Below are 247,002 nucleotides of genomic sequence, written 5' to 3' on the forward strand. Positions count from 1 at the left end.
ACCAGGAGACAGTCCTTTCCCCCTGCAGGATGGGCAGAACTGAAGGGGAGCTATCAGCCAGGAAGGTGCTCACTCACCGACGAGGAGTCTGTTCCGGCTTCTCTCGCAGCCCGCTCCGGAAGCGATGAGAATTCCTTCTGGCCGCTCCTGAGTCCACACTGAAAATGCTCAGCCTCCCAAGACCAGCTGAGGACATGAGCATCACCTGACGGGCTTTTGAAACATTCCCACGACTGGGCTCCACATCCCAGTATTCATGGATCTGGGCAGGAGGAATCCTGGTGGTGCAGTTCACACCCATGGGCTGCGCCCTGTGAAAAAGATGAGGCGGTGTTTCCATGACGATCACAGCCCAGGAACCGCTGTAGGACAGCCCTACTCTAGCCTGAAGGGTTGTTGTGATGTGGGATCTACCTGAAGCCGAGACTCTAATGGCTTTGGTGGCCCGCGGGAACAGGGTTTGCAAAGCCTCCTGGGTATTTCACACGTGCAGCCCCGGCCATAAAATCCTGCTTCAGAGCTAGGAATTCTCCTTGGAGAAATACAAACACACATGCCCAAAGCAGCCCTATGAAGATGCAACATTCAGGGTAAGGGCGAAAACAGGCAGAAACATGTTCATGCTGCTCACGGAATGGGGGATCCCAGAAATAAACATTGGGGAGCTCTCCAAAGGCCACTGCGGTAGTTACACAATTTCATGTCAACTTGCTAAAAGAATGAAGGGGTGGAGTCAAGCCTGTCAGTCAGGTCACAGCCTGAAGATTTCACCTTGTGGGCGTGGCCTCATGAGGATTCTGGGAACTCCCTTTCTTTATCCCTGGAGACAGGACACACTGTTTCACATTCCTGTTGACAAGCCACACTGATGGCAGCCAGAGTCCTGGGGATGCATCCACTGCCATTGGACCCACAGGGCTTGGTCTGTCATCTTCCTGCATTCTGCATCCTTGCGTGTGCTGCGTGAGTTTGAAGAGGAATTCATGGGCTAAGGTTGGACATATGGGCTAATGTCAAACTTATGGACTTGATCTGGAATGGGCCAGGATGTTTTACGGATGCGTAATTACTTGTTGATACCAAGTTGTTTCTTACACACAGATGAGTGTCCATGCATTTGTTTCTCTGGTCAACCTGGACGAGCACAGCCACCAACTGCAGACTGTTTAAGTATGCACCTGTGTACTCACGTGGGGCCCTGCTGGCGCAACGGCTACCGGATCACAGTGCAAACCTACCAGCTAGACTACAGTTGAAAGGTGAGTCTGGCTCAGTTCTATATTGGGTAACTAACCACAAGGTTGGGGGATTAGGCTCCCCAACAGCTCCACGGGGAAAGAGACGAGGCTTTCTGTTCCCATAAAGATTGACAGCCTTGGGAACCCTATGGGGCAGTTCTGCTCTGTCCTAGAGGGTCACTATGGGTAGGAATCAACTTGGTGGTAAAAACTGCCATCATCTGGGATCCTGTAAGGATCGGGAAGGCATCCAGGGCTGATCACTCAGGGAGCATTCACCCTTCTCCCTCAGAGCAGCTGGCGGTTTGAACTGCCGACCTTGTGGTGAGCAGCTGAGCATCGAGCCCACTCGACCACCAGGCTCCTTTCCGGCCTAGTCTTAGCAGGTGAGAAGCATTTTGACTCCCATCTGTGCACGAGTGTACAAACTGAAGCGGAGCATTAAAGCGGGCTAGGTGATTTACAGAGCTAGGGCTAAGATTACTTTGTACTTTCCCAGTGGACCCAAGGTGATCACAAAGGCCCTTGAAGGACCGTCAGTCATGCCACCCGAGAAACACCTGACGGGCCCATTGCTGGCTCTGAGGATGGAGGGGGAAAAATGGGCCAGGAAATTCAGGCAGCGTCCAGAAGCTGAAAGCAACAAGGAGACCGCTTCTCTGCCGGATCCCTTCGGACACCTTGGTGTCACCCCAAGAGCTCCCCCTTGGGTGTCTGTCCTCCCAAACCATGAGATAATACATCGGTATTGTCCTGGGTCCCAAGGTGTGTGGTCTTTTGTGGCCGCAACAGTGGCGACTCGCACAGACACTCGCTTGCTGGTGGCACTCTGTACCGGACTGCTCAGCGTCTGGATAAGCCTGGGCCCTACCGAGCCCTTCGCTGCCCGTCTCCTCAGACTCACAGACACCATAGACCGGAGTAGGACTGCCCTGTGAGGGTCTCCTGGGTTGAAGAACCAAGGAATCTGCTTGGACCAAGCGCAGCCAGAATGCCCCTTAGGATCCAGGATGAGGAGACTTTGCCTGATGTTCTTCGAGCCTGGCATCAAGGGGTCTCGGTTCCTGGAATAGGACCCCGTGTTTGGTGCCGTAGAGGGCCGGCGAGAAAGAAGAAGACTTTCAACTGATATCGTGGCTCCAACAGCCGCTTCACACACAAGGATGGTGAGAATGCTGCGCGCCTGGGTGATGTGTCCAACTGTCCATGCGGCTGCTATGAGTCAGAGCCGACGCAATGGGACCTAACCCCCACCTCCTCCTCCTCCTCCACCACCGTCTTATGGGAGCATTGCCAGGCCTTTTCTCTTCACTGGGTGAGTTTGAACCTCCGATCTTTTGGTTAGCAGCGACCACTTCAGCGTGGCACCCAGGGCTCCTTCACGGTGCATGAAAAAGGGAAGCACAGGGAGCGAGCAAACCTGAAAGAACTCTCATGGAAAGCAGCTCGAGTGCAAGCCAAGGATCTATGCTCCGCGATGCTCCCAAAGCCCATGTCTGGGTCACAACTCGGTTCTTTACAGGGACCAGAGCACAGCCCAGCCCTCGGGGGCCCGCTCCGAAGAGGGCTCTGGGGCTGAAGAAAGCCCAGCCAGCGGTGCACGTGCCCTTTTCCTGGAGGTGATGCGGTCTTTGGTTCTAGGCTGCGCTCCCTCTCGGGGCCACAGTTCTGTGGAAATGAGACCATGTCAGGCCTCCCGGTTGTCCAGCCCAGATCAGTGAATGATGGGAGGACAGACTGTAGCCACCCCAGGGGCATCTGGTCAGACTTGGGGAGGAGGCATGCAGTCAGGTGGGAAGTTTTCGGTTAAAGGCCGCTCCCGGTTCCCAGCTTCCCCACCACAAAGGCCGCCCACCTGTGGGCCTCTCTTCCCCAAATGCACAGAAAACCAGGAACTGAGTTTGCTACCAAATCTTCTGCGTGGTGCCGTCAAAGCTGATGCAAGCAAACAGAGCAGCGCCGCGGGCTTCTGGGGGGAAGACAATCCTTGCTTGTCAGGCCAGGAAGGAGGCAAGAGGCTCACCGTCCCACGGCCACAGAGCTGAAGCTGCCAAATCGCTCTGGTAACTGCTTTAGCCATAAAGCCTGCCCTGAAGTGACATGGAATGAGTCTAGTGTGCCTGGCAAACAACCATTCTGACAGCCTGAGCGCCGGTTAGGCGCTACACTGCTAACCAAGAGGTTGGTAGTTCAAACACACCAGTGGCTCCACAGAGGGGTGGAGGTGAGAGATGAGGTAGTCTGCTTCCAGAAAGCTCACAGCCTGGTAAACCCTACGGACCAGTTTGACTGTGTCCTACAGGGTCACTAGTAGGTGCAGGTCAACTCTATGGCAACACATTTATTTCTGTTTTATTTTGTTTCTGACAGCTTCCTGCAGAGCTCAGGCTTTATTTCAGAGTTCTCCAGACCCCGCTGGGGGGTGTTCACAACACAGTCCATGCATTGCTTTTCAAAACTTCTGAAAAATAGTCTCAATCTCCAAGAGGTGCACAGCAGAGCAGCGTTGGACGCCAGTCGGAAGGCTGGCGGTTCAAATCTATCCGGCAGCTCTGCAGGGAGAGATTTGGGCGTCTGCTTCCTTAATGCTTAAAGCACAGCAAACACAGTAACCCTGACCATGGAGTTGCCTCTGACTTACAGTCTCACCTTGTAGGACAGAGTAGAACTGCCCCGTAGGGCTTTCAAGGCTGTAGTCTTTACAGGAGCAGCTGCCTCATCTTTGTCCTCTGGTGCAGCTGGTGGGTCTGAACTGCCAACCTTTTGGCTAGAAGCTGACTGCATCAGCCCTGTACCGCCAAATAATTCCTATGGGGCGGATCTACCCTGACCAATGGGGTGCTATGGGTCAAACCCCATAAAACAAGCACTCCTGGTTTGGACCACTCAGAGGACAGCCACCCCATAATAGGGTTTCTGAGGCTCTGTGAATATTTACAGCAGCAGACAGCTTCCTCTTTCTACCCAAAAGTGGATGGTGGATTTGAACCAATGACCTTGTGCTCAGCAGCCTCACGTCCACCTGGCACTGCCAATGGGGAGCCCGATTTTGTACTAGATTTGTGCTTCTCACTCCATCCTCATTTTCCTGCCTGGCTTGGATCACTGACTTGTCGGTAGACTTGAACTTGAACAGTTGAGGGAACTGGGTGAAAGGGTATGCAAGAATTATCTGCGATAATTTTATAGTTTCCCTGTAAGTCTAAAATGATTTCAAACTAATATTTAAAAAGAGAGAGAGAGAATTATGCTCCCCGAGTTGTGAGGAAGCTGGAGTACTTCTAAACCACTGCCCAGGGATGCTGGTAGTGGGCAGCTGGGTGCGGGTGACAGTCTGCTAGTGCTTCTGGTTGCTGGGGAAACAAAGCCCCCCCGGCAGGCGCGGGCAGTAGAAGGTGTCGTGGTCAGGCTTTGATCCGTACCAGCCTGACGAACATCCGAATGAGACACTGCCAGGACACTAGGCTGCCCTCACAATTGTTACTGTGGTGGAGCTCATGGTTGCAGCCACTGTGTCAGCCCAGTTCCTGCATCAGCTTCCTCTTTTTCACTGACCCTCTACTTAACTGAGCCTGCTATCCCGTAGGGACAAGTCCAGGGGTTCTCAACCTGTGGGTCACGACCCCTTTGGGGTCGAAAAATCTTTTCACAGGGGTCGCCCGATTCATACCAATAGCAAAATGACAGTGATGAAGTAGCAACGAAAATAATGTTATGCCTGGGGAGCGATCACCACCACACGATCGCGGCATGAGGAAGGTGGAGACCCACTGGACTAGCCCCTCCTGACAACATGTCCAAAGCATTGGAGACGAAGTCTCACCGGCTTCCCTTCTAAGGAGCATTCTGGCCACGTTCCTTCCGAGAGAGATCTGTCCATCCTCGGGCAGTCCACGGCACAGTCACTCTGTCTTCATGAAGGCCATGATCCAAACGCACTCCTTCTTGGGACGTGCTTATCTGCGGGGTCCAGCTTTCGTGGGCGTATGAGACAAGTGAAGATGCCAAGGCTTGGTGGAAGTTGATCAAAGTACAATGGGCATCCATGGGGCAAGCGGGAGACCCAGGTGGCGGCCAAGGAAGGTTTGGAAGATCTCCCAATTCCATTCTCTCCTTTCCTACCCACTGGCCCTGCCTTTCCAAGGGATTCTATGTGACAGAAATGTACCCAGCCTTCCTTTGATGTGAAACATGACTTAATGCCAACCCCTCAGAGACTCACGGTCACGTGGGTATTAAAACAACTCTCAATAGCTCCTTGCCACCGAGTTGATGCCAACCCAGAGCATCCTTATAGGGAAGGGCAGAACTGCTGCTCCCGCGGGCGTCCCAGACTGCTCCTCTTTCAAGGTAGACGTCCTAGCTTTCTAGCACAGAGCAGCTGGTGGTTCCAAACTGCTGACCTCGCAGTTAGGAGCTCAGCATGTAACCACGACCCAGGGATCCTCTGGAAGACCCACTTCTAAAAGGCCAGGCATGAAGTCCTGCCGGTCTCTTGGGACAAACTCAACATGTGCTTCCATAGAGAATGCTGCTGATGCCCGTGGTTACAGTCACGGCCCCGGCTCCAGCTCCCTGAAGGATTCCCTCTCGTCTGTTGGTCTTCTGCTTGTCCAGACTGGTGGGGGGACAGCCGGCCGCCACAAAGATGGTGCAGCAGCGGGCAGAGTCCGGTTCTGTTGCACAAAAAGTCAGCTGGAGCCGACGTGATGGCAACCAACCACAGCAAGATCATGGCCGGTGAGGTTTAAAAAAAATTTGTTTTAAACCAAGCCAAGGCAAAACAGACCCAACCCAACCCAAAGGATCCTGCGTGCATAACCCATTGCAAACAAAGCCGGCCTACAGTCAGTTGTAATGATCCGAGACCAGGAGCTATCGGTCTCTCCACCCTTCTTTGCATTGCAAATCAGAAAGTGCGTCACTTCTGGCGGTGTCTACAACAGGTAGCCACCGCCGCCTGGCGTCACGTCCAGGCTCCGGGACTCCTGACCCTTCTCAGGAGTCGGCGCGCTTTGGGGGCTCAGGGTACGGTATTTGGGTAGAGGGCGGCGGGCAGTTCTGTACACACACTCCCAACCTCTGTTTTAAATTATTTCTTTGGCTCTCCTGCCAAACCTGCTGTACATAAAGGCACTCACAGAGGAGCGTGTAAGTCATTTTTTAAATTCCACTGGTAGTGATTTGGAAATAAAGGGGTTTTTCTTTTTTTCTCCTCCGCTAGGATTTCCAAGGAATTGAACATGGCTTTCATTTGCAACACACGCCCGGCCTTGTAAAGTCTCTGGTACCCCACCGCATGTACAACCTGCAGTTTAGTTCGTAACAAAGACTTAAGGAATCTACTTAATAAGCCTGTGGTTTGTGGCCCTTTGGCCAACACCCCCCCAGATGTGAACTGTGCTTTTTAGGGTCACGGGATATGGAGACATGGGACCCACGCACCTAGGAACTCAAAAGCATGGCTCCTAATGAGGTGGCGATGAGCAAAGATGGGTTGCCCAGGGTTTGGGCAAATTTGGGAATCCTCACTTGACAGCGTTGTCTTCCCATGATCGGGTCTGCCGATCAAATAGACGGCCATTGCTTGGTTACCCAGCATCGATTTGTTTTCTTCCGGCAGCACAATGGTTAAGAGTGTATCTGGTAACCAAATGACTAGTGGTTCAAACCCACCCAGACAGAGGCTCTGTGGGAAGATCGGATAGTCTGCTCCATTCTGTCCCCACAGGGCACTGATAGGAGCCAGAAGAGACCAATGGGATCCCACATGCCCTCCGTAATTCCCGTGAGGCAGCACAGTCAAGAAGGCCAGAGACGCATGGCCACCGTGACTGGATCAGGGATGAGCCTGAGGCTCGCCAGGAGCCAACGAGAAGGAAGGGCATGTGGAGAAGGCTGGCATTCTTTTTCTTTAAAGCACTCAAGCTGGTGCCCATCTGGGAGCGAGCTGCAGGATGGGCCCTCCGTGGATACGGGGCCAAGAATTAGAGACAGAAAGCTGGACACTGAGTCCCAGTGACAGCGTTCAGACTCCTACCTCCATCTGCACCCGAGCCTGCAGTTCCAGTCCAACAAGGCAATGAATTCCTCTTGGGGCCTACCCCAGTTACCAGTTGAAGGAGCACACCCCCCGTACATGTGTTATTGATAACAGCACGGTAGTAAGTTTTCCTGGCAAAGAATACTTGGCCTATCTGGCCTGCCAGACCAACAAGAGAAGGAACACATCAGGATTGGAAGTTATACAACCAGAATGTTCCTTCAAAGTGAGCCCGGCGAAACTGCCTTTCGCTTTCTTTGGATAGGTCACCAGAAAAGACCGGTTTCTAGACCAGAGCGTCATGTATGCTAAAGCAGAGTCTGCAAAGAGAGGGCTAGTGGGCTCCGTCACATCAATGACCGAGAACCTGGCGCGGAGTGCACAGCACGTCCTCCTGTCAAGGCCCCCGTGAGCGGAGCCACCGCCCTCCACGGCACGTGGATGCTGGACGATGACGCACCACGAGGAAGACAAAAGAAGACTTGGTGCATTTGACTGGCGGAGCTGGCGAAGAGGACCAGAAGTACCATGGACTGTGGAAGGACCAGCACATCCGTCCTGGAGGCGCCTCAGAGGCAAGGATGAGGGCGAGGCTTGTCTCATGTCCTTCGGGCATGTTGTCAGGAGAGACCAGTCCCTGGAGGGAGAAGGACCCCATGCTTGGTAGAGGAGGGCGGCAGTGACAAAGAGGACGGCCCTCCACCAGATGGATTAGCACCGTGGGGCCATCACGGGTGCAGGCCTAAGAACAATTAGCATTGGGGATGGCACAGGTCACCGGGCAGGGGGTGCAGTACAGGGGTCACCAGGATGGGGAGCCAACTCGACAGCACTTGGCACCTCCCCTGTCAACAGCAGAGTCGGGGGAAAGATACTCCTCCACTGCTGCCAGCCCGACATCCTGCTCCTCCCCTCTCCAGAGAGCCGGCTGAAGGATCGCCAGGATCCCTGCTCCAGTGGCTTTCAGCAACGTTTCTAAGCAAAGGCAAAGGGTAAGATGGTCCTGCAGATCCCACAGGGTCCCCACCCTGAGTCTCCTGGGAAGCCACTGTGGACATTTGGATACACTGCTCCCTTTTAAAAAAAAAAAAGGTGGGCGGGGACTTCTTTTTAAGCATGGACATTCTTGTCACAATAGAAGTACTCTGCATGATCCATCTGGGTGATGATGTTTTCACAGCACTTTCTGGGTTTCGTACATCTGGCCATGTTTGAGATCCCACTGTCTCGATACTAAGTAACCGCTCAGTTACAGAGACATGTGTGGCTTCTAGGTGTCGTGGTCCCCAGAGCGTCAACAAGGACTTTTGAAGAAGCCAATTCCATTTCTGATTGCAAACATTTTTTCTCCCCAGTGAGGGAAGTAGGAATCACATACCTACCGGGACCCCCACAAAGTTTGTGGGAAAATAGAGTAGAGAATGGAATTTATCCGTGTCCTTTTCAGGCCCTCCCACACCCACACCCACTTCCCCATCCCCACACACTGTATTTATGGGTACACTGTATGTTACACAAGGTGTCACATCTCACAATCCCTGGAAGGTTTGGGGCCCTGGGGCACAGAATTCGGGGTGCCCTGCAGAGGTGGATGGGACAGATGTGACCTAGAAGCTTCCTTTAAGGAGGTGCTTGCTCTCGGGCACTGCCCGTACACTTAACACCAGCCCCAGAATGCGTGCCTCCGACCCTGACCCTGACCCTACTACCTGCTGGAGACTCTCATGGGTTGGGGGAACACATCCCCTCACCCCACAGATCCCTTAACCCATGGGGAAGGGCGGGCACAGCCACACTCATAGCCCAGCCCGGCAGGTGCCCCCTGGCCAAGTTTTCAGGTCACCCCTGCCTTCATCACTCATCACTACACAGCCTTTGGCAATCCCAGCCGTAAATACCCTGTCGGGGCCCCTGTTCTTAGTTCGCCGGGTGGAAGCAGCCCCCCTCCCTCTGCACTCCACACAGACTGCCTTTCAGAGGCGGGCGCAGTGGTTTTCCGACTGCTTGGAAAAACAGCTCCTCTGGCAGCTGGCTTCAAAGGCGTGGGGGCGCATTGATTTTCCAGCAGTTGATTAATGGTCCCAGAGAAGCGCTTTCATCTCTTCCATCCCATTCTATTTCGGGCCTCCCTCTCTCCCTGAGCCCCCCAGACGCTTGCTTCAGAGGGTCAGGCGGGGCCTTGGGGGTCGTGGGTGCAGTCCGCTCAGGCGGCTGCGCCTTTCCAGGGGCTCTTGGAAAACAGCACGTGGTGCGAAGAGAAACCGCTCTGTGGCACACCCTTCCTCACATGGTGCCCCATCCCGGGCAGGTGCCCTTCCTGCCGCATCCCCACAGTGCCCCCCCCCCATCGGAATGCAGACTGGAGCCCAGGGTTTGTCGAGGGGGCCTGGCGGTGGGCTGAGTTATATGTTGGGTCACCAACTGCGAGGCCAATGGTTCAAAACCACCAGTCGCACCTCAAGTTAGAGGATGAGGCTCTGAGCTCCTGTGAAGACTGACAGCCTCGGAGAGCCACAGGGGCAGCTCTGCCCCGTCCAAAGAGACGGAGTGGATCAGCAATCAACTTACAGCAGTGAGGCTGGTTTTTGTTTTGTGTTCAATTTTGGGGGGGGGCTGGGGTAGGTTGTCAAACTATTCCTTCCTGATGGCAAGAACTGACCTCATTCACCTGCACAAACACCCTCTAGAACAGTGGTTCTCAACCTGTGGGTCGTGACCCCTTTGGGGGGGGGGGTCCAACGACCCTTTCACAGGGGTCACCCAATTTGTAATAGTAGCAACATGACAGTGATGAAGGAAAAATGGAAATAATCTTATGGTTGGGGGTCACCACCACGAGGAACTGTATGAAAGGGTCGCAGCTCTAGAGCGAACTTCCCGGGATTTTCCACGTTCCCCAAGCGGTGTAGTCACTCCGATAGTAGTTCCAGAACTTTCCCACAGCCCCAGAAAGGACATCCCGCACCTACTGAGCGCTCAGCCCCTGTGCCCTCCCTGGGCCCAGCTCCTGCTAACCATTCATCTGTGTGCAGGGGACAGGCCGCTTTGTTTTTCCATGTGTGCACATAAGTTAATGGAAACATTCCATCATCTTCTGAATCCATTCCCCCCCACCACAGTTTGAAACTCCCTTATGTAACAAAACAACTGCCAATTCAACCATTTTTTATGAGTACAATTCAGCGACACGAATTACATTCCAATTACAATACCATGCTATGCAGCTGTCTCCCTACCTAGTTCCAGAACATTCCCATCTCCCTGAGAGGCCACCCTATGGCTGTTAAGCCCCTCCCTATTATCCCCTCCTCACCCCAAGTCCCTAAAACAAAAGACAAGAAAACCCCATGGCTATAGGGTCACTTCCAAATCGGAGGGACCGTTCAGGACCTGGTCAAACTGCCCCATAGGGGAAGCAGCTGGTGGGTTTGAACTGCCGACATTGACGTTAGCAGCCAAGTGCTTTGCGTCACCAGGGCTCCCCCAGCCCCTGGCAACCACTAAGCGACTTTCTGGGGAAGAGGCATTTTAGCCCCTGTTTTTCAGATGAGAAAAATGAACTCCAGAAGGCTGAAAGCGTGGGCAGCAAGGCTGCCACCAGACCCCAAGTCTCCCTCCGCTGGTCTGGACCTTGGGGAGGCAAAAAGCATGTCCTTCTGGCCAATTCACCTCACTCAGAAACCCCGTGGCCTCCTCTGGCAGGAGTTTCATGGTGGTCCCTCCAGCTCCAGCTCCCTCTTCCCCTTCCTCACTCTTGTTTCTTCCTTCAGAGTCCGGGGTGCTGCAGAATCGCCCTTCCTGTTTGGAATGGGCCCCGTCTGCACCTTTCTATCACCTCCCATCGCTATTCAACCTCCTGGAGACACTTCCAAGTTCCTTCATCACAGTGTACAACAAGGGGTGCGACCGCTCCCTGAGATGTCCAGGGCACTGGGGCCGTGTCCAGTGGTGTCCCTTGGTGATTCAAGGATCCGGAGTCAGCCAGGTGTGCCGCGTGGTAGGGAGAGATGGGCAGGAAGACCTATGGCAACTTCTTGTTCGGACATGGAGACCACAAACTCAGCCTCCAAACACCTATCCCTAGGACGCCCCCAGTCCTGGCTCCACACACCTGCCAGCTGGTCTGCCCTGTGCCCACCTCGAGCCGCCCAACAAGGAGACGTCGGTGCCAAAGACGAGGGCGTGGTGGTGCACGCCTATGGCCACGTGCTGGCCGGGCTGTGTCCCTCCAGCATCTCCAGGGGAAGGTCCTCCCACATCTCTCTGGGCGTCGGGTACGGGTAGTTCCTAGCCACGTCCCTCAGCTGTCCTGTGTCTCTGCCTCTTCCTTTCTTTAGGACACCACTTGGAAGGGAAATGGCCCACCCTCCCCCGGTAAGGCCCTCACTGCTGGCTGCACTGATAACATCTGGAAAGACAAGGTCAAGTTCACAGCCTCCGGGGATTAGGACGTTGTGTCTCCAAGGGGCACATCCAATCCCCGGCAGTGGGAAGGATCCAATCCTTGTCATGCCAACCACTGAGAGAGGGAGGGAGAAGCCACAAAACCTGAGGCCTCTACTGCCAGAATCTGTTGTTTCTGAGACAGACTCTCAGCAGAGATTTGCTGAAGCCCATCCTTGCCCACAGGCCTGGGTCAGTCTTTGGCATGTCCTAGAAACACTGGGTGCTTTGCTAACAGGTAAGAAGGCCACAGGAGTTCTGGCCTGGGAAGCGAGAGCTTTTCCAGGGGGTTCGGTTTACCTCGTCCTCCAGACTCTCGGTGTCTGTCTGCCAGCGGCTGTGAAACCACGTGCCTCCTGCAGTCACTGCGCCGATAACACATTGCCAGTCCTTGCTGCTTCCGTCCACATGACTTAACGAGGGTTTACTGCCTAGCCGGTAAACGTGGGCCAATCCAGAACCACGCCAGTTCCATGACTCTCTATAGCAGTGGTTCTCAACCTTCCTAATGCCTCGACCCTGTCATACAGTTCCTCATGTGGTAGTGACCCCTCTTGCCCAAACTATAACATTATTTTCGTTGCTACTTCATCACTGTCATTTTGCTACTGTGATGAATCAGGCGACCCCTGTGAAAGGGTCATTTGACCCCCAAAGGGGTCGCGACCCACAGGTTGAGAACCGTTGCTCTATAGACTACCACCAAGTTAACAAGACCACTTCTTGTCGCTAGCTTGTTCCAGTTAGGTACTGCATGTTCCAGTTAGGTACTGCTGTTTTCACCACCACGTCTAAAACACAGTGACTTAAACTGAGAACCATCTCATTTCATGTCGGAATTCTGAGAATGAAGAAATGGGCAGGGCTCGGTTGGGCGATTCTTCTGTTCTAGATAGTGTTGACTAAGGTCAATCAGTGGTTCTCAGCTAGCTGGAAGGCTGGCCTAGAGACTTCAGGATGGCTTTGTGTGTTTATCTGGCGCACTGGCAGATACTGGCGAGCTGGCCTCAGGTAGACGGTCAACCCAAGGGACACATGAGGTACCCCCAGCATGGCAGGCTCAGGGTAGATTTCCTCCATGGCAGCTCAGGCCGCCAGCATACATGTTCCGTGAACCAGTAGACACTTCATGACCTTTTGTGACCTAGCCGTTCTATGGGGTCACAGTCACTGCTGTCCTCGACTGGTGTAAGCAGGCCTGCCAGCCAGGTGGGAGAAGGTCGACGCATTTGTGCACATGTTCTGCAACGCTCCTCCTCTTTTGCCCTTAGCAGGTGGAGGGCTCCACCGAAGGAGAGCTGGGACCTGCAGGAGCTAAAGGAGCGTTTACGAGGCGGACCATGGCTCAGTCTTTCTTCCTCTCACTCCAAGATTGAGGAAGAAAATAGTGATCGGAGTCTGGAGAAAGAACAAAAAATCGAGGTCCTGAGGACAGGGACAGCCCGGACCCCATGACTACCATTCAGCCCATGTGTGACTGCCGCGTGACCTCACTCTGCCTCGACAGCTTCATGACAGCTCAAAAAGGGGCGCCTGAGCGCGCAAACTACTTACCCAGAAAGCCTCCAATTTTAAGCATCACAGAGGAGGCGGGTTTGTCCAACTTTTCCCTGCCTTTCCTCTCTCTTCTGCTGTTTTCTTTCTTTCTCCTTTCTCTTCTTTAAATTCATTTCCCCCCATTCATTCAACAATGCCTACTGAGCTCCACACCGGAGACCTGGGAGGGGCGGCACGGTGGCGAGCAAGGCCAAGCTCCTCCCCACTTGCACCCACAATCGCAAAGACGGAAGAGCCAATCACGGAATCTTAGTGACGGTGTTGTTACAAAGGAGGGTGAGGGGGGGCTTGTCGGTGCTCTGGGGCCACCTGACTAGGGAGTATTTTGTTCTGTACCGGGGCTCTTGGAACTCAAATCTCTAACGACACCAACAAAGGGGTTGCCCAGGTGAAGAGGTGCGTGCAAGAACGGTGGGAGACAAGTGGGGGAGAGGCCAGTGTGACAGAGGGGAGCAGGGCCGGGGCGTGGTGAGCAGCTTGAGGAGACACCCAGAGGGACTGTGGCCAAGCCACGCCTAGGCTGGAAACCACGCGAACGTTTCTCCAAAGCAATGGAAACCAGTGAACCATTTTAAGAGTTTAAAAATAATTATTCCATGTAATTTCCTGTTCTCTTAACTGAGCCGCACATTGACCTCTCTGAATGAACCGGGCAGCAGTTTCCTGGCAAGGAATTAATTAGCTACTAAGGGAGGGAGCGTGAAGGTGGCGAGAGAGAGCTAAGGCACCACCTTTCAGGGGTCTTTATGACCTTGGAGCAAGGTCACAGAAATCAAGCCGTACATTCCAAGGGCTCAAAGAGGGTACCGCATGGAAAAGCACTTTTCCAAAGAATAAGCGTGGACTCAAGGAAGGTCTCATTATTCAAGGTCGGTGTTCCAGAGGGAACGATATATAATTAACTAATTGGTCTCACATTTCTCACCATGGGCTTTGAAACAGGAAGGGGGAGGATGGGGGGAGAGGGGGGAAGGATTTGGCTCCCAAGGTTTTATTCTGTTCCATGGTGTTCGTTTCCCATTGTCCAGACAACTAGAGAGGCAGACAGGACTATCAGGAGGAATGGGTCGATTTTTTTTTAAACCAAAAGTCCACCTTCTGAGCCAGTGGAATTTACATATCCGTAACTATTGTGGCAGCTGTCAAAAGAACACGCCTTTAAAAAACACACCTGTTCATATGTGTACATCTCTGAGTACTGACGTTGGGTTGTATTCTGGCGAGAACCTCCCCCCACAACCCCAGTAAAACCCAAACCCTCACTGAGTAGATTCCGACTCAATTACAGTAGGACCCGGGACCTCAACACTAATCTGTTCTAGGAGGTACGTCGAGATACGATGCAGCTACGTTTCGAATCAATTTTTCCCATAAGAAATAACTGAAAATGGATTAATTCGTTCTCGGCCAAGGTTTTACCCTAACCTTACCTTTTTATGCAAACCATTACACAGAAATTTCAAAGCAAATAAGTTTTCAGAGTTAAATAATATAATTTAAATAAGAATCACAACATTAAACAAGGTATTAACAGCTACAGTATAGCCCATACCTTGAGGTTAATGAGGATCTGGATCTGTGGACACGGATGTGGAGTGGAGGGATGCAGAGTCAGTGTGTGGAAGGGGATCCCCTTCCATAAAATCAACTGGCAGCTACTTTTCAGGAATTTCTTTTCCCCCTTTTCACTAGGACCGGCTGGCTTTCTCTTTTAAAAAAATCGGTCTCATGTGGTCTGCTGTTGGCAGTTCCTTAACTGTTTTCTAAGTTATCAACAATATTGATAACCTGGTCAACCAGTTCCTTACCATGATGATTCTTTTCAAAAAACGATTTCCTAGGACCCATATTTTTAATCTAAAAATAATATGAAAAGCCACAAAAACTAAGAAAATTATAGCAAAACGCTTGGAACACAGCCGCAAAAGGTTAAAACAACACGAACTAACAACGCCAATTAACGCCGAGTGACCGAAACACAAACTGCTTTGTTTACGAAAATCACGTGTGTCGGGTCAGATTCCAATGTTTCGTTTGAGCTCTGATGCAAAATTTTCTCGACATAATCGAAAGCCGATTATGTCGAGTCCTGATGCGGTCGGGTACCGGGGTTCTATGGCATAGGGGTTCAGAAGCTGTCACTCTTGACAGAAGCAGAAAGCCACATCTGTCTCCCCCAGAACGGCGAGTGGTTTTGAACTGCTGACCTTAGGGTATCAGACGCCAAATTTAAACATAATTTTCAGAGACTCATTTATTAAGTCTTAGCAAGACAGACAAGCCAAAGATAGAGGGTTCAGATGAGGCAATGATGGTGTCCAAAGATTCACAGCCACATGGCCGCTTCCACAGGACATGGACATCCAAGAAAACGAGCCCCAGACTATGACTGGTGGCAGATCTACTCATCCCGGGCTGTAGAAGGGGGTAGGGGACGACGGCTGGCATATGCACACGATTGTAGACCAGACAGCCTTGCAGGACTGGTTCAGGGCCCTTCTTTGACCATCCTTGATTGGGGTATGACCAGGCAAACCCTCATATCGCGATTCCCACCCAGGGCACCCCTGGGCCAGTCCCTGAGGGGGAGAGTTGCCCCTCCCAGGGCTGGCGAGGAGAGTGGTAGCGATCTCCTTTCTTTTTTTTTTCTTTTCTTTTTTTTTTAATTTTAACAATTTATTGGGGCTCATACAATTCTTTTCATAGTTCATACATATACATACATCAATTGTATAAAGCACATCTGTACAGTCTTTGCCCTAATCATTTTTTTCTCTTTTCTTCTTTTACATTTTATTAGGGACTCATACAACTCTTACCTCAATCCATACATATACATACATCAATTGTATAAAGCACATCCATACATTCCCTGCCCCAATCATTCTCAAGGCATTTGCTCTCCACTTAAGCCCCTTGCATCAGGTCCTCGCGATCTCCTTTCAAACACACTGCCTAAAGGCAACATTTTCCACAATGCTGGCGCAACGTCAGAACTGAATGGAGGCAGAATCTACGCTACGGAGAAACTAAAAAATCAGACATACTTAGGGCTCCTACTGTAAACTGTAAGTTTTCTAAAGCCTAATGTTCAGAATCTAAGATCTAATACAGTAGATGGCTCACATCATGAATGCCACTGAACTCGCTGCCATCGAGTCAATTCCGACTGATAACCCTACAAGATAACCCTACAAGACAGAGTAGACCCGTCCCTGTGGGTTTCTGAGGCTGAGTCTTTAGGGGAGAAGAAAGCCTCATCTTTCTCGCTTGGAAGCGGTTGGTGGTTTAGAACTACCGACCCTGAGATTACAGAGTGTGGCTGCAGATCTGGGCGGCAGATCTCCGTGTGAGAGATGCCTGGCCTACTTTCTGGAGCCGCACAGGAAACTAGATGGAGTCGAGCATCCCTAAGATGAAAAGGAATTCAAGGTACCACGGGATCATCTTTCAGCACAGAACCAGAGCAAGATGGTGTGCCCATCAGAGTGTGGTGGTAACAGTAAATGGAGCAGGGGGGACCCCAGAGCTGGTGCCTAGGGCAGGGGAGCACAAATGGAAAATACCCTAGTAACTGCGTGGGACTAGATAGCGGGGCTGGCTCTTCAGATAGAAAAGCTCTTCGAGCCAGGCCTCCTCTCTCAATGAAGCTTGTAAAGCCACTTTACACAGGCGTTGCCTCTGAGATACCTGACACCATCTTGTGGACTACATTTCATTCTTGGGACTCCATTTCCCAGAATGCCTGGCTTCAACGCCATCTTGTGGAAACAGAGCATAATTAAGACTGAAATTCTCAAAATCCAGAAGCTCTTAAATACCCCCCACCCACAAGCCATTACCTGAATGTTCTTCATTTCAAGTTATAAGCCCCCACCCCAGAGTCCCTAATCAACCTTTCCAGCATTATCTCTATGTCTGACCAGAATGATTCTTTCTCTGGGTCAAAGGTAAGGTACCCTGTAACAGCGGTTTTTCAATGTCTCTGGGAAAGTGTGCATGCCATTTCTGCTGAGACAGCTCTATGGATAGGGAATTCACCAACTGGATAGAGAATTCCTAACTGGAATAATTCCTTCTGTCCACGACCTCAAGACATTCTTCCCCGAACGTTCTACTTATTGAGGAAAATAAGATGTGCCCAGTCCCTGAGAGACCAGTTGTCCTGTGCTCCGGGATCTTTAGTCACCCCCCCAAAACATGGCCATTCTCACGGAGGGGGCCCACTCCGTTGGAGGTGCACCAGCTGCCCAGAAAGGAAGTCGATTCTAGTGGTTTAAACAATATGGGGTTATTTTTGTCCTAAAAGAACTTCAAAACGCCATCAATGCTACAACTCATTCACCTGCCGTGGCAGGGTGCGTCTTGAGTTTGAGCTCTCTCTTGAGAACGAAGAGGAGCAGACTCAACCCATAGCAAACAAGCAGAGATGAGGGAGCTAGATGCCAGGCTGCCAGGCTGTCTGGGGATCTCCAAGGACCGAAAAGCTGCAGAGACAAGGACTTCCCCGCCGCCGAGCTGACAGACAGAACCTTCTCGCACATGACCCAGACCTGCTTGGAGAGTCCTATCAAGGGGAATCGAAACATTTTGGGAAATCAATTGCCAAAGCTTTAGCGAACTTCCTGCATGGAGCTGTCACCCCGCAGTTCTCACCCCTGCCCTGGTTCTTGGAGCTCAGCCCCAGTTCTGTGCCTCAGACACAAGCGGATTAGTATGTCACCTGCACAGACCTGCAAATCTGTATTCTGACTGCATGTAAATCAACTCGAGATCCTGGATGGAATCACATGAACACCTGAAGAAACTATTTGAAAAGTCATCCGACACCTGACCTGGCAAGAATAGCTAACTTTTGAAAAGGGATAAAATAGTGGAGGGGACCCTGCTTCCCACTTGTGTTAGGCAGGGTTCTCTAGAGATTCTTCTTCAAAGGGACCTGCCCTTCCCCTCAATCAAGGAGCTGTGGGCCTGTAAGCTGGCTCAGGTCTGGGAATTGATTGAGCGGCCGTGACTCTCTATTCTGCGGTTCACCTGATCTGGCATTCTTCTGCCTGTATCGATCACATAAATATTTAGTTGTTTTCGTAACTACGGAGAGCTTGCTGTCCAGTATGATAACCACGTCCACCCTGTCTCTGTTGCTTCAGTGCTGACACCTGCCCTCCACCACCACGGCCCAATCAGCCCCATTGTGGGGGAATAGCGGAGTTCGCTTAGGGCGGTTCCCACTGTTAATCCTGGGGTACACACCACAGGAGTCTTCAGAGATGTGGGGGCCCACCTCACAAACTCGCTCCTTATGGTGGTGGTGAAAGGTATGTCTTTGGGGCAATCCTTTTGGGGTCTATGGGATTATTCTGATAGATCCATTCCAACAAAGCAATTTCCCTAAGCTTTTGGATGCCTTCCCAGTCTACCAAGGTAGGTCCGGTACCTCAAGCTGGTCTAATCTAGGCCACCTGGCAGCCCGTGCTTCAGCGAACCAACCAAATAAGCAATTAGATCTTCTCTTAGCCTCGCTTGCTGAGACACTGAAGGAAGAATCTGTGCTTAGGGGCCCCATATCAAGAAACTCAGATTGGTCTAATGTTACAATTGCACCAGTATCCCACACCCTTAGTAACCATTCCCAGGGATGTTCCCCAGGCTTCTGCTTGCATGTATTCGAAAACTCGAGCAGATCGTTGTGAGTACAGCGCACTTCTTCCTGGGTCATCTTCTGAACCTCACCTTTAGGAACTTTCTGAGACTTAATTCTAGTGACAGGTCTAGAGGAAATCATGGGTGGCAGAGGTGTTTCCTGTGGGCTTTCAGCAAAATCCTGTAAGGCACCTCCCCCAGGCAATGCTACTTACTGGACACAGCCCACTTGGCATTTCAGCTTGAGCAATTTGCCTAATCTACTCAGGTCTGGGTGGTTTTACTGATTGTAGATTCATCCCCTCAGGTGGGAGGGGTAGATCTATTGACTGGGGTGGCTCAATCGACTCTAGGGGCTCCATATTCTTCTCTTCTGGATCAACCCATAGGTTCCCATCCCATGTTCCAGGGTCCCGATTCTTTTTTATTTATACCCTTAATTTAATAGCAGATAAATACTGTTTTAGACCTGCAATTCAGCTGATGCTGTAATTCAGCTCTTACGATGAGACCCTGGATTTGGTTTTTGGCAACGTCGGCTCTATTACCAGAGGAGAGAAGGCTCTCCTTTGTAGCACATGCAGAAGCTTTTAGCACTTGAGACGCGCTTCTGAGGTCCTGAGACGATCCCTTTCCTTGATCACATTTCTGTTGTAAGGAGGACCAGCCAACCAGCTTCCCTAGACTTGTCATCCTGACAGAATTGCTGGAAGATATCAACCACACGATCACCCGCGGCCTCTCCTCTCACCAGCACTTCATCTACTGGTGGTGAGACTGTGGATATTGGCTTTGGGACCTCACACCGTGGATTAACAGCACCCACTCTGGTAAGAGTGGCCAACTTACCCATGGATAGAGAGAGCAGTATCAGTGCTGTTAAGCCTAGTCTCAAATTGGAGAGCCAATTTGAGAAGCCCACATTTATGATCTTGTTTCTCTAGAACCACTCCCAGTTCCAATTGTGTTAGTCAGGGTTTTCTAAAGAAACAAAATGAGGGCACTTATGATGATTGATTAATAGATAGATAGACAGACAGATAGATTTATACAGCATGAGGGACTATAACAGCTACTTAATCCACACACCAATACAGAGGGCTCAGTTCAACTCACTTCCGTACAGCAGTTAATACACTGGGAGTTCTTCAACTCAGGAGGGCTGTGGGTCCAAGATCAGGAAAGCAGACAGCTGAGTCTTCCCTCGGGAAATGCAGGCAAAGCCCACCCACAGCAGCAGACAGCAGGGCTGGTCACCAACAGTCAGCAGCTCAGGAGCTTAGCGAAGCAGGCCCGGACGGGATCTCGAACTCAAGCAGTGCAAGCCGACAGGGTCCGCCAGCGTCAAGCTCAAGTGATGCACAGCCCAGCAGCGTGGCCAAGCGGGTCTCATAGACCTGTAGCTCCCCAGTGGAGGCAGAGAACGAACCCAAGCCACCGCACACTGGCCCGTTCACTAGAGAGCAAGAGAGAGGGGGCGGGCCTGGCTGCGCCATTTATCTCTGTCTTCCAATCAACCTGCCACCTGATTAATCTCACATGTTCCTATTGGCCAGGTTGGCACAATGAACCTGCCTATCACACCGCTTATCACAAAACAAACCCTCTGTCATTGAGTTCATGCCAATTCATAGCACCTCAGAGTGGCTGGTGGGTTTGAACTGCTAACCTTGCTGTGAGTAGTCTAAGCTCCCCCAACAGAGCTCCTCACTCAGAGCTATGCTGATAAACTACATCTATAAAATCCACAAAATGCAGCGACCGACAAAGCGACAGGAAGATCTCTCTCATACGAGACTAAGGTGGCGTCAGTTGGGGGAAAGTAGAAATTAGCTAAGGTCTGGTGCTGGGATAACTGGGTAGCAATTCAGCAACAGAAAATTAATTTAGAGTTTTAACTCGTCACCGACCAAAATAAATGATAGAGGAATTAAAAAGTTAAACCCATAAATTATAACCATGAAAATACAGTGTTTCTTAACTTGGGATGGGAGGAGGGCTCGCTCGGTACCCTTTCAAGACAAAGAAAGGGATTCAGAGAGAGAGGGAAAGAATGCGTCTCTCCTACGGAGCTTCTCATTGGCCTTGGATCAGGATCACCGTCAACAAGACTGAAAGCCGTGATGACAAAGCAGGAGGAAGGCTTGAGGTAGACATGACAAAGAGTTGCTGGGCAGGACGACCGTGGACCAGCAGTTCTCAACCTGGGCGTCGCGACCCCCTTTCACAGGGGTCGTCTAAGACCATTGGAAAACACATTATTTCCGATGGTATTAGGAATCGAGACACCGCTCCCCCTATCCATCTCCAGCCGGGTTGCCCACATGCAGAGACGCCCACCTACGGGCATGCTTCAAGACAAAATGTCATTGATTTGCATTAGAAATATTTCACAATGTAGAATTACATATCGTTTTTGGGATTCATCACTAGGCTCTAATTACGTTCAATTTGTAGCAATAACAATGCATCCTGCCTATGACAATTCATAACAGTAGCAAGATGACAGTGATGGAGTAGCAATGAACATAATGTTATGGTTGGGAGGTCACCACCCCATGAGGAACTGTATGAAAGGGTCGCGGCGTGAGGAAGGTTGAGAACCACTGCCTTAGACCAATCCTGCAAGTTCATGAGAAAAATAGCAAGTCCAACACATAACGAGGTAAAGGACAATACTCAAGAAAGAAAGATCCGAGCTGAATGAACACATGAGGAACGTGTTTGACCTCTCTGGTAATGACAAAAGGACTTGCAGCGCTGTTCAGTACCCCCACGGTGTCCGTTACCGGAAGTGTGGATGGCAATTATGGGGTCCAGGCATCCGATGGAATTCCGACGAAAAGGGGATTTCTGAGACATGTTGTGTACGACACAGACCGAGCTTGAAAACATACTGCAAGAAGCCAGACACAAATAGGTCACGGAGGTCTGATTCCATTTATGTGAAAGTCCTGAATAGGTTCCTCCGCAGAGACAGGGAGCGGGTCAGTGGTCTCCAGGGGCTGCGGGGAGAGGGGTGGAGTATAGGGAGTTGACCGGGTGCATAGTTTCTGTGTGGGGGCCTGCGGAGTTTGGGGAATAGACGGTGGAGAGGCTGCCCAACACTGCGCGCATCATTAAGCTGTACTATCACTGAGCTGTACTATTAAATGTGCTTGCAACTGCTGTGTGTTGTGGTGGTGGGTGTCGTCGAGTGGCTCTGACTCGGTGCCCCAGGCACCACAGAACAAGACACTGCTGGGTCTTGTGTCACCCCCGCCACTGTGACGCCTGAGCCACTGTGGCTGCCACGCTGTCGGTCCGTCTCCTCGAGGGTCTTCCTCTCTGACCTCGACTTTTCTAACCATCGAGAAGGTTCCCAATTTTAAAGAAGGTAATGAATTCGAATCACGGGGTCCCATTTTCACCTATCCGAGTTGCAAAATCGGAAGACCCAAACCACTCGATTTGTCATTGCCGCTGCTGTTCTTCGATGCTCTCACGTGGGTCCCGGTCGAAAGCAACCCCACATCTGACAGGAAAACGGCCTGGGCCCAGGCCATCCCCACAGCTGTCCCGGTGCTTGAGCCTGCTGTGGTCACGCACGCGTGATGTCATCTTCCAGGGACTAGTCTCCGATAACATGTCCAGAGTACGCGAGAGGAAGTCTTTTCTTCAAAAATCATTTTATTGGGGCTCGTACAACTCTTATCACCATCCATCCGCCCATCCCTCGTGTCGGGCACATTTGCACGTGTGCAGGCGAGGTCGTCTTTCCATCCTTGCTGCTGAAGAGCACTCGTTCGGGCGCCACTTCTGCCCAGACCTGTGCGCTCACCCTCCTGGCAGCCGTGGTGCTTCCCGTGGGCCTCACCAGCACCGCCACTCAAAGGCACCCTTCCTGTTCGGTCTCGCTCGGTCCAGGCCCGACCTGCCCGTGCCCGTGCCCGTGCCCGTGAGGTAACGGAGAGGGCCGTGGCTCTCCTGGATCCGGCGTGTCTGAGGCGATTCTGGCTGCCCCACTTCCAGGTCTTGATGTAGACTTTAGTAATATGCAGATAGTTGGGTGGAGCCACTTCTGGTTTAACCGTTGACTCCTGCCACGCATAAAGAATGAAAAACGAATACAGACCAGAGTTGAGTGACCGTGTGGGGAAAATGTTTCACCTCACCGGGAATGACGATGACAACAACAACAACAACAACAACAAATCAACAGCTCGACTCAAACAGCCACACAGCGTCTGTGCAGAGGCGCTCAGAGTTGTGTTTGTGCAGTCTGGAAAACATGGGAAATGGAAACACTGAGCTGTCCATCAATAGGAGAATGGATGAAGACACTATTCACCTGATTATTAAAATGCGTTTCTATCATAATTCATTGACGCTATTCAGCGTCAATGAAGATCAAACTTACGATTCGCGAAGCAGCACTGGGGACGGTCACAAACGATGGCTTCTTGGGAAAAGTCGGTCCCTGCAGGCCCGGGACTGACTCAGCCCACGGCTCAACTTTCAGGGGAGGATGAGGTGAGCAATCACGTCAGAGAGATCCAAACTCCTCAGAAACTGGGTTTCGATTAAAAAAAAAGACAAGTTTTACTGTGAATTGGGTGAAGATGTACAGAGCAGACCGCTTTTTCATTCAACAATTCATACATGTTTACAGCATCCCTCTTCCTGCTTCTTCTCTGGGCTTCCGGTTCCCCTTCCTCCTTTCCTAACCCTTCCGACCGCTGTCCTCAGATGAATGTGCCTTTGATCTCACGGGGCTGCTGCTTCTACAACAAGGGCTGTGCTCCCTGATGTTGCTGTTCCCAGGATTGGTCTATTGTTTCTCTTTTTGTTTTTTAATCATTTTTAAAATCATTTTATTGGTGGCTTGTACAATTCTCATCACAATCCACACATCCATCCATTGTGTCTAGCACATTTGTACATTTGTTGCCATCATCATTCTCAAAACATTTGCCTTCTACTTGAGCCCTTAATATCTGCTGCTCATTTCCCCCCTCCCTCCCCATTCCCCCTCCCTCATGAACCCTTCATCATTCATAAACTATTATTATTTTGTCATATGTTACACTGTCCGACGTTTCCCCCTGCCCTCTTCTCTTGTCCATCTTCCAGGGAGAAGGCTACACGTGGATTCTTGTAATCGGTTCCCCCTTTCCACCCCACATTCCCTCCACCCTCCAGGGATTGCCACTGTCCTGGATTCCCTGTGTTTCCAGTTCCTATCTGTACCAGTGCACACCCTCTGGTCTAGCCAGATTCGTAAGGTAGAATTGGGATCATGATAGTGGGGGGTGGGGGGCAGCACGGAGGAAGCATTTAAGAACTAGAGAAACGTTATATGCTTCATCGTTGCTACCCTGCACCCTGACTGGCTCATCTCCTCCCCACAACCCTTCAGTAAGGGGTGTCCAGTTGCCTACCGATGGGCTTTGAGTCTCTACTCTGCACTTACCCACATTTACAATGATAGGATTTTTTGTTCTTTGATGCCTGATCCCCTCGACAACTCGTGATCACACAGGCTGGTGTGCTTCTTCCATGTGGCCTTTGTTGCTTCCAAGCTAGATGGCCGCTTGTTTATCTTCAAGCCTTTAAGACCCCAGATGCTATATCTTTTGATAGCCGGGCTCCATCAGTTTTCTTCACCACATTTGCTTATGCACACGTTTGTCTTCAGTGATCCTATCGGGAAGGTGGGCACCCACTGATAGGATTTTTAGTTCTGTTTCGCTGTTTCTTTAACCCCAGGCCCCAAAGCAGACTGCGCTATTGGGACAGTACAGTAGTAAGTATATTAGAAGGGATGTGGAAAAATTGATCCGAAGGAAATTCACTGAGAAGTGAATAATGAGGCTCCCTAAGGGCTACTAGGTTTGTAGGGGCTTCTGGCTTCCTTTTCAGTATCCCCCCTCTCCCCTGTGCTCCCCACCGAGTTCCCACAACCTACACACACTACCCTTTATCACGAGTAAGTCACTGGATCCGGGTTCGGAAACCCTCAGGAGCAGGTCGACTCTGTCCTATATGGTCACGAATTGGAATCACCTCTATGGTAGTGGGTTAGTTTTGTGTGTGTGTGCGTGCGTGTGTGTGTTACCTTAAAAGGAGCCCGGTGGCAAAGTGCTACAGCACTTTCTCACTACCCAAAAGGTTAGTTGTTTGAACCCGTCTGGCAGCTTCACGGGCGAAGACTGAACAACCTGCTTCCCGAAAGACCCCCCAAAGCAAAGGGACCCCAACCTGCCATCCAGCGGACCCCTAGAGGACAGAGCAGAGCTGCCACATGGGGTGGGGTTTCCAGGGCTGCCAATCATTGCAGAAGCGGAATGCCACCTCCTTCCTCCTCTGAACAGCTGGTGGGTCCACGGCGTCCACCTGTGGGCTAGCAGTCAGCTGCTCTCACCACCAGGGCCCCTCCCAGGGAGATGAAGATCCAAGCCACTGCCACAGAGTCCATTCTGACTCGGACCCGACCTGCGGCTTCTGAGGTGGTTGTTCTTTAGGGGAGCAAGAAGTGAGCATCTGCTGAGTCTGAACCGCTGACCTTGAGGCTCCGCAGGGATTACAACCGAAGAAGCCGCCCGGGGCAGTTCTCCTCTGGCCCGAGGTGGGGAAGGGTGTTAGGTGCCCATCCATGGCGACTTTTGAGCCTCATTCTCTCCGCCCTCAAAGCACTAACTTGAAACCGGTGCCCGCCCAGAGGCTGGTGGGCCTCTCTGAGACTGCCAGGGATTCTTGGCAGGCCCCTCAGGGAAGTGACATTTTCAGGACACCCTCCACGGACAACAGTGAAGCAACGGCCCCAGCTCCGGACGGTTTGGCGCGGCCTCCTTAGTGGCAGGTGCCCCCCGCCCCCACCCCTCCGTGACGGAGGTGGGCATCACGGAGTGCGGCAGCGTGGTCAATACGGAGCGGGAGGGTGCAGCCCTGGTGGTTCCGCTTCAGTGTGATGCAGCTGCCAGACGCTGTACAGGGCCGGGGCGGGGGCGCTGCTCTGAATTAGAGCATGGCAGAGGGCCCCAGCTCTGGAATGAGGAGCCGTGGGAGCTGGCCCTGCTCCTGGGGCGCCTTCAGGGGCCCTTGGCTCTGAGCAGGCCCTCCCGATTCCTGGTTCTTGAGAGCTCTGGGGCCCGGAGCGGGTGATGGGGAGTCAGCTTTCCCAGCCAGCACCGAGGCTGGAGTCCTAAACAAGGGGCATTGTGTGAGGCTGCGAGTCTTTAAAGAAGTGTCAATCTTGTGTCCCCAAGATGTTGTTTATTCTGGGGCCCGTGGCATGAGAGGCGGGGCGTGCAGAAGGGGGGGTCAGGAGGAAGCCAGGCAACCACGTGCCAGGCCCAGCTAGAACCAGCACCTCGGGAGAGTGTGCCTAAGGGGGCAGGCTGAGTGCTGAAGCCCGTGAGGCAATTTCACAGGAACAAACCACAGTCAAAAGGCTTCTCTCGGCCGGACCTCAGGTTTCCCGGTAATGGGACTCGAGGGGAACCATCTCCGACAGAGAAAAATGAGGGGGAATTTTCCAGAAGCTCCTAGTGTTTCATTCCCAAGTAAAGATCTAGCAGCCGTGACCCCGCTCGGACGGCAAGAAAGCCATTGCCATCGATTGAGTGGGTTGTGACTTCCAGCATCTCCACAGCACCGGGCAGCACTGCGCCGTGCGTTTCAGCGGCTGTCATCTGCATGGGAGCACAACGCCTCATCTTGGTCTCGAACCGCTGACCTTGTGGTTAGCAGCCCGACGCACAATCCCTGCCGCCAACAGAAGTCCTTCTGAAAGCGAGCAGATTCTAGATTTAGGCTCACCTCTGAGAACCAGAACAAGCCAGCTGCTTTACACAGGTTCAGACCTCCAAACGGATGGAAACCCGTGCTCTGAGTAGTCGGTCCTATGGTGGATTTGAACCTCTGATCCGAAAGGTTCATCACAGCCGAGCACTTCCACCATTGCACCCCCAGGGAGCAAGCACATTCAAGAGGCAGTTAGTTGCTGCTTGCCCTGGGTGGAGGCCCCCCGCAGGAGAACCAGGCGCTGGTGCCTTGACCCCAAGCCTGTTGGGGTAGAGCTGCACCCCACATGGGTGGTGGGTCAAAGGGGGCTTTTCAGAAGCAGAAGGCCAGGCCTTTCTGCTCAGGCACCTCCGGGTGGAATCTGACCACCAGGCTCTCTGTTAGCGGTGAGTGCATCCACTGCACAACCTGACACCCACACACCAGGAGGAGCCACCGAGGGGAACCGGGGCCCACTCGATTTAACTAGCGTCGGAACCGCTCCCCCTGCGGAAGCCCCCTCGCTGATCGAGGGCAGAATGTGGGTGCGCCCAGGAGCCAGGAAGCCCCGTGGCACCCCCGCTGCCGCAGCCGTTCACACTCTGACACACACATGGGGCGGTTGACCCCTCTACCCCAGCTCCCTCACAGGGGAGCGGGGTCCCAAACATGTCTGCATTCCACGTCTCCAAAAGAAACCTCAATCTTAGTCCCTGCTCAATGAAAAACATCCTTTGAAGCGCTCGGCCTGGCCCCTTGCCGGGGCAGGGAAGGCAGCCAAGCAGGCTGTTCTGAGCCAGAGAGCTGGTCCCCCCCCCCCCGAACCCCCCCCGGGGCGCTCCGAGGTTTGTTTGGAAACGGAAACGCTGGGCCGGACTTCAAGTATCCTCACTGTCTGTGCCTGGCTCCCAGCGAGCAGTGCACATTGTTCGGGTTGGATGCCTGTCTCCTGGGCCCCAGACCCGCTGAGCAACCTGGGAGAGGAGGAGAGCGAAGGGGGGGGGGGGAAGACCCAGGCCAGGGGTGGGGGTGGGGGGGTTGAGGCATTTCCTGCCATGAAATACAATCGGATTGAACTCCGAAAGTGCTGGGAATCCAGCACCTCTGATGCCGACTCAGAAAAGTAACGCGAAAGCCAGGGAACCTCCCGTCAGGGCACCCGGGACCCCAAAGAAGGGCAAGGCCCTGCCCTGGCAACAGGGCAAAGGGAAGGTGTATGTTTTAGGAAGCAAAAAACTCAGGGCTTGGGTTTCTCATCTTCTCAGCAGAGGGGGAAAGAGGCTCTGGGGGTAACACTGGCAGTCTGGGCCCGCAGTGGGAACCCACTGCAGAGAGAAACGGTGTCTCAGAAACCTCACGCTGGGCGAAGAAAGCGGCAGGGCACACGGGCGACTCCTCCACGTATCCGAAGCAGGCCAGCGCACAGAGAGAACCTGGGGAGGAAGAGGCGGCTGGGTGGGGATGGACAATTGTGCTCAGTCCCCACCCCAAACTGGACAAGGGTGGAGAGGGTCATTGAAGGGTGACTTTCACCTGGGGTTCCCATTCCTTCAGGCACCATTGGGGTTTCCCCTGCCAACCTGAGGCCCTTTGGTGAAGGATCAGCACCTGCTCCCCACTTGTGGTAGTCTGGGTGGACTAGAGAAACAAATAAGAGAGAGCTTTATATAAAAGAGCAATGTGTACTAAGAAAACATGCCAGTCCAGTCCAGATCACGTCCATAAGTCCGATATTACCCCATATGTCGATACTAGTCCATAAATTCCTCTTCAGACTCACACAGCCAGGCAATATTTCAGAATGCAGGAGGATCACAGGCCAGTGGGTGGAAAGCCTTGTGGATCCAGCGTCCAAGCACTAGCGTGGGTCTCCAGCTCCCAGGCTGTCTGGCTCCGTCATCGTAGTTCCCTGTGGCTTGTCAACAGGAATACAAAGCAGAGAGTGTGAGTCTGGCCTCCTGTGAGCTATTTATCTCCTTAGAACAGTGGTTCTCCACCTTCCTAACGCCACGACCCTTTAATACAGTTCCTCATGTTGTGGTGACCCCAACCACAAAATTATTTTCGTTGCTACTTCATAATTGTCATTTAATCGTAATGTGAAATATCTGATAGGCAGGATGTATTAGGCAACCCCTGTGAAAGGGTCGTTCAACCACAGGTTGAGAACTGCTGCCTTAGAGTCTCCAAATGAGGTCATCAAGCTGCAACCTGATTGACAGGCTAAACTCCACCCCACCCACTCTTAATAGCCTCAAGTTGACACCAGATTATGTAACTACCACACCACTGCTGCAAGCCCTGCTTCCCCTTTCCAGCTTCCCGCAGCTCCGGCTTCGCTGGACCAGCCTGCTGGCTGCCCGGTTGTTTTATTGGTGTTTGGCATCGCGGTTTGGATCGGCATGCCGATCATTTCATCGATGTCCTCACATGTTCACTCTCTCCCAGCTCCTCCAAGGTCAGCTCCTGCCCACATCTCACTCACCCCCATCAATTCATGTTCTCTGGTTGATTTCATCTCTCCCTCCAGGTGAGCGCCTTCTCCAGGGGTTATGAATCGGCCGTGTCCCTGCAAGGCCCTGTGTTGGCTGTGAGAAGCATACAAAGAGATGGCTTTTTTTTTTAATTAAAAGATCAGTTTACTGGGGGCTCTTACAACTCTTATAACAACCCATACATCAATCATATCAAGCACATTTGTACATATGTCGCCATCATTCTTTTCTAGACATTTACTTTTTATTGAGCCCTTGGTGTCAGCTCCTCTCCTCCCCCACACCCACGTGACCCCTTGATAAATTATTATTTTCATATCTCATACCGACCGCTGTCTCCCTTCCCCCATGGTTTCTGTTGCTCTTCTCCCTGGAGGGAGGTTATGTGTTGATTATTGCGATTGGTCCCCCCTTCCTCCCCTGCTGTTCCCACCTTCCCCCTACCCTTGTGTTTTGAAGTCTGCCCGAATGCCCTTGAGGTCACTGGTATGATCCTCTGCTTCTTCTAGTCTGCTGGTGAGGTCTGTGATCTTGTGTTTGCTTCGGCTGCCTCATACATTAGTTCTGATATTTCCCTTTGGTGCATGGGCTTCATCCCCTCTGCCATGGACTTCATCTCCTTGTTCTGCGTTGCTTCCCTCGTATCCTGTATTACTCCAAGCAGCATTCTGAAGTTTCCTTTTTGTGGCAGCTCAACATCTGGCTCTTCTTTGAGCATTGTTAGGTTTACAACTTCCTCCGCTATTGCATTTTGTTTTTCTTGCTTTCTTTTGAGGGTGTTGAAGTGTGTTGCTGCTGCGTGTTCTTTTGTAACTGGGTGCCATGTTTCTGGAGACCAAGGGGTCCTGAGCTCTTTCTCTGTGTGACTGGTGAGTGTGTTTTCAAGGACTCCCTGGGGCCTACCATGGTGGTGGGTCAGACTGCTATGTAGGCAGGGTACCGCGGCGACTCAGTGGCCACCGGCAGTGGGGGTGGGGGGGCTTGGAGTCTGGGCCGAGCCAGACAACTATAGGTTTGCCACTAGTCAGGTTGTGGCGGGACTGCAGGACTGTCTGGCCACAACTTACAGCCTTTTAAAGACTCTGTGGCAGCCCAGAACTGGCACAGCAGCCAGGTTAGGGCTTGAGCTGTGGCTACCAGAACCTGTTCTCTTTTCCCATCTTGTTACGTTAAAGTTCTAGGTTGTGCTCTGGAGATTGCAGCTGTTATGTTTTGCTACAGGACTGAGTTCCGGCGGTCTCGCAGAGGCTTACATTCAAAGTTACACAAAGGACCACAGCCTGGAATTGAAAACTTTGTTTTGTTTAATCCCCCCTTTTATAATGGGTTTGTGGGGTGCCCTGCTATTGGGGATGTGCTGCGCTGTCCCCCAGGGAAGGGGACCGGATTATCAGAGTGGGTTTGGGACTGATTGGAACTGAATTCTCCCCCGGCTGCACTCCTGTGACACTCCCGTCTCTATCCCGCACATGTACACAGCCTGCAGATTGTGCTCCAGGGAACTGCATTCTGTCAGGTAAATATCCTGGTGGCTCTTCAATTGCTGCAAATAATTATCTAACATGACCCACCCTGGCAGACATGGAGCTGGGGAGAGGGGGAAAAGGGATGGCCGATGTAGTCACTCCGTTCCTGGACTGCTGGAGCAGGGAGAAGAGAAGAGAGGGGAACTCCGCCGTGAGGTCTTGCGACTAGCTCTTGGAGGCGCTCTACGAGCCTGGGATTATGACCACTTTTAGATGGCAGCCTGGGGAAATTACTGCTCGCTGCAGGTCTTGTATTTTGGGTGCAGGAAGGGATGGTGGGTGCCATCCTGCTGGATCTAGCAAGGGGTTATTGGAGCCTGCAGACAGACTCAGTGAGCTGAGAGCATTTCAGCGAGTTCTTGAGTTGCTTCGTGGGTGAAAATCACAGGGGGAGGTCAGAACCAGACCCTAGTGCACTGAATCTGTTGGCCTCCTCATCTCTTAATCTTCTGGGCTAGCAAAAGAAGCACCCAGTGAGTGACTCTGCCTGGACTTTATCTTGACTCCAAATCCTCTTTTTCTTAAAGATCATTTTGTTGGGGGGTCCTACAGTTCTTATAACAATCCATACATTAATTGTATCAAGAACATTTGTACATAGGCTGCTATCATCAATTTCTAAACATTTACTTTCTATTTGAGCCCTTGGCATCGGCTCCTCGTTTCCCTCCTTCCCCCATCCTCCTACCATCATGAACCCTTGATAAATTATAAATTATTAGTAGTATATCTTATATCAACCGCGGTCTCCCTTCACCTTTGTTTCTGTTGTTTGTTCCCCTTAGGGACACTTTTTGTTCCCCTTTGGAACATTTTTCATACTCATCTGTTCGGATGGCTGACAGCACCTCCCTCGTTTTTTTTCTTCATTTCTTCTAGGTCAGCAAATCGCTGTCCTTTCATGTCCCTCTGCATTTGAGGAAACAAATAGTCACACAGAGCGAGGTCAGGTGAGTCAGGTGCGTGGGGCAAGAGAGGCATGTTGTTTTTTTGAGAAAAACAAAACAAAACAAAAAACTGGTGCTCTGAGATGGCTGCATGAGCAGGTGCATTGTCGTGGTGGCAGAACCAGTCCCCCATCTGCACAAACCAGGCCTTTTTTGTTGCACACTGTGGGGCTATCTTTTCAGAGCGTCTAAATAGAAAGCTTGATTGACAGTCTGACCTGATGGAACAAACTCCAAATAAACTATGAGTCGACATTTGTGTCCCTTCGGGAAGTTGACGGACTTCCAGAATGAGGCTTGTCCTCCGTCAGCATCACACCTTTTTTGAAATGAGAAAAGCAAACGCACACTTGCGTTGTTCCCACAGTGCTGTCCTTCTAAGCCGTGTGCATCGCAGCCGTGTCTGTGGCACCTTCCCCAGAGCAGGAAACAAAATCTCACAGCCGCTCGCTCTTCTCGTAAATCGCCCATCACAAAAGACGAGGTTCAGGTGAAACGGATTTTACGAAAAAATTCACTGTGACAAGAGAGCACCTGGACAGGTGCCATCCCTGGGTGCACTGACTCAGAGCCAGTTGCTGGATGCTTCTCTCGTGGGGAAAACACGTACTACGCAAGCCCCACTCTGCCCCGTGCAATTCTGGGTTTTGTCGTAGGTTGACCTTTTAAAAAAAGCGTTTTCCGTGATTTTTGTCAATTATCTATTTTCTTCTTGGTCCATGGATGTATGAATGTCGCGGGGCGTCTCTACGTCTTTGTCCAGGTGTGCATCACTACAATATCTATGACAAGAGCACACAGGCAGGTAATGGCGGGTCAGTGGCCCTGAGAGTCAAGGTGGGCGGGGCAGGCAGACATACAACTGCAACTCGCTCCCATGTTACAGGCACCGCCGACTGATCGTCCCACATGGGGCTCTCCTCCAGCCTCGGGGACAAGGACAAGATGGCTCCAAGCAGGGCCTGTGACGATGAGATGCCTAAAAAGGGGGTGGGGTGGAAGTAGAGGTGTGAACTCATGGAAGACTGCAAACCCAGGAACCTGGCTCCTTCTTTGGTCGAGTCGGCTTTGCGTCCAGTCTCAGAAACCCAGGTCTCGCGATCACACGCGTGGCAGTGCCGTGAGTCTGCGGGGCGGCCTCTAACGAGATCTCCGTTTGAGGGGAAGCTGGCTCTTTCCCTGCAACACCAGCAGCAGCTCTCCGCAGGCAAGCAGAACAAATGCTCAGGCGATGAGCGGCCCCGGGCTTTAATGGCGTGCCAGCTCTGCTTTCTCGCCCTTTTCCTCCTGAATCGTCTGTTACTGTGGCACTGCCTCGTGCCTCCACAGTGCCCAGAAATGCAGCATCGAGGTTACACTAACCATCGTTTAAAGACGACGCTGGAAATCAGTTCACACTGGGACTTCAAGGAAAGACTTACTACGGGCTGCGCGGAAATCCAGGGCTGTTCCAGCTCAATCCTGGCACGCCCAGCCAACATTTCCTCACTTCCTTGACTCTCACGTTTTTGGGGCAGAGACCTGATTGTAAGGTGCATGGTTTTCTTCCACATATGAAATGTTAGTTCCACACGTCCTAGGTTCCCAGTCACTAACGGTTGAGTGTCCCGCCAACTGATGTCAAGTTCCTTCGGTATCCAAGGGTCCCCTCTTGCAGCTCTTGGCAGGTTTCTTGGTTTTCAGAACCGCCATGAGGTAGGTGTCCCTGCATCCGAGGGTTTCATTTCCAACCAGGAAAAGCTGATGGGGCCCAAGGGGCTGGGGGGCAGAGAAGAGACACAAGAACCGAAATCGTAAGACCTCAAACGCTCTAGTCTCTAGGTCACATTCTTTCTACACAGGTCCAAGGTCACCAATCAACAAAGGCTCTCTAGCAATGAGGAAGGAGACTTGGGTGGTGGATTCCACTAGAGACGGCCGTGGATGGCCCCTCGCAACACTGGAGAGTTCAAATGAAAGGTGATGTGGGGGGATTCCTAAACAAAAGGGGCGGTGGCTCCCTCGGGTTAGTGGTTTTTAGGACACTTACACACAAACACACATACACTCCAAAAAACAGAAGTAGAAAGAAGTTACTAGAACCCCACCCTGTAGCCCATGAATGGTACAATGTGCTATTCCCTGCTTCCTCTGGCCTCTGTAACATGGCCATTCGAGGACTCTTCGATTTAATGGTAAATACACAGGCAATTAAATAAATACACTCAACGTTATAAAAGATCAAAAGATTTTTGTGCAAAAAGGACACACACGAGTGAGTGAAAAGACAAGCTGCAGAATGGGAGAAAGTATTTGCAAATCATATAACTGATAAGAGATGAGTATCCGGAGTATATAAAAGAGTCCTATCGCTCAACAACAAAAGGACAAATAACTCAACGTAGAAAATAAGCAAAGATGTGTGCATGCCAAATAAATATATGAAAATGTGCTCAACAGCATTAGCTCTTAGGGAAATGTAAATAAAAACTACCGTGGGAGACTACCTCACTCCCACTCCTGATCTCAAACCCACTGCCAGCCAGCCTGTGCCAACTCATAGAGACTCCACGGGCAGAGTCGAACTGTGTCGTTGGGCTTCTGAGGCTGCACACCTTTATGGGAGCTGACAGACTCATCTTTCTCCCAAGTCACATAAACTAGCATGACAATCTATAGATATATATAGAGAAAAATCACACATGTTGGCAAGGATGTAGAGAAATTGGAGCCATCGACCACTGCTGATGAGAATTAAAAATGGTACAGCTCACGTGGAAAGCTTTAAACATCGTTACAGATGATCCAGCAATAACACGCCTAGATAGACACCCCCCAAATAAAAGCCAGAATGTAAACAGATACTCATACGCCATTGTCCATAACAACATTGTTCCTAATAGCCAAAAGGTAGAAACAACCCATGTATCCATCAACAGATGAGTAAATATAGTCCATCCACTGAAAAAACAAGCTTACTGCCACTGAGTCAATTCTGACAGACAGCCACCCTATAGAACAGAGTCGAGCTGCCCCTGTGGGTTTCCTAAACTGTAACTCTTTGTGGAAGCAGAAAGCCTCATCTTTCTCTCCAGGAGCAGCTGGCGGTTTTGAACTTCTGGCCGGTGGCTAGTAGTCCAACAGATCACCACTATACCAACAGGATTCCTTTCGAAGATTGAAGTGGCTAAGGGTTTTGTCTTGCTTGACTCCACAATCAGTGCTCACGGAAGCAGCAGACCAGAGATCGAACAGCACCTTGCACTGGGTCAATCTGCTGCACGAGACCTCTAGAACGTGTTGAAGAGCAAGGATGTCACTTTGAGAACTAACGTGTACCTGACCCAAGCTATGGTGTGTGTCCTCAATGCCTCCTATGTACGTGAAAGTTGGACACGGAATAAGGAAGCCCAGAGGGAAAAAATCGATACATTTGAATATGGTGCTGGCAAAGAAGATCGAAAGTACTATGGACGCCTAAAGAATAAACAGATCTGTCCTAAGGAGCCTGCTCCTTAGAGGTCAGGATGACAAGACCTTCCTCTCATGTGCTATATCAGGAGAGGCCAGTGCCCGGAGAAGGACGTTATGCAGGCAGGATTCACACGGCGGCTACGGGCTCACACACAAGAGCGATTGAGGACGGTGCAGGACCAGGGGGTGTTTCATTCCCTTGTGCATAGTGAGTCGGCACCGGCTAGACAGCACCTAACAGCAACACATCCACTAAAAAATAATAACCACCCATGGTCAGTGAGTTGATTCCAACTCACAGTGACTGTATAGAGTAGCGTTTCCGAGGGTGTAAATCTTTACAGAAGCAGGCTGCCTCATCTTTTTGCTGATACAACCCATGCACGCATTGAAAACGTTAGGCAGAAAGCAGATTAGTGGTTACCAGGAATTCATTTGTTACAGAAACCTGTCAACTCGATCCCACTGGTAGTGTAGTCTACGACCACACGACCCCCCACCCCCACCCTCATTTGCTTGTTCATCCTTCCTAATCCACGGATGAAGAAACTGGATTGGAAGGGATCAGGTGATCAGCCTTCTGCTACGCACTAAGTCAAAAGCACGGATGGACCAAGAACTCAGAATCTAATTTCTTTATGCCTGAGAGTAAGGCACCCAAGGAGCGTCCGTCTGATTAACAATCTCCATAAACAAATATTTATTCATGGAGACTGACAATCATTCTCTCACACGGGGCTGTCCTTCTTACAGGCACCTGTATGCACATGGCAGAGGTGGCTTATAAGAACAGAAATGCATTGTTCTGGAAGGTGGGGTCCACGTGGGCTATCAGCAGGGCCACAGTCTGTGCTCTTTGTGGATCGGCCCTTCCTCGCCTCGCGAGGTTCCTGGTCCCTACCACCAGTTGCCATGCCACTGATGTCATTCACGGCGACCTCATGCATGTCAGAGTATACTTGTGTTCTGCCGCAGGGTTTGCAGGGGGGCTGGATTTTTGGAAGTCTAACACCAGGACTTTTCTTGAGGCGCCTCCGGTGGACTTGAACCTCCAACCTTTGGTGAGCAGCTGAACACAATCACTGTTTCCACCACCCAGGAACTCCTGGCTTTGGGAACCCCCGGCACTTCTTTGTTTGCATATGCACAGTACAGCACCCTCTTCCCCTTTTGTTTATCTCTGTATCGCTTCTCCATGAACCAGTTCAAGCTGGTTGTGCCATGGCTGGTGCAGTAATTTGGAACAGCCTGAACTTGTAAAACGTGGTTGTACCAGAACGATAACCAGAATGGGAAAAGCGATGGGTCAAAAAGCTGCCCTTCCAGAACATTCAGATTGGCCATGGCCATGAGAAACACCAGCAGGGTTTGTATGGGAAATGGGGCACTAAGGTCCCAAGCTTCATGCTTCAGAGTAGTAAGTAGGAGCAGCTAAGCTGATGCAGGGAAAGGAATGCCACCCCCAGGCAGGCTGTATTTCTCACGCACTGTTAGGCTCCCTATCGATAGTTTAGATTCTGTGTGAGTCTGGGTAGACTAGGCAAACAAATCCAAGGACACACATATGTGTATAAGAAAGAGATTTATAGACAAGAGCAATTGAACAGCCCAGTCCAGATCAAGTTCATAAGCCTGATATTAGCCCTTATGTCCGTCCAACTGGAATCTGTAAAGTCCTCTTCAGACTCACGAAACACATGCAATGACGCTGAATGGAGAAGATCGCAGGCCAGTGGGTAGAAAGTCTTTGGATCCAGTGGCAGTGGAAACATCTCAGCGCTGGCAGGGGTCTCTGCATGGCTTCTCCAACACTGCATCAGGGTGGGCCCATGTGTCTTGTCAGCTGCTATGTCTGCCAGGGCATGAGCAGAGAGTCTCCCACCTCCAAGGAGGAAATGCCAGAATTCCCAGAATCCTGAGGGGAAGGCTATGCCCAGACAGAAGCCTCAATGGCTATGACCTGATTGACAGGCTGGGCTCCACCCCTACACGCTCTATCCTCAAATTGACACATTATGTAACTACCACAGCTTCCATCCCATTTACTTAGCCACAGTCCCGGGAAAGACCTCATGTTGGATTCTACAAATAAAATTGGCTCTAACTTATAGTACTTACTGATGAAGACCAAAGACTGTAGCCTCCAGGATGGATTACAACTCTGTGTAAAGGCAAGCAACATCCTCACAGCTGGACCAACATCATGCTCAATGGAGACGAGCGGGAACCTGTCGAGGATTCCGTCTTGTTTGCATTCACAACCGTTGCTGCTCACGAAGCAGCGGTCGAGAGAGCAAATGACATACTGCGCCGGGCAGCTCTGCTGCACAAGACCCCGTAACGTGCTGAAGGGCAAGGCTGTGACTTTGAGGACTCAGGTGTGCCTGACCCGAGCCGTGGTCCTTTCAATCACCTCACGGGCATGTGAACGATGGACACTGAATAAGGAAGACAGGAGAAGAGTCGACGCATTTGAGTCGCAGTGCTGGAGAAGTATGCCCAAAGTGCATGGTCTGCCCAAAGGACAAATGCGCCTGTCTTGGAAGAGGTGCAGCCAGAGTGCTCTCTGGGGGCAGGATGGCGAGACTGTCTTACGTACTTAGGAAAGGTTGTCAGGAGAGACCAGTCCCAGGAGAAGGACGTCAGAGCTGGTAACGCGGAAGGAAGGTCCGTGAGAGAGAGAGGGCGAGCCTCACCTGAAGGCTTGATGCTGCAACCACGGGCCCTATGCAGCCACGCGGAAGGCGGCGCAGGGCGGGCAGTGCTGCGTAGGGTCCGCTGTGAGTCAGACGTAAGGGTGCACCCCACGACGACAACATAGCACCCGTTACCCAGTTTCAGTGACGAGATACAAATAAAGGGATGCTTATAAGTACGCATTGTTATTAGTTGCTGTTGAGTAGGTACCAGCTCATGGAGACCTTCGGAGCCCGGTCTGTCTTAGTCTGGAATCTTCCCTGAAGCCTAACTACCGTGGGTGATGCTGCTGGTATTTAAAATGCCAGGAGCGCAGCTGACGGAATCACAGCAGCACAGAAGCCAGGCCGTCCACCTAAAGGCAGGAGCTCGGATCAGATGACTTCTCCATTTTCATGTCAGTTCTGGGAGTCCACGATGCCCTTGAACCTTCAGCTAAGTCTCCTGATGGCAACAGAGGATGCAACTCTGGCTGTACAATGGCTTTGCTACACCACGAACACACGACATTTTCACTGTCCAGGAAATTCACTGTACCGGTCAGCTGGTGCGGTATAGCCGTGATAAAGCCTCAGTGACCTTCAGCTATCAGCGTTTCTTTCTCACCATCTCCGATCAGTGAAGTGTTGCCTGGTCTTTACGGCCTACTCTGGGCCGCTCGGAGTAGACTAGCTAACTTTTCCACTTGGCTGGAATTGAAGCATCTCTGGGCTGTGGGCGTCCTGCTGTAAACCCAGCAGCGTCCTGGGGCAACCTTGGTCACCCTGCCTCTACTTTAAGTGCTTCGGACTGATTTGGACTTCCTACTGAGGGTTTTGGTCGGCTCCAAGCCTTCATTCCGGGGCTTGGATCAAGTGGGTAACAGTCACCCGGGCAGTCTCTGCTTGTGGCGGGAGCAGGGGTGAACGAGAATGCCCCCACTGGACTGCTCACTGGAAGCTGCTCGCCAGAACCAGAGGCGAGTACCGGTTGGACCGGTTGGCAGCGTTTTTGTTTTGGTTTTGAATGGGCCCATTGTCACGTCCAGCAAACAGAACACCAAGCCAACTAAGCGTGCTGCCATCAAGTCATAGCTGGCTCGTGGCGACCCTGTGGACAGGGCACAACTGTACCCCGCCCCCACCACCTGTGGGTGTCTAAGGCTATCAGCCCAATGGGAACAGAAAGTTTTCCCCCTCTCCCACAGAGCAGCAGCGGTGGGTCCAACCTGCTAAACTTGTGGTAGCCCAGTGCTTAGCCCACTCGGCCACCAGGCTCCTCCAGCCAACAGGGGGAGGCAGACGTCCCGGACCTCACTGTTTCGGAGCCCCGTGCCTGAAGCCGCCTGATCTACCATGGACCCTCCAGGAAGACGAGCTAAAGGCTTTTATCCTTCAACCGGCCAAGTTCAATAGGCTGCCATCTTACGACCAAAAGGTATATGTTTCAGGAAACACAGATCCCTTTTTGTAAAGATTGCTACTTTAGGATAAGCAAGGCCAAATCCTCTAGAATGAGAGGTTACCCTATTCTAGCATGGGGGACGGGAGACGGAGAAAAGGCCTGTAGGGTGCTTAGTGGAGGGGCTTAACCGAGACAAATGCTAAGTCCTCGTGTCAGGGACAAGGCTCCTCAGCCAGGTCCCACCTGCATGTCACCTCTTTCTCTCTAAGCTGCACACTCTCAGCAAACCAGGCTACCTGGTGTTCGCCAGAGAAAGCCCACTCTTACCCATTCTGAAGCCTGGTACCCAGTGCCTGTCACGTGTTACCACGACCACCCCACCCCACCCCACCCCCGCTGGCATGCCGTGCTGCAGGGAGTGGCGTGTGCCTCGGGGGCTGGAAGCAAAGCCAAGGTCTTCCGAGGACCAGCAGGGTCGGCCAGGGTTTCGGCAGAGCTTCCAGACTAAGCAGTCAGATCCACAGGGGACACCAGCCCTCCCTCTGCACTAGGAGGCGGTCGGAATACACCATAGCTGCAGCCATGGACCACGCCCACCGGGGCTCAGACATGGTACTATGTCACGAGCTGGCGTCAGCCGGGTAGCCACGAAGAACAGTGCCCGGGGTTGGGTCCGAGGGAGGAAGAGGGGCACCTGGCATGGCTGGGTGACAGACTCGAGACACGTAGGAACACAAGTGTGATGACGCAGGGGCACTCAGGAGGATCTGGGAAGGAGGTGGCACCAGTCTCCCGGTCAAAACGTACCTGTCCACCTTACTCAGGGCAAGAGATGCCGCTCAGTGTCTCAGTGCCCCACCTCCACTAACCGCTCACACTCTGGTCTAATCGGGTTCGGGTGGCACTGACTCAAGGAGCCGGGTTTCTACCACTTGCGATGCCAACATACCGAACACCTGGAGGGAAAGCGGGGCATTATGGGCATGGCGTGTTGCACTTCGCTCGCATCCCACAGACACACACTGAGCCGTGGGTGCCCAGAACCACCAAATGGGAGAGGTGAGCAGGTGGCCTGTCTCTGCCAGGGGCTCTCCTTCCAGGTTCATCTCCTCGGCCACCAGCTCCAGGAGCGATCGCCCGATCCTCCCTCCAGAATGGCCTGTCCAGGCCCACAGCGAGCTTTCGGTCATACCTGCCCAGGAGCCTACCACCGCCCTGCAAGCAGCCAGGGACCCCTTTGAGAGCAGACGCTGGGTCCATGTCACCTTCCTGGCCCCGCGGCATGCCCAACCAGGTTCTTTGTAGGATGGAGCAAAGTGAAGGGAAACCAGGGGTCTGAACTCCAGAGTGTGATGAGAGACGGGGACGCCCCCCCAACCCCTTTTCCCATCCTGTCCCTCAGGGCAACCCAAAGGCCAGCATCGATTCTAAACGGTGTCCTGTGAAAAGCCCCTTGCTGACATGAACACCGTGGGCCGCTTCTGCCCACACTGCGTGGGATTTTCCCACCCTTGAACCCCAACTAAGTGGAACATGGTTGCTGTATTTTTAAAGAAGAGGCTGGTGTGTGAGGGCCCCTCCCAGGTTGCAGAGCAGCGAGGACGACCTTGGCGAGAGCGGCCCCTGGGGCTGAGCTTGACCGTGGCTGCCTGCTCAGTGGTGCTCTCTGTCGGGATCATGTCACCGGTGTCCTTGTTTCTCAGAGACAGACAGACTGAGGAGCTCGCAGAGCATACGGGCTTCACAGGAAAGGTCCCCCCCAAACCACCTGCAGGGGAAGCACGCTCAAAGGAGAGGAAGTGGGGGGGGAGATCCCCTGTGTTCTTGCCTGTCATGTCAGGGGTGGGGCATTTCCTGCCCTGCGTCAATCCGCAGCCAGCCTTCAAGGGGCTGGCAGGATCTTTCCACAAAGCTGTCCCTGCACTCTCCCCTCGAGGGACGGGGCTGCAGCAGGACCTGGGGACATGGCAGACTTGACTCCAGACCTCCCCAAATCTAGCCGGTGTTCCGTGGCTCCTAGCCCCGTGAAGCGTGTGACGGCATGAACAGGTAGCCTGAATTGCCATGAGATGACATGCGGCGAGCCCACACTGTTGGGGGAATGGCGGCCATATACCTCCCACTTGTACAATGACACCCTGTCTGTGAGGTGTGATCCCTGCCTCACAGCCAGGTGTGCCGGCATCACCCGCTCTAAATGCAAACTCACTGCTGTTGACAGGGGCAGGTAGAACTGCCTCCGAGTGTGTCCGAGACGTCAGTCTTCATGGGAGCAGACAGCCTCATCGCTCTCCTGCAGAATGGCAGGTGGGCTTGAACAGCTGACCCTGTAGTTAGCAGCCCCTGGAGCAGGTGATCCACCATGTCACTAGGACTTGGGTCTTTGACGAAGAGGAGGCAGCCTGGCACTCTGAGTCCAGGGTCCTGGCTCTTGTTAAGGTCGAGGCCATTCCCGGTGACCTTCACGTGACACCTGTCTTTCCCCCCACACCTGCCGACTTCTGGGCCTGATCCGCCCTTCCAACTCTGAGGAGATAATGACTGGGAGATGCCCAACACTGTGTAACCTCACTGAGATCACCGGCAAAATCCTGCTTCCAGATGGGATTCTATCTGCAAGTATAAAACCAAATCCAAGCCACTGCCAGCCATCTCAAGTGACTGTGCAGGGCAGAGCAGAACGGCCCCACAGGGTTCGCCAGGCTGCTTCATCTTTCTCCCAGGGAGGGCGGGTGGGGTTGAACCACTGACACAGAAGTCAGCACCCCCACACTGAACCCACATGACACCGAACCCACTGTCACCAAGCTGATCCTGACTCTGGGACCCTACATGCAGGGTTCTGAGACGTCACATTGCTATGGAAGTCGGCGGCCTCTTCCTTCTCCTGAGGAGAGGTTGCTGGGTTAGAACTACCGGCCTTGCAGTGAGTAGCCTCACACCTAACGCTCAGTGCCACCAGGCCACATCTGCACGCCTAGGGGGTTAGACTTCCAACCTGTGTTCATGGGGAACGCAGTTCAATCCGTAACACTGTCCGTTATGAACACCCCAATCCCCCCTGAAGATGCGCACCCGGGAGAGAAAGTAATGCCTCTTGAAGAAAAAAAACAAGATGATTCTGATTTCTGTGTCTACAAGCAAAGGCCACTTCCACAGCCTCCCGAGAATCCCCTCTATCTACCAGATAGCTTCTTAAAACACTTTTACTTGATTTAACACAACCACCCGGCCGCAGGCGGGCAGGGTGGATCTCAGGAGACAGGCGGGTCAGCTCTGCAGTCCTCAGCCCCGGGTGGGTTGAGAAAAAGCTCTGGGGCTCAGCCTGCTGCTGCTGGGTGCAGGGGAGCCCCGGCGGACTCCGGGCTGCCCTGCGTGCACAGAGCAGGCCTGCTCTCCGGGGTTTGGGTATGTGTGCTTTCACTTCTTATTATGAATCGGGGCGTGCTTTACAGGTCAGTTTCACAGCCCACAGTCCACCCACCTTTTGCTTCATCTCCGTCACTGCCAACCCTCAATGCCACCCTACTCAGCTCTCCACCCCCTGCCTCCTCGTGGCCCCACCTCCGCGCCCTTGTCTCTCCTAACCCTGCTGGAGCCCCTCTTTGGGAAAGTGGCTGCTTCGCTAGTGGAGCTGTTCCCCTGAGCGACCTGGCTGCTGTGTCTAGGCTGCATCCTGGCAAAAGCAGGTACTGGGTCTTTCTTCTGAGACGCCTGCAGGATCATCTGTCTACTGTGCCTCTTGATGCCCAAGAGGAAAGGATCCACAGAGCAAAGAATGTTTTGCTTTGTGAAAGCGGTTGAATGCGCACACACACACACACACACACACACACGGGGAAAGCGTAGAAGATGCTGAGAAGAACTGTCATGATTGGAAGATTGTACAATCTTGAACGCGACTGTATTTCTACAGACCCCCAGATTTGTTGAGCTGAACTAAATTCTTCAGGGCACGCTGAAGACCAAGGTCATGAGTTTGAGTTGCTCCTGGTGCTGTGATTGTGGGCACTGAGGCAGAGGGGTGCTGCCACGGCCAAGAACGACTATGGAACATTTAATTTAATTTAAATTTAAAGACAAAGAATGACTACAGGGTAGTCTCATGATAGTGTGACGGTCCCCTCAATTCCCCAGGCCTGGGTCCCAGCTGAGAAAGCACCAGGCCACCTTGAAACTCTCAGGCATCCTTGTAGAAGCAGGAGTCTCACCAAGTCATGTCCCTCCCTGGCCCGGTCGGTGCAGGTCCACGGTAAGGGCTGGTGAGGCCTGTCGGAGCCAAGGGCCCGTCTGCCCCTACCACACCACGCACCAAGCTGCCTCTACCACCAGGTCTCCAGAGAGACCTTTCTTGTAAGATGTTGGTGAAGATACATACGGCAGGAAGTATGTTCTCACAGCACTGCAGACGTGTGATGGGGGACCGGTCCCTGGAGAAGGACAACATTCTCAGCAGAGACCCTCCCGGGCTCTGCTATAATAATGGACTCATTGCTGGTACTGGTGGGGAGGACGGCACGGGACCAGGCAGTGTTCCCTTCTGCTGTTCAGGGAGTCACTCTGTTAAAGCCAGTTCAACGGAACCCAACAACAGGACACAGACCCAATCGTCAGTTTCTACACAAACAGCTCCATGACACCTTCTGTGCCTGGTTCTCACGCCCCACCCGCCTCTCCTCTGTGCGCCAGTTTCCCACCGACAAGCTCCTCTCTCCGGCCGGAGGCTTCCACAGAGCACCATACCCCGGGCCAAGCTCCCGTAGCTGTTCCTTTATGAAACAGCCGTCTAGTTTGCGGATGACTGCAGACTGAGGCTGGAAGGTTTTCTCAGAGCGATGTCGATATCGAGGGGGTTGCTCTTCTCTTGGTAGGTCTGCACGAAGACTGGGTCACATGTGAGAATTTGAATTGTTCCAGATTCCTTCCCCTTTTGACCAGGATTCAGCTACTGATTCCCTGAGGTCAGTAATGGCAGGCACGTGCCATCCTGTGGCCAGGGAGCAGGCTCTTGGGGGAGGCTTTCCTGCTGTCAGGCCTGGGGTGGGGGTGGGGGCTCTGGCTGCTTTCCCGTTTCCCGGGTTCCTGGGCCATCTCCGTGAGCACAGCACCTGCTGCCCCCAACTGTGCTTGCTTCTGGGCCTCAGCCACTGTTTTTGTATCGCAAAGGTGATGGGTTTCCAAGCAGCCTAACTGATGCAACCTCTTTAATACAACAAAGAAAACCTGGTTCCCAAAGGGGCTGGCCAGCGCAGGCGTAGAGGCGAGGCTCTACAAAGTTCAATGCATAGGAGTGATGGCAATGGCCTTGTCTGCCCACGGTGGAGCCCCTCGAAGGGGTAGTCTTTGCTGGGGGTCAACCATCCGACTCCTAACTTCATGCCACCCGGAAGAAGACGAGGCTGTCTGCTCCTGCCAAGATTGCCCTCAGCTGCCGCTCCACTCTGTCCTAGAGGGCCTGCCTGTGTCCGTCAGTTGGGCTTGGTTTAACTGAGAGTAAGTGAGATGCTAAAATCAAACTCATTCCCCTTGTGTCCACTCTGACACGTGGGGGCTCCACAGAACAGGGGCAGACGGCTCCGGTGGGCTTTTGAGCCTGTGATTCTTTATGGGAGTGGGAGGCCTTGGCCTCCCTCCTCCGAGTGGCTGGTGGGCTCAGAGAGTTGACCTTGTGGTTGGCAGCCCAACGAGAGAAAATAAATGCCCGTCGAAGCACCCCCCCCCACGGTGGTATTCCCATGACAGCAGCACTAGGTCACTCAGACCCCCACCCTGCGTGGCCGCTGGGGCCGAGTCCCGAGGCACACAAGCTGGGGGCTGCCAAACCCATGCCCTCCTGGCAGCTGCCCGCCAAGGCCATTCCAGCAGGTTGGTGAGCCCAGCACTTGCCAAGCTGCCACGTGTGCATGTGGGACACAGGGGCCGGCACGCCACACCTTGTACAGCCTAGAAACATACACGAGGTGGTTTCAGAAGGAGGCTGGCATGGGAGGCCTGCTCTGGGTTCCAGCCCCCCTGCCTGGTAATCTCATGACCGGAACCAGCACAGAGGTGTGGGGAGGGCCATGCTTCTCTCTGCGGGGAGGGGCGGGCCCTGACTCCTGCTGAGCGGCCACGTGACGATGGAGTGGCACCCCTCCAAACAGCAAAGGTTGCTGGGAGCTGCCAGACCGTGGGGAGAAGCACCCGCACCCCCCGAGCTCCCCTTTCAGAGCTCTTGACAGAGTGCACGTGGCTGACCCAGATTAGGCCTTCTAGCCTCCGGAACGTTGAACAAAAGCCTCTTTTTACACCACTCACTCGATGGCCTTTTGTGGTTGGTGGCAGCCCCAGGGACGGTGGGCAGACGCCAGAGTGAAGATGCAGACAGAGCTCAAGCACGGTGTTTCTACCTTCCTCGTACCACAAGGATCATGTGACGTGGTGCGGCTGTCAAAACTCAGAGTGGCTCAAAGAGCTACTGCAGAGACTGAGCCGCCGGAGGCAACGAGAGACCTCAGGCACCAACCATATGCCAGTAAGATATGCCCCAGGACAGCTGAAGGAGAGCCTGGAGGAACCCCCAGACACCGGCCCTTAGCACGCCCTGCGGGTCTGGAAATATGCTCACCACTGGGGCTCAGTTTTCAGCCAAACAAACCCGGGTCTCTCAGCGGAACTGACATGCCAGGGAGCGACACACACCTTGGAATCATCAGTCGTTTGAGATCAAAAGGGCAGAGTTCAGGAGGGTCAGGAGAGGAGGAAGGACAGACAGGAAGCGCAGGGCAGAAGTGGGACCAGGGACGGCACACACGGAGCGGAGAGACTGCCGTCGATGAGATGGAACAAAATGCCCGGGAGTCGGATGGAAGGCCGAGGATCTGGTTCACAATAAAAAGTTACGCGTTGTAAAGCAGTCTGAAACGGCAGGCGGCTCATCTTTCCTAAGCCATGCCAAGCCACCCGACCACAGTGACCTGAGCAGCAGTGACCACGTCTGCGAGGGTCCAGCCCATTGGAGTGGGTTTGCTGATTCCATCCAGCGAGGTCGTAGGAGAAATAAATCCCAAAGGATTTATTAAGGGAACAAAAGGCCACAGAGCGCCTAAGTAGCCAGAGCACACGCTGATGGCTGATTCTGCGAACGGTGTCAGATTAATCAAGGGAGGTTGGGAGAAGGGAATCAGCCCGGAGATAGACACTTCAAGGACGTAGGCTGAGTCCAGGAGAGCTCGTTAGCCCCACAGCCCTCTGCAGAGGAGGGGCCGGGGAAGGGACAGGAGAACCAGGGAATGTAGATACTCGTGAGCCACTTTATCTTATCAGGCGTGGCACCCCTGCATTGCAGAGTTGATGAATAAAAGCCTCTCTGGCTACAGCGGGTGCAGACTGGATCTCTTGAGCCGTGTCGATAAACACTCTTGCCTGCCCACCAGGGACCTCATCTGGGATAACCCAATTCTCCCATTGGAGACCCATCCGGTATGATCCCACGTTCGGGAGTTACACCCACGGGTTACCAAGAGGTATTGAGACAACTGAGACGGTACTGGGGTGTCCACCGCGTTTCTCACAGTGGAATGGTGATTAGACCCGTTTTACGGGCTGGAAAACTAAAGCCATGGAGCATCCACAATAGTGCGAGGTCAAAAACCAAACCCCCTGGACGCCAGTGCTGACAAACATCTGACAAAGGGGAAGGGGGCAAGCACACGGTTCAGGGCAACCTTTGTGCCCACATGTAACCCAGTATAGTAGGGAGGTGGGTGTGGATGCAAATTAGTGCTTGTTTATGTCACTCTCCAGGAAGTCCTCGGCTAACAATATCATCAAAGGGCCCTGCAGGCACAATGGCTGCTGCTGGCAGTTGGTGGTCTGGCCCACAGAGAAACACCACGGAGCAAACTCCATGGGAAGTTCTCCTCTGTCACCTGGGGTCGCTCTGAACGAGAATCAACTCCAGGTACCCAGCGACAAAGCCTTCTTGCTTATCTGAACGCCTCCAAACCTTGTCCGCTTCCAACTTTACTTGGTAGCTTGATTTCCACCTACGAATGCCCATTTCTTTCCTTCATTTCTGGAAATCAAACTACCCCACTGACTGATGATTTCAGCAATCATTGATAATCTGTATTTTTTAAAGTAAGGCTTCACCTTGCTTGAGTGAATTTATCCATTTCACCACTATCATGCTCCTGTTTGAAAAAGAAACGAGTACTTCCCAGGTTAAAAAACAGATGCAAACCTCACTTTAATGATATGACTCGGTGCATGCATTGAAATAGGCACTTATAAAGACCCACTCAATCCCTGAGGAAAGAAACAGCTACAATGATCCTACCCGAAAGGACTGAGTCCACGTGTTAACATGAAACTCGAAGGCATTTGACTTTACTGTGTCACACGGGGTCCGAGAGCATTCCAGAACATGTCTGCTTTCTCTGTGCTCCCCAAGGGTGTCTCGGGCACGCCCCCCCTTAGAGCATGACTCAGACAGTTAAGCACTTGGCTGCTCACTGAAAGGTCTGCAGGTCAAACCCTCCGTGGAAAGACCTCCATGGAGCTGACAGCCAGTGCCGTTGAGTGGGTGATGACTCACCTCGACCCCCGTGATGGAGCTGACCTGCTCCACAGGGTTCGCCAAGCGGCCACCACTGAGAGTCTGAATCCACTGGATGGCACTAACAAGAGCCATCCTGCTTTCCCCTTGCTGCCCTTCAGTGCCCATGCCACCTCAGAACTGGCCCGATCCCCTCTCAGCCTGAACAACAACTCTACTTCTAATTCCCATCTGGAAACACCCCAGGCCATTCAACATTGTGCACCCCACAATCCCTAGCTCCGGCCACCTGCTTCCTTTCAGCCTCTCCCAACACCATCTACCTTCTATGACCTTCTGGCTTCTTCACCTGAACTCCTGACACCAATGCCCACCTGGAAAGCTAACCCCACCCCCACACCACCCCCACCTGTGTGTTTGCAGGAGCTGGGAACTAGCATTTCTGCACCACCCACAGTGCCTAGCACAATGGAGCCCGGGCAATGTCACCATCGAGTTTACAAACATGGAAACATTGAGGGGAAAATGAGAGTTTCTGGAAGAACTGTGTGTGTGTGTGTGTGTGTGTGTGTGTGTGTGTGTGTGTCTGGAAAAACAACATTTAACCCTCCACTACCTGTCCTGAAAAATCTAAGAACAGTGTGTGTGTTTGTGTGTGTGTGTCTGGAAAAACATTTCCCCTCCACTGCCTGTCCTGAAACATCTAAAATCATTCAAAGGGAGCAAGTGCCCTCTGCTGGCTGCTGAAGGCTGGCAGGACAGCAAAGGCCAACACAGAAGGCCAACTCCAGGATCTGACAGGGGAAGAAGTTAGTTGAAGGAGGGGGTGGATGTGGTGTCCTGCCTGGAGGTTTTTCCTCCTGTGAAAGGTAGACAGGGCCACAATGAACCCATTCCACCCATCCACCTCAAGTCCACACCAGTGGCTGGGCTGTTGTCACTGCGTGGTGACACGCACTGTGCCTGTAACTGGGCACTAGACCCGACCTTGCCCCCTCAGATCCTGGGACACTTGAAAGTGCAGCCGCTGGCTGCAGGTGCGAGCCCCATGGTCAGATCAACTGGCCTGTGCACATCCGGGAGGGGGAGCGGGTGCACACACGGAGCCCTGGTGGCACTGGGCTGCCTAGCGGAAGGTCAGAGCTTCCAACCCATCAGAGGCTGGGAGGGAGAAAGATGAGGCTGTCTGCCCCTGTAAAGGTTTGCAGTCTCAACTCATAGACACACTACAGGCAAGAATCCCCTTGATGGTCGTGGGTGTATGCCACCCCTCTTGCCACCACCCTGTGCAGGGAACATTCCTACCCACTGTGTTCATAATAAGCCAACCCAGGACCTAGTCTGTGGACGGATAACTAGAAGTGCCCTGGAGGGCCCACGGTGAAGCACTCGACTGCCCAACGGTCTTGGGGACAAAGACCCGGCGATCGGCTCCCGTAAAGATGAGGAGCTAGGAAGCCCTGTGGGCAGCTCTGCCCTGTTTCATGGGATCACCAGGAGCAGGAGCCCACGGGATGGCCCCCACAACAGCTCACCCATATAGTGGGGTACACTGGACAGTGAGAGAACACGAGTGGGCGCTGGAGACGAGCATGAGAGAGCAGCAGACATGGCGCTGGAGGAGAGGAGGAGCTAAGTTGCGCACCTGCCAGCCACCCACCAGGCTGGCTTCAAACCGGTCCACGCTCCCCTGGGGAGAAAGGTGGGGCTGTCTCCCCCAACCCCAAGGCTGGGAAACCTTCTACACAGTCCCTGTGAGTTGAACCAGCTGATGAAGAGGCTTTGCACACAGCTGTGTGGTACCAGTGACACCAAGGACCCACAGAGAGCAGTACCCTGTGGCTGCCCCCTGATGTGGGAGCTGGACTGGGGAGGGCAGAGGGACCTCGCTGTGGAGAGGCCTGTTGTCCGGTATCATGAGTGAGGTTTGGGTGACACAGGGGCCCGTGTACTGTGCAAGGTTCAGGTCTATCTTATACATACATCGCACTGGAAAACAAAGACGCCATACGACCACAACTGCCTGCCGACTCATGCAGCCACACTTTCAAATGCATTTCGAGACCTGCTGCCGCTCGTTGCCGCCAAGTTGGTCCCAACTCACGTGTGCCAGAGTGGAAAGCACACACGGCTCCTAAGCTGTCACCCGCACAGGGACACACTGCCAGGCCTTTCTTCTGCGGAGCTAACTCCTGTTAGGCCATGGAATCTCCTCCTTGAAAAACTAAGGTGAGCGACTGGGTGGCCGGGCACGTGCCAGGGTAAATAGCAGTGTTAGCCGCAGAAGGAGGTGGGGGTGTCCTCCACAGGGCAACAGCCAGCTTTGGCAAGGTATGACTCTCACGGGCAGACAAGACGGGAGACAGGACAGAGTCCTGGGTCCCGGAGTGGCGTCAGAGACAGGGATGCCTGCTGTAAGTGGTCTGTATGGGGTAGACTTGACACTAAGTTCGTGGGGAGAGGGGAAAAAGACATTTGGGTGAAACCTTGGGGTACTGACATACAGGCTGGGTGCTGTGTGCTTGAACGCATTTGGGTCACTGTGTTGTATAAGGCATGTTGTACCCTGGTTATGGGAACACAGCCTAATTTTCAGAGACGCGTGATAAAGTATCTAGAAGCAGAGGGTCACAATATCCCAAATAAACATTAAGGCATTTCGGGGGAGGGGGAAGAAGATGATACTGATATTGCCAATCCGTTCCTCAATCATCTTATGCAGAAAATGGTCCTCAAGGCCTCCCCACTAACCCTGGCCCCAGTGAGACTCGAAAGGACAGCCAAACCAGGTGGCTTACTGTCCCCCAATCACTCGTTGCCGCTTCGGGGTTTAGTTGGCAACGTGTGGTCACGGACAGCAAGAGCACTGATGCCAGGCCTGCCTGGGGGTTGGCACGGAAACACCACACCCAAGAACCGGAGCTCGGCTTCGGGGAGGCGGGGTTGCTCTCAGGGTGGTCCCGGGGCTCGCTCCAGTGTGAGGACCACGGGCAGGCACACACCACCTCCTCACCTGGACGTGCCTTTCCAGGGTGCGGGCACTTCTTGGGGTACACGCACCTGGCCCTTTCATGGTAGGCAGATCTGCCTTCGCGCAGTGCCTTCTTCAACACGATTCCCTCCACCCACTACCCTCTCGGCTTTTAGATTGTTGGACAGGCTGGCGACGAGCCACGCATGCCTGTTCCCAGTCCCTGACCTACAAATTCCACCTCCAGGTTCCAAGACAAGCGGGCAAACTTTCACCCAAATGACAATAAAGACTTTGTTTTTTTTTTTTAAGATTTAAAAGACAGCGCTAGATCTTGCTCCTAATCCAGGGACTGCCTATACTTGCCAGGAAACTGGTGGGCACCTTTTACTTAAAGCGCTCCTGTGGGAGGCCTCTCCTGGCTTCCCTGGCCCAAGAGGGCTGCTTCCACGTCCAGGCGCAGCACTGGGTTGCCACGTCACGTTCCCAGGAGCGTTTGAAGATGCCGCGTCTGGAGCCCCGCGTGAGCTTGTCTGCTCTCTCTCTGTTTTCCAGCCTCGGCGAGGTGGCTTCCACTTAGGGAGTCGCTGGAGCCAGGAGCTCCAGTTTTGGGGGGCGCTTTGCCCTCCTCACTTTGACAAGGCCCGGGTATGAAGTGGAGGTGGCGTATCTTTATGGTCACGGGCGGGACAGGAGAGTAGAGAGGCCACTCCTGGAGTAGAGAGGAGGTTTCTAGGTGGCCCCTGCTGCTGTGGGAAGGGCAGGGAGGCAAGGAGCGTTTTCTTACTTTGTTCGCTCTTAGTTTCCGTGTGCGCAGCTTTGTATTTTTCCTTGCAGTTTGAGAGGCAGCTTACGGACCTCGAGTGTCCCCTTCAGCAGTGCGGGCGCATTTTGTCGGGGCGAGGGCTGCAGGCCCCTCAAGTGGGACAGCACTCTGGATGCTTCCTCCAGGCTCCCCATTTTCGCTCTCTCTCTCCCTGCATCCTGCACTTTGTTTTTGGGGCAAAGACTGCCCCTTTTGGTCTCTGGCTTTTGTTATTGTAAAAATACCCAGAACACCCTGCCAGCTGTCAACATTCCTGATGTGTAGGATTCAGGGAATGTCACACCTGTTGTGCGACCCTCACCTACCCTTGCTATCAAAGTTCCCGCCCAAAGGAAGGGTCCCTGGTGGCTCAGGGGTTAAAGTGCTCGGTTGCTACTAACTGAAAGGCTGGTGGTTCAAACCCACTAGCAGTGTCCATCCCTGGAAAGGAATCTCATTGCTTCCTGAACAGCGTCTCCTCTGCCCCTTTCCTCCCGGTCTTGTTGGCCACAATTCCTTGCCTCTCCGGGGGTTGAGGCATTCTGGGCTATCATGACGGTCCCTGTCCTTGAGCGGGATGTTATTTGAACAGATCCCTAGGTGGAATCTCGCTTTCCCTGGCTGCCGGGTCCTGCAGCCACCTTGGCAGCCCTCTTTGCCTGGCATCCCTCTTTGCCGGTGCCGACATGACGATCATGCCCGTGCTCGAGCTCACTGCTGCAGCCTCCGTGTCCCCCTTCTCATTGTCAGCCTTTCTTTTCTTTGCTGACCCTGGCCTGCACACGGTGTCTTTCTCCAGGAGCTGGCCCCTCCTGACAGGTCTTAAGCCCGAGGGATGCATGAAGCCCGGCCATTCTCAGGAGCATTCTGGCTGTACTTCTTTCGAGACAAATTGGTTTTCTTCCGGAAGCGCATGGTATAGTCAACATTCCTCCCCAACCCCACAATTCAAAGGCCTTGGCTTCCTTAGTCATCACCCAGCTTCTGCATCGCACGCTTTCCTGAGGAAATGTGCACAATGAGATTCCCTTGTGAGCCTCTCCTCAATCCCACACTGCTTCTTGCAAAAGAGCAGTTTTATTAGCATCGCTCAGACCTTTGTTTTTATGTTGGAATGGGGGAATTAAAGGACACAGAGGGCTTATCGGTCATTAATTAAACTTGGAAAGAATTTCCAAGCAAATTAAGCAGATAGAACACAGTGAGGGGAATCCGGGCACCGGGGTCAACGCTGAAGTTAGGCAGGTAGGGAGAGGATGGACTAGAGGGCAAATGTCCACAAACCACCAAGTGTTAGACATTCGTAGTGCTGACCCTCCCGGGGGTTGGGGGTCAGCCAAAAAATGCTTATGGGAAAATACTCTTTTTTTAAAAGGAATCCACAAAAGAAGTGGGGGGTGGTGGCAGGTTTAGGTTTAAAGAGGTATTTGGAGGGGAACACCAGGGACCAGTGGTTGGAAGCCATTGAGCCTGATCTAGTGCAGACTGATGCTGTAGGACAGAGTACAGCTGTCTCATAGGCTGCCTACCTGACTCATAGCGACCCTGTGAGACTCAGCTGCAGTCCCCCCTTGGGTTTCCAAGGCCCTACGTCCTTATAGAAGCAGACGGCCTCCTCTGTCTCCCAGGGGCCTTGCAGTCACTAGCTGAGTGCTTAACCACTGCACCACAAGGCCTCCCTTCCCCACGGAGTGCCCCCCCCCGCCACTCAACAGCAGGCAACACTCACAAAGCATCCCTGGGTGGAGCGGATGGCAAAGGATGGGAGTTCATCTGCAGGTGGCTCGGAATAAAGGCCCGCGATCCACTTTCTAAACATCACCGAAGCACCGTGGAGCAAGGTTCCCCAGTGACCCCACCCCAGCACCGTGTAGCCCTGGACCCCTCACAAGGGAAAGGAACAGGCAAGCATCCGCCTGGTGGCTTTTCCCCGCCACCACCCATCTCACTGGCATCTGCTGGAAGAATACAGGCTGGTTTAGTTGTATGATACATGACGAAGTCAGGAAGGCAAGTAAAACAGAATCAATTCCAAAGCAGCCTATCTGTTTATGACCCCTTCCACAGGGGGACCAATCAAACTGGTGCTCCCCTCTGGCAGTCAAGTGTTAAAACTAGTGTCCGTGCTCCCAGGTGGGACTTGCGGGGATTGTCTTCCTGGGGAGAGCACAGGAAAGAGACCCTGGCTGACTTTCAACTACAGAATGCATCTCCCCGTTCTAGACGCCAGGAGCCAGAACTCAAGGGACCACCTTCCTGGGTCTGTTAGGGATGAGCTCCCTCCACACCCCCCACCCCGCCCGCCCCCCCAACACACACACAGCACACGTCACTGCTGGGAACTTCAGCCCCCTGTGAGGAGTGCCTGCCCAGAGGGCCGTAAAGCCCACACAGGCAGAGCTGGGCAAGTCTTGGACGGGCCAGCCTCTGTGGGCTGTATCAGGGAGTCCTCTGGGACCCTGAGGAGCCTGGGCAGGGGCGTGTCTGTCCTCTGCTGGCTCACATAGGCCAGGTCTGTCAGCATCACCCTTTCAGATGTCCTCCTCTGCCCTCTGGCCACAAGATGTCACTGTTGACAACAGAGTCCAAGTCCTGGCCACTTGTGGATGGGGAGTGGGGTTCCCAGTGCACTGAAGTGGGGAAGCTCCAGGTCCTAGTGAGTCCAGCTTTGGTCTCAGGTCACCCACAGGTAGTCCTTGAGGTCCTGGGGGTCCAGGGTCTGATTCATTCTCCAGTATCTAGCATTTTCCTCTCCCCTCCCTGGAGAACACAAGGTCTCTCTCTACTATCTGCACCCCCCTTCCAATTCAAATGGGGCCCTTCAATCTACCCTGCAGGGGACATTACTCAAGTTTTCCAGGGGTGCTGTCACACTGCACCCATTCCTTTTTCCTCCAGCGTAGCCCTTAAAATACAGATCACAAAGTTCACTGTGAATTTCAAATACACAACAACAAAAATGGGGCATTCTTATGTACAGTATGCAAAGAGTGAATGCCTTTGGTTTATGGTGATGGTAAAGAATATTAGAAGTACAATGGGCTGCCAACAGAAGTGTCTTAGAAGTACAGCCAAAATGCTCCTTAAAACACAATGGTAAGACTTTGTCAGTTCCTACAGGACATCCTGCTTACTAGAGGGTCCACCATCACGGAGATGGCTTGACCCCGTGGCTGCCAACAACAGGCATGAGCCCAGCACTGAGAGAGGGTGTTGGAGGGCTGGCAGTGTCCTGTTGTCTTTGGGGCTGCTGAGTCAGACTGGCTTGAGGACACGTCACCACCACCACGCACTAAGGATCTGATGTTCACATTCAACTGTGACCATGGACTTTGTCCCCTAAGGATGACCTTACCTGTGGGGTCCCGGCCTCACCCCACTTCTGCACCTCTGCAGGTCTGACAGTGACCCCCCCAATCCCAGGACAACATATAGTTCACTTGAGTCAACAGGAAGACAGGGAAGATTGCCAGTGAAATGTTTGGTGGCGAAACCAACTATTTGCATAGACACGACTTGAACCACGCGAAATGCCACTTTCATGGCTGGGCTGTGCCCGTCTTTGTGGAGTGTGTGGGTTATAGGTGTGTGCTTGTGAACACTGGGCTCCTCTGGGGGTGGCATCATGGAAAGAAAGGACAATCACTGCAGCTCTCAGCAAGGTCTAAGTTGGCACTGGGGGGGGGGGGGCTGGAGGTCAGCTGAAGGGTTAGGGAGAACTGAGGGAGCCATGGGAGGAAGAGGCCCCATAGTGTGTTGGAAGGACCAAGCCCGAGGAGGGCAGGTTCCCAGCAGTTTGGGGCCCTAGGGAGCAGCAATGCTATGTCCATGTGAAACAGCTGCACACCCAACCGGTAAAGTCCACCCACTGAGCGTGAGCCCCGAGTCCAGGGAGCAGGATTGAGGAGGTCTGCAGGGCAGGCTGGCCTGGGGGCTAACCCCTAACGAGTGGGCTGAAGGTGGGGAGGCGCTGAGGGAACAAATGTCCTGTCCCACACTCTAAGGCAAGGAAATGCCACACGTGGAATGTAGTACAAGCCCATTTTACCTAAATCGTGGAGGACAAGGGCTGTGGCCCCCCATATGATGTGTAGCCAGACTTGCATTTCCACTGGCAGCAGCAGCAGCAGCCTGTCCAGCAAACGTAGCAATGCACCGAGTGTCAATGACAAGGGTCAGTATGTGCCCTGCACGGCTTATGAGAACCCGTTTAAAGGGATGGGTCCCGCAGAGGCTGGGAAACTTCCAGAGGATTGAAGCAGGGGACCAGACCAGGATGACACACGTCCAGGCATCTACTCAATGAAGACTCAGCGACTGACAGTGTTTGAATGAGACAAGGAATGGATCCGGACACACCTGGGATGCATTTCAAATCCCTGAGAAGACTCGGTGGTGATGATGGGGTCAACACAGCATGGGTGGCTAGCCATTCGGGAAAAGTCTTTTTTTAATGGAGTGCTGACTGCATTCCTTCCCCACCCCCATGCCCCAAAAGTCGGATGGGTCAAAGACTTAAACATGAAACATTAAAGTGTAAATGCTGTGGAAGAAATCAGGTGGCCCTGCCGTCCAGCAGTGGAGGGGTCATCTATGAAGGTCTTCCCTGCGTGCACCGATGTCCAAGTCATGGGGACACACTGCTGGTTACAGGAAACTGAACGCTACCATCGCTCTGCAGAACAGGAAGAGGAGGGAGAATGTGCTCACACGACCAGTGACCACTGGCGATGACGGCTGTGTGTGTGTGTGTGTGTGTGTGTGTGTGTGTGTGTGTGTCCACAGAACTATATGACGACCAGGGTTCTCTGGTTTCGGGGAACTTGATAGCCAGGCCTTCCTTCTGAGGTACCGGAGTCCATCTGCACCACCGACCGTCTGGTGGTCAGTGGATGGTACGTGTGGAACTCGTGCATGAATGGGCATTTGTGTAAAACTCGACCGACCATCTCTGAGTAGACTCGCAGGAAAGTGGTGGCTTTTGGGTCGAGAGTGGCAGGCCAAATGTCCTCCTGGGTCTTGTGTGACTTTTTTTTTTTTTACATTTGCATGCACTACCTTTCCAGAACCCCCAAACCGCCCCTTTAAAAAATGACTTTAAGGGATGAACACATCTTAGGTCGGCATAACAACAAGGAAATGAGTGAAAATACTTTTACCGGAACAGAACATACACACACACACACACACACACACACACACACACACTAACAGGACGCAAGCGGGTGTTTCCCATAACCAGTTAACACAGCAGACAGTTGAGAAGCAAGGATACAGAGAAACTCACTGGAACAGAATCAGCTCAGAATATGATTCTCTCCAACACATCTAAGACACAGCAGAAACAAGAACGTGGACTAAAAACACGGGCAGCTGGAGTAACAGGCCTCAATCACCTCATACTCTCCAACGTGGAAGAAACGTCCTATTTCTGAGTGTCCAAATGGAACAGAATGGTGTTCACATCCTCTCACCAGGGCCAGCTTCCTGGGTGAGCATGGCTGGTTTGGGGTGTTCCAAGCAGCTGGTGAAGCTCGAGCAGGGGACCCCCTCCTTCATCAGATCAAACTCACACGGACCTTTGTCTCCATGCTCAAGGGCCAGAGTTCAGTCCTTGGCACCAGACTGCAGCTCTTCCCGGGGCCCTCCCACTTCCTAAGCCGTGCCTCCACCTCTCCTCCCTCGGGCCAGCTTAGGTTGACTTCTGCCACTGCAGACCTGTCAGCGGCAGCTCCAGGGTGTGAGGCTTCCTTCTGCCTGAGAGGAACCCCGGGGAACGGGCAGAGGCAGGAGAGTGAGTGCCACGATGTCTTTACTTCGGCACACCACATGCTGTTGCGTTCACAACATGTTCCATTTCTTCTTTTTAATTGAACGTTAAAAAGGCATTCAGCATTTGTGGGCCATTGAAGAGAAACGGAGGTAGGCTTGCCGACCCCGGAAAACAAAGTCTACCTGGGGGTCCTCCCGGGGGCATGACAAATGTCTGTTTTTATGGTCCAGAACCGAAACAGCTGCTGCTCCCTGCGGAAAGGAAGCACCCCAGACTTTAGAGGCACAAGGCTTGGCGACATGTACTTTTGTCAAAGGAGAGAAGCTACTAGCGTCAGACAGTGTCCACTCTAGAATGGCTTTTTCATTCTTTGATCCGTTTGCCCACAGCGGCAAAATAAGTAATCAAATGGTTTCGCCACGACTCACCTTCCATGTGCAGCAAGTGGACATTCCGTATAGACTCAGGGAGGCAAGCAAGAGGAGCTTCTCTTTCCACGTGGATTGAGACCTCTGAAGAAACTCTCATCTGGTCATCTGAGTCCCTCCCCCAACTCTCTCTAGAGAAGGGTGCCATGCTCCCTCTGTTGTACCAGATCTTAGAAGGAAAAGCCCCACACCAAACCCAAACCGTCCCTTCCAACTCACGGGGGGCGCCCTGAAGGGCAGAGGAGAGCTGCCCCAGTTTCCAAGACTGGCACCTTTACAGGGGCAGACCAGGGTCTTTCCCCCATGGAGCGGCTGGTGGGTTTAAACTGCCAAGTTTTCTAACAGATCCATGGGTCTAGGAAGCCAAAGTACTGCCACTGCCAAGCGAGGAGTCAATTCAAGCTCACAGTGACTTCAAAGGGCACCTGGCTCACTAGGGTTTCTGAGACAGGCGAACTCGATGTGATCAGAAAGTCTCATCTGCCTCCTGAACAGCAGTTCACGGCTAAGTACAAATGGTGAACTTGCGGTTGGCAGCGCAGTGCCTTAACCCATCACTGCCAAGGCTCCTGTGACAGTGCAAAACCAACCAAGAGCCAAGCTCACGGCCACTGAGTGGACTTCATCATAGAACACCAACGCCCTCTAGGACACGGGAGAACCGCCCCTGTGGGGTTCTGCGGCTGCCAAGTCTCATCTCTCAAAATGCTGACCTTGCAGCTAGCAAGCAGCCCTACTGCAGGTTCCCACCAGGCTACCAGGGCGCCTCCCAAGACAAAGCAACGGAACTGCTTAGAGGACAGTGACCATGAGGTGAGGGTCTGCCATTTAAAAACCAACAGGATGCTCTCTCCGCAGACCAGTTAACTGGTCTTAGATAATGCTGCTCTCCCCTTGGACACCCCCCCCACCGCCTTTTTTAACTGAATAGAATTTGCAGCTTTAATATATTTAAGATTCAATAAGATGTTATCTCAGAATTAAAACAATCTAAGAAAAGCATAACAAGAAAAAGCTAAGCAAACAAAGGATGGTAATGAATGGTAGTCAAACTACCTTCAGGAAGTACACAGAGGATGAAAACCGCCTAACTGACCCGAGTCTCTGGGAAAGTGGAGGTGGAGACACTGTCTCATGAAGGAAGTGCACAGTGCAGCATGACGCATGGCAAAGGGCCGTCTATCAAAATAACAAGGAGATCTAAGAATTTAGATTTACAGATGGGTCTGAAAGATATTTGAAGATGCCTGCCAAATGGATCTTTCTGCTGTTTCTACTAGGTGTGTGCAAGAGAATGAGGCACTGCTCAGTCCCACCCCATCCTCACAACCACCGCTGCGTTTGCATCCACTGTTGTAGCCCCAGCGATGGTCTCCCACTTGTTTTACTGAACTTGGACTTGACCAAGCATGGCCTCGGGAGCCTTCTGCAGGGACTGGTCCCTCCTGAGAACATCTAACGCAATTGAGTCTCGCCATCCTCACTTCTAAGGTGCATTCTGGTTGTACTTGTTCCATGGCCTGTTTGTTCACCCCAAAGTATATTCACAATTCCTCACCAGAGGCATCAAGCCTTCGTTTTCCTGGTTCGTTGCCCGGCTTCCACATGCTTGTGAGGTGACTGAAAGTCCCCTGGCCGGGTCATGCACCCCTTATACCTCAAAGTGACATCTTGGCTTTTGGATCTTTTGCAGCATGGAGTCCACGAGTAGTTAGTGACTGTCTCCAAGTAGACGGCTTCAGGTTTGTCGCCCTTTGTCACCCTGTTGCTTACTGGCTAAGTGGTGAGAATGTTATGTTGAAATGTAATGCATACTAAAGGGCTGCAGTCCCAGATCTTTGTAAAATTTAGAACATTTTTCAAAAGTGGGGGAGGAGTAAATATGCTATGATGGGGGTGGGAAGCTAAAAGATTTGAACCTTATTTTTCCAAGCGGCTCTGTACATTAGGAGCCCCAAAGTCACTTGGTAAAATTCAAAATTCTAGTTTGATTCCTGGTGGAACAGTAGTTAAAAGGTCAGTGGCTCCAACTCAAAGCCCTGTGGGCTAGTTCAGATTTCTGCTACAAGGTTGCTAGTTCAGATTTCTGCTACAACGTTGCTATGAGTCAGAACTAACTCCATGGCCAAGGGTTTGGCTTTAGGGGTTCTAGCTGGGATGTGTGGTTTATTGCTAACATTTTTCTCAGTGAGTTTTTAGGGTTTTAACATTTTCACTCATGTGACCCCAATTAGCAGGATGGAGTCTGTGAGGCTCTCTGGCTGTGGCCCCTAATGAAGTTTGAAGCTGGAAATTCAAGGGTCTGCTAGGTGTTTGTGGCTTTTAATTTCCAGGTGGCTCTGCATTTTTTCGGTATCTTTGATTTTTATTGACAAGGATGTCACGGGAGAGAATGTGGTCTGTGGGATTCTGCTCCGCTTGGAGAGTTGATGAGAATTCCGTCCTGGCACAAGGCATGGTCAGTTTGGGTGGCTGTCCAAGAGGAGCTGCTGGCACCAACTTGCGATGTGGCTGAGATGCCAGACCAGTGCCTCCCTCCCTCCCTGTGTCTCGATGGCTTGAAGACCTTCTGGGAAATGGGAATTGACATATCCTACGGTGACTGGTCCTTCCAGAAATGTCAGCTATCTTTCAGAGCTCTGTTGCGAGAGATATCATTATAGCTTCCCGATGACTCACTCCTTTCGTGAACGTGAAAATACTTTCACCCAGTTGATGCTTTAAAGATAGACATATATCTGCTACAGTTCTATTTTGACCAACAAAACACTTGTCTTTTTTGGGGTCTAGTATTTCCCCCGTTGTTTTTCCACCCCTTTATTTCCAAGCTTTTGTATCCTTTGAGCGTTCTCTTAGAATCCATGTGTCTGAGATGTCTTCTTTTAACAGAAATTGAAAATATACAGAGATAGTAGCACTTGGCCCTTCACATACATCATGAGCACAGATCACTGTACAGGAAAATTACGTGGCAAATAAGTTTTAGAATTTAAATAATAGATCCAAGAGCTGGAAGGCGTCGAGCCTGTGCCCTCAGCACAGTGGAAGGACGCCCTCAGCAGTCCCTCACACAGTCGCCCTCTGAAGGGGCGGTGCTAGGATCCAAGCTCCTCAGGCCACCAGGGAAGCCCCCTTGATCCCTCTCCCTCCCAACCCTCAAAGATAGCAGGATGAAAATGACCCGGTGAACGGCACAGGGGTCCATTTGGGGCCTCTTCCCCAGCCCCACTGCCTACGTCACAAGGTCGGCCTGGGCTGCTCCCACCCCGAGCTGGGAGGGGAACGAACAGACTTGCCCCTCATATTGAGATGAACCTTTGCATGGGATGCGGCCCAGGACCACCTCGGCTGAGAGCAGGTGTGTGTGCTATTACCATGAGGGACAACAGCAGGGTTTGTAAAGTCACCTGTCTGCAGGACTGGTGTGGGTGACACTGGGAACATGACTCCGCTGCCAAGACTCTAAAACCTCGAGGGTTGGTTTTCTCTTCACAGAGACCCCACGGGGCCTTCTGGCCCCACGCTTACCCAAGGTGCCAGGCTCACTGAGCCCGCCCTGCTCAACCCTACCAGAGCATGTTCCCGTCCAGTGTGAGCCCTGGGTTGGGGTTCTCACACCTTGGTTTGCCTGGTCGGTCTCAGTTTCACCTGCTGTCTTAATGTAAGTATTAGTGACACCCCTTTATGATCTCATATCAAGTCTGTACAGTACATTATGGTCACCCCATGCACAATGGAGGACAAGCTACCCACACACACATGCACAAACACCCTCACCCACACACACACCAAAGGCCCACTGAATCCACCCAACCACATGCCACGCACAGAGCCCTGTTATAAAGTGATTTTATTAAATTGATTTGGACATACTGCAGGTCAAATAATATTTCCTGAAGATAACAATTATGGACCTTAAAGCTTGACATAAAATTAGTAGCTTCAAAAGTGTTAGTCATATTCCCCAGCAACAGCATGATAAAATAATTCAACTATGTAGAAATATAGAACTCTAGGACTAGCTGGAAACTCAGAGATCATTCCGCCTAAGATCCTCATTCTGTACATGAGAAAACTAGACTCAAAGGTTAAGCAATTTGCCCAAGCTCACAGACCTACCAGTAATAAAACTAGAAATCAAACCAATTTTTCCTAAAACTAAAATCCTATCGATATTTTAATGGGCTCGCTATCAACTAAAACCTAGGTTTTTCTCTACTGCTCCACACTACTGCGACATGAACGAGTAACCGACACTACAGAAAACGGAGTCTCTGCACGCCTGGAAGGGGCTTTATTCAGTGACCGTCCAGCCCGCTGTCTGAGAGGGGAGGGCTGTCCAGTTACAAACCCAAGGCTTGTGAGCAGAGGTGCCTGCATCAGCAATTTACCCCCAAGTCCCACCCGAAAGTTCAGAGCACCCTCTGCTCTGGAGTCTCCTTTTAGCTATGCCAAAACCCCTTCCAGTCAAACTGACGACATGAACTCAAACATGGAGAAAGAAAAAGATCACACGCAGGTTAGGGATTTCCATGACGGAGGGAGTCAGTCGTTTTCCAGCCTCTCAGACAGCTGACCAACAGCGCCCAGGGGCTCACCCATTTCAGAGCATCACAGAGCCTCAGTTTCCCCCAAAAAACTTCCTGAGCTAAAGGATGACGTGTGGGAAAGCAGTGAAAAACGGAATGAGGAGAGAAACAGGGGAAACCTGGCTGCTTTTCATTCTTGTTATTGGGGGCTTTTGGTCTTCTAAAAATTCCTTGAGTTCCTCCATGAGTTTTTAACATCTAGCAGAAACCAAACCAAACAAACAAACAAAAAACAAACCCCAGGCCTGCAAATGCCAGATGTTGAGGTGACTCAGCACCTCCCCTCCCCACTGCTCTCGCCCTCCTGCCCCGCTGACTTGTCTGTATGCCCGAGAGGCCTGGCATGCCAGCGGGCCCCTCTGCCCTCCAGCTCCTCCACCACCCGGTAAAGGCCTGCCCTGATGGCTAGCTAAGGCTGCCCCACCCCCGCCCCCCACCGCACTACATGTCACCCTAGTTTATTTGCTTTTTCGCACCTACTATTTCAACTACATTATTTATCTGTTTACTTGCTTATCATCTGTCTCCTCTGCCAGGACTCAGCTCAGTGAGCAGGGACCCTGTCGGCCTCCCTTGGTGGTGTCCCCAGTACCAAGCCCCACACCCGCCAGAGCAAGTGTGCAGCCACTCCTTGTTGAATGAACAGAGACCAGAACGATGATCAATGGCAGTCAGGCTTGCAAAGGCCTGGGCGTGCACCCCTCCAGGATGAAGATGGGTGTTGCCTGAGATCCGACGCCGGGACGTCATGGCTGATCCTTCCTACCAAGCACTTCTCACAAGGACTCCCCCTCCCCCCGCTGCTGGGGCCCCCAGCACTGCTGAGAGGGTGGCTTGGGGTGGAGCTGTGAACCTGGCTTGCTTCTTCCTGCCGGCTAGTTACACTCAGCTATTTCCAGAACAGTTCACGCTAACAGTGCGTGGGGACGGGGGAAAGTCAGTCAGACCGACAGACACAGTGATGGGCAGAATCCAGACAATTAAAAAAGTTCAAGCAAAGTTCAAGGGCATGTCTATCTGCCCATGATTTCTCTGATAGGCCACATGGATGGGTATGACAAGTCACCTACAACCTAAAGGGAAACGGAATGCCATCTAGGAAGGGGCGGGGAAGGAGGTATTGGCAAGTGCTGGCAGGCTCAGAAAGAATGGGCCACAAGGGAAGACATGGGGGGCCCAGAGAGGGGCGAGTCAGCCGCCCGGTTGGAGTAAGTGCTACTGTTCCCTACTGCATTCACCTGTATGCCTGCATCACGGGGAGGGGGCCCTGCAAGGGTGGCGGGAAGAGTGGACAGAGGTGACTTGGTGGTGATGGTGATTTTTTTAATGTCCTATCTTGGCAACCAAGGTACAGCAGCGGGTTCCTAGGCAGTGTGTGACCATACTGGATGGAACCTGGCTGACCTCGAGGGGGATTTCATGCTTCAAGCCAAGTGGTGGCACACACTTGGCATGAATCAGGCAATCCACCTCCCATATGCCTTTGCACCAAACATCCTCTCCTAGGGATTGCTTTGAGCGTTTTTTTTTTTGGGGGGGGGGAGTGTATCAATGTGGGTACTTACAGGGGTTCCTTCCTAGTGGCACTTATGGGTTGTCAGGTCTTTGTTATATAACAGATATTTTGAGGTGGTTCCTCTCCTTGGTGTGCACCCTCTGGTGGATGCAGAGGCTGGTGCTCTGGCTGAAGGCCTTGCCGCACTGGTCACATTTAAACGGTTTCTCCCCCGTGTGCACCCTCTGGTGGATACAGAGGCTGGAGCTCTGGCTGAAGGCCTTGCCGCAGCCACAGCATCTATAAGGTTTCTCCCCCGTGTGCACTCGCTGGTGGATGCAGAGGCTGGAGCTCTGGCTGAACGCCTTGCCGCATTCGTAGCACTTATAGGGTTTCTCCCCGGTGTGCACCCGCTGGTGCATGCACAGGCTGGACGTGTGCCGGAAGGCCTTGCCACACTCCTCACATTTGAAGGGCTTCTCGCCCGTGTGCACCCTCTGGTGCATGCAGAGGTTAGAGCTGTTGCTGAAGCCCCGGCCGCACTCACTGCAGACGTAGGGCTTCTCCCCGGTGTGGACACGCATGTGGATCTGCAGGTGCGAGCTCCAGTTGAAGGCTTTGCCACACTCGTAACACTTATAGGGCTTCTCCACAGTGTGAATCTTCTTGTGTCTGTTTAGTTTGGTTGTCGTGCTAAAATCTTTACCGCAATCGTCGCATTTATAGACCTTCTCGCCTGTGTGGTCTCGCCAGTGGATGTGAAGTTCTGATATGTGGAAGAAACCTTTGTCACACTTGTCACACTTGTGAGGCTTCTCGGCCGTGTGGATTTTCTGGTGCATAAAGAGATCGGCGCGCTCGGAGAAGAATTCCCTACACATGGGGCACTTGTAGATCATGTTTCCTATTTGGTATGGTGGTGGGGAGGGGGAGGGCCTACCACTTCTCTGCTCACAGGGCTCGGAGCCTCATCCAGCTGCTCCTTGGGCCACGGGGCCGCTCAGCTCAGCCTTACCCTAGCAGCTCCCTCTAAGGCTGGCCTGAGCGCTGCCCTGCCTGGCTTCCTACGGAGGGCTTCTTCCTGCATAGTGCTCCTACTGGGCTTATGGCCAGTCACAATGTCACGGCTATTTGTGCGCCCTCTCTGGAACTTAACACAGCTATTCCTGTGAGCTCCTGGGCTGCCCACATGCCAGGGGGCTCCCAGGGTGCAAACCTGTGGGGTCCTGAGCCCTGGAATCTTCCTTGTGGAGAGTCCTCTCAAGCACCTCACTCTCAGAGCAAGGGCCGCACAGTGTCCCCTGCAGCTGAGAGCCAGAGGCTGCTGGCCGGCCTGGGTCCCCTGCAGCCTCCCCCAGGAGAGTCAGTCCGACATTCCGCTCGCTACTCATCAGACAGGGCCTCCCCAAGAAGCGAGCTCCTCAGGTGCCTGGTGCTTCGGCATCCCTTCTCTGAAGATCCTCTACAAGGGCGCCTCACCGGTCCCTAGGACGGAAACATAAATTGTTAATTAAAAATGCCCTCTGCCTGGTCGTGGCTATTGTCCCAGGATGCATCACGTGGAAGAGGACAGCATGGCACGCACCTGCCTGGATGCTAGGGAAGCAGATTTCTCCTATCTTCCAGAGATGAGTGGCTGGGTGTGCAGGGCTGAAGGAGAGAAGGTGCAGACATCAGGCCCCTGCCTCTGACCCAGGCCCCCAACCCAATTACAAGCATGTGCTGCAATGCTCTGCACCACGACAGGGGGAGCCTGAGGGCACAGGGAGAGGGCAGCTTTACCGAGATGCATGGGGAGAAACGGCAGCTGTCCCGCACTTCAGACCACGCCTCCCGAGGGCAGCGGCAGCACTGCTTTCTGAACTGCCTTCTACTCACTAAAGACTACCTGTGAGACAGTCAGTCTCCTGCTTGCTTCTCCTCGCTGGACTCCTAGTGAACTTCACATCCCCACTGAAAGCCCACCTGAGAAAGCAGGGCCTTGCCACCCTACCTGCCAGTCCCCTCCTCACACACTCCGAGCAGCTTCCTGCCCTGGTACGTGAAAGACTCTCCTCCACGCTGTGTCCTCGCTGTGTGTGACTGTGCTGCCACCATGCCCTCCCTCGGGAGAAGACCTTCACTAGGTCAGCCCCGATTCTGACCTTCGCTGCTCCCTCAAGCAGGCAGAACTTGCCATGACTCCCAAGAGCCTGGTGTTTGCTCAGTGTCCTGCAGACTGGCAGGGCCCGAGGAGACGCTCTGGGTGTGGCTCACTGCGCTATTCTGGCAAGGGGGCGGTGCTCCTTCCCACGTGCTGGGAGAGGCTGCCTGGTTCCACGCAGACTAGCCAGCCCAGCTCATCCATTTGGCAGAGCACTGCACGTCCCATGGCTCTGTGCCACTCCCCAAAGTGATGCTTCAATGAAGCAATTAATGGAATAGCTTTCACAGGTCATCTCGACGGACATAACTTGCACACCAGGGCACTCACAGTCCATCCCTGCACTACTTCCTCACTGTGACACATTGGGCAGCCATTCAAACACCAATGAGGATGCGATGGTGTGAACTCAGGCACACCAGGTACATAAAAGAAAGCAAGGTATAACACCAGGGGACTTCAGAAAATTCATAGAAAATGGAATTATGGGATAATGGCATTTCTCCATGAATTTTTTTTCAAGTCACCTTGTATAATATGCTATTATCTTGTATGCAAAAAAAGGGAGGGCATATGAAGCCTGCGGTAGTTTCATAATCTGGTGTCAATTTGGAACTTGAAAGGATTAAGAGTGAAGGGGTGGAGTTTAGTCCATCAATTGGGTCATAGCCAATGAGGCCTCGTGTGGACATGGCCTTTTCCTGAGGATTCTGGGAACTCCGGTATTTCCTCCTTGGAGGCACCAGACTCTCTCAACTCACTCCCTGAGACGCTCTACTGACCAGACACATGGTGCCATGCTGATATAGCCGTGCCCTTGGAGCGGGAGAAACCACATGGAGACCCTGCCAGCACTGAGATGCTTACAATGCCACTGGATCCACAAGACTTCCCACCTACTGGCCCATGATCTTCCTGCACTCGACGTCACTACATGTGTTGTGTGAGTCTAAAGAGGAATTTATAGATTGTACTGGACATATGGGCTAATATCGGACTTTTATGGACTTGATCTGGACTAGGCTGGGATGTTTTCTCAATGTTCAATTGCTCTAGTATATACAGAGCTCTTTAGTATACACATGTGAGTCTCCCTGGACTTGTTTCTCTAGTCTACCCAGACTAACACAAAGATACTTACGTATTCATTTCTAGGAATAGAAATAGACATGGAGAAAGATCTAAAATTATATTTAGAAGATTAGCCGTAAACGAGAGAGGAGATGAGAAGGGGGTGTAGTTCTGACTGTGGATGCACATACAGAGGGAGGCCCATTGGCCAAAAGCAGGACCGGTGCACATCAGAAAGAATCATGGATGCGGCTGATGGAACTGCAGGGGTGCAGAAACCCCATGAGTTCACAGGGAGGACAAGAAGAGGGGGCTGAGGGGAAGAGAGAGGAGAGGCAGAAAGGGGAAGAGACCAGGAATTCAATGCATGGGAAGAACTGGAGTAGGGCACTGACTTCCCCTGAGAACTGGTCAGGAGGATGGAATTCAGCATTTATGCAACCGTTCCTCTATAAACGATCTTTCCAGGTAATAAAAAAACACCCTGCTAATGAGGTCACACTCATGAAATCCTGGCTTCAGGCACCAGTCAGAGATGGGGGAAAGTGGGAAGAGAGGTCGGAAGACCAGGAACTGGCAGGTGGGATGGGCTGTCTTGCCAGTCGGTCAGTATGACCAGCAGAGGGGGACCCAGACAAGGCATGCCCTGCACATGACACTCCACTGAAGGGTCTTGCCCAGAGACCCAATCTGCACCTAATGGAGTGTCGAGACTGGTCTTCATTTAGGGCCAACTGGACGGAGGAACACTGGGAGATGAACAAGCTTGTAGCAAGCAAATGGCATGAAAAAGCAGAGGGGCTGCTCCAGCTGAAAGAGCATCTAGACTAAACAGTCAAATGTAGCAGGAGGCCCTTCTTTGGAATCGGATTCTAACAGGCCAGCTGCGAAAAGGAGACCGCTGAGGGGATGTGACTCGGAGCTGGTTCCAGGTTCCATCACTGCCGGTTGAGTCAGGCGTAGCAATGACACAGTGGACCTTAAACAGATGCCAACACTTTTCAGAGGGACACTGCTGTATGTAGGAGCATAGGTCAGCACATACCCAAGTTGGGCTTTAAAGTAATTCAGGGGGGCGGAGCGGAGAGAAAAGAAGGGGATTAAACAAATGTAGTGAGAGCTGGATATAGGTACTCTAGAAGTTCCTTGAGAAAACGTTTTTAAAGCTGTCAGGGCAGTCTTCCGCTGCCCCTCTTGCAGTGACAGGCACGCCCAGGATGAGGCATGCTGGGGGGGGGGGGCAAGGTTGTGAGCTACACCAGTACAGCTGACCCTCGGCTAACACAGCTTGAGTTGCTCAGGTTCACTTACTTACAGCCTAGTCGGTCTCAAGACACCTGGATGATGTGACCCCACAATGTTGGTAACTGCAGGACGGTACTGCAAACACATTTTCTCTGAATAATGTTTCCCTTTCCCTAGCTTACTTTATTATAAGAATACAGATATAACACATGTAACATACAACGTGTGTTAATTAACTATGTATGTTCTTGGGACAGGATGCTAGTAGTAGCTGAGCTTGGGGCAAGTCAAAAGCTATACACTGATTTTTGAGTGTGTGTGGGGGTGTGCGGGAGAGTCAGCACCCCAAACCTAGAGTTGTCCAAAGGTCAAATGTCAACCTCAAATGGCAGCCACTCCCACAGTCTATCTTAAACACACATGACAGTGCTGGAGGCTGCAGGGCAGGTTGTAGGCAAAGGGGCACCAGCACAAGACATGTTCTTACACTCCCAGGCTGGCCTCAGGAGAAGCTGGTTCTCTGCTAGAGAGAGGTCCTACAGGCCCACACAGGGTTCCTTGTGGGCTCTCCAATCCTTCTACATGGCTTCCCAGTATCGCCCCACAGGAGGCACTGCCATGTACCCTTGGGAAGCCCGTATCATGAGAGCTGCCTGCCATGCTGGGGCCAGGGTCAGCTGCATGCTGTGTGAAAAAGGAAGGAAGAAAAAAGCCTCAGAAACTGCAGGAAACTGGCCAAGTGACCAGTCAACAAACAGAAAGGAGTGCCATCACTAACCAATGCTCACCACCGTGGTCCTGCCGAGGCAGTACCTGCCCACCTGCTTCTGACACCATGGCGCCCTGAGCATCAGCACCAGCCCAGGTGAAGGAAATTGGAGCCAGCAGCCCCAGAGAGCTGACCTGGAGTAGACAGGAGATGCTAGCAGATGAACCCTCTTGAATCTGCAGCTGAGAAAGCCTATGCCAGCCAGAGACTTGGTGTGCATGGCTAACTCTGGGTGCACACTGCAAAGCAGGCCTGGAGCCTCAGCTGCCCCACTTCTCTGAGGAAGATGAGGGTCCAACACCAGGACTACAGCCAATGCAGAGCGGGTCAAACCTCCCAGGGAGGACCTGTGAGGCCACTGGCTCATAAAGGAGGCTGCAGTGGGGACAGCTGGGTGACAACTCTCCAGTGACACTTCACTGATAGGTGCTTAAGGACCAGGGACTGGGGGAGGTTTGTGAAGGGACCAGGATGCCTTTCACAAGGGGGTGGGAGAAGAGAATAGAGGTCACTGAGACAGAGAGACAGGAAGAAAGGGGTTCCACGTAGCCTTGAAATTTCAGGGCTTTAAGTCTCCTGTCTTACACAATTAAAAGATAAAAACTAATGACTTCTGAACCTCAGTGACAGGTACACTTTTTCTACTTTTAGTCTGTGGAATTCTCCACAATAAAGCGAGACAGTTCTTCATAGAGCTATAGAAGGAAAGCCAAGTGCCACTTGCCCACAGGAGTTCAGTGAGCACTGCTTAGTAATCTGTCAGCCACACAAGCCCAGGCACAACACAACAGGGATGCCACGTGACAAATCAGTCAGCCATTTCCCTGACCAGAGAGGAACCCTCTGCTGACGAGAACACCCTCTCCTTCCAGCTTCCTGGTTCCCTTGATCCAATGGGGCTTCTGTCCTCCTTACTGACCCGATTATCTATCCTTGTGCCCTGCTTCCTATGCCTTCCTTCTGCAGCCACACTCCTCGCACATGGCCATTCCCACAGCGGCACCTCGGCCTCATCCTCCAAACCACCATGTGCTCCTCCTTCCAGCTGACTTCATCTCCACCGGCCTTCTCACGGTTCCTAGCCAGCACCCAGCTCCCTCCTTTCACCTCCCACCAGCTCTCTATCACTGGCGGCTGACTTATTTTCCTGCCGTCACACAGTGACTTTCCTAGCTCCCGACTGCTCACACCCTCCCCTGTGTTGTGCTGTCGGCCTCAGACAGAGTAACAGGGGACAGCCAGCCCGCTGGACTGAAGCAGCTCCTGAGCGACTAAGACCGGTGGGCACCATCTGGTGTGAAGACTGGGCTGCTACATCAGCAGGGCCGCAGCGGACTTCACCACACATGATGCAGCAGCTCCCATAGCGGGGCAGTGCCAGCGCTTCTGCTCACCGCCGCTATGCCTTTTGTAAGCCACTTACGCTACAACCCCACTTCCTTTGCCGGGAGGGCCGCAAGCAGGGGGGCTCCACCCCGTCTCGGGCTGCTGTGAAATGAAACTAGTCAGGGCCCAAGCAAGAACTCAAGAGTCCTGGTGGTGTAGTGGTTACATGTTGGGCGCGGATCTAAAAGGTCAGCTGTTTGAAACCACCAGACAGAGCTCTGCAGGAGAAAGACATCCTAGAGCAGCGCTCACAGCCAGCCTGGGTTGTCCGAAACAAAACTGTCCTCGTGGCTCCAGATGAGGCCATGCCTCAGGGGCCAGGAGGGCAATCTCAAGGTGTGTGGGGGGTCTAGTTTAAGGTCACAAGGACTAACAGGGCCACGTCTCCCCTTCCCCTCCCAGAAGTATTCAAATCCTAGAATGAACACTGTCCCTTTGGGTTTACAAGGCTGTAAAATTTTTTCCCACCAAGAGCCAGGTGGACACAAACCACAGGCGGGCTGTGGCTAGCAGTCCAACGCAGCGTGGAGCCAGAAAGAACAGCCCTGACCATGGGCTTCCGGCGCCTGGCCAACCCCTCCTTCAGTCCACTTGCTAGACTTGACACCCCAGAGCTTGGGATCCTGCCCTCCCTCTCCATCCTTCCTCAGCAAAAGTCCTAGGCTCGCTACCATAGCCTAGACAGAGTCCAAAGTCTACTGATTGGGCTGCTGACTTTTAATAAGCGGAGGCAGGGAGGAAAAGTACGCGCAAGGGCACAAGAGAGACAGGCTTTTCTTCTGTCCTGGGGACAACTGCTCTTCCTGACAGGACCTAGTGGCTCCTAATGGGGAAAAGAAAGACAAAAGCAGCTGTGTCTGATTTTCCTTTAAATAAGGATTTCCACAAAGACTATGAAGGGCAAAAAAATTATCAAGGGAATGATGTCACTCTTGTGTCCGAGGAGATAATTGCAGGTATTATTAAAGAAATCACGGATGACAGAGGCGCAGAAGAGCTTCTGCTCCTCAGCCAAGTCCTCCCACAGGGATGAGCCAGGGGCTCGGCTCGGCCAGCGGCAGGCTGGAGGTCTGGGCTCTGCCACTGGCTACATGCTGATCTCAGACGATCTGTGGAAACAGGGTGATAATGTCGACACCACTCAGCTATGGGGCTGTGGTAATTACAGGTGGTACTAGGTGGGCGAGGGCCTATCAAGAGGGGCCGCATCCTAGTTGAGGCAAAATAAATAGTCCTTTCCCCGTTTCTTGTCTTTTAATGAGCGGGTGACACATTAATTATTTGCCAGGAACCTCACTTCACAAGCAGGTGCTTTCAGAGGCCAGATGATCTCAGCCCCCTTAATGAGGGTTTCTCTGCTGGGAAAGCCAAGACCGGCTGCCGGTGCCTCCTGGCCCCACCCCGTGCCCCCTTGGCCCTTCAGCCACAGGGCTGTCTTCCGAGTCCAGCTTCCCTGACTTTGGGCCTGCGTTTAGACAGTACACACAGAGAAAGCAGAGCAACTGGGGGATACGGGCAGGGCCCACAGGAGGCACATAGGCACTCTCCTACCTAACCTGCCTGGTGACTGTTAACAGAGAGGATCACATCAAGATGCAGCCACACATGGTGGGGATAACACAGAACTTGTGAACAAATGGCCAAGTTCAAAGTCTTACTGACACTAACTAGTAGTGTGTACAACCACAGACCCAACGCAGTCACCTATAGAATGGGATAGGGCCATGAGCTCTTGCTCCCAGGGCAGAAGGCCCCAAGCACAGCGGGATCTTCTGAGAGAGGGCAGGAAGCACTCTAGGAGACAAGACAACAATGTACTGTTTCAGCCAAAACCGCCTCTCCCGTTGTCCTCTTCTGGCTGCCTCTATAGCAGGGGTTCTCAACCCTCCTAATGCCTCAACCCTTGAATACAGTTCCTCATGTTATGGTGACCCCCCCAACCATAAAACTACTTTCATTGCTACTTTATCACTGTAATTTTGCTACTGTTATGAATCGGTGACCCCTGTGAAAGGGTCGTATGGCCCCCCAAGGGGTTGAGACTCACTGCTCTAAAGGATCTTTCTTCCTCAGGGCCAGTCTTCCACCACTGGGCTGGGTGGGCCGTGGACGCCAGCCCGAGACCTTAGTCTACAGCAGGCGGTGCCAAGGGGACAGAAGCCAGCCTGAAGCAGAGCCTGGAGCGCTCACCCACCCTTAGAAGGAAGGTCTGGAAGCCCTGGGTGCACCCAGCTAACTCAGGAGGAAGACCGACTGGGTCTAGAGACAGGAAGGGGTTCTTTAGCTGAGTGGTCCTCAGGGATGCTGGAAGGGAGACCTCAGAGCAGTTGGCAGGTCAAGAATTGAGGGATGGGTCAACAAATAAAGCTTGAACTATTTACAGGGTTTTCCTTTTTTTGTCATTGTTTTTGTGCTGTTTTATTTTCTTTTGTTGCTTTGTTTTGCTCTTATTTTTGTGCATATTATCTCTGCAGGTCTATCTAGATAAGGAACGTGGGATAAACAATCTGGAAGAGAAGAAAATGGGACCAACAGTTCGGTTGGGTGACATGGGAGAGGGGAGGCGGGGAAAAGGAAGTGGTGTTAATAAACCCAGGGACAAGGGAACAAGTGATCCAAAGTCGGTGGTGAGGAGGGTGTAGGAGGCCTGGTAGGGTTTGATCAAGGGCAATGTAACTGAGAGGAATTACTGAAACCCAAATGAAGTCTGAGCATGATAGTGGCACAAAAGGAAGCAAAAGGAAATAGAGGAAAGAACTTGGAAGCAAAGGGCATTTATAAAGGTCTAAATATAGGCATGTACACATGTAAATACATTTATATATGATGATGGGGAAATAGATCTACGTGCATATATTTACAGGTTTAGTATTAAGGTAGCAGATGGACATTGGGTCTCCACTCAAGTACTCCCTCAATGCAAGAACACTTTGGTCTATTAAACTGGCATTCCATTATGCTCACCTTCCAGACACAATTGCTGAAGACAAAGCAGGTGCATAAGTAAATGTGGTTAAGAAAGCTGATGGTGCCTGGCTATCAAATGACATAGTGTCTGGGGTCGTTCTTAAAGGCTCGAAGATAAACAAGCAGCCATCTAGCTCAGAAGCAACAAAGCCCACATGGAAAAAGCATACCAGCCTGTGTGATCACCAGGTGTCGAAGGGCTGAGGTATCAGGCATCAAAGAACGAAAAAGCGTATCCTTGTGAATGAGGGGAAGTGCAGAGTGGGGACCCAAAGCCCATCTGTAGGCAACTGGACTCCCCTAACAGAAGGGTCTCAGGGAGGAGACGAGCCAGTCAGGGTGCAGTGCAGCAACAATGAAACATACAATTTTTCTCTAGTTCTTTAATGCTTCGTCCCTACACCCTATCATGAGCCCAATTCTTTCTTACAAATCTGGCTAGACCAGAGGATGTACAGTGGTACAGATAGAAACTGGAAACACAGGGAATCCAGGACAGATGAACCCCTCAGATTCAGTTGTGAGAGTGGCAATACTGAAAGGGTGGTGGGAAGGTAGGGTAGAAAGGGGGAACTGATTATAAGGATCTACATATAACCCCCTCCCTGGGGGAGGGACAACAGAAAAGTGGGTGAAGAGAGACGGCAGACAGTGTAAGACATGACAAAATAATAATTTATAAATTATCAAGGGTTCCTGGAGCGGGTGGAGAGGGAGGGGGAAAAACCAGGAGCTGATACCAGGGGCTCAAGTAAAAAGCAAATGCTTTGAGAATGATGACAGCAACAAATTTACAAATGTGCTTGACACAATGGATGGATGTACGGATTGTGATGAGTTGTACAAGCTACCAATAAAAAGATAAAACAAAAATTTTTTAAAAGCATTGAGGTAGGGTGTGGGCTACTTTAAGCCAGTGTCACACATTCGTTCGTATGGAGAAGACAGGAAGCCGCTGCTTTACAGGCAAGTCTCTGCCATAATGTGGCTCCTAAGTTAGGATCAAGTCCAAAGCACACCCCCTGTGTCAGCCCATTCTGACTCCCAACAGTGCTCCTGCAAGACAGAGTATCCGGCCCCTGCCTGCCCCCCGCCTACCCCCAAAAAACCCTCACTCCCATCAAGTCAATACTGACCACAGCCACTCTTAAGTCAAAGGAGAATTGTCCCTGTCGGTGTCTGAGACTAATAAAAAAAATTATTTTATTGGGGCTCATACAACTCTTATCACAATCCATATATCCATCCATTGTATCAAGCACATTTGTATATTTCTCGCCATCATTTTCAATACATTTGCTTTCTATTTGAGCCTTTGGTATCAGCTCCTGATTTTTTCCCTTCCCTCCCACCCCCGCTCCCCCATGAACCAAGACTGTAATTCTATACAGCAGTAAAAAGCCTCATCTTTCTCTCACTGAGCAGCTAGCTGGTAGTTTTGAACCGCTGATCTTAAGATTCACAGCGTTACTCGTAACCACTGCACCACCAGGAGTCCTTAGGTCTGCCCCAGAAGGATGTAAAACCTTTACGGAAGTAGATCTTTCTCCCTTAGAGCAGCAAGTGGGTCTGAACTACCAACCTCGTTTAAACCTACATAGGATCTGGTAATTTAGAGTCCAATATTAGCCTGACTCAGAACTCATCTCCCTCTACCTCATCGCAGGCAGGGACCAGCGGCAGCACGTCATGCAGAACTTGGGAGCAGGCTTGTCTTGGTGGCACAGGCACTGGTGGCTGACACTGAACGTAAGTGCTGTTAGCGGCTAATGCCAAATAGCCCATGGTCTCAGCCATCAACCCTCTCTTGTAGGGTCTCCACAGGGAAATGTGGACAGGACTGAACGAGAGCTACGTGGACACGGTGATTCCAGCAAACACCTGTCCCCAACCTACTGGCAACTCCATGCTCCAGACCAAATATGACTGGGAATTACCAAACACTGGCAGCGAGCCTGAGGCAGACCTCCCAGGACAGATAAGGTGGTCTTGGACACCAAGTCAACACAGGAGAGAAGGAGCCAGGTCCACTTGTCTCAGGTCTCCAGATATAGGTCCATCCAGCATGCAGGAGGGGAGTGCAAATGGAGAGTCAGCCAGGTGCCTACCACTCAAGTGCAGTGCCAGACTGACCACTCCCCACTGAAGCAAAGCAGCCACACCCCACGTGGGCTCACCTTGTTAACTGGACAGTGACTGGGCAGACTGGGACAGAAGCCATGGAAAGGAGAAGACGGGGGGCCTGAGACGCCACCTATGGTTGGGAAAGGCCAAGACACATAGGGCCCATGTGCAAGCCAGCAGAGACCAAGGCAGTTGTTTTTCTCCCGCTGTTTCCCGGCCAAGCACTGGGAGACACTAGTGGCCTCAGAGGCCTGGACAGCATTTGCGACTAGAGCAAACTGGATCCCAGAAACCACCAAGTAGAGGTGACAACACCTGTCCTAGTAACGAGGCTGTCATCCTCTGGAGTTGAACTCAGGGGGAAGTGGGGCTGGGCCCGTGCCTTGCAGGCTCATGTTGGCCCGGAGACAGAAGGGAGCCCAGAGATCACAGCTGAGAAGACATCCGGGAACTCAGAAAACAAAAACAAAGAAACACCAGAAACGCGAGGAACAAAACTTGCTTTAAACACAAGTATTGCTACCTCAGGGTGGACAGGACAAGGTGGCAGAGAAAACTGAAGCAAGCCAAGTGAGGTATGTGAGCCAGCTGGTCTGTATGGCAAAAAGCAGGGGTGATGACAGAGGACCAGTGGGGGAGAAGCAGGGGATCCTGGGGTCTTCAGAGTAAGGCTGCTAGCCAAGGCCCAGAGCACAGGTTCCCACACCTCCCTGCCCCTTTCCAGAGAAAAACCAACAAACTACTCAGCGCCCTGCTGGTCATTGAAAGAGCTTGTACTATAGGCCATAATGCACTTTTGTATTATTGCCACTTTAGGAAATACTTGGGCCGGTGATTCAAATGCCCGATGAGGGTGGGATTCTGAGGAATGGCCTCCACAGCCAGCTTCAGTCCGGCGAGGGGAAACTTACCACAGGGACAGGAGCTGGAGCCCCAGGGCGCCCCAGGAAGGCAGGCAGAGCAAGGTCCGCTGAGGCTGAAGAGCTTCTGACAAAAGTCTTAGGGTCCTGCTGGGTTGGAGAAAGAGAGAGTAAAGTACCAAGTATGTACCCTGGAGAGTTTTTGTTTTGTTTTTTAATCAAAAACTAGCTTATCACACATGTCGGATCTCTAGCTCAGAAGGGAGAATTCACATTTCCTTTTTGGGATTCAAGGTAAGATGAAGCAACCTGAACCCTGGGACAGAGATGTTGGCCTCTTGGTAGATAGCTGGGTCAAGTTCACAGGTACTGGCTAAGGAAGGCTAAGGGAGCAGCAGTGACAGGCAGACTGTTCCCTGCCAGGCTTCCAGCGTAACAGTGAAGGAGCCTGCACCTGGGAGATTAAGGGTGAGGCAACAGGGGCAGTGCGGCACCTGACCTTCTAATAATGATTGAAGAGGCTAATGTACAAGAAGTACTTAAAACATCCCTGGAAAATTTTAAGGGCTCCACAAAGACATGCTCTCATTCATCTACATCTGTAAGTCAGGACTGAGGCCATGGCAGAGACACCCCACGCTGACCCCGCTGCGCCCTATAATTGTGGAGGGTAGCAGGATGTGGATGTCAAGAGCACTTTCACGTAGGGACTACTGCTTCTCCTTGGGAACCATGGTGAAACATGAAGGGACTCAGCAGACTGCCGGCCGGTCTCCATGTGGAGGGACCAGAGGCTGGTATTAGCTAGCAGCAGGTGCTCCAGGGAGAAAAGGAGAAGTGGGTCCCACAGAGGACCCTGAGTAACCCTCCAGGGTCAAGAGCTGAACTCAACAGGAAGAAGATGGGAACATAAGAATGCTTCAACACAGAGGGCCTCGTTCCTGTGGGAGCAAATGTAGGACTTGGATGAAGGCTTCAGCTGGGAGGAAGGCTTCAGCAGCACAGGAAGGACTGGATGCCAGGCCAGGGTCTTCCTCATTGCACGTGGCAACCAGGATGTGTACTTTTACGGGAGGCTCGGGCTGCTATGCCCATTCAACCTCATGTCCCACAGAGCTTCACTCTAGCCAACACAGTCTGAGTTCCACCGTTTCTTGGAAGGCCACGCAAACACTGAGAAAGGGAGTCTGCTGGATGGGAGTGTGTTCAACGAACCTTTGGGGGTGGGTCATGAGAAAGTTAAGGCTGTGGCTTGAGAGAGCGCAGCAGGCAGCAGTGGAGAGAGGGGCACACAGAGCAGGAGACCAGCCCAAGGACAGCGCTGTCCAAGAGGAGACTGGCCCTGGCACATCCCGCACCCAGTCCTTCTAAGAATGGGCGCAGTGTACTCAGTGGGCTAGGTGTACTGTCTCCAGCTGGTCAGAGGGTACTCAAGTCCATGGGGAATGGTGTCTTTGGTAGATAGCACCCCCAAATGGGAGCAAGATACAGAAAGAAGCCTGAGCCCCAGTCCCACAGCAGTGTGTGTGCTTGGCCAGCTGTGCTGACATTTTATGAGCAGTCCAAGTTACAAACCCATGCCCACCTTCCCGATTTAAACAAACGGTTGTTTTAGCTGTTAACTGCAAGGTCAGCAGTTCGAAACCACCAACCACTCCATGGGAGAAAGCTGGGGCTTTCTACTTCCGTAAAGAGTTAACAATCTCAGAAACTCAAAAGGCCAGTTCTACCCTGTGCTATAGGTTCACTGTGACCAGAATCGACTTGATAGCAGTTGAGGAGCTTTTTTGAGTGAGTTGTTTTAGGACTTGTGCTCGAAGGAGTCTGTTAAATTTAGTTAATGAAATATTTTTTAAAAGTAAAGCCAGGTTATAACTTATGAACCATCCCACTGGTCTTAGCAAAAAATCTGTTATTGCAGGGAGAGAAAGTGGAACCTTTGAGCTTGCTCGCTGTGCACGTCCTGACAGACCCGGCTAGCGGGCCTGGTGCGGCCGTCATCAGCCCGTGCAGCAAGCCTCTAGGGGGGCCCCTCTCTGCGGTGGAGGCCCGGGGCCAGCCAAGCACATCGTGTACCTCCCGGCTGTCCAAGGCTTTCTCATGCACGCGTGCCTCTCGCTCTCCCCTCTTCCCCACCTCAAGAAAACAAAAGTTGTTAACTGTCAGTAAAGGGGCCAGCTGACTTGGCAGCACACTGGTCATTCCTACAATCTTCTCTGTGTCACACCCCCTCAAACGGGGGGAACACCCCCCCCCAAACTTCCACTTGTTAGATTCTCAAGTGCCCCAAAGGCACACAAAACACAAATCTTACCCCCTTAGAAAATGGCTTTAAAGAACAAAAAAATCAAGTACAACTCCCTATTGCCCTCACACTTAATTAAACAGAAGGTGAGATCCCTCCCCAGCCCCCAAGAAGTGACACAGGACTGGGGAGTGTTTTGTTTTGTTGTACATATTGGACACCAGTGCCAAGAGCCCGAACCAGTTTGACAGCCTGTTAGCATCGTCCTTGCTGCCTGTGCTCAGGCTCCTCAATTCTGAGCAGCCTTCTCCTGCCTTCCTTCCGTTAATCCTCCTACACCCCCATCGCTTTTCTGCCCACCTGCTCCCCAGAACTTCTTTTAAAAGTGCTCCGAGTTGGCGTCTCTGCCCACTGTGGGAGCTCCGTGTCAACCCAGCTCCTGGAAGCGCTTCTTTTCACCAGTACCTTGGTCTCCGGCCCGCTCCTGCCGGCACTATCCCAGTTCTCCTCCAGTGTTTCAGAGGGCAGGCATAACTTCTTCAGCGCCTACCTTTCCCAAATCCAGGAACCCTCTGAACAGGGCTGTCCAAACCCATTCTTCCTCATACTTCCATGCCATGTCAGAACTGGTCATGAGGACCATTCTCCTCTCATCCCACAGTTAAGTGACAATCTCCCCACCACTCAAAATCCCTACAAAAGGTGACATTTCCCACCAAGTGTCCCAAGCCAGGATTTTGACAGGGGCCCCCCTCCCCCCACCTTCCCTTCCTAGCCCCACACACCTCTATCAGCTGTGTGCTCCCAATGCAAGTCTCTCCTAAGGATGATTTAATCCTATGTCTTTGCCACGTACACACTCTCCCTCCCGCATTCCTCACCCAGATTTCTTAACTGTCTCTGTTGTTACTATGGGCCTTCCCAGTCACTCCTCATTTGCCTCCTATTGCTCAAATCCCAGGGCAACTAGCATTTGCCACCCCTCCTGGCACCACCATGACTCCACTGTAGCAGGTGGCCCTCCACGCCCTCAGAGGGTCTACAAGTCTGGTTGTCTGTGAATGCTGGTCTCCCTTGGGTCCTTTCTGGGCTTTCCTTTTCATCGCCTTGTCTCCAGGGCAGGTCCTGCAGAGGACCCTCACACACCTGCTCAGACGTCTTCGGGGCCACCACACAGACGGATAACCACCTCTCACTAGCTGTTGAACATCGTGAGGACATACTCGCCGGCTTTGTACAGGCTCCCCGAGGCCGACTGGGATTTCAGGGCTTAGCAGAAAGGTCCCAAATCTATGACCATGCTACCTGACAAGTGTTGGAGCTGATACTGAATACTTTCGGTGAAGGGACTCATCTTAAATCCTGCAGGCTCCACCCTGGACATGTATGAACTACCCAACTGGATGGACACAGAGTATACTCTGCAGAAGAAAAGCCATTCGGGTTACTTGCACGAGCCTGTGTTATTTACCTACGAGATGGCAGCTACACTCTGGGAGAAGGAGGCTGCACAGGCTACGGTGAGTGCTCCCTTCAAGTCCTGTTACAATACCTGCAACGCACTGCAGAACAGAGGTGGCCATCGCCTAAGATAACTTCATGAGCTCACAAGGGCATGAAAAATACATGCGCTCTGGAGGCGCCTCGCCGAGGCTCTCCTCTCGGGTGACACAGGAGTCACTGTGCGTGCCAGAACAGCAGAATAAAGGCGTGGGAATACTTCATGTTCATGAGTCGTGGGGATCAGTCCTTTTTAAAGATCAAATGTTGAATGTCTCTGCTACATCTCCCGAGTAGGGTTCATATTTAGAAAAACTCCTCTTCCTCTGCTGGACAAATGAGTATTTGCTATCAAACCCAAAACCAAGTCCACTGCTGTCAAGCCCATCCTGACTCCTACTGCCCCTGGAGGACAGAGAACTGCCCCCATTGGGTTTCCCTCTGAGCAGTTTGTGGACTCAAACCTTTTGATGCCACCAAGGCCCCATAATATCCGCCACAGCCACTGGTTATCCCTTTTGTGAATCTGCCACATGGAGCAGGTGTAGACACTGGGAACCTAGGCTCAATAAACACCCGAGGCCAGGCCAGGCCGGGCTTGTGCATCAGCTCTCAGCCAACTCAGACTCCTGTACCCAGCTGTGTGAACCTGCCACAAGGAGCCCTGCACAAGCCAGCAAGGGGGTCGAGGGAGGAGGGAAGGCTGGGAAGTGAGGAGCCAGGTCTGTAAAACAGGCTGGCAGGTATGGCAGCCCCAAGTATGGAAGGTCTCAGGCATGACCTATGGTAGAGAGCTGCCTGCAGAGAGGAAGAGCAGTCTGGGGCAGACAGGAGAGGCACCAGCAGAGGGCAAGGCCGTGCAGTTCCTGCTTGCTGTCCAGATGCTGGTGGCCCAGCCCAAGCTCCCACTCAGGTTCCACGATACACTCCAGGGAAGTCCCTTCATGTTACACATCCTAAACTGGGAGGGTCTCATTCAAATGTGATAGGATGGGGAAACTGATCCTCTGTCTGCAGAATCCTGTCTCAACCCTTCTTTCAATAGTTCAGCAGCCCCCGCTCCCCTGGTCTCCACATGGTGTGAATGGGTTCAGCTCAACACCGACCCACTCTACCAATTCCTCAGGAGCCTTCAGAGAGAAAACGGACTGGAATCGGGGCCACCAAATCCCCTTGGTGAAAAGTGCAGCTGAGCCTGAGGGCCCCTGAGACAATGACAGCACTATTCAGAGTCAATGTCTGTGAATGGCCAATCATTCCACATGAAAGACATCAATGTTGTGGTCTCAGGTGGGCACATGGCTATGCCCCAATCTGAACCCATCAAGAGTGGTTCCAGCACATTCCAGGAAGACACACCACGTGCAAATGCTGATGGAGGGAAGGTCTGCGGCCCACGTTATCTGCACGGTTTCTGCCGGTCCTCCTCAGGGAGCACCTACATGCCTCAGAGTGCTGCCACGTGGACTGCAACTCCCAGTGATCCGACATGACGGAGCAGAGCTGCCCGAGTTCCCAGGGTTGTCAGCTTTACAGAAGCAGACAGTCTGGTCTTTCAGCTAATGGGTTCAAACAGCCCACCTTCTAGTTAATACGCCCGTTTAACCCACTGTACCACCAAAGCTCCTGCATGTCTTGCAGGCCCTTCCAAAACAGAATTTGCCATTCCCTCTGCAAAACAAGCTCCTCCTACTACATGCCAAACAGGGCCTCCGTTTCTCCACAGGGATTCCAAGTCTCACTCAAAAGGTGCCGACTACATTTCAGAGGACACTAATACTTGACGGGGCAGATCAATTTCAAGCATGTACACGCCAATTAGCTGTTCAGTTAACATTGGCATAAGGTACTCTGGTAGAGCTACATGTCCATGATTGTGTAATACATACTTTAGGGAATATGAAAAAGCAGGTTTTAAAAAGCATCGAGAAAGCCCACCATCCTTAAGATTCCCAGCTAATCTCTGCTCAGCATTTCCCGTTTGCAGGTGCTTCTGGCAGGTGATTAGAATTTTTGCTAACAGTGCAATCAGACCAGGTGTGGTGTCCTGAACCCTGATTTTCTTCAATGTAAGCATTTTGACACATTTCCTTCAGAAGCATCATACAACAGCCCAGTCAGTGGATGTGTAAGGGACTTAACCATTTTATAACTGCAGCTTTAAAAATGATTCTAGGTATACATCTTTTGTGTACAAAAATTTTTCTCTTTAATTTCTCCAGATGGTTTCTGTGTTTGAAAAAATGAATACAACTATTGCTAGGGCTCTTGATACACCTGGTCAATGTAACTGGCACTTTTACTACCTCCTAATGGTGAGTTGCAGCCTCACAAACTCACAGGGCAGCCCTACCCTGCCCCACAGGGTTGCTATGAGTCGATACTTGATGGATTTTGGTTATGCTCATAACTACTAAATTCTATACGCTTTCAGAGTCTGCGTTTAGACGTTTAGCAACATGACAGGTGAAAAATTTTAGTGTTTCATTTAAAAAGTACAATTACATTAGAGCAGCGGTTCTCAACCTGTGGGTTGCGACCCTTTTGGGGGCTGAATGACCCTTTCACTGGGGTTGCCCAATTCCTAACAGTAGCAAAATGACAGTGATGAAGTAGCAACAAAAATAATTTTCTGGTTGAGGGTCACCGCCACGAGGAGCCGTATGAAAAGGTCATGGCATGAGGAAGGTTGAGAACCTCTGCATTAGAGATGAGTACAGAAGATCAAAGGGATAAATAAACCTGTCAGTTGATTCCCAACCCCCTCCCACCTACTCTGATGCACGCTGGACCTGGTCTGATTTTCAACATTTTATGTATTTTGGTTTGGTTTGTTCATTGGGGTTTCTCTCAAAATATTAAGTCACTGGGTCACCCTCTGTTTTTCTGTATATGGAACCCAGGATTGATGAACCTATGTGAACAGCAAGTAGAATGCGGGTGGGGGTGGGGGGCGAAGGGGGGGAGAGAAGGGACATTGGTCATCTAGGAGTCTAGGAAGAAAAAGTTTGGAAACTGATTGTGGTAGCAATTGTACACTATTGGTGGATGAGAATGAACTATGGAATAATATATGTATTAACTCCCAATTAATAATAAAATTGTTTTTCAAATGTTAAAAGATGCAGAATACAAGGGGAAAACATAAAAAGTATAATTATAAATCCAGTCAAAACAGAAAATGAAAATAGTTTCTTTGCCCAGAGGTAATTACCAATATAGCTATGATTGCCATGTATCTCCTTACAAACCTTTGTCTATTTTTACTCAGAACACCCAATTATTTTGTTTTGAGTTCTCCCCAAATGGGATTAAACTTGTTTTCCTGACTTAGTAACACATTCCAGACATATCTATCAGTCTATGTCAGTCATAAAATTTTAAAAATCTCTCTCCCTTTTGAAAAGCTACATTAACAGCTCTCAGAAATAGTAATCTATGTATGGCCACCTTCTATGTTCCCTCCCACTACCTGTCCCAACAGCAGCCTTCTCTCATAGGACACGGTGTCTGCCGAGGAGCCTGCCTGGCTTGGGCCTTGAGGACAGCACCTGTTAGGACAGAGCACGTGTGCACTTCTAAGTTTTGATCGCTTCTGTCAAATCACCACCTAAAAAGGATGCATCAGTTATAGGTTTCCAACAAGGTACTGGCGTTTTCTCTACACCCTTGGATTAGGAAAAAAATGACCTGATAACCTTCACCTCCCTAATCACAAGTGAGCTTACACACCTCTTCATGGATTCACCTGGCACTATCTTTTCTTAAAAGAACTATTCATGTCCTTGACTAATCGGCTTCCATTTATACACCTTGCTGAGACGCCCCCACCTTGCTTTCACTTTGCAATTTCTTTTGTCATCCAGAAAATTCAATTTTGACAATGGCCAACTGTACACTTTATGATTCGGGGTTTTGAGATGTAAATGTTCTACCCAAAACATGCACTTTCTAGATAGTGTCCTATACATTTTCTACTTCTTTCTAATACCTTCACAAGTGGGGTTATTTCTTTGCTGCTGTGGTCAGCTATTAAATCTATCTAAAAGCTATTTTGAATATGGTGACAATCTTTTTTGAGTTGCTCCACAGTACTTTCATCGTATAAGTGAGTCTTTAAGTAGAATTGACCTTTGTCCCTTTATCAATTAATCTACTCTTGGACTCGCCACTTATCATTCATGTTACTGTAGCGCTACAACATGTTTAATATGTGACACGCATACAGGCCCCCAGTTTTCTGTTTGAAAAATTACTAGACCAGCAATTTATCAAATGTCCAAGAGTCCCAGTGGGATTTCAATGGGAACTACACTGAGACGATAACGAAGCCTGTACAGTAGAGCTATCTTCACAACAATGTCTTTGCATCCAGGGACATTTTATGAGTGTACATTATTGGGCTAGCTGAGCTACTAACCACCAGGTATCCGTTCAAGTGCATCAGTCACTCCATGGACGAGGCTGGCTTAAAGCCTCAGAAACTGATACAGCAGTGGTTCTCAACCTGTGGGTCTGGACCCCTTTGGGGGTCACCAAATTCATAACAGTAACAAAACGATAGTGATGAAGTAGCAATGAAAATAATTTTATGGCTGGGGGGGGGGTCACCACCACATGAGGAACTGTATTAAAGAGTCACGGCATTAGGAAGGTTGAGAACCACTGAGATACAGGGTCTCAATCAACTCGATAGCAGTGGGTTTGGTTGGTTGGTTGGGTTTTTAAAACCTCTGGGTAAAGGTTTTTTAATAAGCTTGGGTATATTTCCTATACTTCATTCTAATGCTTTCTAGGTGTGTTGCCACTGAAAACAGAACATTACTTTTCTATGAGGATTAATAACAATGTTCTGGTTTATATTAATTTAAATAATTTATTATTAAGTTTTACTCATTTAATTTTATTATTTGTTAATACGCATATTTTCAAGTGTTTATCCAAATGTATTTTTTCAATCCAGCGGACTATCTATTCACATCCTATAGCCATCTGTGTAAGGATTTTCCATTATTTTCCTCATTGTTTATCACAAACACTCCCCTAATTTGGGGTTTGGCTTTTAATCCCAGGGTTTTGTTTCCCTTTTCTTCTTAAATGAGCTCAGAATTTTCATATGGTCTTACACACGCCGAGTCTCATGATTTACTCCAGCATTTCTGATCTCACTCACCGCCATCCAGTCAACTCGCACCCATCCTACAGGACAGTGCAGAACAGCTCCTTCGGAGGTTTGGAAACGGAAACTCTGTACAGGAGCACACAGCCCCATCCTTCTCCCACGGAGCTCCTGGCGGGTTTGAACCACCAACTTCAGGGTTAGCAGCGCAAGGCTGAACCCACTGTGCCAGTCTTCACCTCTTTTATCCCACAAGACCTGCACATATTATTTTCCTCAATTAAAGACAAAACAAAGCATAACCCAAAGCCCAAGGCTCAGGAGGGTCCAGTAGTCTGTGCAGGGCATGTTGCTGGTCCAAGAAAGCAGTGGTGCTCTGGCCAAGGCACGCCCGCTGCAGAGCCTGTGCTCGGTCCACTTTAGCACCCACTGCTCCCTTCCCCAGTGGTCAAATAAATGGCAGCGTCCGTGTCCTGTACACTCACGATGGTTGCTTGGTCATCAACAGATCTTCCCACAGACTGGAGTTGATTTCTGGGGAGCTGCAGAGGTTCCAGGGGCCTGGACAGAGACTCTCAAGCGGGCGGGACACTCTGAAAACACGGCGATTAGGAGGGGTTTCAAAAGTTCAGGGGAAAATGGAACTAAAAGCTACGTTTTGAAGCTCTTTCACATGTGCTCAAATATCAGGGAGGGTTTGTCCTGCCCGCAATTACGCAAAGTAACCATGAAGTTCACTTCAAAAGAGTCTCCACCCATCAGCTTCAAATGCCACACGCAGGAGTCGGCCTGGCTTTCCTTTCAGGACACTCTCCGCCCTTCAGGGTGGACAGCCTCGCAAACGCCACCAAGGGTTGCTGGAGGTTGGAATCCCGTTTCGGTTCATTTCCATGACCTTGGAGGAAATGTCTCTAGCCTTCTCCACAGAGAAAGCACTTGCCACGTTAAGGTCGCACCTCGGTTGCTTAGTGCTTTTTTTGTTCCACTGTGACCACAGCGTGCTTCCTCACCACCCCTCCGCCCCTTTTCTACAAAGACCTTATTTTCAGCAACCAGAAAGTGGTACATTTCGCTTAAACTTTGGGAACCTGACCACGTATCATCATTTTCTGGTAATAATTTCTATAATTCTCTTGTTTTCCTAGCAACAGCATCTTCATGCTTCCCTTCTTGTCACTCAAGAGGCTCCCTCACTTCTATCTCATCCATCACTGCTTTGGTGAAAGTTAGATGAGCCAGAAGGAGCTCTGGTTACCACTGGGCTGCCAACCGCCAAGGACAGCAGTTCAAACCCACCAGCCATTCCAAGGATGAACAGTGAGGCTTTTTGTTCCCATGGAGATCTAAAGTCTTGGAAACCCACAGGGGCAGCTCTACCCTATTCAATAGGGTCCCTCTAAGTCAGAACAGATTTGACGGCCATGCATTTTATATAAACAATAGAAAATACCCCCTACCCCCATGCCCAATTTTAACTTGACTTTGATATTTCTCTCAAGCATAATGTGGACAACCAGTTTAGCATATATGTCCTTAGAGCATTACCAAGAACAGTCTTTGTATCTTCATTTTTTAAAAAATTAGAATTGAGTATTTAATTTTTAATCAGATGCCTACTTTGGTCTAAATTTAGCTGTTAGAGAGACTTCAAATGAACTGCTAAGGCAAAGACCCTACCTCTTCTAAGCAGACCTGGGGAATGGCCTGCCAACTGCTATCTCCACATCTATCCAACTCTGCACATAGCAGCTGGAGTGGTTTGCAATGTAAATCTGATTATCTCACCAGCCTGCTCAGTATCCAACCCCTGCAATCGTTTCCCATTTCACGCGGGACAACACGCATCCTCAAACAGGCAGTACAAGACCCTACACGATCTGGCCCCTTGCCTAGCCACGCTTCCCCTCACTCACTATCACCTCTCCGTTCCAGAGTGGGTGAAGCATTTCCCCCTTCAGGGCCTTCCCACAAGCTGCTCCCCTGCCTGGAAAATTACCCCGCTTCACTCTACACTCCCGCCTACTCACCCTTCAGATCTCAGCAGAGACGTCTCTCCTGGGCCTCCTTGCCCAAACCGACAGTCTAGTTCCCGGGTTACTCTCTCTCACTCCAGGCTGCGCTGAACTTTCCTGGCAGATCTTGTAGCATCTGATTGTACATGGAGCTGTGTGCCTGTGTTTAACTTTTCTTTCTCCCCATGATAACCTCCAAAAGCATAGAGATATTGATTTTGTTGGACCCCCCCTAGAGACCCTCAAATATTTGTAAAAGCAAGGAAACTACCTACAAAGTCCAGAATTGTATCTAATTAAAGCCTCGAGGGGATACATCACTTAATCAATATTTAAATTGTTAAAACTCTTATACTACCTACATGTTCCCCCACAAAAAGGGCATAAAAGCTAACCTGAAACTACTGCTGTCGCAAGGAAAATACACACACTCATTCTCATCACTAGGAAGTTACGCTGAGAATACAATGAGAGTTTTGTTTTATCTGGGGCTCAATTTGCTGATACATTTATTCATATCCAACCAATTTATACGCCTCTTTTTAAGGCATGTAAAGCACTAAGAAAAATATGCTTTGCTAAGAACGCTTCTAAAAGTTTAACGTAGTAGCAGTTCTTGATAAAAATCAATCACCAGCAAAATGACAAATTAAAGCATTCCAAGCTGACTATCTCTAGGAGTAAGATCCAGGTGAGATCAAAAAAGAAGATAGAAGCTAAACTGCAGACACGTTTTGGATCGCAAAGAGTAATAAAACCAGTATTTATGCACCACCTCATTTTACAAGGCATTTTCACACACAGTGGATGGCTGACCTCTAAGGGAGACAGGGCAGGCTTCGTAGCTCTTTCTGAGAAGGGTCGTAAGGAACTCTAGTGGCACTGTGGGTCAGGCACCGGGCTGCTAACTGGAACCAGCCACTGCTCAGGAAGAAAGGGGAGGCTGTCCCCTTCCATGAAGACTGGCAATCTTGGAAGCCCTGCAGTGTTCCTACAAGTGGGCATCAGCTTGATGGCAGTGGGTTTGGTGTTTGCTTTCAAAAAGTGATTTGAGTGTCCTCTCCAAGGTCGTGGGACTTAAGAGTCATACTAGCATGGAGTGTGGGGCACACGGAAATTTGTTAAAAGAATCTCCCTCACAATCACCCTGTCTCTAATGAGCGAAGATTTGGGCCCCTTTATGAAATCTTTGCTTTATTTAACTTTGCTAGAGTATAAGAGCAAATGAAACCTTAAAATCGCCATCTATCTGGAAAAGGCACAAAATACGCTAAGACAGCAGTTTCTCAACCTGTGGGTCGAGACCCCTTTGGGGGGTGGTGGTGTCAAACGACCCTTTCACAAGGGTAGGCCGATTCATCACAATAGCAACATGACAATGATGAAGTAGCAACATAAATAATTTTATGGTTGGTGGGGTCACCACCACATGAGGAACTGTATGAAAGGGTCGCAGCCTGAGGCAGGCTGAGAAGCGCTGCTCTAAGGCATGCCCACCTATGGAAGAGGTTGCAGCAGTTCCCAGGGATGAGTTAAGCACCGTATGTTGGGACGGCACTTGCTCAGCCAGACAAATGAAAGTATGCGCGTAGGAATGTTGTCAAAGATCAGAAAGGGGAATCACTGAGCAGTTTTTCTCTGGAAAAGGTAGGGACAGGGCAGAGAGGCACTGGCAGACTCTGGCCACCTTAGGGATGTTTACTTAACCAGGACCCCTGGTGGCACAATGCCTTAAATGTTGGGTTGAGAGCCAAAAGGTCAGTAGATCAGCAGATCCCAAACCACCAGCTGCTCCAGAGAGAAAGATGAGGCCGTCTGCTCCAGTGAGGATTTTCCGTCTTGGGTACCCGCTGGGGGAACTTCTACTCTGTCCTACAGATCACCAAAAGCAGCAATTGACTTGGCAGCAGTGGACTGGGGCTTGGTCTGTGACGTTTTCATTTTCACAAGGAAAACGTGTGACTTTACAAACTGAAAAACCATTTCGGGAGATGTAACTGAACCTGTGGCTTGGGCTGGCAACCCCTGTTGGTGCTCCAGAAGGAGGGACCCCCCCCTCAAAGAGAGACATAATGTGTAAACAAGAGCGGTGCCATCCTGTGAAAACCACAAGCTGTCTACGTTTCACAACTGTCCCCTGCAAAGGGCCAGGGTTGGAAATATTTTGTAAAAAGCTGGTCTCCTTCCTTTGTTGCAGTCAGACACCAACGAAACACTCGCCCTGAAGTCTGCTGGGCAAGCTCCGGAGCAGACGAGAAAGTCAGAGTTGGGGCAAGAAAGGTTTCACAAAGGAGTTTGGCTCAAACGGGCGACGGGGTTGGCAGCACCGTGGGGGCAATGAATCCAGAGGGGAGCGCCCAGGGGTGCCGAATGCGCTGTAAGTGCAAGCGGGGAGGGAAGAAGGGACGCTGCGCTCGGGTGCTGCTCCCGGGTGTGGGGGCAGAGAGGGCCCGTTTACCTGGGGGAACTCGGGCCCTCGCCGTGGTCAGACAATGGAGGCGTCCGGCGGCCGCAGCGTCCAGCGCTGGGGCGCGGGAGGGCGCATCACCTGAGGTGGTGCCCGGCCGGCTCGCTGGCCCGGAAGGCGCTGGAAAGAGAAGCACATCACAGCATGCAGCTCGCCCCTCCGCAGCCCCGGCTGGCGCCCCGACCCCCGCCGCGGCCATTACCGCCTCCCCTGGGACCCGCCTGGACCGGCTCCAAGGCGCGGTCGCTCGAGCGGCCAGGCGGTGCGGCTCCCCGGGCCAGTGGCTCCACAACAATGGGGCCCGGCCCGGAGTCCGGCTTCCGCGGGGCGGCCGGCCCGGCCCTGCCCGCCGCCATCTGTGCGCCCCGCTCCCGGCTCCCCGCTGTGGGCCCGGGACCCTGTTGGCAGCCCGGAGGCGGCGTCTCCGACGGGACCCGCACAGGGGCCACCGGCCGCGGGGAGCGGCCCTGACCTTCCGGGCCGGTGCCCCTCACCGGCCGCCGCGGCAAGCCCATCCCGAGTGATGGGTTGTTAGCCTTTCTTTAATCCACTCATTCTCCCTCCGAGCCCGCGCCCCTGCCCCCCACCCGCCTCCAGACGGAAGAGAAATAAAAAGACCGCAGCTGGCCGCTCGGGAACTCACTCCGAGTGCGGGCTGAAGCACCCCAGGCCGCGGGCTCTGCGCACCCACCCTCCCGCTCCTCAGGGGACACCTCACAGGTGCGCCTCCGAGCCGCGCGCGCGCGCGCTTCGCACACCCAGACGCCTCCGGGGGACGGCGCGCGTGCGCACGCACGAAGCCGGCCAGCCCCCGGGGGAGCGGGCGCCGCACGCATGCGCGCCGCCCGGAGCTCGCCCCGCCCCTGCCCGCCTGCCCGGGAGCGCGCGTGCGCGCGCGTCCGGTCCGTCCGGGCTGGCCCCCGCTACTCCCCCACCCCTACCGGTTGCGCGCGCGCTCCCGTTGGCCTCCTCGCTCCTACCCCCCCCCGTTACCCAGGGCAACCGCAGTGCGGCCGCACCTGAGCTGTGCGCCTGCGTCACACCGGCCAGACCCTCCCTCCCCTCGGCCCGCTCCCCCGCCCCGCCAAAGCTGGGGGGAGGGGGGCGTCGCCCCCTCCCAACAAAGTGAGTATCGATCTGCGCCCCGCCCGCCCCGCTGACACAGACCCGCCGCCGCGCCGGCGCCTGAGGCGCCCTCCCGTCAGCGGAGCTAGGCCCTTGGCGCCGCGGCTCACTCCCAGGGTGCACCGCGGCCGCGCTGGGAGGCGGGGAGCGGGGTGCGCTCGGCAGGCGGCGCCCGCTGACCTCGGTCGGCGGCCGGCGGAGAGGCCGGACTCGCGCAGCCCCGCCCATGGGCGCCGGCCCCCGCTGCCGCCCGCCCGCCGGCTCCGCCAGGCCGAGGGGGGAGTCGTCTGAGGACCGCTACGGCTGCGCCCGCAGGTGAGGCGGCGCCTGCGGGACCGCGAGCGGGGGGGCTGCGGCACCTGTCTCGGAGAGGAGGGCCGCCGCGCCCCGGGACAGGGGACTCGGGGCGCCGCCAGCCTCACCCCCATGGCGCCCCCTGCGCGGAGACCGCTCTGGAGATGAGGAAGTAACGGGATGAGGGGCCGAGCTGAGCGGCCACCGCAGGCGGGGCGGCGCGTTTGGGGCGGGGGCGCCCCTGCCGGGCCCTGGCCCAGGCTGCGTAGCGTCGCTCCGCGCATCCGAGCCTATGGGACCGGGGAGGCGGGCACCGGGGCGCCTCCGCCAGCATCCCGGGTGGGACAGCAGGGCGCGGGTACCGCATTGCAGGTGGACCGACAGCGCCCCGGGGCCCAGCCCGGCATTGTCTGGGATGCTGCGGGAGCAGGCCGGCTGGAGCACCCCGCCGCGCACGTGCGTGGGGTCCCTTGGGGACGTGGGGAGACCCTCCCGCCGCGCTGCCTGGGCGCCTTGCCGGTCACTTGCTGACGTAAGTACTCTACCTGGGAGCCCTTTCTGTTCTGTGGGCTTGGATGCTGGAAGGATTTGGTGTACTCTCCCAGCTCCGCTTTGTGATTCACGAAATCCGGGCTTGGTCTCTCCGCCCCGCAGCCCTGGTCCCGAGCGACTCTGGTCTAATTTAGGGATTCGGGCGGCCCTGTGCTGTTTAATCGCAAGCTAGGATGTTTAGCTGCGCGATCGCTTCCAAAAAAACGAGGTGGCTGAGGAGGTGAGCCGGGGGGGAAATTCCGCCCCGTAAATGTAGGCTGCAATGACTCCGTCTCAAAAGCCAAGCCGTTCAGTTGTAGTACTTTCATCCAGAAACCTGTAAGAGTGCTACCGCCGCAATTGCCTTAAAACTTCTTTTTTATTTTATTTTTTGGCGTTTGAAATTTAGCCTCCTTATTCTTAACGAAAGGGGCTCAATCAAGAACTCCCCGCTCCCTGCATTTTCTTGCCAATGAATTAAGATGGTAGTATTTGATAGGACTCTTTGAAGATGTTTGGCAGTTTGTGTCTCGTCACTTAACGTTTAGCTGATGCGACATAGTCTTTGGAAGAACGCTTTGGGGCTCGGTTGTATATCATGGGCGAACCCTTCAACACGACTCTGATGGAATATAATGATTCGGCGTGCTTCCTTAGGATAGGTTTAAAATTCAAAGGACAGTTCTTTAAGTGTTGAGAGATCTGGTTTGTAACATACGAGAACTGTTCGATTTTAGATTGTTAGAAATTAGATTTTAATGCTCTTTTTAAAAAAGCAAATGCTTTCACTTAAAAATAGGTGGTCATTCCTCTAGAGCTGCTAAGTCCCTTTGATCTTCCTGCTTTGGAAGCATTCAGGTTAACACACCATGGGGGGGGGGGGCGTGGCGGGAGGAGGGAGGGAGGACGCAGCGGTTTATCTGGTGGAATACATTTGCAAGAGTGCCGTGATTAGCAACAGTGTGGTTGCGATATAAGAAATACGTGTCCATTATAGAGCGTCTTCCCTTATTTCTGGCAAAATAGAGCAGGGACAGTTTTTTGTTAGGCACCAGCTACCCATAAGTAGCTGCTGCCACACGATAGGCAGTTGCGTCTGAATTTCATTAACTCCTCTTCAAGGGCAGGGGTCCCATGTACCTGTATGTATGCACAGGCACAGAGTCAAGGGGACTTCAGAAAGCTGGTAGGGAAGTGGAAGGAATGTGTGAAGCCCCTTGGCAGGGGGTTGATAGAATCAAGGGGAAGTTGTAGACCAGCCAGGTAGGTGCCTGCTGTCACCTTCTCAGTGTCCTGTGTCAGGCAAGCTCTCATCCTCTGATGGTCGAAGATCCCCCCTGGCAGCGCAGAGCTTTATTTAGAGCCCTGCCTTGAGCACACGCAGGAGGACAAGCAGTAGTGACGGGAAGCCAGTTCCTGCCTCTCCTAATAGTGCTCCACAGTCAAGTGCTTTATGCTGCGAAGCGCCAGTCCCAGGGGGAGGGCCTCTCCTTCCCAGACCCTGTGCTCACGTGGGTTCTCACGCGGTAGGAGTGGCTTCTTGTTAGCCTCACTTAGGCTGGAGTAGGAGACCCCATGGAGTGGGCATTGGTCACGGATGGATTTGATAACTCCCGCGTTTCCCTTCAAGCTCTGTGGCTCCTTTTTATTTCTCCCGCGGGCGCTACAGTTGTGGGCAAAACCAGGTCCCGGACACCGCCCAACCCCGTGGAAGGTTTTGACTTGGGTGGAAGCCAACCTGGATTCACAGAACTCGACTCCGCTTTACATGGTGGCCTCCCGGGGGCTGAAACACCTGCACCTTCCTCAGTTTGTCGAGAAACTCTTTAATTATGAATGATCTTTGTCTTCCCACAGCTTGTTTTTTTTACAGTTAACATGTAATCAAGGGGGAAATTACCCTTTTCTGTGGAGGCCAGCAGAGGCGGCCTTTTTGTTCTTTAAAGATCTTTTTAAAAAGGGAATGATGTCAGTGTTCTCTGAGCGTCAGCAGATTGTGAAGGTGAATAGATTTTTCTGCCTTTGCTGAAACTATTTATGAAGAGACACCAGTTAAGGGAGGCTTCTGGCGCCAGCTCCTTAGACGCTGCAGCCCCCTTGGTTAGAATGTTAGAAATTAGCTATTACTCAAGGGTGTCTCACATATCACTGTGCAAAGCCCAGCTATGTCCACCCCCAGTGAACCGCACCTCTCACCCATGACACCTGCACCGCCTTTGAATCTGTGCTGGCAACCTGAGGAGACACGTCTGGGGAGAAGCAGGAGCACAGCCTACTGAGGTGATGTGGCTGACTGAGGCAATGCCAGCCTTGGTGATTTTGTGCTTCTTGACCACCTGGCCCGTATCACAAAGTTCAGTCTACACACTAACGACGCTGACACCCGAGAGGGCTCCAGGAAGCCTCTGGGGAAACGGAATGAAAAGAGCACGGACCCTTCCCACAGCTGCTCTGAAGCTCCCTCACATCTCGTAGGTGGGTCCATGAGGTTGACTCCAGTCTGACCAAGGGACAGAGCACAGTTTCTTGTAAACACTAGAAAAGCCAGTCCTGGCTCACTGTGTCCCGTCAGTCCAGCTCACATGGACCCTGGAGGACATTCGAGCCGCCCCATAAGGTCTCCGAAGCTGTCAGTCTTTATGGAAGCAAATAGCCATCCTTCCCCCTTGGAACTCCTCAAGGATTGAAACTACCGGCCAAGCCCTTTAACCACCACCCCCAGGGCTCCGTCCATCAAGGTCCCGGCCTAGGAAACCCTGGAGCATCGTTGTTTTGTGAGCAAGAGTACAAGCCACAACGATTACAGCCTCGAGAACCCCTCCAGACAGTCCCACACTGTCCTCTGGGCTCTCTGAGGCAGACTGACGGACAGACGACACATGCCCGCGCCACTGGACTAAGATGTGATCCTGGGGCCAGTTGAGCCAAATCAGTGTTTGACCTCTCCAGCTGAGGAAGCAGCGAGCGGCAAGATCAGAATAAATGTATTGAAGTACGTGCATTTCCTCAGCACCTCTTTGTAAAATGGTGTGCCGGCTCACTCGTAGCAGACAAGCCGGTCTCATGCTGTGTGTCTGCACACCCCATCAGTTGAATGTGGTGGGGTGATGAGTCATTCGGACAAAGGCTCGCTCTCACACTGGGTTTTGAACAGGTCTGTGGCTTATGGAAACCTTGTGCCTGACGAGGAGAGAGGGGAACGTTCAGTCCTCCTCGCTGACCCAGAAGTAGAGGAGGGGCGCTCCATGGGTATTGATTTCTTCATAAGCAAGGACGGTAGGTCCTGCCATAAATCCTGCCATCAGAACAGCAACTTACCGAGTAAGGCAGCCAGTTGGAAAGCGAGAGTTTTAGAGGTTCTAGGGATTTTTTTAATTTTATTGTTTCCCTTCGCTTGTTCCTCGAGTGGGTGAGAGTTTACAGAGCGCAGCAGTCTTCCATCCGGCAGTTCAGACTCACTTAGTTGCGTCTCAACCATTGTCATCTCCGCAAAGGACTCCCTTTCCCCACGTCCTCCCAGTGTTTCCATTCCTCCTCCTCCTGGCCCTCTGAACGTTGTCCCTGGGTACTTGCTGCCCTTTCGATGTTACATGGTCAATTATGCTTTCAAGAGGTGGCTTCGTTTCTAGACCCGAAGGGTAATGAAGGGCCATAAAACCCGCCTTTTGTTCCACATTTTCTCCCACTGCATCCAGGACCTCCTAATGTGATCCTTTTCGCAGTAACCAGACCCCTTCTAGGTCTTCTGGTCTCAGAGTGCAGTCCATTAGTCTGCTGGAGTCCAGATGTCTTAAAGGATTTCTTTGTTCATCTGAAAATAGAATAATGTTATAGGGACAACTCAGCGACTCCATGTACACAAAAAGGGAGCGCCGTCCTGCACTGTGGTCCCCCCCACCCCACCCCCAAATGAACACTCCCACCCTGGTATCTGTCGGGGAGAGAAACAGCAGGAGTGTCACTGTTACACATCTCCCTACTGCATAGCCGGCTAAGGTGGACACTCGAGGGACCACAGGCTGACCTTGAGGATATTGTGGGTCAGGTGCCACCATTTCCCCCACCCCTTAAATATAGCAAAACGTAGGCCAGACCACGCGCTCCTGCGGGCACTGCTCTGCGCACTGTATGAGGCCAGCACCCTGGCCTCAGCCCACGAGGTGCCAGTAATGCCCTCCTTCTCAACAGTAATGACCCAAAGCATCTCTACTCGTTGCCAGAGGCCTCGAGGTGTGTGTGTGTGTGGGGGGGGGGGGGTTGTCCCAGACCCTCCTGGATGAGGGCCCCTGCCCCACCGTGATTGAGCTGACAAATAGCATCCTTTAATTGACTCCTCCCTGTGGTTTCAACACCTTCATCCTTTCTGCCCCTGGACCAAAACATCAACTGTAGCTAGCGTCGACCTTAAAGCCATGTCCGGGCAGGTTCTCTTGGGGAGCAGTGAGTAAAATACACAAAAGGCATTCAACGTAGATGATGTGCTGAGCCAGTCAGAGCAAGGTCTCAGTGTGGGGTGAGGCACCTCTTCCCCAGGACCCTCAACAAGAAGTCACCAACAGCACTTGGTAGGTTGACCTCCCTGTGACCCAGCCTGACTTTGCTCTAGACTTACATATTTCTCGCTTGTTCCACCACAGAAATTGCTTCTGTGGCTTTTTGATACTGCTGGTGGGCTTTTCTTTCCTACCCTTTATCTTTTTATTATTATTTCTTTCTGCTTCATTTTGTTTTTTATTGTTTATGTCAGGTTTCCCAGTTTATGAAGAGGAGAAGGAGTGGCTGCATAGGCGCAATAACTGATGCAGGGGGTCGGGGGGGGGGTTAGAGAGCAAACAGTGAATGTGGCGGGGGAGGGAGCACAAGAACTGATTGTGATGATATAGTTACAACTCTTTTTAAAAGCCTCTTAACAAGGGAAGTGTATGATAGGTGGATTTTGCATCAGTAAAACGATCTCTCTCTTTCTCTCTCTCTCTTTTTTTCTCTCTCTCTCTCACACACACACACTCACACACACACACACACACAGAAGTCACCAACGTCTCCCCCCTCAGCACAAGTTCCCTGTCTCAGTGGTGGTCCCAGGCTGGATTCAGATAGGCAAAGACTTCTACTGAGGAGTTGCTCCTTGCTGACATTCTCTATGGTGCCAGGACCCCCTCTTCCAGCCAACCTGCTATGGAAGGAGATAGTGAGGTGTGTTAGAGCAACAGATGGGTAAATGAGACAAACCAGTTAGAAAAGTAAGCTTTCAGAAGCTGAAGTTTGCACTTGAAGGGTTCAGCAGCGATTGCTAATGTCCAGAGGGAGATGAGAGCTGCGCATCTTCACAGCGCCCCACACTGGGGAAATAATAAGCCTGGTCGTTGTGTGACTCCCTTCAGTTTCCACTCAACAGAGTGAACTTTTTAACCCAGAATTGTGTTTGCATTTCCGCCCCCTCCCCCACACCCCCCTAACAGTTGTCTTATGGACCATCACTAGACTTCTCTCTGCACTGAGTCAAAAAGGAGCCCTGAGCAACTTAAACTGGGGAGCTCTGTCTGGGTGGGGGTACACTCGGGAGAGCTCCGTGCCCGCTCTCCCAGGCCCTCTGTGTTCAGGCCGGCCCTTCAGCAAGCTAGTCAGCCTCGCAGTTGGATCACGAGAGTGGGAGAGGGGCAAGGCCGTCTGTGTTTCCGAGCGTGGGTAGATGCATAGCTGGGGACCTGGCCTGTGCTCACTGAAGAACAGATCAGTCTCTGTTCGCCCTCAATCCTCAGCTGCCCTGCAGCCCTTCCTCCATCACCACTGCCCGACTGAACTCCAAGGGTCAGTTCTGCCTTCCTCTCTGGCTCGCACCCTCCCCAAGCTCCCTCTCCCACCTAAACTTGGCTGAGGGGCTTTGAGATGCAGTGTAAATCTGACACTCGCCCTTCTGTCCAGCCTCATTTTCCATCACTCCCCAGAACGTTGTCAGACAGCTTGGCGATCTCTCCTTTACAGCTAAAGTTTCATTCATACCTCCTTCTCAGAAGTGCTTCCTGCTGCTCCAGCCCTCTTCCTCTCTAGGGTTCAGCTCCAGTTCTAGTCTTTTCAAAGCAAGCCTTGGCCACACCAGACCTTATTCAGCCAGTTCCCACTGTCCACTTCCTTATGCTAGAGGATGCCAGGAAAACCCTGTTGTCATTAATTCCAGCTCCTCCCAAGGACCCTGCTTGTGGGCACTTGCTGTTGCTGCTGCTGAGTGTATGGAGTCCGTTGTGATTGACAGCAGCACCCAGACTTGCACGCCCCCCTGACATCCCTGGGTGAGTTGGAGCCCATTGCTGCAGCCATCCTCTTTGCCATGGACCCTCTACTTGACCAAGGATGGTGTCCCGTTCCAGGAGCTAGTTGTTTCTGATGGTGTCTTGCCGCCATCACTTCAAAGGAGCCTCCTGCTGTCCTTTTCCCAAGTCAGATCTGTTCATTCTCCAGGCAGTCCAGGCCTATTCCGTCGTCATCGTCTTCACTGGCACTGTCATCCAAAAGCATCAGCTCTCTGGCCTTCAGGATGCCAAGATCACCGGCCCACAGGGACCCGACAGTCTGCGTGAGAGCTCCAGGCAGTGGGGGTGACCTTTGCCAACTCCCCCTGCATCCTGGTCCCAAGTCTTACAGCCCCAAATGCTTTGTAACAAGACTGAGTGCCCTGGCAGCACATTGGATGGATCCGCTGGCTCCGTGTTACCTCTAGTGCAGATCGACAAGGCAAGGGGTGGGCCGGCCCATTCCAGTTTCATGTCCAGAGGGGCATGAGCATTTGGTGGGATCACAGGGTTGCTGGCTCCCAAGCTTCTATAATCCACAAACCAGGTTGTGTTTGGGAATTGGAAAAAAACTGAATAAAGAGAACTTTGTGACAAACTATTGTTCTTGTCTTTGTCATTTCTTCTCTGAACTGTTGTACCCCATCCCCCAACCCCTACTTCCCCACTCTCCTGCCAAAGCCCTGCACCAGTATTTCTGGAATTTCCCATCTCAACAGGGGCCAAGCTGAGTGGGATGCTGGGTGCCCTTGGCAGGGCCACACCTTGAATCTGAGGTTGCCGCCACCTGGTTGGCTCCCAGCAGGTGGGAGGGCAAAGCACACCATGTGCTGGCCAGTGGCTGAGACCCCACAGGAGGCACTCACAGCCCTCCTCCTTTCCTGGAGGCCAGCCAGCTGGGAGCGGGGCACTCGCTCTGCTCTGCTATCCGAATGTTCACTGGGCAGCACCTTCCTGCTGACCCTGACAGCATGCCAGCGCTAGCAGTCCTTCCCTCCACCTTATTCGCAGGCCAGGCAGGGCAGTCTCTCGGGGCCCTCCTACTCACGGCCACACAAAGGAGGTTTCCTAATTGGGGGTGGGAGGCAGGCCAAGTATTGAATGAGACCCCCCCTCATCCCAATTGCAGGACAACCCCGCTTGAAGGGCCAGCTCAGGCTCCTCCCCACTGCTGTCAAGTCAGCCAACTCATAGCGGATGACACTGCAGGATGGAGTAGGACCTGCCCCACAGGATTTCTGAGGCCGCGAGTCTCACTCACTGTTCTCTACAGAGCAGCTTGATGGGGTTTGAACCACAGACCTCTTGGTTAGCAGCCAGGTGCTTGAAGTACTGCGCAGACGTTCGTTTTTCTAGTGCTGGGGAATGTAGCACAGAGCCAGGCAAAGCAGTCCCTGTCTTGTGGCATTTACTTTGTTGATAATTTCAGATAGCGGCCTTGACTGGGAAGATGTGACACGGGCTGGCACGCTGACAGTGGCAGCTAGAGCACAAGCTCCAGGGGACCTGACGGTACAGAGGAAGCACAAGCCACACAAACTCGGGGGTGCCCTTGAGTCAGTCGGTTTCCTTACAGAGGGGACTGCCAGCCCGTGTCTCCTGTGGAGCCACTCGGTAGGTTCCGACCGCCGATCGTCCAGTTCCTGGCTGAGGCTGGACCACCGCGCCACCAGTGCGCCTCCAGAACGGGGCCTCCGGGACCAAATGAAACCCACCTGGGTGACCCTGCATCCTGCAGCAACGGTAGCAGCAGACTCAGCACAGTTCAAAGCCATCAGGCCTGCGTTGGCCACATGCGGCCATTTAAATCATAACGCATAGCGAATTGGAAAGGTCTGTGAAGCCCCATTTCTCAGTGCCCGCCTTGCCGGACAGCACTACGTCCCGGAGCAGCTCCATGAGCGCTGCAGTTACGTTGGCGATGCTGCTTCAACCCCCCCACCCCACCCCCACCCTCTGGGCAGAGGAGACAGCAGAGTGTGCCCTTTTTGCCCAAGGACTGTGCAGGCTGGCTGAACTGGGCCTTGGTGCTGAGCCTGTACTTTCACTGCCGCTCGATGTCTATGCCTAGGCCAGCCAAGTTCCCTCTTAGCTGGACCACAATGATGGAAGAGGTCCCCAGGATGGAATCCTGACTCTGGGGTTGCGCCAACCCAGAGTCCCAGTCCCCAGTCACGCTCACCACCAGCCTGCAGGACTGAGTTGAGCTGCCCCTGTGGGCTTCCTCTCTCTACAGGGGCCAAGAGTCTCCTCTCTCTCCTGCAGAGTAGGGGGCACCTCCCCCAACCCTCCAGCGCTGAACTCACACCACCACCAGGGGGAGGCAAAGCTCCCGGGAGATCCACGGTCTATACAGGCCAAAAGAGTGAGGTGTTAGAAACCACTAAATTCCATTAAGTATCTCCATCAAACAAGGCCCACAGGTTTGGTTTCCTGGGGTCTAGAAAAATGATGCCCAACTCTAGTCTAAGACGTGTACAGTAATAAGGTGATGAAAAAGGTTTTGAAATGTCATAAGCAGGAGTACAAGGAACACATGCTGTTGGGGAAAAGGCACCAGTGGACTTGTCAACTGAGTGCTGCCATGAACCTTAACGTCGGTCAAGAACACAGTTACCTGCATTCTAATAGACGGAGGCGCACCTGTATGCTTCACCTCCAGACCGCAGCTTCTCCATGCTTACGCCCGGGGTCCCGTCAAAGCTGCTCGTACAGCATCGTCCTGAAGGCAGACAAGAGACGGGAGAGCCCAGCACCCAGCGCCAGCCACGGGGCAACTACTGTAGTTGTCAGCACCATCCTATGACCACCCATGCCACAATGCCCATACCTGGAGGAATGTCCTAGTGGGCACGGGAACCACTGAGAACTGGCCGTGGCCCTGTGTGTTGAGGTGCCTGGTCCCCACACCACAGGCTGGGGCTGGAGGAGGGCACTTTCCAAAGGCATCAGGCAGAAATGGCTCTGGGGAAGCCGAGGCTGGGGGCGTCTCAGGCTGTGATGATCGTCACAGACACGGGCACAGAGCAGCCCTCCGGTCTTTACTGACGGTTTTCACAACTGGGTGGGAGCACCGCCTCCTGATGAGGCCGCCTCCAGCTCTCGCCTGAGATGACGATCACACCCCTGAAGAACCACGAGGCTTGCGCCTGGGTCTCTTTCTGAGGGGGACTGTTCACACTCCCACAAACAGAAAGGAGGGTGGCTGCCCCGTGTGAGTGGTGGTCGCCAGCCCACACATTGGATCAGACAGGAACAGCTGAAACACCCAGCTTTGGGGGCTGTGGCCCTGAGAACCCAGGGGCTCTGGACATGCCACACCAAAATGGCTGAGTCCCCACAATGTGGCTCTAGCAGAGACTCATTAGGACACACAGCTAAGTAAAGTCCACTATTTCAACCCACAGTGGCCCATACACACGAGGATTTCGAAGCTGTGAATCCAAGAGCGGGCTTTCTCCTTGGAAGCAACTGCTGGCCTTGCAGTTAACAGCCCAGTGCCTAACCGAGAGGGCCACTAGGGCTCCTTCAGCTACCTGCAGTGGGCTCTGATCGGGGTCTAGGCAAGCCCTGCTGAAACGCCTCGCAAGGGGCCACACAAGTGGGAAAAGTCGCCGGAACATCTATGGACAGTGACCTTGACGAGGCTCTGGGCAGCTGGAAGCTAGCATTCCCACCGGAGCAGGACGTGGTGCACTTTCCCTAATCTCCCCTGCCCTCCCATGGCCGAGAACCCAGGAGATACAGGCATCTTGCCTCTGAATTTACTTTGTCACCGATGGTTTCTACTGGGTTAACAGATGAACAGAGCCCTGGTAGGTCCCAGAACCAACCAGGTGGTATAGTGGACAAGCCCTTGGCTACGAACAAAACGTTGGCATTTCAAGCCCATCCGCTGCCCCTCCGGGGAGGGAGGACGGCCTGGGGAACCTTAGGGGGGTAGGCAGCTGTGCGCCCACAACAGCAACCACAGTGTGCAAACGACTCCCTGCTTCAGACGACCCAAAGGCTGTCGCAACAAGCATGGCCCCATTCCACCTCGCAGAGGCCCTCAAGGCAGGTGAGCTGGCCCACAGGGTCTCTACAGCCATGAGTCCTTAAGGAAGCAGGTAGCCACATCTGCCTCCCTCAGGGCGGCTGGTGAGTTCAAACCACCCACCTCTTGTTTAGTAACCAAGCACCTAACCACAGTGCTTACCAAACCCACTGCCATCAAGAAGATTCCGCCTGAGTGGTCCCGTGGGCCAGGGTAGACCTGCCCACGGCTGTCATGGTGACAGAAGCAGAGCACCAGGCTTTCCTACCATAGTTCAAGCTGATGACCTTGAACTGCCAGCCTTTCAGTTAGCAGCCAGGCACCTCAACCACTGCACCACCAGGGCCCTGCAACTGCAAAGACAAGCCCTACAGTAGTGGGGAGACCATGCCTGCTTTATTCTCACCCTTCCATCTACCTCTGCACCTCAGCTTTTCAACAACAGCCTCACTCCATGCGCAGATGCTTTGCGGGGGTTTTTCCATCTTCCTTTCCCGGAATTTAACTCAGAAGGTACTAGAAGGTGTGGTTCTGGGCATTCTCTTGCCTCTGACATAATAAAAGAACCATTGTGAGGAGGAGAGCCCACCTGCGGGGAGCCCACCAGCCCAAGCCGCCATCAACAATGTGCCTCCCTCTCCTGGCAGTCTGGGAAGCAAACCGAAAGGAAGCTTCCAGAGAACTGGTCGTCCATGTTGGGCCTGTCGAACCAAGTGATGACGGTCCCAGGGCCCAGCATCATTAGGTGGAATTGCTGAAGTCATCGGAGACTTGGAGGAGACCTGGGAACACGGTACATGACTTCTGAAATGAACCAAGTGTGTCTCGGTTTAAAGATACTGGTTTCTGCACAAAAACAAATGTGCAATCGAGGCCAGCCACAGAGAGCACCAGAAGGTAAGCAGTGACTTAAGGGAGCTAAAACACCTGGCCATGGTGCACTCCGTCACCGAACTCACTACTGTTGGACTAGTTTGATCATTTCACAGGTTCACCCCGTTTAAACTCTTAGGAAGGCATTAGCATGGACCCGTGCCGCAGAGGGGCACATGAGAGGCACCCGGGGTGCTTTGGCGTGAGTGCAGCGAGTGATCATCCCGCCTCTACCTATAAGCCATGGTTAGCTAAATAGGCAGGTGACCACTCCATTGCAGCATGGCTCGATGCAAGCGTGCAGCACCTCAGTTAATGGATACCTTTCTGTCCTACAACCTGGGCCAATGTTTCTCAAAGTAGGCAGTTGCTGGGCAAGGTCTAAGGGGGCTGCAAAAGCAGACCAGACAAAACCGAATTCTCTGCCGTCGCCATGTCCATTCCGTCTCATAGTCACCCTACAGGACCGGGAACTGCCCCTCTAGGTTCCCAAGACTACGTCTTTACAGGAGCACACAACCTCCTCTCTCGCCCACAGAAGAGCTGAGGGGCTTAAACTGCGGACCTGGTGCTTCACAGCTGTACCCACAACTAAAACTTCCTAGCAAGAGCAGATACTTACACTTTATCCCGCCGTACAGGCTAGTACAAAGTGTGTCATTGCCGTCAGTGAGGTGTGTGGGTGTGTTTTTTGTGTTTTCTGAAAAGAGTGGTAGTGGTAGGCCAAAAAGTTTGGGGACCTATGACCACCCTAATGGTTCATCTGGAAAACCATAAAGGCTTTTAAAAGCAAGTAAGCACATGACCCAGGCCTAGCAAAAACAATTGAGATGGTTGCCACCATGTAGTAAGGGCTAAGAACTGCTCCCTCTCTTGTACGTGTATACGAAGACAGTTTGGCATTTGAGTCACGGCAGCTCTTCGTTGTCAGCCGGTAGGACAGCTGAAATCTCTTCTTACCCGCATCACACAGGCAGATGGGGAAGCTGGGGAGATACCAACTGCTTGTACCTTCATGCCGAAGGAGCATGGGAAATGTGAAGGTATACATCTGTAAATTGGGGGCTCAGGGTCATCCCAAGAAACAACAAGCTGGTGGTTGTTGGGCGCCATCAAACTGCACAGCAGCACAAACCTGCCTGGTTGCTATGTTTGCGCTCACTGTTACAGCCCGGTGTCAGGCCACCTTGTCGAGTACTTCTCCCTCTTTTACGCGGCCCGTAGCCAAGCAGGGTGCCCTTTTCCAGACACTGGGCTCCCCTGATGGCATGCACAGAGTGCATGAGACCAAGTCTCACCATCCTTGCTTCTAGGGTAAGGTGACCAGACACCCTGCTTTGGGCGGGACAGTCCCGATTTTTAATAATTTTTTCCCACGTCCCACGTCGTTTTAAAAATGTCCCAATTTTTGGAAAGAATGCATGACAAGCTAGGGTATACGGTTTTCAACTGCCCTGTGACTATTTTGCCAGGATATGAGTTTTATCAATGGTGTCCTGCTGGTGTCCCGCTTTACCAATGTTAAAATTTGGTCACCTTATTCTAGGGAGCACTCTGGCTGCACTTCCTCCAAGAACGACGGGTTTCTGGCAGTCCATGGTCTAGTCAGCACTCTTTGCTAGCCTCTTAATTCAACAGCCTCAATTCTGCAGTCTCCTTCCCAAAACCAAACTCACTGCCATCGAGTCAGTGCCAACACAGCAACCCCATCGGCCAGGGTAGAACTGCCTTTGTAGTTTTTCAAGACTAACTATTTATTGGAAAAGAAAGCCTCATCTTGCTCCTGAGGAGCGACTGGTGGGTTTGAACCGCTCACCTTGTGGACTGCAGCCCAACATGTAACCACCATGCCACCAGGACTTCTTAGACATTCTCAACTAGCATGTCCAGTGAGTTGCCAGTGTTTTCTTCTCAAGGTTATAAGAACCAGTCTGTTTCATAAATGATGAAATGCTCACCCCACAGTGGTCCTCCTGGAGACTGCCCGGGAGAGAGAGACCAGACCAGCCCTACCAGGCACAGCCCAGCCACCCAGCGACCTCTACCGTACAGCCACCTCCTCCTAGATGCTGGGTCAAGACTGCGCAGGCATTCGGCCCCCACCCACTGGGGCAACCCATTCCTAGTTCCTAGGGAGGGGAGTGAGGGATGTGGGTGTGGGTACACCTGCTTTTCATCCTCCCCACCCCCACCCCGTGGGGTTTGCCAGTTTGCCTGAGGCCCAGGGCCCTCCCAGGAGGTCCTAAGACAAGAGCTTAGGTACTTGGCCTGAGACCACTTGAAATACAGGTAGCATCCACATGGAGCTGCCCCAGACATGTGACGTGGTCCTGAGAGAGCAGCCAGGCAGGGCCCCCTAGAGGATGAGCTCATCAGACTGCAGAGAGCTTGGCGGAGAAGCCCATCACTCAGCCCCCCGTGGCTCCAGCTTCCCAGACAGGCCGAGCATCATGTTTCCACATCTAATTGCTCTGCTCCAATCTGCTCCATGACAAGCAGCATTGGGCTGCACAGTGTTCCAGAAGGTAGTGGCCTGCAGGATTCGGGGGTGGGGGCAGTCTCTGACTCATGATGTCAGAGGGTTCCAGGAAGGCAGTAGGAGAGGAAGTGACTGACTGTCCCTTCATAGTCATCCTCTGCACATCTTGGGGTGCTGAAGGGCATAATACCGTCTTCCCGTGGCTTGCTCACGACTGGAGGACCAGCCTAAAGTGTGACACCATCATCCCCTAGTGCAGCGGTTCTCCACCTTCCTAACGCTGAGACCCTTTCTTACAGCTCATGTGGTGGTGACCCCCCAACCATGACATTATTTCTGTTGCTACTTCATCACTGCCATTTTGCTACTGTTATGAATCGGGCTACCTCTGTGAAAGGGGTTGTGACCCACAGGTTGAGAACCGCTGCCCTAGTGCATCTGTAGTGACTCTTTCTGAAGGAAAATCATTGTATACTTTTCTTCTGACTATAAAGTAATACATGCTGGTTAATCTTCACATGACCCACAGGGCATGCATTTTCCACCCGCATTGTCAGCTGCTTGGGTTACTCTGGAAGCTGCCGTCCCAGTTGAAGTAGGCTGTGCCACCTGATGGGGGCCTGTATAACTGCATTTTCCGGGGAGGGGAGTAAAAACTAGGTGCCCCCCCCCCAACTCTACCTAGAGAGTCCACACAGGATAGTGTGTCCCACACTGTTGTATCAAACTCCATTACCTAAAATACTTTTTGTCTGGGTTTAAGCATGCCTTCAACTAGGGAAAGGCACTCTGGGGGCACCGTGGGTTAGGCATTGGACTGCAGTTCAAAACCACCAGCCACTCCTGGGGAGAAAGATGAGACTGACTGCGTCTAAAATGGTTTATGGCCTCGAATCCTGATATAAGGTCACTTTAAGTCGCAGCCAACTCAAGACACAAGGGGGTTTGGTTTGGTTGGTCCATTTCTAAGAACACAGTGGTATCAACAAAATGGTCAGAGCAGAAAATCATCTGATGATGGAAGGAGATTAAAGAAGTTTCACATTGAACCAGAATAGAATAAAAGAATCTCCCACGCTCCACCGTCCAGAGCGCCATGCTTTTAACATTCTGTGTGTCCTCCTGGCTTTCCTCTGGCCTCGTGTGTACAGAAACGTGACCATCTCTGTACAGCTTGTGGCCCGTTTTAAAACTGAACGTAGACCTGCACCACCATTTTCTCAGTACCGTCTTAATTGAGAAGGGCCTCGCTGACCCCCTTACAGCAGACATGCACATTGGTTTGTGTGGCAGCTTCCTTGCAAGCAAGGAGAGGTTTGCTAGTTTCCACGGGGGTGGGGGGGTGGGGGATGTCCTGCTTTTGGCTTCTGGAGACATACCTATGTAACAGAAGATGTCAGCTGCCGAGCCAGAGAACCCAAACCAAGTCAAACCCAGGCTCCTCCTCACAGCAACGGTGTAGGACGCAGTGGAGCCGGCCCCTAGGATTCGCAGGGCTGTCATCTTGATGGACGGGTACACCTGCCTCCTTGGAATTGTCTCCACATTAGACCAAACTCCCTGCCAAGGAGTAAGTGCTGACTCATAGCGACCGTGCAGGACAGGGTAAGACTGCCCTGTGGGGTTCTGAGACGATCATCATTGATGGGAGTAGAAAGCCCCATCCGTCTTTCTCCCACGGAGCAGCTGGTGGTCTCAAACTGCTGACTTTGGGGCCATTGGCAGCCCAGCCTGTGGCAACTGTGACACCAGGGCTCAGCAGAGGTGGCTCGCCAGGTTCAGGTTACCATCCTCCTGGTTGCATCTGAGCACAGTAACCACTGCGCCACCAGGGAGGGCTCCCAGCAGAAGACAGGGCCCTTGGGAACTCCACCCGATGTTTCCACATTTGAATGAGTGTGAATTTTTACTGTTATTTTTGACCACTGTATACCAGAGAAGCCACCAGCTGCGCCTCCTACTCCCTTCCTCGCCGCTTAGCTTTAGCTGCTATGTTTATCAAAACACTTCATGACAAACACGGTTTCTTTTAGCCATAAAAACAAATCGCACCCACTCTACCCCCTTTGGCTTCCACTGTCATGCCATTTATTCTTACAGAAAAACTCCTGACGCTGCTTGCCTGCTTCACTTGTGTGCCCAGCTCTTGAGGCTGTCCGGACGCCACACGAGTCAGCGAGCTGGAACACATGCTCAGACAGAAGCAGCAGCCGGGTTCTGCACCAGGAAGCAGCGTACTCACACAGCATGCTTTTGGGGGGGACTCCGAGTCGCAGCCGTGCTCGTGTACGGCCATGGGGGTGTTTGGGGTTGAGAGTTGGAGGCCTCATTAGCTGGGACCCTTCTACCCTCATGCAGAGCACTGTGGGCTGCCCCCAAAGAAAAAGCCACTCTCCTGCTTATTCATGTGCTGCCCTGGCTTCCTTTATTGCAGCTCTTCTCAACCTCTGGGTCACAACCCCTTTTGGGGTCAAACAACCCTTTCACAGGGGTTTCCCAATTCATAACAACAGCAAAATGACAGTGATAACGTAGCAATGAAAATGATTTTACGGTTGGGGGCGTCATCACCATATGAGGAACTGTATGAAAGGGTCGCAACATTAGGAAGGCTGAGAACCACTGCTTTATTGGCTCCCGAGATGGTGGCAGGAGTTTGGTGGTGCAGTTGTTACGTGTTGGCCTGCGATCCACGGGTCAGCAGTTAGAAGCCGCCAGCTGTTCTCAGGAGAGAGCTGGGGCTTTCTGCTCCATAAAGAGTTACGGGCTTGGAAACTCACAGGGCAGTTCTGTAGGGTCACAGTGAGTTGCGTTGATTGGGATGGGGCACGCCCCCCAAGAAAGCCAAGGCTTCCAGAAAATGCTTCCCTGTGCTTTTAAGACCTCCCAATCTTCCAGCAACCAGGTTTTGAGCTAGCTTTTGGTCCTGCCATTCAGAAGTCTCCCGTGTGTGTTTATGTAACTCCTGACTGATACTTACTTAAAATAACATCAACCCAATCCTCCATAGGGCTCCTGAGACTGACTCTTTCCAGGAGCCTCCTCTCTCTCCCTCAGTATGGCTAACAGGTGATAAACCTCGGGCCTTGTGATTAGCAGCCCGCTGCTTAATCCACTGTGCCACCAGGTACACCACATACACCCCAAATAAAAACAAACTGTCATGGAGCCCATTCCAGCTCACAGTGACCCCACAGGACAGGGAAGGACTGTCCCTGTGAGTTTCCATGACTTTTCCATGAAGTACCAAGCCCGCATTACTGTTTATCGAGCCCCTACTACGTGCCAGACCCCGGATGTGTTCAGCAATCCTGTGAGTGAGCTAGGACGACAATGACTTCATTGGCCCCGCAGGGCTCCTGTTTAACCTGAGACCTCCAGAGTGTGTTTCCCATCCACACGTTGTGTGAGGTCAGACAAGCCTTGGCCTCCGTTTCTTCACCCAGAAGCCAAGATGTTGCTGGACTAGCTGGCTTCCCGGCCGTCCTTCACCTTCAGCATTTCTGGAGGCATTGCTCCTCCCTCCGGGCACACAGCCACGGCCCCTGTCCCTGGGCCAGCACAGCAGCACTTAGGCCACAGGAGCCCAGAGTCCGCAGAGAGGGCCACTGGGGAGCAGGCCTTCCAGAAAGGCAAGGCCTCGGCCTCCAGGTGAAGGGGCTCATCACTTATTCATGATGAGCATCATAACTAATTCATAGTTGCCACATGAGCACCGGGGGCCTTGGCCTTGCTCCCGGTGCTAAAATTAGCCCTGTGCCTCTGCGGGCTCTTAGGCCCGTTCTCCCTGACTGAGAGCCCTGCTACCAGAGACCCTCTCTCCAGCTCAGGGGATGAGGCAGAGGGCTGCTGTCAGATGCAAGCCCCTTGGGGGCTGCCACAACAAGCCATCTGGTGCCACTCTCCAGCAGGCAGCCCGACTGCCAAGTCTGCCATGAGCACCCAGACAGCAGGGACAGCTGGGGAGCAGAGGCCAGAGGGGCCCAGGGGTGCGGCAGGAGCAGGAAACCACCTCCCAGGAGCACCACCATGAGAGTGGGTGTGTGCTGGGATGAGGAGGAGCTTCAGGAAAGGTCAAGTGAGCCTGGCTCTGCTTCCCCCTTGAACATCAGAGCTGGTGGCTGTGCCTCCTAGGGGCGACTTTGTGCCAGGCCAGGCAGCATGCCCCTCTGCTTGGGCCTGGGGCTGAGGGGAGAATGTCGCCTACCCCAGGGAACCAACCACCTGCAGGGGCCCAAGGGGACCTTGAAGGCACAAGCTGAGCCCCCAAGCCCCCTCCCCACCTCTACTACCACCACCACCACGCACACACACCAGCCTCTCGCCTTATCACTTCCTGGCCGAGACAGCTATTGCAAGAGCTCCTTGGTGGCGTGTGCTGTGGTGCCAGGAGATGCTGGATGGCAGGCTGTGGGAGCTTCTTCCCACCCTGACCTCAGCGCCCCTTGCAGGGCGGGACACCATCGTGGTTCTCCTTGCAGCTTCCACAACCCCAGGGCAGGTGGGGAGCCTGAGGGAGGCAGGCTGTAACTAACATCCAGGTATCGGTTGGCCCAGAGCTGAGAATCAGATCCCTGACAGCCTCGGGGTCTGCACCTCTCCAGGCCTGAGCCGGGACATCAGCGCTGTCCCGCAGGACTTGGAACAGAGGGCCTCCCACCTGTGTTGACTTCCTGAACACGCAGCGTGAGCAGGAAATTAACAGAGGTGCGAGAGTCTGCCTGGGAGAAGGAACAAGGACACGACTTCATTCCTGTCGTCAACAGAGGCTGATGACCATCCCACAGGGCACACTCGGCACAGCCTGGCTCTGGATGTGCCCTTGGGTCCCACTTGGGTGTTGTCAATGGACCGAGCTGATGGCCCAGGGCTGGGGACACCGTTCACTCTCCAGGCTCATTATGTGGAGGCCCGCACGAGCTCGGTGCAGTGGGGTTCTGGCTGCAGGCTGGCCTAGCTGAGGTCTTACAGGACTAGTGCTCTCAACAGACCCATGTTCCCCTGGGCTTGGCAGCCTGCCTCTTCGTCAGTGGCCTCCCAAAGTGGGGAGCAGTAGATATGAGGGAAGGCTGTGGGGTCCCCTGTGCTGAGCTCCACTGCAGTAGCCGCCCCCACTCTCAGGCTCCGTCTCTCTCCCCAGCTCTATCCAAGGTGGGGAGAGGGCACTTTCTGTTCCCAGAGCCTTCTGGCCAGTATGACCAAGCCTGTGTCCCCCACAGGTCACCTGGATGTCAGGATGGCTGCAGCAAACCTGGAGAACCAGCTGCACAGCGCGCAGAAGAACCTGCTGTTCCTGCAGAGGGAGCACGCCAGCACGCTGCAGGGGCTGCACGCTGAGGTCAGGCGGCTGCAGCAGCACTGCACAGGTACAGGGCCAGGGGCCTGTGGGGCACAAGTAGCCAGTCATCAGGCAGGACCAGGCTTGTGCTCCCTAAAGGGCAGAGTGAACCGGGAGGGGTCGCCTCCTGCCACCCCAGTGTGGTCCACGTGTGACACCCGCCTCACACAGCGGGTGTGATGCTGCAGAGAATGCCCTGGACTACTGAGGCCAAACCCTGGGTGGAGCCCTGTGGAAGGGACACCAAGACTACACCCAAACCTTGGAATGCGCGGCCTTACAAGCTGCTCAGCTCTGGATTGCTGGGGACAATGCAGGGTTCCCCCAGGGGTCTCCACCTGCCTCCAGTGCTGCCCAAACCCATCTTTGTGGGCACAGCTCTTGGGCTACTTAGAACACGCTCTGCCTTTTCAGAGCTGGTGGATGTTTGGGAGTAAACTGTCCCCGTACAGAACAAACTGCTGTCTGTCATTTGTTTTTCAGACCTAACATATGAGCTGACTCTCAAGAGTTCGGAACTGACAGGTAAGAATGTTGCCGCCCCCCCCCCCCCACCACCTTCTTCCCCCCGCCCTCTCCAGTCTCAGCGACAGCCCCTGAAATGCCACTCTTGGAGGAAGTGCGGGAGCTGGAAGCACAGCCAGGACGCTGTCAGAGAATCGGCCCCCAATGTTAACAAGCGGCTGTGGGGGCAGTGCTTGTGTTTTCTCTTGGTTGATGCATATATTGACAGTTTGTTATCTGCCTTCCGGGACTTCCTATTTTTCTAATAGGGATGTCTGTTTCTATAATCAGGAAACCCAGCTGGTGTGATTTGAACTAAAAAGGCAGGGACAAAGTAGTAGATCTGGCCCACTAGCCACCCCACCCCCCACCCCCGTATCCTTAGAGTTCATATGAGTGACCAGGTGACTGGATCGACCCCCAGTCAGAGTCCCCAGAGGCTGCTGGGAAAGGCCAGCTTCCTGTTCTCTCAGCTCCTGTCGAGAGAACAGCCCTGGAAACCCTGTGGGGCAGCTCGGCTTGGCCCTGCGGGGGTCACTGTGAGGCGGCCTTGCTTTTGTTGGTGTGAGTTCCCCTCACAGTTGCAATCAGAGCTGCTCAAGGGCTGTGGCCATTTCACCACCACACCTGGGCCAAAGGGCCCAGTACTGTCCCGGACACCTGCCATCAGGTCAATTCCAACTCCTAGCACCTTGTCCGCGCAGAGTAGAACTGCCCCCTGCACATTTCTGAGGCCGTGAACTTGGAGAGGAGTGGAAAGCCTCACCTTTCCCCCCAGGGGCCAGGGGCGGCTGGGCTTTCCCACTGCTCTCCTTGCATTCAGCCGCCCAGCGCTCTGCCCACCCTGCCAGGGCCCCTTTTCTGACTTCAGTGCATGCACGTGTTTGAAACCATTGTTTCTGCCAGAGCAGGAAGGTGCACACAGGGCACTTACAGTGGGCACGCAGTGGGGGAGGGGGCAAGGGGGTGCGAGGGACACCAGAGCCGTCCCCAGCCCACAAGCCGCCCTCTGTGGCATTTGAAGCAGGCGGGAGGGAGGCGGCCCTATGGGGCTGCAGGCTCTAACCGGCCCATGTTTGCAGGCGAGGGGGCTTCTCGGAGCAGCGAGCTCCAGCAGAAGTGCGCGGCCATGGAAGCTCAGCTGCGCTCCCAGGACCAGGAGAACCGGGAGCTGCTGGCCGAGCTGGAGCAGAAGAACGCCATGATCCTGGTGCTGGAGAACACCCTCAAGGAGCGCGAGAAGAAGTACCTGGAGGAGCTCAAGGTCAAGAGCCACAAGCTGAGCCTGCTGTCGGGCGAGCTGGAGCAGCGCGCCGGCACCATCGCCTACCTGACTGCGCAGCTGCACGCCGCCAAGAAGAAGCTGCTGAGCGCCGGCGGGACCGCGGAGGGCAGCCCCTCGGGCAGCCCCTCGGCCCAGAGGTCCGTGCTGGCCAGCTACAAGCCCGCCCCGCCCAAGGACAAGCTGCCCGAGACGCCTCGCCGCCGCATGAAGAAGAGCCTCTCGGCGCCCCTGCACCCCGAGTTTGAGGAGGTCTACAGATTCGGGGCCGACAGCCGCAGACTGCTCTTGCGCGAGCCGGTGGATGCCATGCCCGACCCCACCCCGTTCCTGCTGGCCCGGGAGTCCGCCGAGGCGCACCTGGTCAAGGAGCGGCCCCTCGTCATCCCTCCCATCGCGTCCGACCGCGGCGGCGGGGCCAGCGAGCAGCCCAGCCCGGCTCGCGACAAGAAGGCGCACGTGGGGGTGGCCCACCGCATCCCGCACGCCGCCCCGCCGGCGGCGCAGCCCGAGCTGGAGACGCTGGCGGTGGACCAGGTGAACGCGGGCAAGGTGGTGCGCAAGCCCTCGGGGGCCGACAGCGCAGTGTGACGCCGCCCCAGCCCGTGCATGCCACAGCCCCTCCTGCTCCTGCTCCTGCCCCCGCCGCCGCCCACGCGACGTGTCCCCGCGCAGAGTATGTAGACGCCCCGCTGTGGCCGCGCGCCCGCCGCCCGCTTGCCGCTTCCCCTTGGGGCCCGCCCGCCCGCCGGGCCGCTGGTTCGCAGGCAGAAGCCGGCCCAGGGCCTCCACGGCCGCCCGCCTCGGGCCTCGCCCGCCCGCGCCCGGGGGTCCCGGCGCAGGACCCACCCCGGCGGCCCTGGCCGCACAAGGGCGGCTTTGCGAGTTGTCTCAGGAGCTCAATAAGACAAATTACTCTCCCACGAGGCCTGAATGTGTCTTTCTATTTTTTGTTAGTTTGAGCCACCATGTTCAAGAGCCCAACAAACTTTATTTTCTAAACCTGCTTCCTTTCTGTTTTGTCTTTTCTTAAAACGCGGGATGGGGGAGGGGCCCCGGGGCCCATCACTTAACCTTGTCTGCACATGGCCCTGGGTGCTGCTGCAGGCCTGGTCCCTCGGCGTCTGGGTGCTCCACCAGCCTGCACCGGACACTGCCCCTCCGCCTTATGCAGGGCAGGGGAGGGGGGCGGGGTTGTGCAAAGGGCTGCGGCTTAGCACCCCTGCGGCAGCCCAGCCAGGGTCAGGTGTCCAGCCCACACCTGGGCTGCCTGAGAGGCCTTACACACGCACATCTACACCTGGAGCCTCAGCGGGGCCTGCCCAGGCTGCCCCCGCCCCGAAGAGAAAACACCACACACCTGGTAATATCGTGCTCTGTGGCATTTACTTTGTGAACACACAGAATCCTCTGAGAAAATCTAATTCGAAAACCCCAAAACGGTTCTAGTCTCTGGGAAGCCTAGAACGGCCAGCCATTTCCCGGGCAGTGGGTGTCGGCCCCGCCTGTCTCCACACATGCTGCACGGGGCCACAGACCGGAATATCGCTTGTTCCTCAGCCGTCCCTCCAGCCCCTCCCTCTCCTCAAGCCTAGTCAGAGTTGAGGGTGAGGCACACGCCCTGCAGCACCCAGTGGGAGATGTGCCGTGTGGTGAAGAGGTCAGCTTCGAACACCAGGCCCACGCCCATGGCGTTCCTCCTCAGGGAGGTGGTGTAGACGGGCGTCCGGAAGGTGTTCTGTGAGGAAAAGCATCCCGTCGGCACAGAGGCCTCACTCGGTTCCTCTGGCAGGCTTTGTCCAGGTACCTCACAAGTGAATCCTGCCCACGGTCCCATGCTCCCCCACCAAGGGCATCTCTCCTGACGTGTGTCCAGTCCACCATCCTGGGGCGGAGGTGGAGGCCCCCTGGGTGGGCCTGCTCCCACCCATGTGCTCACACGCGCTCAAAGGCTTATGGCCCATCAGAGGGTAGCTGTCTGGGGAGGAGAGTGTATGGGCAGCCGCCTCAGCCCTCCAGTCAGGAGGCAATCGGGTGGGGACAGTGGTAATCACCTGCAGTTTAAGGCGGTGGGCCTCGATGGGGATGATCTTCAGAATGGGCAGATCGACCACCAGCACCTTGGGTTTGCTCTTGACCAGACAGCCCTTCTCTATGTCCCAGTCAGCACCTTCAAGATACAGGCCCGACACGAAGCAGCCTAGAGATGCCGAGGGGGTGGCCTCAGCCTGGGTCCCACGACACTTCCACGGCCACCACCGAGTTCCTGGCTCTCCTTCCCAAAGGGGCCACGGAGATGGAGGCCGAGTTCTACCAGAGAGGGACGCCTGACCCATCCACAAGCCCAGTGCCTCCGCAGCCCACACCCTGGGGGCCCAAGCTGGGAGGCAGGGCATGCAGGATGAGGGCCAATACCACGCAGCTCTAAGCCCCTAGAGGGAGAGGGACTGGGGAGCAGGGAGTGGAAGCCACACAGAGTTGGGGGTTTCTGGAGAGTGGGGCAGCCCAGAATGGGTCAGCTCCTCAGAGCAGCTAGATGCCTGCGTCTACGGAGGTGAAAACGCCTCTCAAAAATGCCAGCTCAAGAGGACTCACTTCTGGCCACCAGAGGAGGCCAGACTGGGGCTCCCAGGCCCCAGAAATACTGGTCCCACACACTGATGTCTGGGGAGCTTGAAGTCATGGATAATGGTCCCAACAAATTAGTCCATCTTCCTGCTGGTCCCCATGCCCCTGGTCCCTCGGGCTTCTATAGGAAGGCCGCTGGCAGCCAGGTACTTTGAAAGAGCTCACTGTAGCTGGGAGCCTTTCTCCTACTAACTGGAGGGGAAATGCAGGCTCACCCCTCCCCTGAGATGCCAGTCCAGCATGCCCAGGCTGAGCCCATCACTGACAGCACACGGGCAGGGGGACCCGGAACACTGAGCTGAGGCTCTGCAAGAGCTGGAGGTACCTTGTCCGGCCCGCTCATTCACTTCCTCTGTATCTCGGAACTTGGTCACCTGCGTGAACAAGGTGGAACGGTCCAGTGGCCAGCGGTTTTTCCGGCAGGTGGCCTGCACCAGTGCGGTCAGGTAGGACTCCGGGATGTGCAGGCCCGACAGCCACATCACACCAGGCTCGCCCTCCATGACCTGCAGGGAGGAGGGGCCAGCTAACGTGCAACCGAGGATGATGAGCCAGCCGTGGATGGAAAAACAAACTGGCTCTCCAAGTTCCAGATGAATCGGTTATAGATATGAATGTATAGACAATGACCAGCTCAAATCTCAAATGCATTTTTTGCCATCAAGTGCAGGAGTGAAATAACTCAGGCACCATAGAGAGAGATGGACGCATCTAACTGTATCCAAACTCAAAACCTTTCTCTGGAAAGAAAAAACAAAACCAGGAAACAATGCCCAGAGGCAGGAGACTGGATGTTTAACAAGCTGCAGAGCAAGTGTGCAGGCAGGCAAAGGACCTATTTCCTTGCTAAACGTAGAGCGCTTCAAAACTGATACAGGACAAAGGGAAGGGCTGAGTAAATAGAAACCACAGACCCAAACACAAAATGCCCCTAGCTAAACAGTGTCTCCACGTCAAAACCAGCGTTCCCCTTCACCTCCCAGAGAGGCCCAAAGTGGTGTGACTATGCAGTGGGCCGGGAGGTGAGGAAATCACAACTCGAAGGATGCTCTGCATCTCTCAGCAGTCACCTGGTGAGAGTGCTCTGAATAATTTGTTCCCCTGGGGACAGGGGAACCTGTCAGTGGCCTGAGAGCAGCCTGCTGCCCTCTCAGCGGTGGCCCCACAAATGGACCTCCCCACCAGCTGCCTGCCTTTTTGGGTGGAGCAAGAGTGCAGACAGACTTCCTTTCCAACCGTGTCTTGAAACCAAACAGCTCATTGTGGTCCATGAACACACATCAGCATTGCCAAGCAAGCATGTGTACCAGTGTGCCTGCCAACCTCGCCTTGCTCTGCTCCTGGTGGGGCGGGGGCAGGACGCTTCTCATGCAGCCAGAGCAGGCGTGCCCCCCATCCAGAGGGAAGGTGGCCTTGTGCTCTTCTCTGCTTGAGGAAGGCCCTACTCTTGTCAAGTGCCTAGGGGAAGTAAGGGGTTGGGGGTGGTGGTGGTGGTGGTGGTGGTGGTGGTGGTGGTGTGTGTATGTGTGTGTGTGTGTTGTCTTTCTTGGCAACCCCAGATCTGCAACTAGGAGCGGAGCGGGTGACTGTCGTCCTTGTGGTGGGCTTCACCCTGGAGCGGGACAAAGGTGTCACTTTCTCCACGGATGTGCTCACATGGGGTTCAAGGGCGTGTGCAAAAAGAGGGTGGTTGTACAGGCGCCGGGTCAGTGAGAGTCAGAACTGAATGAGTGAGGAGGCAGAATATGGAATACACGAAAAATCCCAAACCGACCAGCCTCAAGTTGATTCCGACTCACAGGGACCCTGTGTTGGGTTTCCAAGGCTATAAATCTGTACAGGAGCAGCCAGCCTCAGTTTTCTCCAGAAATGCAGCTGATGGGTTTGAACCACTGACTGTACAGGACCCAGCCCAACAGCACCATCAGAAGAACTGAATACATACATACACACATATATATACACACACTATACACATACATACCTACACACATATACACATGCACACATAATTTATATATCCCAAATATTCTAATATAACTATTGTAATATAAGAGTTGTCCAGACAACTCCTTAGTGATTACCTCATTCTGTGTATAAAGTGCTTTAAAGTCTCAAGAGAAAAAAGTGGGGGCAGGAAGCTGTAGATATGCTAGTGTGAGATGTATAAAAGCTCTTGGGAAAATGCCATTATGAAACAATTCTGCATTGCCACAAACACTCTGAAACCCCCTGGTACAATCAGAGGCCGTATTTGGAATATTCACTGAACCGCAGTGAATGTTGGGAAATCAACAGGCTAAGGCCTATCCCCCCACTTTCCCCAACACACAAGCACACACACACACACACACATGCACACACACATCAGCCCTCACTGACCCACAATGTGTACTGGATAAAAACACGTACACACACACACACAGCACCGGCCCTCACTCACCCACGATGTGTATTGGATGGACACGCACACACACACATACACACACACACAGCACTGGCCCTCACTGACCCACGATGTGTACTGCATGAACACACACACACACTCACCCACGATGTGTACTGCATGAACCGGTGCAGGAAGTAGACCATCCAGTTCCCAAGGCTCTTCAGGGTGTCAGGGGCCAGCTTCCTCCAGATATTAGGGATATTCCCAATAAAAAGCGACTTGGCGACATCATCTAACTCGCTGCTCATTCCCACTTCTCCGGCCAAGGCCTGTTTGCGGAATAGAGAGGTGTCCATCCCCTAGGCTCCTGCCCCTTGCCCTGGGCGGGACGCACTGCTCACCTTCTGCAGCTCGGCCAAAGACCGGCTCATGCGCACCACCAGCTTGTTGAAGCGCTCCAGCTCCTGCAGGAGCACCACGGAGGTGGGCGAGATCCCGATGCCCAGGTGCTTCCGCACCTGGTCCAGGTCAAACACCTTGGGCATCTTGTTCTCGATGTCCTTGGCCACCTGGCCAATGTAATCCTCACGGCTGATGCCACTGCTGGATTCCCCTACGACCAGGACACCTCTTAGAGGATTCGAAGTCACCTTGGGCAGGGATGGGTCCTCCGGGCAACCTGCTGGGTGATGGCCAGGCCCACCCAGGAGCCCTTGGAGCTCAAGAACCCAGGTCCCTGGTGGCCCAGAGAAAGGACGCGGCAGAGGGCCTTACCCGTCTGTGGCTGCAGCTCCAGCAGATGCGCCCACATGTCCCGAGCCGCCTGTGTGTAGTAGCCAATCTCAGCATTGGGGTGCAGCCCGAACACTTCCGGCGTGTTGGCGAGAGGGAGCGCCTCAATAGCCTCTGCACCGTGGAGAACAGACAGGGCGCCGGGAGCCGGCCCTCATCTCACACAGCTCTAAACACACACACACACACACACACACACACACACACACACACACCACACCCCACTCCCACCCACCCACCCACACCCAGTCTATTGATCTTTTATGAGCCGGGCCTGGCCACTCTGCCTTTCCAGGGGAGGCCCAGTGTGTTCATCAGCATTCCCGGACAAGAGAGCTCAGGGTACTTGGTACTAAGGCCAGTAGGAGCCTGCTGGGCCGGTAAGGTTCCGCCAGCCCAGGAGGTCCCCAGAGAAGGGTCCCAGAGCTAGCTCGCTGACGGCCTCACCCAGGGACACCCAACTTCCGAGAACGCTCACCCACGTATTTGTCCTTGACGTCCCCCGGGGGGATGTTATAGTCCACTTCTTTGTTGTGAAAGAAGTGGAATGGCTGGAAAGTATCGAAAATGAAATCCCCCAGGTACTCGTCCATGTAGATGGTGAGGATGCGGCGGTCGAAGCTGTCGATGGCCCGGCCCCCGTACATGACCTGAAAGGACCGATGGTGAGCCGGGCCTGGACTGCCCACGCTGACCAGACATGCCCAGAGGACTCACCATCACACAGGGCCCTGCCTGGCCAGGGCACCACCCCTAGGCGCACATGACCCCGGGGCTTGCTCCCAAAGTCAGACCGAGACTGTTCCAGGGCAAGAACCCCTCGTGAGGAGTTGAGGCCCAGCCAGGGTGCATTGGTAAAGCCCGCCCACCCCCGGCCCCAAGCAATGAACAAACTAACACACAGAGGGGCCAGCAGCCCCCTGGGGCTCAGTGATGCTGCCGCTGGAGCAGTGAGCAGACCCCCTTGGGCAGCCTCCCCAGGGTGCCGTGTGATGGTGGCCTCCAGCGTGGATTTCATGCCTGCTGGCCAGCCGGAGGCACAGACAGCCTGCCACATCCCAGTGGCTCTTAGGGGACACCCCAGGGCCACCAAGTGCTGCTGCAGGGAACGCCGTGGGAGGAGCTCGCTCGGGAAGAGACCAGTCGGGGAATAGCAGCATGGTGCCCCCAGCCCCAGGAGGCCTACAGCTGAGGGTGGTGGGAAGCAGAGGGTTTCACAGAGGGCCCCAGAGAACAAGGTCAGGGCGCCAGGCCCACAGCCCAGCGCCAGCCCGGTGGGAAGAGTCCCCGAGACGCTCGTACCTCTCCAATCAGGTACTTGAGGCTGCCCCATGGGATCCTGGGGTCTTTTTGCTGGAAGGCTTTGGTTAGGTATGTATTCAGAATCTCCATGCAGACCTACGGGGGCAGGAAGAGGCCCGTTGCATGGGGCCCTCACAGGCTGCCCTTCTGTATGGGGTGGGGGGGGCAGCAAGGGCAGGCACACCCAGGGGCTCACTGGGCCATAGGGGCCAGGCCGGCTGCGGGAAGCAACCTGAGGAGAAGGGGGAACATGGCGCTTTGACCTGGAAGTCAGACTCGTTGAAATCATAGGAGACGTTCCATCCGATCTTCCCAAACTTCCTTCGTTCCTGCACCACAGCATGGAAGAAGGCCAGCACGTAGACCAGGGACTTGTAGGCCGGGTGGGGGCACTGCTCCAGCATCTCGTGGGTGATCTTGAAGTACGTTGCTCTCATGTTGAGCTTCAGCCCATTGGGTGGCTCTGTGACCACCTGCCGAAGAGAGGGGGAAGGAGGCCTGAGTAGGGAGGGGGAACCGTGGGGATGCCCAGGCTTGCCCCTCCTCTGCATTTACGGGGCGCTCTTCCTGACACCCAGACCGACAGATGGGCTGAAGAGCTGTACTCAGCCCCTGTCCTGGCATCTGCTAGTCAGGCACCCTGAGAAGGCCTTTCGACCCCTTTCTGACCCTTGGAGTCTTCAACTGTCAATGGAAGTCATGAGATATTCCACACACACCCCCACCCAGCTTGCCCCAGAGAGTCATGAGGAACAGTCCCCAAAAGATCCCTCAGGAGGAAGCGAAACGAGGCCTGCAAACCACTCCACACTTCTGTGCTCAGCTCAGTGATGCTGCCACGCTCCGCGGCCACGCCACTAGAAACCACGTTCATGGGCCACACTAGAAACCACATTCCAGGGCCATGCCACTAGAAACACTGCACATGGCAGGGGGGTGTTCACAACAGAAAAGGGTTGAGGGTGCCCGCTCTAGGGAGACGCCTGCTCCTGATGTGAGCCTGGGGGCAGGGGGAGGTCTCACGCTCTCACACCCCTCCTACTGGGAGGTGGTCACTTGGCTGGGCACCTCTCTCCCCCACTCCGGCTTTCCTGCTCTGTGTTCCTTTAGATTCATTAGAAACGGGCTTAAAACACACCCCACACTCATTCGATTTCGCTCGATAACACAAGCAACCTCAGCTCACAGGGGGTTGTGCTCCGGAAGGCGGCGGGGGGAGACTCCACAGCCTCTGCTTTTCGTCTCAGGAGCCCTGAGGGCATCGTGTATCGTGTTGGGTGGCGAACTGCGAGGCCAGCAGGTGGAAACCACCAGCAGCTCCGAGGGGGAGAGATGGGCTTCTTCTACTCCCGCCAACAGCTGCAGTCTCAGAAACTCTCAAGTCCACCCTGTCCCAACAGGGCCGCTATGCATCCGTCGGCAGCAACCTGATGGCAGGGAGTCTGCAGTTTTGAGTTATTTCCAATCCCTAAGAGTGTTGCTGCCACTGGGACCAACAGAGGGAGAGAGGCACACCTGAGACGCCTGGTGAAGTGGGCCACGCCTCAAGCTGCTAACTGCAAGGTCCAAAGTTTGAGACCAGCAGCTGTGGAGACCCACAGAGCCAGTCCACTCTGCCCTAGAGGGTCACTAGGAGCCGGCACCGACTTGACGACGGGTGTGAGGACACCTGTGTGAGTGCTGGTGACATGCAAAGGGGTGTCGAACACCCAGATCCAGCAGTGCCCCACCAAATCCCCGTTCACCCAGAAGCCGTGAGCATGGTCTTCAGGAGACAGAGGGACTTTGCGGGTAGAATGGGGTTCATAAGCTGGTACTGGATTGGGTGGGCATGTGGGAGCTGCCTTCAGACCCACAGAGAGAAGAGGACCACATGCAACCGGAGGCCAAGGCTGGAGCGATGCAGCCACCCACTGAGGAAGGCCAAGAGTGGCTGGCCATCAGCAGGAGCCAGGAGGGAGGCAGGGGACCAATTCACCCTCAGCGCCTCCACTGGGGCTCATCCCTTGGTTCCAGACTTGTGACGTCCTGAACCGTGTGAGGGGGACCTGTGCTCGTGTGTGGTGGCAGTCTCGGGGAACCCTGGGGTGTCCCACTGGGTGCACAAGTGCATGCACACACATGCATGGCAGCGCATCAGGACATGTGGCATCCATCCACCTAACCTTTAAAGACTTCTGCAGGATCCCGATGGGGAAGCCCTTGGTGGGGTCGGTGGTCAGCCACAGGCGGAAGTCCGGGTGGGGCTTGGTGACCCTCTCCAGCGCCTTCTCCAGGTCCTTCAGCCACTTGACCAAGAGGTGGCAGTTCTGCAACATCAGCCACTGCCCTCGGGCCACCGCCGTCTCCAGCAGCTGCAGCGCCACCTGCACAATGCCCAGAGAGAGCGGAAGAGCTGGCATCCAAGGCCCCGCCAACCTCGCTCCTCCTGGAGGCCTGCTTGGAGGCACGGGGCAGGAGGATCTCCCACCGGTCCTCCAAGAGCTATGGGGCCTGAGGACTTGGTCATTAGGAGTCCCTCAAGGCTCCAGTCCCAGTCCCTCAAGGCCCCTAGTCACAGCCAGAAGACAAGTGAGCAGACGGCTTCCCTCTGCTTCTCTGAGCCCCAAAAGCCACACTTCCTACCTCCTACCCCAACTTCTCCAATACAGGCAGAACTACACACACACACACACACACACACACACACACACACACACACGAGACAGCACCGCAAGAGGCCAGCTAAAACCCTCAGGATGCAGGTCAGCCATGGCCAGCTAAGGATCTCTTGAGACCCCTAGTGAGGAGAAAGGTCAGTGTCCCCCCTCCTGTGTGCAGTCCATCCTCGTGATTTGCAGAAGGTGGGAGGCATCCAGTCGCCAGCATGAGACCCCTGCGCCAGGGGACACGGGCCTGGCTTCCAGACAGTCTCTGGCTGCTACATTTCCGTCAACCCATCGGCATGCCCCCTTGCCAGGCAGGGTTCCCTTAAAGACGCAGACACTGCTGATCGGAGGGGCTGCGTGTTGGGCTGTAAACAACACGATCAGCAGTTTGGACCTTCCCACCCACTCTGGGGTTTCCAGGCCGAGCTGCCTGCTTCCGTCAGGAGTCACCATCTCAGGTCTGGTGTGTCCCAGCAGGCCACCATGAGTCGGAATCTACTCAACGGCAGGGGGACACCACACCCCCTGGCAGCAGATTCCCTGGAAGGGTAGTGAGTAGCACCGTGCACGTGTGGGCACACTCACTGCTGGGAATGGGCACCCTGGGTCCTCAGCTGGCACTCCAAGCCAAGGTGAGCTGATCACGTCAACAAAAGCTTGGTCTCTGACATGCCGTAGAAGGCACCCAAGGGCTCTGAGCGGGGCAGGGGGAGAAGGCGCCTGGCAGCAGAAGCCAGGACCTCACCTTCTCCTGACCTTGACCCATGGCCAGGAATTTGAGGCGGTTCCCTCCGAAACCAGTCCGCTCAGCCAACTTCATCAGGTCGCTGGCAGGATCGGAGCCGGGGCTCAGGATGAACACGATGGGCGAGTTGGGGGTGCTCTGCTCAAAAATGCTCTCGAAGCTGATCATGGGGGGCTGCACATACCTGGAGGAGGATGCAGACTTGGGGGCTGGGGCCACCCAGTCCCCCGACTGGCAGCCTCCTCTTGCTGACAGAAGCAGCTGCCCCGCCTGGCTGTCTCCCTGTGCTGGCTCTGCAAGGCCAGGCAGCTCGGGGCCCTCGAGCCCAGCCCAGAACATACGTGTTGGGGTCAGTAGATGGATCATACACCAACACTCACTGGCCTTCTAGGTGGTCACTGTCCCTAGGCTCCACACTTCCAGGGGCTGGCAGAAGGGTCCTGAGTGGCCCATGTCTTCAGAATTTTAAAAGTCAATTTAAAAATATTTCTGTTTAGTAAAAAGTGGGTTTTTAAAAATAATTTTTAAATGCTTACATGATCGCCGGAGAGGTGGACAATTTCTGGTGAAATCTCCATGAGGTTAAGTGATGGAACACTAGCTGCAAGGTTGGCAGTTCAAACCCACCAGCCTTAGAAGTCCTAGGAAGCAGTTCGACACTGTCTTCTGGGGCCACGTGAGCTGGAATCTTTTGGGTGGCGGTGGGTTTGGGGTTGGGAGAATCTGAGGATCTGGGTCCTCTTGGCCCACACTCTGCCACCTGGCACTGTGGGTCAGCAGGAGCAGAGAGCAGTCACCCTCTGGATCAGGACTTAGCTTGTGCCAGTCTGACCCCTCAGCCTGCTGTCCGCCATGGAGGAAAACAGAGCGTGCAGCCTCAGGCTCTTGTCTGGCTTTGTGATCAACACTGGACTGCACTCCCCAGCCTGGCCACCCCAGGCACGTGTGGCCACTGGGCACCTAGTATATGGCGTGTCCAGGCTGGCCCGTCTGCCCGTGGTGAACCCAATCGGACTTTCTACGAGACCAGGGGAGAAGCTCTTACTGGTGGCGTGCACCCTGACTACCTGCTGGAGTAACAGTGTCACCTCCTGCCTGAACCTCACCTACAAAATGACACAGGCGGCTGGTACTGCTTCTCCCTTGGGTGGTGGTGCTCCAGAGGGGCTGCCAGACCAGGCAGGGCTGGGACAGCTGTCTCAGGATAGTGAGGGTCCCCTTCTCAGAGAGAGGGCCAGACAAACGCAAACAACTCACTTCTCTCCCATGGTGACAGTCACGTAGTCAGTCACTGCCCGGTAGACCCGGTCCACACGGAAACAGCGCAGAATGAGCAACTTCTGGAACGGGTTGATGTGTTTGTCGTAACCCAAGGGGAAGGGGCACTGCTCCAGCGAATCCAGGTCATACCACTGGGAAAGCAAAAAGCGTTTGCTGGGGCATCGGCTCGGGAATGACAGAGGCCCCGGTTTCATGGGAAGGTCCCAGAGGCCATTGTCAAGGGATGAACCTCAAGGCTACTTCCCATTGGATCTATCACTCTCTACTCCCAACATCAGGAATGTCAGGAAGAGAGGGACTGAGTCTCATCCACTGGGTAGGCCTCAGTGTGTTCGAAAGACCTGGTCCATGGTAGGTAGTAAGTGTTGGATGGATGGATAAGTCAGTGGGATGGGATGGATGGATGGAATATGGATGGTAGATGGATGAATGGATGGACAGTTGGTTGGGATGGATGGATAGACAAACGGATGGCTATATGGTTGGAAGGAAAGATAAGCAGATGGATAGATAGGTACATGGAGAGGGTGGATGGATGGATGGACTGATAGATGGGTGGACTGATGGATGGATGGACAAATGGAGAGATGGATGGGCAGATGAGGGACAGATGAATGCATGGATGCATGGACAGATGGCTCTCCCACACAGCTGTGTGAACTAGATACAGGAGGGATCTACCCAGGGAGATGCGGGCACTGATTACACTCTGACTGGGTTACTCAAAGGAACTATCTTCTCTCTCACAGGCTCTAAGAGGAGGGGAATGGGGACCAGAGCTCACATCCTGCCACACAGCCAGGTGGCTCTCCACGTCGCTGGGAAGCCTCCCGAAGTCTTGAGAAAACAGTTCTGACAGGAGGATGATGTCTTCCCATCCCTGGTCGGACAGCCAGGCACAGGGCTTTTTGCGTGTGCTTTTCTCCAGGGAGATGTTTCCTGGGGGTCGGAGGAGACGTGGGGAGGCTGCAGCAGAGTGCTCCTCTGACTTCACTGACTTGTGGGGACTGGAGAGGGCAGGAGGGCCTGCTTGTCACTGTCAGGAGCATTCACCTGGCAGCTCAGGCCCCTTCCAACCTCAGGGTGGCCTCAGTCAGAGGCTGGTTGCTCTCAGTCAGACTGGGACCCACTTTCAAATGTGGACACCCAAACCCACTGCCACATGGAGGCAGTCGTTCTGACGGGAGACCGCCACGTCTTCTGCCCTCGGATTGGCTGGCGGGTTGCCCACGCCGGCCTTTCAGCAGCAGAGAGCTTAAAGCCCAAGACGGGGCTCTTGGGAAGGCAACTTTCAAGGGGAAATTGTGTTGCCGTTGGTGATTGTAACAAACAAACGTATGGACCTGTACGAGGTGAGTCAAGGCAGCGGGGAGGAAGGGAGCGAGATGCCCCCATTACCTTTCAGGAAGAAATCCAATTCCTCTTGGGGCACTCTCCCTTCGGCTTGCTCGATCTTGATGGTCATGTTGAATGAGAAGAGTAGCTTGTGCCTCTCGAACAGCCCTGGGAGGAGGGACCAGACGGGGGTACACTTGAGGAACACAAACAAACCCCCTAACCAGCTAGGTTTCCGTTAGTCCTCGTTGTAGTCGATGTTGGGGGAATGTGGGCAGCGCAGTCTGCAGGGCCCCTCACTCACCAGCCCTGGAAATGGCATTTCCGCAGGTGGAAGAGGCACCTAGGGCCAGCGGCAGCTGAGCGACAGATCTGAGAGGTCTAATGCCACCTTCTCAGTGCAGACCCGGCTCAATGGGCAGGTCCGCGATGAGAGCCAACGTTCTGTCAGGGTCCAGGCGTTAAATGCTTGCGGCTGGACTGGCAGGAGGCTGCCTACCCTAAGTCTTCCATGGGGCTCTTGTGGCACGAGAGTAGCTAAAGACAACAGGTGTGCAAATGAGCCTGCCCTGTTCCCATAAAGCTTTCTTATTCACAAAAGCAACCGTGGGCTTCATTTGGGTGAAGGAGTCCAGGGGGCGCTGTTGGGCAAGCCCTGGACTGCTCTCTGAAAGACGGGTGGTTCAAAGTCACGCTCCCTCTGAAAAAGAACGACGGGACTGTCTGCTCTGGTAAGGAGGTACCCAGCCTCGGAAACCCTGTGCAGGGTCAGTAGGCACCAGGATCGACGAACGGGCAATGGGTTCGCCACCAACAGTCTCTGGATACAAACCCAAACCCAATCCGGCGCCCTCGAGCGCATCCCGACTCATAAAGGCCCCGCAGGACGGAGGGAAACTGCCGCACGCCGTCTCCAAGGCCGCCATCCTTATGGAAGCAGATGGCCTCAGCTTCCTCCCGTGGAGCGGCTGCTGGGTTTGAACCACTGACCTTCCTGTCTGCAGAGCAGTGCTTTCACCGCTGTGCCATCAAATGGGAAGCTCCTTCAGGTATGTAACACACATATGTCTGGGCAATGGGGGTGGAGTGTGCTCTAAAACTTGACGGGTGCCAGGTAGGCTGGCTACTTCTGTGAGCCTTGTAGGACCCACCACCTCAACCTTCTCCTTGTCCCCCGCCTTGCCCACCAGCCGCAGGAGCGTGTGAAACACGGTCAGCAGCGTAGGGTCTTAGAAACGAGGGGGGTGGCGAGGGCTGAGCCCGCTTCCCAACCTCTCCTTCCCAAGAGTGACCGGCGCGCTTCTGGCCTGACCTCACCCCCTCCGCACTCACTCACTCACGTGACAGACAGAGAGGGTTTGGGATTTGTTTTCAGGCACACCCTCCAGAAAATCGGGAGAGGGAAGAAATAGCAGCACCGTTTGGGAAGCCGAAGAGGCATGTGTGAGCGATGGCTGCTTTCACAGCGCTGAGAAAGTTGGATCTTAAGGAGGCTGGAGATGAGATCGGACGAGATTAGCCTAGTAGCCAGCCTGAGGCTCATCGGACAGTGGGGTGACTGTGGGCTACAAACAGGAAGACTAGGCATGTGGTGGGGGTCGGTGGGGTGTGTGTGATTTATTCCAGAGACAGACTCTGGACCTCCTTTCTCCCTCAAGCAGCTAGGCAGCTGGCCACCCCACCAATTCACTCTGCAGAGCCAAGAAGCACAGCCAACAGGCTTCTTAGAGGCCGGGAGGGAGAGACTCAGTCTCCTGTACTTTGGGCATGTCGTCAGGAGGGCCGTCCCTGGAGAAGGACATCCTGCTCCGTGAGAGATAAGGAAGAGCCTCAATAAGACGGACAGACACAGTGGCGGCAGCAATGGGCTCAGGCGCGACAACCGTTGTGAGGCTGGACCGCAGGGTGCCTTCTGCGGGCACGGGGCTGCTGTGTGTCACAACCGCAACACTGGCGGAGGCTGGGAAGACCCCGGGCAGGGCTGGCGGGGAGGCATCTGGAAAGATGGCCCCTCACAGCCATCGAGTCAATTCTGACTCTCTGGGACCCTGCAGGACGGGGAGGAACTGCCCCTGTGTGTTTCTGAGATGGTAATGCCTTACAGGGTGGCAGTCAGGCATCCATGATGCGTGGTGATGTCACCACTCTCTGTACTCACCCACGGTCCCCAGGATGCTGGCGGCACTATGGAGGCCAGAAGTCTCTTCTCTAAGAAACTGTACAGACCCGGGAGACAAGAACTACACACCAGGGAGTTCTCTCTCCACTGACCGGGCAGCCCAGCACCCAGGGACACTGACACAGCCAAGCCCAGCACAGACCCAACCGCCCAACAAGCATCATGGTCTCAACCTGACAGGTCTCAAACCAACCCTCAAACAGACAGCCAAGAGCCACCAGCAATCGAAGGGCCTCCCACAGAGGTACAGCAAACAAGATGCACTTTTAAATACCCATAGAGAGGGGCTTCCCTATAAGGAAAGTTGGGGAAAGAACACTGGTAAAATGATCTCTGACCATGAAGGACTACACGCTTCGGCTACTGCACCTGGTGTCCTGAGCTGATACCCGCCAAAGCAAAGGGAGAGAGGTGGTCAACATGTCATATATAACTGAAAAGGCAGCCCCCCCCAAAAAAAATTTTTAAACAGCTCATAGAATTCATTTTCTTGATTCTAAGGTCTAGGTTCATGGTTTTGTGGATCTGTCCAGCCAATTGAGCTAACATTGCTTTTAGAGTCTCTATCTCCACGGGGCTCTGCTGGCACAAAAGATTAAGCGCTGAGTTGCTAACCCAAAGGTCGGTGGTTCAAACCCACCAGCCGGTCTCTCCAGTCTCAGAAAGCCTATGGGGCTGTTCTGCTGCCCCCTCGACAGTCACTCTGGGTCAGAACTGACTAGAGAGCAGTGAACACTGGTTCTAGATTCCTAGTGCAGTGAAGAGTGTCTGGGCCTTTAAAGGCTTCCCTGCAGCCACAGAAATTACACTCCCTTCCTCCCTCCCTCCCTCACTGACTGCTAGGTAATCCTTTGGGATTCATTGAGCCCACCAGCCTGCAGGTCCGACCAGAGAAACAATTCTACTCTCAGCAAGAATTAACATCTCCGAAACCCAGGAGGTCGTTCTACCTTGTCCTACGGGGTCGCCATGAGACCAAACCCTCAGCTGCTCTCTAGCTTCCTGGGACAATCGAGGAAAGAGACCTTGCACCTGAGAAAGGAAGTGCACCACGGGCCTCGTGTCTCCAGGAACTACGGCCTCCATGACCAGGAGACCGGGAGACACAGATGGTGCCCAGCTGTTATGACTGACGTTTTCATCAATGGCCCGATAGGTTCTGATCAAAGAGAGGAAAAAATGTGGAACGGCACTTCAAATGGTGAAAGAAACCAACTTTACTAGATGCATCGCGACTGGAGGAACCTCCAAATGTATTGCCTGGAGATGATTTGTAAACCTTGAACCTACACCATCCAAGGAAGGCATTTACAAAGTAAATGATGTGTGTGGGGTCTTTCTCAATGAACTGCATGTGCAAAAACAATTGATGTCCTGTCATCTGTGTTTTGACACAAAATCTACCTTTGAAACAGTACAGACAAGACAGTGTTTAAAAGATGAGCTGTTAGGTGCCGGCAAGCCAGGGTGGACCCCGAGCGGCTCTGTGTACGGTAGAGTGGGACAGTGCCCGGTCCTGTGTCACCCTCCCCACGGTGGCCGTGGTTGAGTTTGTGGAGGAAGAACAGGAAAGAATTTCCTGGAAACTGAAAAGATGGAAGGAGAGGGACCGAGAGATGGTTGGAAGATGGTCTTCTCCCAGGTCACGTCTCTGTGTGACTGAAGACAAGCCCGGGCCGACCCCCCACCCACCCCCGCCCCACCCTGCCCAGTGCAGAGGGCTCCCTCACCTGTGCACCCGTAGTTGTAGATGTTGAAGGTCAGCGTGTCCATGATGTTCCTTAACCGCTTCATGAGGATGGAGTCCGGCAAGGACTTCTTCAGAGACAGCCCGAAGACCTCAAGGAAGGCGATCAGGGAGTACTGGTACATGGAGTTGACCAGGGCCATCTCGGACAGGACGAAGAAGAGGATGGCGCCCCGCCTGGCGGCCGGCCGGTAGCCGTCTCTCAGCCTGTCGATGTCCAGGGCCGTCTTCTCCGCCAGCTTGAGCTTCTCCGACACCTAGGACCGGGGCACACGCCGCTGAAGAGTCTGTCCCACCGGGAAGGGCACTGCCAGGAGGGAACCAGAAGGCTCTCGAGGGGGGCCAGATGTCCCAAGAGGAGATGGCAGCAGCGGGGAAACCCAGGCAGTGCCCACAGGGGTTGGACAGCACCTGGAGCCCATGGGGCGAGAGCAGGGGTGCTCTTAGGGCTTAAGGTAGGAATCTGTGGCTTGACTTCTGTTGTGGGTGGAATCGTGTCCCCCCAAAGAATTGTGCTGAGTCCAGGCTCTTGGACCCATGAATGTGATCTTCTCTTCAAGAAGGTCTTTGCAGATGAAAGGAATGAAAAAGAGAGACCCACACAGTGGGGAGACCGGCCTGTTGTGACAGGAGCAGATGCAGCCACACGCCAAGGGATGGCAGAGTGTTAACGGCTCAACAGACCCACCCCTAGAGACTTGGAGGATCAGGGATCAGCCCACAGCCTAGATCCGAACTTCTAGCCTCCAGAACCGGGAGACAATAACTCTGCAGGTAGGGCCTCTCAGGAAACAAACACACCTCCCCTACAGCCACGCCCCCTTCTTCCAGGACAGCTCTGATGGTTACCTGGAGACACCAACTTCCCCCTTCATCCCATTCTTGGGGCCCCACCCACACTCTCGGAGAGCCTCCAGGGACTCAGGCCAATCAGCCCAGCTCCCCAGGTGGTGGCCCCTGACAGACATACAATCACTGAATTGGCTCTTAGGACTTCATGACTCTCCTTCTTCCCCGTTGGCCTGGGACCTGAGAGGGCGTGAGGTCAGAGCCCTCTTGAGACTGTGAGGAGATCTGGGGTCCCCAGGGCAGCCAGGACTGCAGCCAGCCAAGCCATGGACAGAAATCAAGCTCTGATGAGACATTTGTTTAACGGCTACAGTGTCTTATTGCAGTGATGGACTGAGAAGAAAAACCTCGTGAACATAATTTTGATGCCCCTTAAGTGTAGATTTTAAAATGGTAGAGTTTTATGAAATATCTATTTCATATATGTAATAGACATCATATGTAAGTGTGTATATATACGTATATATGTGTATGCATGTTACCATAGTAAAAAGTGTTGGCCATTGGGAAAACCGAGTCATGGCACCCTGTGGTCTCTTGCACACCCACACCTGTCATGATGATGGCCTGTGTCTCCGACATCCAGATCAGGTGGCAGGCAACAAATCCCTGATTGTGTCTCATTCGGTGTTACACGATCCATCAGCCTCCTGCCCCCACATCCCCCGCCCCCCAGAGGGCAGATTTCATCACTGAGGACCAGCCAGCCACTCTGCTTGAGTTGGCTCCAGATGGCTGAGGGATGGCCAGATCTCTGCACTCATCAACAGGTAACTTCCAGAACCTACCAGAACCCAAAGTCATTCTAAACTCCACCAAGGTCTGGGAGCCAAGAGCCCGACCCCCAGCACCAACAGAGAATTCCGACATCAAGGGTGGTGTCTGCAGCGCGAGCAGAGAGGAAGAGGTAGGTCATTGTCCTGAACCGAGACCGCCCCCTCCCCGGCCCGGCTCCACTGGTACCTCTGTGGCCTTGGACTTGGTGTCCTCCAGGGTCTGCACCAGCTCGACGTTGTCCAGCATGTTCCCCGTGGACGTGGCCAGCTCCCGAAGGAGCGAGTCTTCCAAGTCCTTCAGGAGATTCTTGTTCTCGCTCGTCTCCTGGATGAGGTGCTCTCTCTGTTCTTCCAGCTCTCGCCTCTCGTAGGCCACCAGCACGCTCAGCAGCTGGTCCTCGAGACCCTTCAGGGTGACTGGGGGGTGGGGGGAGGGAGAGAGGCCTCACTGCTGGGTCCCTGCCACCTGTGGGCTGCTCTTTCTCCTGACAAGCCTAGAGAGTGTCTGAGCGAGCTGTTGAACACACAAACATGCACACACACACCACCACCACCACAAGTCACCCTAAAGCAACAAAGGGAAAAAGCAAATCCAGGCCCAATGAGACGTCACTATAAGAGTGACAGACAAAAAGAGGGAAGGCATACACAGTCAACTACGACCCGGGTTCCTCTATGTTGTGGGCCCTAGTTTACAGCACACTCAAACATAAACGAATAAAGCACACCCAAAGCAGCTAACCAACTACAGTAATGAATAAATAAACCAAGTGCACCCAACACGAGTGAGCCTGCTTGAGCAGCGAATGGCAGCGTGGAACGAGGGGTGTCGTGAGCGATGTCCGGGGGCCACTGCCTGACAGCGGAGAATGCCAGAAAGATGCGTGTGTGTGTTTCACGGACTGTGCACGGTGAGGATCAGAACAAAGTACAGATAGCACGGAGGAGAATGGGCGCTCCCGAGCACCGCACTGTGCTCCCGGGGAAGCTATACACGAGCCAAAAGACGGTTGTTTGAACAGAGCACGAGGACACGGACTGGTTTATGATCAGGAAGGTGCACGTCCCACTTGTATTCTTTCACCTTATCTGTCCAGTCTGCATGCTGAGCCAGATTGGAGGAAGACTCGCGAATAGCCGGAGATATGCAGATGGCAGCTTGCTGAAAGCGGAGAGGAGCTTTCTGATCGGGACTAACTTGGATCCTCGATTCATGCCCGTGGAAGCAGTGGTCAAGCAATCAAATACTCGGGGTTCTTAGGGAGTGGGGAGCAGGGAGGGAAGGGGGGAAACGAGGAGCTGATGCCAGGGGCTTGGGTGGAGAGCACATGTTTTGAGGATGATGAGGGCAATGAATGTACAAATGTGCTTCACACAACTGATGTATGTATGGATTGTGATGAGTTGTATGAGCCCCCAAAAATCATTTTAAAAAATGAAGAAGAACAATTTTAAAAAGAGAAGAAATCGAATGTGCTGTTGCCCTGGGGAAACTTGCTGCAAAGGCCTCATTAAGGGCGCTGAGGAACAATAGTGTCGATCTGAGGACAGAGGTGCACAGGCTGACACAGGCCACAGCACGTTTAACCCCCTTGTACGCATGCTGGGCACTCATCCCACAGACCACGGAGGAACGGGAGGGACAGTGCAGAATTAGGGTGCTGGCAAAGAGAAGTGACTGTGTACGGGCTGCCGGAGGGAGGGACAAATCTGGCTTGGAAGCAGCATGACGCCACTGCCTCTCACAGACATTGGCACATTGTCAGAAGGGACGAGTCCCTGTTTTAAAAGTGTGCTTGGTGAGGTCAGCAGATAAAAGTGGAAGACCCTCAGCAAGATGGACAGACACGGGGGCTGCCACACTGGGTCCAGATAGAACGGCTGTGAGGCTGGGCGGAGTGCCATGGTGGCAAGGAGTCACAGCCAAGCTGATAGCATCTAGTCACTACCCCTGACAGTCCTAGGAAACTAACGCATGGCAAGGGAGGCAAGGGAGCCACAACCACGGCAGTCAAGTACTCCCTCAATGCAAGAACACTTTGTTCTATTAACCTGGCATTCCATGATGCTCATCTTCCCAACACGATCGCTGAAGACAAAGCGAGTGCATAAGCAAATGTGGTGAAGAAAGTGGATGGTGCCCGGCTATCAAAAGATATAGCATCTGGGGTCTTAAAGGCTTGAAGTTAAACAAGCAGCCATCTAGCTCAGAAGCAACAAAGCCCACATGGAAGAAGCACACCAGCCTCTGTGACCACAAGGTGTCGATGGGATCAGGTATCAGCATCAAAGAACAAAAAATCATATCATTGTGAATGAGGGGGTAATGAGGAATGGGGACCCAAAGCCCATCTATAGACAATTGGACATCCCCTTACAGAAGAGTCTCAGGGACGAAACGAGCCAATCAGGGTGCAGTGTAGCAACAACGAAACATACAACTCTCCTCTAGTTCCTAAATGCTCTCCCCTCCCACTACCATGATCCCAATTCTACCTTACAAATCTGGCTAGACCAGAGGATGTACACTGGTGCAGATAGGAACTGGAAAGGCAGGGAATCCAGGATGGATTATCCCTTCAGGACCAGTGGTGAGCATGGTGATACCAGGAGGGTGGAGGGAAGGTAGAAAGGGAGAAGTGAGTACAAGGATCTACATATAACCTCCTCTCTGGGAATGGACAACAGAAAAGTGGGTGAAGGGAGACGTCGGACAGTGTAAGATATTACAAAATATTAATTTATAAATTATCAAGGGTTCATAAGGGAGGGGGAAAAGTGAGGACCTGATGCCAGGAGCTTAAGTGGAGAGCAAATGTTTTGAGAATGATGAGGGCAAGGCATGTACAAATGTGCTTTACATGATTGATGTATGTATGGATTGTGATAAGAGTTGCACGATCCCCCAATAAAATGATTTTTAAAAAAACATGGCACAAAATTCAATTCACAAAAATACTCATGGCCCAGCCTGCAGTGCTCTCACCCATGCCAAGGGGAACCCAGAAGCCCATGATCCGCTCAGGCTGAGTGTGTTTCCAAACATATGCAGCCCACGGCAGGCTAAAGGGCCTCGAACCTTCTGAGTCTGGTTTAACGACCAGTTCGGGTGCGACTGTGAGAGAATGACCTGGTGCCCGTCCGTGACAGGCCACCCCGCAGAGCCTCCCATCGTGGACTGTGGGTTCCACGGTCACCTTCATTGCGATTGAGGTCCCTGTGTGAGCTTACCAGTGTAGTTGATCACCATGGCTTTCCCAAACACGGAGGGGCTGTACCGGGGATTGGCCAGCTTGGTGTTGAGATACAGTCTGAAATTCGAGTCGTAGTCTACTTCCTTGTCCCCCAGGATGATAAACTGCCGGCCCTGGGCGACTTTTATGTTTTTCTCTAGGACGTTGTCAATGACAGGGTCGATGTACTCGTCCACGTCGTGGAACAGGAAAGGCGTGCCGTACTTGATGGACATTTCCAGCTGCTTCAGGAAGTCGGGGTCGTTGAAGGAAGCAACCTGCAGGGGACAGGACGCAGGTGCAGCAAGGTGGCCTGCTGAGCTGTGCCACGGGAACAGTGCCAGTGAAGGGACCCGAGGGAGACACCCAGAAACCCAGGAGGTCCAGGCTTGGAGCGACCTCTGGGTCCAAGGTCACGGCCCAGTGACCTGTGTAAGTGCAGGAGAATCGAGGATCAAGGGGGATCCAAACACCACGTCCACAGACATCATCGTGTAAATCGCTTTTCTATTTTTATCCACTTCCCTCACAGAGCCTGGCTGATCGACATTTCCCTTAAACCATCTGAAAGAAGACTCCCCCCCTCTCCCGTCTTCCAGCACGTTAGGATGTTGGTTGGCTTACTGGCCTCTCTCCCCATAAGAAATGGGGTGAGCCCAATACGATCGCTGAAGTGATTGCGAGGTGTCAAAGGGATCAGGTATCGGGCATCAAAGAACAAAAAATCCTATCATTGTGAATGAGGGGGAGTGCGGAGTGGGGACCCTAAACCCATCTGTAGGCAACTGGACATCCCCTTATGGAAGGGTCTCAGGGAGGCGATGAGCCAGTCAAGGTGCAGTGTAGCAATAATGAAACATACAACTTTCCTCTAGTTCCTAAATGCTTTCCCTCCCCCCATGCCCACTATCACGATTCCAAGTCTACCTTACAAATCTGGCTAGACCAGAGGATGTACACTGGTACAGACAGGAATTGGAAACACAGGAAATCCAGGATGGATGATCCCTTCAGGACCAGTGGTGGGAGTGGCGATACTGAGAGGGTGGAGGGAGGGCGGGGTGGAAAGGGGAAACCAATTACAAGGATCTACATATGACTTCCTCCCTGGAGGATGGACAGCGGAGAAGCAGGTGAAGGAGACGTCAGACAGTGTAAGATATGACAAAATAATAATTTATAAATTATCAAGGGTTCATTAGGGAGGGGGGAGGAAGGAGGGAAAATGAGGAGCTGATGCCAGGGGCTTAAGTGGAGAGCAAATGTTTTGAGAATGATGAGGGCAATGAATGTACAAATATGCTTTACACAAATTATGTATGTATGGATTGTGATAAGAGTTGTATGAGCCCCTAATAAAATGATTTTTTAAAATCATGAAATTAAAATAAAAGAAATGGGGTGAGAGTAGCACTGGGGGCTGGGAGTAGACAGGCAACTTCAGGACCCTCTGGAAAGCGTAGGGAAGGGGGAAAGGATTCCGTAAACACTCTTGTGTTGATAATGTTGGTCCCACTCCAGCTACCTGTGGATTTTGAAACCAGAAATGCCCTGACCTTGGAAGCTGCCAACAAAAACTAGGGAAAAAAAGGATAAAAAACCAAATCGCAAATGTGTCCATCATTTCATCCAGAGCGAGGTCGGTCGGGCCCAGTGGTTCTAGTCCTACGTCCGTACCCAAGAGGAACGGGCCTGGCGGGCCACCCAGCCTTCACGGCAGCAGCACTCACAGGGGCCTCAGAGTGGAATCACCCAACGGCCCACCTCCTGCCCGGTGGCGGAAGGAAATGTGGCCTGTTCAACCCACGTGAGAAGGGATGGACCTCTACAGAGGCGACAGCACAGATGAGCCCGGGAAACGCTAGTCTCAGTGGGAGAGAAGGCCCCTCCCCAAAGCCCACACGTTGCAGAAGCGAGTCTATGAAATGTCCGGTAGAGGCAAAGTCAGCGAGAGACAGGAGACTCGTGGCTGCCAGGGCCTGGGGGAGGAGGAGTGAGCGTGACTGCTAACGGGTGTGGGTGTGGGTGATCAACATGTGGTGCAGGCTGCATGGTTCTGTGAAAGTGCTCTAGGCTGTTCAAAGGCACACTGGTAACGAGAGGTGTATGGGAGGCACCGAGGACTGGGCTGAGTCCCCACAAGAGGCGTGTCCTCTTGGCTGGGCCAGAATTCTTAGTGGGCTGACCCTTATGTAGTGGGACACTGTCAGGATGCAATCCCATCGGCCAATTAGTTGCGAGAGGGCTGGGATGGGATCCTCCTCAGGTCCTAGTCCTGATCTCATGAAAGGGGGGTTCCCTGGGGTGTAGCCCGCACTGCCTTTTATCTCACAAGCGAGACAAGGGAAGAGAAGCAAGCAGAGAAAGAGGGCCCTCAGTGGGACCACCAGGAGAGAAGAGCTGAGCATGCCCTGTGGCTCTGGGGCCCCTGCGCCGGGAACCTCCTAGACCCAGGGCATGGCTGGTGCCAACACACACGGGGATCTCCAACGAACGAGGGGCCCGCAGATGTTGAAAGTCCGCAAGGGCCTTCCCAGAGAGCCGACACGGAATGCTAGTCTTCCCCTAGAGCTGGGTCCTGAATTCAGACTTCTAGCCCGTCACCCAGGAGAGAATCGATCTTATCAATCTCTGTTACAGCCGTCCACTGGTGTTCCTCCAGATCTAGCAGCGCGAGAGGGCATGTGAATGGCATCCCAATCAAGCTGCTCCCTGCCCCACAAAGCAAATAGCCAAACAGTGCCTGAGCATGGACGCCCGCCGCCACGCGCTCGCAGGGTGGAAAGGGCCCAGGAAGGGGAAAGCCATGGTCTCTGTCTGCAGTCGCCCACAGCCCAGGAGGCTGCGTGTGTCGAGAAGAGAGGCCTGCATGCGGGGTCAGCGGGCAGTGGGGCTGGGCGGCTGCTGGACAGAGGCGGAGCGGGTGGCAGGGGCGGATCAGGCCGTACCCTCAGGTTGTTTTTCTCTTCTTTCCTCCTGATCCAGTTGAGGGCCTGCTGCTGGGGGTCGATGCACAGGGGGAAGCGGCTGGCCCTGGTGGTCAGGATGCCATTCTGGACCGAGAGCTCGTCAGGCGGCAGCCCCTGGGAGCCCCACCTGGAAGGGTCGGCAGAAGGATCAGCCACCCGGACTCCTGGGTGTGGCTGCAGCCATCGCCCTACCCCCCTTCACTCCCCTGAGCTATGTATTGCCCACCCCACCCCTGCCCCAGGGTCTCCCCAGCTCCCTCCACCTGCTAATCTCAACGTCGTCTGTGAGCAGGCTCTCCAGTCGGAAGGGTTGGCTCAAGGGGATGCCCCGCTCCTGGATGTCATTCTGCCAGACTTGGTTGACCATCTCGTCCCGGAACTCCCACGTGAAGGCCCCCTCGTAGCTCAGGAACGCCGCACACAGCAGGCAGTCTCCCAGCAACTTCACCCGCCGGTGCATCAGCTCGTCCAGGTCGTTCAGCCACCTGTGTGAGTGGAGTTGGGGTGGAGGGTGGCAATCACCTTCTGCCCACTGCTGGCAGGGTCGCCTACTGCACTGCCAGGGGGATTCCCACCTCAGACCGAGTCTGGTCATGCAGGCTACCGGGCCTTTGGAAACACTACCCCAGGTCAGGGCTCAGCATGACCTAGTGAGCTCAGGGGTGTCTAAGCAGAACTCAGCTCCGCGGGTTTCCAACGGCTGTGATCCTTTGGAAGCGGAATGTTGGGCCCTCCTTGGGTAAGACCAAACCTCCAACCTCCCAGGTAGCAGCCGAGAGCTTAACCCTTAAGCCACCCAGGGCCTCCACCTGGCAGGGGGCCCGGGCACATCTGTAGAACCCACTCAGTCGCAATGCCATTCCCCAAGTTGTAAAGGCATTGCTTCCAAATGCCTATCAGTCACCGATGTACAGAGACATGCCCACCGAGAGAGAACCAGCCCTGCCCGGCTCGGTGGCAGAACCCTATCCAAGACGAAAAGAGAGCAGCATAGTGTCTTCTGGCCTCTTCCAGGAAACGGCTAAAAGACACTCCCTCTAGCCATTCCGACACTGTCTATGCGCCTCTACGCCTGCTGTACAGATGCCGGGCTGGAGACCACGGTCCCAGCCTGGGGGCGAGTTGTGCCTGGTGGGTTTGCCCATCTCTGCAGACAGCTCCATCCACGTGAACCTGGAGCCCAGGACAGAACATGACACCTGGGCCATGAGAAAGCATGGTCCATCTACCAATTCTTCCACAACAGGCTCTGGGCTCAGAGGTCACCAGGGAGGTAACCGGGGCTAGGACCCAGGCGGCCTGCCAGGGGACCCTGGTCTCTCCTTGCCTCCGCAGCGGTGCTGCATCCTAACCCTTAGTCATTCCTGAATACATGACAGTGCAGGTCTAAGCAGATCCCGCAAAGGGGCCCTAAGCCACCTCAGACAGGATAGTGGTAAAATGAAAACGCTTCATGTGCTCCTGGGTAGAAACGCCATGTAAAACTAAGAACCAAGGTGGCAGGGAACCCCACTTAGGACGCTGACCTACAAGCGACAAAGTCTCACTGAGAGCTGCCATAGGTTCTCGTTCTTCGTGGCCCCAGTGTCCGACAGCTGTCACTCCCCATGCTGGTGCAGCAGAGCCTGAGCAGCTGCTCCCGAGGCCGCACAGGGTTCCCGCGAGCCTCTGGTCCCAGCAGCTTCATCAATGAAGCAGCACATGGCCCTGTTCTTGGCGCACATCTGAAGAGCCCCGATTTATCTCACGAGCCCACGCTCTGGCCTGGAAGGAGTTTCTCTACGCTATGAGCCTCTTCTCCCTAAGGCACACCCTTGTCGACGGTCTGTGAGCTGAGACGAGAAGGCGGAGCTTTGCCAAACTCACAGCCCTCGACACAAGGCTGACCCCAACGCGTGTGTTCAAAGCCACCCACCTGTCCACCCCTCCGAGCGCGTGCACGAGTGCCCATGAGTGTTGGTTTGGGGGTGACAGGCGGAGTGTCACACATCAGGGCATCTCCCGATACGGAATGCACAAGCAGTGGGTGAACCGTGCTTGGGGGTTTGCGTTCCACACTGACCTGACGTTTTCCGACCCGAGACCCGAGATGAGCTTGTCGGCCGCGATCAGCCGCCTCTCCATGATTTCCGCTTCCTCCTGCAGCTTTTGTTTCTCCAGTATGGCTGCCTCGTATTTGGCCCCCAGAGCTTCCAGTTCTTTCTGGATCGTGGCCAGCTCATTCTGGATCCTTTCCAGCTCCCGTTTTGTGAGGAAGAAGTTCCGTTCCAGTCTGGCCACCTGGGAAGAGACAGCCACAGAATGGAGGGGGCAGGCAGAGAAACTGGAGGGGCAAGAACAAACAGTCTCATACTTTCCGGAAGCCGTGGGGCCTGGGCCTCAAATCCACGGTCTGAGGGAGACCAAAGTCAGCTGGCACATCACAGTTCACAAGGACAGTTTTGTACATCTCCTGTACATAGTCGTGACTATGGTCTTAAAAGCTCAAGCGCTGCAGTTGGTGGCCTCAGTCTGAGGGAAGAGGGTGATGAAAACCGGGAACCGTGGAAACTGTTAGCCCAGGGTACTTATGAACCACGGGACCATCAGCTTGTTTCCAATGACAGAGACCAGAAGAACTAGGTGGTGCCCAGCCACCACTGCCAACCGCTCTGAAAGGGACGCATGAGAAGGTCCTGGTAGAATGTGGAATTACACTCAGAATCATAAAAAAGGATCAAGTCGGGGTCACGTGTCAGACAGAGATTGGACCCCTGAGGCCATGGTCCTTAGTCACCCTGCGATGGTCCTTAGTCACCCTGCGGGTCTGGGACGAACTCACTCCCAAAGCTCAAGTTTCAGCCAAACAACAGGCAAGTCTTGAAGGGAGACAGGAAGACTGGGGAGGGGCTCACACTGTAAACCAGCGGTTCTCAACCTCTGGGTTGTGACCCCTTTGGGGTTGTAAGTGACCTTTTCACAGGGGTCGCCTAAGACCATTGGAAAACACATATTTCCAATGGTTTTAGGAATGGAGACATCGCCCCTCTATCCGTCTCCAGGCAGTCCACCCACATGCAGATACACCCACCTACGAGTACCCGGCGTGAAGACTGTTACCCATGCTACACCACACTCCAAGACAACATTTCACTGATTTGTCATTAGAAATCAAGATTTCACAATATAGAATGACGTGTTGTTTTGGGGATTAATCACTAATGAAAACACACCCTGTCTATTGGATATTTACATGACGATTCATCACGGTAGCACAATGACAGTGATGAAGTAGCAATGAAAATAATTCTATGGTTGGGGGGTCACCACAACCTGAGGAACTGTGTTAAAGGGTCATGACATGAGGAAGGCTGAGAACCGCTGCCTTCGACTAATCAACCATTTGAGATCCAGAGAGCAGCATGTAGCCAAGGGCAACGTTCAGAAGGTTAGGAAAGGAGGAGTGGACACGGGAAACACAGGGAGAAAGTGGGACAAGGCGTGTGTCTACGTGGGGCCAAGTCCACAACAGCGACCTGCAAGGTGCGGGACGAAGCCGGGGCGGTGGCTGGCTGTGAACGGGAGGGACCAGTAGGAGCAGGAGGGTGAGGACACCTGCACAGCTCGAAGAACGCCGTCAACGTCACGGGGTGACGCAGACAGGCAGAAAAGGCGGCGTGCATGCTTTGTTGCATGTGCTCCAACAGTAAAGCAGTCTCACACCTGGGGACCTGCTCACACAGCAGTTTTTAAGAAAGTTCAAGTTCTTTGCGGCCTCCACGCGCCACTGTCAGGGCACAAGGCCTCGTTTCCACGTGATGGCTGCACCACTTTGCGGCAAACGCTCCATGCGTCCCTTTGAGGAGGGAGCCCTGCAGCCCCATGAGCAGGCGGCCTAATTTTCACACGCACGACGGTCTCAGGAAGATGACCTTCACACACAGGAACCTCGAAGGAGAAGAGAACCCATTCGAGACAACACCTTTCTGCACGGGATCGAAGTTTCCTGAGTAAGCGAGCTTCCGTGTGATACCGCTCTCTTACAAAGCAATGCCAGAACGTGGTGGGGGGGGGGGCGGGGGAATTAATGTTACGTGCCCTGGGTATCTCTACTTCACATGCTGTCGGCATAGTGGTTATGAGCTGGGTCAGCAGTTCAAAACCACCAGCCCCCCTGTGGGAGGAAGACGGGGCTTTCTGCTCCCAGAAGGAGTTACGGTCTCAACAATCCACAGGGGCTGTCTACTCTGTCCCACAGACTCAATGGCAGCTGGCAATGGCCTACCTTGGGGGAGGGGCAGGGGTGTCTTTGGCATCTTGTGGGTATAAGACAGGGATGGGGCTAACCCTCGCACGAAGGAGGGCACTGGCAGGGGTGTCACTCGCTGACCCCATGAGGACATCGGTGTGTGCTGGGCAGGCTGCCCTGAGTGCCTTCTAGAACACCACCCTTGTGTGAGCAGATAATCACATCTTTGAATCCCGACCTTTCAGTTGGCAATCACTGCACCCCCGGGCTCCTTCCTCAAGGGACTATCTAGCCCCAAATGTGCACAGTGCTGTGCGGAAGACGCCCAGCTTGTGCTCAAGAGAACTGCGGCGGACGTCTGTCAGCCTGTTCTTTCCCTGTGGCATTCGAGAATCTTTCAGCCCTCCCTCCCGGGGGGTTCACAGGACATCTGGTGGAAGCAGAGCTCCGGGGCTATCATTCACTGCTCAGGAGGCTTAGCATCAGAACACTACCACAAACCTCTTCAGAGAAGCCGAAGCCCCATCCGAAGCCACTGCCACCCAGCTGGCTCTGAGACCAGAAACCTCCCTGTGAGAAGACAGCCTCTTCTTTCTCCTGAAGAGCGGCCGGTCGCTTTCAACGCCAACCTTGAAGGTGGCAGCCCAATGCCGAGCCCACAGTGCGGCCAGGGCGCCCGACACATGCATTCTGACACAGCTCAGTCCCTGCCGGGTCGTGAGGTCCCCCAGGTGGGTGGTACCTTTTCTCTTTTGGGCTTGATCTCTCGGAAAACGTCGCAGTAGCCCATGACGGCCTCCACGAATTTCAGCATCCCCAAGCCTGCCTTGCTCACAGCTTCCATCTCTTCGATGGTGGTGTTGAGCGTCTTCAGGAGACCTAGAGGTCAAGGAGGTCATGTGCTCGGTGAGCGGCCAACGCCATCTCGGAAAGTACAACAGAAAACCCGCTGGCTGAGGGAGGCCAAGGCAGATGCATACCTCGCTCCTAAGGCCTCAGCCCCCCGAAACTCGACTCGTGGGCAGGACCGGGCTCTGTTTAAGTGAATGTCGGGCCTCTTATGGAGCCCTGGTGGCATAGTGGCTATGTGTTGGGCTGCCATGCGCATGGTCGGCAGTTCAAAACCATGAGCCAAAACAACTCTGCAGAAGCAAGAGTGGGCTTTCTACGCCTGTAAACAGTGAGAGTCTCAGCAACCCACAGGGGGGCTGTGAGTCATCCTTGACTCATGCCGGGAGTTTGAGTTTGTTGGTGTGCGTGACCTCCTCATGTCCAGCTGCTCCGGTGTGACCACCGGGTGTCCATGGACCCCCGAGGGGGCCCCAAAGTGACTCTGAGCAAGGAACTGATTGGGAAGAACAGGTCTGTACAGGCGGCGAGTCCCTCAGTCCCCATCCCCACCCTCGCCGGGGGAGTGAGTTGAAGCCCATCCGGTGGCTATTCAGAGCCGGAGTTTCGTAGGGTCTCTGTTGTGGTTGTTTTGTGGACTTCAGCTGAAAGGGGCTGCAGGAACACTTGACGACAAAGGTGCTAAGCGGTGGCGTGACACCCGTAGTGCGTTCAGCAAGGGCTGAGCTCCCTCCCAAGGAGCCTGTCTGGCTCCATCCGAGTCACAGCCTGGGAACCCTCCGTGTGGCTGCCATGAGTTGGTGTTGACTCAGTGGCAGCAGGAAAAACATTCCCACTGGGTCCAGGAGCAGATGCACACAAGGAGGCAGGCATTTGATCACCCACGGTGGAGGGTGGGCTGGCAATGGGTGAAGCTTCTCTTCCTCCCTGTCCACCCACACGGACCCAGAGCTTTCCTTGCCCACTCTCGGGACCTATAGCAGGCCCGGTATGTCAGGGGACACAGCCCAGAGCAGCCCAGCAATTGCAGGGAAGGCCCGGCTGGGCTCCTGCCAAAAGGGCTTGTTTCTGCGGGACCCAGATCCACTGCTGAGTAGGACATCCAGTGGGCACCTGCTGTTGCCCACCGGCCATCCTAGAGGACAGTCGTATGGCCACCATTTTCCTCAGGGGCCCTCTGCTCCCCACACAGGGCAAGTGCCTCTGTGTTGCCGACTGCCCCCTGGCTCCACAGTAGATGGGGACCCAGGCGACCCCACCCCGAGGGGTCTGCCTTTGGTCTCTTGGTCCAGGCCCCGAGACCAGACCTGAGAGGGGCCCCAGTGGCTGCTGGCCAGGGCTCACCTCGGATGTTCTTCACCTGGCTCTGGCTGATGGAGTCAAAGTCGATCTCCATCAGGGACCGCAGGAAGTTGGGGTCCGACATCATGCCCTTGGCCGTCTTCCAGTTGAGCTCCTTGTACCCTTTCATGATGAGGATGCACTCGCAGACCGTCTGCACCTGCTTCGGCGGCTTCGCGAAGGACCTGCCAGGAGGCAGGACACAGGTGGGTCGGACAGGAAGGGCCCAGTGGCAGAGGTGGTGCCATCTGGGAACCGCGCTGGCTCCTGGGTCTGGCAGGGACTGGGTCCCGCCTCCTGGGACTTGAATGGTTAGAGGACGGGGAAGGGAGCAATGATTAAAGTGCAGGGGTCTGGGCGGAACCTGAGAAGGAACATTTATAATTGCATCGCGGGCAACTCCTCAGACGCTTACCCAGAGCCTCCCAAACCGATGTGGCCCACCCCACCCCCTTCTTCAGTGGCCTCAGCAAGGAAACCCTCCCACGCCACAGCCCATACTCCTTGACGGTGCTACGCACGCTCTCCGAGTGGGTCCTGCTTCACGGGCCCTAGGCGACAGAGGAGAGCTGCCCCTGTGGGTTTCCCAGACTCAGTCTCGATGGGAGTAGAAAGCCTCTCCTTTCCCCCACGGGGCAGCTGGTGGTTCTGAACCGCTGGCCCTGTGGTTAGCAGCCCGTCTCATGACTCACTACACCATCAGGGCTCCTACAGTAAAGTGTAGGTACCTTATTTTGCAGCCAACCACCAGCTGCTCTGCAGGAGAAAGAAAGAGGAGGTTGTTTACTCCTGGAAAGAGCTACCGTCTCGGAAACACAGGGGCTGCTGCTCCACCCTGTCCTCCGGGCTCCCTATGAGTCGGTCGGCATCCACTCCAAGGCAGGGAGTTTGGATCCTTCCAGCATCCCCTAGGGGGGCTGCTCCAGTAGGGTGATCCCCACTGCCATCATTGTCACCAGTCCCGGGGACAAGGAACAGGGCCTGCTCTGTACACGCGCCTACATCTCTACGCCCAAAACCTCTTCACCACCACAGGCTATGTCTCTGAGGAGAGCAGGTCACCCCTGCGGAGGGGAGAACAGCGTCCCCACCAGGCCGAGGGGGAGCCGGGCCCCGGAAGCCAGAAAGGGAGGAGCAGAAGGCGGAGGTGAGAGAGGGGAAGGTCCCTGACTCACAGCACCACCCACATGTTCAGAGGACTGGCGGGGTCGGCAGGACTGATTCTGGCCCGCTCATAACAGAAAACAGAACCCAGCAGAGCTGCCTTCAGATCAGGAGCCGAGAAAGAATTCCAAGTCAAATCCACAGGGAAAGGGAGATGCAAAATCCCCGCCTGGGTGACCCAGAGCAGGTGGAGCAGGGAAAGAGGGGAGAGAGCAGACCGGGCTGAGCAGCCCAGCCCCAGCCGAGGGCTACGGTAATGGCCCCAGAGTCACTGGGAAAGCCTCCAAGAGGCCAGAGTCCCTGCTGATGAAAGTGGGGCGCTCTCTGGGTGGTTAAAGGTTCCTCTGGGGTGGGTGGTGGGTGAAGCCTGGCTCAGCTGCCACGCTCCGAATCCTCAGTGTGTGTGTGTGTGTCCAAGAATCCGTGAGATGTCTTCAGACACAAGGTGGATGAGGCCACACACACAGAGACCACCACCAAGAAGAAACTGAACCACATCAAAGACTTAGACTGGAAACCCCACAGGATGAAAGTTGTAGAACCAGCCACGGGAAACCATTCCACAGCCTGGCCTTTTAACTACGATGCCTGAGGCAGAAATAACAAAGTAACCACCTGCCACGGAGGACGTTACAGACCTGTGTGCTTGGCAAACTCGGGATGAACGCATGCACCTCATAAACACAGCCAGACGGCCGTGGGCGGCCAACTTGTGGGAAGTACCGTAACCCCTACCACGGATTTAAAAAGCTCATCTCTCTCTGATCTGGAAATGGACAAGAAGAGAAACAAGACAGCCCCCGGCAGACACACAGGCACACAAACCAAGCTGTCCGCCATAAGGTAAGTGACGCCCACACACACTACCTCATCTAGGTAAGTTCGTGGGGGGAACAGTGAATTTCCAAGTGGCTGAGAGCGCCCCCTGTCGCTGGTGTTGTGAAACTGCAGGCTCCTGGGGGTGGCAAAGCCCAACCCAGAGCAGGACTGGGCACCTCCGGGTTTTCAAGGGGCTGGATACTGGCAGCAGAGGGCCAGATGGTTCTTCCAAAGCATGTCAGGGTGGCCTTGACCCCTGAGCGAGTGGACTGTGAGTGGGAATGCGTGCAGCCCCAGGGAGGAGCCAGGCAGCTGGGGGCGTTGGCACGCCATACCCTTGGAGCCAGCCACGCAGTTCTGGCGGGCCTGACACAGGTGCCCAAAGAGGCAAGGCCAGGTTATCCTTTGCTGTGCTGGAAACCAGCGAGGTTCGTCATTAATGAAACACAGCACAGCCATGGAATGGGACCCGATGCAGCTCTTTGCAAAGGCTGGGAGACAGCTTGCTTCATCTACTGTCATGCAAAAGCTCTCTAAAATGTGTCCTTACAAAGAGAGAGAGAGAAAGACCAACGCGGGGGGAGACAAAGAGGAGGGAGCAGAGTGTGTTGTTACAAACACTGAGAATCAGCCGTGGTGTTTATGTTGTAATACATGCATGAGTCTAAAGACACAAGTTCCGGGATCCTTGGTGGGGTCGTGGGTTAGGCATGGGGCTGCTAACCGCAGGTCGTTGGTGGTTCGAGCCCAGCAGCTGCTCTGAGGGAGAAAGAGGCGGCAGCCTGCTTCCATGAAGATGCGCAAGACACTGACTGGGAAACGACTGCAGCAGCCCTCCTAGGAATCCGGTCCCTGCTCTGGAATAAGCCAACCTTCTTCTCAGGTTAGCATCCCTCTCGCCAATAAGAAAGCCAGGGCATCATCCTTGGACCAGGTGTGCTACAGGTATCCTGAAAGAGGAGCTCTGAGAATAGAGTTGCCCCCTCGGGATCACAGAGTGAAAGCCCTTGGCTGGCTGGGACGCTGGCTCTCTCTCCCAACTGGGGAGGCAGAAGAGGAGAGGAGAGCGCAGAGATTCCTTAACCAGGGCTCAGCATACAGGGGCAAGGTTGGGGTGAGGGGGGATCAGGTTGCAGGTTGACTTCTGAACTGTCTGGCGGTCACCAGGACCCCCAGCTGGAGAGGGAGTGTGCCTCACAGCTGCAGTGTCCAGTGTGCCGTGGAGGAGGGGGAGACACCCTGGTGCCAGCTCCCTGTCGGGCCACCCACTTCTGGAGCCCCTTATCCTTGGTGAGTCAGCCGGGGTTCCCTGTTGACTCGGTCCCCTCCCTGCACAGTAGAGGAGGACAGGGATGGCCGGTGCGGGGGTGAGGGGTCAGGACCTAAACAGGGCCAGTGCTTGGCCCAGGACCCGGCGCTCAGCATGGTGCCATGACTGCCGCCCTGGTGGTCGGCACAGCCAGCAACAAGGCAGGCGGCCAGGCTACCTGATCTCTGTCACGTCGGACTTGTCCAGCTTCTGCAGCTCCAGCTTGGCCGCCTCCAGGATGGGCATGACCTCGGCCAGCGCTGTCTCCGCCTCCGCCTTCTCCACCGCGATGATCTTGTTCTGCTCCTCGATCTCTATGGCCTTCTCCTCCGCCAGCTTCTTCTTCTCCTCGGCTGGGGAGGGGTGGGAGATGGGGTCAGCAGGGGACCGGGGAGCCAGGGAAGGGTCTCCAGCACCAGGACCTGCCTTTCCTGGCCCAGCTGTGATCCATCGCTCCATTCCCACCCCCGCTACCCCCCCCTTCTGCTGCCAGGCTGCCCTTCCTGTGTCCCTGTGTCACCAAGACGACCCCCACTGCCTCCTCATCACCTTCCTGATGTTCATTCAGACCCACCTCAAGAGCCACCCGCTCGGCTGGCCTGCCCGCCCTGGCCCCTGGACATCACTCTGCTGAGTCCCTGCGAGCCCCCGTCCGTCACCCACCATGTGAGCTACGTCCCTGCACTATCGGCTCTCCTGCTGTTCCGAGTCCCCTCGGAATGCAGGGACTCACACGCCGCAGTTGTCTGTGGCCTCCCGCCTGGGCAGCGCGTCCCCACACTTGCCGATGGCCGTGTTGGAGGCAATCTCCTCCAGCAGGGCCTCGCAGGCCGCCGACTTCTCGGCCAGCACCACCTTCTGCTCGGCCAGCTTCCGGTTCAGCTCGTCCAGCTGGATGGTGGCCTCCTTCAGCTTGTCCAGCCCGCCCTCCAGGCGCTTGCACTGAGCTGAGGAGACAGCAGGCAGGTGGGCGAGGTCAGAGACCTGGGGAGAAGCGTTGGGACGCCGCTTGGGCTCACGGCGGGGAGGAGAGCAGCAGACGCCATTTCTCATGAGCTGTCACTCAGAGGTCCGTGCCACCAAGCCTGGGGTGCCGTCAGCCGCACGGGGATTCCCTTGGCTAACGACCCCCAAAGGGAAATGGAAACCAGGTGCCATCGGGCCCATTCCTGACACTGTCGGCCCCACGTGCATCAGTGAGGACCTCTGCTGCCAGGAGTGCCCGCCACCCTCTTTCTAATGGACACCAGGCCTTTCTCCCAAGGCACCTCTGATAGAACCAAACCACCAAGCTTTCGGCCACAGACACCCAGGGGCTCTGGTCCGCAGGCACCGTGAGATCACAGCTTAAAACCATGTCCTGACATAGCACACTGCGGGCCACACAGGAAGAAAGAGAAGGAAGAAGAAGATCTCGAATGTGGAGAACATCGAGAGTTACAGAGGGCGTGCCCCAAGATTGAAAGTGAAAAAACAAGAGCCCGAAGGACTCTTCGAAATGCACACTGCATGTTGCCTGGCCCTGTTTTCGGAGTCTGCCTGTTCTTCCGGCGGCACAGCCACTTGATGAAGAGATCACCTGTTGCCATGACGCCAGGGAGCCAGTTGACCCCCAGACTGGAAAGGAATGGCCGATTCCAATACACGTGGACCCTGCAGGACAGAGGGGGACTACTCCCTAGGGTTACAGACCCCCTCGTCTTTTTCCTGCTGGTGGGTTAGAACCCCTGACCTCTGAAGCCAGCAGCCTGGCGCTCACCCCACTGCTCCACCGGGGCGCCCTGTTCCGTGTCCGCGTCTCACCTATGTTATACTGCGTCTTCTCGTCCAACAGTCTTGAGTACGTGTTAATGAAATCCAAGTAGTTCTTGGGAGTCACGTAGTTGCTGCGCCTGAGTTTCTGCAGAAACTGCTTGCTGAATTCCCCCACGGAGTCATGCACCAGGACCACGTGCCTGACCAGCTCCTCGCTGTGCTCCCCTGGGATCATCTGGTTGTCCCCTGGAGAGAAGGAGGGCGAACAGAGTGGGGGTTGCCATGTGGCCTTGCAACTGCTCCTGGGCCCCGTGGTGCTGGGGGTCTCAGGTGACCCAGAAAGCCCCTTGTCTTTCCCGGCTCTTGGCCCGGTCTGGCTGGGCTCCGGTGGGAGACGTGCTGGGAACGGAGCGCCGGCGGCTCTGCAGTGTGATGGGTGGAACGAATGCCTCAGAAACAGTCACGGAAGCGGACACTGTCCTTCGAACCCCTGGGGAAGTGCGTGCAAATGGCAAACGCACTGGCTGAGAGGTTGGAGGTAACAGCCCACACGGGGGGCCTCAGAAGAAAGGCCTGGGCGTCCTCTTCTGAAAAATTTTTCAAAACCAAATTTGCTACCATAGAGTCGATTCTGACTCACAGCAACCTTGCACGACGGAGTAGAGCTAAGTTGCTGGGTTTCCAAGGCTGCGGGATCGGGTGGGCCCATCTCCCTCCGGAGGAAAGGGTAGCTCGCAGCAGCTAGCCATTTCTATCCTGAATAGTCCTCTAAAGACCCTTGAAGGCCCTTTGTAACATACCACATAAACCAAAAATGGAAAATTAAAACCATTCGCTGCCCGGGGGCTTAGGCAGAGTCAGAGACAGGGCGGCAGAGCGCAGTCCCAGCCGCTCCCACTCACCCAGGAAGGACTTGGCGACAGCGTGCAGGGCTTGTGGAGGCCAGGGCATGAACCAGTCGATGCCGGTATTATTGACCAGGCCTGGGGAAGAGACAGACGGAGGGAAAGCTGACCACTCTGCCCGGTGGAGACCTGCAGGAACGGATCCCGGCTCTGTCCCCGGCTGCCTGGGGAGAGCCGCTCAAACTCTGTCCACTGGGGGATGTTGAGCGGCACCCTGGGCCTGCACCCATGAGATGCCCCTCCCAGTGTGGCAGCACTCCGGGTGCCCAGGGACCCTGTGAGCTTCCTTCTGCCGGTGGAGCTGCAGGTTCTCCTGCGGGTGGATTTGCAGGCTCAGTCCCAGGGTACCTGGGAAGTTTCGGCACCGGTTCCTTAGGGTGTCCCCGACCGGCGACATGCCGAGGACGATGTGCAGGTTGTTGGCACTCTTGTTCACGAAGTACTGCCACACAGACTCCTTGGCCGGCCCCGTGCCGTGCTTCACGGCCTCTTGGTTGAGCTGACTCAGGATGGAATCCTTCTCCTCTTCCGGGAAAAGCGCTGGCACGATCCCTGTGCGGGAGACGCATGGCGGTTACAGCTTCCTTTCTTGTCGTGGGCTGAATTTTGTCCCCAGTATGGGTGTCTCCTGGCTTTTCAGGAGTCTCAGTGAGCAGGCCGGGCAGTTGTAACGGGGCAGTTCTGTAATGGTGCCATCTGGCAGCGAGGTGAGATGTCATCACCCACCTTGATGTGATCTGACGTGAGGGGAGTGAGGTGGGAGGCAGCCCCTTCCCCGGGTCACAGCCCTGATCTGAGCTAAGGGGAGTACCCCGGAAGCATGGCCTGCATGACCTTTTAGGTTATAGGAGACTAAAGGACAGAGACGCAAGCAGAGAATGCGAGCCCTCTAACCACCCAGAAAGAAGAGCCCGGATCAGAGTGAGCCCTTTGGGCCCAGGGCGCCTGCTCCGAGGCCCCCCTGGATCCAAAGGAAGAGGGACGCCAAGGCGCACAGACCCTCAGATGCTGGAAGGAGCCGAGGACCTTCCCCCAGAGCAGACAGAGAGGGGAAGCCTCTACTAAGGCCATGCATTTGAATACCGTTTTCTAGCCTCCTAAACAGTGAGCGGACACATTTCTGTTTGTGAAAGCCACCCTCTTGTGGCGCTTCTGTAAGGGCGAGACAGTGGGAGTGTGTCCTGGAGGGACAAGCAGGGGAGGGATCCGCGTCACAGCAGGGGTGGGCTCCTCCCTCCTCCCTCCTCCTCAGCTTCCACAGCAGCACATGGCAGAAACCCTGAGATGGCAGGTCGGCGGGTAAATCCCTAAGGCTTTCGAGAAGAAGACCATAGGGCCCTGCCTGAAGGTCGGCAGAAGCCCGGGGTCCCTGGCTGCCCCCCTGGATGTCAGAGGCCAGTGTCTCGACTTGCCACCCAGGTACCTGACGTCAGCATGTTGTTGATGAGCTCCAGGAAGCCCTCCTCCGCCACGTGGGCGTCTGTGAACAGGAAGATCATCGTCTTGTTCTCAATCCCGAGCTTCATGTACAGGTTCTTCAGATCTTCGCGGAAGGTGTTCTCAGAGTAGCCTCGGCTCAGAAGGATCTCAAACACCTGGCAACACAAACGGGAGTGCACGGCCCTGGGACAGGTCCACTGAGGGGCAGCTACCCAGCGCTGGACTCCTCGCCAGGGCCTGCTGTGGCACCTCACGTGGCTGGACAATGAGACCGAGGACCTCAGAGGGAAGGGAGGCTCCGGACACTGGGTGCTGGGACTGAGTGGCCAGATGAACCAGAGGAAGGCGCCAGGGCTGGATAAAGACCGGCCTCTGCACCACAAGATCTTGCCCGTGCCTCCCAGGAACCCGGTCGAGTGCCGAGCAAACCGTCCCAAGTCCGGTCGTCAGCCAGAACGCAAGTGCTGAGGATGAAAGGAGACCGGGTAGCGAAGGGGCACATCTGCTGTAACACCCCTTTGAAGTTCTAGAAATCAAAGCTGTCATCTTGGTGGGTAAGGGGCACCTGGCCCAAGCTGTGGTCCTTTCGCTGAACTCATATCCGGCAGAGCTGGATAATGAGAAGGGGAGACCGGAGAAGGACAGACACGTTTGGACATAGCCGATGCTGATGAGGACCGCTGACTACGGCCGTGGCCTGCCGGAGGAAGCAGCAAATCGGTCTCAGGAGAAACACACAGAGGATGCTCCTTAGACGTGAGGATGGAGAGAGGTCACGCCATCGGGAAAGATCGATGGCTTGGCCAGGCCCTAACCCTCCACGAGACAGACGGATGTGGCAGTTAGTCCCCACCAGGGGCCACGCACACATACCGAGGAGCATGAAGACGGCACGGACCGGTGCTATTTTGTTCTGTTGTGGAGCAGCCAGAGCCAGGGTGGTGTTAACTGATAACAGCAGTGAGGAGCCAAGTGCCAGAGAATGAGCTCCAGCCAGGGGGGAGAAGGGAGGGGCTCGTGACACCTCATCTCCACCAGGTCCGGGGGCTGGGGAGGGAGCTGACACCAAGGCTCAACTAGAAAGTAAATATTTAGAAAATGATGATGGTGACATGTGCACACATATGCTTGATGGAACTAATGTATGGATTGTTTAAGAGCTGTAAGAGCCCTTAATAAAATGATCTTAACAGAACAAAACAAAACAGGGGACCCCGGGAGCCATCTATGTCATTTCAAGGATGGTCCTGGGCCTTGGGTGGCGATACCACTCATGGCGACCCCTCAGGTCGGCCCGGCCCACGCCCTCCTCCACGTGAGTCCGTCCAAGGACTCGCAGGATCTACTTGGATTTGGCGTGTGACCTTGGTTTGACTTGTTCTCCGCTGCAGGACTCACGCCACCGTTGGCTATTTGGGATGTTCAGTGGGAGGGTTAATAGCAAGCCCAAACAACCGCAAAACACAACCTCCTCTATGAGAGCTTCACATTAGGACTCATGAGAGCTTGTCCCAAGGTTGTGCAAGGTTGGCGGTTCAAACCCCGCCGCTGCTCCGTGGGAGGAAGTCGAGACGGCCCGTAGCTGTGGGTGTGGGTCTCAGAAACCCCACGGGGCGTTCCACTCTATCCCGCAGCGGCTCCGGGACTCGGAATGGACGCGGGGAGGTTGGTTTGGTGTTGACTGTTCCAACACCCTCCTGGTGTGGCTTGCGTGTTGCCGTGACCCTGGGAGCGAGGGGACTGACATTTCAACCACCCGTGGGGTCACTCATGGCGGACAGGTCTCGGGGAAGCTTCCAGACAGTGACAGAGCTGGAGGAAAGGTCTGACGACCTCCTTTCCAAAGAGCATCCAGTGAGAATGCTGGGTCACAACAGAGCGCTACCTGATGGCGCCCTGCAAGAGGCCCTTAGAAGGCGCGCACTCGGCAGACGCGGTGGCCTCACCAACAGGCCGACATTCGCCATGGCCAAGCCGATGCTGCCGGCCAGGCAACACTTGTTATTTGGAGAGCCAGAGGCAGCACCCAACCCCAAACCCACTGCCATCAAGTGCGTTCGAACTCATAGCCACAGGACAGAAGTGCCCTGTGGGTCTCCGAGACGATAACTCTTTGTGAGAGTAGAAAGCCTCATCCTTCTCCCTCAGAGCGGCTGGTGGTTTTGAACTGCGGTTAGCTGCCCACAGCGCAGCCACTTTGCCACCAGGGATCCACACGAGCAATGGCAGGGATGGTTGCTGTTTTGTGCCATGTCTACGTGTCTGGGAGGGGAGATGACCTCACCTCATAGCCGGCTGTGAAAGCGGCCAATCTGGCAAGGGACTGCTTCCCCGAGCCCCCGACCCCAACCAGCAGAGCATGGCCTCGGTCCATGCGGATAATCCGGTGCACGCGGGTCAAGTGCTCCAGGGCGTCATCAAAGAGGACCAAGTTCATCTTGGTGTTGCTCTCATTGTACTCTTCAAGAATTTCCTGAAAATGGGAACGATCACAGAAGTTACAGAGCGAGACTGCGTGCTCAGAGGCAGACTCTCCTTCTGCCCGGGGTCGGGGCGGGGGTGGAGGGTGGGGGGTGGGGAGAGGGGAACCGAGAAGAGACATCTATAAAAGCCCACAGCAGCCAGGATGACGGCGTTGTCTGGACAGACGAGACTTATCTGCCCCCCTTGACCAGCCGACCCATCTGCTGTCCTCTGGTAGGATCCCAAAGTGTGATTTTCAAGGTAAGATGGTAACGAGGGCTCAAAGACAAACGCCGTGCCATCGAGTGGATTCCGACTCATAGTGACCCCACAGGGCAGGGCAGAACCGCCCCGTGGGTTTCCCAGGCTGTCACTCGACAGGAGTAGAAAGCCACATCTTTCAGCGGGTGGTTTCGAACTGCTGACCCTGCGGGTGGCAGTCCAACACATCATCACTGCCCAGCCAGTACTCCAAAGTGAGGATTGGTGGCTCCCAAAGCTGGCTGCCCACCAGGATTTGGGGACTCTCCACCGGCCTGGTTAACAAACGTCCATGTGTGGGGCTGCTGGGTGTCTGTGGGTCTAGTGAGTCCCCCGAGTCGTGTGGTGTACCACTAGATGGGGACGTGACAGCGTCAGACCCAAGCTTGGAGCCTGAGACAGCAGCGGGGAAGGCTCTATTGGATCCCTTGCTGAACCCATACCCACCCAAGGGGGACGCATGCCCAAGGAGCAGGGGACAACACGGGCACCTGGAACAGAGCCTTGGCTGCCTCATAGTCCTGGATGTCCTCGTAGACTCTCGCTTCCTCTTCATGCAGGGCCATCCGGAAGTCCCCAAACAGGATGGGGTCCCTCATCACCATCTCCAGGTCCTCGCGAAAATTCTCTTCAACCAAGTGGCCTATGTGATCTTGAACCTTGAAATGCAAGACCCCTTAAAGACCCAGACTTGTACAACAGTGCAGGCGCTTGAAGTTGTCAGGGAGAGGGCACCCACTGTCTCCCCGATTGTTAAAGGGACCTGATCCCCCAAACCTCTGTAACCCGGCGACGCTTCCTGCGTCTGGGTGTCTGCAGTGAGTGACTGGGGGGAAGCGCACTGGGGGCATGGGCTAAGCTGGCTGATTGTACGGAGAAGGATGGGGAAGGCCGAGCCCCGCTGGCAGCGGCTGCAGTTGGATGTACTGACCAGCTGCTTGTCGGTTTCGTTGATTAACCGGTCGTGGAAGACCCTCAGACACTCATTCCTCCAGACCCTCACCATCTGGGGAACCGTCTGGAACCTACGTAGTTAAAGGAACAAAGTCAGCTGTGCTGTCACGTGGGGAGAGGCCAGGCAAAACGCACCACCTTCAGACGGACATCCCCACGCCGAACGAAACCAAACCTACTGTCCTCCAGCCGTTTCTGACTCACTGGGGCCTCTGTATAAAGCATATGTTTACAGTAACCTCGTCTTTCTCCCGCGGAGTGGCGCGTGGGTTTGAACTGCTGACCTTGCTTACCCGACAGCACCACCAGGGCTCCATGACCAAGACACCGGGTGGGGGGGCAGAAAAGACGGAGCACACCCAAAGGCCCTTCTTCCGAGTCTCCTGCTCATGAGACTTTGAGAGTTTGATAGACACAGAGCCAGAAGTGTTGCCCAAATTTGTTCCATCCAGGGGAAGACTCTATCTCGCCCTACTTCCGAAAATCATCCAATGCACACGCTCTGGGTCACAGCCACCAGAACCAAAGCCACTGCTGACGCATGGGGCCCCTGCAGGGCCGAGCAGGGCTGCCTCTCTGCGTGTCCAAGGCTGTCCGTCTGTTGGATATAGACTGCTTCACCTGCAGCTGAAACATTCGAGCCACTGGACTTAAGTTAGCATCTCAACGCTTAATGCACTGTCCCCCCATCTTCCTGGGTCACGAGAAAAACATAAACCAACTCACTGCCATCAAGTCAGTGCTGACTCATCGGGAACCCCCGTTGATGGGAGCAGAGAGCCCAGTCTTTCTCCCCAGGAGCTGCTGGTGGTTTTCCCTGCTGACCACGAGGATTGCGGCCCAATGAACACACACACGACACCACCAGCAAGTACTTTGGATCATGACACCTCCCATCAAGCACTTGCCCCTGCCCCTACTTGGTAGAATACAGAACTGAAAAACAACATCAACGAGTGGTCCTTTCTCATTCTGCGAGTGGTGGGGCGATATTGTGACTTGGGTGACAGAGCAGGTCAGTTTTCCATTCAACAGTTCATACCCCTTTTGTTTCGTGAAACTGACTGCAAGCACCCCAATATCACTGCTCTCTTCCCACTTCCTCCCTGTGGGTTCCATTTCCAGCCAGCCTTTCTTGCCCCTTCCGAGCCATCTGAGCCTGGCTTGGGGGCTCACGCTGCCACTTTGGTCTCATGTGGTTGACCGTTCTGGTGTCATGGTCGTTGGTCACTTCAGAGCTATCTTCTGGCTGAGAGTTGATTCTGGGGGCGAGTTCAGTGCCAGGCTGAAGGTTCCCCCAGGCGTAGAGATTCCGTCAGCCTCCTTTCAGACCAGCTAAGCCCTTCTGCCCCCACCCAGCACCCTCTGTTGTAACTCCAAACAGAGAAGGAGGCGAAGGGAGCCGCCCACCACGTGGTTCTTCTGGCTGCAGGGTCAGAAGGCTGAGGCCAAGTGGACCAAACAGCTGTTCACCGGGACCACGATGTGCCTTTCTCTGGGAACTTTCCCTGGTGTCAGGACAGGCTCTCATGCCATGCTGAAGAGCGGGAACTACTCTCTCCTTCCCGGCCCTTGCAAACCTTCCAGGGATCCTGAGAGGGAGCGTGGGCTCATAAAGAGGCCTCCATTCACTTCATTTTAGTGTCTTGTTGACTCAGGATATGGGCCGCCTGGAGGAAGGAGGCTTGAGAATCTATGTAGCGTGTGCACGAAGGCCAGCAGCATGGGTCGTTTTCATGGGAAATCCTCTCTCTCTATGCTGCAGTCCTTCCTGCCGACCGCTCCTACTACTCCTGAGGACAATCCAGGGTCACCAACTAGAAACTGGCAACAATTACGTTGCATGGGCAACAAGTTTCACTCGGGCAACATTCTAATGGAAAGACTCAGATTGCTGGGCAAGGTTGTCCCATTGTAGGGTGTAGCACACCTGCCCGTCCAAATGCACAGCGCCTCCTCTTGATCCCAACTGTTTTCAACTCAAGGCCTGACCAATGGCACGCCTTCAGTGAAGCGTTTCACAAATATTTCTCTCTCTTTTTTTCCATATAGCATAAACACAAAGGCACTGGGTAATCGCTCGAGACATAGATCCGTCTAATTCGCCTGCGGGACAGCGTGCAGTTGAACAGGACAGACTCACCGGCCCGGGTTGGTGAGGACGAGGCCGTTGTAAACCCGCGAGAGGTCTCGCAGGTTAAAGATGTAATGGAACTTGGAAGGGGTGGGCGGCAGTTCCTGAACGATGGTCTTATAGAGCTTCAACGTGCAGAAGGTCAGCTTGTCACTCATGGCGACGATGCTCTCGTGAAATGTCTGGAAAATAAAAAGACCCCCCACCCCCAATCCCACCCCGTGAGTTCTTGAAGGCATGAAAGGAGGGGCACGAAGTGGCCCCAGAACACAGTTTGGCCAATACGGAGAAGGATGTGCGGGCTGTTCTCATGGTCCAACGCGGATTAGCATCATGCAGAGTGAGAGAAGTCGGACATGAACACCCCAACACTGTACCATTCCATTCACAGGGAACATGCAGCATGGGGAAGCTAATCTCAGGAGGGAAGATTAGTAGTTGCCACAGGCTTCACAGAGTAGGGGGCAGGGAATGGCTGCTGATGGGCACAGGGCTTACTTTTCAGAGGATGAGAAAGTTCTAGAACTAGGTAGCGGTGAGGGATGCATCCAATCATGTCAATGTACTACACAGTTAAAATGGAACATCTTATGTTATATGCATGTCTCCGAAATATTTTTTTTTGAGACAGAAAACGAAAAGACCAGAGAATCGCATCCGATCTTCATTGCTGTCCCTGCATTTTCACATCAACTGTCAAGGCGCAGTGAGCTTCCCATGACTAGTGCGGCTCTCAGAGCTTTGTGGGTGGGTGCCTTGAGGAAGGAGCTGAGCATCCTGGGTCCCCATAGTGCCTCCTGATGACCCTTGGCCATGACCTTACCCTGCTACCTCAGTCCAGCCCTTGAGGCTGCAGACCCCTTTAGAAGTGGACAGTCAGAAGCCACAAGGGATGACCTGCATCAAGTTCATTGGGACCATTACTGATGCCCAGGGAGCGCCTGCTACAGGCCAGGTGTGGGCTGCCCACTTTCACGTGCTCTCTCCTTTTGCCTCCCCCCGGGAGGTAGCAACATCATCATTTCCCTGATCTCGGTGAGAAAACAGGGTGAGGGGAGTTCAGGGGTCTTGCCTGGGAGAACGGACACTGAGATTCCAGCATCCAAGTCCCCCCGCCCATCACTGCTCTAACTCAGTGTGGCAAATGGAGCTCAAGATCATCACAATGTCCATGAGTGAATGTTATGATATCTGTAAGTGCTCCCGATAAAATGATTTTTTTTAATTTTAAAATGATGGTTTATGATTCTGTTAGGGAGCTGTCTTTGTGGGCTGCTAAAAGTACCCTGGGCTCACTGTGCCTGCTTTGTCTCGTGGGGCGGTTTCTGCCCGGCCTCAGGCCTGCCAGGGGCGACATCTCATTACATCACATGACTGAGGTCGGGCTTCGTCATTAAAGTGCCAGGTGCTAACCAAAAGGTCAGCAGCTGCGGCCCATCAGCCGCTGTGCTCGGGCAGATTCACAGCCTCGGACATCATCCAGGGCGGCTCGGCTCCGTCTGCGAGTCGAGTCCAGTTGAGCAAATCCACAGCAGTGATCGTGGCTTTGGGGTTCATGCTTACCAGGGTGTGGCCCTTCAGGATCGAAGCGTAAATCAAATGCAGAGACTCCTCGGATGGGAACGGCACGTTGAAGACATTGAACAGCGAGATAAATCTGGGGTCGACTTCATTGCGGCCTCCTCCCGCCTTCCCCATGGCGGCGATGAAGCCCAGGTCTCGGATGCTTTTGCAGTTCAGCTCCTTCCCCCGGTCGTACAAGTAGCCTTTCTCCAGGAGCAGTTTCAGCAAGGCAATCGGTTGCTGGGTGCCGTACTCATCCACCTGGGGTTTGGGGGGAAAGGAGGGGGAACAGCTGTGTCATAAAGCAGGACACTGAGGCCTCCGCTGACCAGCCAAATGAAAACCACAAGGCTGTGCCCGGTATTCCCTGAGAGCACCCTGATCTGAGTGTCCCGGGCCTTCTTGGGGGTTGCAGTGGTGTATTCCTCTGTGATATGTCCAAAAGTCTGTCTTCCCCACTGTAGGCCTCATAGAGAGATGAATGACATATGTCCTGCTCAGCAGTAGACAGCACTTGTTACACGGGGACAGTATGTTGACTAGATGGATGGATGAGTTAACACAGGTAAGTATATAAACAAACAGTTACACGGAATGGTGGGTGGATGCATGGACGGGTGGATAGAGAAACAGATAAATGGATGGGTAGGTGGATGAATGGATAGATGGATAGAGAAACAGATAAATAGATGGGTAGGTGGATGAATGGATAGATGGATAGAGAAACAGATAAATGGATGGGTGGGCGGATGCATGGATATGGATAGAGAAACAGATAAATAGATGGGTAGGTGGATGAATGGATAGATGGATAGACAAACAGATAAATGGATGGGTAGGTGGATGAATGGATGGATGGATAGAGAAACTGATAAATGGGTGGATGGGTGGATGCATGCATGGATGGATAGAGAAACAGATACCCGGATGGGTGGGTGGGTAAATACAAGGGAACTTCAAAAAGTTGGTAGACGCTGGTGGATCCCTCTGAGCAGAGTCGAGGGGCATGTTTCACATGAGACAGTGGTGAGTGAGCATGCGCATACGGCGGATGGAATTAGGTAGTAATGTGGTCCCTGCCATTCGATCACCCACTTGATCCATGTAGGATCCCTCTCATCTTCAGTATTTGTTTGTGTGTTTTTATCTACAGAGGTTTTGCCTCTGGTTTATTTTACTATTGTCTCTGGTTTATTTTAATATTGACATTGGTCTTTTCCACAATCTGAAATTACATATAAATATAATTTGTCTTCATTTTTTGTTTTTGTATGTTATCCAGTATATGTATGTTATACCAAGATGGGCAGGGGTATATAGAAGACAATATTTGGTGTATGGCTTATTGGGGACATGGGGGGGCAAGGTTGGAGGGAAATGAGGAGCAAATGATTCATAAAGAAGGGGAGGATGTTCTAGAACTGACTGGGGTGATGCATGTACAACTCTTTTTAAACATGACTGAACTTTGGGACTGTATGATATGTGATCTGTATCTCAATAAAACTACTAAAAATTGGCAGAAAGTTTCTGTTATTTTAAAGTTTGATTTTTTCCATAAACTTTTAAAAACTCCCTTATAAACAGAAGAGTGGATGGGCATCTGGATAGATGGCAAGATGAGTGACTTGATAGGATGGTTGGATAAACAGACACATAGATAAATGAGCCGACAAACAAGTGGGTAGACGGATGAACAGATACGTGGGTGGACAGATGGAGAATATTTGTACATGCACGGAGGCTGGATGGATGGGTCGGTGGGATCCAAATGGATTCCAGGTGGTTTACTTGGGAGACACACTTTCAGAATTAAAAAAAAATAATAAGTGGGGGTGATTCTGCAGAAAGGATCTAAGTTAAAATTTCTGTACAGTAAGAAAGCTCTGCACCACTCAGGTTCTGGCCCCAGAAACCCACCCAATCATGCACACTGAAGTTCTCCCTCACCTACTGGGGCCAAAGGTATTCTCAGGAGGAGTCTGCCCTTGTGATTCCTCCTGCCAAGGGCAGCCTGGGGCCCAGGTTTCCCCTTTCTGAGAGCAGTCCCTCTGCTTCGGCAGACCGACCACCTGAGCACCCTGGGAATGCTCCCCACTCAGCTGGCTCCCACACCCAGCGGCCTCAGACGCTGTGCTGAATACAAGAGGCTGTCACTCGCATCACACACACACATGCACACACACGTGCACTGCCGTGCCCCGCCCCTGCCATATTCAACCTTGGGCATGTTCAGGTCATCCATGAACACCAGGAGGCGCTTTCCCATGGGAGGGCCGTACGTGTCTTTGGTCCGTTTCTCCACGCTGGCCTCCAGGTTTCTTTGGATATCCAGGGACGTGGTGCGGGACGAGAAGTTGACGATCAGCACGATCTGAAAGGAGATGGGAGAGGAGAGCCGTCTGCGCTCTGTGCTATCAGAGCAAGGCGGGGCCGCCAGCACGGATCATCCGTTGTGCAAACTCACTGGCAGCTGAGCGGATTCCCAACAGCCCAGTGTGAGTCTACACTTCACCCTAAGTTCCTTCGTTCGTTTTTTCAACCCAGGTCCAGCGACAGGCTGAGGGGCTTGCTTTATGAAGTGTTTGGGGATCCGTAAGCGGCTAAAGGGCCATTTTCCTGGGACTCTTCCAGTTTCAGCTCTGACCTGCAGCCAGGGGGATCCTGGCCCCGAAAGTGGAGCGTCCCAGTTTTCCATAAACTCACTGTGATCCTGAGTTTTTACAGCCTGTCTGTGACTTGCGGAGCCCTGGTGGCTTAACGGCTACGAGGTGGGCTGCGACTCTCAAGGTCCACAGTTTGAACCCCCCGGCAGCCACCCCCCTTGGGGGAAAGATGGGGCTTACTACTTCCATAAACAGCTAGTCTCAGAAACTCATAGGCAGCTCCGCCCTGTCCTATAGGATCGCTAAGAGTTAGCAGTGACTTGATGGCAATGATTCTTTGACTTTGGGGAGCCCTGGTGGCACCATGGGTTAAGCATCAGGCTGCCCACGAAGGGGTCAGTGTCCCAAACTCACCAGCTTGCCCCATGGGGCAGTTCTACTCTGCCCCACAGGACTGCTATGGGTCTGACTCCACTCGATGGCGGTGGGTTTGTTTTTCTTTTATTTGTTTGAGTTTGCCTGGAATTAACTGGTGTGCTTTATACCAAAATATCAAAACACAAACTCGCTGCTATCACGTACATTCATAGTGACCCTATACAGTGCTTCAGCAAAAAGCCTCATCTTTCTCTCGACGAGCAGCTGGAGGGTTTGAACTGCTGACCTTGTGGCCAGCCACCCAGAGTTCCACCAGGGCTCCTTTGGCATAACGATAGAGCTGGCTTAATGTCGCTGAATGCCCCGCTCCCCTCGTCTCCCAGTGCCTGGGAACCACTGGCTCTCTTCTGCTGTAATGGACTTGCTTATTCTAGGTGTTTCATAAAAAATGGGACCGATGGACAGATGAACAAATCAATGGGCGGTGGATGAATGAATGGCAAATATGTGGATGGGTAGATGTATCCATGGCTACATGGATAAACGGAGGGACGGATGGTGAGTCAGGTGGAGGCAGGGAGAGGCCAGACATACATCTTGTCACATTCTTGCTTTAGTAGCTACAAAATACTAAAGAGCTTGGAGAACTAGTGAGTGATTCCACTAATGGGAAATAGACAATAAGGAAAGCAAATACCTAGAAAAGCCCGTTAACCCTAAGAGCCTCCTTTTCCTCGCCTGTGAGATGCTTTGAATAACAGTTACCCAGCCTGTGTTGGAGAATGGGTGTGTCCGACCAGGTGAAATTACAAAGCCATGTTCAATGTGAGAAAGGGATATTCAAGCACTCGTCACGGCCAGTCAAGCCTTCGATGACTGCAGCCCCCCCAGCAAACGGACCACAGCCTGACGAGAGACCCTGAGCTGCAGCCCCCCAGCTGAGGCGCTCTTGGATCATGCACCCACAACCAGGAGGTAGTAAGTCATTTTTTATAGGAAGCCAGTGAGTGTGGGCAATGTGCCACACAGCAAAAGGTAACAGATACAGTGACTTACATTCAGCTCTTCGTTGAGATTTTTGAGGAAGTTCTGGGTGGTGGCTGTCTTAGACGTGCCAGATTCACCAACCAAGAGGACGGGCTGCTTTGTTTTCACCATCTGCTGCAGCATCCAGCTCGTACGGGTGGTGTCCACTGTATGAACTGAACGCACACACACGAGAATGGTAGCGTCCCAAGAGCCCCAAGGTGGCGGCGGGGGGGGGGGGGATCCAAAAAGTTCATGGGAAATTCTGCTACTTTTTTTTTTTTTTTGTAGCTAGTTCAGGGATCGTTTGCTGGCCCTTAGGAGCGTTTTCCAGTCCAGTCTGTTGGGGCACCACGCCCCGGCCCCTCCACTATGTTTTTTATTCCATTTCCCCGTGACGGCCCCGTGTAACATCAGCATTTGGAAACTTGTAGCTTTTAGAGAATCCATAAAAAGCATCAACAAATTGTCAAGATGTGGCTTCAAAAACATATACCGTATATACTCGTGTATAAGCAGAGTTTTTCAGCACCTGAAAAACTGGGGTTTGGCTTATACACGGGTCAGTGGTACCCCAGCGAGGTGTAACATCTCGCTGCCCCTCCCCAGAGGTAACGGGAAGAGTGACCGTTATCTCGCGGGTGATTGCCGTTTCTCCGTTGTTCATTCAGAGGCCCGCTGACACTGCAGGGCTTTGAATGTTTGTTTACTCACATCTAACCAATCAGAGCCGTCCTATGACGTGTATCTTTGAAGAAGCCTTTTAAAGACCATGTGCGAAGGATGTGGCATGAATGGATGTCATCTGGTCAAGCCCGACTAACAGAAGGAGGAAATCTCATGAAGCCTGACATAGAGTTAATAGCAAAGTGGGTTCGAGATGCATGGGAGACATTCCAGAAGACATGGTGCGACGTGCCTTCCAGAAATGTAGTATTAGTAATGCTATGGATGGCAGTGAAGACTGCGCTTTGTATGAAATGACAGCAGTGATGGTGATGATGGCGATCTCAGTGAGGACAGCGTCTATGATGACTTCACACCAGGTGAAGTTCTGCACTGGGATATGGATGATGATGAGGAATCCAGTTTTGAAGGATTTTAACTCTTTACATTTTAGCTTGGTTGCTGATTGAGCTCACGGAATAGTACTCTTAAGGTATCATTGTTGATACCTTATTGTTTTTGTTGAACCTATTTTCCACTTACTGTGCTGGTTTACTAATGTTAAATGACTTGTCCTTTTATTTATATTTTTATTTAAAATAAATATTTAAATACATTATCCCACTGATGTCTCAATTTTTAGTAATTTTATTTTTGTTTGTTTTGATTACTGAAACTCACCAATAACTTCTGCATTTTTCCACCCTAGGGTTATACTCAGGTCAATCAGTTTTTCTGGTTTCCCAGGTAATAATTAGGTACCTCGGCTTATACTCGGGTCGGCTTATATTCGAGTATATGTGGTATACAAGGGGGGGGTCTTCTTCGGAGAATTTTGTTCCCAAACTATTATACTTCACAGCTTTACTGAGGTATTACTTATACCCCATAACATTCACCTAGTCAAAGTGCACCATTTAATGAAGTCTACAGGGAGTGCACAGGGGAGCCGCCAGCCCCCACGAGCCAGCTTTAGAATGCCAACACTGCTCTTCCCTTGCAACTATTCAGGATGCTAAAAATTCAACTTCCCCTCGGATTACGTCATCCATAAGCCCAAGGAATTTGTCTTCCTGGCCAATAACTTCCTCTGGAGATGGAGAAAACCCGCAATAAAAGGCTTGGCTTACTCCCCCGTGGGCGTTTTCCACCCTATTGGTCCCTCACTGTCTCAGAACGAGGGATTGCTGCTTCCAAGAACCGCCCCCCAGAAACAAAGACAACAGTCTGTTGGCAGACTGAACACCAAAGGCTGGGCAAAAGCCTACCGAGCCAAGGGCCGGACAACAACGTCAAAGCAGGTAAGGTGATGCGAATCTCCGAACCAACGCACTTCGAGGCCAATAATGTCATGAGAGACAGACACAGCAGTCAGGACAGAACGATGACAGCAGCAGCAGCCCAAGAGGACGGGGGAAACGGGGAGCTAATAGCAACGGGGACAGGAAGGAAGACCACGCTCTACACTGGATTGTGGCAATAATTGTACAAGTCGTTATGATATGCTTGAACTTTTGAGTTGTTTGATAGGCGAATGAGATGCTGAGGAAGCTGTGAATAATAATAAAAGGAAACAGTAAAAGACACAGCACAGAGCAACGAGTCACCTCTGTCATGCCAACCCCTCCCCCCGAAAAAGCACCCCACTGTTGTTGAGTCGATTCTGACTCACAGCAACGCTACTGGACAGGCTAGAAGTGCCCGTGTGGGTCTCTGGGATGGAAACGCTTCAGGGAAGCAGAGAGCCTCGTCTTCCTCCCAGTCGCTGTACACTTGGGTACCTTATTCAACATGCAATGTAATGTGTGGCCTCCATGGTGCCCGGAATAGGGGTCACTGTGTGAAGCCCATGGCACATGACTTTTCGAGCTGGGCCTCTGACGAAGCACTCCCTCAATCCTCCGGTGAGCTGGAGAGACTCCGTGGGGGCAAAGGTGAGAGCAAACGGGCACCACCCGCTGACCCGTCAGTGCCACCTGACCAGGGGATGCGCTGATAGTCACAGACACTTCAGGGTGCTGTCTGGGAGGCCTGCGTGTGCCCTCCTCCGCCCCTCGAGTGGCCTCCCCCAGTCCTCTTGCTCCGTGGGCCCCGCTTACCCAGGATGTCCACAAATTTCTTCTCGCGGACGTGCACGTACTCTGGGACCAGCCTGTTCCACGGGATCCATTTCTTCTGCTTGGAGTCAAAATGAAAGTCGTACAAGGTTGGGAGCTGACCTGCAGGGGAGAGAGGGTGGTCTGGTCCTCTTTGCTCTGGACTGGAGAAGGCAGGGACGGCTCTGGAACAGGCTGCTCTCAAGCAGTGCACTTGCGACGAATGGCCCCATTCTCTAGACGGTCACCTGCTGAGGACCTCCCTGGTGCCGGGGAGCCAGAAAAGTCTCCATCTTCGCGGGGTCCGGTGGGGGCAGAGAGTGGCAAGTGAGCAGAGGGCTGCCGTCTGTGGTCGGGAATAGCTGGGTGAATGACGGGTCACCAAGACGGGTGCGAGAGAGGCCGGGAATGATGAGGAGCCGCGGGTGGGCTGTACAGGCAGCCTCGGTCTTCCAGAGGGTGCTACACGAGCCCAGCTCGAAGGCCAGTCCCTCGTGCACCCTCTTTCTCACTCCAGGCCCCCAGGAAGAACTGTCGGAGCCACCACTGCAAGGAAGGTCTGCCGTGGCTCCGACTCAGCGACCCTGGGCACAACAGGACGCAATCTCCTGGCACAGTTGTTGCTACGTCTCCTGAGAACATGGCCACCGTTCTCGCTGCCCTTGTTTCCCAGCGGCGTTCCAGCTGTGCCTCTGATAGCAGGTGCCAGCAGTGCCCCGCCCAGGGCCATGTCCACTCAGCCCCTCAGAATGTGACAGGGTCTGTGCAGAAGCCATCCGTTCAAACGGCTCCTGCTGAATCAGGGTGGGCCTCCCTCCAGCCAACCGGCTGGTGTCCTTCTAAGAACGCAAGTAGAGACACCAACACATCGGGGTAGGCCAGGGGACCACAGTGGCGGGCTAGAGTGATGCAGCCCCCCTCAAGGATCCCCCAGGAAACCCTCGGAGGGAGCATGGCCCTGCCCACACTGTGGCCCTGGCCTCTGGAATGGAGAGAAAGCACACGGTGCTAGGGGAAGCCACTGGTTTGTGGGACTTTGATATGGTAACCACAGGAAAGGACATGGTGTCTGAGCCCCGGAGGATCCGTGGTCCTGGCCCAAGAGAAGCAGGACAGCTAGGAGACTCTGCCAGGGAGGAACAGAGCGAGAGATCTCGAGGAGGGCAGGGAGCACGAGAGAGGCAGAGAGAGAGAGAAGAGTTGGCCAATGGAGCATGGGGGAGAGGGCAAGCAGGGCCATGTCACAAAGGGCCTGGAAAGTGGATTAGAGGACACTAGAGGGACATGTACTAGGCAGGGGCAGTCAGTAGGACCAGTGTGTGGGGGGTGTGGGGGGTAAGCCATTGGGGAGACACGGAAGGGCAGAGGGCACAGGATTGAAACTACGGGGAGGTTTGAAGGGGTCCAGGCAACCTAGCAATGTGCCTACGTGGCAGGTCACGTTCAAATGGCAATAAGAGATGAACACGGAAGGAATTCCACTGTTTCCACATGGGCATCATACGGTCATGTGTACCCAGATGCATCCATGTTTTCTTAACTGCCTCAGGTTATAGTTCTTTAGCCAGACAGCAAACGAGGAAGACCAAACTGGACCTGATGCGTTTGAACTAAGGTGTTGGAAAAAATACTGACTATGGACTGCTAGAACAATGAATGAATTCACCTGTCTTGGAGGAAGACGTGCAGCCAGGTGGTCCTTAGAAATGAGGCTGGTGGGACTTTCCCACGCACTTTGGACACGTTATCAAGAGAGACCAGTCCCTGGGGAAGGGCCTCCTGCTTGGGAAAGTAGAGCGTCGTCAAAGAATGAGGAGACGCTGTGCCTTGCACGCGGACAGGGGGGCTGCAACTGGGAGGCCATGCAGGGCCGGACAGGGCTGCTCTGAGTCAGAACCGGCTTGACGGCAATAGCAAGTACAGTCCTTTGTCGGTCTACCTTTGCTGCGGGATAAAAATTCTAAAACCTTTGTATGATTATTTCCTAAATGATCTACCAGCCCACCCACCCCGTACCAATGGTTCTACTTGGGAACAGAGGTGATGAGTTCAAATCCCGGAACTGCAAGGGAGGTGGTGACAAAACCGAACCAGATGGGGGGCTCCAGAGGAGGCACGAATGGGAACATGTGCCTGAGCTCAGGTGACAGGACATCTGGTGTGAGTAGCAGCCCTCGGACTTGACCTTCTCCCGGGGGATCCGCCCGGTGCTCTGACCACAAGGCATGGAGAAGGAAGGTCTCGTCAAAAGCCCCCAGAGTAGGAACGCAAGGCACAGTCATTTCTCACCTGGCAATTCCCCGGGTCTGGCCCAGACGCCGTCCGTGTCCGCGGTAGGCAGTGAAGCCACGCGTTTCACGCATTCATCGAATTTGGCCCTGCCGCCCTCCAGCAGGCAGGCCCCCAGAGAGCAGTACAGCGCCTCCAGGAAGAAGCACTCCAGCAGGTCGGCGTCTTCTATTTCTCCTTCGAGCAATGAGTCCAGCATCTTGGTTAGCTGGGTGACCTGGTTCACAGAACGACACCTGGTCCAGCCCACGGGGTCACGTCCAGTGGTAAGCACTCGGTTCCCATATCCCAGGGCAATGGGACCACCAGCACGGACAAGCAGAAGGCTGCCTACAGGATCATACTGTGGATGCTGGCCCACGGCGCCCCCATGTGCGCTCGCTCACTCAGGTTTTCAGCAGCTCTGAGCTCATGTCACGTGCATCTCTGCCCCTCCCAGGGAAGCTGGACTTGGAGAAAATGTGCTGTCTAGCAGCCGTGGGAGGTCAGCTGACACGTGACAGGTGAAGCATTCACATACCGTCCTCGCCCACTGAGCACCAAGTCTGTCTCTTGAGTAGGGTCAAGTAATCAAGAGCTTAACGCTTTCACTACCCGGGAAGGTGGCCCACCAGACAGACTGGTTCTCATGAATGGGCTCTACCATCTTGTTCCCAGCGTCACAAATGGAATGAAGTGGTACGTCTTCCCTAATAGCCAGCTGCTGCCATCAAGGCGATTCTGGATCTCAGCGGCCTACCTGGCAGCGTAGAGCTGCTCTCTGGGGTTGGAGACTGAACCTTTACCTCAGAAGACAGCCTCATCTTTCTCCCACGAGGCAGCTGAAGGCTTCGAACTGCTGACCTTTCAGGTAGCAGCCCAATGCATAACCCACTACACCATCAAGTTTCCTTATCTCCCCTTCAGTGTTGCAGTTTATCCATCTGGTATTCCTGCTCCTCTTAAAAGCTTACTGGGGGTGGCGGCGGTCTATCATGAGGGGAGGATTTTTTTTTCTAATCCTAAAAGGGCCCTTGCTTCTTACCATATTTAGGTCTGTCTGAGGCACTATTGTCTTCAGCTTCTCGCCTTGTCTCCCGTCCACGATTCCTTCCACGATCACGTCCATGAGATAGGGCACGTATTTGTCAAAGAGAAGCTGTAAATCGCCTTGCTCCGTCTGCAGGAGAGGAGATTCCAAAGCCGTCTCAAGGGCTTGCTCATGCCCATGGAAGTCAGTGGAAAGCTTTCCTTGCCCGAGGAACTATGGGAAACTTTGGACAAATGTGGGTGCTGCACAAACCTGGATCCCAATGACGCATCTTTGTGGACGGAAGTAGCCTGTACAATACACTTACAGTTCACTGGGCAGGAAGCACTTGGTCCCCACAGAAAGTGTCCTGTCTCTCAAGCCTGGGAGGGGTGAGGTGGTGGGGCTAATGGGTCCCGTTTGACAGCAGGATGAGGTCTGATCACCTAGGTGTTCGAGTGATGGAGCCACACTCACCCAGCAAAAAACGGGATCATAGAGGGCCCTCTGCCAGTCATACAAGGGTGATTCCAGGGGCCACACGAGACTCATAGGACAGTGTCCCCAATAGGCCTATCCTCTTTCCCTTGGTCTTCCTTGGGGTAATTATGTCATGCTTTCTAACACCCCACCAGCCTCTGTAGAGGACTTGAGGGTGGAGTCCTGGGTGTGGGCAGCCACCACGCTGCAAAGGACATGGCCACCCCCATCTCTGCGCCTCTCCACGAAGCTGATGAGCCTCCTCTGAGATCATGCACACTTTCGAGTAGCCAAGTGAGGTCAGCTGAAACCTCTCAGCCCACTGAAGAAGGTGTTGGGTACCTCCTGGTGATGTGTCTCCCACCAGCTGGCCTCATCTGGACCAGGGGTTGGACAGCCGTGTCCCCTTGTCAGCTACGGCCTACCGTCTTGTTGGTTCATAAAGTTTTCTTCGCAGACAGCCATGCCCACTCATCTGCATATGTCTGTGGCTGATTTTATGATCCAACAGCAGGATCCTCAGACCAAAGTCGAAGCGACCCCACAGGGCAGAGAAGAACTTCCCCTATGGTTTCTGAGACTGCAAGTCTTGACCGGAGTTGGAAACCTTGTCCTTCTCCTGTGAAACGGCTGGTGGATTTGAACTGCTGACCTTGAAGTTATCTGCCCAATGAGCAACCTGCTATACCACCAGGGCTGGCTGCTCAGGGCGGAGCAAGGCAGCTGCAGAAGAAACCAGGGGCCCACAAAGTCTCCAAGAGCCACTCTTTGTCCTTTCTCAGAGAGTTCTGAGACCCTTAATCTAGGCTCAGAAAATCATTAACCTCCGCCACCAACTAAGAACTGTATGATCATGTAACGGCTGCCCTGCTTTTATCCAGTGTGCTGAATATTGATGTGGAAGCTGTCAAGGTCACAGGCTGGTCAAGGTCATGGCCTTCAGGCTACAAACCTCCCTCGGGGTTATGTTTCCGCAACTGCCACTGATAATCAGTTCACTTTATAGAAATACTTCTCACCTTGTTTTGCACTTGATTAACCCATTTTTTCCAGTAGGGCTCATATTTCAAGTTTTTAGGATCCACGTAGACCATTCCACATCGAGACACCGTGGCCGGAGAGGCGTATTGCAAATCTCCAACCTGGAGGAATGATGTTTGAAAACGAAACAGAACAAAAGATAAACGCTGTGTCTTTTCTTGCACAACTCTCCGCAGCTGCATGAAGCCCGGGATATGTCCAAGTTAAGACGGCGTTCCTAAGAAGCACCACATCGAGCGCTTGGTGTGTGACGAAAATATGACGAAGACGCAACGGACATTGTGTGAAAAAAAATCCCACTACACAGGGACAAGCAGCCGCTTGCAGTTTTTTCCCCTTCAGACTTCTTAAACGTGGCTAAGATCAGATAATATTCACACAACAAGTACCCACCCACATCAGCAATATTAGCTCACTTATCTCCCCGCCACCTCTCTCTCTCCCTCCATATATATCTGTTGGGAGCTTAGAGTCTCATTCTTTAGGATATATATATATATATATATATATATATATATATATATATATATATATATATATATATATATATATATATATATATATATATATATATATATCAGAGGAAACACATTTCCCATCAGCCAATCAGATAAAGGACTCCTGACTGTGGCCCCACAAATACATTTTGCGACCCAACCTAAGGTGTGAGTGGCCTTCAATGAAAGTGAAAGGCACTCCCAGGGGAACAGCTGTGAATCAGCCCCACAGGGCAAGGGGTCCACGCTGTAACCCGGAGGTGGAGGGGTCCCCGGGGAGCGGTCTCCAGGGCGGGTGAGCAGAGCCTCCTCTGGCAATGATAGAAAGTGTGAAGACGGAATGAGGATGAGAGGGAAAGGAAGGCGACTAGAAATTCCAGGCAAAACAAGTGGTTCTAAAAGAAAGGCGTCACAGTGCCCTCGTTGGCTCTGCAGTGCATATTTTCCTATCGATCCGATGACTCAATAACACACTGTTTTGGGTAAAAAAGAAGTCCTTTATCCTTGAGAGAGGGAGGCGCTGGGCCTGGGGGATCAGGGCCATAGTCTCGGGGACAACAGGGCTGTTGGCAGGACATCGTTCACAGACGTCGTTCCGTATCCTGCGGGGTGAGTGCTGGTCTTAAACGCCTGCGAGTAGACATCTAAGGTGGCGCCACTGGTCTCTCCCCACCCAGAGGGAAAAAAGGGTGATGGAATTGAGGCTATACGGAGACAATTCCTCCAACGAACTGAGGGGACATGCCAACCTCAGTCTCCACAGCCATGAGACCTGAAGAACTACAGGGTGCCCTCCTGCCACTGCCAACTGCCCCGAAAAGCAGCACATCAAAGCCCCCGGATGGAAGACTTACGCCAGGTCATAAGAGAGACCCCGCTTACCGGCCAGGTGGAGACACTCGGGACTCTGAGACTACGGCCCTCAGCCACCGCTCTGGTGGAAGAATCCACCACGCAAGATCAAAAGAGCAGCATGAACCCGCGGCAGCGTGCAGAGGGTCGGGAGAGCGGAAACAAGAAGCCCGGGAGAAAGCAGAGTCAGTGAGCGGGCAGTGAGGGGCTGCAGTGGACAAGTGCAGCCAAGGGGGGTCTGAACTGTGCATGGACCATCCCCTAACTCACAAGTTAAAGTTAAAAAACGAATCCTTGCTCTCCTAGCAGTCAATCAATAGGTAATATACAAACTTGAGGGGGGCCCTGTTCAACATGCTACTTACGGGTCCCCAGGGTAGGGTGAAAGGGGAGTTTTACCTCTGGGGATAGAAGAATGGGGAGGTGTGTTTCCACCTAGAACGTAAAGGGTTTTCCTCATCGTGAAACATTTCTGCATTCTTTGCTTCCGAAACCGTTCGCATTTATTACACCCTTGACGAACACTTAAGCACGACCTTGAAACGCGGTGTGCCGCCTGCTCTTCCCCGAGCACTTGCCTCAAAGAGCAGGGCGCAGTGCGCCTGGAGCCGGATGCGCTCTCCGTTGGCCAGCGTCAGCAGCTTGTTGTCGTCCATCACTGAGTTCATGTTCTCCACCCACAGGGCGTCCACGTCCCCATCAAACAGGATGTACCTGCGGCAGCCGGAGGAGTAAGCTGAGCCGTGGCCCCCCAAGACCACCAGCTATTAGTCCCACTGTGGCTTGTTCATTTCCATGTCCTCCAGCCATCTCCTGAGGGTCTGCCTTTTGTCCAAGGCCCCTCTGCTTTACCACGCTGGATATAACTTGTAATTAGTCCCTGACATGTAAGAATCAGAGAGCCTGAAACAGGCCAAGAGTTCCTGCTTTGCTGGCTAACTGGAAGGCCGGATGGCCCATGCCTGCACTCCACGTGGGGACAATCTGCAGGAGCTGAAGAGCTCTGCTCCCTGGGGACCTGGGGACACTATCCAGTGTCACACACACACACACACACACACACACACACACACTCACTCACCATTCTTCCCTTAAATCTGGGCTGAGCATCCGTCTCCATTAGCTCAGGTTCTGACCATGTTGCTTTCTCACAGGATAAAGTCAAGAGCGAAGAGAGGCTACCTGCTGGGCCCCTGGGAGCACCTGAGCCCACAGCCCTGGCTTACACCTGTCCTGGCGGAGGGGCTCCAAAGGCCCTGGAAGTCAGCCTCCTGCTCACTGGCATCTCTCCTGTTACAACCTCCTGGTGCACTGATGTGTCACAGCCAAGCCCACATCCAAAGAACAGCTAGGTCCTTTAACTGAGGGACCGCGGTTGGACACTGCTGCCATTGCACCTGCCGGTATAGGTATAGGTGTATAGGCACAGGCCGACCTCAGAGACAGCACAGGTGTGATTTCGTGCCATCGAGCAAGTGCCGCAATAAAGTGAGTTGCTCATCTCCAAAAGGCCTTATGTAAAACTTCAAAACATTGTACGAATGACCAAATCGGGGCCAGGGACACGAAGCGAGCACACGCCGCGGGTCCAAACCTTGCGGCTGGCAGCACGGCACATGACAATGCACCATCAGGGCCCCGCTGCCTTCCCGGACCACAGAGCGCGTGTTCAGGGCGGGGCGTGATGGGAAAGGCTAGCGTGGCGAGAATGACCAAACGGGGGCAGAGACACCAAGTGAGTGCGCCTGCTGGGAACATGGCATCGGTGGAGCTGCTCCCCGCGGGGTGGGGTGGGGGGAGGCGTGGGGATTTCTGGGAAATGCAGCATCTGGGAAGCACGCTAAACTAAGGTATGGCCCGACCATTAAGAGAGAGTTTCCAAAAGTCCGTGGAAAATGGAATGAAGAGACAATGGAATCTTTCCGTGAATTTCTTGAAGCCCCCGGTATTGGCCCCGGTGATGCAGTTGGTTACTTGTTGGGCTGCCAACCTCGTGGTCAGCAGTTTGAAACCACCAGCTGCTCCGTGGGAGAAAGATGAGACTTTCTTCTCCCGTGAAGAAACCCACAGGGCAGCTCTACCCTGGCCTATAGGGTCGCCATGCGTCGTAATCGACTCGACGGCACTGAGCGTGGTTTGGGTTTTGGCTGTTGGCCCACGGGTTGTAGCGAATGCACCACGTCCCAGGTGAGAGGTGCCTAAAAGGAGACACTGTGTGCTTCGCGTGGGGCGTGTGGGCAGGAGGGTGGTCCCAGGAACTCCGCACTCTCTACCTATTTCCCGTCAACCTCACCTGGCCTTGCAAACTACAAGCTCGTCTTAAAAGGCGATCTGTTGGGAGCTTAGAGTCTCATTCTTTAGGATTCTAACTGCCTTGGCTCAATCGGGTCTGAGGAGCAGTACGACCAGGGGTTCCGGGGCTGGCATCCAGGCATGGCAGGGATCACTCAGGCTGGAAAAGACTTCCTCACTGGGGTCCCTGGCAGGGCTTTGCCCTCCTGCCCCCAGCCCCTAGTGGGGTAGTGAGCAGTGCCCACAGCTGCTGGCCTTGATTCTCCTGCAGTCTGAGGGTGTCCAGCTGACAGCTGCTTCTATAGGTTTGGGGCACGTCTCTGCCCTTCTCCAGGTGCCTCTGTGGTACGAGGAGGGCAACCCCAGTGCCAGCCCCTGGGCAGCACTGACTGGGGAATACCAACCAAAGCTCCCCATAAGCAGAGGTTTTCGGATCTGGATCTGTTCCCCTGGGTCCGTGCCTGGCCGGTCAATGCTAAGTACCCTGCACCTTGCCTTCGTCGTGATTCTCACCACTGAACACGAGCCAGAATTACAGATTCCCACGAGTGGTGGTTCCGTGGCAGGGCCACGCTGGAGACCTGGCCACGGCCGCTTTTGCACAGCCCTCACCCCTCTCTCAGGAGAGGGCTGCGTGTTGTTGTGGTGCTGACAGGCTTCAGCGGACCTTCCAAACTGAGACGGACTAGGAAGAAAGGCCTGGTTTTCCTTGTGGAAACCAGCTGATTGAAAAACCTTCTGGATCATGCTAGTCTGATCGGCAACCGATCACAGGATGGTGCAGGATGAGGCAGTGTCCACCCCTTGTGCATGGGCTCCTTGAGTCGGGGGCTGACCAGACCACCCCACCACCCCCACGGATTAAGCCCAGCCCTTTCCTCCCCCCACACTCACTTCCGCTCCTTCTTATCCGTCGGCTTGTTGATCTCCCGGAAGATGTTGGACAGCACCCCGTCTGTCCAGTCCCGCGTGGTGGGGTCCAGGATGCCATAGAGTTCGATGACGCTCATGGCTTTGGGGTTCAGGATGTACAGCTTGGTCAGCAGCCCCAGCCTACATCAGAGAGGCAGTTCAGCGGGGGATGAGAGCAAGCGGCATCAGCCAGCCTATGGTGCACACAAGTCCAGAGCCGACGGAGAGCTCTGTGGGCAGCAGGAAGCTGCTCGCTTCGGTGTCCGCCGCCGCCCCCCCCCCACACACACACCCCTGTGCTCCTAACAGAGTCTCTCACACACTCAAGCACGCAGCATATTTGCGTGGAACCACACACAACCACATCCACGGTTGCCAAGCTGATGCCAGCCCAGAAAGCCCCTCTAGAACTGCCCCAGGGCTGCCGATCTCTATGGGAGCAGACTGGCATGGCTGGTACATTCAAGCTGCTGATGCTTTGGCTGGCAACCTGACATTCTGGTTGGCACCCTCCCCTCCCCAGACCAAAACTCTCTGCCACTGCATTTATTCTGCATCACCGTGAGCCTATCTAAGGTTTCTGGGACTGTACGGCATTATGGGAGCAGACTGCCTCCTCTTTCTCCCACACAGAGGCTGGTGGGCTTGAACTGCCAGCCTGGGCCACCCAGTGCTGGCTACAGAGGGCTCACAGGAAGCCTGTGAACAGATAAGAAGGGCAAATGAGACCCTAGCCAGAAATGGGGAATCGCTGGCTGCGCAAGCGGTCACATGCTGGGCTGCCTCCTGAAACTCCACAGGTACGAGTCCACCCAGAGGGCCGCTCACCACAAGGTGAGCTGTTTGAACCCACCAGCCACTCCTCAGGGGAAAGAGGAGCATTTCTGGTCCCATAAAGAGTTGTAGCTTCACATGCTGGTGTGGAGTAGGGAATCAGTGGAGAGGTCTGAGGGGTTGGCCCCAATCCCAACTACTACGTGGACACCTGCCTCTCCCCTCAGAAGAATTTATTTCAAAGGACAATTGAATCTGAAGCCCCGGGAGAGGGACATATCTGATCGGAGCACACAGAAGGAGATGAAGGGGGAGGAGGAGAGAGTGGAGCACATCCTGGCCCACCAGGCCTTGAGGACGATGTTCTTGATTAGAGTGGTCAGTCCACAGAGAGGACCACGTGGCTGGCCCCACTATGAGACATGATGCCCCTCACTGACCCATAGCCATACAGGGGACAACACCAGGGACACAGTGTGGGAACTGTGCCCGATCTGACGCCACCACACCCAGGAAAAACAACAAGGAGGTGCAACACAACAGCAAGGGAATGGAGCGGCGAGGTCCCCAGGGAATGCTGAAGGTGGACTTTGGGGCCAGGGCATGGTGCCCCAACAGACTAGACTGGAAAACACTCCTAAAGGCCAACAAACAATCCTTGAACTAACTACAAGCTTTTCTTTCTTGTTGTGCTTTGTTTTGTTTTTTTGTCATTGGTTTGTTGTTGTTTTGTTGTATATTGTTGCTTGGTTTTGCTCTGTCTTGTTTTTGTGCATGTTATTATCTCCGCAGGTCTGTCTAAATAAGATAGGCTGGATGAACAATCTTGAGGAAAAAACAACGGGGACTGACATTCTAGGGGGACATGGGAGAGAGGGAGGTGAGGGGGAAAGGTAGTGGTGTTAACAAACCCAGGGACAAGGGAACAACAAATGATCCAAATCGGTGGTGAGGAGGATGTAGGAGGTCTGGTAGGGATTGATCAAGGGTAATGTAACCAAGAGGAATTACTGAAACCCAAATGAAGGCTGAACATGATAGTGAGACAAGAGGAAAGTCAAAGGAAATCGAGGAAAGAGCTAGGAGGCAAAGGGAATTTATAGAGGTCTAAATAAAGTTACATACATATGTAAATATATTTATATATGAGGATGGGGAAATAAATCTATGTGCATATATTTATAGGTTTAGTATTAAGGTAGCAGAAGGACATTGGGCCTCCACTCAAGTACTCCCTCAATGTAAGAATACTTTCTTCTATTAAACTGGCGTTCTATGATGCCCACTTTCCAGACACAACCACTAAAGACAAAGCGGGTGAATAAGAAAATGTGATGAAGAAAGCTGATGGTGCCTGGCTATCGAAAGATATAGTGTCTGGGGTCTTAAAGGCTTGAAGGTAAACAAGCGGCCATCTAGCTCAGAGGCAACAAAGCCCACATGGAAGAAGCACACCAGCCTGTGCAATCACGAGGTGTGGAAGGGATCAGGTATCAGGCATCATCAGAACAAAAAATCATATCATAGTGAATGAGGAGCAGGGGGTGCAGAGTGGAGACCCAAAGCCCATTTGTAGGCCACTGGACATCCCCTTACAGAAGGGCCTCAGGGAGGAGAGGAGCCACTCAGGGTGCGATGTAGCAACAATGAAACATACAACTTTCCTCTAGTTCCTAAATGTTTCCTCCTCCCCCACCATCATGATCCCAATTCTACCTTACAAATCTGGATAGACCAGAAGATTTACACTGGTACAGGTAGGACCTGGAAGCACAGTGAGTCCAGGGAGGATGATCCCTTCAGGACCAGTGGTATGAGTGGCGATACTGGGAGGGTAGAGGGAGGGTGGGTTGGAAAGGGGAAACTGATTACAAGGATCTACATGTGACCTCCTCCCTGGGGGACGGACTACAGAAAAGTGGTTGAAGGGAGACGTCTGGCAGGGCAAGATATGACAAAATAATAATTTATAAATTATCAAGGATTCAGTAGGGAGGGGGAGCAGGGGAAGGAGAAAATGAGGAGCTGATGCCAAGGGCTTAGGTGGAGAGCAAATGTTTTTAAAATGATGAGGGCAATGAATGTACAAATGTGCTTTATACAATTGATGTATTATGGATTGCGATAAGAGTTGTATGAGCCCCTAATAAAACGATTTTTTAAAAAAAAGAGTTGCACCTTCGGAAACTCCATGCGAGACAATTCTACTCTGTCCTAGAAGGGAATGGGGAGTCAGCATGGCATTGGGTTTTTACAGAGGGGGTGGGTGGGTGCCACTATTTTACAGCCAGTGACCACCCCACCCCCCAGCAGTGAAACAGGCAGAGAGACTTAGGGCTTAATGGGGGACAATTCCAGCCTTCCAGGAAGTGAATCGAGGAGCCTGGGAACAGGGTGGCTACTCACTTAGTCTGGGCCTGACACAAGGCATTGATGACCACGGACTTGCCCCCTCCGGTGGGCCCTACCACCATGGTCGTGTGGCGTGTCATCATGGTTTCAAACATCTGGACCACTTTATCCACCTGGGGGCAAGGTGGACAGCAGGTTAGAATGCACCTTTGTATGACACAGCTCAGTTCCTATCCTGTACCATTCACCCACTTAAAGGGCACAACCCCGTGGCACTTAGTACTGTCACGGGAGAAACCACCATCACCAGTTAGCTTTAGGATCCTTTGATCACCCCAGAAGACACCTTGTACCCACAAACTATAACCGAACACCCTCCCCCCCAATGACCCCACCCCCACCCCGGCAGCCATCAGTCTGCTTCCTGGGTGCACGGGTTTGCCCGTGCTGGCCATTCCGCATAAACGGAGCCTTACAGTGTGCAGCCTTCTGTGACTGGCTTCTTTCCATCAAAGTGGCACAGTGGCTTATGAGTTGGGCGCTAACCACAAGGTCGGCGGTTCAAACCCACCAGTGGGTAAGGATGGAGAAAGAGCAAGCGGAAATCTGCTCCCGTACAGATTTCCGGTCAGAAACCCACAGGAGCAGCTCTATTCTGTGCCACGTGCTTGCCGAGAGCCAAGATTGCCGTGACGGCTGTGAGTCTCCTTTCCTTCCCTCAGCATCATGCTGCAGGGAAACTCCCCAGCCTCGCTGTGGGAGAAAGAGGAAGCAGTTGGCTTCCACAAGACGGCAGCCGCTGGGGAGCCCCTATGGGGCCGTGCTCGTCTGTCCCACGGGGTCTCTACGTGCGGGAATAGACTCCACGCACAGGACAGCCACGCCCAGGCCCCTGTGAGCACACATGGACACTGTCTGTGGGCCCGTGCTCCACTCTCTCCAGTGGGTACCTGGAGGGCAACAACTGGTCTGATGGTGACGCTGTGTTGTACAAGCTGCAGGGTCAGCAGTCCAAGGCCACCAGCCGCTTCACCAGAAGAAAGGCAGACCTTTCTGCTCTCACCAAGAGTCACTGTCTCAGAAACCCACAGGGGCAGTTTGTCCCGGAGGGTCACTGCTTGTCGGCATCAACTCTATGGCAGTGAGTTTGGTTCCAGGCTGCTCTCCACGGCAGACAGTGGTGCTGGCTGCTCCCAGAAGGGGACGTGGGATTTCGGAAGGGACAAGCTTTCTGTACAGCCCGATCCCCACTCACAGTGGTCCTACAGGACAGAGCAGATCTGTGTCTTATGACTCCTGGGGCTATAATTCTGCACGGGAGCAGACCGTAAATTTTTCTCTGTGGAGCAGCTCGGGGATTTGAACCGATGACCTCACCCGCTGCACCACTGGGTCCCGTGTGTGTGTGTGTGTGTGTGTGTTTTAGCCACAAGAAACTGCATCAACTGATTAAACGCTGTTAGCATCTTTGATGCTCAGAGAAAAAGGGGGCGGGGTGAGAGTGCTGGGATGGCTTGGTCCCCCCAAGACACACTCGGGGTTCCTGACACCCTGTGAACTTGCCCCGAAGGCTGGCTCACCTGGATGGGGAGGATGATGTAGCCGTTGTCCTCCAGCACCTGCTCCACGGCGTCGTTGAAGTCAGGGTAGCGGACACGCGGGCAGTCCAGGCCGGGAAACAGATCGGAAATCAAGCCAAGGAAGAGGGGGACATCTTCGAAGACAAACTTGGGCAGGTTCATGTCTCGCAAGGCCCTCATCAGCACCACGTCCTAGGAGATAGGGGGCCCCGTGTTCTTGTTCTCACAGGGCCCAGCACCTTGACGAGGCGGGGAAGCGGGTGGGCAGCGCCTCGGTGGGACGCATTCTCTGGCTGCCAAGAGCGAGCACCACATCCTACAGGTCACTGTGAGTCAGAATCGGCGTGAGGGCAGTGAGTTTGATGTTTGTTTGGGTGAAATAGGAGCGTCTGCTGGTTGTTCTTGCAGACAGGGAATTAACCAAAGTGGTGGCTGTGCTCTGGTGAGACTCTTGTTTCTCTCCCTTCCACCCACCCCCAGACCCCCAACAGAGGCTCCTGAGGGTCTCTGAGCACTGGAGTGGCCGTCACTCTGGTACTAGAGCAGGGGTTCTCAACCTGTGGGTCATGACCCCTTTGGGGATTGAAAGACCCTTTCACAGGGATCACCCGATTCATAACAGTAGCAAAATGACAGTTATGAGTAACAACAACAAATAATTTCATGGTTGGGGGTCACCACCACATGAGGAACTGTCTTAAAGGGCGTGGCATTAGGAAGGTTGAGAACCACTGGTCTAGAGGGAGGACGCTGAACTCAACCCCGAGGGCATCAAGGCCAATGACAGTATCCCGGGGGAAAGACCAGCGAAGTCCCAACAACTAAATAAAGGGTCTGCTGGGACCTAAGCCAGCAATGAGCTTACTGGGGCGGGGGTGCGGTAGGAGGGTGTGCATCCCATCTTGTGCGAAGGATGCGGAGCCCGGAGGTTGGGTGGGGTGCGTGAGGGGCCAGCCTTACCTCCCGGAGGTCGGAGGAGCCCCTCTTCAGCTCGCCGGCCATCACCAGCACCGACTTGAGGGCTCGGAGTCCAAAGTCGTAATGGTGCTGCTTGGAGAGCTGCTCGCGGGCCAGCTTGTACAGCACAGTCATCTTCTTGGCCAGAGTCTGTGACAAAAGGCAGGGAGGGAGAGAATGAGCCTGCATGGGAGCAACAGGAGAAGCCCGCGGTGGACAGGCAAGAGAAGGGTCAGCAAGCTGCTTCAGGGAGGCCGCTCGGCGGACAAGCAGGTCAGCATCGGCCTCCCGTTTTTAGCCAGAGACAACCAGGAAGGAATCAAAAGAAATGCCTGCTGCCCGCCTTCCCCCCCTTGGAGCCCCATCCACAGAGACCGAGACCTCAGCCACCTGCTAGGAAGCATGGGACCCAGCCGCTCTGAAAATCTGCATTTCAATGATCTGCATCTAGGACGAGGTTTTCTACTCCCCGTTAACAATGACAATCTTGGAAACTCCCGCGGCAGTTCTACCCTGTCTTTTTTTTTTTTTAGAGAGATAAACTTCAATCAAAAAGAAATAAGAAATTATTAAAAACTGGAACAAATAGAAATTGAATCAAAAGCTCTACCCTGTCTTACAGGGTCCCTATGAGTCAGCAAGGAGCAGTAAGGAACCCCATCAGTCGTACTTACAGGACTTACTACTGCAGTAAGCAAACCCTGGGGGCGCAGTGGTTAAGAATTGGGCTGAGATGCACACGGTCAGCAGTTTGAAACCACCAGAAGCTCCCTGAGAGAAAGACAGGGCTTTCTACTCCCGTAGAGTGACAATCTCAGAAACCCACAGGCGCCGCTCTACCCTCTGCTGTAGTGTCGTCATAAGTTGGCATCAACTCAAGGGCAGTGAGTGGCACGAGCTGTTGTAACCCTATCGCAGGTTGCCCACATTCCCATTCGGCTCCCTTCACGGCTCTTCACAGATGGTGTGTTGTCCACACGCGGAAGTTCACGGCAGCCCGACTTTGGACAAGTCCTCCGGCGCCATCTTTCCAGCAGGGTCCCACTGTGGACATGCTCGCAATGCTCCAACCTATTTCATCACTCTATTATCACACCAGGAGCCCTGGTGGCACAGTGGTTAGATACTTGGCTGCTAGCTACAGGGTCCACAGTTCAAAACCACGAGCCACTCCAAGGGAGAAAGATGGAGCTTTCTACTCCGTGTAGAGTCACATTCTCAGAAAGCCATCGGCCAGTTCTACCCTGTCCTGTAAGATCACTGCGAGTGGACATCAACTCAATGGCCATGAGTTTGGTTTGCGATACTGCTTTGTTTGGTCTGGAATTCAACCGCCATGCCCCCGAGGGCCCCACTGGATCAAAGGAGACCGATTTGAAGATGAGTCAAGAACTCAAAACCTACTGCTTGGAGAGGTGGTGGGTGGAGGGGTGGTGTTGATGAAAACTGGGAATAAGAGATGTCCCTGTTGAGCCCAAGTCCTGACACAGTGGATGACAGGAGTGTGTGTATGTCACTGCCATCAAGTCGGTGCCAACTCAGGGCGACCCTATTGGACAGGACAGAACTGCCCCTGTGAATTTCCAAGGCTGTAACTATTTACGGGAGTAGAAAGCCCCTTTTCTCCTGAGGACCAGCAGGTGATATCAAACTGCTGAGCTTGCAGTTAGCCCAACATATAACCCCATGTATAATGAATACACCAGTAGGGGTCTCTCTCTCTCTCTCTCTCTCTCTCTCTCTCTCTCTCTCTCTCTCTCTCTCTCTCTCTCTGAAATTTATTAATTGGGAGTTCATACATACAAGATGTAGCCCCCACAAAAATTTTTTCAAAGCTATGTATTTAAATATTTTTTATAAAACAACCTTATCACCTTCAAAGTACTCTCAATGATACTTAATACATTAGACAAATCTGCGATTCTATCTCTGAAACATTGTTCAATTTCATATGTTTGGATGGCTGACAGCACCTCCCTCGGGTTTTTTTTTTTTCTTCACCTCTTCTATGTCATCAAATTGCTGTCCTTTAATGTTCCCTCTTCATTCTCAGAAACCAAAAGAAGTGGCAGAGTAAGGTCAGGTGAGTAAGGTGCATGGGGCAAGAGAGGCATGCTTTTTTTTTTTTTTTTTGCCAAAAACCAGTGCACTGAGATGGCTGCATGAGCAGGTACATTGTCGTGGTGGCAAAACTAGTCCCTCATCTGCCACAAATCAGACCTTTCTTGTTGCACACTGTTACACAATATTTTCAGAACCTCTAACTACAAAGCTTGATTAACAGTCTGACCTGGTGGAACAAACTCCAAATGCACTATCCCCCTCATATCAAAAACACAAAAGAACATCGTACTGATCTTTGATTTCACTTGAGGAGATTTTTGGCAGGTGAGGTAACGATGATGTCTTCCACTGGCTTGATTGATGTTTGCTTTCGGAATCGTAAGAGTAGCACCATGTCTCCTCACCAGTAATGACCTTGGGGAAAAAGTCTGGGTCCCTCCGGAGCTGGAGCTGTTCTTTCAAAGCACAGCATGTTTCCACTCAACACTTTCTCCTGGTCAGTCAGAAGCCAAGGCACAAATTTCACAGCGATCCTTCTCATTTCCAAATCTTCTGTTAAAATTCGCTGAACTGAGCTGCAAGGGAGTCCAGGTAACTTCCCCATCTCCTCAGTGGTCCCTCACCGGTCTCAGAGCGCCAGTGCATGAATTTCGTTGACATTTTCATCTGTTCGGGAAGTTGACAGACAACCAGAATGAGGTTTGTCCTCAGTCAACATTTCACCTTTTTTGAAATGAAAAAACTACTTGTAGACTTGAGTTTTTCCCATAATGCTGCCCTTGTAAGCTGTCTTCAGTATCACAACAGTTTCAACCACATTTTTCCTGAGCAGGAAACAAAATTTCACAGCCACATGCTGTTCTCTTGAATAGGTCATCACACACACACACACACACACACACACACACACACAAAACAACAAGGTTTGATGAAAAAATTCACTGTGACCAGAAAGAACCTTCCCAGGCGATGCCATTGGGTGCACTGACTCAGAGTGAGTTGCTCAGTGGTTGCCTAACAGGAAAAATGTGGACTATAAAAGCCCCCCCAGCAGAGCTTTTTTCCTATTTTAGGGGGTACCCCCTCATACATCTATCATTCCACAGTTCAATCGCATCAAGCAGAATTGTACAATTGCTACTACAATCAGATTCCAAAAATTCCTTTTCTGCCTGGCCTTCTTGACATCGTCTCCTTTATCCCATTGCGACCACTGTACCCCTACTCCTGAAACCATAATTCTACTTGCTATTCCTACGGCTGCATCAATCCTGGGTTTCATATACCAAAAATGAGAAAAAACACTTAACACAACTTCAAGAGGGTAAGCCCCAACGTGTTAGGCAGGGTTCTCCAGAGAAACAAAACCAGGACACTTATGATTCTATCTATCTATCTATCTATCTATCTATCTATCTATCTATCTATCTATCTGAGGATAGATTTATACAGCGAGAAGGAATATAACAGCTAATTAGTCCACACAGCAGTACGGAGGACTCAGTTCAACTCACTTCCGTGGAACAGTTAATATACTGGAGGTCCTTCAACTCACATGGGCTGCTGGGTCCAGGGTCAAGGAAGCAGACAGCAGAGTCCTCCCTCAGGCAAGGCAAGCAGGGTCTGCCCACAAGCAGCAAACAGCTGGGTGGGTCACCAACAGTCAGTAGTTTGGGAGCTTAGTGAAGCAGACCAGGATGGGATCTCAAACTCAAGCAATGCCAGGCAACAGGATCCACCAGCCTCTTAAGCTCAAGCGATGTACACACCAGCAGTCTGGCGAAGCAGGTCTTGAAGAAACCTCAAGCTCTAGGGACATGATCTGCGGGTTGGCTCGGCCCACAGGTAGTGCAGCTCACAGGTTGAAGCAGAGAACAAGCTAAAGCAGCAGCACACTGGTCTGATCACCAGAGAGCAAGAGAGATGGGGGGGGCGGGTCTTGAAGAGCCATTTATCTCCTTGCCCTCCAATCAAACGACGACCTGAGTAATCCCACATGTTTCTATTGACCAGGTTGGCACAATAAACCTATCGCACCCAATGACATAACACTTCTGAGACAAACCCTAACAAGTACAAACAAAAACAAAGTATGGAAAATGTTGCAAACCAGATCAGCTCCCGCATGCATCAGAGGGGGGAGCACACGGACAGTTTTAACTGTTTAAGTCATACCTATGCCTTTGACCTTCTAGACGCATCTCTCCAGTGCACTCTCTTTAGTAAGCGTTTTTCTCCAATCCTTCATTGTGGATAGAGGGAGCTCAGGTCTTTCTCTTACACACACACACACACACACACACACACACACACACACACACACACACACACACATACACACTCCTTAGAAAATAAATCTAACCACCTTTATGATAAAAACATTGCCTATTTTGTATGTGCATGATTTTATGTGGAGCAAGAAAAGCCAAACGCACAGGCGCAGAGGCGAATCTGGCTCTGGAAATCTGGCAATACAGAGTAGAACTGCCCAACAGGGTCGCCAAGGTCGACATCTCTACGGAAGCTGACAGCCGCCCTCTTTCTCTCACGTAGAGCTGGTGGGTCAGAAACTCCAACTATCTTGTTTACCGCCCAACACTTAACCCACCGTGCCACCAAGGCACCTTCACGGGGGACGAAAGAGAAAATGAGAAACCAGTGTGATTGCATGACAGCTGAACCTGAGACCCTGGCAGTGGGCGACCTCAGCTTCCTGCTTTTGACAAGGAATGAGGGGCTTCAAGGTTGTGGGAAACCAGGCTGAGAAGACCGTGGCACTTTCCCAGAGACTTTTGTACAGTGCCACGTGTCACGATTGTGTGAAATCATCTGATAGGGGAAGAGGCAAGAGCCAGGAACCTGGGTGAGGGGCACTCTGGAAGGCTCTGCTGGTTCTGTGTCTTCTGGTGAGTTAGAGAGTTTTGCGAAGGAGAAAGTTACCGGAGGGCGAAGGGAGGAAGAGCATGCAGCAGAGGCTGGGCACAGCACCGTGCTCACCTTGGCACCCAGGAAGCCCTCCGAGAAGAGCATGATCTCACAGATCTGCTGCAGGTCGGGCACGATGACCACCACGGGCCGGAAGAGGGCCTTCACCGATTCAGGCAGCTCTGTGCGGCCGGCGTAGCCGGGGTTCATGGTGATGAAGATGCCCATGCGCGAGTCCAGGGAGATCTCTTGCCCTTCGAACTAGAGGGAAGTCAGAAGGCAGGGGAGGGAGGCTGTGGGCCAAGAGGGCACTGAAGGCTCAGTCCCCTCCTGCAGGCAAGTCTCAGGTGACACCACACCCTGATCTAGCCTGGGGAAAGTTGCCCAATCTCTCTTGAGTCTCAGAGTCCTTTTCTGCAAAACCTCCCTTGTCAGCGCGATGGAGACCATTCAAGGAGATGGCACGTGAGGTCCCCAGCCTGGCACAGCACAAACGAGAGCTTCACTAGAGCCCGGGTCACTGAGGATTGTGGAGTCTGCCTCTTTAAAAATGCCCGGGGTCCTGGGGAAACTTCTGAGAGGAGGGGGATCTCCTCCTACACACACACACACACACACACACACACACACAATTAGGGCAGAGTTCACCATAGGCTTGTGAGTTACTGTCAGTCTCCAGCGAGCTGGTCCCACTCATGGCAACACCCACGTTCAACAGAGAGTGAAATGGTGCCCGTCTGCACCATCCTCTCCATCACTGGTGAGTGGAGCCCACTGTGTGGCACAGGTGCTCTCAGGGTGTCCCCCAACTTGGGGAAGCATCTTCCAGCACCACGCTGGACAACCGTGCTCATTCAGGAAGGTTTTCATCGGCTGATTTTATAACGTAGGCAGCCAGGCCTAAGTCTGGAAGCTCCACAGAAACTTGAGGGCCCTGGCTGACCCTGCTGGTACATGGAACACCAGCGGCACAGCTTCCAGCACCCCAGCAACACGCAGGCCACCCCGGCGCGACAGGCGGATGGTGGAGATTTAGGGATAAAGAGGTAAAAAACCAATCAGAGAGCTTCCTGTGCAGGGTGCCTGGGATGAGTGCTCTCTTCCGAGGTGCCGAGCAAAACCTCGTAGGCCAAGGAACCTCAGGAGGTTCGGGCACCCAGGCCAGGGTGGGGGAGAGGATGACATTAATGCACATTAGGTTTTTATTCATTAACTAACAAACTAACCTCAGTGAGAGATGGCTGAGTTAGCCTCAGGAGAGACCGGGCCCTGGAGAAGGACATCTGCTTGGTACAGTCGAGGGGCAGCGACCAAGAGGAAGGCCCTCGACTAGGTGGATGGACACATGGTGGCGTCAATGGACTCAACCATCAGACAGTGGTGAGGTTGGTGCGGGGCCGGGCGGTGTGCCTCTGTTGTGCACGGGTCGCTATGGGTCAGGACCGACTCAAAGGCCTCTAACAACGGCCACCTCAGTGAAACGACTGAGGGACGTTTGGGATGGAGTGGAGCTTTCCTTTTGTTCCACTCAGTTTCTCCTCAGGCCTGGGAAGGTCCTGGGGGTCCATGTTTTCCCTGAAAGGAGGTTCTGACCGCCTCTCACTGAAGAGCACACCTCACTTGTCTTTGGGTGACAGGCTCTACGTCTAGAGCGAACATGAGGGCCATGGAATATTCCCGTCGATGCAACTCAGAGAGGAAGCTAGTGCACGGAGCCCAACCAGCTGGATTTGAGAACCCACCAAGTCTGGCACGTGCTGAGTGTCCTGGAGGTGTGGCCAGGTGACTTCACCTAGCTCCGTAGCTGGAAGGTGGCTCATTGGTGGACTGGTAAATGTCCCAGGAGGTGACTTGGCAGCTTCACCCCGCTCTGTACCTGGGACCTTCCCAGCTGATGGGATGGGCAGATGTTCTGGGGCTCTGACCAGGGAGGCTCCACCCAGTTCCGTACCTGGAAGGTGGTGAGCTGGTGGATCAGAGCATTTCGGATCGTGTGGATCTGGGACGAGATCACGGACAGCACAGAGGCATCGATGCGGTTGAACTCGTCGAAGCAGCCCCACGCCCCGCACTGGGCCAGGCCTGAGAAAATCTTCCCAACTGCCTAGAGGGAGACAGAGGTCCAGACCAGGGCACTGTCACCTCTGCAAAATCCAGGGCTGTGTCTGTGGGGACGTGCTCTAAAGCAAAGCCAGCCTGGAGGCACCCGGACTGGCACCTCCGATCTTTCTGGAGAGACTTCCGAGGCGGGGGGTTGGTGCCACGCTCTGGGTTTCTGGCTTCTCCTGAGGTTCTGGGAAATTCAGCAACACTGGATCTGCCTTCCCAAATGGCATCATCTGCCCTGGAGCTGGGGATCCCTGGTGGTGCAGTGGGTTAGGCTTTGGGCCGCCAACTGCACGGTCAGCAGTTTGAGCCCACCAGCCGCTCTGCTGGGAACAGATGAAGCTTTCCACTCCCATTAAGAGGTACAGTCTCGGAAGTCCCCGGGGGCAGTTCTCCCTGTCCTGGGGGGTTGTTGCGAGGCAGAACTGACCGCATGGCAGGGAGCTTGGGTTTTTCACTTTGGCTGAAGCTGAATGTGGTAGAGCACTGCTCCCCAGTGGGTCACGGTTCCCACCCCTCGCTATGGCCCTGCCGGCTGCTTCTCCCACTGGCTTCATGCAGCTGAGCCCTGCCAGCACCGACGCCTGGGGTCCCTGCACTCCTGGAAGTGAAAGGGCTTTGCTACCCTCCTCTCACCCCACCATGCCTTCCCGCCATGGACACGTAGAGCCTTCTGCCCAGTGACACAGGGCCAAAAGGGATACGGAGGTCTTACTTTGTAATCCATGCCTTCTCCACAGTTGGTCACCACACACAGCAAGCCCAAGGCTTTGGCGAGGTCCTTGGTGGTCTCGGTTTTGCCAGTACCTGCTGGGCCAGCAGGCGCTCCCCCCAGATACATGGACAGCGCCTGTTGTAAGCCAAATGCACAATGCATGCTCGCTGACTGGGCTAAGGAAGCGGGTGTCGTCCCCAAGTTTAGCACGGTGATTAGATATTCTATAAGCGTGCGTGTCGATGGCCAAGATCACTCGCCCTTGGTGACGGTCATCAGTATCCAGCAACTCCTCTGGATCCCGTTACATAGGCGCCGGTGAACGGGGAGCTGAGCAGCACACTGGAAGCTGGTCTGGTGACAGCTCTGAGGACAATGGTGCGATGGAACGACACAGTGCCCATGCGGACATGTACATCTGTGCGGTAAATGACCACCTTTGCCCACAGGAAGGGAGGCCCTTTGGCCCCGGCTCCAGGGAGGTGACCAATAACCTCTTGGAATGCCCTGCCCGACAAGAGTGTCTGTCTACCTGGACCCTGGGGCAGTGCCACCGAGCCAATGTAATTCCCACGGGGCGGAGAGGTCATTGGACTATACAATATCAGCTTGGAGGCCCGAGACTAAATTCAGTCATGGGGTGTCTGGTCATGCCTTTGTGACCAACCCTCAATAAAAACTCTGAACACCGGGGCTCAGGGAGCCTCCGAGGTTGGAGGTTCCCACATCACGGCTGGGAGAAGTACACACTGTCTGCCCAGAGAGGGGACAACCAGAAAGTCCACACCTGGCCCTCCTGGGCACTGTCCCGTGTGGCTCTCCCATGGCATCTTTTCACTGCAATAACTGACAATGAGCATAACAGTCTGTCTGATTTCTACAAGTCCTTCTAGTGACTTACTGAAGCTGGGGCGACATTCCAATCCCAGACGGTGCCTGGAAATGGAGAATCCTTTATGGCTCAAAGCTGCGATAATCCCTTACTATCTCAATTGCTCCTACCCTGGAAGTGTAATGGGTTACCAGTGGGGCTGCTAATCACAAGGTCAGTGGTTCAAAACCACCGGCCACTCCTTGGGAGAAAGATGAGACTTTCCTCTGCCACAGAGAGTTACAGTCTTGAAAACCCACAGGATCAGTTCTGCCCTGTCCCATCGAGTCGCTATGAACCAGAATCAACTTGATGGCAGTGAGTTTGGTTTGGTTTGGGGTTTTGCCTCGCCACTCCCTCGTGGGCAGAGAAACCGGCATGGCCTCGCGGCAATCACCTGAGTGAGAGTCAGGTAGATCCGATCTGTGAGGGGGGTGATGACCAGCCTCCCGTTCAAGCCCATGTACTCGTAGCCGTAGCCGAAGGTCCCAGTGCACTGGCGGATGTTCAGCTCATCCGGTTCTCGGTCCCAGTAGAAGCGCAGCTGGCTTTCCCACTCAAACTCTCGGGCCTCTAGGATGCTGGGGGATGAGAGACGGGAGAGGAGGGAGGGAGAAGCAGTCAGACGCAAAGGTGGAAGGAGGGATGGAGGACACTGAGGATCGCTCGTGGGGGTGGGGGTCAGGGTGGGGGCTCACCTGGCCCTGATGAAGGAATCGACTATGTCCCTGGCGTGCACGTCGATGATGAGAACTGTGTTGTACTTCTTCCTGTCATTCCTGCTCAGGGGTACGGTGATCCGTGTCACCAACTCATCGATCTGCTGGTGCATCTTCTTGCCATAGTTCTTCATGGCCTGCTTCTCCCCTTCCTTCACTCTGCGGAAGACGTCCTCCACCTCCCAGGTCCACCACACCTGGCACGCGGCCAGCACCACCATGCCTTGGTACAGCAGCATCCAGTCGACTCTACACGGAAAGCACACCATTCAGGGAGGTTCTTCAGGGGCGGGAACCGGGAGACAGATCCATCAAGGACTTACTGTCTCAGAAAGTCCCGGGACCTTGTTTCTTGGCAGGGGGTCCCTAGATCATTTAGGGACAAAGCACACAAGTAACAACAGGTAAAGCAGCCTAAGTAGCCATCTTGGTTAAAAAGGGAAATACTTGTCGGTGGGTATCTGGAAAATGAAGACAATGTTTGGTTGGGAACTGCATCTGATCCTGGTGTAAGATCCATTTAGTAGTGGCTTCACTATGGAAGTGTATGATATGTGAATATCTTATCACGAAAACTACTAAAAGAAAGAAAGAAACCAAACTTGACCTCTGGTTATTGCGGGGGAGGGGATTTTTCGCTTTAGGGGGCATTGTGTTCATTTTAATGGTGGTGGGACAATTTGGGGAGGGGTATCAATAGTGCTTGCAAAACACAAAGGGTACAAGCAATGTCAGTGAATGATACAGGTCAACGGTGTTGAACTGGTGAATGTGTTGTTGTGCACATTTTTGCAAAAATGTAAAAATATACATGAGGAACAATGAGTACAGGGGAAAAATGTTCTAAAATCGGTTGTGGTAAAGACTGCACAACTCTTGTGATATGGTTGAGCTATTGAATTGTATGATATGTGGACAAAGTGCTAATAAAACTGTTTTTTAAGAAGGTTAAAATCCAGCAGATATTCTTTCTAGAACTTCTCTAACATAATGACAAAAGGACAGTAACCCAATTTTTAAATGGGCAAAGGACTTGAACGGACATCTCCTCAAAGAAGTTATAAGAATGGGGCAATTCGAACAGGAAGTGATGTTTAATGCCTCCGGTTGATACGGTCATGTAGACCAAACGCACAGTGAGATACTCTACTTTTCAACCACCTTGTCGGCTATGGCCCTTGCTGGTGAGGACGAAAGGTGGGGGAGCCGGATTTGTAAGGTAGAATTGGGGTCATGATAGTATGGGGGGAGGAAGCATTATATGGGGGGAGGAAAGTTCTATGTTTCGTCGGTGCTACACTGCACCCTGACTAGCTCATCTCTTCCCTGTGACCCTTCTGTAAGGGGATATCTACAGATGGGCTTTGGGTCTCCACTCTGAACTCCCCCTCATTCACATTGATATGATTTTTTTTCTGGGTCTTTGATGCCTGATATCTGATCCCATCAACACCTCTAGATCACAGAGGCTGGTGTGCTTCTTCCATGTGGACTTTGTTGCTTCTCAGCTAGATGGCCACTTGTTTATCTTCAAGCCTTTAAGACCCCAGATGCTGTATCTTTTGATAACTGGGCACCATCAGCTTTCTTCACCACATTTGCTTATGCACTCATTTTGTCTTCAGCGATCGTGTCAGGAAGGTGAGCATCACAGAATGCCTAGTTATTATAATAAAGTGTTCTTGCCTTGAGGGAGGACTTGAGTAGAGGCCCAATGTCCATCTACCACTTTATACTTAACAAATAAATATGTGTACATAGATCTATTTCCCTATCATTATACATAAATATAAATATATTTACATATGTACATGCCTGCATTTATTTTACCTCCTAGTTCTTTCCTCTATTTCCTTTTACATTTTTTATTCCTTTATTTCTTGTCCCACTATCATATTTGGCCTTCAGTTGGGTTTCAGTAATTCCTCTCGGCTACACTGCCCTTGAACAGGGAATCCAGGACAGATAAATCTCAGGACCAGTCAGAAGAGTAGTGATATCAGGAAAGTAAAGGGGAGTGGGGTGAGGTGAGGGGAACCGATCACAAAGATCTACATATAGTCCCCTCCCAGGGGGACAGACAACAGAAAAGTGGGTGAAGGGCGACAGCAGTCGGTGTTAGACATGAAAAATGTTTTAAATAAATTATCAAGGATTCATGAGGGAGGGAGGGAGGGAGGAAGAGAGGGAGGGAGGGAGGAAGGGAGGGAGGGAGGGAGAGAGGGAGGGAGGAAGAGAGGGAGGGAGGAAGAGAGGGAGGGAGGGAGGGAGGGAGGGTGGGGGAGGAAATGAGTTGATACCAAGGGATCAAGTAGAAAGAAAATGTTTGGAGCAGGATGACGGCAGCATATGCACCAATGTGCTCGACACATGGATGGATGGATGGATTGTGATAAGAGCTGTACGAGCCCCCAATAAAATTATCTAAAATTTAAAAAAAGAAATAAGGAAGGGAGGGCAAGCAAGGCAGGGAGAAGAGCCGTGCAGTCAGAGAGCTCTCACAAAGTGGACAGCGATCAGAAAGTGGTGCTGACAAGCACCTGAAGACAAGCCTGGCTGCTGTTGTTAGAGTCAGTGCTGACTCGTTGCAACCGCATGCATGACCAGCCCTGGGCCAGCCTCCCAGTCGCTGCCGGGGTTAAGCCCGCTGTTGCAGACACAGCGCCGTCCATCGCGTGGAGAGCTTCCGCTTTGTCTTGGGCCTTCCACTCCTCCAAGCACCAAGTCCTTCCTCAGGAGCTGGGGACCCCTGATGCCAGGTCCTATGTGTGTTCTTTAGATGGTCCAGCTTCTTGGATTATTTTCTCAGCATACAGATTAAATAAGTATGGTAAAAAGATACAACCCTGACACCTTCCTCTTCCTGATTTTAAACCATGCACCATTCCCTGGCTCTGTTTGAGCGGCTGCCTCGTGGTGTATGTGGGGGTTCTACGTGAGTCCAGGGAAGCGCTCTGGAATTCCCATTCTTCAAAATGCCATCCATCGTTGGCTATGGCTACACAGTTCAATGCCTCTCCATAGTCAATAAAATACGAGTGAACACCGTCCTGGTGTTCTCTGCTTTCAGCCAAACCTGGGACGTGGGCAATCTGAAGAGGGGAGACTGGGGTCAAGTGATTAAGGCAATAAAGGGGCCCAGAGCAAAGCCAAAAGGAACACAGTCGGTATCTGCCCCGGGACACAGAGGCTGTCCAGAGGCTGTAAGAAAACCAGACCTGAAACACTAGTCAACTTTCAGAGAGAAGGAATTTCTACCTGATACTGTAGCATGTTAGGCGCCCTGGTGGTGCAGTGGTTATGCGTTGGGCTGTGAGCCTAATGGTCAGCAGTTCAAGGTCACAGGCAGCTCTGCAGGAGAAAGACTGGGCCTTTCTACTCCCATAAGAGTTACCATCTCGGAACCGACAGGGGTCTGCTAAGCGTCAGCACTGACTGGATGGCAGTGAGGTGGCAGTTGGTTACTCCTTCATTCCATGATGCACACACATTCTGCTTCCTGGCAAGGGCTGCCAGGCCCTGGGGGGGGGACAGCCCTCACTCTTCCCACGTGCTCCCTGCCCCACCCCGTCTCCATTCTCCCATCTTTCCTGTCCCTTCCTGCCTGCCGAGCTTTGGTCTCAGTTGCATGCTGCTCTCTGGCTTCCTACGGTTGACTGTACTGAAGAGTACCTTCTCCCTCGGACCCTTAAGACCCATCTGCTGCAGCTACGAGTACCTGATCCTGTCTTCACAGTATCGGAAGATGGCCTCTTTCGTGATGAGCCGGTTGGTTCTTCTCATTTCGTTCAGGACAGCAGTCATCCAGTCCTCCACGCGCCCTTCGGCCCGGATGATCTTACGGAACTCCATGACTTCTCCTTCTGCTGAGACCATGGCCGACACGAGCTTCTCCCCACTGTCTCCGTCGTTGAACCTCAGGGACGCGATGTTGTCGTACATCTGCAAGACAGCGGGAGCCAGGGCCTGAGACACCGCATGGCAGCCCGCCAGAACCAGAGGACGCGGGAAAAGCAACCGGCGAGCTGGGGTCACACGGCAAAGAAAGGTTCACAAAACCAAGACTTCGCGGACACTCGTTTGCCCGGAGGTGTGCCAAGCTCTGTCGGGGACAGAAGAGAGGACTCACTACGTATGCACCGCCCTAGGGCAGTATCAACAGGGGCACCACTTCAAAAGGTAAGGTGGCCTGGTGAGGACACACTCTGCCCGCCCAGTCCCAGTCGGTGCTGAGCTGATTCCTACTCGTGGTCACCCCGTGTGCGGCAGAGCAGAGCTGAACTCCTCTGGGGTTTCCGTGGTTGATGTTCCGGATGCTGAGCACCGCGGGCCCTTCTTGGGAGGTGCCTCTCAGTGGATGCAAATCACCAACCACAGTCCAGTGCGGGCACCACTTGCACCAGCCCAGGACCCTGAATGAGCACCCTGGGGCTGAGACATATGACGGGGTACCCTCCACCCCCCAAAATTAAAAAAGCTCCGCTGAGCAGAGCTTTCATAGTATGCATTTTTCCTGCTAGGCGAACATCCAGCAACTCGCTCTGAGTCAGTGCACCCAGTGGAGTCACCTGGGAAGGTTCTCTCTGGTCACAGTGAATTTTTTTCGTGAGAGCAGTTTCGCTTGAACCTCGGTTTTTGCAATGGCTAATTTAAGAGAACAGTGTGTGGCTGAGAAATTTCATTTCCTGCTTGGGGAAAAATGCCACAGAAGCTGTTGTACTGACAGAAAAGTGGGTGAAGGGAGACATCGGACAGTGTAAGACATGACTAAATAATACTAATTTATAAATTATCAAGGGTTTGTGAGAGAGGGGGAGCAGGGAGGGAGGGGGAAATGAGGAAATGAAAATGTTTTGAGAATGACGATGGCAACAAATGTACAAATGTGCTTGACACGATGGATGGATGGTGATAAGAGTTGTACGAGTCCCCAATAAATGATTTTTAAAAAGAAACACTGTTGCGATGTTGGACACAGCTTACAAGGGCAGCGCTATGGGAAAACTCAAGGGGACACGTGGTTTTCTCATTTCAAGAAGGTGAAAGGCCGACTGATGTCAAACCTCATTCTGGATGTCCGTCAACTTCCCAAACAGACGAAAACGTGACTCGTGGTGCATCTGGAGCTTGTTCCACCAGGTCAGGCTATTCCTCAAGCTTTCTATTTAGAGGTTCTGAAAAGACTGCATAACAGCATGTGACAGAAAAGGCCTGATCTGTGGCAGATGGAGGACTAGCTTTGCCACCACGACAATACACCTGCTCACGCAGCCATCTCAGTGCGCCAGTTTTTGGCAAAATAAACCAGCATGCCTCTCCTGCCCCACCCATTGACTCACCTCGCCTGGCTCTTTGTCATTTTTTTGTTTCACGAATGAAGGAGGACATGAAAGGACAGTGATTTCAGGATGTAGAAGAGGTGAAGAAGAAAATGAGGGAGGTGCTTTCAGCCATCCAAACAGATGAACTGGAAAAACGTTTCCAAGAATCGGATCGCAGATTTGACAAAGGTACTAAGTGTCCTGGAGAGAACTTTGAAGGTGATGAGGTTGTTTTGTAAAAAGAAAAATTAATACATAGCTTTGAAAAAATTCCATTTTGGGGGGAGTACACCCTCATCCACATGCAAATCCTCAGTTCCGTGCTGAGCAATTTGGGGCTGCAACAATCTACTGATAATCAGAAGCTGGAATGTATGAAGTATGAATCTAGAAAGAGTGGAAGATGTGAAAAAGGAAAGGGAACATCTTACATTATTGGGGCCTGTGGTCAGGAGAGACCAGTCCCTGGAGAAGGACGTCACGCTGGGTAAAGGAGAGGGGCAGAGACAAAGAGGAAGGCTCTCGGGGAGATGGACGGACACAGTGGCTGCAGCGATGGCCTCGGGCAGAAGAACAATTGTGAGGCGACGCAGGGCCGGGCGTGTTCCCGTCTGCTGTGCACGGGGTTGCCATGGGTCAGCACACACCAAAAGCACGACGGCATGGGGCGCTAGCGGCTGAAACTGACTCCGTGGCCAGTAGGTTATGTTACCTCTGTTTATTAACTTGTTTTTTTCCTGTTTCTCAAAAATAAAATGTTTGTTTGGGGGCTATGGACAAGAGGAACAAGGCACAGTGTAATTCAGACCCAGTGAGTCTCCCCAGACTTCAGCTTCAGACACCCAGGTGGACACCATTTCACAGTGGCCATGGGGCTAGAGGGCTGACCTGTGTCCCATGCTCCTGTCCCTGAGGGCCCACCTTTGTCATGTGCTCCTGCCACCCCGCAGGGACCCACCTTCATCATGTGCTCCTGCCTCCCCCCCCCCCAGGGACCCACCTTTATCATGTGCTCCTGCCTCTCCCCCCCAGGGACCCACCTTTATCATGTGCTCCTGCCTCTCCCCCCCTCCAGGGACCCACCTGTATCATGTGCTCCTGCCTCTCCTCCCCAGGGACCCACCTGTATCATGTGCTCCTGCCGCCCCCCCTGCAGGGACCCACCTTTGTCATGTGCTCCCCCCCCACACGCAGGGCCCCACCTTTATCATGTGCTCCTGCTGCCCCCCCCACACACGCAGGGACCCACCTTTATCATGTGCTCCTGCTGCCGCCCCCCCCCACATGCAGGGACCCACTTTATCATGTGCTCCTGTTGCCCCCCCCACACGCAGGGACCCACCTTTATCATGTGCTCCTGCTGCCCCCCCACACGCAGGGACCCACCTTTATCATGTGTTCCTGCTGCCCCCCCCACACGCAGGGACCCACCTTTATCATGTGCTCCCCACACACACACACAGGAACCCACCTTTATCATGTGCCCCCCCGCAGGGCCCCACCTTTATCATGTGCTCCCCCCACACACACGCAGGGACCCACCTTTATCATGTGCTCCCCCACACACACGCAGGGACCCACCTTTATCATGTGCTCCCCCCACACACACGCAAGGCCCCACCTTTATCATGTGCTCCTGCACGCAGAGCGGGTCGCTGCTGCCCAGGATGCTGAGCAGCTCGTCGTCGGAGATGAAGAAGAACCTGGGGAAAGCGTTGCGCTTGGAGTCCAGGTAGTCGTTCAGACTCTTCTGGCACTTCTCCAGGCCCTCGCTGAGGTTCTGCAGCTCGCTGAGGCGGTTCTGGGCCTCGCAGCACTTCTTGATCACGGGGTCTTTCAGCGTGTCCGCCATGATCTGGAAGGACGGCCAGGGAGCCGTAAGCGGAGCACGGCACACGCGTCGCCTTCCTTCCCGCAGCTGGATGTGGCAGGGAGCAAGCCACCCTTGCACCCTCCGTGCGCCCTGGGGCGCTGTGAGGTCGGACACAGTGGGCAGGGAGCCTCTAGGTTCACGATTCACACCCACCTCCACTCCCAGTGAGACAGATGAGGCTGTCTGCCCCTATATAGACGCACGGCCTCAACCACCCGACACAGGGTCACTGTGCGTTGAAATGGGGCTGCTGGGTGGTTAAGAGTCAGAAACGACCCAATGGCAGGGGGCTTGGTTTGGGTACCTTCAAACATATTATATAGAACATGCTTTCTTTTTTTACAAAAATACTTTTTTGGTGGCTCATAACATTCCATACATCAATTGTATCAAGCATATTTGTACATATGTTGCCATCGTAATTTCCAAAACATTTTCTTTCTACTTGAGCCCTTGGTAAAAGTGTCTCTTTTTGTCCTGACTCTCCCACCCTCATGATTCCTTGATTGATTACATTGGTATTATTATTTCGTATCTTACATTGTCTGTTGTCTCCCTGCACCCACATTTCTGTTGTTCGTCCCCTTTGGGATGGGGGGGCTACATGTAATACACTCCTTTTTTCTCAAATTTTTATCACTTTATTGGGGGCTCTTACAATCCATCATTCAATTGCATTAAAAAATCATTTTATTGGGGGCTCATACAACCCTTATCACAATCCATACATACATACCTTGTGTGAAGCATGCATATATTTGTTGCCATCATCATTCTCAAAACATTTTCTTTCTACTTGAGCCCTTGGTATCAGCTCAATTTTCCCTTCCCTCCCCACTCCCTGCTCCCTCACACACCCTTGATAATTGATAAATTATTATTTTTGTCATGTCTTGCACTGTCCAAAGTCTCCCTTCACCCACTTTACTGTGGTCTGTCCCCCAGGGAGGAGGTCACATGTAGATCCTTGTCATCGGTTCCCCTTTCCACCCCTCCTCCTTCCACCCTCCCGGGATGGCCACGCTCAGCTGGTCCTGAGGGGTTTGAGTTTGGGTTCTAAACCTGGATGATCGACGCATTGCCACCAGTCTGTCCTGACTGTGCCACACTGCAGGACGGAGCTGACGTGACTCCCCGCAAATGGTCAGAGAAATGCTTTCTGAGATCAGGTCAGGGGATGGAACCAAGAAAGATACATCTTTTTACATCTTTCTAAATTTTTTTAACCAACAAGCACTATTTTTAAAATATATATTGTTTAAAAACACTTCAAAAAGTTGCAGTATCGTAAGTGTTACTAAACAGATTAAGGCCAACTAAAATGATGGGGTGGGGGGAGCCAGAAAATGATTTAAAAAAATGTTACCTATAAATAAAAAGTGAAATCTAAAATAACAGTCCTCCTTTCATGTGGGAAACAGAAAGATTTCTCCCAAGTCGTCTCCCCCAAATATATGTTAGACTTAGGACACTGCCTGCAGCGAATGATAACTGATTGTCAAGTTACCTCCCTGAAGGCAGTCAGTTGCCAGACTACTTTCTGTTCCCACCACAGGTAGGGCCTGCTCCCTGCTGCTAAGGACAATGGGCTACTTCTCCCTAAAGGCTTGTGACCATCAGTCTGGTCCCTGTGAGTGGGATTTACACACTACTGATAATGGTCTCTATGAGATCCAGAGAACAAGTCAAACCTGCTCAGTGACATCCAAAGTTAGGCTGCCATCCTGAATCTAGAATCCGCCCCTTGTCACATGTGTGCCCCCAATCCCTCCTCTTCCTATTGTATGATACCCCTAGATTGTCCCCTCTCATTGCTGTATATAACCTATAGTGCAACCCCTTCCTGTGACGTGTGTCCTTACCTGTAATTAGTGGGCTTGCACTCCCCACAAAGGTATATAAGCCTGGGTTAGCAATAAAGATTCCTTTTGGCTTCTCTCCACTCCCCCATCCTCACTCCCCAGATCCATGTTCCCCTGTTCCCTCTCTCCTTGTCCTCCTTCCCCTCCCCCTCTCTCCTGCCCTCCAGTCTCCAATCTCCATATGGGGCTGAGGTGAGCATGCTACTATGAAATGTGTCTGACTCCATTATTTCAATCTCTCTTTTATCTTTCATGATCTCTATGACTTTATTATATATATATATATCCGTACAATTGCATCTACCGAATCTGTGATTAGTGGGGGGGGGGGGCTGGTGCTTCCCCCACACTTTCACGCCTAAATATAAGGCAAAAGTAGAACAAAATTCAGAATCATGAAAGACATCAAGCTGACCAGGCGGAGTGAGACTGGTGGGACCCCCAAGGTGGTGGCCCGCAGTCACCCCTCCCATCTGGAAGTGAACATGAACACACACCCCCACCCCCGGTTAGAATGGTCAGTCATTGACAATAGAAGGGCAGCAAAGCTCCGAGGGTCAGGGGACCAGAGAGGACACACAGAGGAAGTGAGACCAGCGACGGTGCCTCGAGGGGATTGCAGTGGGCGAGCTGAGACAATGCGTGTGCGCTATTGCACGCAGGCCTGGTGGCCTGCTCTGTAAACCCTCACAGAATCTGCAGTGAAAAGCGTCAACAAGAGAAAATCCACTTGCCCTTCTGAACACTTTATCGATGCTGTCAAACTTCTTGGCCTCTTCTGGGAGTTGGGATCGTATGTCCCCGCCAATAAAAATGCTCTCGAGATACATCCACTTCCGCTGAACCAGCATCCAGATCTGCAAGTGCAAAGGGCCAACGTCAGCAGCAGGTCACTCGTGGACTTCAGGGTGCAGAACAAAAGCCCACTCAAAGGCAGGGCGAGTTCGTATCCGCTCAGTCAGAGGACTCTCTGCCAATAGGCAGGCATTCAGGATGACTGGCTACCTTTAAATACCAGGCCACACTCATCGTTCACTCCAGTCATGAACTGTGAGGGAGCTGCGAGCGGGGAAATATCGCCCCGCAGAGACCGGGGGTAGAACTACACAGAAGTCACGAAAACCCGATTACGATGGGGGCCAGGGCCTGACCGCTCTCCTGGCAGTGAATCAAATCGGCCGGCATCCCGCCCGAAGCTCAGGACTCAGGACGTGGCCGGCAAGGAACCACTTGGCTGGTCTGGGGAGAAGGAAAGGCCACCATGCCCAGCGAGGCGTCCAGCCTGGGTGACTCTCAGGCGTCTGGCCTAGACATTCTCACACAGGAAGACCATCCAAGCCATCTAACATAAGGCCTTGTCGGAAGGAGCCCATGCTACGGGCCAGGCTGGGGACACAGCAAAAGCACACAATAATGGGAAGTAAGCACTGGGGGCGGGGAGGTGTCAGGGGTTTATATAAGTGACCTATCCCCACCTCCAGCCAGTCCTGGGGCTTTGGGGCTCGGCTCAAGGGGAGTCCCTCTGGGACATGGGGGTACAGTGAATGGTGTGACCCTTTGCTGGGCAAGCCTACACAGCAGGGGATGCTGGGCCCCTCTGGGGTTTCCCCTAGGGGCTCCAATAAAATTCTTCCCTATTGTGTAAAAAACAAAAAAATAAGCTGACCCCAAATTAAATAAACTCACAGAGAAAGAAGTGGGGGCAGGAATATGAGAGGAATAGCTAGTGTTTGGATCTAGGGATTGCCTCTGAGAATAGCTGCCTCCTTTGCCAGGAGACCAGAGGAACTAGCTGGTGCCCAGCCACCAACACTGCACATTTCTACCACAGTGTCTACAGCAGAATAATCCTGATCAGAAGGGGGAACACAGAACAGGATTTCCAAATTCGTGTAGACGCAGACTCTCTGGAGCCGTGGGGACGACATGGGTCCCTGAAACCATTGCTTGAAGATCATCTTTAAACCTGGAACCAAAAATACCACCTGATCTCTTCTTAAGCTAAATCATAGCTGAGCTAGTAAAAACGGTCCACCGTGAGCGCTGGCGGGGTAGTGGCCACAAGTTGGGCCGTGATCCGTATGGTCGGCAGGTCAAAATCACCAACAGCTACATGGGAGAAAGACGAGGCTTTCTACTCCAGCGAGCAGACAGTCTCAGAAACCCACAGGGCCTCACTGCGCGTCAGCCTTGACTGATGGCGGGGAGTTTGGCTTGGGGTTTTAGGGAGTACTGTGGTCAGTCAAGGGTGAAAAAGGATATGGAGTCAAACTGATAACAGCAGCTCAAAGAATGGAAAGGAGCCCCTTTAGTGGTCAATGGGCTTATCTTGATGATGGAGGAACAACTGCAAGTCTGGCTGGACCAGAGGGTGGACACTGGTACACATGGGAGCTGGGGGCACAGGGAATCCAGGGCGGATAATCCCTTCAGGACCAGGGGTGTGAGGGGCGATACTGGGAGGGTAGAGGGTGAGGGGGTTGGAAAGAGGGAACTGATTACAAGGATCCACATGTGACCTCCTCCCTGGGGGATGGACAAGAGAAAAGGGGTGAAGGGAGACGTCAGACAGGACAAGATATGACAAAATAATAATTTATAAATTATCAAGGGCTCATGAGGGAGAGAGGAGCGGGGAGGGAGGCGGGGGGGAAGAGGACCTGATGCAAAGGGCTTAAGTGGAGAGCAAATGCTTTGAAAATGATGAGGGCAAAGAATGTACAGATGTGCTTTACACAATTGATGTATGTATGGATTGTGATAAGAGTTGCATGAGCCCCTGATAAAACGTTTAAAATAAAAAGAGGGTGGGAATAGTCGCAGAGCTGTAAGGAGATAACCAGTGTCACTGAACTGAACATGCAGCACTGTGGAGTTGGTGTATTGTTTCTGTGTGCATGTCCAACAATAGTGAGATAACACAATAAGTTACCAAACAAAACCACACAACACAGAGAGAAAGTCACCGCCATGACACTTAGCAGAAACAAAACCAAACGAAAATTCTCACCTAAGAAAATAAGAAAAAGACTATAGAGCAATAGGAGAAAAACAAGACTCACTGTCCCCACGTCACTGATGCCACCTCACGGTGACCCTGCAGGACAGAGGAAAACTGCCTCTGTGGGTTTCTGAAACTGTAACTTCTTACGGGATTAGAAAGCCCCATTTGTCTCCCCAAGAGTGGCTAGTGGTTTTGAACTGCTGGCCTTGTGGATCACAACCTAATGGGCAGCCACCATGCCACTGGGGATCCTAGAAAGAGGAAAGGGACTTTAAAGTAAACCTGCTTAAAATTCTGAATGGACAAAAAGAAGTATCCTTTCAACAAGAGCAGAGTGGTAGTAAACAAGAACAGAGACATGGGGAAAGAAGCCACATGCCCAACCTCTGAAATAAACTAAGGCGGTGTGGGCGTTTGTCCAGGGACCAGCCACATCACGTCAAAGGAAGACTGCTATGAATGGGCCCTCCCGACCCTCGGGCTTTCCGCTTGCCTCAATGACTTCCCCGATGAGAGAAAGGGTTTTCTCCCACTTGTGGACCGTGTGTAGAAAAGGCCCCACAAATCTGCTTCCGGAGATGCTTTGTAGGTTGACAGTGTTGTCGTCAAGGCACTGAATAACGTCATCAACAGACCCCAAGATGTAGCCCCGCTCCTGGGTGCCTTTATAATACTTCATCACGGTGAACTTCATGTTTTCCCACGTGTCCAGGATTTCCTTCACAGCCTGTCCAAGAAGGGGGAAAAAATATATATATATATACATACATGCACCTGTATTACAAACACACAACTACAACTCAATGACAATATCCTTAGCATGTCTTTGATCGACTCCTCAAGGCAGATTCCCGGGTTTCTTGATAATTAGACTCAATCATAGTGATTTGAGTGTTGGGCTGGTATCTGCCAGGTTGACAGTTCAAACTCACCGGCCACTCTGCAGGAGAAAGATGAGGCTGTCTACTCCCGTAAAGACTGACAACCTCAGAAACCATGCAGGTTGTTAGGATGCACAATGGACGGCCGTGGGCTTGGCGTGGGGCATCCTCACAATAACTGTTAACTAAGCATCTGCTTCTTGTCAGGTAAGCAGGCTATATACAGTTTCTCATTTCCTCTCCAAAACAACCCTGGGGAGTCGTAATCACACAACTCCCAATGTGCTGAGAATGGAAGTGGGACTTCTGAGGGCCAGGACCACTCCTATTCTGCCTCCAACATCTTGGTGCTTAGGCACTATTACTCCTGTGGCTTCTCCACGGGTAAGCGAGAAAGCTTGTCAATTGTGATTCCAGTTCATGAGTTATCTGTATCAAGATGTATGTGTACATACGCACATGTTTGTCTATGCTGTGCATATGCACATCCATACAAGGACCATATGTGAATGTATGTGTACATGTGTGTCGTGTGTGCATACATGCGTGCACGTCTGTATATGTGTGTATGCATGCATACAAGCCACACTTGACCTTAGTCCAAAGGCTGAGAAGTGATGTCTGCACACACAGCTATGTGTGTGTTTATATGAAGTGCAGGGTGGGGGAAAGAGCAAGACTCTCAGGGGATGGATTGGTGCAGTAGCTGCGACAACAGCCTCAAACATAACACCCACTGGGAGGACGGCGCGGGGCCAGGCAGGCCTTCCTTCTGCTGTACACGGGGCCGCCAGGGGTCGGAACCGATTCGATGGCACCGAACAACAATGACCACGTGCAGACAGACGTGTAGAATCGTGTGTGTGTCTGTAGGAAGCATGGGTATGTATCAGTGTGTCTTCAAAAAAACCAAACCCGCTGCCATCGAGTTAAATTCCAGCTCACAGCCCCCCCCCCCCACACACACACACAGGACAGAGTGGCTCTGCCACAAAAGGCTTCCAAGTCTGCAAATCTTTCTTTACTTTTTTTCTTTTTACCCTAACCCTAACCCTTCCAAGTCTGCAAATCTTTCTGGAAGCAGACCGCCACGTCTTCTTCCCACGGAGACCCTCTGCTAAGCAGCCCAGCACTTAACCACGGCGCCACTTGTGTGTGCCCATTTTTAACGCTGGAAGGACAGACACCGAATGGTTGACGGTAAGTCTCTTCGGGTGCTGGAACAGTGAGGAGCGCATTTAGCATCAGTTTTGACCACAAGCATCCAGTTAACATACCAAATACTGCACACACATGAAACTACGCTTAGGAGAAAAAATAATAGAGGGGGAAACAATCCGGCTCTAGAAAGGACTCTTTCTTCCACCAGCGCGGTAGGTCCGAGAGCAAATGTGCCTCCTCTTTGACTGAGAACACGTTTCTGGCTCCTGCCTCGGACCTGGAAGGGGCCCCACCTTCTCGATGGCGATCTCCTTGATGGCGGCCGTGACGATCTCGTTGAGGACATCGGCATGCTTGTGCAGCTCCATGGCGAACATGTTTTCCAAAGTGAAGGTCTCGGTCATTTCAAAGAACACGCCCGTCTTCTCCATCAGCTCTTTCCAGTGCCTGCAAGGGGTTGACGTTAAAGGCAGTGCATGGACTGGGCTCGCAGATGGACTGGTGGTCTCCCCTGAAACTGCAGACCCTCCCCAAGACGATAGCCCTCAGCTGCCTTTCGCTCTTGTAATGGAACTCCCTCCCGAGGCTCAGCTTTCAGCCGAACAGCAGGCCCGTGAGCTCAACCAGGTTACGAGCGGGGCTGCTAGCCACAGTTCGACAGTTCAAAGCCATCAGCTGCTCCGAGGGAGAAAAATGAGGCTTTCTACTCCCAGGCACGGTTGCAGCCTGGGAAATCCACGAGGCAGTTCTACCCTACCCTACAGGATAACTATGATGGCAGTGCATTTGGGTTTTGATCTATAAGGTCAACTATAACCCCAGGGATGCACTTACTCTTTACAACAGCCAGCCCTATGAGAGCACAGGGGCAGCAATGGCCCAGGGAGAACGCTCAGAAGGCAGGAACGTATGTAGAGCAGAGAAGAATGAATGGATGCAAACAGGAAACATGGGAGGAAATGGGGATAGCAATCCACTTCATGAAACGTACCGTGCATGAACTGTTGAATGGAAAGCCAGTCTGCTCTCCAAGCACCCACGCAAAGCACGGATAACATCACTTCCGCAGTGGCATCATGGAATATGAAGACATCACTGGAAATACGCTTCCAAAGTCCCCCAAGTCCCATTGGCCATCAGCACTGCCTCCAAGACACAACACTGTGACCAGCATGTGTCCTCCAGTCCGATACACGAGCATGGCCCAAAACAGTGCACACAGCTTCCATGTTTGGAGACTGCCTCTGTCTGACTCATGGTCTCCAGACAAGTGATCCCAACCCTCAGGAAGTCAGTCACCCTACCGGGGAGCCTGATGGACAATGTGGACACCCTACCAGGGAGCCTGATGGACAATGTGGTCACTAATGAGTATGGACCCCTGAGGGGCAGCATGTTGGCTGTTGGGGGTGCACTGGGGGTGTAAGCACAGAGAAAGTCTCGGCTTGGTGTTGATGTGTCTTTGACACCTCTTCACTGCCATCCACTTTTCTTAGAGGGCCGGCCCCAGCTCAGAGACAGGCACCAGGTTTAAGCTGAAATTTAATCATTTTTAAGCATTCCTTTCCATCTCAGTAAAAAACAGATGAACGTCTCTGCTTTCAGCGAGCGCTTTTGTGTTTCTATTTACGAGGGCATTCATTTAAGTAAGAACGAAATAAGATAATTAAAGGGGGAAAATATTAGGTCATGATAGTAAAGGTACATTATGAGTTATTTGGGTGGCCTGAACAATCCATCACCGACTGGGTGGCTGAAGAAAACAGAAATTTGGTGGCCAGAAGTCTGAAAACAAGGTGCCTGGAGCGCCATGTGCTTCCACGGGTTCTGGTCAAAGATCCTTTCTGGTCTCTTGCGGCTTCTGGAGGTTCCCCGGCATCTCTGGCCTTCCTTGGCTTGGTGATGCCTCCTTCCCTCCTCTGCCTCATGTCTATGCGGGCTCTTCCCTCTGCATCTGACTCGGAGCCTCGCTCTTCTCACCCAGTCCCCTACTCTAGTCTGGCCTAATCCTTACCTAACCAACTAGAATATTCCAACCCTATTTCCAAACAAGATCATGCATCCAGCAACCCGCAGTTCATACTCCAGCCCATCTTTCTGGGGATCCCAATCCCCTCCAACAGGTGATACTCAGAGAGGTCGGACAGGGTGAGGAAGGGCAAACGCTGAGAAACCCTGGCTTTGAAGATCAGAAAACTGGATCACTGTAGCTAGAAAAGGGTTACTTCTCCCTAGCTCTACGTGCAAAGAAACTGAGGGGCACCCAGGTAAGAAACAAGTGCCCAGCTTTCTCAGTCAAGCAGTGCCGGAGATGGACGGGGAACTGTGCTGCCTGGACCCGAGGCCTGCCTGCCCTCTGTGAAGGGGCAGTCACAGCGGAAGCTAGGTACTGATGATCTGCAGGCACTTTTCTCTCAGTTGATGGGTTTAGAAGGCTTGGAAAAGCCCCCCCCCCAAAAAAAAAAGAAGCAGTCATATGATGCCTTTAAGTAGCTATTAAATACCTGACCATCACTAATACCAGGCTCTACGTCCACACGTGACAGGGAAAGAGGAACATGGTGGGGAGAAGGGAACCCCCAAAGCTCCTGCTAACCCGTCTGTGGGCAACCATACCCCAACAATCACAGACAAAGGGGAGGTGGGCTTCCTCCATCCCCAAACCCCAGAGTACTGGTTGGTGTTTCCATTAAAGCACAGCAAGGCCTGCCTCGTGCAACATGGCAGCCACGGGCCACATGTGCTGGCTGGGGGTTTGAAACATGGCTGAAATGAGATGTCTGTGTCCAGTACACACGAGAGGCTGAGCTACTTTTCAATGTAAAATAGCTGATGAATAGTGTTCGACACTGGCCACATGTTGAAATGATCATTTCGAATGTTTGGGATTAATTAATTGAAATAGGCTCTTCAAATTAACGTGGCTATATCTTTTCACTTTGTTGATACAGCACTTTTTTAAAACAAAAAACATTTTATTGGGGGCCCTTAAAAGTCCTATCACTATCCAGACAGACATCCATTGTGTCGAGCACATTTGCACATATGTTGCCATCATCATTCTCTCTCTTTTTTATATCATTTTATTGGGGGGCTCGTACAACTCATCACAACCCATACATCCATCCATTGTGTCAAGCACATTTTTACGTTTGCTGCCATAATCATTCTCAAAACATTTGCTTTCTACTTGAGCCCTTGGTAACAGCTCTCTACTCCCCCACTCCCTCCCTCATGAGCCCTTGAAAATTTATAAATTATTATTTTGTCATATCTTACACTGTCCAATGTCTCCCCTCACCCACTTTTCTGTTGTCCATCCCCCAGGGAGGGGGTTATATGTAGATCCTTGTAATCGGTTCCCCTTTCCCCCCATCTTCCCCTTCCCTTCCCAGGACAGCTACTCTCATTATTGGTCCTGAGGGGTTTATCTGTCCTGGATTCCCTGCCTTTCCAGTTCTTGTCTGTACCAGTGCACATGCTCTGGTCTAGCTGGATTTGTAAGGTAGAATTGGGGTCAGGATAGATGGTGGGGTGGAAGCATTAAAGAACTAGAGGAAAGTAGTATGTTGATGCAGCATTTTTATAACTAAGAAATTTCCAATTTCATCTTTGAGTTTTACTTCTGATCCTAGCCCCTTTGTTCCAGGCTTTCTGTTTGTTTGTTTGTTTGTTTGTTTGTTTGTGCTGCTGTGACTACACACAGCACACAGAGACCAAAGCCATAGCTCAGGTCCATGTGCAGCGTGACACCATCCCGAGGGTTACGCACTCACTCTCCCCCTCCCCTGGTGAGTCTCTGTCCCTCAAGAGCCCCCTGCCCCCTGGGATCCTCTCTAATCTCTCCCACTTGCTGCTGTCCCTTTGATCATCTAGAAACCCACACAAACTCCTTGTCAGCGGGCTGTGCTGACTCACAGCGACCCTATAGGACAGGGTGGACCGACCCTGTGCGTTTCTGAGACTGTCACTCTTTATGGGGGTAGAGAGCCCTGTCTTTCTCCTCCTTGACCCTTTTTAAAACTATTAATCTAAGCTATTGTTTGGTTTAAAGAAGCCCCCAGGGAATATTTTTGATTGAAGAGTAATCTCAGGATAACGGTTTCAGCGGTCTAGTTATTTTTTTTTTAATCATCAAATTTTGCAACTGCAAATGCTACTATGAACCTGGCAGGGTTTTCTTGTCTTACTAGAAAATAATTGTATAGGAATTTTTTGCCCAGAAATACTACTGTGGAATGATTTGCCTTTCCAGCCCTGCACTGCTGCCGACACCTTGTTCTTCTCCTCGCCAGGTCTGAGCAGACGGTGAGCAAAGGGCACCCTGAAAGCGAGAAGCTACACACACACACACACACACACACATACACACACACACGACACAGAGCCCACCTTTCTCGCAGTGCTTCATGCTTCAGGTCCAGAAGTAAAGGAATCGAGTCTTTGAAAGCCTTCATTTTTGCTTCCAAGTAGTAGGCTACGGAGAGGTTGCGGACCTGCCTGGGGAACTTCCTGAGATTCTTGAGAAAAGAATCAACCCCTTCCTGGAGAAACTGAATGTTGAGGTTGATCCACAGGGTCTGAGACCACTCTTCTTTAGCCACCTGGAAAGGCACCGGGAGCAGCTCAGTCAATAAGGCCCTCCTGGAGATGTGGAGAGGACATGGCAGGGAAGGCAAGTTCTTACCTCTTGGTCATGCTCAGCTTTTAGGGGTGGTCATTGCCTGTATACCCACCACTCTGTTATGTTTTATGTACCAACTCAGCAAAGCTATGGGTCCCGGGGTTTGGGCCAAACACCAGTCTAATTGCTGTTCCAGGATGTAATATAAACTGAGGCAGTTAGATTATTGTGCCAACCTGGCCGATAAACACATGTGGGGTTAATTGAAGGGTGGAGCGATAAAGGGCTTGGTGAGCCTCGCCTTTCTAGTTCTCGGGTCTCTTGCTTTCTGATGGCCGGACGAGGGTGCAGCTGCCTTAGCCAGTTCCCTGCTTCAGTTGGGAAAGCTCACTTCCTGCAAGACATCCCTGAGGAGAAGCCACATGGACTTACTCCGATGCAGCCCTGGGTGCTGGAGCAGCTGTGTGGAGACCCCTGCCAATGCTGAGATGCTTACACATTCACCGACTCGACTTTCCTCCTGCAGTCGGCATCACTGCATGTGTATTGTGAGACGGAGGAGGACTTTGTGAATCGGTGTCAAACATATGGGCTAATGTGGACTTGTGGGCTTGGGCAGCACTGGGTTGGGATGTTTCCTTGATGTGCACTTACCCTTTATATGAAACTCTCTTATACATGAGTTTCTGTGGATGTGTTTCTCTAAAGTACTCAGAGGAACACATAAACGTAATGTAACATAATTTCCTTCCACAGTGCAATTGGTTAAACTGTTGCAATGGGAGCATCCTCCAGGTTGCAGACAGAACTCACACTGTCTCTTCCAACCACCAGCTCAGCCGCCCCTGAGCCAGGGCCCTACTGCCCAGGTGACAGTCTCTTGGGAAGCGGGCCCGTGCTTACCTTGAGCCCCCCATAGAGCTCATAGATCATCTTCAGTCCATTCATCTCCTTCTGCACCTGGAGCAGCTCCGGGTACATCGTAATGGGAAGGTCGAAGAGCTTCTCGGCATTGGCCAGCTCCTGCCGGTTCTTCTCGTGCTTGGCCAGCTCTTTGGCAAAACTGCCTAACAGGTCCATGCCTAGTGGGCACACGGGTGCGGGAGTGAGAGGTGTTAAATGGAAGACGGAATCAAGCATCAGAGGTGTGAGCCATCATCCGCATCCGGCCACCTGGGAATCGCCAGATGTTGTCCCCTCTCCAGCCTACTCTAACCCAGGGGCCCGGTGGCCGGGACACATTGCTCCCACTAGAGAGTTCTGTCGACGGAGCCATCTCCCTCCAAGTGGGTCTTGCCCTCCACCGCACACCAGAATCGCTGGGAGCTCGGACACCCTGACGCCCAGACCGCCCTCCAGCCCAGTGGAATGGCACTCTGGGGTTGGCCCCCGGCAGCACTGGTTTTTAAAGCTTGCCGGGGAAAACAGGGTGCAGAGAACATTGAGAAGCACTGCTCCATCCTGCCACCCCCCTTGCTCAAGGGGCTACGCTGCCCCTGCATCCTCAGCCCTGTGCGGCCCCTGCATGGTTGCCTGGCACCACTGCATCCTGCCATCAGTTTCCTTCCTGCCCCTGCAGCTACACATCCTGGAGCGCTCTCCTTCTGGACACGCGGCCTGCGCCAATGTCCCCTCTTACTGGCTCACAGCCGGCTTGCGCCCTGAATCTTCAGGGTCCTCCAAACGCCTGGCAGCTGCCTTTTCTTAAGCGCCAGCCAATCAGTGTTATCGGTACTGGGCACCAACGTGCCAGTGGAGTTAGCAGAAAAGGGGAAAGTGGAGACCAGCTGCCACACTGGTGGGTGCTATTGCTTACTGAGAACCCGCCAAGGAGTGTTCAGGAAGATGCCGGACCATCTCATGTGATCCTGGTTGTTAACAAATGGGCCCATGTTACCAAGGGAGGGGGGGTGGGGACAAAGAGGGAGTGGTCCAGGATGTAAGTGGCCTGCTGAAGGGACGCTGAAGGAGAACAGGTCGCCCGGAGGAAGGGGGACACTTGCGACCAAACTGCCTGAGCGACAGTAGGTACCTCCAGGTTCCCTGCCCCACAGCACCTTCCTCCACCTCTCCACCTGACAGAGGGAGGCAGCCAAGTCTCCCGGCGCCATTTTCCCAACAGCAAGTGCTCACGTGGTGTCCCTATGTCCCAACACCACACGCTCCCATGGCAACAGCATAGGGGTCATGTGTGTGACCTGATTGGTTGCCCAGTCAACTGTGTGACATGGTCTAGAACCAACACCGCAGTGTCTCTGATCCACGGTCAACAAATCGGACTAGTCTAGATGTTTGTATAGGCTGAAATTCTTTTTTTTAAAAAAGAATTCTTGGACATCCCCTTACAGAAGGGTCTCAGGGAGGACACGAGCCAGTCTGGGTGCAGGGTAGCAACGATGAAACATACTACTTTCTTCTGGTTCCTAAATGCTTCCCCGTCCCCGCCACTATCATGATCTCAATTCTACCTTACAAATCTCACTAGACCAGAGGACATACACTGGTACAGATAGGAACTGGAAACACAGGGAATCCAGGGCAGATGATCCCTTCAGGACCAGTGGTGAGAGTGGCGATACCAGGAGGGTGGAGGGAAAGTGGGGTAGAAAGGGGAACCGATTACAAGGATCTACATATAACCTCCTCCCCGGGGGACGGACAACAGAAAAGTGGGTGAGGGGAGACATTGGACGATGCAAGATATGACAAAATAATAATTTATAAATTATCAAGGGTTCATGAGGGAGGGGGAAGTGGGGAGGGAGGGGGAAAATGAGGAGCTGATGCCAGGGGCTTAAGTGGAGAGCAAATGTTTTGAGAATGATGAGGGCAATGAATATACAAATGCACTTTACACACTGGATGTGTGCATGGATTGTGTTAAGAATTGTATGAGCCCCTAATAAAACGATTTAAAAAAGAATTCTTATGCAAAACACGCCCTCAGATTGGAGATGCCGATATTTCAGGCAGGCCACCTGGGACATTCTTACCTCGGTCAAGATCTTCCCCAACAGAGCCGGGACCTTCAGTATAGAAGCGCTTCGCAAACTCCCGTATCTGGTCCTTGTAGTTTGAAATCTCGCTTCGGGTGATCTGAGAAAAGCAAGGGCACTTCTGTTGAGCCCCGCGGTGGCTTTCGGGATTTGAATCAGAAAGCCAAGTGCACGGGCACCTCTGTGAACGTCCGCTTGATGCCTCCCAGGGAGTGCTCCACGTTCACCGAGTCGTTGAAGAGCGCCGACCACATGCTCTCGATCTTGCTCGCCAGGTCCTTCTCCGCTTCGGTCGGCTAATGCAGAGAAGGAGACACGTGAAGGGGTGAACACTCTGGAGGGACACTTGAGGGTACAAGCCACCGCCCAAGAACTTCGGTCTCGGGCAACCCCAACGGACCGATCTCTGATGAAGTGAGAGCTTTGTTGAGAAACAAAGCGATTGAGAGACAATAGGTCGTGACCTTACAGAAGGAAAATGGTTTTGTTCACCACAGCGGATTAAGAAAACCAACTCACTGCTGTCAAGTGGATGCTGGCCCACAGCCCCCCGTTTGACAGGACAGCACTGCCCCCGTGAGTTTCCGAGACTGCGACTGGTTATGGGAGTAGAAAGTCCCGTCTTTCTTCCATGGAGCTGGTGGTGGTTTCAAACTGCTGACTTTGTGGCTCACAGCCCAATGCGTAACTGCTGTGCCATCAGGCTTCCCTCTTGTTTTCCACAAGCAGGATAGAAAAAGCACCCACCGTGAAGGGAAAAACTGAACTGGATTTTTGTCTAGACCATGACGGAAACTATCCCTGGAGAAGGACGTCAAGCTTGGTACAGGAGGCGGGCGGTGAGAGGAAGACCCTCCAGGAGATGGATGGACGCAGTGGCTACAATGGGCTGCAGACCAGGAACAACTGTGAGGACAGCTCAGGCCCAGGCGATAGTTCATTCTGATGCGCACAGTGACTCAAAGGCGCCTCACATCAAGGGAAGGATAGATCAATCTGAATACATCAAGAGCGCCTGTCAAGGAGGGATCGTCTTTCCTTGGCATGGTGGTTGTGCGTGGGGCAGCGAGCCACCAGGTCAGCAGTTCAAAACCAACAGCTGCTCCACAGTAGAAGACGGGGCCTTCCTACTCCGGTAAGGAAGGGGTTCCAGTCCCAGAAGCCACAGGGGCAGTTCTGTCTCGGCCTGTGGGTTCACCGCGAGTCGGCGTCAACTCCATGGCAGTGGGTTTGGTTGAGTTTTATCAAGGAAGAGAGGAGGAGGAGGGAAGGAAAAGGCGACTTGAGCTGCCAACATTTATTTTAAATTTTCAGAATGTCATTTGAATGGTACAGAAGCATCAACTCCGTGTGCACTCTGCGTGCACCACAGTAAATCAGATGAACTGGAAGAGAAACCAAGACTGAGTGCATCTATCAAACAAAGAATCAACTCTGCAAACTGGATACTGACAAACTGGAATGAAGAAATAGACGGGCAGCAGGGAAACAAAGGAAGTAAGATGAAGACTGCCCATCACATGGACATAGGCTCTCTGGTGGTCCCATGGTTCCATGTCAGACAAGGAGGGGGTTCAAATTCACCAGTCGCTCCGAGGGAGAAAAAGGAGGCCCTGTGCTCCCTGTCAGGAGCCCTGGAAAGAGTGGCTCTGGGTCAGAAAGAACGGGCTCTATGGAGTGGATTTAGCGTTTGTTTTCTCAAGTGGTCAGCAACGACTCTGAAACCAAGATGGAACAGTTAGGGGGACAGGGACACAAGATGACTAGAAGCAAAACATGCAGATGGGAATGCATGAAAAGGTTAAAATGCTGCAGAAGCTGGAACCATTGTCTCAGAGCTGGGAGTGCTGTCATGGTTCAACGGGAGCCTCATCAGCTGTGGAAGCCGTCACCAGAAACAATCATTAATAGTAGTGAAGTATTATTAATAAATCATAGTTGGCCAGGGAATGTATGGATGTGCTTTATACAATAGATGTATGTATATGTATGGATTGTGATAAGAGTTGTATGAGTCCCTAATAAAATGTAAAAAAAGAAGAGAAAAAAAATTATTAGGGCAAAGACTGTACAGATGTGCTTTATACAATTGATGTATGTATATGTATGAACTGTGATAAGACTTGTATGAGCCCCAATAAATTGTTAAAGAAAAAAAATAAAAATGGAAATATTAAAAAAAAAATCGTAGTTGGACAATTTGATGTCAACTCGACTTTCCTGACAAGAAGTGAAGTGAAACCCATCAATCAATCTCTTTGGGGGGGTGGTCTTTTGTATAAGAGGCGGGGACTCTGAGAACCATAGTGTTCTCCATGCCCCTCTGCCTTCCTGCCTGCTGGAATTCCACCTGCCTCTGGGCAGAGCAGGCCACCCGACCCTGATTGCTGCCAGAGCCATGCCAGGTTCCCACCAACCTTGGATCCACGTGGCTGCACCCGCATCTCCGGCACGTGGCCTCGTGAATCTAAAGAGGAACTTGTGGACTAGCATTGGACGTAGGGACGTGAGTTGGACTGGGCTTGGGTGCTTTCTTTTGATGTAAGAGACTTGTCGGATATAAAGTTCTTTCTTAGACATTGATGAGTGTTGTTGGATTTGTTTCTCCAGACAACCTGGCCCAGCACATTTATTACTATAATTATTGAAGAAAAATACTGTTACAGGAAAAAAAATTAAAGGATCCCTGAGAAGGTGGCATCTGTATCCTTGAACTCGGGACTCTGGGACGTGTCCCTCGGGGGAGCAAATGCTTCCTGCCTCCATTTGGTGGCTCTGCTTCCTGTCACAACAGCAACGTAAGAGTCCTCTGCACCCCAGGATTTCACCCCAAGGAGGCCACGCATCGCCCAATCGGCGAGAACAGAAAAACAAGCCGGAGGGGAGACCCAAAGGCAGTGTCCCACGTGTGCATTTGCTTCGCAGTGAGTGGCCGCACCCCAGGCCAGGACAAAGTAGTCTGCAAAATGCCCCACACAACTTCAGGGAGATCCGTTTCCCGTCCAGAAAGAAAACAAACCCATGGCTGGCGAGTCGATCATGACCCCGCGCAACCCCTGGGTTACAGGGTCAAAGGAAGCTCCCCCATAGGATTTCCTTGACTCAAGAAAGTAGATGACCAGCGTCTTTCTGTCCCCGGGCTGAGTTTGAACCAGCAACCTGCAGATTAGTCGTCCAGCACAAGCTGTTTGTACCGCTTACCCCAAGGGAAGGTGGAGAAATCCCTATCTTCTTCCGGTTGCTTTTACCACCTCACATCTCATTATCCTTACTGCACAAGCTTCTATTTAATAAATGAAGTCTCCCAAAAGAAGGACGGAAGCAGGCGGGGAGAAATGAAGCCAGAGGACCAACATTACCAGCTGAGCCACGCAGAACCAGCAAAGGATCGCAGGGTGGGCGCACCTCTGGAGAACGCTACGAAATTTGTTTATGAAGTCGCTGGCAGTGTCGTTTGAAAACTGCCTCTGAGACAGATCCTCATATTCGACTGGAACGGGCAGGGAGGGGGAGACGGGTTGGTAAAGGTGAGGGTCGGCAAACACGGGGAAACCCTTCATGAGATGGGTGGACCCAGCAGGCTAGAGCCAGGCAGGTCCTGGAGTTGACGAAGCAGGGAGGGAACAACCAATAAGCAAGGTAAGCACGGCTTGACTGTGCTTGCTGACGAGCCGGTAGGACAGTTAGTCAGGAAGCAGAGTCAAACCCCCAGGTATACCATACTTACCACGAGCCAGTGTGTTTATATACTGGTCTTGATGGCTAATCTGCCCATGGGCACAGGTTTGGGCAACACTCTGTCCTGCTCTGCATGCGATCACCCCAGGCGATCAGAGTCAACTCAACCACGCCTAGCACCCACGGGGCAGTCAACGCAACTGCAGAACGCGTGAGAAGAGAGTTCAGGGTTCACGAGCGAGGGAGGGAGGGGAAAATGAGGAGCTGATTCCGGGAGCTGGAGTGGAAAGAGCATGGTTTGAGAATGGTGATGGCAGCAGATGTGCAAATGTGCTCGGCACCGTGGATGGATGGACGGATGGATGCATGGATGGATGGATGGATGGATGGTGATAAGAGCTGTATGAGCCCCTGATAAAATGATTGCAAAAATAAAAGAAGAAGAGGGAGAACCGATTACAAGGATCTACATAGAACCTCCTCCCTGGGGGATGAACAACGGAAAAGTGGGTGACAGTGTAAGATACGACAAAATAATAATTTATAAATTATCAAAGGTTCATGAGGGAAGGGAAAAGGAGGGGAAAAAATAAGGAGCTGATACCAAGGGCTCAGGCAGAAAGCAAACGTTTTGAGAATGGTGATGGGAACACATGTACCAATGTGCTTGACACGGTGGATGGATGGATGGATGGATGGATGGATGGATGGATGGACGGATGGACGGATGGATGGATGGTGATAAGAGCTGTACGAGCCCCCATAAATGGTTTAAAGAAAAAGGAGAAGGAAGAGCATCTCACTTACAGAGATGTTATACATGGCCAGGGTTCGGTAGCGCTCCTGGATGTCCTTGTACCGTAGCTCCATGACTAAAGATTTGCCTCGAATCTCCGCAATGGTGGCCAGGACAAACTTGAGATCCTCCAGGGTGCTGGGGCTCTTCTTCAGGTTTTTGGCCAAGGACTGGAAAAGGAAGTTCAAAAGGAAGTTCATACCGTACGGACTCAGGCATGAGCCAAGCGTCTCAGCACATTTTGAATGCGGTTTCTATAAACGGTACTCAGTCAGTGTTAGGGCGCAACTGCAGGAAGACCGACCGGACCGGCTTGAGAAACCCACCGGTGGGTCCCGTACCTCGATCTCCTCGTGGAGGCTGTGGAGGTCCTCCCTCGCTGCCTCGTTGAGAAGCTTCCCCAGAGAAACCACCCAGGACTTGGCGTTCTCCTGCACGGTCTGCGCCAGGAGCCCCAGCTGGAGCCGGATGCAGTGCTCGTCCTTCACCAACGGGTGCCGCATGACCTCGGAGGCGATCTTGGAATAGAACTGCAGCTTCTCGTCGTACGCCGCACAGGGGGGCTTCCGGGCGGCAAATTTCTCCATCACGATGGCTTTGTCCAGCTTCCAGAGGGGCCGGTAGCGCTTCCATTTTTGCAGATACTTCATGAGATTGATGAGAATTCTGTGGATATTTTGGGGGATCATAACGGCTTGGTCGATGATCTGGGGATTCAGCGAGATGTCGTTGAAGAAGCTTATTACCACCAGTTCCTCCTCTTCTCCTTTCTGGGGAGGGCATTCGATGCAGCTGCCATCCATCCACCGCACGAAATGCTGGCAAGACAGGAACCCAGGGGGACACCACACTTGAGTTCAATGCCTGTTTTCCCTCCTGTGTGTAAGTTAGCATTTAGCTGTATCTCTTACTAGAAAATGGAAAGTCACTTTATGATCAATAAGCATGCTAGAGGGTAAAGAAATACCACAGTATTTTGAGGGCCTTCCACCAGGCGGCAGGCTCTACTTTCCTACACTTGTTGGCCACTGTGGGCCACTGCACTTGAACAAGAAGAGGTACCATGCAGGGGGCTCCCTAGGCCCTACGGCTTTCATGCCCGTATTCTTGGAACTACACAGCCACCACATAACGGAGCTAAAGCTATCTCACTGGATGGAGATGAGCCAGACAAAGGACAGTCGAGGTGGCCCAGTCAATGACCACCCAGCCACCAGACCCGTAGTTGAAGTCAGCAACTGCTGACTGACTACGATGCATGAATGAGCTCAACCCAGTCCAGAGAACCAAATGGCAGAGCCCAGCCCACAGAGCCATGTGCTCATAAAATCACTGCTGGAAGCAGCTCAGGGTGTGATAAGAGCTAACCTACATAGCAACAGCCACCCACTTCCCAGAATATGGGTGGATCAACATTTGTGCCCTCTGTGCCCAATGTCCCAGGCAATTTGCTCACAAGACACACCACCCTGCTACACGGTCAAGACTTCCCCTTCTTTTAATCCCTCACGATCCGTAATGGGAAAGCATCAGACGAGCCACGCATAGCTTCTCTAAACTATGATGTTGCCATCTGTAAGCGGGGCTGACAATAAGGACCATGTCTATCAGTAATATGAGTTCACTAATACAGTGAAACCGGTGAGAGTAGGAACGTGATGGGCCTTGTTTTTTCCTCCTGTGATAGAGCACTCCTATCGCGTGTCTATCGCTTCACTAGTGGGAAGTATTTGCCAACAGCAGTAGCTGGCATTTCTTTGGAGGTACTAAATGCCAGTACCATGCTAGGCTCTCTAGCAGGTGAGTAATGTGCGCTTCTCCGTGGTACAGGTGAGAGCAATCACGGTGCTGGTTCCCAACATGTGCGCACTGCTTCTCAGCCAGGAAAGATCAGGCCTGGAGGTGAAGAAGGTGTCCCGGTTAACCTGTTTTAAGTGACCTAGGCATCAGGGTTCATTTGCAGGGATTTTTTTCCTAATGTACATTCTCAGTATGCCCCAAGAAGACAGCTGAACATGCTTTTAATGTGAAAGAAGACACTTCAGAAGATAGAATCATATCAAGTGTCACCCAGATCTTCAAATCTCCCTAACAGGGAGTGGGGGGTGGGGTGGGATGGAGGGGTTGGGGTAGAGTTAAGCTTAAGTGGAATGATGTGATTAGCACTTATATGTGATCTATGACAATACGTTGGGCAATCGAGGGTCAGCGAAAAGGAGCGGGCTCCTCGGGGAGAGGGACCGGCACCGTGGCTGCAGCACTGGGCTCAGACTTAATGACTGTGAGGACGGCTCGGGACCAGGCAGTGTTCGGTTCTGCCGTGCACTGGGTCACTCTGAGTGGGGACTGACCTGCCGGCACCAAACGGCAACGCTGACAGCCACCAAATTTGGCGGACCGTCCATCCCACTTCCTTGGCCAAAGCGAATGCTTTGTCTTCCTGTATGAGGACACCTGTGGGCGCCTACCTTGGTGACCTCCACGCAGTTTCGGGCGCAATTGACACATATCTTGTCGATCTCGTTGGCGTTGGGATGGAGGATGATCTCAGGAGCGCTCAGGATGGTTTCCGTTTGGAACAAGGGGACAGTCCCCAGGATCAGAGCATTGAACGACTGCAGATTCCTAGGAGAGGCGGAAATGAGACTCAGCGCACGCCCGGGGGGATGGGTCAGTACCACACGGGCCATGTGGTTCACCGGAGGCATCTGGAAGGCCTACCACGCGGAGGAGCACTTTACAGACTTGCCATGAGCCATGTGTGGCAACTTTTATTACATCAGATTTTTGGTCTCGCATGCCTACAGAATCCACCTCTGCCCACCTGTGTTCCTCACAACCGTACACACAACTATGAAACGAGGGAAACCATCTACGTGGCTGGCAGTGGAGGAATGGATCAGCAAATTCTGGCCCCTACTCACACGATGGGCTACTGTACAGTGTTAAAGAATACAGCTGGCCCAACCACCCACTTCATGACAAGCAGGAGCCTGCAGGACATGACGCTGAATGGAATCAGTCCATCCCAACAGGGCACCTCCAGTATGAGATGATTGGAAAAAGTCAAGGAAGGTTTTCACACAAAAAAGAAATATCTTTGGATGGTTACCAGGAGGAGGCAAGCTCCCTGTCCATGAGTCCCTTCAGACTCACAGTGTCCCTAGCGGGCAGGCTGTGTGGGTCCAAGACTGCAACTTGCCAGGAGGAGGAAGTCTCCTCTTGGCTCTGCGCGGCAGGGGACGGTCTTGGACTGCTGACCTTGAGCTAGCAGCTCAACACGTCATCAGTACGCCACCAGGTCTCCCCTGGGATGTTCATCTGGGTACTTTAGAGAAGCAAATCCACAGAAACTCATATGTGCAAGAGAGACTTTTATATAAAGGGTAAGTGTACATCAAGAAAACATCCCAACCCAGTGCTGCCTGAGCCCACAAGTTCAACATTAACCCATATGTCCAACACCAATCCACAACGTCCTCCTCCATCTCACAAAACACACACTATGACACCAACTGCAGGAGGAAAGTCGAGTCAGTGAGTGTGTAAGCATCTCAGCACTGGCAGGGGTCTCCACACGGCTGCTCCAGCACCCAGGGCTGCATCGGGGTAGGTCCATGGGGCTTCTCCTCAGGGATGTGTTGCAGGAAGTGAGCCTTTCCAGCTGAAGCAGGGAACTGGCTAAGGCAGCTGCACCCTGGTCTGACCATCAGAAAGCAAGAGACCCAAGAACTTGAAAGGTGAGGCTTACCGAGCCATTTATCCCTCTGCCCTTCAATTAACCCCACATGTGTTTATCGGCCAGGTTGGCACAATAAACTAACTACCTCACTTGGGATGACAAAAGGAGGATTTTTTTTTTTTCAAAGTTCATTTCTACTTTGGGGAAATTGAGTATCCAGCCGTCGGAAGGTAACAAGATAATAAGGAAGACTTCTAAAAATGATTCAATTCTGATTCAATTGTGTCCTTGCCCCCACCCCACCTCCACCCTCCCTCTATTCCTTCCAGGATCGGGTGGTGATGGACACTCTGATGCCAGGCTCCCTAGTTGTCTTCCACCCCCTCCTCCCCCCTCCCCTGCTCCACTGCTGACAGTGCAGTCCAGCGTTGTCTAACCGTGTAATCCGTGTCTTTCTCTCCAACTGCCCCCACTCTGAACCCCCAGCCTGTGATTTAGCTCTTGCCTGCCTCTCCAGTGGCCGCTCCTCCCCTTTCCCTTGCGTCTCCCGCATGCACGATGCCTTCTCTCTGTTCCTCCCATGGCCAGGACCAGCTCAGGGTCTTCACACTGGTTCTCCGCTCTCCCCAAGAGCTCTTCCCGCCAAAGCGACAGTTGTGCTTTTGAACGCTTCAAAGAGGCTCTTGGCGGCAGATTCGCTCCCTGCAGCGCGTCGCTTGATTTCTTGACGGCTGCTTCCACGGGTGTGGGCTGTGGGTCCAAGCACACCCCTCCACACTTATCAGCCACCTTGTTATCAGGTGAGATTTCGCGTTTATGACAATCGTGAGAAATCTACCATCCAGCGATGTGGCGCACTGACAGTGTACATCTGGCATTAACCAAGTCAAAGCTCAAAGCGAGAGCCAGGATGCTCTGTTAGGGTTATGTGTCAGCTCGCCGAGGCCAGGATTCTCGGGAAGCTGACAGGTATGCCATGGTGTCCTACGGGAGTCATGCAATGTTGTGACTTGCCAGATATGTAATGATGGAATGTGGCAGGTATGTAAGGGTGTCATCGTCCTCTAGTTTGTGATCTGACATGATCATCCTCCGTTTTCACATCATGACCTGCTCTTTGGATCCTAGCTATCTCGATAAGTATCTATCTCAAATACAAAAACAGCCTCTGAGCCTGACCCAAAGCGGAAAACCGCTGTCAACGTCAACCTTTTCTCCGTTTAGTGTAGCATTGCTTTTCTTTTCTTTTTTAAATCATTTTATTAGGGGCTCATACAACTCTTATCAGAATCCATACACACATCACTTGTGTCAAGCACATTTGTTGCCCTCATCATTCTCGAAACATTAGCTCTCCCCCTAAGCCCCTGGCATCAGCTCCTTGCTGTAAGGATGTTTATAAAGAGAGACAGCAACGTCCCGTTGCTTGCGGATCACCGACACACACATCTTCCCGACAGCTGAACATGCAGGAGGGCACTGTTGCCTGCTCTGAGCACCAAGGTGTCCAACAAGAGCCTGGGCCTGGGCGGGGAGGCCATCCCTCCATTCTACAAGGGCCCTTCCTGCCCAGCTGATTGTTATTCTGAGCTGTGCCCGGATCCCCGATCCATATACATAAACTATCCCAATACATGCCCACCACCCCTCAAAGAAGCAACAGGAAGACGGACTTACTTTATAACGAGCTTTGTCAGGACGTCGTAAATTTTCCCTTCCCAGTACTTGTAGTAGGAGGCCAACTTGGGGGACTTGCCCGTGTTGGTGTGGATGACCAGACCCTCGGCTTTGGTGAGCAGAGGCCCAATGGCAAGGTACCACCTGACCATGTGGTCCAGATCTTTGGTCCTCTCTCGCTCAATGTGCTCAAAGAATTCTTTCACGCCTGTGGAGGGAGACGCCTGCTAGAGCCGCTTGTGACCACGGGAGAGGGCGGCGACTAAAAGTTCAGAGCATCTTTAAGGCAGCAGAATGGTTTCACTCTCCTGGGAGCCCTGGTGGTGCCGTGGGTTAAGTATCGGGTAGCAAAAGGATAGCCCAGTGGGTCCAACCCGCCCCGGCCCCCTGAGGGAGAAAGGTGAGGCAGTCCAGTTCTGTGCAGATGGACAGTCCTGGAAACGCCGAGAGGCAGTTCTACTCTGTCCTACAAGGTCACCATGATTGGATGTGACTCGCCGGCAGCGAGAGACTGTGTGACACCGCAGTGGTGGACACGTGGCATTCGGCATCTACGGAAGCCCATGGACCTGTATATCACAGAGAGTAAGCACTGGCATAACGGTGCACTTTCATTCTTAATCACCTATCACACCGGCTCATCAGCGCGCCGAGTCCGTAAAGATGAGCACGGGTCATGAGAGGGAACACAGCGTGCAGGGGCACCGGGTCCATAGGAGCATGCCACGCTTTCTGTACAAGCCCCTGAAAACCTGCAGCTGCTCTAAGACACCTCGGAAGTCTAGCTTTTCCAAGTCCAGAAATTAGCTGGGCAGCTTTCAGATGCAAGAACAACAGCCTCTAACCCTGACCCAAAGTGGAACAGAAATCAACAACAGTACATCAGAACATCAAGGAAGCAGTTGCTACAGTCCATTCCAACTCAGGCGACCCCTCTCCGTATCAGAGAGCATGCTGCGTGCATCGTACCCCTGCAGAGTCAGCGCGGGAGGGAGGGAGGGAGGGAGGGAAGAAGAGAGCAAGACGGAGGGAGAGAGGGAAGGAAAGAGAGAGAGAAAGATGCCAGCAAGGATGTGGAGAGATTTTTAAAAACCCTTATCCACTGCTGGTGAGGTTGTTTTCCACCACTCTGGAAAACAATACGGTGCTTTCTCTAAAAGCTCAGCCGAGAAATGCCGTATGATTCAGCAATCCCACCCCTGGGGATGCCCCCGAACCCATGGCCATCGAGTCACTTCCTATGGCACAGAGCAGAGCAGTTCCTGAGGGTTTCCCAGATGACAACTCTTGTAGGGGAGCAGACGGCCTGCCTGCGTCTGAACTACTGACCTTGCTGTGCAAAGCCCATCACTTCGTCCATCATGTGTCTGCCCCAGACATCCAGGAACAGACAGGAAGAGCCCTACGCACACCTGTGTGCACTACACCGTCAGTCACAGCAGCAAGAAGACGGGAAGAGTAGGTATGGTCACAGAGCCCAACACTCACTCACTGGTGGTGACCAAGGACAGGGGCCCAGGGTGAGAGGAAGCCCTTTCTGGTGATGGGAAAGGTAGCACTGAATGTGGACCACGTGCCTGAGCAAGGCACGTGATGTCACTGAGAAGTGCACAAGAGAAAGGGCACTTCTGATAAAGGGGAGGATTCAAAAATGTACATGTGTGGTTCCACAGATAAGTATATGGATCTGAATGTGGCATGTGTGTGCTCAGACAGAACTACCTATGGGTATGTGTACACACGGGGATAGGTGAACCTGCATGCATGTGTGTGTGTGTGCGTGTCTGTGTGTGTGTGTGCACGCGTGTGTGTGTGATAAACCACCTAAAGAACACAGTGATGGGCATTTCGTCGGCGTAACCAAACATCTCACAAGATTCCTTTTCTGGGTGTGAGGGCCTAGCACCATAGCCCCATAGGACAACTCAGTTTACTGACGGGACACAAGAGGGTCTCAGCAAGCTCTTAGAAAAAGGGAATCAAGGTGCTTGACACCAGGGATGGATGGATGGTAATCAGAGCTGTATGAGCCCCCAATAAAATGACTTTTCAAAAAAGAGAGGAAGAAAAATGGAATTAAACGGTAGTGGAGTTTTTATATAAACGCTTTAAAGCCCCCTCGTTCTATATCCCAATAGGGTGAGTAGTGTCCGGGGTCATAAAAGCTTGTGAGCAGCCATCTAAGATCCAGTCCTTGGTCTCTGCTCATCTGGAAGGAAAGAAGCCACAAACTCAGGGAAGAAAGCAGCCTGCAGGACTCATCGTCCGTCTACACAAACCCCAGCCTCACCTAACCTGGGGCCAGCAGAACTAGAGAGCACCGGCTCCAACTATCAACCAGTCTGATCAGGGCTGCAGCAAGTGGCTCTTGATAGAATAGGGGTGTGTGGAACAGAACCTCAGCTTTGAATCACCTGCCAGGCCTAAGGACTCCTCCAGTACCATCACCCTGGGACACACTGTATGCCCTGAGCTCACCGCAAATAAACAGGATCACCTGTGAGCAGCCGACCCCTTTAAAATGAAACAGAAATATCTACAAGAGGCCGCAGGTTCAACATGACCAACAATTCCCCTGAAGCAGAGGTGAGAGGGGTAAGCAGGCAGGAGAACCACAATACTAGCAATGGCACCATCAGGCGGAATGAAGGAGAACGGTGGCCTATTCTGAAAAGTTCTAACCAGCATCAGTGAACAGTCTGTGTAGAGACTCTGAAATGGGGACCAGACTGTGCCCGCTTTCTCCACAAGCACAATGAAATATGATTTCAAAACTGAAGAGAACTGAAGCACCATCGGGCTTTGCACTGGCCAATCTTGTGGAAGAAGATCGCCAGCCCATTCTCCCGAGAGCCCTCTGGGGTGACTGAGAACTGGTGACACAGGAAGGCCCACGCTAAAACTAAGGTGGCAGATTGCGACCCACTGGAGAATCTGGCTTTTCTTCCCGTGGTTCCAAACTCCCAGTGGGCTCATCTCAGGCTGCTTACCGCATCTTCTTCAAACGAGTACATGTGAGCCCAGACAAACACGATTCACATGCATGCGACAAAGTTGTTGACCAATTGAATCAAAGTGTTGAAACTCACACCAAACCCACTGCTCTCGACTTCGTGCGCCAAACCAAACTGGCTGTCACTGAGTCCCTGCCAACTCATCAAGACTTTACAGGACAGGGAAGAACTGGGAGCTGCTGCAACTCGATCTCTTGACAGGAGCAGATGCCACACACTGGCCCTCCCTTAAGGACAGGGGAAAACTCCTCCATGGAAATGCAAAGACTGCAAGTCTTTTCCGGAGCCGACCGCCTCATCTTTCTCCTGTGGAGCCGGTGGTGGGTTAGAACCACCAGTCTTTCTGCTGGCAGTGCATCACTTAACCCACTGCGCTACCCAGACTCCTTATCGCTGCCATGGCAATAAAAAGACACGGCCCAAGGTCTTTCCAAGGAAGTGACTGACATCGTTGGAGGTGGTTTCAATTGGCAAATAACAGGGGGGTCTTGCTCGCTCCTCTGATTCAGAGGAGCCCGAGGTGGGACCTACCTGGGAGCTCCTCCTGGTTCTTAGGTAGCGGGTATTTGAAGAGGTTGACAGATTCTATCAGCGTGAGCCTGGAATTGATGTCATCCGAGTTTTTGTGGATCTGGTGGACGAGGGACTCGAATTTCCCAATGGCCTGCTTGCACCGAACTATGTAGTCGGAGATCCCTGCGGGCAGGAAAGGAAAAGACAGGCATCTGGTTCTCAACTCTATCCACACACCTGTGTGGCTCTATTTGGGAATGAGCTTTCTTTGTTACGCTACTGGAGCAGGAATCGTGACGTTGTAGACGAGCAAAGTTGGCACAAGGTTGGCGGTTCAAGCCCACCCTCCGCTCCATGGGGGAAAGACGCTATCAACTGGAAGCAACTTGTGGGCCAAGGGTTTGGTTTGGGTTTGGTGAAAGGGGTAAAGGTGAGGGCAGCTACAAAGGGAAGCTCTTGTCTGATGGATGGAACTGTGCTGCGCTCCCCCGGCTGGGAAGTGACTTCAGTCACTCAGGAAGTCACCTCGGGGAGGGGGGAGGCTGGGAAAGGGCATTCGGGAGCTTCTGCAGAGCTGCTCACAATTACAGGCCAGCCTACAATTATGGAGAAATCAAAACATTCGCTCCAAAAGGTACGGGGCACTTCATGGTCAGGGGAAGAAGTTGTGGGTCACGTTTTATCTTCACCCTGACTAAGGATTAAACTATGCCCCCGCCAGGGATCTGTGCTGCAAATCCTCGCACTTCTCCCTGTGGATCTGGGAGAAAGACAGGGCTTTCTACTCCCGTAGAGAGCTATAGTCTTGGGAACCACCAGGGTAGTTCTGCCCTATCTTGTAGGGTCGCTGTGAGCTGACATCAACTCAATAGCAATGAGGTTGGAGTTTTGTCATTTTTATGCCTAAGGATAAGGAGCCCTGGTAGCATAGTGGATTATGCATGGAGCTGCTGACCACCAGGTCGGCAGTTCAAACCCACCAGCTGTTCTGAGGGAGAAAGATGGAGCTGTTTACTCCTGCAAAGACTTGCAATTTCATAAACCTGCGGGGGCAGTTCTCCCCTGTCCTGGCGGGTGGCTGTGACTCAGAAGGGATGGCAGTGAGGTCACCCGTGAGGTGAGCCTCTCACTCCCCCTGTTGGGCAGCCGGCAGCACAGGTGGGGAGGAGAGATGACACTGAACACTGACAAAGAACCGGGGGCCAGAGCCCCTCCCCCAGAGCCAACAGCAAGAGAAAACCTGCCCCTTAGGCTTGGTGCCCTGAATCCAAGCTCCCAGCTTCCTAACCAATCAGAGTTAGTTCATTGCTGTGCAAGCTGCCTGCTTGCAGTACTTGTGTCATGTATGGCAGCTAAGACTTTCAGGCAGCAGCTCCCCCAACCCCAATACATTAGAGCCTTGATTCTAATTCTGAGTTCCACAAAGTGCACCTTCCTGACCCTCAACTGTCATTTGTGAAACACACACACACACACACACACACACACACACACACACACACACATTCTCTCTCTCGCCAATCAGACTGGAACGATTCAGAGGGGTTACTTTAGCTTCCCAGGGAACCACAGTACCTAGAGAATTCCAGTTCAACCGCTTATATCCGGATCGGAACACGCGGAGTAATTCCTGGGAATGGTCGTCGAGCAGCATGAACTCGGCGTCGTTCAGCGTCCCCAGGAGCCGGTGGTAGTGCTCCAGCATGCGCTGTATCCCGTCTGTGTACCTGCAGGTCACACGAGAGCCATCGGCTCCAGGGGAGGACCGCTCCAGCCGCACAAAGCGCACCGGCCTGGTGGATCCTCCCGCAGAATAACAGCGTCACCGCCATCCTGACCCCACACCACCCGAGAGGACAGGGCGGAACTGCCCGGTGGGTTCCCAAGGCTGTCCATCTCTCTTTGAAAGGCAACGAAAACTGTTCCGTTGGCATAGATTCACATCTCCTTTCTTGTCCTCATTGTTACCAGCTCCCCACCTCCCCCCTCACCAGACTTCCCCTGCCATACCCCCAGGAGCCATGAATCCAGTGAGTGTCTCCGTAGCTTTACCTAGTTCACTAACTCTTTACAGGAACAGAGTGTCACCTTTGCCCCACGGAGAAGCTGATGGATTCGAACTGCTGACTTACGGGTCAGGGTCAGGAAAGACCACTAAGCAGTTAAAACTTCGATCAAGAGATTTGCCCCCAAAGTTAAACAAGGCAACACTCCTCACTACCTTCTGCCTTTTGGAAAGTATACTCCTTTTCATGGGTGTAAAAAAACAAAAAGCAAAAAAAAACAACCCACTACTTACATTAATGTGTAATAGGTTTACCGTTGTTATGTTTAGTGAATGGCTATATAAATACCTTTTTAATAGATTAGCATCTATTTTTTAAATCATTTTATTGGGGGCTTTTACAGCTCTGATCACAATTCATCCATCCATCCATCCATCCATCCATCCATCCATCCATCCATTGTGTCGAGCACATTTGTTGTCATCATCATTCTCAAAACATTTTCTTTCTACTTGAGCCCTTGGTATCAGCTCATTTCCTCCTCCCCACCGCTCCCCTCCCATCCTCATGCGCCCTGATAATTTATCATTTTTTTTCATGTCTTACACTGACCGCTGTCTCCCTTAACCCAGTTTTCCGTTGTCCAGTCCCCTGGGAATGGGGTTACATGTAGATCATTGTGATCAGTTCCCCCTTTCTCCCCTCACCTTCCCCTTCCCCTCCTGGTATCAATACTCTCAGTATTGGTCCTGGGTGGTTTATCTGCCCTGGATTCCCTGTGTTTCCAGCTCTGATCTGTGCCCGTGTACAGGACTGGCATCTATTTTTAATCATATTGTGTCCATTTTTACTTCTATCCTGGTGGCTGTGAACGGTCTCGTCTGCCATGTCTAAGACTGGCAGGACCCCAGGCCTGAGAAGCTGCCCCCTGGCTCGGGAGGAGAGGCATGTCACCTGAGGAGCTTGTCCTCCTGCAGAGCCACATTCCTCGCCAACTCGGGGACCACGAACCCCAGCTGCTCCATGTACTTGGTCTCGTTGATGATCTCTCTGAGCACCGGTGAAAAGTTGATGACAAATATCGTGCCCCGTTCAGATGTGGTGCCCTCCTCGTTGACGGCAACCGACTGTGGGAGAGACGTTCCGCAAGGGTGCGCCGCGTGAGAACCCACCCCGACGGACCCCGACTCGTGGGGGCTTGGGTCAGAGGCCAGGCCTTTCTGCTGAGCCAGGTTAAGAGCAGAGGAGATAAGGATGAGCAGGGACCTGGAGACCCTCTCAGACCAAGGAGCTGGGCCTGTTGGAATGTGTGTTTCCCTGGGAAAACTCAGCATTCAAAGAATGTGATTCAGTCACTGGCGCTGGAAAACTGAGGAACCACAGGTGTAAAAATCCAGCGCTCACGAAGGTGGGCACTCTGAGCAGACTCAACAAGGGTGAAGAGGGGCCCATTGCTCGGTGGCTGATGTCTCTTCGGAAGGAATACAGACGGATCAGGCTCCGACAGGTCTCTCATGTGGGCAGGGACTTGAGAGTTCCGGACATCAGAAACCGCAGGGCCATGCTGTCCCTCCTTCTAATGACAACGTTGATCACTACTATTGATAACTACCTAGTATGTGCGTCGTGAGCACTTACTAAGTGCCAGGCCCAGTGGAAAGTATGTGGATGAATGACGTGGAACATGTTATCAGCTGCTTCACGGGGTTCAACTATACGTCACTGTGTCGTCTGAGCCAAGTCGTGTTCGTAAATGGTAAACTGAGGCTCGGAGTTAGGCTAAGATGTGAGAGATCTTCCCGGGGTCCCACTCATCTTCCCAATTATGACATCAAGTTGATCCCCCTCAGCCCCCCAATCGATCCCTGCCCTTTCCACTCTTCGATTTTGGAAATAGGAAGGGGCTTCCAAGTGTTCAGGGAGGAAAGGGGGGGGGAGAAGAATAGAAATTTTCCGCCCACTTTTGGAAGCTCCCACCTACCTACCCACTTCACGAATGAGGGTCAACGAAATCAGACCTCCAAAAAATGAGGGACACCATCATGTCCCACGGCCACCTTATCATGGGGCTAGGGGCCACTGGTGGTTCTGTAGCTGAACTCTCGCCTTCCAGGCTCGATTCCCTCGCCAACACCCCTCCTGCAAGGCCCCCAACCTGTCTTCTGTGATGCTAAAGAGTGCTCAGTGGAACGTCCAGACCGAGATGGACTAGGAGGAAGCCCCAGGGGTCTACGTAGGAAACCAGTCGGTGAACTCCATGAGGATCAGGTGGTGGAGAGAGTGGGCTCTGCTTGGCAGGGTCCCCAGGGCTCGGGCTGCTCAAGGGTAGCTGGCAGCCAGTGGCAGTAAAGGGTCCAGAGAGCTGTACCTTAGTCAGCAGGCTCTTCTTCATCAGCGTGGGCAGTGTCTGCTCTGTTGACTCCTTCCACTGCTCATACTTCTGGTCCTCGTACTCTTTCATCCTCTTCCCCACCTCCAGGTACTTCTGCTTCACCTGCCCAGGAGTCAAGCAAAGGTCCCTCTGTCCTTGGAAATAACACTCTATCATCTCAGCTTCTGAAGTAAGCTTCTCAACACATCTTGGGAAAGGGCGTAGATGAGATTTGGAAAGGATTATGCGCTTGACCATTGAACTATGAACACGAATTTGGGGGGATCTGTTGTGAGAGCCGTCTGTCCCCCCACCATTGGCAAACCAGGGTCCATGGGTTGGGTTTGATACCTATGATGCTAAGAAGAGCTTTTATATTTTTAAATGATTGGGGTGGAAGAGGGGTATGGGAATCAAAAGAGCAGGCGTGGTTTCTGACATGTGCAAGACTGAGTGTATATGCAAATGTCAGGATCCATAACTAATAAAGTTTTATTGGGACGTGGCCCTTTCACTTGTGTGGTATCGACTGATGCTATCTTGCTGCAATCGCAGCATTTCCAAAGGAATTAAGAAGTAACCTGCTTTGAAAACTTCTCGGTTCTAGTCTCTAACGTGGTAAGGATCCATAGTTATTAAAACACACACACACACACACAAGAAAACAACACAGAATAAGAAGCCATGAGGGTTCTCTAAGGCATGAAATGTACCACCCCAACGCCTCAACCATTTACTCCCTGGACCTTTACAGGACAGTCTAGCAAGCCCTGCTAGACAGCAAAGGGCCCACGGGTGGGAAAAGGAGGTGGTGAGACAAGACAACAAAAGAGCGGAACCACACACGTGCAAAAAGAGAAGTCTACGTCCCTCATCTCACACACTGACATGGGTGTGTACTAAGATGTCGTCCATGCGGTGGGTGTCCTAGGCACTAGTGTGTTATGTCCCAGTCCGTATCTATGGAACCCCGGGGCTGGGTGAGCGAGCCTCTGAAGCCTTCACCCTGACACTATCGTCTAAGCCTGAAGCCCAAGTCTCCCCAGCCCCTCTGTAAACCAAGCACTACGTTGGTCTCTTTCATGAAGAGGGTCTGCCTTGAGTACTGTGCTCTTTTAAGATCCACCTCGACGGGATGGCGCTGTCAGCAGCAACTCACAAGGAACCCGTCTGGGGGGCAGTGTGATCTTGTGGGGGGGGGGGGTTTGAGGAACGGCCCTGCAAAGAAGGGTGGGAACAGCACACAGCCTAAAGAATGTCACCAAGGCCGCGGAGCTGGTAGACTGGTACCTATTGGGCTGTGTGTACTGTTAGCAACAGTTCCCAAAAACTGAATGATGTCATGTGGTCATTCTGAGTGTGAGCCCAGAATCAGGGGCCCAGGAAACCAAACCAAACCCCAACTGGCTGCCGCCGAGTGGTTCCAACTCACAGTGACCCTACAGGATGGGACAGAACTGCCACGGTGGGTTTCCAGGCCTGTGACCTTTGACAGGAGCAGACAGCTTCCTCTCACTCCTGGGGAGCACAGGGGTGGCCTTGAACTGCTGACTTGGCAGTTAGTTCGTGGGTCACTTCCCACGTGAAACCCATGACAGCCCTCCTTTTCCTGTTCATAGCAACGCTACGTAGGTGTTTGGTCCTGTGGAGTGGCTGCCGGGTTTGAGGCGCCAACCCCACAGTTAGCAGCCTAGTGCCTATCCTACATGGCCAGACCAGCAAAGACCCTCGAAATGGAAAGCAAGAAGGTAACATGGGGCTGCTTCTCCCACTGACGGCTGCATGGGTGGAACACGCCTCTCCAGGGCAATGTCAGGGAGGCCCAGCCCTAGGAACTGAGAGGTGAGCCCAGGCCACCTACTTCTCTCCCCCGATCGCCTTCCAGGATCTCCTCGACCTCCTGAAACCTCAGGATGGTGTGCTTGATCCGGTAGAACAGCGACCGTTCCCAGTAGACGGCGCCTGCCACCGGAGGGTGGTTCTTATACAGCGGCGGGTTGTCCAGGTTCTGAATGAAGAGTTTGTTGACGATGTCGATCTGGAAAGGGGTCAAGGCATGCGCTGTGAGCCACACAGGAAAGGCTTCATGTGAGTGCCCACGATGGAGGAGGAGAAGGCTCAGAGCTACTCCAGGTTACAAAACGGGGGGTTCGTGACTCTCATCATTTACTATCTTTTCTTACGCTTGCCATCCCCCCCCATTGGCTCAACACCTAATACCCCGCTTTACTTTAGAATTAAAGACCGTGGACACTACATTTGTCTACATTATTAGAAATCCTAAAGTCCTTTCTAGACCCGGCCTGTGGCCAGGCCTATAGGCTTATCTGGGCACTCGCAGAGCAGGCAGAGTAATCAGGAGCCTTGAGGGCGATGGCTAAGCCCTGGGCTGGTAACCGAAAGGTGGGAAACAGACCCCAGCCTACAAAGCTCCACCAGGCAGTTCTCCCCTGTCGCCTGAGGTCACTGAGTCACGGTCTTCCCAACCACGTGGTCAGCTGTCGCCGTAACTACAACCACGAAGGCGGTGGTTCATCACTAGGAAGGATATAAAGCTGTGCCGACTGGCAAATTCTCACCAAGGCGCACCACATGAGAGACAAGCTTTGCCAGCCTGTATCCTGTGGCATGAGGAGCCCTGGGGGCATGGTGGTTATGCACTGGGCTGCAATCCAGGAGGTCAGTAGTTCAAAACCACCAGGCGCTCCATGGGAGAAAGATGGGGCTTTCTACTGACAGAAACAGATGCATCTCGGAAAGGCACAGGGGCAGTTCTACCCTGTCCTGTTAGGTCGCCATGCGTCAGCATCGGCTCGAGGGCAGTCAGTTTGGGGATTTCTTGTCGCTCGTGACATGGGCTGCAAGGCTCGCAGCTGGAGAGCCCCAAGGGAAACTCCCAGGGAGAAAGACTCACTAGGAGTCTACATCTGCTCAACGGAAGGGAGGGCTTTTTTTCATTCCATGACGCACCTGTCTGAGGAAATTCCAGAGTAGCCCTGGACTAGGCCGGGAAAGAAGATCAGGAGCTTGATTCGTTATTCTCCAGCCCCCGGAGCATTTCCCTGGCTAGGACGGCCACCAGGGCCCCCTACCTCTTTGCAGTACTGGTCGAGAATGTCATTGAATTTCATCATCATCTGTCGGTTAATAGCCTCCCGGGAGCGGATGTGCTTAAATTTTAAAAGCATGTCGAAAGCGGCTTCTGCGGAGCGCAGTGTCTTGAAAGACTCATCGATAAAACTTTTCGCTTCTTTCTCAATTACCTGCTCTCCGCAAAAAGGAAGGAAAAAGGTTGCTTTAAGTCGAGAACACAGGCCTGGTGCTGAAGCCTATGTTCTGCAAAACCAGGTGGAGCGAGAAAAACGAGGGGCGTCTGGGATGGGTTTTACTTTTGTTGTCGTTGTTGTTGATTTTAACTCTTGAAAAAGTTATTTTTTAAGTCATCATCCTAAGTGATGGACGTTTATTTTTAATTTTTAACTTTCATTGATACATAATTTATGTTTCATACAATTCAATGTTTGAGTATATTAAAGAGAGGTGGATGTGATACTGTGTCTGATGGGAGCTGGCATACAACAGAAAATGGGAGATGAGCCACATTTGCTTCCTCGTCTGCCCCCACCCCACCCCAACCAGGCCAAAATGGTAGAGATGGAATCTTTTTACCAGAAATTAACTAACACGAGCAAAGGAAAGGGGGAGCAGAGACAACCACAGAAGACAGACAGACAGCCCAGGGTTTCTTGGAAGCAGGAGAATAGGCGTGTAACATTGTGCAGGAAGACTGTGAAACCTCCGGCGAGGAAGGCCACCGGGAAATAGTGGCTGTGGGGTTCGGCGGGGCCATGAGCAGCACGGGAGGGAACTGAGCAGGCCCACTTCTCCGTAAGTGTTCTGTGTGAGACGCCATGTCACGCGGATCATCTCTGAGAGAGCTGTCTGTCTCTCCACTAAATTTTATATCACGACAATAAGCGATTGCTCCCACGTCTTGGAGAGTTTGCATTGGGTGTTAAGTGCCCTGTCGTGGACCACTGCCTAAACCTTGACAGACACCAACGAGCCTGTAAATAAGTCACCAGGCAAATGAAGGAGGAGGAAGAGGCAGGGGAGGGGGAAGGGGAAGTTATCTTTCTGCAAAATAATAAGACGTGTCAAATAATTAACACTCCTGAGAAATGTACGCCTGAGAACAATCAACTCTAAGAGTCCAAACAGACAGCTTTGTCCAAAAACAACGATGGGAAGGCTGGAGAAGCCGGGAAACTGGAGGTAGAATTGGGGGAGGCAGGGGGGAAGTGGGGAAAGTGCTGACATGTGACTGGGGTTGCAACCACTGTTGTAGGGTATGATTTGTGTACACATTGTTGAGTGGGAAACCAATGTGCTGTTTAAACTTTCATCCAAAACACAATGACATATTCCAAAAGGAAAGGGAGGCTGGTGGGCTGGGCAGAAAGGAAAGATAGTGGTGATAGGCTGCTTAGCCTCTGGGACAGCAGTCACCTGGACTCAGTGGGCAAACACTGTCCACTGACTTAACCAAACGCTATGGTAAGACCCTGTCAGGTGGCAGAGAGCAAAAGGAGTCACAGGGTTACCTCCTCTGGGCAAAAGTAATTGATCAACTACAATCACACTGGCATGTCCTTTAGGAAATATGGGAGCAAATGGCAAAAGAAATGTTTAGAATCATGATGATTGGCCACGGGAATGAGGTGGAAAGAGTTACACATAAGATTGTGGTTTTTGTTTGTATTACAAACTCTTTTGCTTGAAAAAAATGGCTTTGATGAAGATTAGATTTAAAAATAGTAACACCAGATAAAACAGAAGCTGAGAATAAGCTAAGATCATAATGTGTATAAAAACTCACTGCCCTCGAGTTGATTCCACCTCACAGAGAACTTATAGGACAGAGTCTAACTGCCCCTGGGGGCTTCCAAGACGATAATAAGGATTTTATGGGATTAGAAAGCCTCCTCTTTCTCCCAAGGAGCAGCTGGTGGTTTTGAACTGCTGGTTAGCTTGAAGCATAACCACTATGCCACCAGGGATCCTGTAATGTGCATGTAACTGTTAGGAATTCTGTTAATCCAGGTTGACTAGAGAAACAAATCCAGAGACACTCTTATGTGTTTAAAAAAGAGCTTTATATCAAAGAGCAATTGTATATTGAGGAAACATCCCAGCCCAGTCCAGATCAAGTCTGTAAGTCTGATACTAGTCCATAAATTCCTCTTCAGACTCACTCAGCACATACAGTGATGCTGAGTGCAGGAAGATCACAGGTCGGTGGGTGGGAAGTCTTGTGGATCCAGCAGCAGCGGAAGCATCTCCATGCTGCCATCAGCTCCATGTGGTTTGCCGACAGGAATGTGAAACACAGAGAGAGAAAGTAGCCTGCCTCTTCTGGTGGCAGAATCAAGAGACAAGAGTCCCCAGAATCCTCATGAGAAGACCACATCCCAAAGAGGGATCATCAGGCCGTGACCTGACTGGCAGGCTAGATGCCACCCCTTCATTCTTTTATCAAGTGACATGAAATTGTGTAACTCCCACACATTCTAAGTGCTTTTTGAATTGAAACCCCCATCTCTGTAGTTGTGATCACAGTTGGGGTGTCACTTTCTCGGCTACATCCACCAGGCCCCGTGGGGGTGGCGTTGTCTTGAGCTCATCGCATTTGAGACAGGAAAGAGCAGACGGAACACGGGAGGAGGACTCTGGAGAGGACTGAGGCAGCTGGGGAGCATCCTGCACAGCCAGGAATGCCAGAGACTGCGGGCTAGAGAGGCAAGAAGCCGTCTCCCCCAGAGCCAAGGGCGAGCGCTCCCCAGAGTTTGCATACTGAATGCAGACCTCTGGCCTCCAAGTTCTGAGAAAATAACTAAGTCTGTATGGCCACCACTTTGGGTATTTCTGTTATGGCAGCGCTAAGAAAACTGAAATAAAAAGGCACTGTGGGCCGACACAGACAGCGCTCTCCGACACAGTGGGACCCCACAAGACCTCCCACCCACTGGCCTGTGACCTCCCTGCACTCGGCGTCACTGCAGGTGCTGCGCGAGTCTGAAGGGGCATTTATAGACTGGCATCAGGCAAATGGGCTAATATCAGACTTATGGACTAGATCTGGACTGGGCTGGGGTGTTTTCTCAATATACAATTGCTCTTTGATATAAAGCCCTATGTTAACACTCGTAGGAGTGTCTATGGATTTCTCTAGTCCACCCGGACTGACACAACGATGCATAGTTACCTTATAGGTCAGGGTAGGACTGTCCTCATGTGGGTTTCCAAGAATATAACTCTTCCCGGGAGTAGCGAGCCTCATCTTTCCCCCGAGGAGCAGCTGATGGTTTCAAACTGTTGACCTTGCAGTTAGCAGCCCAATGAGGAGCCAGCATACAACTAGGGCTCCTCTCAATGGCGACTTCCAAAAACCCAAACTCACCGCCATAGAGTTGACGGCGACTCTCATATCAACTACATACTAAATAAAGCCTCATTCTGTACCTTGGCCCTCAAAGTCCTTTGTAAGTTATCTTCCACTTCGTTTGTTACCTTTACTTCCTCCTACTGCCTACTCAAGGAGCCTAGTGGAGCAATGAGGAAGCACTTAGCTGCTAACTGAGAGGCCGGTGGTTCAAACCCACCTACTGGCTCCATGGGAGAAAGTCCCTGTGGAAGATTACAGGTGTGGCTCCACTCGCAGCCAGACGATAGACAGGCCGATGAGGTGGGCAACAGCACCAACCAGACCAAGCGGGCAGCCGTTGCCCTGAGACAAAGCTCAGAAGGAACTAAGGACTCGGCACACAGGGAGGACGTGGGAGAGTGCTATCACATTGTGGGGCTGGCGATCAAGAGCACTGAACAAAAACGTGTACGAAGTGCTGGGTGGAAAACCAACATGCTCTGTAAATTTTCAGCAAGCTCACATGAAGTTTTTGAGAAGAGATTACAGATACAAAAAGCCTATGGGGCAGGTCTACCGTGACAGAGAGGCCTACCTATGGGGCAGATCTACCCTGACAGAGAGGTCTACCTATGGGGCAGGTCTACCCTGACAGAGAGGTCTACCTATGGGGCAGGTCTACCCTGACAGAGAGGCCTACCTATGGGGCAGGTCTACCCTGACAGAGAGGTCTACCTATGGGGCAGGTCTACCCTGACAGAGAGGCCTACCTATGGGGCAGGTCTACCCTGACAGAGGGGTCGCTACGAGCTGGATCCCCGCCTAAAGAAGGTACCACACAGCCACCGCCATCCAGTTCCAGGCTGCTCTCTGGGCTCTTCCTCCACCCCAGCCTGTTCTTTCTGCCCTTCTTGCTCCCCCACTGCTGATGTTCCGACCACCTGAGGTCCACTTCCTGCTCCCAGCTCCCCGCTCCCTCCCATCTCCATCACCTAAACACTTCCCAAGTCCAAAGGCTGCTTCCAATTGGTCGATTCTGTGCCACCCCAGCCCCTGCACAAAGTCAATACCCTGCTCTACCAGATAAGCTCTGTCACGGAATTTCGTCTTGCTCGGATCCACAATCAGTACACAATCGGTACTCATGGGAGCAGCAGTCAGGAGGCAAATCTGCCGCACAAGACCTCTTTAGAGTGTTGAAAATCAGGGAGGTTACTTTGAGGATTAAGGTGAGACTGACCCAAACCATGGTACTTTCAATTGCCTCGTATGCATGCGAGAGTTGGACACTGAATCAGGAAGGCAGAAGAAGAAGAATCGATGCATTTGAATTGGTGCTGGAGAGCATACTGAACGAGCCACGAGCCATGGACTGCCAAAAGGACGAACAGGTCTGTCTTAGAAGCTCCTTAGAGGCAAGGAAGGCAAGACTCTGTCTTACATATTTGGGCCCTGTTGTCAGGAAAGACCAGACCCTGGAGAAGGGCATCATGCTTGGGAACGTCGAGGGGAGTGAGAAAGAGGAAGACCCTCGGGGAGATGGATTGAGACATAACCACAACAGGCTCAAGCGTCGGAACAAGTGTGAAGATGGCGAAGGACTGGACAGTGTGTCCTTCTGGGGTGCATTATGGGTCAGAGCCAACTCGATGGTCCCTAACAACAGAGGCAGGCGGGCCCGTGTGTAGGAACCACTGTTTTACAAATACCACTGTGGCAAGTTCAATTGAAAGTGACTCCATTTGGGGAATTGCTTCCCATTTTGTTTTGTATTTTAAAAAAAACAATAAAACAAATAAGCAGATAATACGTCTCTGGTTTTTGTCCCCAAAAACTACATAACCCAACCAATTTAACCCAGGAGGGAGACACAGGGCCCACTTCCCACATGGAGGCACAGGGGGTGGGGGGGAGGGGTGCTACTCACCAGAACTTCAATCTTGAAGTCGTCCATGACATATTTCCAGTACTGGGAGGACTTGATGCTGAAGGGATCGAAGGTCAGGGTCTCCATGGGGCTGACCAGGCTGTCCACCCGGCACAAGACATCGTCAATGCGCTTGGGATCCCCGGTCACGGCCTTCAGCTCTGGGCCGAAAATGTTGTAAAATTCCTCTATCACCTGAGCAACCAAGCACAGCACAAAGTGGGGGTTACCTTCCATGTCTGAGGGACGGCGCTATCCGGGGTTTTGTCTGGGTCTCCTTGTAGTAGGCAAGAGTCCTGTCCCGGGGCCTCCACCCAGCCCAAAGAGCCTTGCCAGTGCATGGTGACACTCGGGCAGCTGGGAACAGCCCACAAGGTCTGCACACCAGGGCCTGTCTGCTCTCCCAACCATCCCCAACCCACTGGTTTTTGCCAGTCCAGGTTTCCTGCTGCCTCGGGGTCTTTGCACTTGCAGTTCAGAGCACCTAGTTGACTCCTGCCTTCTCAAGAGGCCTTGTTGCCAGGGCGACCCACATGTGTCAGAGAGCAGCGGTGCTCCAGGGACGTTCAATGCCAGAGTATATGGCAGTAAACTGACCGGCCCTGTTGCCTGGCTGGACTTGAACTGCTAACCTTGAAGTTAGCCACCAAGCGCCTTGAACATCTGTCTCACCGAGGGACCCAGGGTGCGTGTGGCTGCTGTGAGGGACTCTGAGAATGTGAGTCCAGCTCCTGGCCCTCGTGACAGTCCAAGAGCCACACCATGTCCACTAGCCTCTGCCCCAGCATCTCCTGTCAGCCCCTGCCCCAGCATCTCCCCAAAAGGGAGCTGCTTTCCCTCGGGCAGACTGAGCCGCTGCTTCACCACATCCCAGAGGAGCACCCCACACCCCACCGGAGGTGCGCCCCAGGCCCCACCTGCAGAATATCATAGAGATCCTGGCAGATGGTGGCCATGTAATCTGTCCTCTCAAACAGCCGCTTCCGGTCAAACTCCCATCTGGCTTCTCTCCCCGAAGCCTCGATCTTGGCGCGCACATCGAAATAGGACTTTTTCCACAGAGTCAGGGTGTTTTTAGCCTCCAAGGTCTTATGCTGTGCCGTGGCTCGGTTTTCTCTGAGAATAGAGTGCCCGTGACAGCAGCAAGCCAAGGACCCAGCGGGCCCAGTCCACCCCTGCCTATCTGTCTGCCTGCCTGCCCACCACCTGCAGAGGGTGGTCTCCCAGAAACCTTTCTGCTTGAGCTGCAAGGGGTCCCAGCCTGGAGGTCCATGGCGGTGAGAGCAGTCCAGGTGCAAAGTGACCACGATGCCAGGATGTGGACATCGATTTCATCTAGACAGGCTGTTCTTTTACCAAGTGCCTCGGATTCGGTCATTCGAGGCTGTTCTGAAAAGGCGCCCAGAGCTCAGGACTGGGATCCCTCAGGTTCCCCTCCCCAAAGCTAACTCAGGAAGAGGGCCTTAGTTAAAATGAATCGCCTACACACGGACAGTGGAGGCATATTTGGTCATACAGAAGAATGAAGCTCTGCTCCTGAATGCATACTCCCCCCACTACCAAGACCCGGTTCTACCTTACAAATCTGGCTAGACCAGAGAACACACATTGGTACGATAAGAGCTCTCTGGACACATGGAATTCAGGACAGATAAACCCCTCAGGAATAGTAGTGGGAGTAGCAATATCATGAGGGAAGGGGGATAGTCAGCAAGGAAGAAGGGGGAAAAGGAGGAACCCACCACAAGGTTGGATATATAGCCCCCCCCTCTCCCAAAGTAGACAAATAACAGACATGTGGGTAAAGGGAGACAATGGACAGTGTAAAAAAGATAAGAAAAAATAACAACATCAAGGGTTCATGAGGGTAGGAGGGTTGGGGGTGAAGGAGCCCTGGGGATCCTGTGGGATAAGCATGGGCTGCCAACCACAAGGTCAGTAGTTTGAAACCACCAGCCGCTCTGCGGGAGAAAAACGAGGCTTTCCACTCCTGAAAAGTTATCGCTTCAGAAACCCACAGGACAGTTCTACCCCGTCCCACAGGGTCGCCATAAGTCGGAATCAACTCGATGACCGTTTTTTGGTTATAGAGTGGACATGAATCATGACCCACTGGAGGGCAGTGGGCTTTAGGGTTAGGGGTGGAGGCTGGAGTGGCGACTGCCAACAATGGCTCTCTGCGGGGAGGAGAATGCTCTCAGGTTGACTGTGGAGGTGGACGCACAAGTCCGTGACTGCTGAGAGTCACTGGTCAGATAACTTTTGTTTTTAATCGGTTCATTGGGGGCTCGTCAACTCTTATCACAATCCATCCATCCATCCATCCATTGTCTCAAGCACATTTGTACATATATTGCCATCATCGTTTTCAAAGCGTTTTCTTTCTACTTGAGCCCTTGGTATCAGCTCCTCATTTTTCCCCTCCCTCCTCCCTCATGAACCCTTGATAATTAAAAAAAATTTTTTTTCATGTCTTGCACTTTCTGATGTCTCCACCCACCCCCTTGTCTGTTGTCCATCCCACTGGGAGGGGGTTATAGGTAGGTCATTGTGATCAGTTCCCCCTTTCTCCTCCCACCTTCCCCTTCCTGTCCTGGTATGGCTACTCTCAACATTGGTCTGGAGGAGTTTTATCTGTTCTGGAGTCCCTGTGTTTCCAGCTCTGCTCTGTACCCATGCACATGCTCTGGTCTAGCCGGATTTGTAAGGTAGAACTAGGGGCATGATGGTGTGGGGTTGGGGGAGCATTAAAGAAGCAGAGGAAAGGTGTATGTTTCATCGGTGGTATACTGCGCCCAGACTGGCCCGTCTTCTCCCCTTCCGTAAGGGGATGTCCAATTGGCTACAGATTGGCTTTGGGCCTCCACTCCGCACTCCCCCTCATTCACATTATGATTTTCACGGATGCATCACGGGATGTGTGGCTCAGGGCGCGCCCCGCTCGCTCACTTGAACAGGGTGCGCAGGTTGATGACTCTGCAGACGCGCTCAGCGATCTCCCAGGCGATGCGCTCCATCAGCGGGATCATCCGCTCGTCTTTGTTGTAGTGCCTCGAGATGATCCACACCATCCGCAGGGCGCTCATCATCGAGGGGATCGTCTCCAGGACCACTTGGAAGCCGGAGCCATGGGTGAGGTTCTAACGGAGAGAGCGGGCATTTGGGGGGGTGGGGGGGCTCCCTTAGGGACAAGGGTCTCTGCCACAGGAGCGGGGTGGCATTGGCCCCTGTGGTGGACGAGGCTCACAGCGAAAGCAAGCAAAGCCGTCGGGAGAAGCAGACGCAAGGTGAAGTGTTGGCTGCTGACTGAACTTGCGGCAGAAAGACGAGGCTGGCTGCTCGCAAAGGAGCTTGGCAGCCTCGGGGCCTACACAGCTAAGGATCCCAGCTGATGTGGTCTGCCACGGCCTTTTCAGAATAAAATTACTCAGCGCCCCTGGCAATTAAAACCTTTTGTACTACAGCCCATAATCCAGGATAAAGCGTAGGTCTCTGCTTTCACGGCCCCCTGGAATTGTTCCGGCACTGCCCCAGGGAGCCGTACTGCCCACTTTGGGAAATATGGCTATATAGACATATATACGTTTGCATGTATGTAGAGAAAGGGTGTACTATACATATATAGACTATATGTATATATATACATAAATATATAGGACATGGGGTGTATCATTGTGTACACACATACCACCATAGAAACCACAATTAACCTATTGCCATTGAGTTGATTCTAAATCACAGAGACCTGATCTAGAGTTTCTGGTGAGTTTGAGCCATTGAACTTGTCACTCACCGCCCAATGCTTAACCCACAATGCTACACACACATTTAGAGATTAACGTTTATTGTGCCAACCTGGCCAGTGAACACACGTGGGATTAATTGACGGGTAGAGAGATAAATGGCTCGGTGAGCCTCGCCTTTTTGTCTCTTGCTCTTTGATCATTGGACCAGTGTGCGGCTGCCTTGCTTGTTCTGTGCCTCAATTTACAAGCTACACTACCTGTGGGACACCTAACCCGTGGACTGTGTCACTGTAAATTGAGGTTCCTTCAAGACCTGATTCGCCACACCATTGGAATTTACATCTCTTGAGCTGGGGATGCCGGCCCCTGTCATCTGACTGACTATTGGGGACCTGCCTTGCTGTTTGCTGCCTGTACCCAGATAGCCTGAATTGCTTGCTTTACAGAGGACCACCGGGTGGCCCTCAAGACTTAAAGGACTGCCAGTGTCTCACAGCTGTCTCACGAGAGTGAGTTGCACTGAGCCATTTGTACTGCTTTACAATTTAATTAACTGTTTATTTCTTATGTGATATATATATATCTATATGTGTGTGTGCGTATATATATAATTATTAGCATTCTGGTTTTGTTTCTTTAGAGAACCCTGTCTAACACAGTCTATATGAGGGGCCTTTGTGGGGGTGCAAATGAATGTTGAGATGGGAGCCTTGCTGTGGAGTGGGTCAAGTATTAGGCTGCTATTCAAGAAAGGTCAGCAGTTTGAATCCAGGGGAGAAAGATGTGGCAGGCTGCTGGGGTAAGGACAGAAAGAGGACAGGCGCTCTTCTCTGTCCTGCTCCCAGAGTCTGCTGGAAAGAAGCGAGTGGGTTTTTGCTCAATGTGTACCTAGGATCTATGCGTACCTGTATATTAAGTACGTACATGTATGCACACAAACATGCACATGCGCACATAGAGAATACCTATCCATACAGAGACTACGTAAGTCTGTTTGTACGGAGGGCTCTTGCAGGGCTTCACCAGGCTGGCCTGGGGGTGCGGGAGGCCGCGGGGATGGCGCACCTTGAAGTGGCGCTCCACGGTGGAGAGGAAGCGCACGTTGTCCGCGGCCTCCATGTGGAACTTGAACATCTCCGTCAGGACCGGTGGCAGGTTGGCCACCAGCAGGGATTCCGACTCCTTGATCACGTCCAAGACCTTCTTGACCACGGGGAGCTTCGTCTGCTCGTACAGCGCACTGAGGGTGGCGTTCCTCTCCCTCCAGAAGTCAATTTCGGCCAAGGGGCCGTTACCCTGTGGGGGTGTCAAGGGCACACACAACTGCCATCCCTGGAGGCAGGGCATCCATGCCTCGTTTCCAAACTGCTCTGGGTGAGGGCCAGAGCACAGCCTTTGCGCTGCGTCCCCTGCCCAGTGACTTGCAGGGTTCTGCCTGGGCATGAGCAACACAGGCACACACTCTGCTTCTGCACACTGTGCTGTGCCAAGGAGAGCTGTCCCCACCCCGCCCTGCCCCGCCCCACTCCCCCACCTCCACACGCACACCCCAACCCCGGGAGGGGAAGGGTCTCAGAGGGTGACAGAAAAGCCCAACCAGAAGCCTGGTCAAACTCTACCTGCAGTCAGCCTGGCTCCAGGGCTCAGTGCCCGTTTCTGGGGTTTCGTAGCCCAAGCATCCTGGCTAATTCACCCCAATACCTTTCTTAACTCAGGCACAAATCGGGTCACCTACTAACCCCAGAAAGCCCAAAGGTGGTACCTTAGGGTGTTTCCTCTGATGTTCCAAGGAGGTCACCTAGTAGCAACCCTGCCGCTTTCTAGACGCCGGGCTCTTTCTCGGGGGTCTTAGAAAGCAAAGCCTAACTAACCTGAGGTGACTTCCGTAGCTGGTCCTCCACGGCTGTGGAGATCTGATTCAGCCAATTGATCACGCATTGCTCCAAGACTTCCACGATCTCATGGTCAGCGGCCAGTTCGGCCACATCTCCCTCCACACTGATGCTGGGCATTTCCAACTTGATCTCGCCTAGGAGAGTCAAAGCCATGCTGGGTGGGCGGGCGAGAGTTGTCACAAAGTAAAACAGAAAGCTCCTGAGGGCGTGAGCGGTCTCCTTAAATCCCACACCCTTCCCCGTGACGCGGTCCGAACCCACCAGCCGCTCCACCGGGGAGCGATGAGGCAGGCTGCTTCGGTACAGACGTACAACCTCAGAAACCCTACGGCGTGGTTCTACGCTGTCCTGCACCTTGCACTCCCCAGGAGCAGGTTTGGTTTGGGCTCGTTAAGGAGCAGAGGGAGAGCCCTTACCTTCAAGTTGCTGCATGGTCCTTTGAATATTACTGATAAATTTCTGAACGTTCATCAGAAACTCATCCCGAATCAGCTGGACGCTGTGATACTCCACCGTCTCCCCAGACACACTGGGCAGGTCCACGCCCATGTCATTCTCGGAAATGTGTGGGCCATCTGCCAACCCCACGCTGGTATCCATCTTGTGCTGATTGAAGGACAAGGCCGGCAAGAAAACCTGGAAGGCCAAGTGTATTGCACAACATCCTCCTCAATGACCCCTGCCCCTCAACTGCCTCTGGTTCTCTACACGCCAACCTGGGAGGGGCGAGTGGAAGGGCAGGTGAGTCTTGATCTTTTTCTCTCACCCTCTACTTTATGGAACATAATGTCCTTTTCCTGAGTTCCTCTAGAAAATATGTCCAAAGTTAAGTGAACCCCACCCCCCCAAAAAAAAATCCTAGCTTCTAAGGAGCCTTCTGGCTGTCCTTCATCAAAGACAGATTTGGTACATTCAGTAGTCTGCCCACATCACTGAAATGCAATCATTTTTCTAAGGTCTTTCTCTCCCGGTGTCCAGCTTCCGCACGCACAGGTGAGTCTGAAAACACCACGGCTTTGCATCTTAAGTAACGTCTTCACGCAGGTTGAACACCTGAAGGAGATTTTGTGGAGCACAAGTGCCCACTGGATGTCTTGGCTGCTGCTTCCATGAAGGTTGACTGTGGATGCAAGTGAAACGCAGTCCACGAAGCATTCATCTCTCCTTGGTTTTCGATGAGGTCATCTTTTGGTCCAGTTGTGAAAGGCGTGCCGGCCCCTGATCTTCATCTGCCGGGGCTTCAGGTGGGAAGCTCTCCAGAGCACTTTCCCACCGCACCATGGGGGTGCTGTAAGGAGCCCCGGTGTCGTGGTTACTCACTGGACTGCCGCCGCAAGGCTGGCAGTCCACAAACCATCAGCCGCTCTGTGAGAGCAGGATGAGGCTTTCTACTCCTGTCCAGAGTTAGCCTGGAAAGCCTACAGGGACATCCTACCCTGTCTCGTAGGACCACCAAAAGCCACAGTTGGCTCAACAGCGGTGAGTTAAATTAAGTTATGGGGTTGCTATGAGTCAGAACTGACTCGATGGCAGTGGGTTTTCAGACAACAGCTGTGGGGTAATCACAAGGTTAGCAATTCAAGCCTTCCAGCAGTTGCCAGAGGGAAAGCTGCTGAGGCTGTCTGCTCCCTTAAAGACTTATAGTTGCCCAAAAACCCAGGGGAAAGGGAAAAACACATGATCTAAAACATGGGCAAGGAGGGTGAAGAACACTTGGTGGGGTTTGATCAAGTGCAATGTAACTGATAGGAATTACTGAGAGCCAGATGAAGATCGAACATGATATTGGGACAGGAGGAAAGTAAAAGGAAACAGGAAAGAACTAAGAAGCAAAAGCTATTCATAGAGGTATAAATATAGTCGTGTATATATGTAAATATATTAATATATAATGAGTGGGATATAGATCTATGTACATACATTTATATGTTAAGTATCAGGGTAGCAGATGGACATTAGGCCTCTACTCAAGTCCTCCCGCAACACAAGAACACTTTGTTCTAATAACCTGGCATTCTGTGATGCTCACCTTCCTGACACAATCACTGAAGACAAAATGGGTGCATAAGCAACTGTGGTGAAGAAAGCTGATGGTGCCCGTCTATTAGAAGATAAAGCATCTGGATGCTAATGGCTTGAAGTTAAACAAGTGACCAGCAAGCAGGAAAGCAACAAACCCCACACGGAAAAAGCACACCAGCCTGTGTGATCACAAGGTGTCCATGGGTCTAGGTATCAGGCATCAGAAGACCCAAAACAATCATATGTATGTGAACAATGGGAGTCAGAGTGGAAACCCAAAGTCCATCTGTAGACTATTGGACATCCTCTCACAGAATAGTCACAAGGAAGGGACAAGCCAGCCAGGGTGCAGTATAGCACAGACGAATCATACAACATTCCTCTAGTTCTTTAATGACCCCACACACACACACACACACTATCATGACCCCAGTTCTACCTTACAAATCAGGAGCATGCAAACTAGCTCTTGCTACACGGAATCTAGGACAGATAAACCCCTCAGGAACAATCATGGGAGTAGCAACACCATAGGGTAGGGGGAAGGTAGGGGAAAGGAGGGAGAAAGGGGGAACCTACCGCAATGATCTACATATAACCACCCCCAAGGGGGACAAACAACAGAAATGTGGGTGAAGGGAAACAGCAGATGGTATAAGATGAAAATAATAATAGTTTATAATTTATCAAGGGGTCATGAGGGTGGGAGGGGAAAAAAAGAGAGGAGCTGATACCAAGGGCTCAAGTAGAAAGAAACTGTTGGCCCATCAAGCCCTGAGGACGATATTCCTGCTTGGAGCAGACCTCACCATAAAACACGATGTCCACTGAACCACAGCCCTATGGGGGACAACACTGGAGACACAGTGTGTGAATTGTGCCAATCTGACCCCATCACACTGGGACGAAACACTAAGGGGGCGGCAAATAGCGACAATAGATTTTAGAGACAGAGTGTGGCACCCCATGAGCCTCAACTGGAAAACACTTGTAGAAGCCAACAAACAGACCTAGAACTATTTATAGGAAGAAAATAAAAAGAAACTGTTCTGCAAATGATGGCAACATATGTATAAATATGCTGGATACAATTGATGTAAGCATTGTTATAAGAGCTGTAAGAGCCTCCAATGAAACAATTTATCAAAAAATAGAAAGAAATTCCATTAAAAAAAAAGACTTGGTGTCTGGACTTCTTATTTAGGATCATGATGAGTCTGAATCAACTCAATGACAAGGGGTTTGGTTGGGGATTATTTTTTCCAAGTCAGAATCGACTTGCTGGCAGCGGTTTGACCCAGAAAGCGTGGCCACCAGTGTTGACTCGTCGGCAGTTGAGAAGTTAAAGACAGTGGCGCCAGTGTGTGAGTTAACCGTAACTCGGCAACACCCATGTCATGAACGGAAAAAGAGGAGTCCTGGGGACACCGCCTGTCTGAAATCTAGTTGAGGACACTGCGGCAGGCCAATGTTCAGTCAACTCGAGACTGTGTGGAAGCACAGGGGTGCAACCCAACCCGTCAGTCAGGTCACAGCCCGGTGATGCCTTCCTGGGGGCAGTGCCTTCTGATAGGGAAGAGGCTGTAACCTCCCTCTCTCTCTGCTCCTTCACCTTCCTGCCTGCTGGGACTCTGCCTACCTCCAGGAGTGAGCCCATGGGGATTGTCCAACCCCGGGAGCTTCAACACGCTGTCATGTTTCCACCAGACTTAGATCCGTGAGGTTCTACCCCTGACCCCCGTTGACCTCTGATACACCTGCTTCACTGTTCAGCGTCACCAACCTGCAGCGATGCGTCCTAAGAGGGACGTAGGG

At 52.9% G+C, this 247,002-nt stretch overlaps 3 protein-coding genes across 7 annotated transcripts; 1 reads left to right on the forward strand and 2 right to left on the reverse strand.

Moving 5' to 3' along the window:
- Positions 1-61,537: 61,537 nt before the first annotated feature.
- On the reverse strand, positions 61,538-90,939 carry ZNF664 (zinc finger protein 664). Of its 4 annotated transcripts, none has more exons than XM_075535070.1 (5): positions 90,865-90,939; positions 89,689-89,817; positions 76,406-76,501; positions 65,375-65,439; positions 61,538-65,274 (listed from the first exon to the last, which is right to left on the reverse strand). In XM_075535070.1, exon 5 carries the CDS (start codon positions 64,686-64,688, stop codon positions 63,903-63,905), a length of 786 nt encoding a protein of 261 aa, XP_075391185.1. In that variant the 5' UTR covers positions 64,689-65,274; positions 65,375-65,439; positions 76,406-76,501; positions 89,689-89,817; positions 90,865-90,939; the 3' UTR covers positions 61,538-63,902. The 4 variants fall into 4 exon arrangements, with proteins under 4 accessions (XP_075391185.1, XP_075391183.1, XP_075391184.1 ...); XM_075535068.1 differs by lacking the exon at positions 90,865-90,939 and adding an exon at positions 90,341-90,475; XM_075535069.1 differs by lacking the exon at positions 90,865-90,939 and adding an exon at positions 90,341-90,475 and having other exon boundaries at positions 76,406-76,504.
- On the forward strand, positions 90,701-113,443 carry CCDC92 (coiled-coil domain containing 92). 2 transcript variants are annotated; one of them, XM_075535067.1, is made up of 4 exons: positions 90,701-90,822; positions 110,545-110,691; positions 111,147-111,188; positions 112,250-113,443. In XM_075535067.1, the coding sequence occupies exons 2-4, from the start codon at positions 110,562-110,564 to the stop codon at positions 113,038-113,040; spliced, it is 963 nt and encodes a 320-aa protein (XP_075391182.1). In that variant the 5' UTR covers positions 90,701-90,822; positions 110,545-110,561; the 3' UTR covers positions 113,041-113,443. The 2 variants fall into 2 exon arrangements, with proteins under 2 accessions (XP_075391182.1, XP_075391180.1); XM_075535065.1 differs by lacking the exon at positions 90,701-90,822 and adding an exon at positions 90,858-91,137.
- A 390-nt stretch (positions 113,444-113,833) lies between these two features.
- On the reverse strand, positions 113,834-243,318 carry DNAH10 (dynein axonemal heavy chain 10). The gene is made up of 73 exons (XM_075534629.1): positions 243,142-243,318; positions 242,336-242,566; positions 240,474-240,664; positions 238,442-238,640; positions 237,525-237,719; positions 232,266-232,436; positions 231,035-231,211; positions 229,171-229,296; positions 227,757-227,929; positions 226,372-226,523; positions 224,815-224,979; positions 221,270-221,477; positions 218,379-218,535; positions 216,252-216,728; positions 215,922-216,080; positions 211,616-211,732; positions 211,434-211,536; positions 209,344-209,522; positions 208,209-208,420; positions 204,110-204,263; positions 202,268-202,501; positions 199,505-199,627; positions 196,657-196,890; positions 193,433-193,656; positions 189,694-189,963; positions 189,393-189,576; positions 188,125-188,259; positions 187,255-187,407; positions 185,376-185,564; positions 180,318-180,464; positions 179,358-179,549; positions 177,832-177,950; positions 174,634-174,792; positions 172,026-172,161; positions 170,077-170,199; positions 168,593-168,727; positions 167,569-167,785; positions 165,283-165,402; positions 162,548-162,693; positions 160,729-160,881; positions 158,508-158,768; positions 156,954-157,126; positions 154,788-154,881; positions 154,348-154,515; positions 153,417-153,605; positions 151,116-151,287; positions 150,041-150,244; positions 149,690-149,770; positions 148,836-149,033; positions 147,818-147,979; positions 147,211-147,385; positions 143,744-143,925; positions 142,293-142,429; positions 139,385-139,602; positions 137,586-137,807; positions 137,302-137,449; positions 134,352-134,631; positions 131,308-131,537; positions 129,479-129,752; positions 125,633-125,737; positions 125,019-125,173; positions 124,211-124,365; positions 122,954-123,137; positions 121,726-121,926; positions 119,824-120,033; positions 119,561-119,656; positions 118,737-118,908; positions 118,241-118,372; positions 117,868-118,079; positions 117,628-117,795; positions 115,403-115,583; positions 114,504-114,649; positions 113,834-114,187 (listed from the first exon to the last, which is right to left on the reverse strand). The coding sequence occupies exons 1-73, from the start codon at positions 243,316-243,318 to the stop codon at positions 114,041-114,043; spliced, it is 12,948 nt and encodes a 4,315-aa protein (XP_075390744.1). The 3' UTR covers positions 113,834-114,040.
- Between the last annotated feature and the right edge of the window lie 3,684 nt (positions 243,319-247,002).

This window comes from Tenrec ecaudatus, chromosome 16, assembly GCF_050624435.1.
Source record: "Tenrec ecaudatus isolate mTenEca1 chromosome 16, mTenEca1.hap1, whole genome shotgun sequence".
Lineage (NCBI taxonomy): Eukaryota > Metazoa > Chordata > Mammalia > Afrosoricida > Tenrecidae > Tenrec > Tenrec ecaudatus.

Coding starts and splice junctions, on each gene's coding strand:
- ZNF664 (XM_075535070.1), bottom strand. CDS start 64,688: ATGATCTACAAGTGCCCCATGTGTAGGGAATTCTTCTCCGAGCGCGCC.
- CCDC92 (XM_075535067.1), top strand. CDS start 110,562: ATGGCTGCAGCAAACCTGGAGAACCAGCTGCACAGCGCGCAGAAGAAC. Junction 110,692..111,146: donor GCTGCAGCAGCACTGCACAG/GTACAGGGCCAG, acceptor TTTGTTTTTCAG/ACCTAACATATGAGCTGACT. Junction 111,189..112,249: donor CAAGAGTTCGGAACTGACAG/GTAAGAATGTTG, acceptor CCATGTTTGCAG/GCGAGGGGGCTTCTCGGAGC.
- DNAH10 (XM_075534629.1), bottom strand. CDS start 243,318: ATGGCTTTGACTCTCCTAGGCGAGATCAAGTTGGAAATGCCCAGCATC. Junction 208,421..209,343: donor AGCTCTATGGGGGGCTCAAG/GTAAGCACGGGC, acceptor GTGCCTTTCCAG/GTGGCTAAAGAAGAGTGGTC. Junction 162,694..165,282: donor GAAATTTGTGGACATCCTGG/GTAAGCGGGGCC, acceptor GTGTGCGTTCAG/TTCATACAGTGGACACCACC.